This window comes from Symphalangus syndactylus, chromosome 1 (genome assembly GCF_028878055.3).
Source record: "Symphalangus syndactylus isolate Jambi chromosome 1, NHGRI_mSymSyn1-v2.1_pri, whole genome shotgun sequence".
Lineage (NCBI taxonomy): Eukaryota > Metazoa > Chordata > Mammalia > Primates > Hylobatidae > Symphalangus > Symphalangus syndactylus.
This window is the reverse complement of record NC_072423.2, coordinates 59,935,964-60,183,756: the sequence shown is the minus strand read 5'-3', so window position 1 is coordinate 60,183,756 and position 247,793 is coordinate 59,935,964. Positions and strand designations below refer to the sequence as shown.

At 42.4% G+C, this 247,793-nt stretch overlaps 1 protein-coding gene and 1 pseudogene across 4 annotated transcripts; one reads left to right on the top strand and one right to left on the bottom strand.

Moving 5' to 3' along the window:
• Positions 1-11,457: 11,457 nt before the first annotated feature.
• Positions 11,458-219,004, bottom strand: KCTD1 (potassium channel tetramerization domain containing 1). Of its 4 annotated transcripts, none has more exons than XM_055235491.2 (5): positions 218,890-219,004; positions 58,731-58,909; positions 32,982-33,126; positions 16,098-16,403; positions 11,458-12,379 (listed from the first exon to the last, which is right to left on the bottom strand). In XM_055235491.2, the coding sequence occupies exons 1-5, from the start codon at positions 218,896-218,898 to the stop codon at positions 12,221-12,223; spliced, it is 798 nt and encodes a 265-aa protein (XP_055091466.1). In that variant the 5' UTR covers positions 218,899-219,004; the 3' UTR covers positions 11,458-12,220. The 4 variants fall into 4 exon arrangements, with proteins under 4 accessions (XP_055091466.1, XP_055091485.1, XP_055091476.1 ...); XM_055235510.2 differs by lacking the exon at positions 218,890-219,004 and adding an exon at positions 139,273-139,293; XM_055235501.2 differs by lacking the exon at positions 218,890-219,004 and adding an exon at positions 106,575-107,292.
• On the top strand, positions 160,211-162,274 carry LOC129459166 (anamorsin-like; annotated as a pseudogene).
• Positions 219,005-247,793: the final 28,789 nt, after the last annotated feature.

Genomic DNA, 247,793 nt, shown 5'->3' with positions numbered 1-247,793 from the left:
ACAGTCTTATTTGTCAAATGATTTGATATCACTTAACATACAGGCATCTTATAATTTCATTTATCCTTCCAATATTGTTGTTATGAATGTTACTTCTACATAAGCTATAAACCCACGATGTGTTATTTTTCCTTTAAACAGTTATTTTTATAAAAATGTTAGCAATAAAGAATAAAGCCCTTTATGTTTACCCACGTAGTTATCATTTCTGGTGCCCTCCATTCTTTGTATAGAAGCTGATTTCCATTTGGCATCATTTTCCTTCTGCCTGAAGGACTTCTTTTAGCATTTTTTGTAGAGAAATCTGCTGGTGATATATTCTGTTAGATTTTGTCTTCCCGAAAAAGTTTTTATTTTACCATTGTATTTGAAAGGTAATTTTACTTTGTTGTTCCAATGTCTCTGGCTTGCATGTTTCTGATAAGAAATCTGCCATCATCCTTATCTTTCCACCTTTGTCCATAAAGTATCTTCTCCCTCCCCCACTAGCAGCTTTTAAGATTTTCTTTTCCTTATCATTGCTTTTAAGCAATTTGTTTATGATGTGTCTTGGTGTGTTTTTCTTTATGCTTCTTTTGCAGAGTTCATTAAGGTTCTTGGATCCGTGGGTTTATACTGTAGTTGTCATAAAATTTGGGAAATAGCCATTATTTCTTCAAATATTTTTCTGTTTGCCCCCTTGACCCCTTGAGGGAGACTGCAATTACATGTGTATTAGGCTGCTTGAAGTTACTCCACAGTTCAATATGCTCTGTTCATTTTGTTTCAGCATTTTAAAGACAAGACTCTGTGTTTCATTTTAGGAAATTTCTATTGCTATTTAATATACATTCAAGTTCACTAATTTTTTGTAATCTGCTGCTAATCCCATCAGGTGTGTGTTTCAGACATCATAATTTTTATTTCTAGAAATTTGATATTGTTCTTCTTTATATTTTCCATGTCACCATTTAACACATTAAGTCTTTAGCTCCTTGAACATATAGAATAAAGTTTATTAACTGTTTTAGTGTTTTTGTCTACTGATTGTGTAATGTCCCATCATTTCTAGGTTGGTTTATTTATTTTTATTTTTATTATTTTTTTTTGAGACAGAGTCTTGCTCTGTTGCCCAGGCTGGTGTGCAGTGGCATGATCTTAGCTCACTGCAACCTCCTCCTCCTGGGTTCAAGCAATTCTCCTGCCTCAGCCTCCTGAGTAGCTGGGATTACAGACACACACCATCATGTCCAGCTAATTTTTGTATTTTTAGTAGAGATAGAGTTTTACCATGTCGGCCAGGCTGGTCTTGAACTCCTGGCCTTAAGTGATCCACCCACCTTGGCCTCCCAAAGTGCTGGGATTACAGGCATGAGCCACCTCTGTCAGCCTCTGGGTTGGTTTAGATTTATTTATTTTATTTTATTTTTTACTATGAGTTATATTTTCCTGCTTCTTTGAATGCCTGGTAATTTTAAAAATTAGAGGCCAGTTATTGTGACTTTTACCTTATTGGGTGCTGAATATTTGTGTATCTCTATCAATATTTTTTGACTTTGTTTTAGAATGAAGTAGAGTTACTTGGAAACACTTTGATCCTTTTGGGATTTGCTTTTAAGCTTTGTTAGGTAAGATCAGAGCTGTGTTTAGTCTAGGGCTCATTTCCCTCCAGCACTCTGGCATTCTGAGTACTCTAACCAGTGCCCCATTCATTATGAGGCTTTCCACTCTGTCTGCTGAGAGCAGGAACTGTTTCTGGTCCTGGGTGGGCTATGGGGATTGCTTTCTCTCATTCTTCTATGTAGCTTTTCCCCTAGGCTTGAGTGATTTCGTCCAACACATGCACTGATCAGTACTCAGCTGAATAGTCTGTTCTTCAGTCTTCTCTTTCTGCATTTATCTCTCCCCTGTCCATTGCTCTGCCCTATGAATTCTAGCTGCCTTGGCCTCCCTGTACTACCATCTCCATCTCTTTAACTCAGGCAAAACATTAGCCTCTGAATGGGTTACCCCTCCCTGCAACATGGCCTGGAAACTTCCTCAAGGCAGTTAGCCAGGGCAATCATAGGGCTCACCTTGTTTGCTCTCCACCTCTCAAGGATCACTGTCCTCTGCTGCTCATATTCAATGTCTTGAAAAATCATTGTTTCATATATTCTGTCCAGTTTGTGAGTTGTTTCAGCAGGGAGAGTAATCTGTTACTTCATATTGGCCAAATGTGGAACTCTTGAATGACTTTAGATTAGGCAAAATCCAAAGTAAACATCAAAAGAACCAAAGTGCTTGAGGTATTTAATATTACTAGTAATTGATTCTCTATTGTAGGTCAGTTATTATACTTTACATTAATATTTAATTAAGTGCTTATGAGTAGAAATAAGTTCTCTAAGAGTTGGAGTGAGGAACATGAAACCCATACTCTGCCTAGTTCTACAAATAATAGACTTCAGTTGTGCATTTCATCTGTCATCGACAATCATTTAGTCAGCACTTGCTAGGTGCTAGGACATAAATAAGTCAGATTTCTTCCACTGAAGATCTTAAGGAGGGCCATTAGATTAGTAAACATATACATGTAGATATTTCAATATTAAGTTGTAAGTATGATAATAAAAGTACAAATTGGGTGCTTTAGGACCATAGAGATGGTCACCCATCTGAGGAGCACATGAAAAAGTGGTGATGGGTAAAGAGGGTCTTGAAGGATGAGTGGCAAGTGATTAAACAAATAACAGGATAAATGTATTACAAAGCAGGGAGACTCAGAACAATATGACATACAGGGCATGGTGGCTCATGCCTGTAATTTCAGCATTTTGGGAGGCTGAGGCAGGAGGATCGCTTAAATCCAGGAGTTCGAGACCAACCTGGACAACATAGTGAGACCCCATTTCTTTCTTTTTTTTTTTTTGAGATGGAGTCTTGTTCTGTTGCCAGGCTGGAGTGCAGTGGTGTAATCCCGGCTCACTGCAACCTCCACCTCCCAGGTTCAAGCGATTCTCCTGCCTCAGCCTCCTGAGTAGCTGAGATTACAGGCACACGTCACCATGCCTGGCTAATTTTTGTATTTTTAGTAGAGACGGGGTTTCACCATATTGGCCAGGATGGTCTCGATCTCTTGACCTTGTGATCCACCCCCCCTTGGCCTCCCAAAGTACTGGGATTACAGGCATGAGCCACCACACCTGGCAGTGAGACCCCATTTCTACACAAAATAATAAAAAAAAAATTAGCCAAGCATGGTGGCGGGTGCCTAAAGTCCTAGCTACTCAGAGGCTGAGGTGGGAGGGTCACTTGAATCTGGGAGGTCAGGCTGCAGGGAACCATGATTGTGCTACTGCTGCACTCCAGCTTGGGCAACAGAGTGAGACCCTGTCTCCAAAACAAACAAACAAGACAAAATGAAAAACAGCAAACAAAAAAAAACGAATTTGACACTAAAAGTATTTTGTAGGAGGCCAGGGGTGGCCCCAGATGAGGCTGAGGGGTAAGTAGAGTTAGATTAAGGAGGCTTGGATGCCACACTAAGGAAAGAAGATGATTCTAAAAACAACAAGGAAACACTGTCAGGCTTTTAACAGGGGAGTAACCAGGCTGCAATGTGGAGGATGGATTTTAAGGGGTGACAATCTCAATTCTCAACAGAAAAACCAATTAAGATCCTATGGAAATGGTCCATATAGGAGGAATTGATAATGTGACATTGGTAAGTGGAGGTAGGGGTGGAAAGGAAAAGACCAATTTAAGAAATATTTAGATGATACTTTCTGTAGAACTTGGTGACATTGTAAGTATGGGGATTGCAGAAATGGCTCCCTGGTGTGAACAGAAAGGAGCAACCTGAACTGAGATAGGAAATCTAAAAGGAGAAACGAAAGGCCCAGGTGCCAAAATAAGCTCGGTTCTGGATAGTCCAGTGAGAATGCTTGGCAGATCCTACATCTATCATTGCTTATGACAAAATATATTGAATCAATGGGTTTACATGGCTCACCCTCCTGCCTGACTAAAAGTCAAATGGCAAGGTCATATCTTATTTGTCCTGTATCCTCAGGGCTGGCTACCCCACCCAAGCTCTGGGAGAGATCTGCCTGCAGCACAGGTGACAGGAAAGCCATCGATGGTTGAGATCTCCCAGGGAGAGTAGAGGAGACTGAGAAAAGCAGTGACATGCAAGAAAAAGACATTCACACCTGGGGTGAGAATTTGAGAAGTAAGTGGCCTGGTGGCCTTGCATTGTCTGTGGCTCTTCCATGGGCCCTGTGAAAGGCCACCTCAATGCAGGCCTGCAGCCCTGTCAGTGTCCAGGCAAGTCATTCCCCTTGTATGCTTTTAATATCTACACGAAGGCTTCTAGTGGTTGTGCAGAAGTCATCTCCATCTATCACTTGACTAACTTTGGAAGAAAAGTGGGGAGTGGATGGTGGAGGAGGGGTGTTATTGCAGACTGGACAGAGGCAGGAAGCTATTGGAAGGAAGAATTTGGGGTGTGTGTGTAGTTTTTCTCCCATTCCTTTCCTACCTAGAGGAAAATAACTCTGATTTTGATATTATAATGGCAGTAGGGAAAAGATTATACAGGTCAATATTCTGTTTTATAAACACGTCTACCATGCTTAAACTAAGAGCTATAACTGAATTATTTTCATGAATATGCATTCTACTTAGAATTTCAAATTTTCTGGTATTTATGTATTTAAGAGACCAAACATTTAAGAATATGACTTATAGAAGAACAACATCTTAAATAATTTTAAAAATTTTCAAATAAAGAGCGATAATGGATTCAAATTTAAATTTTAGGGGCACATAAGCCATCTGTCTCCCACCATTGCCCCTTCCCAAGCCAGTTTCCCATCACTGCTGATTAACTTAAAAACGCAGCTGTGTCAGATTGCTCAAGTTGCAGACCTTTAGATGATCCTGTAAGGCCTCCTCAAACTGGATTTAACCAACTGATCTTGCTTCTTTTCCAATGAGTGTGATCCTCTATGACAATGATTTGATCTTCAGCTTTTGGGACAGGCTTTCCGAGTCAAGTTCCAAAGTTTGAATGGAACGCACAATACATGTTTCTGTGGCTTTTTTAGTCCTGATCAACAGCATAATTTAATACTTGTACTATCTGTTCCCTTTTCTGACAAGCACAATCTGATAAACAGATTGTGAGGAGCAGTGCAGCACTGTGTGATTCACACTGGGAATGAGGGGAAAAGGAGAGACGGAGAGAGAATGAACCTGGAGTCACATGAAATGCAGTCAGATTGAGCTCTCTGACGCGAACGTTTTAGTACCTGCAAGGGAGCTTTGTGGTCAGTGGTTAGGGTTATCGATTTACATTCCCCTTCAAATGCGGAAGTTTTGAAATCATTAAGTTTCAAAGAAACTCACCTAGACTAAAATACAAGGGAAAAGACGAACCTATACACCTACAGTAGGCTATTGTTACAGGTGGTAGATGCTATGGTAATTACTTCCTGTACTGGTTTCTGTTCACTTAAGCCTCTGACAGCTTTTTAAGAGGAGATATAAGAATTCTGTAGCTGGTGGGCTGTTTCCACAGGATTGGGCAGTTTTCTGCCTAATTAGGAAAGGATGAAGACCCTTGGATTAAATGTCACTTAAGTACTTCCTTGCAACGCCCCCAACACACATCCCCTACCTCCTCCATTAACTCCATTTGGAAGTATTCAGTCTGAACTTCAAAAGAGTAGCAGATGCCAACTATTGTTTACATCAGTGAACTCATAAAAAGGCACATCACAAAAGCACACTCAGAAGATCCTTATTTACTGTTCTTAGGCTACGCTGGGGAGCACAATGACGTTACCCAGTGTTTTTAATACTTGTCTGAAGTCACTGTATTGGGCATTATTAAAATATGGAGTCCCAGTCTCTTCACTTACAAAGTGGAATTCAGGCTGGGCATGCTGGCTTATGCCTGTAATCTCAGCACTTTGGGGGGCCATGGTGGGCAGATCATATGAGGTCAGAAGTTCGAGACCAGCCTGGCCAACATGGCAAAAACCCGTCTAAAAATACAAAAAAATTAGCTGGGCGTGGTGGTGGGTGCTTGTAATCCCAGCTACTCAGGAGGCTGAGGCAGGAGACTCACTTGAACCCAGGAGACGGAGGTTGCAGTGAGCTGAGATTGCACCACTGCACTCCAGCCTGGGTGACAGAGTGAGATTCCATCTCAAAAAAAAAAGTGGAATTCAGAAATCTATGGGGAGATGGGGTGGAGGGGTGGTGGTGGGCTGGAATTATAACTTAAAAAAATGCCTTTTGTGTGTCTTAAGAACAGGCAAGTTGGAAATCACTGATAGAACCCATGATCAACTTTTATGGAAAAGAGCTGCCTGACAGTGACAAAGTCAGACACAATGCATATTCTCAGGGTTTTAGTCCTATATATGAATATTAGTCGGTCACAAATGTTATTAGTAATTCCTACCAGTAGATTCCTACTAATAGTTACTGCAATGACATTTTTGTCTAGTGTCTTACAATGGGGCACACTGCAGCTGCCAATAATAGCAAGCTCATTTTTTGCATGGGTTGGAAAAGGAGAAAGAGTTGAGTTCAAAGTATTATTCAGACCTGGTGTATGTGTATGTGAATAAGTGTTGTTCTTTGTGATCAGAAGATATTATCAAATCAAACTAAAAATTTGCATCAAATTTTCATTTTTTATAAAGTATGTCCTCGATCAACTTAGTTTTTGTGATCTCACATGCAATCCCACCCAAATGGAATTTTTCTAGAGTGTCTAAAATTGTTTTATTTCATAACTCTCAGAGTTGCAAACTCCTAGTCTGCAGATGTCTTGTTTGGGCTGTACATTTGACAAAAAAATTAGTTAGCTCCAATATTTACACATCTAGAGATTTCACACAAAAGTCTGGATTCCCAGGTTTTCTAGAAAAATGAGATGTTTGCCGGGCGCGATGGCTCACGCCTGTAATCCCAGCACTTTGGGAGGCCGAGGCGGGTGGATCACGAGTTCAGGAGATCGAGACCACGGTGAAACCCCGTCTCTACTAAAAATACAAAAAATTAGCCGGGCGCGGTGGCGGGCGCCTGTAGTCCCAGCTGCTCGGAGAGGCTGAGGCAGGAGAATGGCGTGAACCTGGGAGGCGGAGCTTGCAGTGAGCCGAGATTGCGCCACTGCACTCCAGCCTGGGCGACAGAGCGAGACTCTGTCTCAAAAAAAAAAAAAAAAAAAAAAAGAAAAATGAGATGTTTAAGTACAAGGACGCTGTTCTCCTATAGCTGCAACCTACTGTGGTTGAGTAGGGGCTGCTCCTTCGAATGCTCCAGTGTGGCTATCTCTTACTGATTCATGTAACTTGCCCAGCCCTTGGAGACATCTGAGTTTGGTGCCCTAACACTAACGTGATGTCTTATTTTTTCATACATCTTTATGTCATCAGCTCTTAGCCTGCTTCATTCATCATGAATGGATGAATGGGGAAAACAGCCACTTAACTGCCCCTCCCACCAACAGACTGTTCCCAGACAGTCAAGGCTGCAGACTCCCTAAGTGAGTATCTGCCCACCTTCTGTGATTCTCCAGTGGTTCCTAAATAAAGTCCAAATCCTTGTCTGGCAGTCAAGATCAGCTCCCCTCTCACACTCCCAAAATCCAGTTCCACCTTCCTTTTCTAGCCCGTGCTTCCCTCGTCCCACACCATGTGCTGACCCTGCCTTGTGCTTCTCCAGCTCAGAGCCTCTGCCCCACGCCCAAATACTCCTTCCTTGCAAAGCCTACCCATCTTTCAAGCGCCACCTCCCCAAAGGATGGTTTTTCTAATTTCCCAGACTAGATATGATCCCATATGATTGGGCATTTCTAGAATCCTTGGTTTGTAAATATGAAATGACACATATTCCATTGTGCCTTGGACAGTAGTTAGGTATGCACATACCTTAATTCACCTTTAGATGTGCAGAGAGCCCCACTCCTCTCACTCCCCAGAAACCCACAGCAGAAACCATGTCATGGTCGCGCTAGTATCAGCAAAGCCAAGTGCCCAACATACTGAAGAAGATGGTCAAAATACTTAACTACAGGAGTGCGTTTCCGTTATAAGGAGAAACTGCTATTAACTAATAATCTACTCCTTCCTCCTATTGCAACATAAAAACTTACTTTTTCTTAAATAGTTGTTATGTGTCCTCTTTATAAAACTTAATCAAACATTAGCCTTTATCATATCCTTTATTTGATGTCTTAGGATCTTAGTTACTTTAACCAAGAAATAGGGATGGATAATACAACCTCCAGTGTGGTCATAAGGGTTGAATGAGTTAACAGGTAAAGTGCTCAGTACGGGTCTGGCACACAGCAAACACTAAATGGATGACTATTATTATTATAGAGAAACTCATCTAATATTTGGAACCAGTTTATAAGTGGCTTGCCTTATTCTAGTTTTCTAAAATACTTCTTAGAAAAGAGCAGGTCAAATAGTGTAGCTTGTCTGCCCTAGACTAAAGAAATATATTTTGCTAAAAAAAAAAAAAAAAAAAAAAAGATTATTTCAACTATCAAAGATTCAGGCAACAATGGCTTTTTTTGAGACAGTCTTGCTCTGTCGCCTGGGCTGGAGTGCAGTGGCGTGATCTCGGCTCACTGCAACCTCCACCTCCTGGGTTCAAGTGATTCTCCTGCCTCAGCCTCTCAAGTAGCTGGGACTACAGGCATGTGCCACCACGCCCAGCTAATTTGTGTATTTTTAGTAGAGACGGGGTTTCACCCTGTTGGTCAGGATGGTCTTGATCTCTTGACCTCATGATCCACCCACCTCGGCCTCCCAAAGTGCTGGGATTACAGGCGTGAGCCACCGCGCATGGCCAACAGTGGCTTTTTAAAAAGCAAACTTTTATAGCTACCAAGGCAATGATTGATTCAGGAAAGGATTACCAATGGATGTTAAAACCATTAGGTGAGAGTGTGTTGAGAAACAGGATATTTATAGTCTCATAGCGTCATCCCACAGGTAATCATTAATTACAAAAAGAAAAAGCTACCTTTACACTGGATAATTTGGTGAATGTTACTTCAACCAAGAGGCCAAAACTGCCATTACTAATATGGGTCAAACTGAGTCTTGTGATATGATGCACTGAGGACATGATATCACCTATGTAGTATTCTTGAAACCAAAAAACCTGACTCTACCAGTGAGGGACAAATCAGACAAATCCAAATTGTGCAACAATCTACAAAACAGTTGACCTAGACTCTTCCAGTAAGTCAATGTCATGGAAAGACACCCCCAACCTCCAAAAAAAAAAGGAAGGGGTGGGGGTATTATTAATAAATGCAATGCATAATCCTTGATCAGATCCTCTAGGTGAAAAGCACAGCTATAAACATCCTTTTGGGGACACTGGCGAAGTTGGAATATGAACTTTACATTGAATCATAAAAAATAGTGAAAAATAAGATTGCGATTCATTCACGCCTGTAATCCCAGCACTTTGGGGGGCCGACAGGGGTGGATCACTTGAGGTCAGGAGTTCAAGATCAGCCTGGCCAACATAGCAAAACCCGTCTCTACCAAAAAAAAAAAAAAATAATAATAATAATAATTAGCTGAGTGTGGTGGCACATGCCTGTAGTCCCAGCTATTTGGGAGGCTGAGGTGGGAGAATCACTTGAACCCAGGAGGTGGAGGTTGTAGTGAGCCAAGATTGTGCCACTGCACTCCAGCCTAGGTGACAAAGTGAGACCCTGTCTCAAAAAAAAAAAAAAGAAAAAGAAAAAAGTGGTGATTCAATTATATTTTGACATTTTGATTGACCTACTCTTTCCTACAGTATTTTGGTATCTGGGAATCTACATGTTTCAAGACCTAAAAAGGTGAACATTACAAGTGAAATGTTTGCTCCATTGAACTGGATCAGAGTTTTTGTAGAAACAATGTGCAATGGGATGCAGTCATATAAATGGACCGAAGAACTTAGAAAAGAACAAAGTGGATGCCAGTAGCCAATGCACACCATTCTGTGCAGTATTTGGTTGGGACAATGCTAACTGCACATAGGCAGTCCTGGGTAAACATTAACTGATGACAATAACCAGCAGAGTCCCAAAGTGAGGCCCTTGCATTATTGATTTGAGGAAATTCTGCCTAATGAGAATGGATTGCTAGTAAATCATAGACCAATTTTATTCTCCTTTCAGTAAGACATGGATGACTGAGCAGCTGGTGGGAGCAGCCCTGTCTGTCCCCATCTGAGAGAGTGGTGTATTAGTCTCAAATAGGGAAATTACGCAGCAATGTGGAAGCCTGGCTAGCCGTCATTAAAGTAATTCAGTGTTTGGGCCGCCTGTGTTTCAGGCAGTGATAGGAGCCATTAACAGCTCACTTTTAGTTTCAGAAGCCAGGGATATTTTCATTACTAGTGTCCTCAGGCATACACTTTTTAATTTAAAAAAAGAAAGTAAGTTCAGGATGGAAATAACCCATCACCACAGGAATATCTCTGCACCAGAAACACATTCTAGTTTACCTGTCAATCTTACCAGCATGCCAGATTCATTTTGAGTGTCTGGAATGAGGAAGAGGAGGGAAGAAAGGTGGGTGTAGGGCTGATGGAGGAATCGGTCACTAATACCTTGGAAAAGCTGAGGACTTCATTCTGAAGTGCTGTTGAAATCTCAGGTTTTTTACTTCTCTGGCTAATAATAAAATGATAGTTCTGGCTCTGAGATGTTCCCTACTTCTTCCAAAGCCATAATGCCCTACTTTTAAGATGCTTTGGACGGGTGTTATGGTAGACTGAAGTTGGTCACAAGTGCTTTGTTACTTTCCCCAACAGGAGGTTCTTATTTCCCCCTCCTTGAGTCTGGGCTGGCCGTGTGGCTGTTCAACCAACAGAAAGCAGCAGAAGTGAACTGTGCAGTCCGGGGCCCAGGCTTTTAGAGAACTGTGGCTTTCTCTGCCTCCTTCTTGGAATCCACTTACCATGCTGAGAGAGGCCCAAGCCACATAGAGGCCAACAGCTAAGTAAGTATTTGCAGCCATCTGGGTGAGCCATCTAGGACATTCCACGCCAATCAGACTCCTGGATTGGAGCAGTGGAGCAGATAGATATGGAGCAGACACAGCCCAGTGAAGGTTAGTATCATAGGCCAGAACAAAATGTTTTAAGCCATTAAATTTTGGTGTGACTTGCTCTGCAGCCAGAGATAACTGAAACTGAAATAGGTGCAACCGAAAAGTCCGTAAGAAGGAAGATTTACCTTGCTAACCAACGCAGAATAACAAAGCACAGGAAATAACATTTGCTGAGTTGGAAAACAACTGTCTGGAACAGGTGATGACATCCTTAGCCTTTAGTAGGTTTTGACTTCAAAACTGACCCCGGCTTTCAAGCCTCTTTTTGATGCTTAACATGGACAATTTCAAAAAGAAAAAATTTCACTTTAATCCAGCCTCACCCCCACATGTGTGTTTCACACAGACCTTATTTTTTAAACAGAGTTTATTGTATTTAATACATTATAAAATTTGAAAAATTGTAGGAAAGCAGCAGACTTGAACTGGAGCAATTCTAACAAGGAATAATTCTGGCCCCTTGGCAAAACTGATCAGTTTTAAAACAAAGTAAAGTTCACATCATCTGTGAGGTGGACAAAAAAGTGTGACTTCTGTACAAACTACATTTAAAATTTCATGTCTAACATCTTTGCAATGTGCTCATGAGGGTTTTTCTGAAGTCCTGCCTGGTCCCTGCCTAAAGAGAGACGTGGAACCTCCATATACAAACAAACGATTCAAGGTGTTTTGTTTGTTTTGTTTTTTTAAAAAAAAAGGAAAAAGAAAGACAAAGGAAAAAGAAATATGGATGGCTGTTGGCAATGGAAACTGTAAGGAGACTGTGTCCTCACCACTCATGGCTTGTTTATTGGTCAGAGGCCTCGGGAGGCCCAGGACACTTCACGGCCATCACAGCACCAACTGTGGCTATCACCTTTTTTTTTCTTTTTTGCATTTCCTACCTTTTGACATATATATATATATTTATATATTTTTTACACCTTGAGGATATCACTATTCCAATTGTTCCCATATGAATACAGGTGTGGTCTCTATTGGATATAAATGTGTCTTTTATTCAATTTTAGGTCCAGGACTTGGTTTGCTGTCCCAACTGCACATAAATGTCCCTTTTTCGTTTGAGTTATTGGTTGTGTGTGTCTTCCTTTTTGCATAAGAAATATGTCCGTTTAGTCCAGAGGCTCTTGCTTTATCCGGATGACGGAGGGTACGCGGGGCGTCCGCCTCAGTTCCCGCCGAAGGACGTATTCGCTGAACTGGGACGAGTCCACTCCTCCCCCACAGGAGCCCACGATTTCAAATCCTCTTTGCTGCAACCTCTCGAGGACCTGCGAGGGAACAAGACAAGCATCCAGTTAGGGGTGAGGTAAGTCCTATGGCTACATAAAGACCCCAAAGTTTGAGATTATGCGCACTCTGGTTCATCTCATCCAGCACCCATGTCCCTGTGAGCTGCTCCTCTCAAAGGAAGACCCTGGATTAACGGGCAGGAGAGAGGAAGCAAGCATTTCTAATGCCTAAAATGTGCTTTTACATGCTTGCTTTACACACACCAGCTACAACACTCAGTGGTGTTCAGCCCATTTTACAGATGAGAAAACTGAGGTTCATGGCTAGTCAGTGATGGGACTGGGTTTCCAACTCAGGTCTGTTTGGCCTCAAATCTCCTGTTTTTGTATATGCAATGCTGCCCTCTCTGTCAAAAATGAGGGTTCACATTTCAAAGCTCATTTATCACTAAAATACATCCTATGAGATGATAAAGAATCTGGAAAGGACAGTGATGGCAGAGTTTACTTAGCCAGTGATTCATTTGTACTCTCAACTCTGCCTTTGTTCGAGTTTCCTAATACTGAGTTAATATATATGTTTTGGCCTGGAAGATTGATGTAATTTCAGTAGCAGAACAAAGGGATTACTGAAGACACTAGAGAATTATCTACAGGTTTTCAAGTTTGTAGCATTTGAAACAGATTTATTGCCCTGCATGCATTCAAGGAGACAAGAATCAGCACAATGATTACATATTAGAAAATGTATGAAAAATAATAAAGATATTCTAAACTTCTTATACAAATGTAAGCCATAGAATCTGTTCCTTAATTTTGAAATCAAATACCTAATGCCAGCAAGATTCCTGGGTTTGGCACTACATGTCTGACAATCTTAAATGCAGGCAACAGTACCTGTGACTCTCAGATAGACACAAATACAGGAAACTGATCTGGAGCATTCTGTTTCTTTAGGAATCCAACAAATATTAGACTTGCAAATGTTTCCTGCCCGAGTTCTGAATATAATTAAATTACTTCCACACCACCTTAAAGGCAAAGTGATTCAATCATAACTTACTTAAAAAAAACCAAAAAACAAAAAAACACCCACCTCAAAAAAACTTTTATTGGAATGAAGTGAAATGTAGTCAATGTAAAGTGGATCCTTACTTTTTAAAAAAGTATTATTTTTTAGTTGCCTACTTCAATATAGAATATAGTCTGCTATGTTGCAAAACAGCTTACTAGATGAGATTGGAAAGCAAGAGAGTATGTTTTCTAAAAATTCAAACCTCAAGTGCTGGCAAATTAAAAAAACACACACAAGTCCTTATGAGAACAAAATTAACATTCTACCCAGCAGTGCTCTATTTCTGTAGGTAAATTCACAATGCATATGCATACCTGTCAGCATAAGGACAGGAAGAAAACAATCCCTAAATTCAAAATCAAGATGTGCTTTGGTGGCAGGTAAATACAAAGACGAAGAACAGCTCCCTCCATGGATTCCCCAGCAGAGGCAGGAATGCAGCCCTCAGCAAGAGGCACCCTAGCTTGCTTGGCCAAACCAGCACCCTGGAAAGGATTCCTTGCTGTGATTAGGAGAGGAAATCCAAAGGGGAGGAAGCCATGAACAGCAGAGAACCTAACCGTGATGTCCATTTTTCTTTGAGTCTTAAGGTCACTAAATGCTAACAGGAGGAAATCTGTAAGCTCTTCTTTGGAGTCCGATAGGCATCATGTGATAATTATTCAGTGTGATCCAGTGTTACCTTGGATGTGGTCAAAAGCTTATTTCAATGTAATGCAAACAGCTGATGGAGCCATTACTTTGGAAACAACAACACGTTCACAGCAAAGTTCCTTAAACAGTGATCATATAACAACTTAGTGAGGTATCGGGTGTTGTAAGCCTTATCCCAGAGTCTCTGCGTGCCTATAGGCTGGTGCCTATTTCTTGGTCGGTGGAGCAGGACGCAAGGATAGGTCATGGCTGTATCATACGACCACGTTAATCCAGATGAAAATTTCCACATCTGATGTGGGAAACTGTCAAGCATATGAATTGATGATCGTTATTCACTGGCCCGAGGGTGTGGCCGAGGCCTTCCTGTCCTGGCTCTGAATGGTTCTGCCCCTCTGTCTGCTCCAGTGGCAGCCAGGGCAGGCTGTTGTGTGGAAGGGGACAGGCTTTCGGGCTTTAAAGAGGCTTAAACTGCTGAGGCCGTCTCAGGAACGCTGTGCAGGGCCATGCGGGAGCGCCACACACCTCCAGGGGGCGCTCTCCGCACAGGTGAGAACGCGAATCTCGTCCTCCGGAACCCTGCGACCCAGCAGCCACCCCGCCGCCTGGGAGCATGTGCCTTCCGCTAGCATGCTTAGGGAACATTTTCTGCCAGTTTTCTGCTCTTCTGTTCTCAGACATCTGTTCATATATTTAAAGAGTTATAAATAGTAGTGGAACAATCCTCAAGAGGCAGCACAGAAGAGTGGGTGCTTCTAGTCTCTGTGCTTTGGGAAGGGTTCTGCTGACTACTGAACAAAGTCATGGGCTCATTCCAGTTAGAAAGAGGGAAAAAACTAGAACCCTCACTCCATTGACTTCAAACGGTTTTGTGTCACACGGAGCTGGAATCGAGACCCAGGTGCGCCTCTGCCTTCCCATCAGCAAGACAGACAGGATTAACATAACAGTGCTTACCTGTTAGGGTTGTAAGAAGACAACACATGTTCAGGCCATGGCCCAGGGTAGGGCAGAAAGTCGGTGCTCAGCACACGTTAGCCTCTGAGTCCTCAATTCCACCCCCACATCTCCGGCTCCCCTACACTTCTCCATCTCAGGAAATGGCAGTTCTACTCACCCAGTTCCTCTGTCAAAAATCTTAGTCATCCCGGGTTTATGTCTCACAACCCACAGCCATCGTCAGAAAACCTTATTAGCTCTACCCTCCAGACACACACAACTGGACACTTCTCAACTGCTTGAACCACAGCTTGCTGCCTGGTCTCCTTGTTTCTCCTATTCTCTAGCTGCTGTCGCAATGTTCACGTTAAAATACGAGTTCTGTCAGTTCTCCCTTCTGCTCAAAACCCTCCAATGGCTTTCCATTTGGCTCACATACACAAACGAACCAAAACCGAAAGATGCCAAAATAAACAATCCTAGGGCACTTGCCACCTCCTAACGAGGCTCTCCGTGATCTGTCCCTGATTTTCCCGGGCCTCCTGTCTGGGTACTCTCTCTCCCTGAGTCACTTTCTTCAAGCCAAAATGGCTTTCCTGATAGTCCTCAGTATGCCAGCATACTCTACCCCAGAAATCCACTTACCACCTCCTGGGCAATATATTTATGCTGACTGTTTGTCTCCCACTCCCCTCCCATAATGCAGTTCCATGAACACAGAGCTGTCCATCAACACGATTCTGTCTGTTTGTCTCACTATGTTGCCCAGGCTGAACCTGAACTCCTGGGCTCAAGTGATCCTCCTGCCTTAGCCTCTGGAGTGGCTGGGACTACAGGCGTGTGCTACCGTGCCCAGCTGTTGTGTTCTATATCTGTCTCTTCTGTATCTCCAGTGCTCATCCCAGCACCTGGCACAATCACAAGACTTAGGGAATGACTGCTGTAGAGGGTGATAATTCACCTACCCAACAGAAGTGTCACTGAGTGAGTTTCTCAGCTCTTTGGAGAAAAGGCACCATGTGAGGGCAAGGTTAAGTGACAACAGTAAGAGTGACATTTGATGCCACACAGTGTGTAACAATGCTATACCTGGACTGAGTTGAGGTGACAGTAGCCATTTAGTGGAAACCTGATGACGTGCGTTGAGTCGTGATTCCAGCCTGCATTGACAGAGTTACACATCACGTCGCCGATCTCTGGAAATACTTCTTCTATCAAGGATTTGTCACCGCTTAGCGTGATCCTTTCTCCGAGGTCTGGGGCCACACGCACGACGAGGCACTCACAGGGCCTTGAAAAGCGACCAGTTTCTCTATCCTGCTTCCATCTTTCCATCTCCAACAACATGGGCTGAAGCTGAAAATATTTTGCCTCTTCATATAACAAAGTGTAGTCCTGGAAAAAAAAAAGGTATTTCACAGTGCAAACTGCAAACATAAAGTACTAAACATGTCCACATCTAAGAGGTGATTTTTTCCACTTCTTGTTATGTCAATAATCAAATCTGCATGTGCGTTTTTCACTTACGACATGTTTGTAGAGGCTCAGTTTGCATTCATTCATCCATTCATTCATTCAGGGAAGATAAAAGGAGCCGAGTAGATTAGGGCTGGTCAGGTCTCTTCCAAGTGCTTTACATGATTTAAATCCTGTAACCCTCGCCATTGCCCAGTGAATTAGGAACCATTATTATTCCCATTTTGCAGATTAGAAAACTGAGATGTGAAAGGATTCACCCAAGACTTGTTTCTTTTAGTAGAAAAAATGTCTCTGGGTATTTCAAGTTTGATTGTGTCGGTGAGAACCCAATTTCTATCCTCTTGGATGGAACGCATACATTGACCAAGGGGAGGCACAACCTTGCCAATGGGTACCCTTCATCAGAAGCTCCGGGTCACTTCTGGTGGCCACAGGAGGGTGTGGGACAGAGATATGAGGCTAGAGACAGGAGGGGATGGGCACCTGGAGGGCAGGCATGTGGCTTTTACTTGAACTTGGGTGTTGATTTGTGATGGTTTGGGGGAGGCCGGTGGAGATCTGGAAGGCTAGTGTGCTGTCCTGTGCCACCTGTTGGAGCTGCCATCATAGAGTCAGCGACATAAACAACATTAGGCCTCGACTCCTGAAAGATGTGCAATAAGGAAAACCTGTCCATTTCTGCATTTCTGAAAGCATGAACACCTGGTCTTTTGGCATGGTTTCCTTTCCTCCAGCCTTAAAATAATCTGTTGAGTTGAAACAGAAATCTAACAAAACGGTATTAAAACACACACATAAGCCACTGAATGGGAAGACAAAAGAGAATGAGGGGGAGGCAGCAACTCAGGAACAATGTTAACAAGCAGGTCAATGTTATGGCTAAACGTAGCTATGGCCACAATCATTTCTGGGTGTAAGATAAGTGGATACTTGTCTAGACATGTTGACTGAGAACATTTTAATCAGCTGACACAGGCATTTGTGCCTTCCGTCCATGGGCAAGAGCTGGCAGGGGATGCCCGGTGCCTGCATGGCAGCCAATGTTGCAAATATGTGGTCCGAGTGCCTCAAAGAGGCCCCTGATGTCCAGATGGGCTAGAGCATGAGAAGCAGAAGACGACCATGGGATAATTATTTTTATTTTGCACTTTGCTCTTTTTCTTGCAAATCAAGCAATAGCAGCAGCAGCAGTAGTGGCATTATTCAACACTTCCAGAGAAAACAGCATGGAGAGATGAGAGCACTTGGGGGTCCTGAGCTGGGTAATCCGCTTTCCATATAAAGAAACTCGGATCCGGTAGAAGATGCTGATGACGACACTCATCTCAGTGGAATGGGCTGCTGCTTTATTCTGTCCTTTTCCTGGCAACCCCCTTACCACAGGAGTCTTGGTTCCCTGCAGGAAAGGAGCCCATTGCTCTGAAAATCTTCCTTGCACATGTTCTACCTGCTTAGCCTCCCGACCCGGAGGAGATACTGTTTTGCTTTAAGGAGCTGAAAACTAGGCTGAGGTGTGGCCACTTTTAAGACAGGGCAGAACCGGGGCCCCTAGCCCAGCCTGAGGGGTAGGAGTGGGGACGCCTCTGCAGGTTCCTCCTGATTCTACCTGGGATTCCCCACTTCGGGGCTTTGTCATCTTGGCATCATACCAACTGTAAGATACTGACCTAAATACTTATTTACCAAGAGGACAGCTCTCAAGGAGATTTTAAAACAGCAATGAGAGTTACACAAGCAAGAGAAGCGAGAACTTACGCTATTGCTTTTTATTTTCTTGTGAGATTTAATTACAAAATTTAGCACAAGGAAGGATCTAGACTCCAGTGAAAATATCACTTATCGGCTGGGCGTGGTGGTTCACACCTGTAATCCCAGCACTTTGGGAGGCCGAGGCAGGTGGATTATCTGAGGTCAGGAGTCTGAGACCAGCCTGGCCAACATGACGAAACCCCGTCTCTACTAAAAGTACACAAAATTAGCTGGGCATGGTGGCGGACAAAGCCCTGATCTCCCAATGTGTCCAAAGTGAATGAAGTGAATGAAACTAACAGGACTTGGGGTTAGAAGTCTTCCCCACGCTGACCCTGAGTTCTCACCATCTTTTCTTCCTTCTAGGTTCACAAGCCACTTGTTTAATAATCCACTCTGAGGTCTGGCCCTGGATGGGCAGTGAGACTCACAACACAATGTTGCTCCAATTCATTGTTACCCACTCTTGGAAAAGTCGAGAAACACTGGCCCTTTTCAGATTTTTGGCTCTGCTCAGTGACCACTCTGGGATCCTGCTAGGGTTTATTAAAGCGAGAGTCAGAAGCACTCTATGAAGGTCGTGTTGCCCCTGGGCTGGAGTCTTATGGGCCTAGCCTTGAACTGCTTTAAGCCACCAGGTGTTCTTTTACTCTCTCTTGATCATCCTGGCTCCATTTTTTCCTTTACTATGCTGTTCTATCTGGTCTCCAGAGTAGAGCCACTGCTATGTCATGGGGAGCAGATGACAGAGAACAGCCGAGCGCTCATGCTTCTCTCTGGTGACTGCTCACCATGCTGCCTTGCCTCTAAGCACTGGCTGGACAGAGAACTGAAATGGTCCTTCTTGCTGCATTACCATTTTCTGCACACGGTGAAGTGCACGTTGGCCATTCATTTTCTTGGCAGGCTCCTTTGTGTCTGTCTTTCTATCCTGCCTAACACCAGCTTACAGTCTCAGCTCATCAGAAATGAACCTGCAAAGCAGAGTCAGTCCCATTGGCTGCTGTCTTTAGAAACCTCCTTTCCTTCCTTAAATGGGATCATGTAACTTTACTCTCTGAGTACCATGGTTTTTAAAGTTTAGTGTGTTTCTGTTAGGTTCTCTGGGCTTGTGCTTATTTCCTTCAGGCCTCTGAATTTTCCGAAATCTTTCCTTAAGCCTTTGTTCTAATCTGGCAATGTCCTTTCTGGGGCTTTTACAAACTTGAGATGACTGGTCTCTTGTTTCCAAGGTTCTTGGTGGAAACAGGCAGGGGTTTATGGGGCAGCAGCAGGTTCAGCACCTGTTTTTCTGAAGGAAATGAATTCACCACATCCACTTTTCCTCCCTTCTGAGCAATGAGCTTTCAGCAAAGCCACTCAAGAGTGTGCTAGGTGCTATCACTCTTCTGCCCTGTCCTATATCCATTTTATCTTCTCTGATTAAGAAGCACCATCTGGCCAGGCACAGTGGCCCACACCTGTAATTCCAGCACTTTGGAAGGTGGAGGCAGGAGGATTACTTGAGGCCAGGAGTTCAAGACCAGCCTGGGCAACATAGGGAGTCCCTGTTTCTACAAAAAGTAAAAATATTAGCTGGGTGTGGTGGCCCGGGCCTGTGGTCCCAGCTAAGTTGAGGCTGCAGTGAGCTGTGTTTGCATCACTGCACTCCAGCCTAGGAGACCGAGAAAGACCCATCTCAAAAAAAAAAAAAAAAAAAAAAAAAAAGGCACCATCCATATTTCTTGCTTAGCCCCATATACAGTTAAAGGGAAACCAGTTACTCACAGACCTATTATCATGTTTAAATCTTTCAAAATCTTAGAATACTTTTTTTTTTTTGAGATGGAGTTTTGCTCTTATCATCCAGGCTGGAGTACAGTGGTGTGATCTCAGCTCACTGCAACCTCTGCCTCCTGGGTTCAAGCGATTCTCCATCCTCAGCCTTCCGAGTAGGTGGGATTACAGGTGCCCACCACTATGCCCGGCTAATTTTTGTATTTTTAGTAGAGACGGGGTTTCGCCACGTTGGCCAGGCTGGTCTCGAACTTCTGACCTCAGGTGATCCACCTGCCTCGGCCTCCTGAAATGCCGGGATTACAGGCGTGAGCCACCATGCCTGGCCTGAATACATATTTTTTAAATAATTTAAGATTTACAATAACTTTTTTGAGGCAGGAAGATCAAGATCTCATTTTACATATGAGCTTCCCTAAGATCCTGAGGACAGGTACGTGGGACAAGAAAACAGACATGGGTGGTGGACTCCAAAATGCAAACAGGCCAGGTTTTGAAACTTCTTTCTTGATTAAATAATGGGAATTCAGAAAACATCCTCCCTAGAGGGAGGAAAATGATATATTCAGTGTATTAGGTTCCTACTGCTGCTGTGAGAAATTACCACAAATTTGGTGGCTTAAAACAACACAAATTTATTCCCTTACAGTTCTCCAGGTCAGAAGTCGGCAATGGATCTCACTGGGCTTAAGTCATGGTGCCGGCAGGGATGCCTGCCTTCTGGAGGCTCTGGGGACAAATCCACTTCCTCATCTTTTCCAGCATCCAGAGGCTGCGAGAATTCCTTGGCCCATGGCCAGCAAGCCCATCACTTCTCTCATCCCATCTTCTCTAACCCCAGCCCTCCTGCCTCCCTCAAATAAGGACCTCTGTGATTATACAGGGCCCACCTGGATTATCCAGGCTAATCCCCCCATCTCAAGACCCTTAACTTAATCACATCTGCAAAGTCCCCTTTGCCATGTAAAGCATCCTATTCACAGATTCCGAGGACTGGGGTAAGCTTCCCCCTCACAGTCAATGGTTCTGCAAAACAGTTGAAAGGCTTATTTTCTGAATGTACCTGAGGCTTTACCCAGTAGCTGACAGGTCCTTACACTCAAAAGGCAACTTGACTATTCACCCATTTCATTTGAAAAACTATGTAGGTGCCAGATGCCATGGAAGGCACCGTGAGCACAAAAAGGATTTTTCTTTGAGGAATGGCTCCAATACCTCCCAGGATCTCTAGCTCTCCGCACCCCCAGGCACAGGGCAGTGGGATCCTGCTCTTGAGACCCTCGGCAGTGGGGTGTTCCCTAGCAGGCAGGGCACCTATATATCAGGGGTACCACCAGCAAAGCAGGGGTGCCAAGAAAATGAGAGGATTTTACCTTTTCCATTTCCAAAACAGCATCCAAGAAGTGATCATCATAAGAAAAGACAGATCTCTGCAGCACTTACTTTCCTTTGGTTTTAAAGATTTTGTTTTTCTTGTTGGGGACAGGAGGTTGGGGCAGTGGCCACTGCAGTTTTTTCAGTGTTTAGGGTACTAAAGCTCTTAATTGCCCTGGCTTGTAATACTCCTTTGGGCTGGAATAATTTTTTTTTTAATGGAGTTTCTCTCTCGTTGCCCAGGCTGGAGTGCAATGGCATGATCTCGGCTCACTGCAACCTCTGCCTCCCAGGTTCAAGAGATTCTCCTGCCTCAGCTTCCAGAGTAGCTGGGATTATAAGCGCTCGCCACCACGCCTGGCTAATTTTTGTATTTTTAGTAGAGATGGGGTTTCGCCATGTTGGCCAGGCTGGTCTTGAACTCCTGACCTCAGGTGATCTGCTCACCTCAGCCTCCCATAGTGCTGGGATTACAGGCGTGAGCCACCGTGCCCGGCCCATTCTTTCTTTTTTTTCAAAGCCTGGAGGGACTGGCCCACGTGCCCCTTTTCTCCTGCCACTACTTGATAGCTCTCACCAGGCGGTCCCCTCCCCATCCAGGGGCACTGACTCCCAGCTTCTCCCGACTACTCTTGCTTTCCTGGGTCAAAGATACCCAGACTAGGATTAGTCTTCATGGCTATTGAAAGAAATGGAAGCAGCAGCAGTGCCCCGTCTATGCCCTGCCACTGTCTCCACTCCCCATCTTACAGACAGAAGCACACACAGGTGACTGTGCCAGGGTGCTGACGGCGGGAAGGAAGGCAGGCCCACCAGCATTCTGAAACAACACCCTGGCTTGGCAAGTCACGAGGACGCCACACTACAGGAGCTAGGCCTGATGTCTAGGGCGTGCTGAGGGCGGGGGCCAGAGACACCATCGGAGATGGTGCCAGGGCTGGGGCTGGCTGCTCGCCTATCCTCCCAGTCCTACCTCTGGGAAAATATCCTTGGGAGGAGAAAAGAAGGCATGGGCAGTACTAGACAGCACCAGTCACCAGACCATGGATACAGCCTTGGTGGCGGCAGCTGAGGCCGTGGTCTGGGGCATGTCCTGAGTAGGCACTCCCGCAGGTACTGGTAAAGAAACTCCGGCGAGTGAGGGCCTATCCAGGTCGCCACTCTGCCTTCTCCGAGAAAGTTCTACCCGCAGGACTGAGGACCTAGAAGCAATGTATGTGTTGCCACAGCTGATTGGCTAATGGACAGGCATCGGAGCCAAGCTGAGCCAATCAGATGGTGTCTCTGTAGGACTAAGGGAGGGAAAAGAGGCCCTGGGCTTGCTGAGACTGGCACATGTTAATGGCAGCTCCTGCAATTTAAGTCCTCAGGGCGGTCCTGGTGTTTCCACCCCTGAGAGAAAGCTTCCACTAATTCTATGAGATGAACTAGTAAGCGCTTCCTGTCTAAATACTCCCTTTAACTTTTCCTTAAGCCGGACGACTGGTTCTCGAGCAGGAGTAATTTTGACACTAGAGGGCATTTAGCAATGTCTAATGTCAAGAGTGTCTGGAGACACTCTTGGTTGTTGCAACCGGGAAGGGGGTGCTACTGGAATTTGATGGGTAGGGAGGGATGCTGCTGAAAACCCTACATTGCACAGGACAGCCCCCACCACAGAGAACTGTTTGGCCCCAAATGTTACTTTGAGCTTGACAGAGATCTTTTTTATTGCAGCCTAAGGAGCATGCAGCTCACCTTGATCCAATGATCAGTTCATTCCTAGCATCGTTAATGGTGGCTCAACCACATGCCTTTGCTACTGTGACGTAGTAGGAAGCAAACAGCATCACTGTGATGTGTTCTCCCCAACATGTCTAACTTAAACCCATCATGTCTTTAGAGATGACTTCCAGTTTACAGGAAATTAGGGGATAGATTCATGAGCTAAACCACACATGACAAGGCAACCACACAAATCGAGATGGCAGGACATTTTGCAGGACAGCTGGCCCAGTCTCCAGCAAGTTGTAAAGGGCATTGTGGAGTCAAGCAGGGAAACTTGAATATAGTTGTGGAATTAGAGGATATAATTTTTTTTTTTTTTTGAAAATGGAAAGGTAAAGGTTATTGTCCAAAATAAGCACAGGAAAAGATCCAGAAAGCTACTCACTAATGTTTTAACATTGGCAATCTGAGTGGTGGGAACATACGGTATAGTTTTTTTTTTTTTTTTGGTTTGTCTATATTTTTAAATTTTCTACAATGTACATGTACTTCTATAATATTAAAACGTTATTAAAAATAAACAATAGAGGTTGGTTGTGGTGGTGGCTCACATCTGTAATCCCAGCACTTTGGGAGGCCAAGGCAGAAGGATTGCTTGAGCCCAGGAGTTTGAGATCAACCCATGGGCAGCATAGTGAGACCATCTCTACAAAAATTGAAAAATTAGCTGAGTGTGGTGGTGCATGCCTGCAGCCCCAGCTACTTCCGGGGTGCTGAGCAGGGACGACTGCTTGAACCTGGGAGGCTGAGACTGCAGTGAGCTATGATTGCACCACTGCATTCCAGCCTGGGTGACAGCACAAGACCCTGTCTCAAAAAAAATTTTTTAAGGCCGGGCACAATGGCTCATGCCTATTATCCCAGTACTTTGGGAGGCCGAGGTGGGTGGATCACCTGAGGTCAGAAGTTCAAGATCAGCCTACCAATATGGTGAAAACCCGTCTCTACTAAAAATACAAAAGTTAGCTGGGCATGGTGGCGGGTGCCTGTAATCCCAGCTACTTGGGAGGCTGAGACAGGAGAATCACTTGAACCCAGGAGGCGGAGGTTGCAGTGAGCTGAGATTGTACCATTGCACTCCAGCCTGGGTGACAGAGTGAGACTCTGTCTCAAAAAAAAAAAAATTAATTAATTAAAAAAAATACCCAATAGACTTTTGAACACATCCAGGGCTAGGTAAGTTGGGAGCTGCCTGCCAGCAAATTTATCTATGTCTAGGAATGGTGGACATTCATACAGACAGACCATGAAAGATGTGAGCAACATGGGGGACACTTACCAAAGATGATGTTAAAGATAAAAGGCTACAGAGAGAGAGAGAGAAAGAGAATTGTATGGTTCTCCATAAAAAATGGGGCTGAAGCTCTAGACTCTTGGTGTGCTGAGAGTTGTAACCACATGTGTGCGTGTGTGCATATGCATGCGTACACGTTCACATGCAGGGCATAAAACAACGAGAAAATCAGTAAAATTGGAGGGAGGGGAAAATTAAGGGAAGAGGGACAGTCATATCCATAATAAAACACTGCAGAAAAAGTTCTGCAATCACTTATGCAGAGAACAGATCTCAACAGCTTTCCATGGAAGCCAGGACACAAGCAACTGCCACTTAAATGGTGTTCTGAAATATGAAATTATCTCAAAGATGAAATGGGTATCCAGCTCGGACAGCACATTTGTGGAATGAGCTTTTAGGGGTGGAGGATCTTGTGACTTCGGGATTGAATGCACTTGCTCACCCAGTCTTAAATGGCTAGGGAAAGAAGCAGGTAATCAATAAACATTCTCCCTAGCAAACTTAGTGAAAGAGATTCTCTCCTCATGCAAAAAACCATGTCCTGGCTGGGCGTGGTGGCTCACACCTATAATCCCAGCACTTTGGGAGGCTGAGGTGGGCGGATCACTTGAGGTCAGGAGTTTGAGGCCAGCCTGGCCAACATGGTGAAACCCCGTCTGTACTAAAAATATAAAAATTAGCTGGGCGTGGTGGCACGTGCCTGTAGTCCAGCTACTTGGGAGGCTGAGGAAAGAGAACTGCTTGAACCCAGGAGGCAGAGGTTGCAGTGAGCCGAGATTGCGCCACTGCACTCCAGCCTGGGCAACAGAGCAAGACTTTGTCTCAAAGAAACCAAAAAACCCCAAAAACCATGTCCCTCCCAGGTTCAAGAGAAAACTCTGACCAGGAAGAAAGCACCAATAGTACTGCTTGGGACGCACAGACTGAAAGCTCCTATGTGTACCTGTATTTGTGACTCCTGTAAACTGCACTGCTCCTGCTGATGCAATTCCATCACCAGCCACCAGAGCGGAAGGACCCCTTCGGCTTCTGCTGCCCCTCCCAGGTTCCAGAACACCCTGTACTGTCATTTACAGCCTGTCACCCAGAGGTTCTGTGGGAAATGTTTTAAAGCCCTGGGATACGTGAGTTTCATTTGACATGCTTTTGTTTTTTTTTCCTCAAGCGTGGGTTACAGCTAAATCCTTAGCCAATTAAAGGGTGTGTTTGGTACTTAGAATTGATAAATAGCAGGTCTTTAAGAGCTCTGGAGTCCTCAGGAAGCATGCAAAAGGGGCAGAGAAGCAGCTGTGCCGATCCTAGGCAGGTGGGTGGGTGAGTCCTTAAGGAAACTGGCCACAGTTGAACTCCGTGTGGAAGTTTTTCCCTCCCCAGCACCTAACCTGAATGCTCTTGGAGGAAAAATAATGCCTGCTATGTAGGTTTATGTGCTAAGGGTTAAACCAAAGTACATGCCTAAAATACCTGGCTCAGTTTCTGGAACATACTGCAACTAAAAATGCACGGCTACTATCATTTCCAACTGTAATTCCCAATATATTCTTTTGTGATTCCCTGCAGCCTGAATCCTTTTTAATAATGAGAATTATAAATTAATATTATTCTGATAAGCAGCACACAATGATGATATTACATACACGTTTTGTATTTTCTACTCGGTCCTATATAATTTTGAAAGGAAGTGCATTGCCTACTCATATTTAGAGTGTGGCTTCCCGCATCTCTTTTAACCCTTTTCTGTTGTATTTCAGTGAATTAATACTAAGCATCGATTATGTGCCCAACACAAAAATGTCCTCTGGAAAAACATAAAAATGTCCCTGCCTGGAGAATCGCTTGAACCTGGGAGGCAGAGGTTGCAGTGAGCCAAGATCGCGCCACTGCCCATCTCAAAAAAAAAAAAAAAAAAAAAGGCCCTGCCTGCAAGAACCTTATAATGCAGCAAGGAAGTGAAGATATATACACAAAATATCCAGAGTCCAAACATCAGGAAGTAGATCAGCAGGTTTCAGATGAACTGGTGGGAACAAGAGCCTAGTTTGAATGTGAGCGTCACTCCATTTATCTATTTACCCATCCATGCATTCATTCACTCACACCACAAATATTTACATGCTTAATATGTGGCAGGTGCTGAGCGTGTGGGACAGATGCTGCTGGCTAGCTTCCCCAACAGCTATTTCAACCTCTTTCCCTTGCCTATTTCTCTTACTACAGAGGCTAAAAATAAGCAAAGAAAAAAAAAAATCCCTTTCTCAGCCACCAATGGCAGGGTCCATTCTGGCCAATGAGCCACAAAGGGAAAGTCTTCTGTGGGATCGTCTGACAAGGACAGAGTCTTGTGAGTTGAAAAGCTGTCTGTCCCTTTATCCTGCCTTGACTGAGGATGTGACGCCTGGAATGATGATGCCTGGTGCCGTGATGCAGTCACCATATGATCTTGAGGTGACAGGCATGAGGCCAGAATGTCAACACCGAGGATGGCAAAACAGAAAGACAGAAAGCCTCCTGGTCCTCAATAACATTGCTGGGCAGATACCTCTGCCAACAACCACAGGCCTCTGACTTCTCACGTGAGAAAAACAAATCTCCAATAGTGTAAGCCGCTGTTAATTGGCTATTCCCACTCTCGTAGCTGGAAGCATCCCTACCTCACAGCTGCGCAGATGGTGCTGCACAGTGAGTGATAGATGCACTGAGTGTGACCACAGAGAGTCAGGGGTACAGGTGAGCCTAAGCTACACTAGGCCCAGGCAGGTTTACTGGGGGATGTGGTGAAAAAGATGAGTCCTGAATTCCAGTAAAGGCTAGGGGAATGGCTGCATAGGTGCACAGAGGGGCAGTTGTCAGGGGGCAAGAGGAAGGTGTGTCTGAGGGACCAAGAGAAGTCCTGTAGGGACATGTGGAGGGCGAGAGTGGGTGAGGTGGGCAGGGGCCAGAGCTTTCTGGGACTTGTGGGCTCTGACAGGGATGTGGTGCTTTGCTCTGTGAGACAGAGGAATGAATGGAAGAAGCCGTGGCTGCTCATTTCTGCTTGACCCTCTGACTCTGGGAGGACGTGCACGTCTCCAGGAGAATGCCTTGAAGACACAACAGAGCCGAGCATACGGCCCCCCCAGGTCTCCTGCCTGAGTCACTACATTCCTTAAGAGATACATGACCCTAGTCCTTGCCTTTTCTTCCATATGAGATAAAGTCTGACAGGTTGGTGATGACGCTTCTGTAATCTATAACACGCTGTACTCTTATACCCAAAGCTTGATGTATTCTGCTTGTAGCGTCTGAGCAAGTGTGATGTGATTTTCCATGTACTGAACCTCCACCGCCTGTATAACAAGCTGCGGGCTGAAATCCTGTGTGGGACCTCAGTAAGACTTCTGAGTAAAACTAACTTTAATTCTTGAAAAGCTTGGTTTATCTTCTTCATTCGACTGTTTCAGGAACAAGAGAAGGTCCCTGCAGAATTTGAAGCAGGAGCAACTCATGATACAGTACCCTTTTTAAAAAGGGCCACTGCACTCCAGCCTGGGGACAGGGCCGGACTCTGTCCAAAAAAAAAAAAAAAAGGGTCACATGGTCAGGGATGGGGTAGGATGGTGGCAGGGAGAGAGAGAGGGGTGGGTGTAACTGTCAAATGACTAAAGGAGGGATCCTTGTGGTGATGGAACTGTTTGGAACCTTGACTGTATCAGTGTCAATATCCTGGTTGTGATCCTAGTATTTTGCAAGATGTTATTACTGGGGGGAACTGGGTAACACAGCATCTCTGTTATGTCTTACAACTGTATTCAAATCTATAATGATGTCAAATTTAAAAGTTGAATTTTTAAAAAGCATCTCATAGTTTCAATGCAGAGAACAAGTCAAAAAGGCATAAGAGTGGGAGAGGGGACACCAATTATGAAGCCACTCCAAGGAGTCCAGAGAGCTGCTGGGCCTTGGGCTAGGGAGGTGGGATGAGGGTAGTGGATTGATTTGCGATGCGTCCAGGAGGTTAAGATGACGGACGCACTGACAGATCACATGTGGGAGGCGAAGAAGAGGAAAAAGTCCAGAAGGACTGCAGGTTCCTGCCTTGAGCAAGTAGGTGGATTCTGGCATCTTTTACTGAGATAGGATACAAAGGAAGAGAAGCAGATTTTGTTCTTGGTGGTGGTGGCGGCAGAGGGGGAGGCAGGCAGAGTGAGCTCATTTTTGGGCATCTAAAGTTTAAAGAGCAAATGAACTATCCAGGCAGGGATTCTGGGTTGGCATTTGGAAATGCAATCACCTAAACATGAGGTGATTTTCATATTGTACTAACCAAACCTTCTCCTGATGAAATCCAGGCTATACATAACTTAGTGAAAAATATAATGAAATTCTATGGCAGTTTTTCCTTACTAGTATACATGACTGTAGCTGTGATAACTTGACTTCTTTTTTGACTTTATTTAAAAATTGTTATTTTATTATTTTAATGACTTAAGTCATATGTGAATGCCTACTCATTGTAAAAACTAATGATAAAATTCATACTAAAGCATACGGAACTAAAAGTGAAATATCCTCCCTCGCCCGTTTCCAACTCTACTGCCTTTCCTCTAGGAAAATACGGGAGAGTAAGAAATTGTTCCCCCACCTCTCCACATCATGCTTTGGCCCTTCTCTCTACATGAGCTTACTTACTCCCTAAAGTGGGAAAGGATCCAGAGCTGACTGGGGAGCGCCTGACGTTGGTGGCGCCAGGTTGGACTAGTGGCCAGTCGCTGCTGGAATCTGTGCCCTGAGCAGGGACCCAGCTTCCTGACTCCTCTTCCTGTCTCCACATGTGGCAAGCACCTGCTTTCTAGAACAGGCCTGGTTCTCTCCCTAGGTCTCTCTGTTTTACCTGCAGCTGCTGTGGGAAGCTGGCCTGCTCTCTTCAACTATGCTATTCATCAGCTGTGGCCTCGAAGACATGGGGCTGCTGTCTAAACCCAGTCAGTTCCCTTGATCACGTCTGAGAGTGTGTGACCCCAGGTGCAGACTGAGGGCTGGAGGTAGAGACTGCACTTTGGCCTTGGGCCTGCAGAGTGTTGTCTAATTCAGCTATTATCTGAGAGCCCTGTATAAAATTTTTGCCCAAATTAATAAAGTAGCATGGAGAAAAAGGCAGGAAAGAGGTTCAAAAGTTGTCATGCCAAGAAAAAACTGTATATACTATATTGAAAATTATCCTTGAAAAGCCTCTAGGAAGCTACCATATTAGAAATCGCTCCTTGGAATACCATGCAGCCATAAAAAGGAATGAGATCATGTCCTTGCAGGGATATGGATGAAGCTGGAAGCCGTTACCCTCAGCAAACTAACACAAGAACAGAAAACCAAACACTGCATGTTCTCACTTATAAGTGGGAGCTGAACAATGAGAACACATGGACAAAGGGAGGGGAACAACACACACTGGGGCCTGGGGGGAGGGAGAGCATCAGGATAAATAACTAATGCATACAGGGCTTAATACCTAGGTGATAGGTTGATAGGTGCAGCAAACCACCATAGCACATGTTTACCTATGTAACAAACCTGCACGTCCTGCACAAGCACCCCAGAACTTAAAATAAAATAATATAATAATAATAATAATAATAAAGAAATTGCTCCTCAATATGCTTCCTTTCCTGAGCTGGAAGAGATCACTACTGATGAAGCGGCTTTCACTTAGGAGCCATGTTGCACAAACCAAGCCTGCATGTCTTCAAACCCTGGAATCAAGCTCAGTGCAGTGAGATGCAAGCCATTGAGGGGGCCTTGGGAACTGCCCTTGGCTGGGAGCAGCGGGGTCCTGTGCCTTCCTCAGGCTCATTCCAGGGCTGCGGGAAGCTCATTCACTGGCTGCAGTTATTACACTCTCTCTATTTTCTTGCCAATTGCATATAGTTGCCACGTAAAATAAATGTGCACAGGATGCAACTCCTCTGTGCTCTCTTTTCCACTTGGCTAATAATCCTTGGCATGTGCCCCACTGTTCAAAATCCTGAAGGAGAAGATAAATAAGGGGCCCCTGAGCTTCTTATTAACTTGGGATCTACTCTTCTGGATCTTTTTCTATGCATTTATATATGCATACATACCTGATCTTTTACATAAGTAGAAACATACTATACATATGGTTCTGCAACTTAATATTTTCACTGAATCACGGAATTACGGGATTTTCCCCCCACATATCAACAGATATAGATCTACCACATCTTTTAAACTAGTCCATAGTATGGATAGTCTATAATATTTGTAACCATCTGCCAATGAACTTTCTTTTTTAGAAAGTCCAGTTTTTGTAATTATAAACATGACGATAATAAACATCCTATATACAAATATCTTTACAGATTTACCTGAATATTTCTAGCAGATCAAAGAGTATGTATATTTGAAACTTTAACATTTACTGCTGAATTGTCCTCCAAAAATGTTTAATGATTTTGACTTCCAACCACACTGTATGTTCCCTAACACTGTATATTATACATCTTTTTAATTTTTGCCAATCTAATGGATAAAAGGGAGTATCTCATTTTATTTTTATTTGATACAAAAGAAACTTTTCAAATGTTTATTGCCAATTTCTGTTTTTTTCTTTGGGAAAATTTTGTTCATAGCTAAAAAAATTTTTCCACTGGGTTGTTTGTATGTTTCTTATAGATTTTTAAGATAGATCTTTTATGATGGGTATTCATCTTTTGTTGCAAATGTTTCTTACAGTCTGACACTTGTCTTGTATTTGTATATGATGTCTTCAATTCAACTATTTTTTATAAAGGATAGCTTCTGGGTATGAAGTCTCACTTAGACAGGCCCCTTCTGCCTCACAATTATACTTTTAGAAATTTCTTTGTATTTTTTCATAATACTTTTATTGCCCTCGTTTTTGTATTTATTTCTGAAATTTTTGTGAATTTATGATGTAGGATAGGGCTCTGGCTTTACAATTCCCTCAAATGTCTCAGTGCTGATCATCTCAGTGCCTATTACTGACTATTGCTTTCTTTTCCTACTGATGTGAAATGCCACCTTTACAGTATGTCAAATTCCTATGTACCTGTACATCTATCTCTGGACCCTATTCTTCTCCATTGATTTGTATATTTCAGCGCTGTCAGAACGACACCTTTAAATTAATATAGCTCGAAAGTCTGTTTTGACGTTGATAGGACACATCCACCATTACCCACGTTTACCACCATTACTATGACCAGAAATACTTTTTTTTTTAGCTATCCTTACGCCTTTTTTCTTCTACACAAACTTTATAAATGGTTCAAATTTCATTTAGAAAAATCTATTACTTAAGTGGGTTTGCACTGACTATATAGAATAATTTGAGGATAACTGACAGCTTAACAATATTGAGGTTTCCCATCCAGGAACCTAGAATGTTCCTTCATTTATTCAACTCTTTTACACTTGTGTGTAGAGATCTGTGGTTTTCTTAATCAGCCTTTGCTTGTTTCTTGTTAGGTTTATTCCTAGGTGTTATAATTTTTGTTGTATATTTTTCTATTATAGCTTATGATTGGCTCTTGCTATTCTCTAAAAAGGCTATTGACTGGCTGGGTACAGTGGCTCATGCCTGTAATCCCAGCACTTTGGGAGGCTGAGGCAGGTGGATCACCTGAGGTCAGGAGTTTGAGACCAGCCTGCCCAACATGGTGAAACCCTGTCTCTACTAAAAATATGAAAAATTAGCTAGGCGTGGTCGTGGGCACCTGTAATCCCAGCTACTCGGGAGGCTGAGGCAGGACAATTGCTTGAACCCAGGAGGCAGAAGTTGCGGTGAGCCAAGATCACGCCACTGCACTCTAGCCTGGGTGACAAGAGCAAAACTCCATCTCAAAAAACAAACAAACACAAACAAACAAACAAACAAAAAAGCTATATATTGATCCTGAATTGAGCTGCTTTAATGAGTTCTTTGTAAGTTCGAATAGCATTAAGTTGACTCTTTAGAATCATCCATTTGAAGAAACATTATCAGCTGCAAAAGTTACATTTTCGTGAATTCCCTTCTAATATTAACACTTTCTATTTGTTCTCCTTGTCTGACTCCATTGCCTAGAGTTACCAGCACAATGTGGGCCATCTCAGCGTGAGTAACCTTAACACTTGTTACTAACTGTAAAGGGAATAATTCTAAAATTTTACTGTTCATGTTTGCTTTCGATTTCTGGGAGTGGGGAGGGGGAAGTCTTCATTAAGCTAAGGAGGTTTCCTTTTATTCTCTAGCTCTCTAAGACATATCAGAAATGAGCTTTGAATTTAATCAATTCCTTTTCACTTTGTTCAAGTGAATTATAATTCAATGCTTTAAATGAAAAGCGATCCTCTTTTAGTCATGTAGAAGTTTAATGACCATAACCACTATTTCATGAATAGTGAACCATGTCAAAGAGAACTCTGGCACCTTTCAAGTTGGTGTATGTTAATAATGTAGAACTAGAAATATTTTTTTGGAGCACATAAAAAAATCACATATTTATGCTATTGGTGATTTAACATGGATCCCTCACCTTGAAATCATCAGGAATGAGGAGTTTGGATGTTCGTAGAAAATTCAAGATATATCTGAACATCTGTCCATCTCTGTCAATGAAATAGTGCTGTTTGAGACTGTCCAAAACAATGGGCTCTGTACCATCAAAAAGTCTTCCGATTCTGTGATAGAAAAGAGGGAACAGTGAAGACAATTAGATCAATTGTTCGGCCACTAAGACTAAGAGGTGTCTTTTATCACTGTCAAAGGTAGCACTTTTGAAGATGGCAGTAGGGAAAAATTACAATTGTCTGTAAAGTGTTGGTCCCCGCTTGATAAATATCTCAGGACGAGACCATTCAAAATAGTCCTAGGCTTTGTCAAATAAATTCTTTTATTCACTGTCTTTCACCTGCAAAGAAAATGTTCCTGACATGGTGATTACGGCTAAGTGCTGTCACTGTAACGGAACATCTTTCCCCGTGTTACTTAAAACAAGCTTCTCTGCTACTTAAAAAATGTTATTGCTCCAAAGCATCTTTTAAACAGATTCTACTAAAAAAGAATTCTGTTTTTAAGAAATCATTTTCTGAGTTTTCCCCACCCATGAATCCCAAACTTTCTAAAAATAAGGCAAAGCCTATATGTTGACATCTACATTTAATTATATAAAAAAAAATAATTTAAAATATCACTCATCTAGGAGAATATGTTTTCCAATAACAATATACACTACAGTTTCTTAGGTCTCAGCAAAAAGCATTTTTAACAGCCAGGCATCATTACAAAAAAATATTTGGCCACCCCTAAAATATGACCTGTTCCGGAACATGAGTAGCTATGCTTAAAAACAAGGATCCACAATATGCTTTTCCCAATTTTGGAATGAACATTTGTATGGTGTGCTACAGTTAAAGTGTTTTGCATCTATCATCATTTATCCCATTAATAAAAGCTGAACCTATACACATTAGTATATATTCAGTTAATAGAAGGTGGTCATATCTATACTGTGAAAACATAGAGGGCTGGCTAATGACATGCAAGCATTTCATATCAGAGAATAGAATTTACAAACTAGAAATCGGTTGCTGTACCAAAAGGTACATTTTACTTTCATTAACATCGTGGGCAGGCAAACGGCTCAATTTTTTAATGAAAAGCTTTTGCTGATCTACTAACAAATCTCTCTCTGATTTGGAACAACATCATTTTGTTGCTCTGAAGATGATTTTGAAATTATACATTTTCTAATCATAGGTTGAAGTGGGGCAGGTGTAATGATAAATCAATAATTTCACCCCTCTTAAAATACAACAAACAAACAAGTAGGAAAGCTACTTCCCTCTCTCCCCCAAAAGAAAGGCATGTGAATTTTTATTTCAATAAAAAACTTTTAAAGATAATTTTAAAGCTCATGTTTTAAAATCATGTTTAAAAACTCATGTTACCTTACTCTGAAGGTAGTAAGTGCAAAGAGGAAAGCAAGTAATTATGGTAGGGTTATTTTCTAAAATTCAATAAATATTTTTGAGCTAGCATTTTATCCAACTTTCCATGAATTGCCTGTGATTATCCAGGGTGTGGATTACAACCTTTCTGGGATTCTTTCACTGCATGCCACCTAGTCATTCATTTCTCACTGACACATCAATCAAACAGTAGGCTTGAAACTAAAATATGCTTAGTCACTTACTTGTAGTGTTTCCAGGACAATTTGATACAGGACGAAAAAGAATGAGATTTGTTTGCCTATTATTAAAACATTTTACTCTTCACTCTTAATAACATGATAAATTTCCAGTTGACAGGGGAAGAAAAGGGCGCTATATTAAGTGCTTTCCAGATGCCTTGTACCATTCTTAGTACTTTATATATGTAACAAACCCATTATCTTCATTTTAAAGGTGAAGAAATAGGCTCGAAAAGATGATTAACTTGCCCAACTAGTTAAGCAGCATTGGGGGATTTGTGCACAGTCTGTCTGGTCCTAAAGGGGCCTCCCTTACAACAATCGGAGTGAAAAGAATTACCAATATCGAATGAAAGCTTATGGTCTAGAGTTTTATTTCTGCCATATATTTGTGGAGTGAGAATTTCACAATGAAATCCAAGCACCTATACTGAAATAAGTCAGTATCAGTGATCTTGTCACTTGTAAGAGAGGAAAAGTGGGTATTTTGTTCTTTTAAAAATCCTGTTTTTTAATTTTTAGATAAACCCTCATTTTCAGGTCTAGACTTGGATGTGCGCTTGCCCAGAATGAGTGACTCATAAACCTATGCGGAGTGAATGTGTAAAGGAACCAGGACTGAGGAGTACGGAATGAGAACGGGGTTTGGCTCGTTACTAGCTGTAATCTAGGTGAATCAACTTCTCTGTCTCCATTTTTTTTTAAATTAAGTCTCTTTGTTTTATAAATAACTTTAACTTTTTCTCAGGGATGATGAGGAAATCCAGTGTGCTCATGGTGAACTCAAAAAATGCACAGCAATAGAAAGTATTCCAAGCCAGCCAACAAAAATTTCTATAAAAGCAGCTCTTAAAAGACTGCAAGTGCTAAGGCACAGGATTTGAGGAGAAAAAGGAACAATCCTGGAAGTGCATTGTTTATAGACCTTTCTAAAAATAGGAGAGAAGTGTCATTTAAATGGTTTTTAAGATGCAAAAACCAAGAACAAAAAACAACCTCGGGTGTGGATGCAATGAGGCATCTTCACTTCCAATGTAGTTAAAATAGAAAACAGCTGCAAAGAGAAGAGCAGGAGGGAGATCTGCAGCCAGCACTAGCAGAGCTGGCCCCACGAGTAACCTAGAGGCCGCCTGGGCGTCCGGGCAGGAGAGACAGTGGGGAGAAGTGGACTCTTCAGGCGGCCTCCACCAAGACCAGAGGAGACGAAAAGCTGAGGAAGGCCTGGATTCCACCCAGCACAAGAGGAACCCTAGCCAGGGAATTTTTCTTATGAGGGGGTCCAGTCAAAGGGCAGCAAGAAAGGCCCAGGCCCTGTCTCGGGGGCCCCCTTGCCTGGTGAAACCGCAGGCCCCCCGCCAGGCCGTGGGAACGCTAGCGGCCAGCTCGGCCAGACCCGATGGAAGGGGCTGAAAAACGCGCGCTGCCAAAAGACGGCGTGGTCTCCGTGGGAGCAGAGCAGGCAAGGGGTGTGGAGAGAAAGGGGAAAGGGCTGGAAGGGAAGGGTGCTTGGGCTGCGGAGGCACAGGCCTGGAGGAGGTGAAAGCCTCTCAGAGAAGAAAACGTTCCCCATTGGAAGCAACAAACGTTGGGAGTAATAAAAAGAAACGCAGGGTTGCTGATTTCTGCCAACTTTAAAAGGAGGAACGTTGGAGTTGTGAAAACACGGTGGAGGGGGCATGTGGTGCCAAGGGTCGTAAAATGGCGTCCCTGGGTGGTTTTTGAGATTGGCAGGACTGTGCTGTGGAAAAGTATTGTTTGGCTAAGTAAATAATGGGGAAAATCGGCACAGGCTGTATTTCTTGTGGACATGTGAATGGAGTTACAAATCAAACTGCAGTGATTTGTAAACTCTGATGCCTGAAAACTATGTGGAACTCATTACAGTTTACTAACCTTGGAGAACATTCCTCTTTTCCAACTAGCCAAGACCAAGCTGGCTCCAGACGATGTATGGCTGGTTTTGGATTTTTTTTTTTTTTTTTTCACTCATTGAATCAAGTGGCAATGCTGAGAACGACTTTCTTCCACCAATTTCTTTTTGTTTTTTAAGGATGATCATTACTATTTTAACTAGTTTTTTTTACTTTTTAAAACATTTTATTTTGAACAATTTCAACTTATGCCAAAGCAGAGAAAATAATAGAATGAACCCCCATATGACCATCAACCAGCTTCAAAAGCTGTCAATTCCTGGTTAATTTTGTTTCAACTCTACCTCTATGCCTCATTCTCCTTTCCACTGGTTATTCTGAGGTAAATCTCAAACACTGTATTATTTTACTGTACATATTTTATTAACTAATAAGATTGGAAAGCTCACTCAAAATATGTTCACTTAAAAAAAAGTTCATTAAAAATGACAGATACTGAATTCCACTCTTAATATTAGCTTTTAATATTAGCACCCTGAGGCCTCACATGGTGGCTCATGCCTGTAATCCCAGCACTTTGGGAGGCCAAGGCGGGCAGATCCCAAGGTCAGGAGTTCAAGACGAGCCTGACCAACATGGTGAAACCCCATCTCTACTAAAAATACAAAAATTAGCCAGGCGTGGTGGCGCGCACCTGTAATCCCAGCTACTCGGGAGGCTGATACAGAGAATTGCTTGAACCCGGGAGATAGAGGTTGCAGTGAGCCAAGATCGTGTCACTGCACTCCAGCCTGGGCAACAGAGGGAGACTTAGTCTTAAAAAAAAAAAAATTAGCACTCTGTTGATTACTCCTGTTTATAGAGCAAATAATGCAAGACCTAATCTCTGAGGAAACCAAGCTCATTTGGTGGGAAGTGAGTCTGGTTCTCTCCACTCTCCCTGGCATCGTGTGCTGTCCACACTGTGCATTAAAGAATGGTCTTAAGTCAAAGAGAGTATGCGGCTAGGATCCTACATTTGGCTTAGCGTGAATCATTCATTAAGATTTTTTTCTTGTGTATTCATTCATTTTATGGACCTGATTTCTCTAATTTCCTGTGACTCAGGTTCTTAAGAATTTCTTTGTTTCTTGTGTAATCATTCAGTTACTCATTCACTCTTTCCACCAGTATTAGTGGGGGCTCACTATGCCAGATACAGGGGATGCAGTAGTAAATAAGCCAAAGTCATTGCTTTTGTGGAATTTAAGTCGTCGGGGCTGGGAGTGCGGGTCAAGTGCAGTGTGATCAAGTGTGTCACTGGGTATGCACAGTGGGCTCAGGAGGTGCACCTGGCTCACCTAACTCAATCTGGAGTTGGCAGGGAACAGAGAGAAAGCTCACTGGAGACCTGAAGGAGAAGAAGTTGGCCAGGTACAGCGGCGGGAGGTAAGGTTAGGTAAGCAGGAAGAGGGGTGGGGAAGATACAAAGACTTGTAGCCAAACCCTGCCATGGGATTACTCTCTGTTGGGGTGTAGTCAGGCTGGCTGAAAAATGAGGCTGAAGCAGCAGAAGCCAGATCGTAAAAAGCCATGTGAGCCGGGTCAAGGAGTTTAGATTTGGTCTCAAGGGCAATGGGGACAGGTGTCAGGCTATGTTGTCAGGGACAGTAAGTAAAAGAGCACATTTAGGAGTGAGACAGAGTCAAGATGCCACATCTGAAATCATGCCTTCTCACAGACACAGCTTCTGGCTTATCCAAATCCTGTCTGTTTTGCCTTGCTTTGACTATGCCATTTGCATAATGCAGTGGTTCTTAACCCTGGCTACACAGTGGCATCACCTGGGCAACTCTGAAAAAATAATGATGCTGGGCCCCCATCCCCAGCTATTCTGATGTAATTGGTTGGGAATGAAGCCCAGGCATCTGTATTTTTTTTTTAAACTCCCTAAGTCTCAACTGAGTTGAGAACCAGTGTAAAGGAGGTTGAGCAGAGAGATCAACGAGGAGGCAAGTCAACATCAATTGAGACCCTGTCATTCTGAAATGTCAGAGCATACTTTCTTAAACTGTGAAGGATCTCCAGGACAACCAAGTTCAACCTCTCATTTACAAATGGAGACACCGAGTCCCAAATATATAACACTCAAGGATGCATGGCTGGCTAGACACAGAGGTGGCTCCAGACCCCACCATGCTGCCCCTGTGGTGATTGGCACAATGGTCAAGTTCAAGCCCACGGGGGACAATGGCTCTAATGCCAGTTACTACTCATTGAATAGCATTATGTGCCAAAGAGTCAGCTGGCTGCTTTAAGGGTTTATATCTCGTTTAATCTTTAAAATGAGGTCAAGGAAATCATCGGTAGACTGAGAAGATACCCTACACTGAACTGAACCAAACCAAACTGAAACACCCCAAGACTTCTGAGGTTCCTTTCAAACTGCTGGTACAATCATAAAGAGGCCTAAGGAGGGATGGGAAAGAGGATTCTCAGGGCAACGGAAACCTCTGGGAAGAGTAGTACACATGAGGTTTCATCTCCATTTACCTTGCAGCTCTTGTTCCATTATGTGCTGTGTCCCTACACTTAATCCTGAAAACTCTTATGGGATTTGTCACTTTACAGCTAAGGAAGTTTAGCTTGAAGAGGCTGCCAACTCTGCCGAAGCTGACTTCTGGCTCCAGGCTCTATACCCCCCACCCTTCCCATGCTGTGCTGTCTAGGGCACCCCATGCCACCTCATGCACCAAGGCATGTAACTCGACACCAGTCCCGGCTTTACCCAGAGGCCAGCAGGTTAATCCTTTCAACTGTCCCCTGCGGTCCATGCATGGTAATTACAGAGGGAGGGCTCATCTGCATTGCTGCAGGATCGACCAACCCAGAGAGGGTGGAGACATCCTGCTCAGGGGTGAGGCTGGGGAAGGAAGTGCAAAGACAGATGGACCACAGGATGAGGACGGCGAGAAAAGGGAAGGGCCCCCATGGTTGGGCCCTTTTATCCATTTGGCTCTCCTTTGCCAATAAATGCCTTTTTTTCTCTATGTCTAGGCTTCCAAGCCATGGGAAATATGGTTTGGACTTTAGGAAAAGATTTCATTTAGTTTCTGGTCCAGAATTATTTTGCTGGCTAAGAGATTCAGAGGCTACTTACAAATGATATCTTTAGCATTTGGAGATATTTAATTACAAGAGTGATACCTGCTTATGTTGTCAACTGGAAAAGTATAGAGGGTGAAGGAGCAGCAAAACAGAAGAACAATCTGCTGTGAGCCCACCACTCAGCAGGGAATTACTTTAAAAAAATCTGATTTAAAGAATATTTTTCTGTCTTTTCTTTTTTCTTTTTGTTTGAGAGTGAGTCTCGCTCTGTCACCCAGGCTGGAGTGCAGTGGCATGATCTCGGCTCACTGCAACCTCTGCCTCCCGGGTCAAAGTGATTCTCCTGCCTCAGCCTCCCGAGTAGCTGGGATTACAGGCACCTGCCACCACGCCCGGCTAGTTTTTGTATTTTTAGTAGAGTTGGGGTTTCACCATGTTGGCCAGGCTGGTCTTGAACTCCTGACCTCAAGTAATCTGCCTACCACGGCCTCCCAAAGTACTGGGATTACAGGCATGAGCCACCACACCCAGCCTAATGAGTATTTTTCTATTGAACCATTTGGTTTTTGGAAGCACTTGTAGCTTCATACTTTTTTATGGCTACTAATTTGGATTCCCAACCAACATTTTTTCCTAATATCTGAAACCTAAGATAGATAAATCCAGGGTGGAGGCTGGGCGAAGGTGTGTAAGTTGTGTGCATGCACAACAGAGATGTGTGTGTGTGTGTGTGTGTATGTGAGAGGCATGTGCAGAGCTGACACTGCAGGTGCAACCTAAACTCAGGACAGCAGGAAGGGAAGGAGTCGTGGAGAGAGGAGATGTTGTTGCAACCAAAGGGTTCCTTTGCCTCCTTTCTGCTGAGATGAGAGAGGAATGAAACAAAGTGGGTGGAAGGGAAGGAAATGCTAGGTTAACATATGAAACCTTTGGAAAAATAGGGGCTCAATATTGTGTTCTCCCTGTTTTTGCATATATTTTTAAATGTCCATAATAAAAAGTTTTTCTGTTAAAAAAGGGAATGCGATGCTGGAGATAATTATGGTGTAAAAAATATCATCAGTCAATTTGTTGTTTCAGAAGTCTGCATTATCATAAACAGCATTTAATTCGTTTAAAGTATTATAACTGTTAAAAATTCTGGGACTAGCTCTTTAAGATTTCCAGACTCAAGAAATTTCATCTATATTTCATGAACACAGATGAAAATTAATTCAGAGCTTGTTATAGAAATGGATAGAAGTAATTTAAGAGAAGGGGGAAAAATACCTTCTAAGTAAAAACAAACAAAACAAATTATATCTACTTATGAAGAGATAATGTTTCTAGTACCTGTTCCCTGAGGTGGCATCATTTTCTTAAATGATACATAGAACTGAAGAAAGTAGGGGAGAAAGGAAAGGCAAGTTTGAAATACAAGAAAAAGTATGAGTGCAATAACAAGTCAGGAACTCAGCGTTTTGGAGAATCCATCACTGAGGGCTCAGGGCCACTTGGGGGTAGCTGATTCTCTAGTAAGCTTATTAATCCTCCCCTGACTTCGGTTAGAAAATTTTTAAAAATTGGAGGGTTACATTGTTTACTATGAAAAGTACTATTACAATGAAACTGACTTTTTTTAGAATTGACATAAGTAGACTTTTTGTTTCTTCATTTACTGAATGCCCACCATGTTCCCTGTGCTCTTTGGGGCCTTAAACTGGGCATGATATGGTCCTACTGGGTGTCATGGAAGGACAGAGGAGAGGGAACCAGCCGGCCTAGGCAGGCAGGGAAGGCCTCCTGCTGGAGGCAATGACTCTGCAGGGTTTGGAGTAAGGGGAAGGGCACGGGGGCTTGGAGAAGAGATTTTAGCCCAAGAGCACAGCTGGAGGGAGGCCACGGTGGCAGGAAAGAACATGATGTTTGATGGGTGAGGTACAGACACAGCCAGTGAAGAGCATTTCTCTCAGTATTGACCTGAGCGGGGTAAGGGCGCCATTATTCACAAGAGTTTTGGCACAGTCCTTCAGTCATGTCTTAGGAACTTCCTGGCATGTTCAGCTCCAAGACCCATAGACCTGGGTTTGAAACTTGTCTTGAGTTTTGATTTCTTCACCTGAGCAATGGGATAATACCTACCTCAAATAATTCTCATGAGGAATAAGTGGATATCTAATAAGCCCTACATTGAACTGAGTGTTCATCTGTGCAGGGCACAGTATAGAGTCTTGACAGCTCCATGAGGTAGGTACTATTATCCCCATTTTAGAGGCAAGGACACCTGGCCAACTAATCAACGGTGAGGCCAGAATTCACAACCAGGCAGCTGGACTGCCGGGTCCAGCTGGGACCCACATCCGCACTGTGGCCATTCTGCTGCTCAGCACTGTGCATGGCCTTGGTAAATGCTGACAGATTTGCATCCTTGGGAGACAATGTGCTATGCCAAAACAGAGTTCTGACTGAATAGAAAATCCTGCATGCATCTTGAATTGAAAGAAAACTTTTAAGATCACCTGGGCCTCTTCTCTGACTTGAGTGTTTGTTTAAACATGATTTCTAGGGTAAATGGCTATTTGTTTAAGATCAGTCGAGGATCAGATCATCATAACCTCCCTGGGAAGCCCAATTTAGTATTTTTTCAACTAGAACAGTTTCTGTTTAGGTTTTCCCTTGCTTTTTATTTGGGCAGGCGAGCATGAACATATGCACAGAACCTGCCCCACATCCCACGCCCACCCTCCTCCCAACACTGTTCTATATTTGGAGGTATTTCTGACACACTCCTTAGTCTCTTAATTTAAAACTCCATAATATGTTTTTCATTTCACAATAATAATTACTATTCAGAGAAAAAAATGTTAAAATAGCTAACATGTATTAAGAGTATCAAGTACTCCGCTAAAAACTTTATGGATTATCTAATTTAATCTTTTTTTTTTTTTTTTTTTTTTTGCCCAGGCTGGAGTGCAGTGGCATGATCTCGGCTCACTGCAACCTCCACCTCCCGGGTTCAAGCGATTCTCCTGCCTCAGCCTCCTGAGTAGCTGAGATTACAGGCATGCACCACTAGGCCAGCTAATTTTTGTATTTTAATAGAGACGGGGTTTCACCATTGTTAGCCCCCATGTCTCGAACTCCTGACCTCAAGTGATCCGCCCCACTTGGCCTCCCAGTGTTGGGATTACAGGTGTGAGCCACTGCACCTGGCCCTGATTTAATCTTATTGCAGCTCTATACAGTATTTTGATTTTCCTGATGGAGAAACTGAGTTACAGAGCCATCGAGTAACTTGCCAAGGGTTTCTGAGCTACACAGTCTATTGTCCTTGAAGAGTGAGGGCCAGCATATGCTCGATGCTGTCCCCGACTCACAGCGTCCGTCTGTCCCAGAAGTCCCAGCTCCTTGCCTGCTCTGGCACCTCCTGCCAATCTTTCTTCATCTCGCAGTTGTGCTCTTTGTTACAGAATGAACTCTTTTGCACGTGTTCCCAATGAACTTAATCTGTGTTGGAAGGACTGTTCCTATTCCTGGGTTTCTCAGTATTAGCAACCCTAACTACTGGACTGGGGCCTTCCTGTGTGAAGAAACATTCTTGATTCTTCATCCGTGGTGTCAATAGCTCTAACAAATGGAACAGACTCTGGGCCCATCCCTCTGTGACTGCTGCTCTCCAGGTGGCCCTGTCTCTCCCTATTTTTTGATTATTTCCCTTGGTGTTTTACTGTTCCAGACTGTTGGAATTAACTTGCATGCCACTGCAGTCACTTCATATAAAAATGTCAGATTAATTACATGACACTATGAGAGGAGTATGGCCAAGCCAGCTATATCTATTTTCAATTTAATGATTTTTCCCACTTGCAATCATGCCAGCAAAAGAACAGTATTTAAATCTTTTGCTTTTTACCTATAAGTGAAAAACCAGAGGCTTAACACAGTGCTTAATTCAAAAAGAACTAGAAAATAGATGTAATTTACTTAGAGACTAGGTAAATACATTTTGGACACCTAACAGAAGATATTTGGAAGCAAATAACTGAATCTACCCTGATTCCTTCACACCCCCACCTTACCCCTCCATACTCAGACACACACACACACACACGACTTCATTGATGGTATCAGTCAACAGAATATCTCTTCAAACATTTACAGTATTGAAAGGTGGTTGGATGAATGAAAAAGAATGAATTACTCTGTCGTTTATGATGTCAGATTGACTAGGAAGCTTAAAAACACATTCAGAACCTAAGCCTTGCAATGACAAAGTCAAAGGAAGGAGACAGCCTCAGGACTGTGAGCTGTATCTCTTGAAAAGGAGGACAGAAAGCTGAAAATTGGACAAGAATCCTAATATACGACTTCAAAAGTATATAGACATTTTAAAGAATCTATCAAAAGTCCATATTACCCAACATTGTAAGACTGTCTAATTACTTCTTCAAATCACATTGGAGGATGTGCCTGGTTGGCTTTATGCTCTGAGAAGCTTAAGGTTTCTAATTTATGTCGCAAGCTTATTTAAATAGTCACCAAATCAAAATGACATGTGAAAAATATCAAGTTTATATCAGCTAATGATTCAAAGAGAACACTTGTGGGTGTGTGTGGTTGGGAAATACCCAAGAAGGCACTGACAGCATTCTGCCCTTGGGTGCACTGTGGCCAACAATGCACGGTCTGTAGGTGTGTGTCTTGTGCAACTGTCTACGCCCTTCTGGGATTAGTCGTGGTTTATCATAGTTCAAAAATTTACCCAGAGGCCCCAAGCCAGTCCATAGCCATGCTAGGTGATAGGAATATCTATCAGTATTTCTCCCTACCCCTCAAAGAACAGAACCAAGCCCTAACCTGAAAATCATTTAAAGAAATAAAAGTTTCCCAGCTAGCAAGGATCCCTCATTTTTTTCCTCTTCCTTTTAAGATGATCATGTATAGACATTGAAAAGTTTTAGTAGTAGTTTGATGACTTCACTTTCCATAACTTCTTGTTGTTCCACTAGATTTTCATTCAGAAGGCCTGGGTGAGAAAGAAATACTTTTCTAATTTAAAAATCTGCATAAAGAATTATCAATGGGTTCCTCAAGAGCCTGACACATGGTGTACTTGGAAATAAAAACCGTATCTTCCCTGTTCAGCTTTTCTAATCATTACAGACATCAAGCTAGGGTGAAGAATGGAACTTCATTTTTTTTTTTTAACGTGATTCCCTAGGTTTCCTTGGTTGATACAACAACCTTTATTCCAGTCCATTTTCTCTGAATTCCACCCTTAATGCCATTTTGTTCCTTCTGCAATGTATCATCAAAATGATGATGTTTTAATGACGTACCTTCTTTAGGGCCCCTAAGATTACAGATCAGTGGGATATACTTAAAAGAGCATTCTTTTTTTTTTTCTTTTATATTGACTGTGTTGCTTTGAGACTAGGAGAGTTTTCAGTTTTTAGGTAAGCTCTAAAGCCCTCAGGACTTTCTAAGCTCTTTTTTGAAAATCAATTTTTGGCGGGGTGGGAGGGGCCTCGCCAAGTTTAACGAGGCTGGGTGGGAGTTCTGGAACACACTCAGCTCCGATCACAGAAACAAGTTCTGGCGAGCTCAAATTCACCCTTCAGCTATGAAGCCCTCCCAGCCTAGCAAGGTTTGCCACTGTTTGAAAGTGGTGGTTAGCTGTTATGTACAGTTGTAATTTATCTTCTGAATATGAAGAACACAATAAGAAAAGTTGCATAAGAATAAAAATAATCATTACCACCAGAAAAGATAAACAGCAATGTTATTACTAAGCAAACTGACACTTGGCATTTGACACTCGGTAGCAGCAGGAAGCCATTATCCAACAACAGTGTCTTTTCCACTGATACCACGTCTTGAACAGATTCAGACAGTCAGGCAAATAGCTGATAAAATTGTGGCACTGAAACATGATTTTTAAAAAACATTTTCATTTGCAAATGTCACTGCCGTCAGTTTGGAGCTTCCAGGTGCCTACTTTTGAAATATGAACGCATGAAAAACACACACCTTGTAAGACTACACCTGACACTCATCCCCTGCCCGGCCCAGGACCATCCTGGGTACCTTTGAAAGGCCAGCACGGAAAGCATTTTGCACCAACGCAGCTGGCAGCTTTGGGGACAAACTGTCACCACTTCCTATCTCCAGGCAGCTTGAGAGTAATCTTTCAGAAGCCAAATATTGGTAATTCATCTAACTGAGGCTATAAATACTGCATTTTTAGTAAAAAAGAAATGGTATTTTTATACGCGACTTATATAATAATAATAGACTGAACTGTCTGGTGATGTGGTGGACCAGACTCTTCTCCTAACATAGCTCACGTTTCAGTGACCCACGTTTCAGTTATGTGGCAGTGGACCCATGAGATATATTTCAGAAGGACTTTCTGATACTACTCATAGGAAGTTTGGGTTAGAGATAGTGTTTCCCTGTGTTTCCCAAGCTGGTGTTGGACTTCCAGCTTCAAGCAATCCTCCTGCCTGGCCTCCCGAAGTGTAGGGATTACAGGCCGTTGTGCCTGGCCTGTTTTTTTTTTCTTTTAATCCTGAATATTTAAATGAAAATTATAACATCACGGTTTTGGGGTGTGAATAAATGCTTCTGTTTGGGAGTTGGGGGCAAAGGTTATTTTCCGCGTTGGCCTGATAAAAAACATTTCCTCAGCTTGAGAATAACTTGTACAGGATTTTCTTCCAGCCTAGCATACACATAGCATAGGTATCCTTGAAAGGAGATGCGTGAGATTCGTGGGCTGGGCTGTATGAAATAACATCTAAAATTTTAAACCCCTTTGAATGGAACTGTTCTCAAGACACAGTAAAATGGAGCATATTTGTCACATGTTAACATTATAAGAGATTATCTGAATCTTCTATGAAATGCCTATGAATTTTTCAAACAAGTAAACCAATCACATGGTTTATTATTATAAAAGTTCTTTCTGGTATGATGAAGGTAGACTCGAAATATGATGAAAAAACAGAGCAAAAATGCCTGGGGTGTTGCTCAATGATATTATTCATGATTGATCAAAAACGAGTACAGTCAGTATTATTGTCCCAAGTGACGTGGATTGTGCCAGAGTCAATAGAAAGGCCTCACTCTGCCAGTGAGTCTCCTGCCACACCACCATGGTGCCCATGGTACTGCACGGTGACGCGTTTACGTCTCACCACCTTTCTCTGCAGCTCAGGTGCCCCAACTTGGAGAGGCATGTGGATTGCGGGGAAACTTATTAAAACTAAAGATTTTCCTCACAACCTGGGAGATATAGATTAAGTAAACAGCAGGTGGAGCTCAGGAATCTGCATCATTAGAAGTACCTTGAGATGACCCTGACACAGGGGGATTAGGGAAAAGCTATCAATTGGAGGAAAGCATTCTGAAGGCAGGAGTCACTCTTCTGTTAATCTGGTTCACTGCTCTTTTCCTCCAGGATAGCGAGACCAGAAAATTCCTTTCTGGTTTGTGCCTTGAATTAAAAACGATGTAAATCTTTGCTGCCCATATTAAACTAGGCCAGGCAGGTCCTGAGGCTACTCTAGCACCTAAGACTCAAGATGTTTGACTTTCACACTGCAGCTGCCCTGGGGTGGCTGAGTTGCTCCAGGTTATAAAGGGAGATACTAAGCAAAATTCATTCACATTCAACAAATATTTATCAAGCATTTGCTCTATGCCAGGCACCAAAGACTACTGGTGGATCTGTTATTTGTTTTAAAACCTAGGGCATAGGTTTAGAGGGCTTTTTTTTTTTTTTAGATAGAGTCTTGCTGTGTCGCCCAGGGTCTGGAGTACAGTGGCGTGATCTCGGCTCACTGTAATCTTTACCTCCCAGGCTCAAGCGATTCTCATGCCTTCTGAGTAGCTGGGACTACAGCTGCGTGCCACCATGCCCAGCTAATTTTTGTATTTTTAGTAGAGATGGGGTTTCACCAGGTTGCCCAGGCTGGTCTCAAACTCCTGAGCTCAAGTGATCCGCCCACCTCGGCCTCCCAAAGTGCTGGGATTACACGCGTGAGCCACAGTGTGTGGCCCAGAGAGCATATTTTTACAATAAAAATTTAAACAAAGTTTCCTGGATTGGTGTGTGAGTGTATGCATGCATGCGTGCTTATGTGTGTTCCGTGTAGGAGTGTGAACCTTGAGTGTCGCACTGGTTGTTGCATTGGCGGAGTGTTTTGGGGTCTACTGTTCCATCAGCAACAAGAAAGGAGGGCACAGCAGGAGGGTGGTGACTAACACAGCCACGGGCCTCAATCCTCCCAGCCTGGAGAGCAGCCCTCAATATCCCAGTGTTGTCAAGTGCACCATTCTTTCCAGTGGGCACACAGTGCAAGGATCAAAGCTGGTCACTGACTGTTGCTAACAACTTTCTCTTCATAGGTACAAACTATGAGCCATCAGACAAGTGGCAAGGTCACTGGTCCAAAGTCAACTTTGTCCCTGGCTGCAGGCAGACTTGTATACTGGACATGGGGGCCTGAAAGAAAAGGACTTCAGAAACCCACCACAAATAAGAACAAGACCCACTTATCCCATTGCCCAGTCCAAGGTGGTCCTTTTCAAACTGTTCCAAGTCATGACACACACAGAAAATGATGGTGCCATATTTGTATGACACTAGGGTAGCAAGAGTTTTGTTCATAGCAGGAAGTGACTGGCCTGGAGCTCTGGCTTCCTTGGGGGCTGAAGGGCTCCACATGGGTAACCCATGTCCCGGCACTAACGGAGATGCCCTTGGCTAGAAAATAAGGTGAAGGCTGCCTTGAGAAGAAAGTGGCTTGAAATATCGTAGACAACTTGACCTTTTGTCTAGAAATCACTCTTAGAACACAGTTCCAAAAGGGGTGTGTTGGACTATATGGCTGAACATGGGAAACATTAAAAAATCCTGTACCCAGTCCCTGCCCCAGACCAATACAATTGGGATCTAAAGATCCCACTTAGGGTGGGCAGGGTGGCTGATGCCTATAACCCCGGCACTTTGGGAAGCCAAGGAGGGAGGATCACTTGACCCAGGAGTTCGAGACCAGCCTAGGCAACAAAGTGAGACCTTGTCTCTACAAAAACATAAAAAATTAGCCAGGTGTGGTGACATGCACCTGTAGTCCCAGTTACTTGAGAGGCTAAGATGGGAGGACTGCTTGAGCCCAGGAGGTTTATGCTGCAGTGAACTGTGATTGCACCACTGTACTCCAGCTGGGGCAATAGAGTGAGACCCTATCTGGAAAAAAAAAAAATTGGAATCTTTGAGGGGTAGAGGCAGGCAATTTTTTGTTGTTGTTGTTGAGTCCCAGTTGATTCTAACCTGCGCCTGAGTTTGAGAACCATCATTATGAGGCTGGGAGCCGTGGCTCATGCCTATAATCCCAGCACTTTGGGAGGCTAAGGAGGGTGGATCGCTTGAGCCCAGGGGTTCAAGACCAGCCTGGGCAACATGGTGAAACTCCGTCTCTATAAAAAATTAAAAATTAACCGAACGTGGTAGTGTATGCCTGTAGTCCCAGCTACTCTGTGGGAGGATGGCTTGGGCCTGGGAGGTAGGATCATGCCACTGCACTGCAGACTGAGCGACAGAACAAGACTCTGTCTCAATAAATAAATAAATAAATAAATAAATAGAACCATTGTTATCAAAGAGGAGGAAACAATAAGCATCATGGAGTCAGAGCGGGAGCTGGAGGCTCTTACCCCATTTCCCAAAGAAGACCGACTCTTAAGGTGAAGCCACTTAACCTCTCAGAGTTTCTGGGCTCTTCTCTGTAGGGATAGAGGGATAAATACACAGTCCCTACCTATAAGGTTACATGTGATATAACCTTATATATAAATACAGTCCCTACCTATAAGGTTATATGAAATGAACTCAGCCCAGCCTTTAAATGTAACTTTATAATTTGAATAACATTACTCAATTATTTTCCCTTCATTCTTTGAAGGATCTGGCCTCTGAGTACAATATTTTACCCAATCATTAATTTATACATTGAACAAACTTTTGAATGTCCACCCTGTGGCTGGGATGCTACCAGGTCCCAAGGATACAGGATGAAATCTCCCTTCCAGGGAGACAGTTTCTGTCTATGATGAGACTGAGTTTTGGGTAAGTGAGAAGTTACTGGAAGTTGAGTGTATGACCTGGAGTCCTGCCCTGAGTTATTTCACGTTAGGATACCCAGTATGACTCACCTGGCCATCAGAGGCTCTGGCAGGGGTGCAAATGTGCGATGTCTGTGGCCAGCAGAGTGGCCTTCATTATCATAGATCCAGTGTGATTTGCGATAGTGACAAAATCTGCTTCTAAATCTAAACTAACATGCAAACTAGATTTTGTCTTGAAAATATAGATGAACAAATAAAGATGTATTTTTTTGGAGAAAAACATGTAGAAAAAAATTAGTTTTAATATAAGGAGAGAACTATATGTCAAAGTGGGCCAATTTATCATGTGTGTTCTTTTTCTTTCTTGTTCTAGAAGAAGAACACCTAGATGTCACACTTCCATCTAGATGTTCTTTTGCTTTTTTGAAAACTTTTTGTGGGTACATAGTAGGTATATATATTATGGGGTACATGAGATACTTTGAAACAGGCATGCAGTGCACAATAATCACATCATGGAGAATGGGGTATCCATCCCCTCAAGCATTTATCCTTTGTGTTACAAACAATCCAATTGTAACTTTTAGTTATTTTAAAATGTACAATTACATTATTATTGACTATAGTCACTGTGTTGTGCCATCAAATACTAGGTCTTATTCATTGTTTCTAGATACTTTCTGTACCCATTAACCATCCTCTCTTCCCCTCCACCCCCAGCCCACTACCCTAGATGCCATTAGCAAAAAGCTCAATTACTTTTGCACCAACCTAAATATTTTTCTTAATATCACTACTCACTGAAACCTTGCTTACTGGTGGTTTACTTTACTGGCTGTCCTTTGCCCTCGCCCAGGTAAACTATAAGAGCAAGGACTTTTGTTGGTAACTATTTATGCATTGGCAGATGAGGAGCACACAATAAGTCTGTTGAAAGAATGAAAGAACAGGCCAGGCTCAGTGGTTCACACGTGTAATCTCAACACTTTGGGAGGCTAAGGTGGGAGGATCACTTGAGGCCAGGAGTTTGGGACCAGCCCTGGCAACATAGTGAGACCCCCGTCTTTGCAAAAAATAGAAAAATTAGCCGGGTATGGTGGTGCATGCCTACAGTCCCAGCTACTCAGGAAGCTGAGGTGGGAGGATCACTTAAGCTCAGGAATTCAAGGCTACAATGAGCTATGATCCTGCTACTGCCCTCCAGCCTGGGTGACAGAGCAAGACCCTGTCTCAAAAAACAAACAAACAGGACAAAACAAAAACAAACATAATAGAGGAAACTCAGGTACTGTATGGCTATCTTTCCTTTAAATTAGGCTCCAAGACTTTATGAGCTAGATTACTTTAAAAATAAGGCCTTTTTGTTCTCTAGTGGCAAAGGAAGTTTGCTGAATCCAGCAGTTGTGCAAGTTACTGAAGGACTGGCTTTTTAGCACTAAACATAAAATCCAGTTTCATTGTTTTTTTTAAGACATTTGAAGCCAACCATTTCATTTACTCTTTACCTATATAACTGAGGAGCAATTTTGGAAAAGCAATATTGTAAGATGAAAAGGAGAGAGAGAAGAGGAAAATTTCTTCTATTACCCTGGAGAAACTTTCCATTTTTCATTTGCCAGGTGCTTTCCCCCCTTTTAAGTTCCTCCATAAACTAACTTTCTTTTTTTTTTTTTTTTTAAAGATTAACCCATCTTACCAACCAAAACTGTTCATCATTTTATGCGTTTCCTTAAGACTTTTCATAGCAGCAGGGATATGCTCTCTTTCCATCTGTGCCGAGACTATATAGCGAAGGTTGATTTCAACTCATCTAAAAATCCCTAATACCTATTCTGTGACTTTTAAATTTGCTATCGACATTGAATTACAAAGCATGTGGATGTAGACAGCAGGTTATAATAAAAAGCTCTCTATTCCATGTCATGCAGTGATTCCAAAAATCAAGTGTAGTGAATAAATTGAATGCATTTTTTTTTTTGGCATTTCTGTTGAGATCCTAAAACAATGGCTTGCACCCATGTCTACGAACTGTAGTGTTAAAACTGGAACTGTAAAGTCATAAAAAGGGACGGCACAGAACCCCCAACCCTAATACAGGATTACAGCAAACTCCCTCGGCTGGCATACAACAATTGCAAGGAAAGCCAAATTGTTGAATGCAATTATCCTCTGAACGTATGCACCAATCCCTTAGTGTTGCAGTTGTCTGAATTTCCTTTTGGTGTAGCTCCACATAAGCAATCCGGCAATGGCTAACACATCCGAGAGTGACGCACACCAAAAGCTGGATTGCTGCTGGCAGGGCACACATGTTTGGCATCTCCAACCTAAAGCTCCAGATACACACACCCCTGGGTGGCCATGGGTGTCGACTGCAAGGCTGAAAGTAGAGTCTCTTGCGTTTTGCAATTACCTACATATGCCAGCGTGCTTAGTAACTCTACTGCTATTTAGAAGAGACCAATTTAACATAATCTACTTATGTGGGAGTTAACTCATGTATGGGGTTTAAAATATACAAAAGCTTTGTCAAGCAGTCAGGTCGGATGGCTGAGAGGACTGAAACATGAGATCTCACCTTTTACCTCTAGGTCATTGGTTGACAATCAGTGCTTTTATTTAAGACCCCTGTCTTATTACCACTTGATAGGTTTGATGAATTAGTAGTATCAGTCTACTTCTTGGTTTTAAAAATGGTCATCCACTTCATGTCTAAAACACCAAAAGCAATGGCAACAAAAGCCAAAATCGACAAATGGGATCTCATTAAACTAAAGAGCTTCTGCACAGCAAAAGAAACTATCATCAGAGTGAACAGGCAACCTACACAATGGGAGAAAATTTTTGCAACCTACTCATCTGACAAAGGGCTAATATCCAGAATCTACAATGAACTCAAACAAATTTACAAGAAAAAAACAAACAACCCCATCAAAAAGTGGGCAGAGGACATGAACAGACACTTCTCAAAAGAAGACATTTATGCAGCCAAAAAACACATGAAGAAATGCTCCTCATCACTGGCCATCAGAGAAATGCAAATCAAAACCACAGTGAGATACCATCTCACACCAGTTAGAATGGCCATCATTAAAAAATCAGGAAACAACAGGTGCTGGAGAGGATGTGGAGAAATAGGAACACTTTTACACTGTTGGTGGGACTGTAAACTAGTTCAACCATTGTGGAAGTCAGTGTGGCGATTCCTCAGGGATCTCGAACTAGAAATACCATTTGACCCAGCCATCCCATTACTGGGTATATACCCAAAGGACTATAAATCATGCTGCTATAAAGACACATGCACACGTATGTTTATTGCGGCACTATTCACAATAGCAAAGAGTTGGAACCAACCCAAATGTCCAACAACGATAGACTGGATTAAGAAAATGTGGCACATATACACCATGGAATACTATGCAGCCATAAAAAATGATGAGTTCGTGTCCTTTGTAGGGACATGGATGAAACTGGAAAACATCATTCTCAGTAAACTATCGCAAGGACAAAAAACCAAACACCGCATGTTCTCACTCATAGGTGGGAATTGAACAATGAGAACTCATGGACACAGGAAGGGGAACATCACACTCCGGGGACTGTTGTGGGGTGGGGGGAGGGGGGAGGGACAGCATTAGGAGATACACCTAATGCTAAATGACGAATTAATGGGTGCAGGAAATCAACATGGCACATGGATACATATGTAACAAACCTGCACATTGTGCACATGTACCCTAAAACCCTAAAGTATAATTAAAAAAAAAAATAAATAAATAAATAAATAAAAAAAAAAAAAAAAAAAAAAAAAATGGTCATCCACATCTGAATAACCATCAATACAGCTGCTATTAAGATTGTTTTTGTTGGAGGTAATAGTAGAGAATGAATAGACCTAACTTTGAAATCAGACTTGTGTCTTCTTTTAAAGCAGAAATAGAATGTATTTTCATTATGCATGTGGCTAAGAGGATATTTCAGTGTCAACAGTAGATCTTAAAGAGGCCACATAATATGGTACCAATATTAATTACTTATGAAAAATTACTTAGTTACCTAGATCTTTTATTACCAATGATGTTAATAAAGGGTGCCTTGGATTTTTGACTAAGATCTAATCAGGTCTGCCCTTAAAATTTTCAGGGTCCAGGGCAAGAGTGCGAGTGGAGGGTCTACTTTGCATACTTATAGATATTTACAAGCTACAAATCAAGCTAACAAACTATTAAATAACATATGTCCTATCTTCTTTATCCATTTATAATCTTTTTTTGATGGTAATATATTTTTCTTGACTTAATACTTATTTAAAGTGAAATTATTGCAGATCTGAACTGGGTATTTTTCTTGGGGGTTACCATTCAAAATGGCAGTCAGAATTGGAGACTCTTACGATCCTCTGAAAGGAATCAGTGTTTACCACTGAGATGGTGGAGATTAACCTCTGTCTCAGAAACACCCCCTAAAGAGCTGTTTTGCATCTTACATACACATTGGTTAAGACAAAATACATTACTGATATATGTAATACTTCAGTTAATTTGAAAACTTTAGTCCCTTTAGCTAAAAAAACACCTGATGATGGAAATGAATTAACAACATGAGTGGTTAACCTTGAAGTGTAAAAGTCAATTTACTCACTGAATCATTACTCAGGGTTTACAAGCTAAAAAAAAGCATGCACGCATACACACACACACACACACACACACACACACTGGAACCACTGGTAACCTTGGTAATTAGAGAAATGAAGATTGAAAGCTATTTTCTTTTGGTGAAATGGCCATTATGAGATACATGAAATATTCATTGAGGAAGAGGCCTACATTCTCCAGAAGGGATCATACATCTTGGTGCCATTCAGAGCCAGATGGTGAAAATCAAGACCCCTTTGGAAAAATTGCAGAGGTTCCTATTTTATTGGTCTGGAGCAGGGCCTTGCATGGCTTTTTAATGCTTCCCAGGTGCTTCTAATGTTCAGCTGTATAGTCCATCATACTACTTTTCGGGGACAAAGTTCTAAGGGTGCTCTTTAGCCAAGAGGGTAGGTTAAGTAGAGACAGAATTTTAAAAACACCTACAACATTTCAAAACGGAGTAAAGGTTCTTTGCAGGACCTCTAAAATTGTAGAAAGATAATATTACATCTTTTAAGGTCACTTGTTACATACAAATTAGTATTTTTAAATTACAGGTCTTTCCCTTGAAATCCTAGAAAAAGCCCCCCTATCCTCTGGGTGACACTAAGAAAGAGGTAGGTTAGAGTGGAACCAGGGGATCCAAGAGGGTGGGGCAGAGAATGGTCCCATAGGGTAGGAAGGGTTTGAAGCACCTCAGAACCTACAAAACTAATTGGAGTTATTTGTGATTCCATGGCCATGGGCAACCTAATGTCCTTGGATTTATCCAAGAGGGGTTAATAATATGCAAGAGATTTCCCCAGAAATTGGAAGGAGCACCTGACGCCCATGGGAAAAGCATGAAGAACTAGTTCTTCTCTGTTTCTTTGATTACTAAAATTTGTGTATGAGTCCCATTAAATTGGATGTTGCTTTGACATGAACATTTAATTACCTACAAAAATACGCCCCCCAAAACCCAAGAGGAAACAAAGCAATACCCGATGGTCAATTCAACAGCAAAACCAGTGTTACCTGAGCAGTATCATTTGCTTCAGGTATTAGCAGCTGAAACAGAAGTTACTTTGTAAGGCTTGTTTCAAAGAGTCTTGACAAATTCTTAAAGATATCTCCTAACGATAAGGATATCTCGGAACTTGTGACCGGCTGGGATATTTAAGATAAAGGAGGAGAAGGTGCAGGCCAGGAGTCCCCTGAGACGGGAGTAATCCAGGCAAGAATCCAGATGTAAAGCTGTTTCCATGGCTAGGAAAGCAAGAAATGGAAAATATTTGGAATTTGAAAAGAAACAATTCCTGGGTTTGGCAGAAGATTAAGTATGAAGACAATACTATGTGTTGGGCACAGGGCCACGGTGTGCTTTTCATAATCACATTTAATCCTCCCAGTAACCTTGCAAGGAGACCTATTTGTGCCTGTTTTACACGAGAGATGACAGGTGTTCAGAAATTAGACCTTCCGTAGCCAAAGAACTATTCGCCATTTGCCAGCATCCAATCCTAGAACTAATGAATCACAAATTATTTTTGCTGTTGCTCTTGTGATACTAGGACTCACTGGTGACAGAAAGCAGAGGGAAAGTCTAGGAAAGGAAGATCAACAATTCTATCTTTTCTAATTACATCGGTGAAAGAGACATTCACCTTTTTATGTATTTCAGTATCAGGTTGGGGGAGGGGTAGGTTTAGTGAGATGCTTTTATAGAAACATCTGTTTCATAGTTCAGCGCTGTCCAACAGAAATAAAAAGCAAGACACATGTAATTTTATATTATCTGGTAGCCACGTTAAAAAATAAAAAGAAACAATTGAAATTAATTTTAATGTTTTATTTAACTCAACATATTATCATTCCAACATGAAATCAATATAAAAAATTATTGAGTTTACATTTTTTTGGTACTGTCTTTAAAAATCAGTGTCTATTTCACACTTAGATGATATTTCAATTTGGATTGGCCATATTTAAAGTGCTCAATAGCTGTACGTGGCTACTGGCTACTGTACGACACAGCGCAGGTAAATAAAGTGATGAGATCCATGGAATTTGATGCGTGTTTCAGGGTTTGGATAAGAAGGAACAAAAGTAGACTCTTAGAAATATCCATGGAAAGATGGACTGAGAAAGAATCTCCAAATGGGACACTATTTGAAGTCTTTACCTCATAATATATAGCGCCAGAATAATGAAAGTAGCAAATTATTTGAGAGATAGGAACTGAATGAATAGAGCCTCTCTCCCTCTGTTTTCTACTTTAGTCAGCAGACCAAGTGATACCAGGGAGCTTCCCAGGGGCTAAATCCTGGCAGGAATGAGTCAGTGGAAGTAGACCCACCTAGTTACAATGAGCATAGAAGAAAACCTATTGCTTAAGTCACAGAAAATGTAGTTTTCATTAACTTCCCTCCTGTCTCAAGGTTTAATTTGCAAAAACTGAAGCAAAAGGCCATCAGACCAGACCAGTAAATCTTGCTACAGTTGAAGGTTTGCTTTTTGTCTCTTAATATGCATTTTGTGACTTAAACCCTAGAATTAAATTCATCTAAAAAAGCAGCTGTGATTTTCTGTAGTTGATGGTGGTATTAACAGAGGGTTGGAAGGAATGGAAATAGGCATTTTCAAAAAGAACACTACTTATATAACAAAATTCTTGAAAAATAAAGCCATTATTATAACAATTTTTTGTAGTGCCTATTCCAATATACTTAGGGAAGGTGGGGACTAAATAATACTAATAGATGACTAATACAATCATTTCATTTTAAAGTATATAGTCTTTTGGATAATTGAACAAATGGAAACCTATTTTATTTAAATCATTTCAATTGTAGAAATTAAATCTGGAAATTAGGAGAGAAAACATTTCATCTTTCTTCTTTCCAACCTTCACATTCTTTCATAAATTGTCAAGTAACGGAGTGAGATTTTAAAACAACAAACAAAAAAGTCGGCCTTCATGTAGTATGCAAGGTGACAGTGACTTTTATGTCAGTGCTGTCTACTTAGACTGTGAGCTATCTGTTATCTGTCACTTCATAAGACATTCTGAAAAATGTGGCCGGTGCCCTTCTGAAGCTCAAGGAGTGTGTTTCCAGTTCCTGTGATCAGAAACAGAGAAACACCCTGTTTCCCGATATTACCCCACATGAATGCATGCCTCCTCCCCTATCCACCAGCAAAAAACTTCCCTTACAGGATCTGGGCATAGCCCCCAAATCTGGGGCAGAGCCAGGAGGGTTGTCCCAGGGTAGAAAGGAAATTATTTCTTTGGAACTCCTTTAGAAATGGGTGGTTGGGGCCAGGTGCAGTGGCTCACACCTGTAATCCCAGCACTTTAGCCAAGGCCAAGGTGGAAGAATTGCCTGAGGCCAGGAGTTTGAGACCAGTCTGGGCAACATAGTGCGACCCTATCTCTACAAAAAATAAAAAAATTAGCCAGGTCCAGTGGCTCACACCTAGAGTCCCAGCACTTTTGACGGCTGAGATGGAAGAATTGCTGAGGCCAGGAGTTCAAGACCAGCCTAGGCAACATAGTCTGACCCTGTCTCTACAAAAAATTAAAAAAAAAAAAAAAAAGCTGGGCATGGGGGCATGCACCTGTGGTCTCAGCTCCTGGGAAGGCTGAGGTGGAAGGATCACTTAAGCCCAGAAGGTCAAGGCTGCAATGAGCCATGTTTGCACCACTGTACTCCAGCCTGGGCGACAGAACAAGACCCTGGCTCCAAAATAATAATAATAATAATAAAAAATGGGTGCGCAGGGGCATGGGGGAAGATATCTCATAAACATAAACGTATACTGCCTATATGTAAATCACTCTCCATCTTTAAACAATTTGTATATTTATTTATCTACCTTAAGTTCGTAAGTTCCACGGCCCTTCATTTTTTTTAAACTATACTATTTTGGCTTCTTGGACTTTTGCATACAGATCTAAATATAATGCCTCACTGCTGAGAATCTCTTTTTTTTCTAGTTCACAAGCTGATGAACCAACTGATCTCCTATAAAATTATCAGAACCTGTAAGAAAGCATGTTTTTAAAGAAGGACGGAACAAAGGTGTTGGGGAGAAACCACCATCTTTTTTTGTACTACACTGAGAATTATGAATATCATTGTAGGGCAAAATATCACAGTATTCCATTCTCCTGTGACATTTGTACATGGACTCAACTAAGCTGCGGATCCAATCCTGATTCGAAGACGTCCAGCCATTGTCCCAGACATCCAGCCTAGGCAGCAGGGTGGCTCACACAGCGCTTTCACATCCTGCCCCCTGCCTCCACGAGGCTACGCTGCTATGCTGGTCAAAGGAAAAACAGTTAGGTTATCAAATACATGCACGTCGGAGTCTGATTTTTCAGTTTTTCAGATTACCTGGATTCAGGGTATTTGGTGAGGGTGGCCAGGCTGCTGGTGTACATGTGGCCGCCCACATCAATGTGGACAGGTGCATTGGATTTTGTGAGTTGTGCTGGAGTAGGGATGCCTTGGTTGTTCAGTGGAGATGCAGGGGATCTAGTGATCAGAGGTCTTGACATATTGGGCCGACTGTCCTACAGAGAGATAAGCAAGTTTAGACACTTTTTCTCTTTACAGTAGAAAGATAGGAAATACATATAGCATAAAGAATAAACGAGTGATTAACGATACTCATTCAGTAATAAAACCTGAAAAACCGGCAAGCTGTTGCTTTTGTTATAATGAATATCAGAAAAACAAATTCTGTAGCAAAGAAAAGGAAATCTTCACATGCTCAGAAATAAGGAGCTGAACTAATGTTCACTTCAGATAACTCTGACGACTATGAAGGCTTATTATACTAAGAAATTCTTGCATTTAACAATTGACAAATGGCAACTAGTATGATATGAAAAGTCTATTCATTCCAAATAAAATGACAAACACTTCAAACAATACATATCTAAATAAAATGCGTATGAGTTAGCCCTCTCTTTGAAAACTTCCTCATTGCTATGCACTTGGAATAAAAACAGATCTCTGACACCTGTGTTCTACAAAATGTTTTCTTAAACTTTTATTTTTCAAATCAGGAAAAAGAGAGCATACTGGTCTAGCCATCAGCTCACATACTTAAAGCAACCTTGCAAACAGATACCACAAGTTCATCAGTCAACAGAATATACCCTCAAATGATAAACATGTGCTTGCTCACGAACCACAAGTAAACTGCTCTTCTGCATGCCTGACTTCTTGAAAAATCAAGTTCCCAAAGTGTAACTGAGGCAGATGTTGATGTGCAGTGGCCCAAGCAAAGGTGCAATGTGAGCAAACAGACCAGAATGAGGATATCACCTGGTGGCAGTAAGAACATGTTTAAGAAATTGTACCTTTTTTTTTTTTTTGAGATGGAGTCTCGCTCTGTCACCCAGGCTGGAGTGCAGTGGCACGATCTCGGCTCACTGCAAGCTCCGCCTCCCGGGTTCACGCCATTCTCCTGCCTCAGCCTCCCAAGTAACTGGGACTACAGATGCCTGCCACCACGCCCAGCTAATTTTTTGTATTTTCAGTAGAGACGGGGTTTCACCATGTTAGCCAGGATGGTCTTGATCTCCTGACCTCGTGATCCGCCCACCTCGGCCTCCCAAAGTGCTGGGATTACAGGCATGAGCCACCGTGCCCGGCCCGCCCAGCTAATTTTTATATTTGTTGTAGAAACAGGGTTTCTCCATGTTGCCCATGCTGATCTTGACCTCCTGGGCTCAGGCGATCTGCTCATCTCAGCCTCCCAAAGCGCTAGGATTACAGGCGTGAACCACCTCACCTGGGCAGAAACTATATTCTTGAGAAAATAAATTATTACATCCTTTCATACAATATAAATATTTCAAATGCTATCAAAACACGGTTGTTTGCTTTTAAATTAGAGCCCAAACCCCAGACAAGTAAAGATAGGTCTCTGGTATTCAATGAAAGGGTCAAACATTTAGAGTATCTAACTGAAGAGTAAGCTAAAATAGCATTTATGTACAAATTCTGTAATACCGATGACACATGTATACTCTCAGATTTATAATTTTAGCCAAAGATTGTTTTCAAACATGCAAACAATGTATGGCAAAGCCAGGGATAAGGCACACTGAAGGGATTTTGAAAAATGCCTTTGATGGAGACCACAAAGGGGAAGTCATCTAGTTTTTGTGCATAAAACGCAGCATGATAAAATATAAATTTGCAAAACATCATAGATTTTATGATCTGTAACAGCTTCAGGAGTTACCTGGGGCACAACTGTTAGACTACTTAGCATTAACCACATGTCCAAGCAAGACTGTGAATGCACATGCTTTCTGAAACTCAACATCTACTGTGAATGGGGTGGTGACTGGGCCTTTATGCAAAATGTTTACCATCTGTGTTGTGCGTTTCTACATGCTGAATTAACAGAGCCTAGAAACAGTTATAGAAAAAGAGTTAATGTTTTAGTTCTTAAATCGGCTGGTCGGCTCAAGGGTGTTTACTACATTATTCTTTATATGTTCCTAGGTATTTTTAACAATGCAAAATAGATATTGAAAAACACAACAGGATGTTTGTAACAAACAAAGAAGAAGAGTTAAAGGGGTATTGGGTATTGGAAAAAAATAAAAAAAACAAGACAGTTGGTAGGAAATATAAAACAGGTAAGGTTCAGAAATACTAAAAGTAGCATTTTAAAATCTGGATGACAGAAAACACATTTTTCCTCTAAAAATGCAATCATACAACCTCCACTTTTAAGAGATACATACTGACTTCCTTTTAGAAAATGATTTCCTGGCTATGGACACACAAACACACACACACACACACACACACACAGGCACACACACACTTCCCTCCCTGTTACATTTCAGCCCATCACAGCACGGCAGAGTCTGTAATAGTTTTTCAATTGGACACATTCTCTATCCTGCCTGAGGGTGCTCAGGCGAAAATGAACAGATTTGCAGGGTTAATATTGTCGTTAGACTGTGACCTCATTCAGCATTGCTCTAACACTGCCAGGTCTATACAGAAAGAGAAAAAAATGAAAGCCTGACTGATCAGTTGAAGCATTCCAGATTTCTCAGAATATATACCATTTACATTGTAAGTCATAAATGCAATGGGTATTGCTAAATCTAAAATTAAACCAGTGTTTCTTCAGCTGGGGGTGGGGGTGGGGTGGGTGGGGATTGGCCCTTATAGGCAAAGGATTAGAACTGCCCTCCTTTGGTGAGTCCTCTTGGTTCTCCTAGGCGCCCTCCCCATCCTGGATGTTCTCTTTCTGCAGGGTTGCTGTGGCTATGCTCATGTCTAAGGCATTAACTGATATTAGTTAACATAGTCAGGGCTCTTCACTTGGTATTTTCCATATGGGGCAGATTGTAAGAACTTTTTTTTAAGAGATAGAGTCTCTCTCTGTTTCCCAGGCTGGAGTGCAGTGGTGTGATCAAAGCTGCTCACTGCAGCCTCAAACTTCTGGGATCAAGCCACCCCCCACCTCAGCTTCCCAAGTAACTGGTACTACAGGTACATGCCACCACACCCAGCTAACTATCATTATTATTTGAGACAGGGTCTCACTCTGTCACCCAGGCCGGTGCAATTTCAGTTCATTGCAACCTCCACTTCCCAGGCTCAAGCTATTCTCCAGCCTCAGCCTCCTGAGTAGCTGACACCACAGGTGCAGGCCACTAATGCCCAGCTAATTTTTGTATTTTTAGTAGAGATAGGGTTTCACCATGTTGCCCAGACTGGCCTTGAACTCGTGAGCTCAAAGTGATCCTCCTGCCTTGGCCTCCAAAGTGTTGGGATTACAGGCATGAGCTACCACATCTGGCCTAACTTTTTATTTTTAACGTTTTTAGAGACAGGGGTCTCACTGTGTTGCCCAGGCTGGCCTTGAACTCCTGGCCTCAAGCAATCCTCCTGCTTCAGCCTCCCAAGTCACTGGGATTACAGGTGTGAGCCCTGTACCTGATATATAAGAACTTTTAAAATCCTTAGGCTGGGGTTGGGGGAGGATATTTGGGGCTGAGAGTTTGGGCACTTGTAATAGACAGAGTTGATGCTCAACATGTATCCCATTGACTCCAGATGCTTCATCTAACACAATTGTGGCAACCTCTTCCCTTGGCCAGTAGCTGGAGCTGACACTTTCTCAACTTTACCTGGATGGACACTGAAGTCCAGGATGGGATGCTGCTACCTGCAGCTGCCATCTCCCTGCCAGTTTAAGGATGAAGCCAATGCCCAGGATGGCAGAGCTGAGAGCTGGAAGGAAGCCAGGTCCTCGCTGACATTGTTGACACACTGCATCAGCCATCTCTCAGCCTCCCACCTCTAGACTTCCTGTGACTTGGGAAAATAAATTTCTGTATTTGTAAAGCTAGTTTGAAATGGGATTTCTGCCACCTGTCTTGATAAGGAATCCTTCCTGTTACTTCCCTGCGAGGTCATTTGGCTTGGGGGGCCTTGGCCAGGGATGCCAAGCATGGGTGCCTGCTGAGATGCAGCAGAGCCTTCTGTCATTCATCATCGTCCTCAAATCTACCTTCCCATCATCATCTTAGTTTGTGTATGTCTTTCAGGATTACTTCTGGAGAAAGGAAAACCATAACCTTTAACCAGAAAGAGTGCAAGGGACTTGGATGTGCCGTCACACTGCTGAAGAAACAACTCAGAGTGCTGAAGACTATTTCAATTTCTGCGCATTGCTCAGGCAGAGAGCTCTGTGATAAAACTCCCTCCAGAATACAGAGGAAGAACCCGGGAGATGAACCCTGTCTTAACGCGAAGCTACTTGATTACTGCTCCTCCCCTGTGCAGCCCATTGTTTTCTCCTTCACAACATTTTTACTAATTTATTTTTATTTTTTAGAGACAGGGTCTCGCTCTGTTGCCCAGGCTGGAGTGCAGTGGTGCAATCATAGCTCCCTACAGCCTTGAGCTCCTGTGCTCAAGTGATCTTTTCGTCTCAGTCTCCCAAGTAGCTAGGACTACAGGTGTGCACCACCACACCTGGCCAACTAATAACATTTTTTTGTAGACACAAGGTCTTGCTATGTTGCTCAGACTGGTCTTAAACTCCTGGCCTCAACTGATCTTCCCACCTAGGCCTCCCAAAGTGCTGGAATTACAGGCATGAGCCACCAGGCCCGGGCTATGACATTTTATTATTATTATTATTTTGAGACAGGGTCTCACCTCTGTCACTCAGGCTGGAGTGCAGTGCATGATCTCAGCTCAGTGCGGCTTCTGCCTCCCAGGTTCAAGCAATTTTCATGCCTCAGCCTCCCGAGTAGCTGGGACTGCAGGTATGCGCCACCACACCCAGCTAATTTTTTTTTTTCATGTGTTTAGTAGAAATGGGGTTTCGCTATGTTGCCCAGGCTGGTCTCGAACTCTTGAGCTCAGGTGATCAGCCCGCCTTGGCCTCCCAAAGTGCTGAGATTACAGGTGTGAGCCACTGCGCCCAGCCCATAACATTTATTGACATCTCTTGAGTGCCAGCCACTGTTCAAGGTGATAAGTGAACAAGAGTAAACAAAACAGGCTGGTCTCTGGCGTCACCAGTCCTGCTGTTCAGTGGGAGAGAGCCAATGAAACATGTGACTACGATCAGGACAGAGGAAGGCCGGGCTACTATGGCAGCTGATGGAGGGGACATTTAACCCAGGGTTTGGGGCTGGGAAGGATGGGGAAGGATCCCTAGAGACTAAGAACTGAGAAGTTAACAAACACTGGGAGGTTGGAAGGAGAGTGCCCAGTGCTATTCCCAAGGCTCCAAAGTGGGAGAGTGCATGGTACCTTCCAGAAATTAAAAGTTCAATATAGTGTCACAACCACTTATTTTTTTCTCCAAGGTTGAGGGATAATGCGGGAGACAGAAGCTTGTATGTTGATCTGTGCTCTGAGAACCACAGAATTAAATGATAATTTACAATAAAAAAAATGATAATTTACAATGAATAAATAAATACAATTTATTCTTATTTCTTAGAGACAGGGTCTCACTCTGTTGCCGAGGCTGGAATGGAGTGGTGCTATCAGGGCTCACTGAAGCCTTGAGCTCCTGGGGTCAAGCGATCCTCCTGCCTCATTTTCCCAACCCAACATAACATCCTTGTGTATGGAGAAGAGGAGGTAGAAAGGTTGGGAGCTAAGACCCCACATTCTAAACAGAGCTGTCCATAGAACTTTCTGCAGTAGAGGAGATGCTCTGGACCTGCACAGTTCAATATGGTGACCACCAGCCACAAGTGGGTGTCATAGTGAGACTGAGGAACTGAATGTTTAATTTTATTTTAGCTAATTTAAATTTTAATTTAGACCAGGCATGGTGGCTCATGCCTGTAATTCCAGCACTTTGGGAGGCTGAGGCGGGCAGATCACCTGAGGTCAGGAGTTTGAGATCAGCCTGGCCAACATGGCAAAACTTCATCTCTATTAAAAATACAAAAATTAGCCGGGTGTGATGGCAGGTGCCTGTAATCCCAGCTACTCGGGAGGCTGAGGCAGGAGAATCGCTTGAACCTGGGAGGTGGTGGTTTCAGTGAGCCAAGATTGTGCCACTGTACTCCAGCCTGGGCAACAGAGCAAAACTCTGTCTCAATAATAATAAATAAATAAATAAATAAATAAATTTTAATTTACATAGCTACCTGTGGCTAGTTGCTATCATTTTGGACAGTGTAGTAACTTTGGGTAGCAAGTAAACTTTGCTAGAATTTTTCTTAATATTTGGAAGCCCAAATTATGACAAACTTGAATTTCCCACTTCTGTGATGGAGAAGCAGAGGTATTTTAGAACTGAATACAATTTATTCTTATTTCTTAGAGACAGGGTCTCACTCTGTTGCCGCGGCTGGAATGGAGTGGTGCTATCAGGGCTCACTGAAGCCTTGAGCTCCTGGGGTCAAGCGATCCTCCTGCCTCATTTTCCCAAGTAGGTGGGACTACAGGTGTGTGCCACCACACTTGGCTAATTAAATTTTTTTTTTCTTTTGTAGAGATGGGGACTTGCTATGTTTATCCAGGCTGGTCTTGAACTCCTGGCCTCAGGTGATCAAATGCCTTATGACCCCTCACAAACACATTCATTTCCCTCTCCCTTTCTAACAGTATTTCTCCCTTCTTTACTGACACTACACTTTTTTTTAAAAAAAGAATGATGCCCTATGGATTTGGTAGAGCACTGAAGAAAAGGTGTCAGGAACAAAAGGGGACGTACTGTATAATTGTATTCACATGAAGTGACAGGCAGGCAGGACGATGACAAAGATCAGAACACCGGCCACCTTTGGGAGTAGTGACTGGAAGAGGGAGTGACCAGCAAAGCTGCACATCTTGATCTGAGTGTTGACACAGTTGTATACATATGCACATGGAAGATTCATTCACTTTAAGTTCTATTAAATAAAAATAAGATAAACTGAAAATAATCTTGGAAAAAAAATCCTCCAATCCGAACACTTTACTGTTGAAATACTTACTTAAATTTCTGTGAAATAACACTTATTTTTAAAGCCAAAGAAAGTGCTTATTATTTCCTTTGATAGAATTCACCAAATCTGACTAAAATATACTCTGACATGAAACAGCCCTTAGGAATTCTCTTTCTAATTCCTCCTTTCCCATATCTGTCTTGTATAGATTTTTCAGGCTTGCTGATCAGTGCATCTTTAACATTTCCATTTCCTAGCTGCTTCCCGTAGCTTCATCATCCATCTCACCTACCCAACATAGGAGCAATGATTTTTTTGGTAGTAGAATCCTTCAAGGGATTTGACTTCAGGCATCTTTCAAAAGAAGTAAATGAAAAATCTGCCTTCTAACCTAGCTGTGTGCTGTTCAAACAGGAGGCCTGGGGGTACTGCCTTGAACAAATGAGCTGAAGTTTAAACTGAAAGTTTTAATGACTTTCTTTGTTAAGAATGTATGTCCCTGTCTTATGTCACGTTTCACTATTGAGTTTGACCATATTACCTCTTTCACTGGGGAAAGAAACAGGCTTCTTAGTGATAGCTCCAGAAAAGCATGTCAGTGGTAAAATACCTATATTTTTTGACATTTTAATTCAAAACATTCAGTAGAGCAGTGAAAGAATTTAATACAGATCATAACTTTTCCACAAATTTCAACCTGGATTTAAATATATTTCTCTCTCTCTCTCTCATACACAGACACACGCACATCTGTATTATATGGCATACTTGGATATGGGAATGTTCTGATTAATTCTGATAGTCTGACAAGGGTAATCAAAGTGTCTTAGGCAAGGATCTTGCTTCCTGGGATGGAAATTTGTGGTTGCCTTGGGAGCGTTGTTTCAGGAATGACATAATCATTGGACTCTCAATAAAGGTTCTTATAAGAAAACATCACTTTACTGACCACAGCTACTTAATTGTATAGCAAGTCTCTCAACCATAACGTCAATGTGTTTTGAAAGAGGCCTCACTGGTTTCTTCATTCATTCAAGTGCTATTTATTGGGCACCTATCACCTGCCAAACTCTATGGTCTCTACTGACTTTAACTAAATAGCAGAATGAGCCTGAAGAGAAAGAAAATAATCTTTCTGGTAATTTCACTTAAGCAAAAAAAAAAAAAAAAAAAAAAAAAACTCAGCAGTGATTCAAAATTGATGAGTACTCTATGCATAATTTATTTACACAACAGTTTCTGTCAATCTTGACCATTTGGGAAACAGCAAAGAATTAGCCCAAAAAAGTCTTCTGAGTATCCAAATTTGATGTCAAGTTTTCTAGTCACTTTATTCACAGGAGCCCCCTTCAAATTCATAGAGACTACTTATCCTTTTTTCTAAGAATGTAATAAAATTTTTTTAAATTTTATTTTTGACACTTAATTGTACATATTTATGAGGTACAGAGTATTAGTTCCATATATGTATACAATGCTCAAATCAGAGTAATTAGGATATCCATCACTTCAATCATTTATCATTTCTTTGTGTTAATCATTATAAGAAGTGGGATTATTGGTTTTCTAGCTCACAGGACAGTAGCTACTTGCTAAAATCATCTAAAATTAAGTCATCCAAAGATCAAACCTCAGACAAAATTAGATTGGAAAGTATATAATATATTGAATAAAAATTTCCATCCCAAAACGGTAAAGGAAAACATTTTTCTAAGTTAAGACAATTTTCAAAACTCCATTGGAAAAGTCACATATACAGGGCACCCTAAGTAAGGGTACAAGAGAAAAAGCCCTGTTCCTTCGGAATCTGAAGACCTGGTTTGAACTCAGCCGCCTGCCCTGTGCGATCTCTGAGAAGTTTCCAAACCAATCTAACCCCAGTATCCTCATCTCTAAGACAGGAATAAATCGCCCTACCCGACAGAGGGGCAAAGATGGCAGTAGATGAGACAGTACTTGGGAAGACATCTAACAGTGTCTGGCATTTAGAAGGAAAAAATGAAGTTTATTTCTTTCCTCTGAGCACAAAAAAAGTGAAATTTGACAGGCCAGATGGACAGACAGACAAGCCTTCTATGGGCCTAGTAAGAAGTACAGTGAACTACTCTAAGGTCGCTGAGCGGCAAGGCCCAACAAAAAGGCAGTGCTTTGCATTGATGTAACACAGTATTACATTGTGGGGTGCAGATAAATAAAAAGAAAATGGGACAAGATGCTAATTATGTGCCTTGGACAAAGTGTATGAAAGGAAGTAGAGAATGAAATCATCACAGTAGGTTCATGAAATGGCACTTGAGCTATATTGCTTTTTCTTTTTAGATTAAAATCGTAATTTCACAGAATTAAAAACAAATTAAAAATAGGGTGCTTCAAAGTTGTTTCAGAATGACCAGGGACTGTGTTAAATTAATCTGCAGTTCTTTCCTAATCTGAAGTGGTAAAATGTTACCCTTCTTGCTGTGGGGCAGGACAAGGCGTTACTGCTGTTTATCTATTTCACTGCACAGTCTGTCTGCCAGATACAGAGTGAGTGTCCTCAACATGCCTTTTTGTTTTTTTTCTTTTTCATAGTGAAATATGTATCTGAGAAGCTCCCTTATTAGATTACCAAGCTGAGGCCATGAAAAGAATGACTATTGGCCAACATTTCTCTGCTTTTAGTTCAAAAGGAAAATGAACTTGAGAAAAATAACATCTGAATAGAATTTCGCATGTTTTTTTAAATTAGATTTCTTACATATTTTTAAATACACTTAAAACACTAGAGAATATTTTAAATACATTCTACAGCTCAAATATAGATACTACTCACTTTTAAAAAGTTAAAACAGCATTAAAAGTGACAGAGCTGCTTCAGTAATAATAGTGCTATAAGGAAAGGTCATTTTTGCAAATGTGTGTAGGTACAATAAAAAATTCTAGCATTAAATGCACCAAAATATTAGTAGGGATTAGGACTGGGTGATGATGCTATAGGCAAAAATTTTCAGTTGTTTTTATTCCTTTATGCTATACAGAGTTGAATATTTACTACTTTTGAATTTTAAAAACAGAAAAAACAGCAGTCGATGGCCCAATTAAATCATTTATACATACTCTTAACACATTGCTATATTTTACCTTCATAATAGGGATTTTTGACATTTTTAAGAGGCCAGAATGAAGAAATACAGGAATGGAACTAAACTTAGGGATAATACTTCCCTTTCCTTAATTTTCTTGCCAGGGAGGAAACGCGTGGAACTGAAAATTAAATGGGCTTCAGGTCAAGGGAGCTCGTATGCAGTTGACACAGAAGACGATTTCATTTGATCCTGAAAGACAGGGGCAGTCGCCTATGGTTCCCACACTCTCAGGGTCTATCTGGTCATCTGTTCCCTCTTCCAGATCCCTCCATTCCCAGCTCTAAAACACGACAAGAGCAAGATGATCAAAGCTATCCAAGTACACTGCCTGTGTTTCCTGAAGTCGCCCTGCACACGCTGTTGTGGGGGGAAGATGTGAACAACAGCAAAGGTTGGCAGTGAAATAGCGTCTAACATGTAGAGAGGGCCTTAGAGTCTGAAATCAGAAACCTCTGCACAATGTTAGGTATTATCACCATTTCACAGAGAAGGAAGTTGACTCTGAGGTCAAGTGGCTTAGCCTATAATTATCTAGTAATAAATTTACTGTGATATTTTACATGCTAGCCATTGTGTACCCAGATAAGGTTGCCACTCTCTTATTACTAGGCTATACGTGCTCTGACATTCCCTGGAGGAGGAAAAGATTTGCCTTATTCCTTTCACCCTGTCTGTGTTTGGGGGTGAACATACTAGCTGGAGGCTTAGAAGGAGGGTCAGTGATCACAGAGAAGGCGGGGACCAGCTGGGCCAGGAAGTGGACACCTCCCCTACCAGAGAGAATTGGCACTTTATTCACTCCCCTAACTCTTAGTTCCATGTGCATTTAGCAGGACACATCGGCCTCTACATAAATCAGAAACTTATTAAAAACTTCTTGGATGTGGTCATTGAAATTCCTCATTCAGCAGAGTATCGAAAGCTAAATGTGCTCCTTTTAACTTGAATTGAGTCTCTGGGAACCTCCTCTGAGATTCTTTTTTGTGGAGATGGAGTCTCACTCTGTCGCCCAGGCTGGAGTGCAGTGGTGTGATCTTGGCTCACTGCAACCTCTGCCTCCCGGGTTCAAGCAATGCTCTTGCCTCAGCCTCCCGAGTAGCTGGGACTACAGGCGCACGCTGCCACACCCAGCTAATTGTTTTATTTTAGTAGAGACAGGGTTTCACCATGTTGCCCAGGCTGGTCTCGAACTCCTGAGCTCAGGCAATCCGCCTGCCTCCGCCTCTTAAAGTGCTCAGATTACAGGCGTGAGCCACAGCGCTTGGCCTCCTCTCAGATTCTTAAGTGCCGATTTGCTTGACTTTTTTGCATTAAAAAAATAAAAATTAAAATACACAGGTTTATACGTACATGACTTACTCTATATAATAAATGTGTTCATAAAAAGTTCATTTGCTCATTTGTTCATTCATTTAGAAAATGTTGGCTGGTTGCTCTATTTGGTGCCAGGCGAGGGCACTGTGGAAATGAACTCCGCAGGGAGTCTGTAAGTTTAATTTGAGAATCAGTCATATGCACAGGGAATTCCTGATGACAAGAGACCCCATGTAAATAAAAATTTTTTGGCTGGATGGGGTGGCTCATGTCTGGAATCCCAGCACTTTGGGAGGGCAAGGCAGGTGGATCACTTGAGGCCAGGAGTTCAAGACCAGCCTTGACAACATGGTGAAATCCCATCTCTACTAAAAATACAAAAATTAGCCGGGTGTGGTGGTGCATGCCTGTAGTCCCAGCTACTCAGGAGGCTGAGGTAAGAGAATCAGTTGAACCAGGGAGGTGGAGGCTGTAGTGGGCTGAAATCATGCCCCTGCACTCCAGCCTGGGCAACACAGAATGTCTCAAAAAAATTTTTTTTTTTCAATCAAATTATGCCTGAAATACTCTGAGAACTAAATAATACTTAAATACCCCAAAGAATGCACCTTTCTGGGTTTTATAAATCCAGGGTGTATTTTTTTTTTTTTTTTTTTTTGAGACGGAGTCTCGCTCTGTCGCTCAGGCTGGAGTGCAGTGGCGCCATCTCGGCTCACTGCAAGCTCCACCTCCCGGGTTCACGCCATTCTCCTACCTCAGCCTCCTGAGTAGCTGGGACTACAGGCGCCCGCAACCATGCCCGGCTAAGTTTTTGTATTTTTAGTAGAGACGAGGCTTCATCATGTTAGCCAGGATGGTCTCCATCTCCTGACCTCGTGATCTGCCCACTTCGGCCTCCCAAAGTGCTGGGATTACAGGTGTGAGCCACTGCGCCCGGCCTCCAGGGTGTATTATTTTTAAATAAGACATACCTATATTTAGTAATTCCACATTACAAAGATCACACTTCTAACTTTTGCCCCAATTACCTTTTAAAGAGCAAACTATTTGTGGCACTTCTAACAGTGTTGACATGGAGTAAGGTACCTAAACTCAGAACGTTTTCCCGAGGATGCAACAACATAGAGACCAAGTTTTAGCCTAAGCCATGTCACCAATGAGCTATGTGGCCTTGGTAAATTCTTTTCTCTCTCACTTCAGCTTTCCCATTTATAATCTATGCAGTCGGACCAGATGCTCTATAATGCTCTTTCCAGTTCTGAATTTTTACTAGTCTATGATTTTTAAAAAATATAAGCCATAGAGATTCAAATATCTTAAGAAAGCTAGCATTTTAGAAGGTCAGAATTGGAATTCAAAATGCCTTTGAAAGAAAGGAGAACTGGTCATGAAATGAAATGCATTCCAAAAGTATGAGTGCAAAAAGAGCCAACCCAGGGAGATTCCTTAACAATCACACCGTTTGCTCTAGCTGATCGGGAAGATTACAGTTTAATCACTACTGCTTTCTACTTGCCTCCACTGGCAGGAGAAAACAGCAAATAAAATATCGTGCTTAATAAGCAAAATGCCTACTTGGGAAAGATTCTTAGTGTCATTTTATTGGAGTATCATTTACTTATTTATATCTTGCATTGTTCTAGAATATTAGTCTGAAAGCAGCTTGAGATTCCCCTGTAGAACAGAAAAAAAATTTGTCTCAATGATATAAAGTGATGCTTTTTAAAAATAAAGTAACGATCTCTTGTAAGCAGAATCAGTGCCAAGTTTTCCAAAAGACATATTCGGTAATAAAAATATTTAAAGGTGTAGGGGAGGAGAGAGCCAAGCACAGTGGCTCATGCTTATAATCCCAGTGACTTGGGAGGCTGAAGTAGGAGGGCTGCTTGAGGCCAGGAGTTCGAGACCAGCCTGGGCAACATAGTGAGACCCTGTCTCTAAAAAGATTAAAAAACTAGCTGGGCGTAGTGGTCTCAGCCTACAGTCTGTGACTCAGGAGGATGAAACAGGAGGACTACGTAAGCCCAGGAGTTCGAGGCTGCAGTGAGCTATGATCATGCCTCTGCATCCTAGCCCAGGCAACAGAGTGAGACCTTATCTCAAAAAAAAAAAAAAAAAAAAAAAAAGGAAAAAGAAAAAAGAAACGGCAGAGAGATGTTGGAGGGAAGTAGTGTCACGTTTACACCCAGACCTAATGGGTCATGTGTCCTGTTGATAGGCATGCTCCAGGCCTAGCAGTTTGCCAGAAACACTCCTCCTGGACCTAGGTGACATCTGGCATTCACTGGGATCTTTGTCCTCAGAAGATATAGACCAATTCTCTTCTGACTGTTGGGCTGTCCAGTTCTTAGTTACATTCGTCCTATTTGGACCAATAGTGCCTGCAGCTGAACTGCCAGACCTGGTATTAGCACAGGAGATTTGTTTCTTGGAATATTTTGGAGAGGATAGTGGGTTGATGAAACTTCCTGCTTAGGAGCAGATGGGTGAGAAGATACCAGTGAAAGCTTAGATTAAGAAGCAGGCATTCGAATGAGCCCTAAAGACAGCAGTGAACAATCATCCTCCTCAGTATTTTATTGCATTGAGCTATTCTTTACAATTTTCACACTGTAAAGGAGACATCTGTGTTCTTGGAGATACATCTTAAAATAAAAACCAACAAGAGTACAAAACAAACCAACTTTTAAAAGATCAACCTGACTGGGAAGAAAAGTTTCCTATAAAAATGGAAATGCATTAGAAAACCATTGTAACTTGTATTCAGATAGTGCCTTATGCATATGAAGCCATCATTTATGAGATCCCAGAAGTCCAAAGACTTCATGAACAATCATGACCCTTGTAAGGTCCAGAGGAAGCAGAAGGGAAAGCCAATGCCATCTTTTGCAAAGGAACACACGGAGGCGCAACATTTAGATTAGTTGCTCAAGTTCAAATAAGCTAGTTGATTTAAAAGTTAGAAGCAAAATATTCCAGGATCTAAACTTATATCCTCCTATCTTAGATGTCTGGGGCAATCTGGTGGCGCCTGACCCACTAGGGCTTAGACTCTGAAAACAGGCCTCTTTTTTCTTTTTTTTTTGAGATGGAGTCTCACTCTGTCACCCAGGCTGGAGTGTAATGGCTTGCTCGGCTCACCGCAACCTCCGCCTCCTGGATTCAAGCGATTTTCCTGCCTCACCCTCCTGAGTGAGTAGCTGGGATTACAGGTGTGCGCCACCAAGCCCGGCTAATCTTTGTATTTTTAGTAGAGACAGGATTTCACTGTGTTGGCCAGGCTGGACTCGAACTCCTGGCCTCAGGTGATCCACCCACCTCGGCCTCCCAAAGTGCTAGGATTACAGGCGTGAGCCACAACGGCCAGCAGAAAACAGGCCTTTCATTTGCCTGTGGCAGCAGACGGCACTGCACTAGAGCATTCCTGCCCAAGGAAGTGAAATGGGCGGCAGAATTTCTTTGGTATTGTTAAGAGCCCAACTTAATTTCATCAGATGGTTTTTAAAGCAAAAGACACAGTATATAATGCCAAGACAATGGCAGCGGCTGGGAGAACACAGCGGATAAATGCAATTTTGTCTGAGAAGAAAAGGGGTCAGGGTCAAGGAAGCAGGAAAGGGACAGACAGCAGCTCCAAAGAGGCCAAGAAGTGAGAAGAAAGGGAAGGGGAGCAGGAAGTGAGGAAAGGACAGTGGTGTGGGAGGGAGTGAGAAAGAAACTGATGGAAAGGAAAATACAGGAGATGAGAAAGAGACAGGAAGACAGGGGTGTGTGTCGGGAAGGAGGGATCAGACGAGTTTTACCTCCTCATTTTCTTGACCTCCTGTTTACCTACATATTCAGGAGGTCAGTTGCTAATGCCTGTGTGCTTCCCTATAGATCTTGTTTATCCCACGGGAGGAACTTACTTGATCCCTCTGCAAGTGGGCCCTTTTGCATGAGAGAGGTTTGGAAGAAGGGTTTAAAGGGTCCTCCAGGTCCTGCATTTTGCTTCAGTCCTCCCGCCAACCAATCTCAAAGATCCCTCTCTATAGGGCTTCCTTCTGAAGATCCTGGGGCTGAAGCCCAATTTTTAGAGAATCAGGTAGATCCTTGGCCCTGATGGAAAGTTCACCACTAAATGAGCTCACAGATAAATGGTTACAGCAAGTAGAACGGAAGATCACAGGCATCAGTTGAAAGCCTGCAGATGCAATCAGAATAAAATCAGGTGGTGAGTACCATCCAATTACTTTTCCTATCAACTCCCCACAGTATTTCATGAAATCCTTTTTTATTTTTGGTACTTGGTAGAAAATGAATAAACAGTACTGATGATGACAAAGCAAGCCGATAAGGCTCTAGAATGGAGTGCTCTGATCTCTTTCCAGTAAGTGACCTCAGTAGTGATTTGTCCCTCAGGACAGTGGGCATCAAATGCTTTTTGATTTGTTACCTACCCATCCCAAATGTCGATTAAAAGAAAAAACAAACCCCACATTTTCATGTTGTTAATAGGCACACATGTCAAGTAAAGGAAAATCAAACACTCACAAGATGATAGAGATTTTGTGGAAATAAAGTAAACACATAATACTTCCCAGGACAGAAACACTGATGCAGTCACCCTGCACAGTAAAAACTCCAGTAACCAGGGGGAGCTAGGCAGCCTGTGCTCGCTGAGGAATCTCTGGGTTATCAGCCCACACTCTGAGAAGTGGGACATTAGGAGCGCTGGTAGTACTGAAGTTTTAAAAAATGACAAGAAGGCAGCTGATATGGTTTGGCTCTGTGCCCCCACCCAAATCTCATCTTGTAGCTCCCATAATCCCCATGTGTTGTGGGAGGGAACCGGTGGGAGATAATTGAATCATGGGGACAAGTCTTTCCCATGCTGTTCTCGTGATAGTGAATAAGTCTCACTAGAGAGCTGATGGTTTTAAAAAAGGGGAGTTTCGAGGCTGGGCATGGTGGCTCACGCCTGTAATCCCAACACTTTGGGAGGCTGAGGTGGGCAGATCACCTGAGGTCGAGAGTTGGAGACCAGCCTGACCAACGTGGAGAAACCCCGTCTCTAATAAAAATACAAAAATTAGCCAAGCTTGATGATGCATGCCTGTAATCCTAGCTACTCAAGAGGCTGAGGCAGGAGAATTGCTTGAACCCAGGAGGCGGAGGTTGCGGTGAGCTGAGATCGTGCCGTTGCACTCCAGCCTGGGCAACAAGAGCGAAACTCCGTCTCCAAAAAAAAAAAAAGGGTAGTTTCCCTGCACAAGCTATCTTCTCTGCCGCCATGTGAGACGTGCCTTTCACTTCCACCATGACTGTGAGGCCTCCCCAGTTACGTGGAACTGTAAGTCCAATAAACTTCTTTCTTTTGCAAATTGCCCAGTCTCAGGTATGTCTTTATCAGCGCGTGAAAACAGACTAACACAGCAGCCAAACAGCTCTGCTGGGCTGATTCTGGATTCCTGCAGCTACAAGAGACAGACTCAGAGTGGGTGGGGTGGGGTCCCCCCAAGTCCCCCAGCCATGGCAAAGTGTTTTCAAAAATGAAATATGGTACTCAGAATCACCCTAGGAAATCAGTCTACCTGCAGGCTCTGCGGGGGTAGGAACTGTGTTTTGTTTGCTGTACCCCCCATCTCTAGCACAGAGCAAGACACTCAGTAGGCACTAAATAAACATTAATATGGAATTCCAGAAGAGAATTTAAAAGGTGGGTGCATCATAGCTCCCCATCTTTCGCCTTCCTTCACATAAACTTTTTCTTCTCTCCAATAACTATGTGAAATATTAGAAAACACTTTAGTATGGAGAATAAAAGCAGAAAGGGAAACAAACTAATTTGAAAAATGCAAAGCTATAATTTTTTTTTTTTTTTTTTTTGAGACAGAGTCTCACTCTGTTGCCCAGGCTGGGTCTGCCTCCTGGGTTCAAACGATTCTCCTGCCTCAGCCTCCTGAGTAGCTGGACTACAGGTGTGCACCACCATGCCTGGCTAAATTTTGTATTTTTAGTAGAGACGGGGTTTCACCACATTGGTCAGGATGGTCTTGAACTCCTGACCTTGTGATCCGCCCACCTCAGCCTCCCAAAGTGCTGGGATTACAGGTGTGAGCCACTGCGCCCAGCCAAAGCTATAATTTTTCATGAAGGTTTTCAAAATTTTGCAAACGATTATTAAAGATTTAACGATTATTTTTAAGGGATACTTACAAAATGCCAGCCTACACATGTTGCTCACACACCATCCTTATTCCTTTTTTCCTTTTTTAAAATTAAAACAAAATTTTGTAGAGATGGGTTCTTGCTATGTTGTCCAGGCTGGTCTCAAACTCCTGGCCTCAAGTGATCCTCCCACTTCAGCCTCCCAAAGTGTTAGGATTACAGGCATGAGCTACTGTGCCAGCCATCCTTATTTCCTTATCCCCTCTGTTTTCCAGTGATTCTGAACTTACTGTGAAATCCCAACACACTTTATACTGCACAGGACACTGTGCTATACAAAGTAAATTTTATAAGTATTATAAATGTAAACTTTACAAGTATTATCTTTTCTGCTGAGGGATAATGTGTACTAATGAACTTGAGATGTTATTAATTACAAGAATAATATATAGTAAATTCATTATTTTTCCTGCTTTTATTATATTCTCAAAGCTTTTTAAATACAAATTCTATCTCAACTAAGACATGGTAAAAGAAAATTTGCCCGACTTTTACATTTATGCTTAAATCTCACAAGTGATGATTTTCACCTGTATTCAGAAATGCCTAACTTTAATGACGGTCTTAGATAGTCACTGCTTAAAGAATCCTCATGTAAATGAAAAAGTGCCCTCAGAAGTACAGAACATACCTCCTTCCTGTTTGTCTTATCTCCATGGCAAATATGCAGAAGATGAGACTCTGGTATGTGAGCGATACTAAAATATTAACCTCTTGTTCCTAAGTCAGTCCAGTATTTTATGGAAAAATGTTTTGTTGAGACAAATTAAAAAATATTCTAAGTTATTTGAAAATGCTCTGGTCTTCTAATGAAAATCCTAAACTGGAAGTAATGAAATGAAGTTAATAATAACGGCACTTAACATTCTGGCCTGTTTATCACCATTTAGAGGCAATGACCCGATATTAACCGTCACACAACCATTTATATAAACTAAGACTCAAAATAAATTCCATCACTGGAATTATTTCATCTGCTAATAACATACTTGATATCCTGTTTCATGTACTGGGTCTGTGGGTATTAAAATGTTAAACAAATTAAGCAGTGATTACCACATCTCTCTCTAAAGATATATTCAGTTGTACTAATATCATTCAGTTGGACAAGAATAAAGAGAAAGACGGGAGGAGGTAAGAAATTAGCATATTTGAAATGTAAAAAATAATTGTGGAGAGGGACTGTGGCTGCTCTAGGTAAAAGTCTATATATTCGGAGCCAATTGCTGCCATTTGTTACTCTTAATTTAAAAATCTGTAAGAAAGCATCAAAATCAATTCAGTTCAGTCTTAATGAGACAGCTCTAGCGAGAGCCTATTCACTGTACCTGTTCTAATTAGCATGAATATGTCCTCAATGTCAAATCTGACAATACACTTAACTAAATTAATGTTAATCCCGTAACACAGGACTATATTTGAGTTAGTAGCTCTAAAATAGATTTTGCATATTAGCATTTTGATAATGAATAGCAAATGAATTCAGGGCTGGAAAAGATCTGGTTCATGATCATTTCTGAGAAAAGGGAAACTGAGGCTCAGGGTGACTTGGTGGCTTGCTCAGGGCCACAGCTGAGAAGCACCTGGTAAGCACAGCGGCCAGCTTCCACACACACATGTGCTGGCTATTTTCTTTCTGCCATCTCCCCAGAGAGAACTGGAGCCTGCATAACCAAGTAAAACTAAACGGAAGTCAGACGAGAGCCCCCTAAATTATTGATGACTAACAGTATTTGTCAAGACTCTACAACAGAAGACCTCAGGTACCCCCACAGAGGTTATTAAGTATAATCCTTGCTTTTTAATTGCCACTTAGGCTGAAATTACTACCTCTTCAAGATTTATACGAAGACAATTTAGAGATTTAGTTTGAGGTGGATGTCGACACATGCTAATTGACCTTAATTCACACGTATTTCTGAAGTGATGTGAAAGATAAAGGATGAGGAAATTTGACAAATTAGGACTCCCTAAAATCCCCAAAGTTAAAAATAACTGCTAAAAAGATGGTGTCAGCTGACTCCATATTTTAGCTCTAAAATGTTTACTATGTCCCAAACAAGAGGCTGGAAAATTATTAGCTTTCAATTTATGCCTACAAACACCTCCTCCAGCTTGCCTGGAGATACTGAGATACTGAGATAGTAAGAAGAGTCCTCACTTTGAACTGGCATGACATTAAAATATCTCAGTGTTGGGCTGGCATCTCCCTGTTTTAATTTCCTAAAGGCTGGAAGTTCAGAGAGCTGAGCTCCCGGCTCCTGCACACACCTGCTGCCCAAAGTCGCTAAGCCTTCTCGTGCTGTAAAAAGGAGGCGGCAGAACCTCACTGGTGGGGTGCCCACACCTGTTCATTGTGGAACCTTTTCTTTTCAGAGGAAAGCTTACATTTTAGCTGCAGATAAAAACCAGAAGGCAAAGCTGCTGGGGGAGCGGGAGTGAAGGACAGGGACAGGCCAAGTCCTCCCTGGAGATGGGGGTAACCTCAGGGACCTGAAGGGTGGAGCGCTGGCCTGGATCATCACAGAGGGCTTTGGCTGTGACAGCCTGCGAGTCTGCTAATCACAATAATGCCAGGTGGCATTTGTGGTGGTGCCCACTGTGTGTTAGGCACCATTCTCAACCGTTGACATCACTATCTCATTTAATCTTTACAGTGGCCTTGTGACACTTCACTAAAAACACCACTATGGGCATACGCCAATATTCTTAAACGCTTTTTTGCAAAAGCTCAAAATCTCTCAGTTCAACCCATTTTCCAGGTAGCAGTCATCAAAGACTTAAAAAAAAGATTCTCTAAGAAACTGCCTCTTTTATAAATGGAGAAAAGAACACTTACTTCACAGGGCTGTCTGGGGATTTAATGAGGGTATGAGGTGTCTCCTACAGGGCTAGGGGCACAGTAAGAAAACAATAAATTTTTCCTTAAAGATCTATCAAGATTGTGCCCCAGTAGCTACAAAATTCTAAAGGCTGGATTTATAGTTATTAAAAACTTCTATACTCGATTCCTGTGGACTCACAGTCCACATTAAAAGAAGATAAAAGCAGAAAGGTCAGCATAAAAATATAGGCTGTATAATTTCATTTACATGAAACTCTAGAAAAGGTACAGCTACAACTAATCTCCAGTGGCAGGAAGCAGAGCAGTGGCTGCCTGCAGGCTGGGACATGGGAGGGGAGCTGCTGGGGAAGGAGCAGGAGGAAAGTTTCTAACCTGATGAAAAAGGACTATACCATAATTGGGGCAGTGTATTTGTCAAAACTCACTAAACTGTACACTTAAAAACAGATGCACTTTGTTGTACATAAACCATACCTCAATAAAAGTGACTGGAAAAAAAAAGAAGTAGTTCTAAGGAAAAAGAGGCAAGCACAAAATTTCACAACTGGATGCTCAGCCAAATTCCTCTTGCACGTTCTTCCAGGGACTGACAGACTACACTCATGTTGTGAGTTGAACTGTGTCCTCCAAACACTCATATGTTGAAGTTCTAACCCAGTACCTCAAAATGTGACCTCACTTGGAAATAGGGTTGCTGCAGAAGTAATCAGTTACAAGGAGGTCATACAAGAATGGGGTGGGCCCCAATCCAGTGATTGGCATCCTTATAGAAAGGGGAAACTTGGATACAGACAAGCACACGGGGAACATGCCACGTGAGCATCATGGCAGAGATCGATCGGTTGATGTGTCTACAAGCCAAGGAACACCAACGATTGCCAGCAACCCACGAGCAGCTAGGAAGAATCATGAAACAGATTCCTCCGCACAGCCCTCAGATGGAACCAACCACGCTGACAACCTTGTTCTCAGACTTCCGGCCTTCAGAACTGTGAGACAATCCATTTCTGTTGTGTAAACCACTCAGTTTGTAGTACTTTGTTATGGTGGTCCTAGGAAAATAATATAATCTGGTACATGTGTTTTGCTCCAGCTACATAGGATTAGACACTTCAACCAACTGTAACTTTCTCAGTTTTAATCAAATCTTGACGGCACCTCTTTCTGGACCATGCCCATTACCATCCTCAAGACAGAGGCCACTGGGCTCTTCTGAACAGCGAATCTGCTTGGAGCTCATGAACTAATAATAAAAAGTTAGTATTTTCTGAGCACTGACTATGTCCCAGGCTCTGTGTCAAGTGCTGTGTGCAAGTCAGCTTATTTACCCTCTTCAATGACCATGAAATAGGAATAAATATCATTTTCTGATATAGAAACTGAGGTTTACAGAGGGTTCAGTAATTTGGTCAAGTCAGAAAGCTAGTAACTAGCTGAGACCTAAACTAGATTTTAAACATCTCCCACAGTGCCTTGTATACTGCTCCATGAATCTGGAAGCATTACTGTTAGCTGACAGCCATGGGTATAACTTTTGGAGTTTCTGAATTAGAGTTAAAATTATTTTAAATAGAGATACATTTTTTTAAAAATTACTCAAAAATTACATTTTTTTTTTCCCATGGTGATGTTGCAGATTTGCGTTTCCCAAAGTGTTATAAGAAACCGTGGTGCTAGATATTACCAAGTGGAGGCAGGGGAGGATTAACGATCAAGTAAATTTGGGAAACACTGAGTTAAACAGGCTTCTTTATATAGGGCTTCCAAGAGGATGGCACTCTTTGCCAAGCTTCCCTGACCCTAGAACTCTGTTTCTTTAGATACCTATTGAGGGGTCGGTGTTCTCTCTACTTTGGGGGAAACTCTGTTGCAGATAGTGACTTACTTTCTGTATGAAATTGTCGTGGGATTTGGCTATTTTGAGACTCAATTTCTGCATTTATAAAAGGTAGATAATAGTCCTTCCCCCGCCACCCAAAAGAGTTATTGTAGGGATCAAATTAGATATATGTGAGAAGCACATTAAAATCTGAAAAAAGCTGAGTGTGGTGGCTCAAGCCTGTAATCCCAGCTTGTCAGGAGGCTGAGGCAGAAAGATCACTTGAGCCCAGGTGTTCAAGGCCAGCTGGGACAACACAGTGAGATCCTCTCTCAAACAAATAATAAAATTAAAAAATTTAAAACAAAAAAATAAAATCCAAACCATCATATACCTAAGGTAAGCCTTGTGTGGTTTTCTGAGAATCTTACTATCTAACACAGTTTTTTGAGTCTGGAAAAATAGTGGTGGGGAGCCTCCCATAATCTATTATTAATTCCTCTTTCCTAAATTAAGAAAAGCTTCAAGCAGCTTGGGAAATGCAATTTGTGAAACAACAATTAATGTTCAGGAGATCAAACTCTGGCTGGTGCCGGAATGATGACCTGGATTCTGGGGTCTGAGCACACTCACTGCTGGCCAACGGGGCTTCAAGCAGAGAACAAACTCGAATCAGAAGTCTCAGAACAGCTCAGCCTGAGCAGGATTTGGAGACTGCAGCAGTCACACTGGAGACAATGTAGGGGACGAGAGGGAATGAATTCATAAACTTCTCAATTATTATCTTGGCATCTTCTAATGCAAATACCTTGAGCCCATCATTGAAAAGATGCATCCTACCCATAACAACTGGATTAGGATCTAGTCCTCACCAAGCACACACTACCTGCTTTCCAGCAGGGGTAGGGGGATGCCTGTTGCTAGGAACAGCTCCCAGGACCACATCCACCCTTACTTATGGGCCAAGGTGAAGGCACCAAGGAGCATGCGAGACAGCGCTCACAGGCTCCATCACTATCCAGCTTTAGTGAGACAGAGAAAGAGACAAGACTCCCAAAGCTTCCCCTATTACAGACAAAACGAGAAAATTCAAGGTCTGTTTTATTTCAAAACACTCTGTCTTTACAGATAGAATTAGCTCACTTTAACTGTATGTATTATTCATATTTTTTCCTGTAGGAACGATCTGCATTATTTACATGAGCCCCCAAAGTCACTCAGGCTCAGGAATCAGTATCCCAATGATATTATTCATTCTGTATTGTTCTTTTTTTCAATATTGTTCAATTTTTCCCTAACATTTAAGCAGCTGCCATACACCCAAACATTTAAGAAAACTCTACCTTTCAAAACCCATATGTGGTATGTACATATATGTTTGAATGTGCATATGATATCTCTGGAAGAATCCACAAGAAAATGTTAACAGTGGTTGTCTCTAAAGAGGAAAATGGGGGATTGGCAGTCAGAAATAGGAGGCAGAGTCATTTTTCATGGTATATTTTTAAATTTTAACATGTACATGTGTTAAATTTTAAGACATTTTTTAATTTAAAAAAAAATCTAAAGGCACAAACCGCATATGCTCTTCTGGAGTCATTTGTTAGAGGCACAACTTTTAGTTCTCCTTTAACAAAATGCCTTGATCTCACTGTTTATATGTACTGCCTGGATGAACTCCACCCAGAAAGGACCTCTGGAAAGAATGCTGAATATCAAAAAAGTTCATTTCCCTAAAAAAAACTCTCTCATAGAAAACCCAGCCAATACTAACTGCCAATCCCCAACACCTTCCTTTGATGAGGGCAGGGCAGAATGATCCAAACACCAACTTTAAAAATCTTGGTTTCTTTTGCACATGCAACTCTCTTTTTGTATCAGTATGGACTTTCCAGAAGGCCTTAGGAGTTAGGAGCAAGCTCCATTGTGCTAAGCAGGGTGCAGACACACTCTGGTGGGGGAGGACCACTAGTAGCCCCACAGATCAAATCTAGTTTAGAGATACTAAAATAACCACATGACAAACTGCAACAATGCATGTGCTCTGATCCACTGGTGGAACAAATCTGCTTCATTTCCAGGGCTGAATTCAGGGATGTAATTACCTTTTGTGAGCCAATATTCAATAATTCCCCACAGCCTCCAGTGGGGTCCAACTAACTGCTCCACCTCATTCCCTTCTTTGCAGCCAAGTCAAACTGAACTAACTTGGTATTTCTCAAAGATTTTCCAAAACCTTTGCGTGAGCTGATCCCTCTGCCCGGGATGCTCTCCTATGGTCAGCCTCTTCCTGCCTCTGCAATTTCTTTCCCGAAGCCCACATCTAAGCAGCCCCATTCCCCTGATAACCAACTGTCATGTCCCCTTGTTTTCATTTTCTGTAGATACGTTTACATTTACTACTATATAATATTTCCTCCCTCCCTGCCTGGCTTTCTTCCTTCCTTGAGACAGGGTGTTGCTCTGTCACCCAAGATGGAGTGCAGTGGCATGATCATAGCTCACTGTAAACTTGAACTTGTGGGCTCATATGATCCTCCCACTTCAGCCTCTCAAAGTGATAGGATCACAGACATGAGCCACTGTGCTCAGCATATTTTCTTAATGTTACCTAGTTCCCCTTTCTGTCCATCTCATTTCGCCTAGGATATAAGCTCTTGAGAGGGCAGGGCGCTTGTCATCTTGTGGCCTGCTGTCATTTCCAGAGCCTACACAGCCCCTGTAGTAGGTGTTTAGTGAAGAGTAGTTCAGAGAGAGACATACAAATTATTCAGACAGTTTACAACATCCTATGTTTCTGGAGGCAGGTGGCCAGTCTTTAATAGCATTTTCTTCTGGGTTGAAAAAGAAATCCAGGGCGGCACAAAATTGTAACAGTTAAATGTGAGAAAAGAGACCAGTGAAGAAGCAGCCCTCTCCAAGGAAAGCCCGTGTGTTGGTTATGCATTTCTGGGGATTTGGGGAGCAGCAGGGGGAGGGAGACCACGCTGCCCATGCACAATGAACCTCCCTAGGCCTCAAGGAATTCATGAAATTCAAGAAATCTGCGGGATTCCTTCCAGCTCTTGGAGGCTGTGATCTAGATCTGGGTTCGCACATAGAGGACCTCGCGCCACTGCAGAGCTGCAGGATTATTTGAGGTGGCACGCAATGACCATTTTACGGCTTCTAAATAGTCCTACATGTGTTTGAATAGGTATTAGAAAATATAACTAGCACATCAAACCTGGGATTTCGTGGTGACTGTCACTTGAGATGAGGCTGGAATAGCCAAGAGAAAGATGCTGGGAAATAGAAATATCGCAAAATCAGAAAGACCAAAAGTCAAGCCCAAGGTGCACGGAAAGGGGTTCCTCTGCTCTGCTGCCTCCTTCAGCGCATCCAGAGGGATGCTGGAGACCCAGGAGGGGCTCAGTCAACACTTGAAAATGCTGAGCCAATCCCACTTGAGAAAAGATAAAGAAAAGAAAAAGACTAGGAAATGGAGAGCATGTGTGGATTAAAAGCAGCTTATCTCTGAGGGAGCCTTTCCCTGAAGAATTGGTATTTTCAGACCCATTTATCTTACATTTTGGGTTTTTTTTTTTTTTGTCTCCAACAACTTTCAAACCACAAAATATACAATGACCAGTTTCCCTAGGATTCAAGCAACCTATTTTCTGTAAAATGTAGGGATGTGTAAACAGTGGAGCTGTGAGCACTAATGCTTTAACCCCTTAATTCCCAAACTACCTGTTTTTAACTTCCCTGCCCTCTGCCTGCGACATTATTATCAGCAACTTAAAAAGCCAAAGCTTCTCCTCCTTGGCCCTTTAGGGACAGAAATTTACTCTGCAGTGTCAGGAAGCGCCATACACATCCTCACTGACTGGCCCTCTGCAAGGTGGGAGGTCAGGGTCAAGGACAGGTCTGCCTGCCCAGAGGAGGGAAAAAAGCTTCTGCTGAAACGGGAACTACAGAGAGCTTTAAAAGGGGAGGGAGAGAAACTAACAGAGAGACGAATAAAGCTAGCATTCGATGCAGAAGACAACTGAATGACCTACTGCTTTAGTGTCCTAATTCCATGTCAGTGACTGAATTTTTCTTTTGTGTACTCAAACCAAAACAAAGCTATTATTAAGGTTGTGTCTAGATCTTTAAACAGGTGAGGCTGAAAAACACATTTTTATGTTTACGTGAAAGAAAAAAGGGGGGGGTGGGAGGGATGACGAGGTGGAACATAGAGGATTTTTAGGGCAGTAAAACTATTCTATATGTTACCATAATGGCACAGACATGTCACTATACGTTTGTCCAAATCCATAAAATGTACAACACTAAGATGAAACTTCTGTAAAGTATGGACCTTGAGGGATAACGGTGTGTCAGTGTTTCAGCAATTGCAACAAATGTACCACGCTGTTTCTAGATGTCAATCTTGTCGTAAATTGTGCCATTTTGGGAGCAGATTTATGGGAACTCTACATAATTTTTGCTCAATTTTGCTGTGAACCTAAAACTGCTCTGACAAATGTTATTAAGGAAAAATAAATAAGAGAAAAAAATATAATTGTTGCAAATCCAGTAATTTTTTTCCAGAAAAAGCCAGCAAATAGCAGCCTAGCTCTTCCCTGATGAGCATCTAGTCTACTCAGGCCCAACTCAGCCTGAAATCTAGAAACTCTCTCTGCATACAGGCACTGCACTTAAAATCAATTAAAGTAATGCTAACAAGAGCCCATTTTAATCCCCAAAACACCAGACCCAGCATGTTACACAGAATGGAACTCATTGGTTCTCTCTGTGGTCTGAGAAATATTTCTAGACAGTGTTCCTATTTTGTTAGCTTTTCTTTCAATACTGTAGGCCCCTACCTTGAACTTGATCCTCAGCTTTTGTCTCCTATTCAAAGTAAAAAGGATGCTGGAGTTCATCTGGTTGAATGAGGAACAACCTTTAATGGGGAGGCAGGATCCTTTCCGTGGGAGTACAGTGGGCCCCATGTGTGGGAGGACGGTCCCAGGATGGTGGGGGGAAGGTGAGACCACAGTGCCAGCTGAACGTGGATCAATCTTTTCCTTCTGAGTCTAAAGTCTATAAAAAGTTAATAAAACAATCTAAAGCCAATCACACCACCTGGCCTCAGGATCCTGCCATGCCTACACCCTGCCATCTCTCTTGCTCTTTCTAAACAGGTTCAGGTCCTCTCTCTTCTTAAAAACGTATGGGATCCACCTATCATCTCCTCTAGAGCCCTGCCTTCCTCCAGCTGCTGCTCTGCTGCCTGCCTCCTTGACAGTCAAACTGGAGCCATGTTTCTGTTCCTCCTTCTTCACCTCTCTGGCTCCCTCAATTCTCGCCAATATGGCTTCTGCCCCATGCCCCACAAAACTGTTCTTGCAGAGATGACTAATGGCCTCCCTATAAAGAAGCTGCAGGACACACACCCAGGCCTCATCTCACTTGAAATCTGAGCTGCATTGAACAAAATGAACCACTCCCTTTGCCCCTGAAACTAAGGCCCACAGTTCCCCTCCTCCTCTCTGGCCACTTGTGGTTCTATGCCGGCAACACCTTTTTTGTTTTGCCTCCATAGATTCCAGTTTCTTGAGGCCCTCTTCTCTTCTGTCACTGTAATTTCTTCCTAAGCAAAACAATCTGCCCCAATAGCTTCAATTATCATCTGTAAACTGATGAAATTCCAAATTTAGTCCTCCAGCCCACACCTTTGCCAAACCTGTATATTTACCTGCTTATCCAACATTTCCACCTAGTCACACCATAAGCCCCTCAAGCCCAATGCTTCTAAAGCAGACCCATCACAGCCTCTTGTACTCCCCTGCAGTGGCCTCTGTTTTCACACACAGCACCAGCATGTCAATATCCACTTCTGTTCACCCACTACCGCCATCCTAGTCCTCAGACACAATGACCTCTCCCCTTGCTCTGATCCCTCTGCAATCCATGATCCGCATCTCCCCCTCCACTCAAAACCCTTCCATGACTGCCCTGCCTATAAGATGAGGCTTGAAACCTTTAAATGGCCTTGGCACTTGCACCTTAGGGCCCTTGCTGAACTCTTCAGCTTTCTCTCCCACCACTTCCCTATCCTCTCTAGGCTACAAGCCGATGAACTTTCTTTTCTGGAATATTCTGGAATGTTCCATGTTCTTTCCTGTATCGGGGCCTTAGCTCATGTAAATTTCTGTCTACCACATCTCTTAGTCCAAAATCCTTCTCTCTGTTGCTCTCTCTGCACCCCCAGAAGTTAAAACAGAGTAAATCCCAAAGGAAAAGAAGAACCAAGAGAAACTAACCAGTTGAAGAAAAGTGCCAAGAAAGAAAAACAGGTAAGTTCATCTCCTTTTATTAACTGTACTTTGTCCTCTCAGACCACATTCTTTACATTTAAAATAAAATGTAAGCCAAGGAGGTTGTGCCTAACAGAATACAAATTCCCAAATGATATTAAATAACTTTGAGAATACTGATTTTAATTTCTGCAGTTGTGAATGATCAAAAGGACAAATGGGATCCATGACCAAATCCCATAAAAGTAAAAAGTAAAACAGGATTAGTGACAATAGTCACTGATATTTCCTAATAGAGCATGTGCTATGTCCTAATAGTAACAGAATTAAACTCAGAAAGTGAGAAGAGGTGCTAAACCTAAACAATGTCAACAAAACCCTAAGGTGGACAGCTAGACCTATAGACAAGGATCCAGGCCTGTCTGTGGCCCTTCTCTTCTGTAGAAAGGGTGCTTACTTACGAATCAGAGTCTCCCAAGGGAATGGAAATCGAAGACTAGACAGATTCATGCCCTGGGTTGATATTTATTCCCTTAGTATTCCAAAGCAGTATGTCTAGAGTTCTTTTTACTCTTTTCTCTACACCCAAATTTTAACATGGACCCCCTCAAGTTGGAGTTCTTTCCCTAAGAACTTCTCAATTTTGCTCTGTCAACCCTACACTTTGAGTAAATATATATTGGGTGATTCTGAACCTCTATAATACAGTTTATCTTTGTTGTATTTCCGAGGAGTTAGAGGTTGAGCCAGGGAAAGACAGAAGAGATATGAGGGTTATAGGGAAAGGAAAAAAGGAAAGAAAAGATGAGTAGGCTTGAGGCAGAGAGGAAAAGGACATTCACATAGACCCGAAACACAGAAGACGCTGAAAGTCTAGATTTGGTGACTTTGGGGCAAGTCCGTCTCGGTCCTATCCCTCCCTCATCCACAGAGGGCACAACCTACCCAAACGGACCCACACCTCACTAGGACAGCAGTATTACCATCACAACCACAGTTAATTTGGCTGGTGATTTATTTTGGGTATATGTGATTCCTACTATGTGCTAAGAAATCAACAAAGGAGAACAAATTAAAATTGGAACATACGTGGTAGAGCACTTGACTTAACCTTCACACTGTCTTAATCTTCTGACTCTGCAGAGAACAGCACAGTGCCAGGCACACAGTAGGTGTGTAACAACTATTTAAGGGATGATGTGGGTTTTTTTCTTTATGTGCTATTGGAAGAGCTTTTTATTTCTAACCTTCACAGCTAAGGAATTTGTTTTCATCTTTTCAGATAAGGGTAAAATACTTAGATCCTTTCTGTTCAAGGCAAAGAGGGCAAAGATTGTCAAGTAACCTTAAAATGTTACTATATTTTTATTCATTTCTACAAGTACTTTCAGTACTTAGTACATGCCAACCACTGTGGCAGGCATGGGGAATAGGGCAGTGAGCAACACGGGCCATATCCCTGCCTTTGAGGAATAGACTTTATTTATTTAAAGAGTAGAAGGAATAAAAATCATGAAAATATTAATTCTCACTCTTAAAAATATATAACCATTTTTTTTTTTGAAGAACCACTCTGATTATGGCAAATAAAAAATGAAACAGGGAGGCTGGGTGTGGTGGCTCACACCTGTAATCCCATCATTTGGGATGCTGAAGCAAGAGGATCCCTTGAGCCCAGTAGTTTGAGACCAGCCTGGGTAACATAGGGAGACCGTGTCACTATTAAAGAAAAATAAATAAAATAAAATAACCCCAAATCAATTAGAAAATGCCAACCACAGGTTGAAATACTTTAAGTCAAATACATACACATTTCATTAAGTCAAATATTATAAAAAAGAAGTATATGTGTATATACCCTTAAAACATACAAATCCTAACCAAAAATGACAACATCGTAAGGTATACCAAAGTATGTTTAACTTTAAAAAGCCTGACCCAGTATCAAAATTCATATCAAGGACAAATGGGAGCTATAAAAACAGAATTTCCCTCGGTGTACTTAAACGTTGATCTAATTTAGAAGCATTTGATTTGCAAACATTTTTTGCCAGGATAGAATCATAGGTTCTTAGGGTGGAAAGAGATTCTAAATGTCACCTGACCAGGTATTCCTGGATCCTAGTTGCCCTATTCAGAAGGGCTCTTCCTAAATTTGTTTGGTGAGGTCACCTCATTGACACCAAGTGGGAGGATCAGGATACAGTTTAGCTGTGAACAGCAGCCTCCCGAGCTGATCTCATTCTCCAAAGCTAATCCCATGATTCTTTAGTATCACAAATATGGATGAAGCATTTCACAAACAAGTGCTTACCTTTGTTAAGTTTCTTTTGATTCCATCAATAATACCTTAGCTGCTTTCTTTTATAAGAATGGGGGAGAAAGGCCTGATTTCTTGACAGACCTATCTGGAGAGTGGTAGTTGGAAGGAAAGTGTGTATCCCAGAGAACAAAGATCTCAACCCTTGAGCAAGTCATTCAGATTTTGAGTGGTATGCCGGGATGAGGATGGGCTGAATAAGGCAGGATGTAATCACACCATAAAGGCTACACATAATCTAACAAGTGAGGAGAGGCGGCTTTGTCAAGAAGGAAAGAGATTCTGAGTTTATGAGTCAGGGGCTTAAGAGATCTTCCTGCTTCCAGGGTAGCTGGCAGTACAGACATGCACTCCCACACCCAGCTAATTTTTAAATGTTTGTAGAGATGGGGTCTCATTATGTTGCCCAGGCTGGTCTCAAACTCGTGGCTTCAAGCGATCCTCTAGCCTCGGCTTCCCAATGTGCCGGGGTTACAGGTGTGAGTCACGGCTCCTTGCTGATCACTTCCTGCCTCTAGGCCAGAATCTGCTACTCCCCTTCTCTGGGCCTCCATCTCCTCACCTGTGATGTCTACCCTACCTAACAACAGGTTGAGGTGGTCAGAGAAGTCTGGCTCTGGGTTTATGCTGTGCCTTACTGTGATTATGTTGGCATGAGTGGTCAGTGTGGCCTGCTTCTGTGGGGGTGGGACCCAACTGATGGGGAAAAAGATGACACATTAAGAGGAGGAATCCTGGGGACTACAGTAGCTGCTCAGTTACTTCCATCTATATCAATCATGGTTTTATTAGTTTTCCTGTCTTTCCCACTTGACTGTCAAGTCCATGGGAAACAAGACCTTCACTGCCTTGTTCTTTATTGTGTCCTCAGTGATCAGCGAAGTTGGTGCTCAATAAATGTTTGTTAAATGAATAGAAGAAGTGAAAGACCTGGGATCCAGTCCTAGGTTTGCCATTGACTACCTCCTTCCTGGGGCAGGTCACTTAACCTCTGTAGCCTACAAGATTGCTGTGAGGATCATATGGAATAGAGGACCCTGAGTAGTTACATAACATGTGATACACAGATGTTAGTTATTGGGTTGATTGTGGGAACAAATTCTTCAGGAATGAGAATATGTAGTAGCCCTCTTACCAAGCAATGCATTGAAGGCTAATAATCTAACTGCGATTCACACTTTATAATGCAGATAATGTTTGCTGACTTTATTTCTAAACAAGCTAGTATAAACTAAATTACGACTACAATGTGAATTATTTGATGGTTTTTGTCAACTGAGCAAGTATTTTATTTCAGTCAAGTAGGAAAAGGGGGCTAAGAGAATGACTTAATTTGTCTCAAATGAGCACTTTATTACAAAGAGTGCTACTGTTCTATGTAATACATTGCCAGAAAGTTTCATATTCTTTATTGTATTTGGATGAGATCTTTTCTAGCTAAGTGGCCATAAGAATTTTTTTTTCTTTGTTTCCTCTGCAGCGCAGGCTGTAGTGCAGTGGCACGATCTTGGCTCACTGCAACCTCCACCTCCTAGGCTCAAGCAATCCTCCCACCGCAGCCTCTGAGTAGCTGGGACTACAGGCATGTGCCACCATGCTGGGCTAATGTTTGTATTTTTTGTAGAGATGGGGTTTCACCATATTGCCCAGGCTGGTTTCGAACTCTTTGAGATCAAGTGATCTGCCTGCCTCAGCCTCCCAAGGTGCTGGGATTACAGGTATGAGCCACCACTCCTGGCCTGTGAGAATATTTTTAAAGCTATTATTAAAAAAAAAAAAAAAAAAGCCATGGAATTTGCGATTTATCATCTGGTCATATGTGTTAGATTTTAATAATAAAAGTATAAGAGGTTCTAGTTCCATATTCTAGATGACTAAGATATTTCTTTATTGAAACACATTTGGAATACGGTTTACTGGTATCGTAACATTCTAATGAAAATTATGAATAAAAAGTGACTGACCTCCATAAGTACACTGCTTATAATTAGGAAAAATCAATTTGTATATTTTTTTTTTACGAGATGGATAATCTTACTGAAACCTGAAGATTTATATTGCCCATACTTGTAATTCATTTCAATTTTTTTATTTACAGTCTACTTAAAAATATACATAGAAAATAAAATCTACTTAGAGTTTGTTCAAAATTAATCCTTTAAATATTTTACATAAAGTATATTTAAATTTTTCTCTCTGTGGCATAAAGGAGAGAATAAAAGTTTGTGTTTCATTTTATTTTTATATTTTAATGAGTCACATAATACCTGTACCTATAATTTAATAGCCATCTTTCTCTAAACTTTAGTTTTTATTATTAGTCTCTTGATTATCATTATTTTATCCTTGCCAAAGATGTGAGTTCTCCAACTGGTTTCTTTGTACATCTCCACACTTCTGCCTGTGTTTATAAATATTTTGTAATTTTTTTCGACCCTTTGTCTTATCTTTCAAAGAGAATACTGAAGATCATCTGTAAATTGTATATAATCTCTCTCATTTTCCTCTAACCTGTCAATAATCTCTAACCAATAGTATATGTATATTTTATACATACGTATTTTAAAGCTATCATTTATTCAGCACTTACTGTGGGCTTTTAATATAAGTGTATTTGTATCATCCCTATTAAGAAATGTAGTAAACTGCCTAAGACCATTCAGGTCAATGATTCATGTAACTTTAACTTGGTCTATCCCTTGGTAATTCTACCAGAACCCACAGAGAATATGAGTTTTGCTCCAAACTGATGTACCTCTTCCTTTATGACCAGAGATTCCTTAACCACTTACTTCCCTATACTTTTTTCTACTGTCTTTTCCTCATTTTCCTTTTTGCTCTCATATCACCAAAGTGTTCTTTATCTCTTGTGTTATCTGTCATCACCAGCAAAAGACCTACATGTCTGTGATTTTCACTTCTGAAGGATGTTCTTGTAATAAATCAGGTGACTCCAAGACAGCAGAATCTTTTCACTCACCTGTTCTGGCTGGGCAAGAGCTCCCTGCCAAGGGCATCACAGAGGGAAAAGCCTGGGGTTGGGGGGGGGCTGTCATCCTGTGCCAAGAGGTAAACCCTTCCCCCATAAAGTACCTTGATTACTAAACATTTTCTATTTGTCAGGCACTTTAGTCTTTTTTATTGGTTCTTTTTACTAGTTATAACTGCATCAGAACTGCATTCCTTTTCTCTTTTAATTAAGTGCTCTGAATGAAGTGGCAAACACTGAGGGCCTTGGGGAGCAAGTCTTCAACTGCCAAACAGTCAGTGAACAGATACAGAACCACAGAAACAGAGGACTGGTCCCAGCGAGCGTCAGACCCCCAGCAAGGAGCCAGTCTGCACTGACCCACTGAAGAAATGGCTCCAGGGGGCTTGACTTCGTATTTTAAAAAAAGTCCCCAAGTCAACCTAAGACTGTAGCTTTCAGCCACTGATGTCTCAGGCATATACTGACATTTGGAAGACCAGGCTGTTCATTTCACCCGACCCATCATGTTCCCCTTTCTTCTCCTGAGGCTCCAAAAACACAAAATCACACTAAGATTCATTCCATTTTCAAAAGACACATCCATCAATATACTTGTGTTTTGGTGTCCTTTTTCTCCTCTCTTTAATACCTAACTATACCATGTTTGTAACTTTATCTATAAGGTACAGCTTTAAAAGTACCACTGTAGAAGTGGCCTCGAGCTGGAAGCAGAACTTTAACTTTGCTTCTTGATAGGTAGGTGAATGTGAGGGTCAGTTTTCCTCATCTGTAGAATGGGTATGATGAAAGTTCCTATCTTTCCCCTTCAGCTTGCTAATATTCTGTGCATAGATTCACAGGACTTATCACACAGTCAGGGTTTATTCATTTGGTTACTTATTTGCCTCCCCCACGAGACTGAGTGATTCCTCCAAAAAAAAAAAAAAAAAAGATTTTTTTTCTGTGTCCCCTCAGTCTGTCTAGCCCAGTACCTGACACTAGGAACTGCTCTACTAAGCCCTTGGGATGAAATCACATACAGGAAAGCCCTTTGCCAACTGTGAAGCACTATCTACAAGTACCTTAGCGATTACTCATAGTGTGGTCCCACAGACCTGAGAGGTGAATGAAATCACGCTGGACTCCAAAGCCATACATTTAGTGAATGTGAGTTGTAATTAACATGTGAACTGTGACAGGGTACCAGTTCTGGATTTTGTGGGATTATCGTACATAAGCTCAATCTTCAAATATGTGGCTTCACAACATGGTGAACATTTAGAGTGGCTCATATGTGGTGGAATGTGGCAGCTTACTTGGAGTGGGGACACCTAAAACACAAGTATACTAAGGCTTACTGGAGAAGCCTGCAACGTTACAGCAAAGAAAAGGCTTAAATTTTTTGACAAGGTAGTATTTTATTTTTTCCTGGGTTTCCACATTCCCCATACATGCACTTCAGGTTTAACTGTTTAGTCTTTCAGTTTGGTTAGGCCACTTTTGGTCCCATTTCTGAGATACTAATACACATCCCTTGCTCTCCAGGGCTGACCTGGGAACACTCATTAAATGAGATAAGACTGGATCTCCAGCAAGTCCTTTGAACTTGCCCTAGGTATTCCACTGTAGTTTCTCCAATATCTTCTCTTAAATATTTCTAAGTTATTCTTCACCTCCAAGTTCCTACCTTGCACACAGTAAGTGCTCAATAAATGCTTTCAGAAATGAATCTGCTTTTCAGAGTTTTTCTGAATAGCATTCTCCTTCACCTTGCCTTTCTCTCCTTAGATCTTGGCTCACGTCCGAAGAGGTGGTTCTAAAAACCCTTCAAGGGATGACATGGGATTCTATGACTCCACGATCCTTTCATAAATTAAAAACAAAAAACAAAAAACCACGAGACACATTCCTGGAACTTTACCACCCCCACCACCTCCATAAAGTGATCCTGAAAAAAATAGTAAAATCCAGCATTGTGAACACCCTACCATTAATTATAAAAGACGAACATGTGAAAGAACTCTGGGGTGAGTGGAAAAGAAGCTAGCATAATCAGCTTTCTAATGTTCTTGTTATACTTTTATTTAGATCTGTGTGTTTCTACAGCAACATGTTTCTAAACTGCTACCTCAATCCACTGAAAAATAAACATTCAGCAAGTCTCTTTTTTTTCTGGAGTAAAAAAACAACAACAATATTTGTTCAAGATGTAAGAAAATATCTAAAATCTATTTAGATATAGTTTTGTCAGAAAGAATATCACAAAATAGAAGCCAATATTCCATATAAACTGGCTTAATACAATACGCTATTCTATAAAACCCAAAAACCTATTCCATAAGGACTATACTGGCTGAATACTGTAAGTATTTGGAGGGCGGACTAAATCAGAGGTAATAAATCCCTGCACTGTCACACTAAAAACAAGTCACAAAAGATCATTAACTGGTCAGCAATAATGTATCAAAATACCAACCAATTATCTTAATTCTGTAGTCTATTTCAACCATATATTAGTACACCTCAGCTTTAAGTGGCATTTCTATTGATTTACATAGTATCCAAGACAGAAGTATTAGAAAATTGTAGTGCATTTTTACATTAGGGAAACGTAAACATCATAACATAGGCTCTAGCCAAATATAGACCCTACTTCTAGAATACTGAAATTAAGAGATTTATGTAGATTATAGCTATAATGACCTTCATAATATTTTAGGAATCCCAGTAAAATGACCATTCCCTTCATCTCAAGCCATTCCAAATAAAATTTAATCTCTTTTGAAAAACTGTTGATTTCATTCTGTTCATTGTTGTCTCATTTCATCTGTGAATGTGCTGTAGCCTGGGCAGCAATTATGCCCATCAGTGGGCTCCCCAAGTCCTAGTGCTAATTTTTTAGCATTAGAAAATTTCCAGTCGGGCATGGTGGCTCATGCCTGTAATCCCAGCACTTTGGGAGGCTGAGGCAGGTGGATCACCCGAGGTCAGGAGTTTGAGACCAGCCTGGCCAACATGGTGAAACACCGTCTCTACTAAAAATACAAAAATTAGCCGGGCATGGTGGCACATGTCTGTAATCCCAGCTACTCAGGTGGCTGAGGCAGGAGAATCGCTTGAACCCAGGAGGTGGAGGCTGCAGTGAGCCGAGATCGCACCACTGCACTCCAGCCAGGGAAACAAGAGCAAAACTCCGTCTTAAAAAAAGAAAAGAAAAGAAAAGAAAATTTCCATGCCTCTGTAAAGAGAAACAGGAAGGGTCTGCAGAACTAAGTTAGAAGAAGGTGTGGAGTTAAATCCCACGTGGGCCACAGAACATGCAAATCTTAAGGAAAAGTAGAGGAGAGAAAACAGGCTTTGAGGTAAAGCATCCACACGGATGGGCTTTTTTAGGTTAACTGTGAGAGGGAAGAGGGCCCAGGTAGGCCAGAGTGCAAGAGCCTGCACTGAGATTTCATATCTCCCGGAAGACCTGCAAAAGTGCTACTGGCCAGAGTCTATGGATGCTCCAAAAGAAGAAACGGCAGAGGGGCCCCCTGCGTAGCACCTGGACAAGCTACTTCCAACAGCCAAACTGAAGGCTGGGGCTAGGACTTTATGATAAAGATCTGCATTTGTTCAAATGTAAAGCATTCTGCACTAAGATAACAAAATGATAACAAATATTCCTATAGTGCTCATATTTGAAGCACTTTTCAAGCAGTATCTCATTTAACACCCACGCTCCTGTGAGATCAATGTTATCATCATCCCCGTTTGACTGAGGAGGAAACTGAGGCACCCAGAGATCTGGGCAGAGCTGAGATTTGCTCCAGGGGATGTGGCTCTGGAGTCTGTTCTTAACCACTATGTGATATGGTTTCTCAAATGAGGTTGCTCCAAATCCCAGACCCAGCAAAGGCTGGGGGCCCCACATAGCAAAACGGAAGCATGCCACACACCGGAAATATTCTTTTGTGGGTCTCTGCATACTTATGTCATTGCTTTGTAATGCTGTCTTTTAACAAGTTCTCTCTTCTTCAGTTGTTCCAGAAAGCATCACAGGTAATAATGTGATTTCATGTTCTATCATCTTCCCTTTATTGGATTCTTTTATTTGAACAGTTGATAAGAATTTTGCAATCAATAGGCCATGGGTTTGAAAGAACAGACTGTGGAATCTGACAGGCTGGGTTCAAATCCCAGCATAGTTACTTACCAGTTGTTAGGGCTTAAACAAGTGAATCAACATCTATGACCCTTAGCTTGCTTCCTCTTTTATGAAATGAAAATAGTAACCATAATTCCTGGAAGGGTTGCATGAGGATTAAATGAGAGAACACATCGGCCAGTGCTCAAGATGTTCAGAGCACATGCACTGTCTAGGAGTCTTTTCAAGCGCAGGGGCTGATTCAGGGGTACAGAGTGGCGGGATTTTTGCATTTCCCACAAGCTCCCAAGTGATGCAGATGTTGCTGGTTGGTGGACCACTTTAAAGCTTTCAGTATGTCTTCATTATTATTAATGTTAATGATTATATTCTACTAGCTACAGAACCAGTTAGAGATTGTGACAGTTTACATCAGAACTCTCCAATGAATGAATCAAGTTTGTCTCTGCAGACTGCAGTACAACGAGATGGCAGCCTCGTGCCTTATGCCCCTACAGTGCTCCCCACATTCACTCCTGTCTGGATCTGGTCTAACAGTCCACTCACTGACCCATAACAGCCAGGAATGTGGAAATAATTCACGTTTCTAAGTTAAGTTCCTTAAAACTGCATGTCAAAAACCATAGCAACTTGAAATATCAGAATTAATCCACAAGCACAAGAAACTTATCCTCAACACTTATTTCTCAGATTATGATAAAAATAAAAGATTTTTTCAAATATCAAGTTTACATATATGTATATATATATATATATATGAAGATATTATCTATGAACATTTTGTCTAAATAGAGGATGAGGCAGAGAAATGTACAAATATGAAATTCGATTTTAAAAATATACATAGTGTACTTAACTAGTTTGGTCCCTGGCACACAGTGAAAGGGCCCAAATGGGAACTGGTGCTATAAATAATTGCTTCCTTTTTCTTGTGTTAAGACAGAAAGGATGGGGATTGAATGGGGAGATACTAGGCTGAACTGGGTTAAACCGGACTAGGGACATGAAGTAAAACTAGAAATTCATGATCACAAGCTCCCAAACTAGTCCTGACATTTTAATTTGGCAACTGAATTACTCACAAAGGAAGCAACATCTGTCTCTGTCATCCCTTAGCATTCCTTTCTGAACTCCTCCTCTTGTCGCCTAGAGGCCTAGCACCTAATGCTGTCTTAAATCTGCCAGCCTCTTCGGGCAGCACGTTTTACCCCCCTTCCTCCCAGACTGGATCAAAACCTTCCAGGGTTCACTGACAGTTGGGGGAAAGCAGTACACTTGACCCTTGAATGACAGGGGTTGGACTGTGCGGGTTCACTTATATGTGGGTGTTTTTCATTGAAAGTCACACCAAGTGTGCCTGCCTGTCCTGCTTCCCTTTCTACCTCCTCTATCTCCTCTGCCTCTGCCACCCCTCAAACAGCAAGATCAACCCCTCCTCTTCCCCCACCTCCTACTAAACCTGAAGATGACAAGGAGACCTTTATGATGATCCACTTCCACTCAATGAATAGTAAATATATTTTCTCTATCTTATGATTTTCTTGATAACATTTTCTTTTCTCTAGCTTACTTTATTGTAAGAATACAGATGATACATAAAGCATACAAAATATGTGTTAATCAACTGTTTATGGTATTGGCAAGGCTTCTGGTCAACAGCAAGCTATCACTTAAGTTTTGGGGAAGTCAAAAATTTGTTATAAGCAGCGTTTTGACTGCAGGGGGTTGGCGTCCCTAAGCCCTGAGTTGTTCAATGGTCAACTGTAATTCAGGGTATGAATGAGTCCAGATACTCCCAGTAAAGGTTTGGATTATGAAGAGGATTTTCAAGTGGCATTGGCTCTATCTTCCGGTGGAGATGGTGCTGCAGGGTTGGAGGTGCAGAATGGGCTGGTGGAGTGGCGATCACTAAGAAGCTTGAGTCCATCCTCAGCCCTCTCCTTCCAAGCCTCTCCAATCCCCTCAGCTATCTGGGGTTACATAAATCAACTCAGAACTAGAGGCCTGCACCATCTTCCCGCTGCCCTGCAGCCCACAGGATTAAAAACAACCAAAGTCCCTGCCTGTAGAAAGAGGAGCTGAATCACACACCTCAGGATGGAGAGGGTTTTCAGAGAAAGGAAATTCTCATTGGGGGTGAAAATGTGAAAGCTAGCCCAAAGCAAACTAGTACATGCAGGAGTTGCCTAAAAGCACATGTGATTAAAAACTCCAAAGAAAACGCAGACACTTTTGACTTACGATACTGTAAGATAGCTCCTACCTCCATTATTTTTGAAAATTCTGTTACCCAAGACTTGGGCAAAATTTATGATATCTACCCCCACCAAATTAAAAAAAAACCTGTCTGTCATGAATGAAAGTTTGCTGTCATATGTAAGTGAATCTTTTTTAGGGAGAAAGAAAAGGCTCTGTCAGGTTGCTATACGCTATAAGCTAAAAGGTAAGAAGTCTGGCTATAAAGAAAGTGTTGAAAGGAATTTAGAGAATCACTGAAAACCCAGAACACGCCTCATTAGGTTCAGCTTCCTGTAGTGCTAGTGTGGGCATAGCAGGGTCTGTCGTCCAGTTTATGGTCATGGGCATTAGATAACACAACCTCATATTCAGGTTTAATCTCAACCCATACCCTTTGCTGTATCTCGAAGGGCTGAAAAGAACATTTATTTCTGGGCCATCTAGAAGCTCATGCTGCCATAAAGACTCAAAACCACTCAGCACCCATCTTCTCTTGAAAGAGAAGAGTAGGCAAAGGAAAAGTTTTCATAAATCTGAAAATCCAAAAGAACTTTATAGGGCCCAAAACTTTAAGAGTTCACCTGTTTCCCCTCTGATGATCATGTAGCAAGCAAAGAATTATTTCAGCTTAAAGGGTATAAGTCCACTAATTGCCCAGCCTCTATGAATCCCTCTTGAGGGCAAGGACTGAATCCTGCTCCTCTTTGCAGCACTTAGCAAGCAGAAAGATGCTCAGTTAACAGTGGATGAACTGAATTCAGCATCTTAGAGCACTAAAAATGTTAATTAAAGAAGTGTGCCTGTGCAATGTTTCAAATCCTAAAGCTACGTTTTCTTTCGTGTTAGTTTATCAAGGTCAATCCATATCCCCTTTTTTTGAACCAATTAATTCATACTACCTTATCCCTTACATAAATTCTCCAAAGAAATCTTTAAAAAGGCAACTTGACTATTGGTACAATGCAATGGATGACAGATAAGTCAAGAGAAGTAAAATCGGTTCTACAAATAAAAGTTCTAACATATGACAGACCTACAGATGACTAGTTTACATGTACGTTCCTAAGACTTCAAAGACACATACTACACAGGAACTCCTGTATCGATTCTGCTTTCAGAATGGCAGTTAAAACACCAAATGGTGTCTTGAAACTCAAGTTTTATTGGATAACTGAAGTAGGGCTTTAACTGGCCTGGACCCACTTGGATGATCATCCAAGTGGTCTCACATATAACTAGTGGTCCTCGGAAAAGAAAGGCTTCTTCCTGCTTGAAAACTACTTAGTAATGACAAGAGGGTGGCCTTTTGGTGACATTTGCTTGGGGAGCCAAATTTTAAAATCAGGGTGATACAAAGATTTAAGTTTTGGATGAATGGGATCCACTTTCTCCCTGGCAGCAAATATTTCTTTTTCTGTTTCATGGGTCAGCTTGAGTACAGAGTGAACTGACATCAGATATGAGTTTATATCAATTTAAAATAATACTCCTGAATGCTGGTTGCAACATTAATATGTGAGTGCATGGAAGAGAATATAAAGGTACAGATTTCTTTCCCAAAATGACTGCTGCAAAACACTGAGTGCATCACCTTTTAACTGTCTTTATTTTGATCTAGTTTAAACAGATAAAGAAGCCAAAATTTTGCCAATGAGACTACTTGCCAGGTAGAGAACGATTAATTTATAGATTCCTGGTACAAAAGCCAAAACAGTAGGCGCTCAGTGACTACTTCCTGAATGAAGAAAGTTACATACTTATGTACAAAACATTTAGTTTCTCCACCAACTTGAACTTTTCATAAAGGAGAGCAAATGTTCTTGCAGTAGAAAAAGGAATGTAGCCACAAACTAATATTAAAAATCAGAAGAATACCCACTCTTTAAAAGGCAGTTAATCTTAATAGCTCCAAATAACCATGGCAAGAAGTCTTGTTACAATTGCTATACTCCTTTCATGTTTATAAAAATTTGATTCCATCTATAAGAAATAAAGAATATCCCTCCCTCGAAGTCTTCAAATCCAAAATAGGACTTTAGCAGTTATTTCAATAATACATAAAACACATGCCTTTCACTATTAAGTAGATAGATTAAATATTCCTTCTTCTTGCCCCTACAGCACCTGAGTGGATTCCCTGAGCTGTCAGTCTCTGGCTTCTCCTCAAAGGTAAGTTAATGAACAACTGACTGTGTCAGCCTGCTTGCAGCCTGCTGCAGTTTCCACTCTGCAAACTATAAGGACCAAAGGCCCCCACTGAAGACGATAAAACACAAACAGGGGATGTGCACCAGCCCCCAAAATCTTTCCACTAATAGATGTTCTCTCTACAGAATTCCTTAAAAGTATTTCTGGAAATAATCTAGGTTAGGGTCAAGCAAGTGCAACTAAAGACACCTTTGTCACAGCTTGCAAATGCTTCACACTTTTGTTTGGCACAGGAGAGAGACATGACTACAAAAACTGTAGTGACAAAACTATGACATTCAGAATCTAAACTTTACTAGTATTTTTTCCTCTGAGAATGATAAAGAACAAAATTATAAATCTCTATCATCCCTCTAAACTGAAGTACTGTTCTCTGAGGTAGGAAAAATGCTCTATTTTTATGCAAAGAGAATAGTTATAAGGATGGAAGATACAGTGGTAAGCAGTTTAAAATGGACTACATGACCTCCACCTGGGAGCTTGCAAACCATACCAATAACTGGATCATTTTAGATCACAATAGCTATTTGGGGGACAAAGGAACTAGAACTACCCTTTACTTTTAACACAACCATTCAAGAGAATTAAAGAGTGGACCAGTTAAAGCGACCATCACAACCATCACCATAATTCCTCACTCCCCCCAAAAGCCAGATACTTCACATGAGCAATCACACATTCCATAATCTTTGTTAATCCTTAAATGCATTCACTTTTCAACCAGTCCTATAAATAATATACTTAATAACACCCTCAAGAAGTAAAAAGAGTAAATGCATTTAAAGAAGCAGGCTCTTCATCTTTTGAGAAACTTGCAACATTAGTAGAAAATCGAAACATCAGTGTGTGACCTCTGTTATCAACATGTCTCTAAGATGGTCAACAGTGGAATTCTGTATGACACCACTTGATAAAGTCCAGTCAGTATTAGGCTAGACAGCCTATGTTTATGATTAAGTAATAATGACTGAAGCTGGAGCTGCACAGGGCATTTCCTGGGGATTAATGACCAGCCAGAAAAGTTGATGACCCAAAGCAATGCCACAGGGCCAGCAACCTCCACTAGGCATTAAGCTCCAGGAAATGCACTGAACCTCAACTCTTACAGTGATTTTAATACACAAAGAAGGAAAAAGTTTGCTCTCAGCTTTCTACTGAGCAATACTTCGACTGCTCAGACTTCATAAGTGAAAAGCTGACTATTAAATATGTGCAAACTGAACAACTTTTTGTAGTGTTTTAACTAACAGGGACTTGGAGCTAAGATCTTGTTTGAGAGCCATAATAGTCATATAAGCCACATATGGACACTCAAATCTATATTTAACTTAGGAGTTACCTGACAATAATGCAAGAATAATAAAAGCATCAGTATACATACAGTTTTTTGGAACTGATTTATTTTACTCAGGTAAATAAAATATAATGACTGAAAGATTGCATTCCTTAGAACAAAACAAAACCAATGAAACGAAACCCTCTTATCTTTTGTGGTTCTTTATGTCACAATTCTATATTACACTGGTGTCAAGAAACCAGCAGACAGATGCCAGTAGACAAACTGTTTCATTGTTATCCCAAGGCCATGCATGCCTTAATAAACTTTCTTAGGCTTTTAACTCTTAATTAATCAGGTGCTATTCTAAACTAGGGCATTTCAAGGGTTTTTACTGTATCAGAAGAATGTGAACATTTATTTTTGCTTTCAAAGAAAAAGCAAACCCTAAATTCTCCTCTCCATTCTTAAAACTCACTAACACAACCTGTCAGAAATGGACTACACACCTGAAGTACAGAAGACACATAGCCTACAGGTCTTGTGTATTTTAGAGAACTTTGGTGTTTATATTACCACTCACAGCCCCTTTCTCAGTTGGCCTTGAGGCTTGCCCATTAGCTGGTAAACGTTTGAAAGGGTCAGTTTGTCCAGAACTGGAATTTCCACTTTGGAAAAAGCACAGAGGTACCTGACATATATATGTTCCTGGAGGGCCTGCACTATACCTTCAGACTTGCAAAATTCCTACTTCTGCTTGATGGCAGGCAGGTCAAAGTTGTAAAACCTCCAGTGGCTACTCCTGCCTGCAGAATAGAACACAGTGTCCAAAGACCCCTGGTTTCTGACTCCTAGAGAGTGTCCAAAACATGAATATAACTTTAATAATACTCACGAAAATACTACCTTGGGGAAAATAAGGAAAGAAGAATCTAACACTAGAGTCCCCAATCTCGACCCAGAATTTGGCACTGCTTAGACTTAAATCATGTTAGGGTGGAAATAGTTTCCTCCTCTTTGATGAGGACAGTGAAGCCAAGGAGAAGTGAAGTGATTTGTCCATGCTGACTCAGCTGCTAGGACAGCACTCTTACTCTAATTATCTACTTCATAGGTATTATCTGCCCCCTAGATGGTGCGCTCCGTGGGGCTAGGGGGAGACAGCAATGTTTCAGTACCCACAGTGCTGGGCACCACAGGCCCATACTCCAATTTGTAGCCTGACTGGAACTGCAGATAACACGTTCCCACTTTAGTTTATGGAAATTGCACCCCACACTGCCAGTTTACATTCAACTACATGTTACAGTATAAACTGGCACTCAACTGCCTGGCTCTCCACTCTCCACCCCTTTTCTTTAAAAAAAAAAAAAGCTACAGGAAGTGGGATTGGCACGTTTTCTTTTCAATAATTTATAACTGTTTTTCTACCTTCTAAAGTCATGGCGAATACGTAATAGAGTCTTTTAAGGGTTACTTGATTCAAATATGTCTTAAGTAACTGCTTCCTTTACATTTACAGCGTTCTCGCAGTCTTTGCCTTATAAAACTTATGCATTCAACGAAGAGCAGCTGCAAGAGTGAGCTAATCCTTTTGTTCTGCGAACTTTGAAGTTTTTCGCCTTACTGCACAGCAGTGATTTGTTAGGTAGCATGCCCTCTCTCACATCTTTTAAGGTTAGGTGTAAAGTTTCCCAAAAAGCACCAAGAGAGTTAACTTCTAAGGGTGAAACGAAATCCGATTCAGTACATTGCCTACTTTTTAAAACTTCCCCCCTACCCAGAGCTGCATTAGCACAAAAGTTAGTCCCGAAGTGGTACCAAAGAAACATTTCATGCATAGAGTTTGGTTTGGTTACCTGGGTGGGGGAAACAATAGCAGGTGAAACTATTGTGGGAGAATTGGTGCTTCTGTGCCCATTGGCTTCTGGAAGAAGAGGCAGGGGGTCGTGTTTCACGGAAACCACCACCACCGCATCCACAGGCTCCGAGGGGCGGATATAAAGTCTTTTGGGGGAAGTGGGGCCGCAGATTTCCCCCGACTCGAACACCGACTCGTACAGGGCGCGCTTGGGCGCAGCCTCGGATTTCACGTCGGGCCCGACCTGGCTGTCTTTGGGGAGGATGTAAGTGTTCCCCAGCGAGGGCGGCTGGGGGCGGTGGTGGTGGGAGGGATGGGTGGGGGGGTGGTGGGAGTGGTGCCGTGCCGCCCCGTTCAGAGCCTCGGCGTAGCAGCCCTGCGGGGCGGGCGAGCCCAGCTTGGTGCCAATGCCCGCGATGCTGTTGAGCGTGGCGATGGAGACGGCGCCGATGCAGTGGTTGGTGTAGGTCTTGGAGAGCTTGGCCGCCTTGGAGAGCATCTGCATCCGAGTGCCTAGCAAGTTCTTGCCGATGGCTTTGTTCTCGTACCAGGTCACATCGCCCTCGCTGCAGTGGTCCCGGGGCCGCTGGAAGAACGCCTTGCAGAGAGGGTTGCGTTTCGACAGGTACTTGACGAAGCTGGCGTAGGGGCAGAACTCAGTGCCCGTCTCATACATGCGGGGCAAGTTCTCCTCGTCGCTGCTCTCGGCGCGCTTCTTGCTCCACGACGACGAGCGCGACTTGTGGTAGGGCCCGAGGGACTTGAAGTAGACGAACTTGCGACCGTCCTCGTCCATGGCCAGCCCAAAAGAGTCCTCCTCCAACTCACGCTGGTTCTCGCGGCCGCGGGTACAGAAGTACATGCACGTCTCGAACCAGACCTTGTTGAGCAGCCCGAAGGGCGTGTTGGTGCTGAAGACGCTGGAGGTGTACAGCTTGCGCAGGTCGGCGCGCGTGATGGCTTGCTTCTGCACCACCGGCCCGGCGCCCTGCTCCTCGAGCTTGCGGATGACCGCAGCCAGCGTCAGGTTGGCGCTGCGCAGCTCGGGATCCTTGGTGAGGTCGAGCGTGCGGCAGTACGGGGGCTCATTGAGGTAGCGGTTGAGGGAGCTGCGGATGCTGATGAGCGACGACTTGCTGTAGAGCTGGCCGCTCTTGGAGCGGGCCTCGGCATAGAAGGAGCGCAGCACGCGGCACAGCGCCCCCTTGTCCATGGTCTCGAAGTCCGGGCTCTGCGCCTTCTCGCTCAGGTACTCCCGGAAGATGCGCACGGCGTAGCGGGTGGCCAGCCGGGTGTTCTCGCTCAGCCGGGCCCGCTCGGGGCGCTGCAGCACGTCGGGGTCCAGCTCGGCGCCGTCCCCGGGCGGCCCACCGCGGGCCCGGGGCGCCAGCAGTCGCGGCGGCGCCTCGGGCTCCAGCGCGGCGCTCTGGTCCATATTGATCATATGGACCGGCTCGGGCTCCAGCTCCTCCCCGGCCGAGTCCTCGGGCTCCAGGGGCTCGTCCCAGTCCAGCCCCATCTCCTCCTCTTCCTCCTCCTCCTCGTCCTCCTCCAGCCCCCCACCTCCGTCCTCCTCCTCCTCCTCGTCCCCCGTTATCTGCACCTCCTGGATCTCGTCCTCCTCCTCCTCTTCCTCCTCCTCCTCGCCCGCGCTGCAGTAGTGCGGACGGCCGTGGCGGCGGCCGCGGCCCCCCGCGCCGCGCTCGCCCTCGCCCCGCTCCCCATTGTTCTCGGCGGCGGCGGCGGCGGCGGCGCTGGCGCTGCCGCCCGCGCTGGTGTTACAGTCCCCGCTGCCAGGCATTCTCGCCATATTGCCGTCTCTCTGCCAGTCCTCGGGCAGGGCGCATGCGCTATATTGGACCGCAGCGCTGAGAGCTTTTGTGTTTAATGACCTTCAGCTACCGGGAGGCAAAGCCGGGCTCTTAAAGGAGCCGCGCTCCAATTGTCATTCCCGAGCGCAGCTCCGGAGGGGCAGCGGCGCGCAGGGGATGGAGGGGAGGGGGGAGGGGGGACAAGTTAGACGGGAGAGATAGGGTAAGGGACGGAGGCTGACCAGACCTTCTTCCTCCCCCACCCGGCTCCCACTTCTAAGAAACTTTGAAGAAAAAAAAAAAGGAAAGGGAGGGAGAGCTGTCGGTGGGGGCGAAACACTCCCAACTTACCCTCTGGCGGAGAATTGCGCGGGCCCGGGCGGGAGAGAGGGAGGGCCGGCGAGAGGGCGGAACGGTCTCGTTTCTCTAAGTAATGCCCGAGGAGCAGTGCCCCTTCCACTGCCCCCTCATTGCCCCCCGGAGCCGGGGGGTCGGGGCGGCGGCTGCGCCGGGCAGGCCGCGGGTCCTGCCGCGGGAAACCCGTGTCTGGGGCCGCCCGGAGAGGAGCGGAGCAGGCAGGTTAATGAGCAGGGTGGAGGAGGCACGGCGAGGCCCCGCACCCTCTCGGCGCCCGCGGCCAGGGCGCAGCGGGCGAGGCTTGGGAGCGGGATGGGGCTGGCGGCGGCGGCGGCTCCCCCACCTACTTGCTGGCGGCGAGGCGCGGGGGCCTGGGGCCAGCCGCGCGGCTCTCAACTCCCTTTCCGACTCTTGCAAAGGAGAGAAACACGCCCCACATCAGCCTCATCCCTTTCGACTTTTCCAACAGCCACATTTAAGCTGTCATTAAAGACCTGGGGCGCTCCCCGTAGGTCTGGGGCAAGTCCGCGCCGGTCCAGCCAGCCCCGGGAAGGAGCGAGGGAGCGAAGACTGGGAGGGGCCGGTGGGAGGGGAGACGAGGGAAGAGGCGCTCGGGACCCCAGGGGCCACAGGGACCCTTCCCCACCCGCCCAGGGCGCCGCCCTCCCTGCCCCCGAGCAAAGTGACACAACTCCCTCGGGCGAGGCGCTCCACCAGGCTGGAGCTGAAGTCTCCCTAAGGCCCGTCGGGCAGGCGGAAAAAGCGAACTTGGGTCTCGGCCGACTCTGCCGCAGCCACAATTCGGCAATTCGGATCCGGAGCGCACTCTCACTCAAAGTTTGCCAACCGCCATTCGTTCGCCCTCCGGGCTGCGCTGCCTCAGGCGCGCGGGGGCGGGCACCTCGGAAACTGGAAAAGCAGCCAAAGAGCTCGCCGGGTCTCGCTTTCCCATAGGAGACACTGCCCCACTTCCAGCCAAACGCCCGCCCCCGGCGCGCCCGGGCTCCGGGCGCGTCCTTGCGTCGCCGCCTCCCGCTCTCCCGGCCCAGGGGCAGCGTCCCAGAGCCGCCCGGGACTTTGGCTGTTCTCTTAGGAGGCACAGCCCAGGCCACTTTCGGAGCTCGCGCTGCATCCTAACTTTCACCTCCTCCCGCAGCCCGTGTGTCCCCTGGCGCGCGGGCCAGCTGCGAGTCCCTGGGGTGAGGGGCCACGAGGGAGTCAGGTCCCCAGCGGCGCGCCCCGGTGCCAGGCCGTCTTCCTGGGAGGCAGCCTCGCCTGCTCCTCGGGCGCGTCCTCGAATTTGCCTCCAAGTCCGAATTCTCGGCAGTTAGGCTGTGAGAGTCATTTCAACTGCCTGTTTCCCCCTTCCCTGGCCCTCCTGTCTTGCTCTCAAGGGATACATTTTACGCATCAATTGAAACCCATCCATCAATTTGTATTTTTTTTTTTTTTTTTGTAAGAAAGAATGAAAGACCAGGTCTCAGGGCCGTGTGGGCTTCTGAGTGGGAGTTGACGATGTCTTTTTCTGCAGCGAACGCTGCTGGTCCTCCGCGTGCCTCCCCGGCCCTGGACGCCACCCGAGTTTTGGGGAAACCGCGCCAGGTGTGAAACAAGTTAGAGCAAGTCCCTGCCTCGCGGGCCGCCTCCGGCTTCTTAGGGAAACACACACACACACACACACACACACACACAGCACGCTCTCATCCGCCCGGCTCTCCGCGGAGAACCGTCCCGGAATCGTCCCCGAGATGCGGTGCGCGAGGTGGTCGGCTTTGTTCACAATGCACTGCCCTCCGCACCCGCCCTGGACACGTGCAGAAAGGCGTGTTCGTTTCTCCGAGGCTGCGGTGAGCAGCTAAGTTAGTTGCACACTGGGACCCCCACATACGAGCTGGCACACACTAGTCACACACGGCTACTTCCAGAGGGCTGGCCCTTTGTCCTGGGACGCTCCCAGGTTTTCGGGCCGCGGTGCGGAGAACTCAGGTGGGTGCCCGGCAAGTTACCTACCGGGGGCTGTTCCCCCACGGCCCTCACCATAAGCGCAGGGACCCGGGGGCCGCGCTGGCTCCGGGCTGCGCTCCTGGCTTGGCAGGGGACCCAGGCCCACACTCCAGCCTGAGAGTGGAGCCGCCCCCCAGGTCTCCCCACCTCTGCGGGCGGCGGGGTCCACCCCCCTCCCACCAGCTCCCCTCCCTACTGGGCGAGCTGCTTTGAATTGCTCGCAGTTTGCCGGAGGCGGTGTGCTGGGTTGGACGCTCCGGGAAACAAAGCAACCCAAAACAGCTCCCAGTTGACGTCAACTTATTTCCAGAAAAGAAAATAGTTTTGTGCTCCCAGGAGAAAATTCCCCCAGGGCAGGTCTCTACTGGCAAAAGTCAGGGGAAGGAGGTGGGGTATAGCAGAACCGAAAAACCCCAAGCGCAAATAACTTTTTAACGGACTTGGAAAAGCAGCAGTTTTGGATGCTGCTTGGACAGTTTGCAAACAACGGGCAGGACCCGCGCTTACATTCGATATGAAAAACGCACCTTGGAAAGTATGCCTTGGCCTGATTATCGGGCAACTGTGGATCTGCTTCGTTGCACCAGCTCCGGAAAGGCTACCAAAATCATCTGCCCATAGGATACTTCATTAAATACTGGAAAAGAAGACGTCTTTGGGCTACTATCTGTAGGAGTCACGGGAAGAACACCCGGAAAAACAGATATATACCCTGCTTCCCCTTGACCAAAAAAAAAAAAAGAAAAAAAAAGTTGCTTAATTTTTAAAACCCAATAACACAAAATTACGGTAGAGTTCATAAAGTAGTTCAATTCCAAGTTTAATAAATGATCCCTTAAAAACATCCTGTGGTTCCGTACACTCAATTCCAAAATGAAAGAATCAAAAAAGCTTTCTTCTTATTATTTCTGTAGAGGCAATATTGGTTGTCGTTCTGCCTATCAGCCAGCATCCGATTCCTCTACTTGACCTCTCCATATCATGAAGTCCGTTCAGACTACCACCTTGACAATCGAAGCTGCCGGTCACCCCTTTGAAAGGATGCTTTATTTCTTGTTCAGGATACATGACTTCTTTATAATCCCAGTACTATAGGGAACATTTATTGCAATTACTTAACTGTCAGAACTCTCTAAACTATGGTAAGATGTTTACAACTTTTAACAAGATTCTCCACCTTTCGCTGGTGGGGGTGGGAGGTCTCTTTGTATATTTGTGCTTCTCCACTTCTCAGAATACTTGAAAATAGTGACATGGTTATTTCAGCATGAAAAACTCCAAATGTTTCCCCCTCGATTCATAACCCAACTACTTCCATTTTAGGCTCACATTTTATGAAATTTTATACTATACAGAAACATATTCAGCTCTTCCTCCTTTTTGCTTCCAGTCTTCTGAGTATCATCTGTTAATATACTGGATATAGTTGCTTTTTATCTGCCTGTTTCCTCTCTACTAAAGCAACACACACGCTTGTAGTTTCAGTCTGGTGCCTGGGGACATGGTGAGCACTTGTCATTTATATTGAATGAAGAGAATCTGTGTTTGGTTAAATCTTACATTTAGCAGGGAAGTTTTTGTGAAAAATTAAAAATAACATGAATCTGAAGTTCTGTATTGAAAATCAGGACAAATAGTAACTACAAGGCAACATTATTGTTTGCAAGTTAAAATGAATTTAATGGCTGCTTTGGATGAATATTTCCTTATCATTAATTCCCTCTCTAGTGGAACATGCTTTAGAAAGTTCTTGCAGAAGTAGAGTGAGGGACCCTTTTCTCTCAGCAGAGTTAATGTTGCCCCTTCTGAAGGCAGATGTGGGGAATGGAAGTGTCTCTATTAAGAGAGGTGAGCTGGGGAGGATTTAAATTGTTAAATTTCAGGAATTTTGTGGGCTCTTGAGAGCAGAGGCCAGAAAAAGCATTTAGTTCATCATTTTAAATACACAAATTAAAAGAGACGCCATACTGTCTTGATGTAATTACTAAAAGATTCATAAAGGGCTTTCAAGGCTAAATATGAATTCAAATTGAAACTATTTTGGTATATCTTGGTTTTAGAGGTTTTTTTTTTTCTTTTGAAACAGGGTCTTACTCTTTCACCCAGGCTGGAGTGCATTGGCATGATATGGCTCACTGCAGCCTCAACCTCCTGGGCTCAAGTGATCCTCCCATCTCATCTTCCCAAGTAGCTGGGACTACAGGCCTGCTCCACCAAGCCTTCCTAATTTTTGTATTTTTTGTAAAGATAAGTTTCCCCATGTTGCCCATGCTGGTCTTGAGCTCCTGGGCTCAAGTGAGCCACCACTCGTGTCTCAGAGTGTTGAATTCAACTGAAAATCATCTTGAGTAATGTTTTTTGAACTCAGATGAACATTGAACCCATGTCATCTAAGTTGACAAAGTGCAAGAAAAGAAAAATAACTCCACAGGAGCAGAAACTTTGTCTTATTTATTTCTGTATTTCCAGTTCATTTCCAATTCAGTTTCTTGGTATATTTTAGCAGAGTGACTGGCACATAGTAGATACCCAATAAATATACACACATTTATGTGTGGGGAGAAAGCTAACTTCAACAAAAGGTTGTATAGCAGAGTGGTGAAAAACTCTCTCTGAAGCCAGCCTACCTGGGTGTGAATCCTAGTTTGCCTTACTAGCCACCCTTTTCTATGGCTCAGTTCTCTCATTATATTACCTGGGTAATAATAATAACAGTCCCTACCCCTTGGGATTGTTTTGAGAATTAAATAAGTTGATATGCACAAAACACTTAACACATTATCTGGAACATTCATACACATTCAACCATTACTTATTTATTAAGGCTCTATTGTTTCCCAAGCTTGATAGCAAACAAGAAAACTAAGGCCAGAGAGGGTAAAACAAAAAAGGTGAAGACATTTGCCCAAGGTCTCCCAGACCTGACCAGGGCAGGCAAATCTGGTTCCATAGGCCATGCTTGAACCACTTGACCATATTCAGCCTCTAGGAACCAAAGAATGAAGAGAGAAAGAGAGACAGGGAGAAAGAAAAGAAAAGATAAAAAGAAAAAAGAAAAGAAGATAAAAGAAAAGAAGGAACGAATGAAAGAAATAAAGAGGAAGGAAAGAAAGAATCTTCAATAATTCAGAAAGAAAGAAAAATAAGGAAGGAAGGAAAGAGAAAGAAAGAAAGAAAGAAAAGAAAAAAGAATATTCAAGGGAACAATTCAGAAGGAAAGAAAAAGAAAGAAGGAAGGAAAAAAGAAAGAAAGGACGGAAGGAAGGAAGGAAAGAGAATCTTCAAGGGAACAATTCAGAGAGAGAAAAGAAAAAAGAAAGAAAGAGAGAGAGAAAGAAAAGAGAAGAGAAGAAAGAAAGAAACTTCAAGGGAAAAATTCCCTACCATTAAAATACCCCTGTGCATAATAGGATTTGGGAAACTTGGAAAGGCAGAATAGTACTTTGCCAAGGTCTTGGACTGTGACACACGTATAAATGGACTGAGAAACAGTGTCACCTTTGTCACTTGGCCACCTAAACAGTGGTACGTTTTTTCTTGGCTATTGGAAGTAGGGACCCATCTGTGTCTTAGAAGAAATGGCAGTGAACAATTCAGAGACAAAAGGAACGCCCACAAATTCAACCAGACTAGAAAGAGGCGCTTTCTATTGAAATCCTGGGCTATTGTAAATCTCCTGGGGCAAAGAGGGTATTCCTATTTTTTTCTTCAATGCTTTGTCAAAAAACAGGTCGGAGTAAACTTAATGCAGTAATTGACAGGAATAGAATATTTAGTTCCTAATTGCTACCTGGTAACCACAATTCTAGGTCTTTCCACCTAATAATCACCTACTCTACTCATTTCCTAGACTATTTGTAAAACAAATAACGTACAAGAGAAATGTAGTTTTCCATAAGTAAATTGGGTTTTTGTCGAGCTTAAAAGTGTACCATCTCTTATTGTTATAATATTCTGATCATGAAACTTCACTTGGTTAATAAAGAAGTCAAATGTAAAGGTTGTCAAAGTTAAATGAAACCTAAAATTCAGAATGATAGTCATTTCTTTATCTTCTAGTTATATCTGTAAAAGGTATGTGGGATTAAAGTGAACATTAGTCCTGTTATTAAATACAATTTTATTTCGATGTCATTGGAATACTAATTATGGTGGAAAAGGAGATAAAGGTATGTGATAATATGTCATGTAACAAATATGTATTTTTTAAATAATGGAAGAACTACTTACCATGCTCTCACAATCTAAAATATTCCTGAAACAATTTGCTGTTATTTCAAATAAAGTGGTCTATTAAGTTAGTAAAAGCAAAACAAATAAAAACTTAAACACTTTCTACCCAAATGTTGGTTCGAAAATGTTATCCTTATCTTCTTTTACTGTCAATATAAATTAAAATATCCTTTTACAGGAGAATCGCTTGAACCCGGGAGGCGAAGGTTGCAGTGAGCCGAGATTGCGCCACTGCACTCCAGCCTGGGCAACAAGAGTGAAACACCGTCTCAAAAATGAAAATAAAATAAATAAAAATGAAATAGCCTTTTAAGAATGCAATTATTAGGCAACCTTTTCAAAACCATGAAAATGTTCATATTCTTTGATCCACAAATTGCTTCTAGAAGTTCATCTTAGGAAATATCCTGCTTTACTTGTATTTTGGTAAAGTTTGGTTTATTGCATCCAGGCCACTTGGACAAATGAATTTTGTGGTATATGTCACAAACTATGCTGTAGAACTACATTTTATAATGTCTTAGAGACCTCTCTTTGTTCACAGAAGTTTAGAGAATAAGTATTTGTGGAATGGAGAAGAAAGAAGTTCAATTAGGGTAAAATCACATCTTATCAATGTTCTACAGCAATGTCAGTTACCATTTAATGAGTATCGATAATGATAGTGAAATAAACGATATGTACTCAAAGGGCAAAACAAGATAAATTTTAAAGCTCGTATTTCAATATCTTCATGACATTGAGAAAGTTTAAGGACCAGATTTTGAAGCTCCAGATATCAGAAATTGGTATCTGGGCGTATTGGGGCAATTCACAGGATGTGCGGAGGAGTGGGTATGTACCTGCCCCGTGGCTGTGTTTCTAAATGAACTAAAAAAGAAAAAAAAACTCCCCTTTTAAATACCCAGAAGCACTAACCCACATTTTGAACTAATTGACTTACTTTTTCTTAGGAAAGCTTAATTTAACTGATAGGGGCACATGGGTTTATCTGAATATTTAAAGAAGCCCTGGGATGGGTTTGTTCTATTTCTTTAATTTGATACTGGAGATCCAGGCTTTGCACCTGATGGAAGGAGACTGCCTTGGAGAGGGGCAGAGAAGCAGGAAACATTGTGACCTGGCGCCTCTCTTCTGTGACCTAAGTTTGCAGAGCCAGGGCATGATTGCTCCCAGGGGAAGCCTCGCCATTCTTCATGTTTAGTCTTCCTACAGCCTGTCCCTGGATTAGGATACCCCAGAGGTCACATGGTGTCATTACTCCCAGTAAAAACAAACTCCCCTGACATGGATTGCATCTGTTGTTTTACAGTCTTTTCTCTCTTTATAGCTCATTCCCTTAAACTAAAAAGCACAAAACAAAAATGTGGTTTATCATTCTTTTCTGATTATAAAAGCAGTATGTGTTCACTGGCAAAGATTTGGGAAGTACAGAAATCTGGAAACATATATGCATCATATTGCTTTCTTGCTAACGTTTAGTGAATGCTTGCTGTGGGCCTAGGTTTTTACATTAACACTCTCGATTTCTTCTTATGAGTATATGTGAGGGTTGTTCCTATTCCTATTGCACATGCGTAGAAACCCAGAGAGCTTCAATAACTTGCCCAACCTCACAGAGTTAGTGAGGCCAGACTCTAGGGCACACACACTTTCTGAACAACTCACCAGACCAGGACCTTTCAGTTCTATTTCCACTGCCCAGAGACAACCACCCAAATACATTTGGGTGTTATTTCTGTGAATTCAATCACATGCCATTTACCGTTTAAGTACTACATACAGTATTTGAAAATCTGTAATTCAAACTATGTAATCAGTGGATTTTTGGCAAACTCCACCAAGCACCTGCTAAGAGACAGGAAGGAAAGAAGGTTCTTTCCGGGAACTCCCTGACTCCAGGGAGGGGCAAATTTTCAATAAGCCCAAAATGATCAATAGTGTTTCTTCTGTTAATAGCACTCCTCCTGTCTTTTTCATGGTTATCTTAGTGCAATCTGCCGTAGAAAACACACAAACTTATTCTCTGTCCAACTCTGGGAAGTTAGTTGAACTGTCAGAGTTTGAGGATGAATTCTTCAAGCTTTTTTTGCTATTCATACGGTATTACATACAGAATACAGCTTTTAAGTGGATGGTCACTGAAATGCCCAGGAAAGTGTTTGCTGTGGCTACTGTTCCCAGTTCTGTGACACTTTGGATATTGTAAGTGCTTTTTAGACCTTAGTACCATGCTTTAGTGGTCAACATGCTTTCTAAATTCACTATTAACTTTGCTTTCCTAGAATTGTTAGTTTTTAGATTTAGAGCCTGAGATATAATAACTTTTAGAGTGCATCAGAATTAGCTGAATTACCTGGAGAACTTGGTTAAAATATGTAGATTCATGGGTGCCAACTTCAGAGATTCTGATTTAGTAGCTCCTGAGTGTGGCCCAGGAATGTATATTTTTAACACACAGCTCAAACAATTCTAATACTAATGTGACTACACTTCGATAAACACTGCCTCAAAGCTCATATATTAAGCAATAAAATAATTTCCTCTCTAGCAATCATTCTGTGGCGGTGAATTCACTTGAAAATTGAATGCAAGTTGTGAAACCTCTTCGGAAGATGCACACACGCACACATACACACACCAATTTTGCCTACCATTTCAGCAGGGATTGGAGTCAAGCCTGCATTCTTGAAGCTCTGCAGCTACCTGGTCTCCAATACCACTTTAATACATATTCTCCCCTGGTCAAAACATCATCGTGGCTCCTTTCTTACTTTAGTTTCAAGTCCAAACTCCCTATAGTCTTGCCACTGTCTAATTTCCTGACATTCTCTGTTTCATCTCCCTGATATGAGTCCAGCTGTCTGTTGGGGAAGACTCCAGAGAGTTCTGGAGAGCTCACACATCGAGAGGACATTTGGCTGGGAGTCCCCAGGACAGTGATCATGGAACTTGCGTGTGTTTCCAAATCGCCTGGAAGGTTTGTTGAAGCAGGGTGCCTACATTTCTCAAAAGAAGACATACAAATGGCAAACAGGCACATGAAAATGTGCTTAACATCATTGATCATCAGAGAAATGCAAATCAAAACTACAATGAGATATCATCTCACCCCAGTTAAAATGTGCTTACATCCAAAAGACAGGCAATAACATGCTGGCGAGGATGTGGAGAAGAGGGAATGCTTGTACGCTATTGGTGGGAATGTAAATTAGTACAACCACCATGGAGAATAGTTTGGAGGTTCCTCAAAAAACTAAAAATAGAACTTCCATACAATCCAGCAATCCCACTGCTGGATATATACCCAAAAGAAAGGAAATCAGTATATAGAAGAAATATCTGCACTCCCATGTTTGTTGCAGCACTGTTGACAATAGCTAAGATTTGGAAGCAACATAAGTGTCCATCAACAGATGAATAGATAAAGAAAATGTGGCTTGTATACACAATGGAGTACTATTCAGCCATAGAAAAGAATGAGATCGGCCAGGTGCAGTGGCTCAAGCCTGTAATCCCAGCACTTTGGGAGGGTGAGGCTGGTGGATCACGAGGTCAAGAGATCGAGACCATCCTGGCCAACATGGTGAAACCCCGTCTCTACTAAAAATACAAAAAATTAGCTGGATGTGGTGGCTTGCACCTGTAGTCCCAGCTACTCAGGAGGCTGAGGCAGGAGGATCGTTTGAATCTGGGAGGTGGAGGTTACAGTGAGCCGCGATTGTGCCACTGCACTCCAGCCTGGGCGACAGAGCAAGACTCCATCTCAAAAAAAAAGAAAAAAAAGAAAAAAGAAAAGAAAAGAAAAGAATGAGATCCTGTCATTTGCACTAACCTGGATGGAACTGGGGGTCATTATGTTAATTGAAAGAAGCCAAGCACAGAGAGATAAACATCCATGTTCTCACTGGAGATAGAGAGTAGAGGATGGTTACCAGAGACTGAGAAAGGTAATGGGGTGGTTGGGGGAGTGGTGGGAGGATTAATGGGTACAAAAAAATTAGAAAGAATGAATAAGACCTGCTATTTGATGGCACACAGGGGGACTATGGTCAATAATAATTTAACTGTATATTTTAAAATAACTAAAAGAGTATAATTGGGTTGTTTGTAACACAAAGGATAAATGCTTGAGGGGATGGATACCCTATTCTCCATGATGTGGTTATTATGCATTGCATGTCTTACCAAAATATCTCATGTACCCCCAAAATACACACACCTACTATGTACCCCAAAAAAGAAAACAAGAAAAGAGAAGAAACAGAGTGCTGGGTTCACCCTCAGAGTGTCTGATTCAGCCAGTCTGGGATGGAGCTGAGCATGTGCACACCCTCCGGTGATTATGCTGCTGCTGGTTCCTGGACCCCACTGTGAGAACCACTGGCCTAGAAGAGGCAGATACACAACCCCAGAGGGAAGAGTCAGCATAGTAAAGGAGGAATGGTGGGGCTAAGGATCAAGGGTGTGGAGCCTGGTGAGCCTCTCTCGGTCAATTCAGGAGGACTGGGGGGCTCAGAATCTTTTTTATGGCTCCCATGGTAGGAGGGGCTGTTAAAAGGCCTGAAGCAGAGTAGACTCAACCCCAAAATATCAACTTCCTTTCCAATGGGGAAATTTCCCCTCTCCCTTCCACTGATCTAAATTGTCTTTATTCTTTAAGGCCCAGCTCCAAATCCCATGTCTCTAGGAGGGTCGAAAGCAGCGACCTTCTGCTGCAGGACGCAATGGCCAGCCCCTTTTGCCAGCGCCCTTCAGTGGAGCACTCTCCCTTTGGTTGTAAGTTACAAGTTCTTGGATTTGCATTTGGCTTTTCTTCCTTCTACTCTCGTTCCTTGGGGCTCCTTCTCTTTGGGAGGCTTCACATTACACATGATTCTCAACATTGGCTATACCTTAGAATCACCAGGGGAGCTTTTAAAAATTTAAACACTGCAGAATAATTTAAGACAAATGTTAGCCGTTACCACCTTACCCCCACCAGAAAAAAAAAATAAAAATAACAGATAAGGAAAATGTGGCAAAATTTTTTTTAAGTATTTAACATAGGTTACATGGGTGTTCATTCTCTCTACTTTTGTGTATGACAAACACTCTCACAACAAAAAATATGTATCAATGCCAGATCCTACCCCAGATTTGTTAAAATAAAAGCTCCTCCAGCCACATGTGAGCCCCCCAAGAGCCCCTTGTACACTCTGGTTTTCTGTTATTAAATTCTTTTTAATCCTTCTTCAGGCCTCTCCTAGACTGCAGTGGTTCTTGTGATTGGCTGCATGTTAACATCACCCAGAGAACTTGCAAAAAATACTGGTACCCAGATCCTTTTCCAAAAGAACCAGATCAAATAGGTCTGGGAAGTGGCCTGGGCATGGGGACTTTTCAAAGTCCTGCAGGTGATTCTAATGTGCAGCTAAGATTGGGACCCACTGCCCTTAGACTGGAACCCATTCATACATGTCTATTCAGGTCTGGCACAGGGTGGGGAAGGGTGTGTTCTGGGGTGTGTTTAGGTTGTCTGTGAACCTGCAGAAATTGTATGCAAAATGCTCTGTATATGTTCATCTGTGTATTTTTCTAGAATTAAAATCCATAGCTTTCAACATCTTAAAGGAGTCTGATGCAAAATAGTTTAAGAAACATCCACGTGGGTGCAGAGCAATAAGCATGTATATCCTCTATCATTGCTAGAACGGTAAATGGTACAGTCTTTTTAGAGGACAGTGGGAAAATGCACATCCCTTTCAATGCAGTAAATCATTTCTAGAAATGGGCTGCACACAAAGATATATGTACAAGGGTGCTCTTGAAGCATTGTTTGTAATAAAGAATCATTGGATACAATCTAACTTCACAGGCAGATGGTGAATAAATAAATTATGTCTCATCTATTCAACAGAACACTATCTATAGATATAAAGAATAATGTAGGTTTGTAAGTGCTGAGTGCAGTGGTCTCCAAGACATTTTATTAAGCAAGTAAAAAAATTAATGAAAAGTATAAGCCCATTTGCTGAAAAAAAAAAAAACTCTGACCTAAAATGATACATACATATTTTACAAATGTAACTGCAGTGGGGTAAAAAGAAAACACATAAAATCATTTACAGTGGTGACATTGGGAGAAGAGAGTGGCATTGAGGGACTTTAACTTCTTATACTCCATACTTTTGGTATTGTTTGAATTTTGCAACATGAGTGTGTGTCCCTTTATTGCTTATTTAATAGATGACAAACATGTGCTGTCATCTCTGAACTCTGTCTTCATGGCCTTCATTGCTCTGTTGAGTGGCCCATTGTTGAATGCCTATTGTAGATATATGTTCTGGGTCTCTCTGCTTGCATGTCAAGCAGGTCCTCCAAACCCAATAAGCCTAAAACCAACACAGTGGTCTTCTCACCACGCCCACCCTCTGTTCTAGGTGTTCTAGGTGTGCCTGCCACACCTCAGATCTTTCTAAGGACTCTGACTTGCTCACAGCCACTGATGAAGGGACAGATTTGTCAAGCCAAGTGGTCTGTCACATGACGAGCAACTATAATGAATGTGCCCAAGGATGGGTCCCTGGGCAGCCAATCCCTGGGCTAACTAGAAGGCTGGATTGAAACTCCTGAGCCAAACAGTCTCTCTTTCTCTAGGAATCAGGGTCAGAGTAGTCAGTAGTTAGAAGAAAGGGGGCAGGGCCATGGAATCAGCCCAGTCCCATGCTGGCGTGAGCACCTGCTGAGGGCCTGGGGCTGCTCTGTATCCAGACCCACGGTCTAGTCTGGCCTCCAAGGAGTCTCACTCTCCTAGAGTGCTGATGTTGGGTTTGAATGAGGTTCTACTTCCCTTTTAGTCTCACTACATCCCTATAGTTAATCACTCCTTGTCTTAAATTTCTCTTGCTTACAACCAAGAAATCCTAACTATGCCTTTGCCCTCTGCCCAGGTGCAACTCCCAAATCTCTGACTCAGGGAAAGGCATCACAATTCACCCTGTATCCATAACTGAAACCTGGACAATATCCCATCCTGCTCACTCTTTCTCAGACTCCACTTCCACTGAAGCACCAAGCCCTGCCAATTGTATCTCAAGATTTGTTTGTTTCTTTCTGAGATAGGGCTACCCAGGCTGGCCTCCAGTCATGCCATCTCAGCTCATTGCAGCCTTGACCTCTCAGGCTCAAGTGACTTTCCCACCTCAGTCTCCCAAGCAGCTGGAACTACAGGCACACATCACCATGCTCGGCTAATTTTTATTTTTTGTGAGTGAAGACTGGTGGAGTGGGGGGTGGGGGTGGGGTGGTCTCCCTATGTTGCCTGGGCTGGTCTTGAACTCCTGGGCTTAAGTGATACTCTCACCTCAGCCTCCCAAGGTGTTGGGATTACAGGCATGCGCCACTGCACCTGGCCTCAAGATTTGTTTTTAAATCCATCTATTATGTCTTCATCCAAAGGTTGATAATAGTCTTTTCCTTTGTATTAATCTGCTTGGGGTACCATTAACAAAATACTATAGACTGGGTGGCTTAAACAACGGAAATTAATTTTCTCACAGTTCTGCAGGCTGGAAGTCCAAGATTAAGGTGTCATCAGGGTTGGTTTCTGGTGAGGCCTCTTTTCCTGGTTGTAGATGACCTCTTCTCTGTGTGAGAGCCTGGAGAGAGAGGGATCTCTGGCATCTCTCTCTTCTTATGAACACATCAGTTCTACCAGATTAGGGCCCACTCTTAGGCCCTTGTTTAACCTTAATTACCTCTTTAACAAACCTATCTCCAAATAGAGTCACACTGCAGGGTTAGAGCTTCAGCATATGAATTTGGGAGGAACACAGTTCAGTCCACAACACCATCCAAATCTGCTCCTCCTGCTTTATTTCCCATCTCTGCAATGCACCCGAGCTAGGAACTCTGTAGTCCCCTTCCCTGCTTCCTCTCCTTTATGTCAAATCCATTCCGTTCAGCCCATGCTCTCCAGTTCCAATGGCATCACACTAATTCAGGCCACTTCTGCTGTTCAGTGATGCAGCAAAGTAGAAGGTGAAACTGGAAGCAGCACCACCCACAGGAGAGTGGGCAGCCTGCAAACGTGTCCAGGCTGAGTTTCGTCTCTGATCCCTGGTCCTTTGTATTCTTTAACTTAGACTATTGGTGTAATTTTGTCTTCCCTGAAAACCAACAAACCAAACTATAACGTACTCCCTGCCTACTCCTTTACAGGGGTCCACCATTCTCCAAAACCAGCCTCACCCTTCAGCTACCAGAAAGTAATTGCTCTTCCTTGAAAACACTTGTCTCTCATCCTGCCTTGACTCTCATGCCGTTGGCCATACTCTTCATCTCCTGGCTCAGCAACTCAACTCCCAGAGATCTCTTTGGAATGATTTCACATGTTACCTCCTCTTGGAAACATTCCCTGACTTCAGCAGGCCTGGGTTTCCCTCTCTGTGTAGCAAGAGAGTGTAGTATAGTGGTAAGTGTATGGGCCCTGGCACCAAACAACTTGGATTCAAATTCTGGCACTGCCACTTATGTGTTGTGTGATCTTGGGCAAAATCCTTCACCTTTCTGTTTGTAGAATAGGGGATTGTTATGAGGACTAAATGAGTTAATATGGATAAAGAGCTTAGAAGAGTGCCTGGCACACTGTTAAGTGCTTATTCATGTTAGCAATGATCATGATCTTGCCTTGGTAGTGCCAACCACTGAATTGTAAGTCTTCCAGTCTTAGCTCAAGTCCTCTGAGGCACCTTCTCTCACTCTGTATGGCAGATCTCTCCTTTGGTTCCCCAGCAGTTTGGACAGGTATTGTAATTGCTATTTTTCTTCTTAACCAGACTCCTTAGGCTTCATTCAAAGAGAGGGGCTTTTTTTTTTTTTTTTTTTTTTTTTTGTATTCACATTGCCTAACATAGTTACTGGCACGTAGAAGGTATTTGACAGATGTTTCTCGCATGTATTGTAATTGTGAATTTACATGCCTGTATCACCCATTTGGCTGTAAGCTCCTTGTATCCATTCATTTTTTGCACAAGGAGAAGGACTGGGGTGCTAACTCAGACTGAGCATGGACTTGGAGCCAGTTAGCCTCACTGAGATCAGGCAGTTCTACTTTCTGACTGTGTAAGCTTGAGCAAGTCACTTTTCCAGTCAAATTCTGATTAACTCAATATACACCCCAGGCCTGGGCTCTAGCTATACCTCAGTGTGCCTTATACCTGGACCATCAATTCCCATCCACGTCATGAGCCTTTCTCCAAACAGCTCCCCTCTGCCTAGGATGCCTTTCCCTCTTACACACTTGACACATTCCTAGTTATCACACATGTCTTTGAGGCTTTTAGAAAGCCATCTCTGATCTTTGTCCTATGGTAATACTTCTATATTATTTTATTATAATAACATCTTCCCAGCAAGGCTGCTGTGTGTGTGTGTGTGTGTGTGTGTATAATAACAGTTTCATGCCAGGCACAGTGACTCATGCCTGTAATCCCAGCACTTTGGGAGACTGAGGCGAGTGGATCACCTGAGGTCAGGAGTTCAAGACCAGCCTGATTGACATGGTGAAACCCTGTCTTCACTAAAAATACAAAATTATTCCGGCATGGTGATGCATGCCTGTAATTCCAGCTATTCGGGAGGCCGAGGCAGGAGAATCGCTTGAACGCGGGAGGCAGAGGTTTTAGTGAGCTGAGACCGTGCCATTGCACTTCCAGCCTGGGCAACAAGAGCCAAACTCTGTCTCAAGAAAAAAAAAAAGTTTCAAAGGGTCATAAACACAGCCTGCAATATGTATTCAAAATCAGGCAAAAGGAAACACCACAAAGCATCAAAAGGAAAGAGATACTTGTGACTAAATCCTAGGCTAAAATGATAATGTTAGTCAAGTCTTCTAAAAAGTTAGACCAACTTTTCTTTAAACAGTACCTATTACGGATAAGATGAGAGAAAAGGAGGTGAAGAATTCATTAATATTGGGAAGATCCTTTGAAGGTGAAGACTGCAGGGTGAGAGTGCTAAGGTGTCAGATTACTGCGTAATTAGGGACCAGTTCTGTTCCAGATCATCTCTATCTCTGGCAGAGTCTCCCTTTATTTTTGCAAACAATTGAATTCTTTCATTCATAGCTTTTCCCTTTATATGAATGTGGTTCTGAGGGGATTCATCAAAGAGCCTGGAGATCATCAGCTGAATCAAGTTGTCTTTACATACCATGTTATGGAAATGAAATCTTTATTTCCCTTTCTGTTTTTAAAACAGGATTTAAATTCTGTCTTTGAAAATGAAAGCCTTCCCAGAGTATACTCTGGAACTTACATCTCTGAGAGATATAAACCCATCAAGAATGCCCAATGGTACATTGAAAAGTTTTTCCTTTTCACCTGCGAGAAAGAAACTTGTATTTCTTTTTTAAATGACTTTCATTTTGTGGGCATTCATTTGATTCTTCTGGGTCCCAACTTACTTTTCTGGATGAATTAGACTGTCTTTAATTTGCTGCTTGATGCTTGTGTGGGAGTGAGCCATGCTTTGTTTCCAGAACTTCTTCCCTGTGGGATGTTGAGGTGTTAGTGCCAATTTTTTTTTTCAAAGAAGGATGGAAGAGTCAAGTTTAGTACTAAGGATTAGCTCAGCAGTGGTTGCTAAACTCTTTGAAATCATTAGATGAAAAGCAAAAATAGAGCTGTACTAAGTATACATATCATTGTTATTTTTGTTATTATTGTGGGAATTTTCCATTCAGAGAGTATATTATTACCGGATAATTTTCTCTCCAGATTTATGATGTTAAGTTTTGTTTAGGAAAAATGTGTTTCTTTGACAAGTACTTTTTACTTTTTTTTCCCCCCCGCAAGATAACTTTCTTGTCTTGGTAGAAGCTGAACCCTATGGGATTCATTGTATCCAGGCACTATGTTCAGTGCCTAACACAGACCCCAGCACACAGTAGGGACCAATTTGTTGAACTGAGTTGAATCTAATGGCTTGCCATTTTGAAGTGGTATCAAATAGCTGTAATCAAATATTGTTTCCTCTTCAATTAATTCAATGCAAGATTATGGCATTTTAAACCATTTTCTTCTTGAAATTCCAATTCTCCAGGTTTCATGGTCTGTCCAAGGATCCTAGCACTGTATCTGTGACCTGGGTAGGGAGTAGGAAGCCAGATTCCATAAGGACAGTTTCTGCCCAGCCTTCTGCCCTGTGTTTTCTCTGGCTGCACTTCCCATCCCACCAGGCCCACACCTGCACTGCAGAGGCACGGGACCAGTTCCACCGAACACCTTCTGGCTGTCCTGAAATAAACCGACAGAACTTGCCACTCCCGGTACACCACCAGGCTCCGAGTTGGTTAACAATTCGCTGAGAAGACAGCTCTAGAATTGCTTCTGCCTACGAAGGGTGAGGATGGGTATATATAAGAGATTTCCAACTTGACAAATCCATTTGGGAAGGCTGAATTTGCAGTTTGAGGAGGGAGTTTGTTCAAGGAGCATCTGCATGAACATTCTGCTGGAGCAGCCTGTGGGCCGAAATCCACAAGGCTGGCACTTTGAGGTTCAACTTGATTCTACAGGCTCTGTGGTCTCATCCCAAAGTCACAGCCCACACAACTGGCATTTCCCCTGGTGGCTTGGATTAGACAACAGTCCCCAAGCTCTACTTTGGAGGCAAGATCTAAAAAAAAAAAAAAAAAGTTGGGGGTGGGGGCAAACAGGGAAGGGATTATGATCTATGTATCTGTTCATTTCCAGTCAGGGATTTGTGCCCCAATGTCCCTGGGTGGTGGAGGCATCAGCCTTGAGGGTAGTGCCACAAAAGGCTGTTTCCTGAGACAAACGAGCAGGGGAGGGCTGGTTTTCTTGGCTGCAAGTGGCTCTCTGGGAGCTAGGGAAGAAAGAAAAGGGAATAACTCTGAGAGGCTCCTGCAAACCCTGCCTTTGCCAGTAGAGTTCAGATACTGCCCAGTCTTCCCTCGACACTAGTTGCCTACTCTTCCACCAATTACATTTTAAAGAGCTATAGCCAAACACCACCAAGGCTCTATCTTTTAGGATTTCTGCTAATCCTTACCTTCAGATAAGAAATCCCCAGGCATTTCTCAGTGTTTCAAGAAATGTGTTACTAATTCAAAGGTGCTGAAATCGGAAGGTTATTTACATACAAACTGTGTAACAACCACTCTGGAATCTATTTGCAATTCCAACATGCTTTCTTGAGAGTAAGTTAATTGTGTCTCCATCTTAGGGATGGTGTGGGGATGAGAGGGAAATGCTGTTGTTCTAGAGGCAGAGATCTGATGTTTGTTTGTTTGTTTGTTTGTTTGAGATGCCGTCTTACTCTGTTGCCCAGGCTAGAGTGCAGTGGCATGATCTCGGCTCACTGCAACCTCCGCCTCCTGGATTCAAGCAATTCTCCTGCCTCAGCCACCTGAGTAGTTGGGATTACAGACATGCACCACCACACTCGGCTAATTTTTGTATTTTTAGTAGAGATGAGGGTTTCACCATGTTGGCCAGGCTGGTCTCTAACTCCTAACTTCATGATCCGCCTGCCTCAGCCTCCCAAAGTGCTGGGATCACAGGTGTGAGCCACCGCGCCCGGCCAAGTGCTTCTTTGAAACCATCTACTGTTACAGCAAATAGAAACTTTGAAGATTGAGATTTCTTTTAATCTGTATAAAAAAGCAGCTGTCCTTCTCCACCTGCCCCCTCTCTTACTGCATCAGAAGGAGGAAAACAACAATGAAATTATATTTTTCAGAAAAATATTGTTTTGAAAGCAAAATCAAGATGATCAAGGCCTCATTTTTTTGTAAACATTTGTAGGATTTTAAGTTAGCACAACATTTTAGATCTTTTTCTTCTCTGGCCATTGGAAAATTCGTTTCCTACCCATTTCCTTCTACTTAATGAAGCATGATTAATAGATTCCACAAGGTGATGTTAAATGAAACCCCACACACAGCAAAAGTAATGTAAGTGGAATTACCAAGAGGGAAAGAGTGGAGTAGTTAACAAATATAAGTGGATCAGCTCATACAATTATTGTATTTTTTATTTTTTATTTTTTTCCAAGACAGGGTCTCACTCTGTCACCCAGGCTGGAGTGAAGTGGCACTCCTAGCTCACTGCAGCCTCGGCCTCCCTGGGCTCAGGTGATCTCCCCATCTCAGCCTCTTGAGTACCTGGGACTACAGGCACGCACCACCACACCCAGCTAATATTTGTATTTTTAGTACAGACAGGGTTTCGCCATGTTGCCCAGGCTGGTCTCAAACTCCTGGGCTCAAGCAATCCACCCACTTCGGCCTCCCAAGGTGCTGGGATTATGGGTGTAAGCCACCACACCCAGCCTCAGCTCATACTTTTTTAATGATTTCTTTTCCTACAACATAAAAAAAAAAAAAAATGAGGCAGGTTGTATAGAGAGTCATTTATATAATCATTGCATCTAAAACCGTTACACTGTAGAATAGTACAAATAAAAAAATAAAGTAATTAACATGATCCATGGAGAGCTTAATCAAAGCCAACACTCTGTTTGCTTCCTGTTAATTTGTAACTAATTTGCTGCTACTGGTATACTTTTGATACCCAGCTTTGTAGATTGCAAGCAAAACACTGGAAGCTCAACAAATTGCTCTGATATCTTTTGTGCTAAATTGACCCTTGTTGATACTGTTGAAAATACAAAGCTGGATTCCAAATATATTTTCTTTGGGAAAATAAAGAATATTTTCTTATTTTTTTTTGGTTTGGGCATAACAATTTGATTTAAAAGGGACAGGAATTACTGTTTAATATTTTCAAAAGGCAATTAGTCTATTAACTGATCCCACCTCTATTGCATAAATAGCATTTTAACAAAAGGACTGAGCTAAAGCTCTTGAAATAATATGTTAATCATATGACCTTTGTATGGTGTGTTAGAGGTTACAAAGCACTTTTACGTGTATTATCTCATCTAAACTTCACAACAAAAAAATGAGGAAGTAGTATTATTATTCTACACTTGACAGATAAGAAAACAGGCCGAGAGCATTTAAACAACTTGCCCCCAAATAATCCAGGTATTAAGATGCAGGGCCAGGAATTGAACCCTGTGCTTATATCCCAAATCCTGCATTCCTTCACTACACTACAGCTGCCACCGAAAAATTGCAGAAGTACTACATGGGGCTTTGAGAAATAATCTTAGTGGTTTGGGCAGAGCTTCTCTCAGTAACTGATAAAACCCACTCAGATCCCTTCCTTCCTGACAACTCACAGCTCAAATGTCATGGAAAAGAAACACTTCCTACCTCTCTCGCCTTTCTCCCGCCCCCGACAACACTCTTCTATTCAGGCTGTCAGATTCTTCTTGCAAAGCATTTGGGACACAAATCAGGGAGGTGGGGGGTGGGGGGTGCGGGGTGCACATTGCCTTGATTCTCATGACAATGACAACTAAACTGTTACATTAATTGTTGAGGGGGAAGAAGGGGTACAGATTATTCACAAAGAACAGATAATTCCCAGCTCACCTCGGGTTATGAAATACCTGCTCTAACTTGATCTTAACCCTCTCCTAGCTCGGATCTGAAATCATCTATTGGAATTTAGTTTTAGACAGAAAGACACACAGCTTATAAAGCTATTCACTCCCAAATAATTAGGAATAATATATTGTCTGAGAAACTGAATTAATTAGATATTAGCAGTAAATTAACTAAAAGGTCACATAGGCTGGGTGCAGTGGCTCACGCCTGTAATCCAAGCACTTTGGGAGGCCAAAGTGGGTGGATCACCTGAGGTCAGGAGTTCGAAACCAGCCTGACCAACATGGTGAAATCCTGTCTCTACTAAAAAGACAAAATTAGCTAGGCATGGTGGCACATGCCTGTAATCCCAGCTATTAGGGAGGCTGAGGCAAGAGAATCTCTTGAACCCAGGAAGGGGAGGTTGCAGTGAGATGAAATCGCGCCACTGCACTGCAGCCTGGGTGACAGAGCGAGACTCCATCTCAAAAAAAAAAAAAAAAAAAAAAATATATATATATATATATATGATTTCAGCAATTCAAACCTTAAGGACAGGGGAAATCATGTTTCAGTTGACAGAAACAAGGAAATTTGGAAAAAGGCTTCTCATTGGGAGATTGTGTAACTCTATTTTGTCCGAGGATGTTGCAGCCATACTCTGAGTGTAACTCCATTCTATCTACGGATGTTCCAGTTTTACTATAATCGTAACTCTCAATTACTTTCTTTCTTTTTTGGAGACAAGGTCTTGCGCTGTTGCCAGGCTGGAATTCAGTGGTGTGATCATAGCTCACTGCAGCCTCGACCTCCCGGGCTCAAGCAATATTCCTGCCTCAGCCTCCCAATTAGCTGGGGCTACAGGCATGTGCCACCACGTCTGGTTAATTTATTTTTTATTTTTGTAGAGATGAGGTTTCACTGTGTTTCCCAGGCTGGTCTAGAACTCTCAGGCTCAAGATATCCTCCCACCTCAGCCTCCCAAAGTGCTGGGATTACAGGCATGAGCCACCACACCAGGCCTCTATTACTTTCTGAGGACGCACAGGTATACAGATGTTTCTCAGTTTACCATGGGGTTACCTCCTGATAAACCCATTGTAAGTTGATGAATTGTGTTGAACCATCATAAGTCGGGGATGTCTATACTCTGACTGTAATTCCATTATTCTCTAAGAATGCCTCAGTCATGTATAGCTCTATTACTCTGTGAGGTTGTCTAAATCATATGCTGAGTATAACTCAATTAATCTCTGAGTTTGTTTCAGGCACTTCCATGGTTCTAAGAATATTTTTGGCCAGATGACATTTCCAAATACTCCATTTGTATTTTTATTGCTAATTATAAAATATTTTTACTGGTAAATAGCCATTATATCTAAAATTCCTCAGCTTTTTCTTGTACAGAATGTAAAGGCTTAATAGTAGATTTCTAAGTAACCATTGAATATGAAAAAAAGTCTTTCTCTCACTAATTAGAGGGTGGAGACCGAGTATCCATTCATTTCTGCATTAACAGAATGTCCCTTGCACATAGCAGGCCAGTAAATACAAGTTATTGAATGAATGAATGGGTAAGTAAGTAAATGAACGACTGAGTTCCAATTCTCCAAGCTTTGGAAAAACTGCCATAGCCTTAACAAACAGAGAAGAAATAATCAAGAACACTTCATATTGCAAATTTAAAAAATACCCATATCTGGTTATACAGTTGTCCCTCAGTATCTGAGGGGCACTAGTTTCAAGATACCCAACAGGATATCAAAATCTGAGGATGCTCAAGTTACTGATATAAAATGGTATTGTGTTTGCATATCACCTACACACATCCTCCTGTGTACTTTAAATCATCTCTAAAATTAATTATAATACCTAATACAATATAAATGCTATGAAAATAGTTGTTGCACTGTATTGTTTTTATTTGTGTTATTTTAATTGTTGTATTATTTTTTATTTATTTATTTTTCAGAATATTTTCAATGTGAGGTTGGTTGAATCTAAGAATGCGGAACTTACAGATACATAGAGCCAACTGTATATAGATATTCTTGGATCATAAACATGGTATGGTGACTGTGCATAGTAACTGGTGTTCATAGTGTAACCCATTTCAAATAGCCATTATTAAAAAAAGGTCACGGGGTAGCAAATGCAAGCTTTGCTAAAAGGTGTCTACATGTATAATGTTCCATGTTGCCTCTTTAGACAATGGTATGAAGTGTTTGGTGTAGAAGTCAAGAAGAACAAATTAACCCATTGAGTGAATTTATTCTGCTTGAATGTGAGATAGTACATGATACTTAATTCTGTATTCATTAAAAAAAATTAAACTTCATGCTAATGGTAAGGTTTTTTGTTTTGTTTGTTGTTTTTTGTTTTTTTTGTTTTTTTTTTTTTTGAGATGTAGTCTCGCTCTGTTGCCCAGGCTGGAGTGCAGTGGTGCAATCTCGGTTCACTGCAACCTCTGCCTCCCAGGTTCGAGTGATTCTCCTGCCTCAGCCTCCCAAGTACCTGGGACTACAGGCGTGCACCACCACACCCAGCTAATTTTTGTATTTTTAGTAGAGACAGGGTTTCACCATATTGGTCAGGCTGGTCTTGAACTCCTGACCTCATGATCCGCCTGCCTCGGCCTCCCAAAGTGCTGGGATTCAGGCGTGAGCCACTGCTGGTTTTAAAAATTCTTGGCTGGCACCATTATGAATGACAAATGAGATTTCTTTCTGTGCAAGAAAATTAGGTAATTCAAGGAAAGTGAAAAGTCACAGGCATGGTACATGAGTCCGATTATACCAGGTTCTTTTTATTGGTTTTGGGTGGTATTTTATTAGGGCCAGAGTTATCAGCAGAGCTAAGGGATGTGAATATCAGAATGACTACAATATAATGATCCTATTTAAATGAATCAGTGTGTGGGGTTATGGCAATGGGATGAAGCACTCTGTTGCTTTTGATGTGGGAACTGCAAAGTAGACTATAGGGTTACACCAATGAGCCACTTGTGCTGCCAAACATTCCAACAATTATTTATTCAGGAACTGCCCCCCATGGTGGTAAACCCTGAGATACTAAATAAATTAGACCATGAGCTAGGTGAGGAGCTCCCATGTTTGTAGACGAGAGGACATAAAATCTCAAGATAGTTGCAGGTCAGACTAGCGTAGGAGTTGAAAAAATGCTGGAAAAACTCAAGCAAACAAAGGTCCTCCTCAAAATGGCTCAGGTTTGAAGGAAATGATTTTATATTAAGTATACAACTAAGTTAATAGTTGAGTTTCTAAGATACAGACCATGTATTTATAGTCTGATTTATAGTGTAACCCTACAGACTCGATAACCCCCCCTTTTTTTTTTTTGAGACAGAGTCTCGCTTTGTCACCTAAGCTGGAGTGCAGTGGCAATAACCCCTTTTTATAACAAATATTTCGTAACACGTTACCATCCTGAAATGTAATTCATAGATAATATACCTAGTTCCACCTATAACCTCAAAAATCACTATATAGTGAGGTACCTGGAGAAGTCAAATTCATAGAAACAAAATTAGAATGGTGGATGCCAGAGGCTGGGGGGAGGGGAGAATGAGGAGTTATTATTTAATGGATACAGGGTTTCTGTTGTGCAAGATGGAAATTCTGTGGATGGATGATGGTGATGATTGTACAACAATGTGAATGTACTTGATGCCACTGAACTATACGCTTAAAAATTGTTAAGATGGTAAATATTACATGTATTTTACCACAATTAAAAAAATCATGATGCTGCCCTACTTATAAAAGAGACAAAAAGGGCAAGTTGTTTATTTTGAATTAATACGAACAATAAAATGTTTATGTTTGGACACAACTATGCCAGAAGACGTGATAAGGTGGTGAGAAGCTGGTTATCTCTGGAATCACCATGAATGTGTGTGCGTGCTACAAATGCAGTCGGCTATAAGTGCCTTTCCAGAGCAATGCTGCTGTGCACGGGATTTGCCAAATGGTGGCCAACTCTCAGAAAGTTCTGCCCAAAGCAAGGCACAATTTTGTCTACATGTATATGGTAATTGCATTTTTGGAAAATTCAGTGTCTTTAAAATCTTGCAAAATATACATCGTGTTTTTCAATTCAATATGTAAAACAAATTGAATTCATAGATAATTCTAAGCAGATTTTTCACCTACAGACTGGGTTGGATGTGAAAGTCGTGAGAAGTTTTTGTGTTTCAAGACTGGTCCTTGCATTTGCTGGACATCTTCTATCCCTGGTCCCTGCCCACCAAATACCAGTATTGCCCCAAAGTCATTGTGACAACCAAAAGACCCCCGAAGTTTCCACCAAACCCCTTCTTGAGAGCCACTGACACGTGTTGGCCATACTTTGTGCCCCAGGTCCAGGGACCCTCTCACTAGTGCTGGTCAGATCCCTCTTTCCACTATGATTTTCTCTGTCTTGGAGCTCATAGTTTGATTGTCTCTTATTGATTATAATTAATAAAAAATAAAATGGCTTTTTAACAGTGCTGCCTAATTAGCTGAAAACCAAATAATAGAGGATCTTAAATAAACACATTCTCCTCTTTTATAAACACACAGCTTCTTTTATAAAAGCTGACAAATAAATGAGCTGATGTCAGATATTTGTTCTAAATATTAGCCCTCCGTGAACGTTGCCATGAGACTCGTGATGCCCTTAGGTAGCACAGTATCCTCCAGCCATTTGAGAAGGATTAACTTAAACTAAAAACGGTTCCCAGTTAACAGACTTCTACCATGGTCTTTTCAAACACACAAAAAGTAATTCTCAAGAGCACAAGGGCTTTGAGGGCGGGCCTTTGAGTGCCTCCCAGGTAGCTTTGAGCATGGAAGGCACTCAATACATATCTGTTGAACTGAATTTGTCTATGGAAGATATTTATAATAACTACAAATATTAATTAATCAAAACACACTAGCTTCAATCCCTCCAGATAGACAGCATTTTAATGTACTATATTTCACTTTCAAGTATGTCATCATCTCACAATTGATAAAGAGAAATGTGAGTTGTGGCGAAGATCACAACTTTTGCACAGGTTCTTCTTCCAGTGATTTTATGATAGATAAAATGAAGAACCTGGAATCTGCAGAGTAATTATGTTAGATAGCTTTACATCATCATTTATTCATTCCCAGGATAAAACTGTTTCTCCTGGGCCCTACAAGAAACAAGTTTGGCTAGGACAAGCAACCCTCAATTATAGTGATATATTTGCTGTGGAAAAAAAAAAATAAACGTGTAATTAAATTTTGCAGGTGCAACAATCCTGCTACCACGAACCATGGAGGAAATCTGTGAAATTATCCTGAGCAATTTTCTCCAGTGTAACTTGGAAATTAGCCCACCTGGAGACATAAACCCACAATTTCCTCTGCCATTGTCTTATCACATCCATCTTGTCTTAAATGCTGAGACTCCTGTTGCAGAAAGAAACAGGTTTGAACACCCGAATCTCAGCAATGGAGTAGAATATTTCAGAAGTTTGAATTCCAGACCCATTGACTTTCACGGTGGCTTTAAAAGACCATAAAAACCAACCGAAAGTACTGCAGGGCATAAACTAACCTGCCAGCAAAGCATCGCCAAGTCGTGGCAACTCGGATACGCGTGCAGACTTGAAAATGCAGAGCGCCGCGCCAAAGCCTGCGTTCCTGGGAAACCACATGCAGCGTCTCCCACGAACGTGGTGTGCGTGCGGGCAGGGTTCAGGAAACAAAGCTAGTTCACGCCAGAGACTGCGACCCCCTGGACAGGGCCGTTTCTAACTTTCCTCTCTCTGTCTCTCCAGGGCTGGAGGGAGGGGCATTATCCAGACACCAGAACAAAGACAGCCAGATCAGAAATGGAGGGGTCTGTTTCTGCAACTCACGGTCTTAGTGACCTGGGGAAATGGCTTAGTTTCTAGCTTGCCAGCTAGAAAGGGAAAGCCTTTATTTGCTCAAGTGCTTTGGTATCTTCAAAGGAAGGCTCTGAACTATTATTCAAATATTTGTACATCATTTAGGTTGTGCTCTTCATACTTCATTATGCTCTCCCAAACTTCTCAGGGAATTTGGATCACTCAGAAACTTTAGCATGCTATCGTCCCTTCCTCATCTTGCCCTCCCTAAAGCCTCATTGAAAGCACTGATCTTTTGATTATTGGAGCTTCTGAAACAGAGCCAAGGATGAGGCTTTAAGTGTCGGCCACGACGATATTCGGTGTTACTTTGCTATTAGCATGGCTTGCTTGCTTTTTTACTTCATATAAATGCTTACACATTCCAGACACATGGACGTGTAAGTAAATACATATATTCACAGAAGGATACACCTCATACATGCCTTGGCACTCCTGTGTCTATACTCCTTGTGGATAGCATCGCCTCCAGGAAGCTTTGCTAACACTGCTCCATCCGCTTCAGTAGGAGTAGATGTCCCTTTATAGCTCTCCCCAGGTTCTTATGCATACATCTGTCACAGCACTTTTCACCGTGTCGCGTAATTGTGTGTTATTGTTTGTTGTACCATTTGACTACGAATTCTTTGAAGACAAAAATTGTATTGTTTATCGCTGTTTCTCCTGTGATTAGTACAATGCATAGCACATGGTAGGAATTCAGTATATATTTGTTAAATGGATGAATGGATCCATTATCCATATTCTACTCCCTTGCTGAGATTTGGGTGCTCAAACCTGTTTCCATTCATCCATTTAACACACATATACTGAATTCCTATCAAATAAAATGTATAAAAATACATTTTAATGTATTTTTGCCAGTCTCTTGGCTTCCCTTAATTTATTAATCTTTGCAAGTTGCTTTTAAACTTTCAAGAGTTATACATGCTCCTAGTAGCCATTTCAAACGATTCAGAAGTACATACAGAGGGGAAAAAATGAATATGTTTTCATCGCTCCTCATCAATCCCACCCCCTTCCCCCAGAGGAAAGCACTGTTAAAGCCTTTCTTCACATTTATAAACACATATTTAAATATACCAACAAAAATTTTTTTTAAAACAAGGTTATATTTTAGGATTTGTTCTGTCTTGACATTTCTACTTAATATATAACACATCTTATTATTTTGTATATATAGGCTCAGAATATTTATTAATCAGGTATTCATCTATGTATTTATTAAAATGTTCAATGCACTTGTTTTAAAAAAAATTGAACAGTGCAGAAGGTATAAAATGAAGAGTGAAACTGCCTTTGTCCATTACCACTGTTTATTCCATATTGCAGAGGTAAACACTTTGTAACCATGCCTAGTTTTAGTACTTTCGGTGGTTATCCCTGCAACTATGAATCGTTTCTTGATTTCTCAATATTAGATAGTATCTATCAACTCCTTGATAAGTTGAAGAATTTAATGGTTTATGTTTAGTTATTTTAGTGGTTACATTAATAACCTTATATAAAATACTAAAATTCCATCTTGCCCCATCAACCTTACCCAGAAAATACTGGTACCCTGCTGTGTGCTTTGTGGATGTTAGAACACCTACACTCTCCCTCCATTTCTTCAAACTTCTCTCAGCTTTACCATCCATCACTGTCAAGGTTTATGATATTTACATCTAGGCTTTAGTAGTTTCCATTTATTCTGTCCAATGTCTCTGCTTTTGGCTTCTAGAAATTTTTTGAAATTTCTTATCTGCTAATGACACCTCGCTTGTTAATGTTGTTATCAATCACTTCTTTTCAGGGTATCTTTGTTATCATTTTGATGGGGCTTAGGGAGGTAGTAGAGCAAAATGCAGGTGCTTATTGTGACATCCTGAACAGGGCTTTCCTTTTCTTTTCAATGTGATTATTTCTTTCAGATAAATTCATGAGCATTTCTTTTTTTTTTTTTAGACTTTTAAGACAAGTTTTTGCTCTGTCATCCAGGCTGAAATGCAGTGGCTCAATCATAGCTCACTGTAACCTTGAACTCCTGAGCTCAAGGATCCTCCCTCCTCAGCTTACTGAATAGCTAGGACTATGGGAGTCCAACACCATGCCTGGCTAATTATTTTTTAGATTTTTTTTTTTTTTTGGTAGAGATGAGGTTTTGCTATGTCGTCCAAACTGGTCTTGAACACCAGACCTCAAGTGATCCTCCTGCCTGAGCCTCCCAAAGTGCTGGAATTACAAGCGTGAACCAGCATGCGTGGCTGAGCATTTCTTAATTCTGATCACCCATAAATACAATGGTGTCTGTGATCTGAATTGTGTAGGAAAGAATTTAGGATTTAGAAAGAAGTCAATGAAGATGATTATTTCTGGGCCATCACTGTAACTCACTGTAGTATTTTTCTATTTGCCCCATCTCCACCTTGCTTTTCTTTTCTTTTTTCTTTTCTTTCTTTTTTTTTTTTTTTTGACTCTGTGCTGTGACAGAGTCTTGCTCTGTTGCCCAGGATGGAGTGCAGTGGTCTGATCTCGGCTCACTGCAACCTCAGCTTCCTGGGTTCAAGCGATCCTCCTGCCTCAGCCTCTTGAGTAGCTGGGACCACAGGCATGCACCACCACACCCGGCTAATTCCACGTTTTATCTTAGTAAGCAGTAATATCAATGTCCTTCTATAAATATTTTTGCTTTTCTATAAATCACTTTTACAAATGTTGGTAGTATATTCTTGTTTATAAAAGAACTGAACTGCCTTTAATGAAAATATATTTACACTAAAATTAAAACTCTATCAAGGATTTGAAATTGCCTGTATCACAAACTATTGTTAGTATTTGCTCCTATTTATATTCCCAAGTGGAGAGTAAGCTGCTTGAAGAATTATAAAGAACTTCCAGGGTTGCATCTTAATCATTTTTTAAATAAAATTGTACCTAGCAAAGTACATGCCATGTATTTGGTGTTCCATTAGTTTTGCTGAACTCAGCTGAACCAACCTTGGCCATACCTGTGGATTCTCCATTGCAGACTCTGGGCTCTAACCCATGGGAATAGTATGGTTTTACACATTTCTTCCCTAGGTGACTGTGTGAAGGAGCCCTTGACATGCCTGAGAAACTCCCTTTTAATCATAATTACATATGACTTCTCTTCCTTTCCTGTATGCCAATATTAAATGCACCAGGGAAACTGATTTCAATTACAGTGGATGCCTTACCCCTTCCAGTTGATCAAATTACACATCCACACTTCTGTGGAGGTTATCCAGTGTAATTCTTAGTACTGGGGAGCATGAACAGGGTACCAATTACTTAAGAAGTGCTCATTAGGAATTAGAAAGCAAACATAATTACCACATGCCAATTGCATAGGAAATAGGAAGGCTTCTCAACAAAGCCAGGCTTATTTTATGTATCCCATATAGTTCCTACAGGACGTGTTTTTACCTGTTTTGTTTTTTTTTTTCAGTCCGCCAAATACTGGATGCATATACAAGATAAAGACTTAACAAGTAGGAAATGTACAGACTGCAAACTCCTTATTTGTCTCACTCCACTATACCTCCAGCACCTAGCTGGGCACACAGTCAGTGCTCTAAACATATTTATTGGATCTTTTTAATACCTCCAGTAGAAAATAATTTTATACAGTGTGAGCTTTTTCTCACCCTCACACACACACACAAAGCATCCAAAGTTTTGAATGTCCGGTTAGTGTCCAATTAGTGTTGGACACACTTGGCAATCAAAACATATTTGGTGATTGGTTAATTGCTTTATTTTATGCATGATCTTAGGAACTAATTAAATTAAATAACAATTTCACAAGTGACCACAGAGAAAACAAAAGTCATAGATTTTTTCAATAATTGTCATCTGGTGAGTTCCACCTGATTTAGATAAAGTTAGGGTTTTCTGTACTGCTTCCCCTAAGAGGCTTAATTTCCTTCTTATAATTTAGCTCTGTCCTCTTAAAATATAAGGGTAACATAGAAATAGTTTGTGGAAAAAGTCAGATTTTCCATAAATTACATGCAAAACCCAGAAGTTATTTCCCATCATCAAATTTTCATATTTTTATTTCTTGTTAGCATGCAGAAATATTTAATAATGATGAAATAGTCCATAAATGGCCAAGCCACAGCTGGGAACAATAAGTGGCACTTAAAAAGCTTGTTTTTGACTCCAGCTGGCAGGGGAAAACTGAAGCCATTTCTTCAGCTGGGCACCCTCTCTTGGTGCTTACGCCTCCCACACATTGGAAGGAGCCCTGTTTATCCTGAGTCACAAAGGAAGTATAGGATGATGAAACTGAGAGCTACCCCCATTTTTGCCTCATCTCTATCTACTTAGCTGTGTGGAGAAGTTGGCCAATGGTAACCTAGTCCTTGGGGATTCTCTCAGAAGCAGGTAAGTTCCATTTTTAGTAAGGCTTTCCATGTTTCTGAGAGTTCAGGTTCCACCTGCCCAAAGCCAAGTGGGTGACTTAGAGAGGTGATTCATTGAGTCAACAAACATCTATTGAGCACCCACCCTGTGCCAAGCCCCATTCCAGGCTCTTGGTCTAGGCAGTGAATAAGGCAAAGTTCCTGCTTGCTTCTGGCGGGGGAGACAAACAAGAATCATGCGAAAGCATAATATGATGTCAGGTGTCCTGAGTGCAGTGACAACAAGGACAGTAGGGTCAGGGGATCCTGAGTAATAGGTGGAAGGTGCTGTGCAGTGGGCGCGGTTTGCATCTAGTAAGGGAACTTAGGATACCCAGGGTGATATAGGAGCTCAGTGTGGTTCCCTGGTGAACCTAGCACCTTTATCATTCAGTCAGATCTAAATTTTGATAAGGACAGGCACACACCAGTTCACCAACGTAGCTAGGCAAGCAGCAGCTGAGAGCACACTCTCAGCCTGCCTTGGTGTGGAGCCCAAGGATGTGATTTATTATTACTATTGTTATCACCTCTGTCGGCCTTGGCAATGAAGTTCCCATTGTTTCTAAATATGATTCTAAAAGAAGCCACAGAAACTCACATACCAGAGGACACTGGGGAGGGAATGTGGCAAAATGGCTTAGAGCTGGGGTCAGCGTACCATGGCCTGCAGCTAATCCAGCCCACTATCTATTTTTGTAGTGCCCATGGGCTAAGGATGTATTGTATTTTACATTTTTTAATGGGTGGCCAAAAATGCATGAATAAACAGATAAATCAATAGAATACTTTGTGACAAGAAAATTTTATAAAATTCAAATTTTAGTGTTCATACATAAAGTTCTACTGGAACACAGCCATGCTCATTTTGAACATGTTGTCTTGGCTGCGTTTGTGCTGAAATAGCAGAGTTAATAGTGGTGATGAGATTGTATGGCCTACACAGCCTTAACTATTTATGATTTCGTCCCATAAGACAAAGTCTGTTGGCCCTGGCTAATAGTATGGCTTGTATTCAGCAAGGAACTGGTTATAACATTTTGGTATGTGTTGGAAAAAGAATGCTATACAAATATGAAAAAGAATTATATTTCCATATGGGTGATGTCTATGATATGTTAAGTAAAACAAAAACAATTTGAGTGTAATACATCTGACTTCTCTAAATATTCCACTAGGATATCAGTTCCATAAGTGCAGCCCTGTGTCTGTTTTGTACGTGTTTTTGTTTTTAGAGATGGGGTCTCACTCTGTTTCCCAGGCTATAGTGCAGTGGTATGATCACGGCTCACTATAGCCTCAACCTTCCAGGCTCAAGCAATCCTCCCACCTCAGCCTCCATAGTATTACTGGGAAGCTGGGACTATAGGCACACACCATCATGCCTGGCTAATTTTTAAATCTTTTAGATAGATGAGATGGCACTATGTTGCCCAGGCTGATCTCAAACTGCTGGACTCGAGATCCTCCCGCCTCAGCCTCCCAAAGTGCTAGGATTACAGGCATGAACCACCATGCCTGGCCTTTGTTCACTGTTATATCCCCAGTACCTAGAACCTTGTGTCCCCTGGTATACTCTCAATAAATATTTGTTGAGCTGGGCACAGTGGTACATACCTGTAGTCCCAGCTACTGGGGAAGCTGAGGCAGGAGGATTTCTTGGGTGCAGGAGTTCAAGGCCAGCAAGGCCTCATCTCTAGATAAATAAATACATACATATTTGTTGAATGAATGAATGAATATAACAACACCTAGAGAGCTATATAAAATATAGCTATATAACATATATATGAAATTTGGTTTCATAAAAATTTAAAAGATAAAAATATATATTTTTTACATGGCCAAAACCATCATAAGTAAACTTAGCTATGATAAACTTCAAGAAATCACCAAGGGCCTATTACTTAATGAACTCCTACAAATCAATAAGATCAACAACCCAATAGGAAAGTACGCAAATAGGGCTGGGCATGCTGCCTCATGCCTGTAATCCCAGCACTTTGGAAGGCTGAGGTGGGTAGGTCGCGTGAGCTCAAGAATTTGAGACCAGCCTGGGTAACATGATGAAACCCTGTCTCTACCAAAAAAAAAAAAAACAAACAAAAAAAAATTAGCAGGGCATGTTGGTGCGTGCCTGTGGTCTCAGCTTCTCTGAGGCTGAGGTGGGAGGATCACTTGAGCCTGGGAGGTGGAGGTTACAGGTGAGCCAAGACCGTGCCACTGCACTCCAACCTGAGTGACAGAGTGAGACCCCGTCTAAAAAAAAAAAAAAAAAAAAAAAGTCAGCAAATAATAACAGGCAATTTATAGAAAGTAACTGCAAATGGCTCCTTAAACCTATTTAAACGTGACCAAGTTCACTCATAAGAGAAAAGCAAATTAAACTAAATGAGTTACTGTTTTTCCACCTCTCAGCTAACGAGAACACATTGTACTAGTGGAATTGTAAATTGGCAGAACTTTATAGGGAGTACGGTTTGACAATATGTAACCAAAATGTAAAGTGCATGTACCCTTTGATCTAATGATTCTAATTTCAGAAAGTTATCCTACAGAAATATTCACGTTCGAAATGACACAATTGCATGGTTATTTATTGAGAGATTGCTTACAATCCCAAAATATGGAAAATAAATATCCATCAATAGGTGAAATAAATTAATGTGCAGCCTGCAAGATACCATGCACCTCTAGAAAAGAAAGAGGCAGCTTTTCATATATAGATGTGGAAGGATCTCCAACATATGTTAAGTATGAAAAAGTAGAATGAGCATGTATAGAATAATACCATTTGTTTTTTTTTTAAAAAAGGATTTATATGGAGTTCTTTCCATAGACTATCTTCAGAAAAAATACAGAAGTAACTGGTAGTAGTGGTTGCCTTTGAGAAGGGTAACTTTTACAAATAAAACTAATACTGAAATATGAACATATGAATCCAATTTAGAGAAAAAATGAGTATACATAGAAAAATCTGAAAGAATATAAACAAAAAACATTACAGGGAATTTTCACTTTTAAGTTACATATTTCTGTAATGTTTAATAGTAGATAGATGGTAATTTTTAAAAAATATGATGGAGATAAAAGAGAGCAAAAGTAGGCCAGGTGCAGTGGCTCACATCTGTAATTCCAGCACTTTGGGAGGCCAAAGCAGGTGGATCACCTGAGGTGAGGAGTTCAAGACCAGCCTGGACAACATGGTGAAACCCTGTCTCTACTAAAAATACAAAAATTAGCTGGATGTGGTGGCGGGCACCTGTAATCTCAGCTACTCAGGAGGCTGAGGCAGGAGAGTCACTTGAACCCAGGAAGCGAAGTTTGCAGTGAGCTGAGATCGCGCAATTGCACTCCAATCTGGGTGACAGAGCAAGACGTCGTCTCAAACAAAAAAAAAAAAGAAAAAGAAAGAGCAAAAGTGAGCATGAGCTTTCATTCAGAGATGTGGGTAATAGGACTTATTATGACAGCTATTAAAACTACCAAATCATCTAACAAATGTAATCTGGCTTCATATGTGACATTATTCTATGCAAGTGGTACTCTCTGATGTACTCTGTTTCACCTTACAGGAATTCAAAAGCACTTGGCCATACATAAGTTCCATTAAAGTGGATAAAAGTTTATTTCATCTGATGCTGCTATCATCTAAATCTTTAGCACAACAAAAATACAATGAGGTCACTAATGAGTTATTTCAGCTATCGTTTTGATTACATATATTAACAGGGGTTTTAGGAAATTTAAAAATATCCTTTCTGCTTAAGAAAAGTTGTCCGACTTCCTTCCTTCCTTCCTTCCCTCCCTCCCTCCCTCCCTCCTTCCTTCCTTTCTTTCTTTCTTTCTCTCTCTCTCTCTTTCTTCTTTTCCCTCTCGGGCCCAGGCTGCAATCTACTCGGCTTGCTGCTGCCCGCGCCGCGGACTCCCTGGGTCTGCCGGCGCGCGCCACCGCTGCCTGCCTTTTCTCCCTTCGCTGCAGGCACGCGTTCGCCATCTTGGCCACGCTGGTCGCCAGCTCCTCACGCCGAGTGCTCTGCCCGCCTCAGCCTCCCGAGCTACTGGAACTACAGACGGAGTCTCGCTCACCCAGTGCTCGGTGTTGCCCAGGCTGGAGTGCGGTGGCGTGGTCTGGCCTCGCGGCAGCCTCCACCCCCCAGCCGCCTGCCTTGGCCTACCAGGGTGCTGGGATTGCAGCCCCTGCCCGGCCGCCGCCCCATCTGGGAGGTGGGGAGAGCCTCTGCCCGGCCGCCCCGTCTGGGAAGTGAGGAGCGCCTCTGCCCGGCCACCCACCGTCTGGGAAGTGAGGAGCGCCTCTGCCCGGCCGCCCCGTCTGGGAAGTGAGGAGCGCCTCTGCCCGGCCACCCATCGTCTGGGAAGTGAGGAGCGCCTCTGCCCGGCCGCCCCGTCTGGGAGGTGAGGAGCGCCTCTGCCCGGCCTCCCATCGTCTGGGAGGTGAGGAGCGCCTCTGCCCGGCCGCCCCATCCGGGAGGAAGTGAGGAGCGCCTCTGCCCGGCCGCCCCGTCCGGGAAGAAGTGAGGAGCGCCTCTGCCCGGCCACCCACCGTCTGGGAAGTGAGGAGCGCCTCTGCCCGGCCACCCACCGTCTGGGAAGTGAGGAGCGCCTCTGCCCGGCCACCCACCGTCTGGGAAGTGAGGAGCGCCTCTGCCCGGCCACCCACCGTCTGGGAAGTGAGGAGCGCCTCTGCCCGGCCACCCACCGTCTGGGAGGTGAGGAGCGCCTCTGCCCGGCCGCCCCGTCCGGGAAGAAGTGAGGAGCGCCTCTGCCCAGCCGCCCCGTCCGGGAAGAAGTGAGGAGCGCCTCTGCCCGGCCGCCCCGTCCGGGAAGAAGTGAGGAGCGCCTCTGCCCGGCCGCCCCGTCCGGGAAGAAGTGAGGAGCGCCTCTGCCCGGCCGCCCCGTCTGGGAAGTGAGGAGCGTCTCTGCCCGGCCACCCACCGTCTGGGAAGTGAGGAGCGCCTCTGCCCGGCCACCCACCGTCTGGGAAGTGAGGAGCGCCTCTGCCCGGCCACCCACCATCTGGGAGGTGAGGAGCGCCTCTGCCCGGCCGCCCCGTCCGGGAAGAAGTGAGGAGCGCCTCTGCCCGGCCGCCCCGTCCGGGAAGAAGTGAGGAGCGCCTCTGCCCGGGCGCCCCGTCCGGGAAGAAGTGAGGAGCGCCTCTGCCCGGCCGCCCCGTCCGGGAAGAAGTGAGGAGCGCCTCTGCCCGGCCACCCATCGTCTGGGAGGTGAGGAGCGCCTCTGCCCGGCCACCCATCGCCTGGGAGGTGAGGAGCGCCTCTGCCCGGCCACCCATCGTCTGGGAAGTGAGGAGCGCCTCTGCCCGGCCACCTATCGTCTGGGAAGAAGTGAGGAGCGTCTCTGCCTGGCCACTCCGTCTGGGAAGTGAGGAGCTCCTCTGCCCGGCCGCCCTGTGTCTGTGTACAAGTGAGGAGCTCCTCTGCCTGGCCGCTCCGTCTGGGAGGTCTACCACGGAGGCCAGAAGCAATGTGGGGGCTGGACGTGGTGGCTCACGCCTGTGGTCCCGGCACTCTGGGGGGCGAGGCGGGTTGATCACTTCGGGCTAGGAGTTCGAGACCAGTCTGGCCAACTTGGCGAAACATGAAGAAAACAACAGACAAACCAACCAACCAACCAACTCAGTGACAACAAAACAGGTCTACCCTGGAGTCATACTCTAATTTTTTCTATTTTCTTCCCTTTCTGATCCTTTATCCCACTTTCCTTTTCTTCCTCCTCCTTCTCCCTCTTCTTTGTCAAATAGAGGATTGAGTTATTATCACTGATCCATATAAAGTCCCTCTCTCATTTATTTTAACTCCCACCCCCCATTTCTATTCCCCGACTTCCCATGTGCAACCTTCCTAATATGTTTGATACGCATCTTTTTGTTTGTATGTATTTTTAGAAAACGTTTATTGTTTTTGTATGCAAAAATTAATAAAAAAAAAAAAAAAGAAAAGTTGTCCGACTTCTTTCTCCATCTATCAAAATACAAAAGTGGCCCCTAAGGACGCTGGAGGAAGACTGACACTCTCAGTAATGGTAGCTGTTTTCTTAAGCACAGGACAGCTACCCAGCTTCCCTGTAAATGAATGCCAGGCATTTCTTGATTTTGAATTGGGTCTGTTGTTTTGCATCCTCAAGTTAACATCAGTCCACAGATCAAGAAATAAATCCTATATAGTGGCCTGTCTTTGTATTTTCCAGAATCCAGCTGGGTTTGGTGCCAGCCCAGAAGATTTTGTGTATTTGAAGTTATTTCTTATAGGAAAGACCAGGGTTCTGAGGCAATATTGGGATTGGAGTGAGGGCTTTGAGGGCTCATCAAGTATGCTGGCAATACCCGGAACAGATATTTCTTGGTGTGGATCCACTTGTGTTATCCAATAGAGTAGCCACTGGCCATGCAATGTGGCAAGACAAATTGAGATGTGCTGCAAGTATAAAATACAGACTGGATTTTGAAGATTGGGGGAATAAAAGGTAAAATATCTCACTAACAATGTTTTATATTGACTACATGTTGAAAATAATTTTGTGATATATTGGGTTAAACAAAATATATTAATAAAATTAATTTCATCTGTTTCTTTTAACCTTTTTTATGTGATCACTAGAAAATTTAAAACTACATATGTAATTTGCATTACATTTTTGTTAGTGCTAAGTTAGGGGGTTTCCTATTCATTAGCTCTTTCAGTCATTCATTCAACAACTATTTATGAGGAGATTACTATGTGTCAGGCATTGAGCTGAGTCCAGGAGGTATCATGACAAATGAGACACAGTCCCTGCCTTTAAGGGGCTTTCATTTTAGTGCAAGACAAGATGAGAAGTGCTGAGACAGGTATTCACGGGGTGTTTTGTGAGTACCTAGGAGGGGGCTCCTGGCCGTACTGGCTGTGTAGGGCATGATGATGGAGGCTGAGGCAAGAAAGGGTTCCTAGAGTAGGTGAAGTATAAACTGAGTGCTGAAAATTGGCAGGAGTTAACCGGATCAGGAGAAAAAGGGATACGAGAGGAAGGTGTTGCAGGCATGGACAACGGCATGTATAAGACTGGGGGGCAGAGAGACAGCAGCTCCCTGTAGGAGGAGCACGTAGTCCTGCTGGAGTGTGGGAGTGAACTGAGGGACTGTGGGGGTGGCAGGCAGGTCTAGATTGCAAGGAGCCCTCCTTCTACGTGTTTCCTGCTTCTGACTTTGGGTGATGCCTCATGAGCATTCCAGGCCTGATGCTGCCGCCCGATACCAGGCTGGAGGTTGCTTTTGGGAGCCAAAGAGAAAAGTGAACTTAACTGGACCCCTAACTGCCCCACCTGTGTAGCCAGGACCTCCATCTGTTGGGAAGGTACATTCCTTGTACATTTTGGCCACCGGCATACTTTTGGCAACTAATGCCTTTTAACAAACACATTTTCAATTATGGTAAGATCATTATCTGTCCATATTGGTAATATACTTAAGGCCTAAAGTTACCATCCAAATGGAATTCTCTACCTGTACAAAGAATTCAGTGTTTGACTAAAGCATTGCAATACATTCTAGAGTCAGAAGTTTTTGTTCAACTATTTAATGAGTGACTTTAAACAAGTTAATTAACATGCAGGGGCCTCTGTTCATTTTTTAATGAGAGGTTTCAACTCAGTGATCTCTAGTTTTCTTTTAGTTTTAACTTTCACAGAGTCTGGTAAATGGTGTGCACACTAATAAAGAATTATCTAACTAGGAAAAGACCAGGTACGATACCAAGAAGGCCAAAACGGGATTCATTCCGCTTAATGGTCCAAGTCAGAGAACTAATTGTATATTTTGCAATTATTATTCAAAGTATCATATTTTATTGAATTACGCTGTGTGACACATCTAATTTAAAAAAAGACAAAATTGGCAAAATGAGAACAATAAGCACCCTTTGGACAGATTTTCCCTGGTAGTAATTTTTAAATCTCCCAAATATGATTAACTATAGTCGAACTTAAAAAGTACAGGTATGCTTGGGCAACATAGTGAGACCTTGTCTCTATTAAAACAAAACAAAACAAAGCAGATTAGCTGGGCATGGTGGTGCATTCCTATTGTCCTAGCTACTTGGCAGGCTTGAACCCAGGAGTTCAAGCCTGCAGTGAGCTAGGATTGGGCCTCTGCACTCCAGCCTGGGCCACAGAGAAGACGCTGTCTCTTAAAAACAAAACAAAACAAGCAGTCTCTTCAATACAATTCAATTATTTTATTGTATTTCGCTTTATAGCAATTCAAAGATACCGCATTTTTTACAAATTAAAGGTCTGTGGCAACACTACATCTAGCAAATCAATCAGCGCCATTTTCCCAACAGCATGTGCTCAGTTTGTATCTTCATGTCGTGTTTTGGTAATTCTCATAGTTCTTCAAACTTTTTATTATTATAATATCTGTAATGGTGATCTGTGATCAATGACTTGATATTACTATTGCAATTGTTTTGAGGTGCCATGAACTGCACCCATATAAGACAGTGAACTTAATCAATAAGCGTTGCATGTGTTCTGACTGCTCCACCGACCAGCTGTTCCTCAGTCTCCCTCCCTCTCCTCAGGGCTCCTATTCCCTGAAACACAACAATATTGAAATTAGGCCAACTAATAACCCTACAATGGTCTCTAAGTGTTCAAGTAAAAGGAAGAGTCGCATGTCTAAATAAAAAACTAGAAATGATGAAGCTTAGTGAGGAAGGCATGTTGATGGTCGAACTAGGTGGAAAGCTAAGCCTTTTGCACAAGTTTTCTAAGTTGTGAATGCAAAGGAAAAGATTTTGAAGAAAATTAAAAGTGCTACTCCAGTGAACACAGAAATAACAAGGAAGCAAAACAGCCTTCTTGCTGATATGGAGAAAGTTTGTGTGGTCTGGATGGAAAATCAAACCAGCCACAACATTCCCTTAAGCCAAAGCTTAATCCAAAGCAGGGCCCTAATTCTCTTCAATTCTATGAAGGCTGAGAGGGGTGAGGTAGCTGTAGTAGAAAAGTTTGAAGCTAGCAGAGGTTGTTGGTTCATGAGGTTTAAGGAAAGAAACCATCTCCATAACATAAAAGTGCAAGGTTAAGGAGCAAGTGCTGATAGAGAAGCTGCGGCAAGTTATCCAGAAGATCTAACTAAGATCTATTTCTTCAGTAAAGATGGTTACACTAAACAGATTTTCAATGCAGATAAAACAGCTTTCTATTAGAAGCAGATACCATCCAGGACTTTCATAGCTAGGGAGAAGTAGCACTGCCTGGCTTCAAGGGACAGGCTGACTCTCTTGTTAGGGGCTAAGGCAGCTGGTGACTTTAAGTGGAAGCCAGTGCTCATTTATAACTCTGAAAATTGTAGGACCCTTAAGAATTATGCTAAATCTACTCTGCCTGTGCTCTGTCAATGAAAAACGAAGCCTGGATAAAAGCACATCTACTTACAGCATGGTTTACTGAATATTTTAAGCTCCCTGTTGAGACCTACTACTCAGAAAAGAAGATTCCTTTCAAAATATTACTGCTCATTGACAATACACCTAGTCACCCAGGAGTGCTGATGGAGATATACAAATGAGAGATTAATGTTGTTTTCATGTCTGCTAACATAACATCCATTCTGTAGCCCATAAATCAAGTAGTAATTTTGACTTTTGAGTCTTATTATTTAAGAAATCCATTTCCTAACGTGATAACAGCCATAGATTATGTGATTCCTCTGATGGATCTGGGCAAAGTAAACTGAAAATATTCTGGAAAAGATTCACCATTTAGATGCCATTAAGAACATTTATGATTCATGAGAGGAGGTAAAAATTATCAACATTAATAGGAGTTTGGAGGAAGGTGATTCTGACCCTCATAAATGACTTTCAGGGGCTCAAGACATCAAGACATCAGTGGAGGAAGTAATTGCAGATGTAGTGGAAATAGCAAGATAACTAGAATTAGAAGTGGAGCCTGAAGATGTGACTGAATTCCTGCAAGCTCATGAGAAAACTTTAACAGATGTGGAGTTGTTTCTTATAAATGAGCAAATAAAGTGGTTTCTTGAGATGAAATCTACTCCTAGGAAAGATGCTGTGATCATTGCTGAAACGATAACAAAGGTTTTAGAATATGACATAAACTTAGTGATAAAGCAGCAGCGTATGACAGAACTGACACCAATTTTGAAAGAAGTCCTACTGTGGGTAAAATGCCACCAAACAGCCTTGCATGCTACAGGGAAACCTATCATAAAAGGAAGAGTCAATCCATGTGGCAAAATTCATACTTGTCTCAATTTAAGAAATTATGGCCAGGTGTGGTGCTGTGCACCTGTAATCCCAGTACTTTGGGAAGCCAAGGCCGGCTTGAACCTGTGAGCTCCAGGTTACCATAGGCTATGATGGTGCCAGCCTGGACAACAGTGTCAGACTCTGTAGAAAGAAAAGAAGGAGGGAAGGGAAGGGGAGGGGAGGGGAGGGGAGAGAGAAAGAAAGAGGGAGAGAGACGGAGAATGAGAGAGAGAAAGAGGGAGAGAAAGAGAAGGAAGGAAGGGAGGAAGGAAGGGAGGGAGGGAGAGAGGGAGGGAAGGAAGGAAGAAAAGGGAAGAAAGGAAAAAAGAAAGAAGGAAATGAAAAGAAAAGAAAAAGAAAGAAAAAGAGAAATCACCACAGTCACTCCAACCTTCAGCAACCACCACCTTGATCAGTCAGCAGCCATCAATGTTGAGGCAAGACCCTCCACAGCAAAATTACGACTCGCTAAAGGCTCAGATGAACATTAGCATTTTTTAGCAATAAAGTATTTTTAATTAAGGAATGTACTTTTTTTTAGACATCATGCTGTAGCACACTTAATAAACTACAGTATAATATAAGCATAACTTTTAATTCACTGGGAAACCAAAGCATTCATATGACTCGCTTTGTTGTAGTGGTCTGGAACTGAACCCTCAATGTCTTTGAGGGTATCTCTGGGCTATATTTCAATAAAAGGGTGTTATAAAAATATGAAATAAGCTAACAAAACTAGCACAGTTCTGACACAATAAATTTTCCAGTAGCTTTGGAGCATTTTCTAGCAGCCATCACAGAGCATTTGTGTGGAACGTTCTAGATTCTACTGTGGAATATAGAGCACTGTACTGGGAAATACTAAAACAGCATAGTAGAAAGCAGCAGTTCTCAAACTTTTTGGTCTTAGGATGCCTTTATATTGGTAGAAGTTATTGAAGACCCCCTAAAAGCTGTCATGGGTTATATCTGTCAATATTTATCATCTAAGAAATTAAAACTGAGAAAACATAATATTTAAAATTCATTAAAAAATAAATTACATGTCAGGATACACAATATACTGTAATGAAAATACCTATATTTTTTAAAACAAAAGATTTAGTGAAAAGTGTGGCATTGTTTTACATTTCTGCAAATCTCTGTAATGTCTGTCTTAAGGGGCAACAGCTGGATTCTCATATCCACTTCTGCATTCAACCTGTTGTCCTATTACGTGTCATGTGACCTCTGGAAAACTCCACTGTACAACTGTGGGAAAATGAGAGTCAAAGAGACAAATAATGCCTTTGTATCACTGTGAAAACAGTTTTGACTCACAGACTCCCTAGATAGTTTTTTAGGAACCCCAGGGGTCCCTGGACCACACGGTGAGAACTTCTGGAATATAGATCAGCTGAAAATAATTTGTACTCCGTGGAAAATAGAGTTTGAATGCAGGGGTTTATCAATAAGTATGGAATAGTGACAATTCTGCAGAGCAATGAAGAGTTGGGCACAGCTTTGAAGGGTGACAATTGCCTAGGGAGCAGTTGACGTTAGAAACAAGGTAGCTGATATGTGCGACATGCATCATCAGGGGCCCAGAAAGCATTTCTTGGAGGCTGGGCTGTCAAAGAAGCACAGTACCAAGAAGGAGGCGCCGACCTGGGAGGGACTTCAGGCCATTTGGAGTTTGCATGAGATAGGAGACAGTTTGCAGAGCCGAGAGAGGTTTGGAAGGTTCCTGATACCCCACTGGAGACATCATCCAATCCATTGCTTTTCACACTTTCTACAAGAAGCAGAACTCCTTTTTCACAAGAATCGAACACAAAGCCCTAATATATACAGTATAGAGCAGTGTATTGCTTTGGATGAAGTAGGGAAAAGGTCCATGTGGCTTGGCTTACTGAAGCATGAACTCAAATCCCTAGGCTCCTAAGAAGAGTGGAGGAAACCCACTGATCTACTGCAAACAATCAGCAAAGCAGGGATAAATACTCTCTAAGGATCCCTCTCCTAGGCCTATGTGTGGGGGAATGGAGGATATCAAGGGAGATACCTGCATGAGGTGACCTCATAATTAAAGGCTCTGTCTAGACCTGTGGCTGTGGGATAAGACCTGGGGGAGGACAGGATGGTAACATGAATGTGAGGGAAACAGAGAGATGAGACTCGGGCCTGTGGCTCAGATTTTCAGTCTTGGACCTTGGGTTGGCCATTGGCCACAGGAGGACATTTAGAAAGAGTGAAGAATGAATAACAACATTAATTGAGCATTTATTATATGCAAGCCATTCAGTTAAGCACTTTCCACAAATGGTCTGGTTTCATCCTTATGAAACCTCTATGGGATTTTATGACTTTCCACATTTTACGGAAACAGAATTCAAGAAATTAAGTAACTGGAGCAAAGAGGCATAGGTCTCAGTGGTGGAGCCAGGCTTTCTGATATTCTCAATGTAAAGCCAGTTATATAAAGTCTTTCAGACTTTAAATAAACTTGAAAAGGGTTATCAAAGACATCACAACAATGCTTTCAAAGTATCTTGGCTATTGCGGTCACTACTATCAATGGCCTAGCTGTTGGCCACTTTCCTTTCTTGCTAACAGAACCCCATTTTTATTCAGATATCTGGTGGCTGTGTGCATCAAGGAAGGTTAGACCCCTCCCTAGCCCCAGTGGGTCAACCTTGACTGGTATAAGCACAGCATGGTGATTCCATCTCCTGCCAGAAATGAGCACACAAGGTAATTCTGGCCAGTGAGAGAGAAAGGGAAGTCTACTGGGAGACTACTATTATATGTGCCTGCTGATAAAGGGATGCATGGGAAGAAACAGCATCTTCTCTGACTTCATGAAGTCATAACTACGTGTGATACCCAGATTATTGGCAGCCACCTTGTGAGCACAAGGGGAGTCGATCTGAGAAGACAGAACTGAAAGGAGGCAATGCTTCTGTCGTTAAGTTGCCAAATTAGTGAATCCTGGAACAGCCTTATCTCTGTACTTCATAAGCGAATGCATTTTTTATTTTATTTCATTTCATTTTATTTCATTTCATTTCATTTTTGAGACAGAGTCTCACTGTGTCTCTCAGGCTAGAGTGCAGTGGCATGATCTCAGCTCACTGCAACCTCTGCCTCCTGGGTTCAAGCAGTTCTGCCTCGGCTTCCTGAGTAGCTGGGGTTACAGGCACGTGGTACCACACCTGGCTCATTTTTTTTTTTTTTTTTTCACTTTAGTAGAGATGGGGTTTCACCATGTTGGCCAAGCTGGTCTCAAACTCCTGATCTCAAATGATCTGCCTGCTTTGGCTACCCAAAGTGCTGGGATTACAGGCATGAGCCACTGTGCCCGGCTGTGAATGCATTTTGCTCATTTATTAGAAATGTATTAGACCATTTCTGAGTCTCTTATTATTAGTGGCCCAAAGCATCCTAAGCTAATTGTGACTTATATTGCCCTATTTAGAAAGGTAGCTGATCAAGCAATACCTTAAAACATCTGGTTGTTTTCTTTTAGCAAGTCTTCTCTCAGAAAATATAAACTTAACCAGGCCTTCTTTTCTGCTTGTCTGGTACAGTTTTACCTGCTGAAAAATGAATAGCTATTTGCAGAGCAATGTTAAAAGGTTACATGATGCAACTGCAAATATTCACTTATTTAGGCTATTGTTTATGTTCCATTATGGATGAAAACTGCCTATATGCATTTTTGGTATTTCTAACTCCAGAAATCTGGATGTATTATACACATAAAGTATCACATTTTATCTTGTGTTCAAGAGATTCTGGCTAGGTCCTACATGGTATCTCTTACAGGGACTAATTTTAAATAAAAACTAATAATTTTTTTCTAAAGGTTTCCATGCCTAATAGTCCTGATGGTAAACCCCAAATCATGGCTGCTTTGTTTGATACACCAGGAATGCTTATTACTTATTATATACACTAAGGAGAATATGAAGATCAGTGGTTCAGATTAGATAATGTATATGAAAATCACTGATTTTTTTTTTTTCAATTGAGTCACGGTCTTGCTCTGTGGTTCAGGCTGGAGTGCAGTGGTGCAATTACAGCTTGAACTCCTGGCCTCAAGCCATCCTCCTGCCTCAGCCTACCATGCAGCTGAAACTACAAGTACATACCACTACGCCAGCTAATTATTATTATTTCTTCCCTAGAGACAGGGTCTCACCTTGTTGTCCAGGCTGGTCTCAAACTCCTGGCTCCAAGCAGTCCTCCTGCCTTGGCCTACCAAAGCGTTGGGATTACAGGCATGTGCCACCATGCAGGGCCTGAAAATACTTTAAATAACTAAATTATTTTCAATCTCCTTTACTCATCTTTTAAGGATAATTTCATCCTTTCAGGAAGGGTTACTGAAGATACAAGATAAAGGATGTTGCTCAAGGTCTCCCAACTAATAATAATAATAATTTAAAAAGGCCCTGAGCTGGGATTGAACCGCAAGTCCATCTTACTACAGAGCCACATCCCAAATTCTATTCAAGGTGCAGGGATTTCCCCAAGGCCTTCACCATGGCCACCTTCCTGCAGAAATTGCAATACATACTAAACTGCTCAAAAGGTGTGCAAAAGGAGAGGGTGGAAGCAGCAGACCTCCATACTCTACATACACAGAGTAAGCTGTACAAATTCTCTAGTTGCCCTTAAGTCCTGCCTAAGGCAATCAAATAAAAAATCTTGGGACACTAAATTATCTAAGTCGAACCACTGAACTTTATATTCCTCTTAGTGTATATAATAAATAAATTAGTACTCCTGGCGTGTCAAACAAACCAGCCATGATTTGGAGTTTGCCATCAGGACTGTTAGACACGGAACCATTTTTTAAAAACCAGTTTTTGTGTAAAATTAGTCCCTGTAAGAGATACAATGATAGATTCTAGCCAGAATCTATTGAACACATGATACAATACTATTTTTAACATTAGAACATAAATCATGCACTGTATAGTTACTGTGTAAGTAACTATAACTACTAGTTACTTTGTTAGTCTAGTAACAACTTCTGACACCTGGGCATATTCATGAAAGTCTTTACCATGCGTAATAATGGCTCATACAGAGCTTCATCACTACAAATTATGAGAATTAAGGTCTCAGTTCCCATCTCTTAAGAGTAGAATTGTCTAATTCTTAAAACCCATACTTGAAAAAAAATCCCTTATGATACAAAAAGTTAGAAACAGTTTTTTTCTTTACCAGAAAAATAATTTAAATAATCTTCAAAATTATTTAGTTCTTCTGCAGTGAAGTGTAAGAAGATGACAGTGAAATGGCAACATATGCTTTGCTGAGAAAATCAGGAAAAAGAGGAAAAACTCGGAATTCTGTAGTTGCCTTGGGATTGTTCATTTATAATAGTTCCGTGGCTACCATTACCAAGCTGTGGGCTCCGTGCCCATCATTCCATGTCCGCCAATCTCTAGTTCTCCCCCCAGCATCTGTTCAGGGGTTTCTACCTTGCATGCATACTCACCTCTATTCAGCCCAGCCTAGTAAACCATCACTGTCACTGCTGATGGTCCATCCAACATGAGCCCTATATGTTCTTGCCCTTCTCTACTCCAAAGATCTTGACTTCCATCCAGTTCAGCAACCCACCCCCATGACCACATCCTTGACTTTGTCTTCAGTGGGAAGTGCTCCAGCTCTGAAAGCTTAAACATTATAATCCCCTTTGCTCTGTAACCTTCCATTTACTACCTTTCTTATGTCCCTGGAAGCAGCTAATCTAATGGGGAAACGGGGGCAAGTTTTAGAAGCAGAGATCTGGATTTAAATGTTGGCTCTGCCACTTGCTGGCTGTTTGGCCTCAGGTAAATTATATTTCTGAGCCTTATATTCTTTGTCTGTGACAGAGTATTTTGCAGGATTGTAAGGTGGGCTGCATATGACTGAAAGCACCTGGCAACACAGTTGATGCTCAGTGAAGCTAATTTTTCCCCTTCCCTCCCTCTTCCTCACACCTATTAACTTTATTGTTCAATCTCACAGAGAATGCTGGTCTCTCCAGTCTCTCGCCCCCCTCTGGGCTTCAAGGTCAGTCATTTCATTTCTCTGATGTTCCACCACATGGCTCAGGTTAACACCAGGCCTGGGACAATGCACCACTTCCATGCTTCACTCTTGCTCTTGGACTGCCCAGAAAATTTAGCTTGGCCAGGGAGGCCCTGCACATTTCTGTTTCTGAAGCTTCCCATAAGGAAGGAGGAGGAGGAGGAGGAAGACAAGGAGGAAGAGAAGGAATATGAGAAGGAGGAAGAGGAGGAGGAGAAAGATGAGGAGGAAGATGAGGAGGAGGAAGGTGAGGAGGCGGAGGAAGAAGACAAGGAGGAGGAAGAAGACAAGGAGGAGGAAGAAGACAAGGAGAAGGAGGAGGAAGATGAAGAGGAGGAGGAGGAAGACAAGGAGCAGGAGGAGAAGGACAAGGAGGGAGGAGGAAGACAAAGAGGAGGAGGAAGATGAGGAGGAGGAAGATGAGGAGGAGGAAGAGAAGGAAGAGGAGGAGGAAGAGGAGGAGAAGGAAGAAGAGGAGGAGGAAGAGGAGGAGGAGGAGGAGGAGGAAGAGGAGGAGGAAGAGGAGGAGGAAGAGGGGGAGGAGGAAGAGGAGGAGGAGGAAGAGGAGGAGGAAGATGAGGAGAAGGAAGATGATGAGGAGGAGGAGGAGGAAGATGAGGAAGATGAGGAGAAGGAAGAAGAGGAAGGGGAGGAGGAGGAAGATGAGAAGGAAGATGATGAGGAGGAAGAGGAAGAGGAGGAGGAAGACGAGGAGGAGGAAGACAAGGAGGAGGAGAAGGACAAGGAGGGAGGAGGAAGACAAGGAGGAAGAAGAGAACAAGGAGGAGGAGAAAGATGAGGAGGAGGAGGAGGAAGATGAGGAGGACGAGGAGGAAGAGGAGGAGGAGAAAGAAGAGAAGGGGGGGAGAAGCACTCAAAACAGGATTATAAAAACAGTGGAATATTTTATGTTTAGAGGAAATACCCCAACCCCATCCTTGATGCCTTCACTTATGTGGAAGAAGAAATCACATTAGCATGACAAGTGGCAGGATTTACCATCTTGGTGAGCTTGAAGGAGCTGGGCTTGGACAGCTCCTCTTCTGCTCTCCAGGCATTTCTCTGCGCTCTTCTACTCCATGGTCTAGAAGGGTTGCTCCTTCCTCCTCCTGCTAGGGAAGGCTTAGGTCAAGAGCTGCCAGCGACTGGGAGGGGAAGTTAGCCTAAATCAGTAGAGTATTAGGAAGATCACTTGTCTGCAAATGTATGCTGCATTCTCTAATATAAGCTTATTTAGTAATAAAGGTAAACTTTTGGCATTTGTGTACAGACTTTTTCTTAATTGATGTCTAGAAGTCAGGTGGAGGAGAGAAGTGATTTTTGTTGGGTCTCCTTAAAATCCTAAAGTTTATATTTAACAAATTAAGTCTTTTAAAGTTAAGAATATAGTGCACATATAATTGTGCTGTTCCTATGACAGAGAAATTAAGACAAAAGTCATAGTAGACCCTAGGTGAGAGGATCCAGGTAACTGCAGCACAAATGCGTTGCAATCAGAGAGTACCTGCTCCTTTCAAGCCTGTTACTGGATCTGCAGGCCCCAGTGATGGCTAACTTTATATCAACTCAGCTAGGCTGCGGTGCCCAAATGTCTGGTCAACCAACAGTCTAGATGCTGCTGAGAAGATATTTTGGAATGAGATTAACATTTAAATCAGTGAAGCAGATGACCCCCTCATCATGTGAGTGGGCCTCATCCAGTCAGTGGAAGGCCTTTAGAGAAAAGATTGAGGCTCCCAGGAAGCGGGAATTCTATCTCCAGGCTGTTTTTGGACTCTGGGCTGCAACATCAACAACTTCCAGCCCACCTGCCAGACCTGCAGATTTGGGACTTAGCAGCCCTCACAATCATGTGAGCCAATCCCTTAGAATAAATATATCTCTCTCCATTTTCCTCTTCCCCATCTCCTCCCCTCTCCCTCTTCCACTTTTCCTCTCCCCGCTCTTCCACTCTTTATCTCTCTCCTCTCTTCATCTAATTGATTCTGTATCTCTGGAGAACTCTGACTCATACAGACCCTTATCCTCGATGTATAACTCTATTTAGACATTAAGTTGAAAGTCTAAATTTAGGGCTTGATGAATGATTTCAGGCCTGGCACAAGGGGCTGCCTCATTACCCCCTACCCCATTCCCGTGATAGGTCCTGAGCATCACTATACATGTCTTATTTCCAACTTCACCTCAGCCCTCAGTTTCCTTAGAATTCCTTCATTTTTCTCTGATATGGCAGAAGCCACAAGTGCATCTCTAGTAAACTGTCTCCATTTTTCAGTAGAAACAGAATCCCAATTTTTAGGCAAACATTTGGCCCTCTAGAATAAAGATCACATTTTCTAGTTTCCCTTGCAGTTAGGCTTTGGAACGTGACTATATTCTGGTCAATGGATGTTAGAGGGAGGGGCCTGCACAACTCGTGGGCAATGTCCTTCCTTCCTCCTTCTTGCAGGCAGAATGGAGGGGCTAGACTGCCACAAAGTGACTTTGGGTTAAGAAGCCACACACAGAGGAGCAATCACAGAGAAGTGCCTATGTGCCCTGCACTGTGCCACCACCACCTACCTGAGGCTCATCACTGCTGGACTTCTTGGGCTTCCATTTACCTTTAAGTAGACCCTCTTAAAGTTCTAAGTTTTGTATTGAATAAGGCAAAGCTTTAACATTAGAAATGTATTGTAGGCTGGGTACATTGGCTCACGCCGATAATCCGAGCACTTTGGGAGCCCAAGATGGGAGGACTGCTTGAGACCATGAGTTCAAGACCAGCCTGGGCAACATAGCAAGGCCCTATCTCTACAAAAAATAATTTTAAAAAGTTAGCCAGGTGTGGTAGTGTACCCCTGTAGTCCTAGCTACTCAGAAGGCTGAGGAGGTGGGAGGATCACTTAAGCCCAGAAGTTCAAGGCTTTAGTGAACCATGATCACACTACTGCGCTCCAGCTGGGCAACAGTGTGAGACTTTGTCTCAAAAGAAAAATTAAAAATAACTAAAAATAAAGTAATGTAATCCTAATTGTAATGGACTGAATGTTTGTATCCCCCACAGATTCATGTGTTGAAGCCCTAACTCGCATGTGATATTTGGAGATGGGGTCTTTGGAAGGTAACTAGGGTTAGGTAAGGTCATGAGGCTGAGACCTTCAAGATGGGATTAGTGACCTTATAGGAAGATATACCAAAAAGCTCTCTCTCTCTCTTCTTTTTGTGTGTACAAAGAAGAGGTCATTTGAACACATAGTAAAAAAAGGTGACCATCTACAAGACAGAAAGAGAGCCCTCACCAGAAAGTGAAACCTGCAAGACCTTGCTCTTGGACTTTCCATCCTCTAGAACTGTAAGAAAATAAATTTCTGTTGTTTAAGTCACCCAGTCTGTGGTATTTTGTTATGGCAGCCCGAGGGGACTTAATTCTAATTAAACACTAATTCTGACTCACGTGTACCTGGCAAGGGATTTCTGGTGAGGGAGTTTAGTGGTTAAACAACTGATGCTTTGAATTCAAATAGATTTGCATTTGGACTCTACATAACCAACAAGAGTTGGGTAATCTTGACTAAGCTGGTTTACCACCTTAAGTATCAGGTTCTTCTTCTGAAAAATGGAGGTAATATTCAATTTACAAGGTTTTTGTGAGGATTAAATCAATGTGCTGAGCACAAAGTAATAGTTTACTAAATGACAGGTAGCCATTGCTACTGTTGTTAAGAATGTTACTACTCTCTATAATGTTTGTCTTAAACATTCTTCTCTTTTCAAGCCTTGAGTTCCATTTCTGTTAATCTAAGAGATGTTAGTTGGAATTGCTGATGAAAGAGTTCTTAAAATCACAAATGGCTCTTTGATTTCCTCTTTCCCATCCACTTTCCTTCTTGAAAAATTTGGTTGTAACACCACTACAGCAGAGCCAAGTTGTCATCTGGGCCTGCTTTGGGGAAGCTGCAGTGACCCAGAGAAGGCACTGGAGTCTCGGTCGGTAAAGAGAATATATGTGTAGGAGGGCTGCTTGTTGTAGGAATAGGAGTCCCATGGGGTGAGGAGGACCTCCATGTGGGAGGGTAAACTGGCTCAGGTCACTGGGGCCCAGGCAAGTTGAGGAGGGTACCCCCAGAGAGGGAACACCGAGATGAAAGTTAGAGCCTGAGGTTAAAGCACAAGGGCACCCCATAAACGAGTGGCCTAGTGTGGGCTGCTTGGGCCTGAGCAAGGTGATGATGATGTGCACGTGGGAGGAAGGAACAAACTTGAGGTGTGGAGACTGAGAGGAGGGCATTGTGCAGGCAGGGGCAGCAGTGGCAATACTGATTACATACAGAGGCCTGATCAGATAATATCCTGTATCATATAGGATGGGAGATAACTACCCTGTGATTAGGGACTGGAATTGGTGGTATTGGTATGAGCTGAAGTTTTGCAAGATAAGCAGATATAAAAACAAATGGGTATTTTTTGGAAACAAATGGTGTTAATGACTATGTGTGTGTACATACATGCTTCCTAACTCTTTCCACTGAGACAGTCTGGGAGCAAACACACCAGTAGCAATGAACACACCCAGTACTGAGGTCTTGGTGGTTTTTGGTTTTTTTTTTTTTTTTTTTGGAGTCTTGCTCTGTTACCCAGGCTGGAGTGCAATGGCACGGTCTCAGCTCACTGCAACCTCCACTTCCCCGGTTCAAGCAATTCTCCTGCCTCAGCCTCCCAAGTAGCTGGGATTACAGGGGCCTGCTGCCACATTCAACTAATTTTTGTATTTTTAGTAGAGACAGGGTATCATCATGTTAGCCAGGCTGGTCTTGAACTCCTGACCTCAAGAAATCTGCCTACCTCGGCATCCCAAAGTGCTGGGATTACAGGCGTGAGCCACCGCACCTGGCCCTTGGCTTCTAGATACTATTGCTAAGTGCAAGAAACCAGGACTTCTTGGAGAAATGATGGGTTCCAAGGCTGATTCTAAGACACTGTACTCATTGGCAATCACTTCTCATTCTGACTTCCCCTCAACTCCTAGCAACCACTAATCAATCGGCTTGCTGTCTCTATGAATGCTGTACCTATTCTGGACATTTCATGTAGATGGAATCATAGAATACATGACCTTTGTGTTTGGCTTCTTGAAGTTAGTTCGTTTACAAGGTTCATCTATATTGTTGCATGTATCAGAACTTCATTTTTTTCATGGCTGAATAATATTCCATGTAGGGATGTACTCCCTTCTGTTATCCAGTCATTAGCTGATGGACACTGAGATTGTTTTCAGATTGTTTTCACTGTTAGACTATTATAAATGATGCTGGAATGAACATTCATTTATAAGCTTTTGTATGGATATATGTTTTCAATTCTCTATTTCTTTTTACACACACACACACACACACACACACGTTTTTGATTTTCTAGGAGTACAAATGTGGGGTCATATGGTAGTACTATGTCTAACTTTTTTGAGGGACTTCAAAATTGTTTCCAAAGCAGCTTCACAAGTTTACATTCCCATCAGCCGTGTTTGAGAATTCCTATTTCTCCACATCCTAACCAACACTTGTTATTGTCTGTGTTTTAAATTATATAGCTATCCTAAGTGGGTATGAGTATCTCATTGTAGTTTTGATTTGCATTTCCCTAATGACTAATAAGACTGAGCATCTTTTTATGTGCTTATTGGCCATTCATATATATTCTTTGGCGAAATCTCTCTTTAAATTCTTTGCCCATTTTAAATAGGTTTATTTGTTTTTTATTGTTGAGTTGTGAGGGTCCTTTATATATTCTCGATGCAAATCTCTTATCAGATTATGATTTATAAATATTTTTTCCTATTCTGTGGGTTGTCTTTTGGACTTTCTTCATGATGTCTTTTGTAGCAAGAATGGTTTTAATTTTGATAAAGTCCAAATTGTCTATTTTTTCTTTTGTTACTTGTGTTTTTGGTATCACATCTAAGATACTATTGACAAATCCAAGATCACAAAGATTTAGTTCAATGTCTTCTTCTAAGAGTTTTACTATCTTAGCTCTTAGAATTAGTTATGAGTTTTTTTATATGTGATAATTTTATAAATATTATAACGTATGATGGCTTTTATTTCATTTTTGTCACATTCTGTTGCATGTAGATATCCAGTTGTTCCAGCAAAAGTTGTTGAAAAGACTATTCCTTCTCTATTGAATTGTTTGGTGCTCTTTTAGAAATTCAATTGACTGGCGGAGAAGCCGGGAGCCAGCCCAGGTGGCAGTCTTGATTCTCTTTTGGCCAGCAGTTTTTAGGTCCGTCAGTACTGCACTGCAAGAATGGCAGATTTTGGGATCTCTGCTGGCCAGTTTGTGGCAGTGGTCTGGGATAAGTCATCCCCAGTGGAGGCTCTGAAAGGTCTGGTGGATGAGCTTCAAGTGTTAACTGGCAATGAGGGCTGTGTGTCTGTAGAAAACATCAACCAGCTGTTGCAGTCTGCCCACAAAGAATCCAGCTTTGACATTATTTTGTCGGGTTTAGTCCCGGGAAGCACCACTCTGCACAGTGGTGAGATTTTGGCTGAAATCACCCGGATCCTTCGGCCTGGTGGATGTCTTTTTCTGAAAGAGCCAGTAGAGACAGCTGTAGATAACAATAGCAAAGTGAAGGCAGCATCTAAGCTGTGTTCAGCCCTGACTCTTTCTGGTCTTGTGGAAGTGAAAGAACTGCAGTGGGAGCCGCTAACCCCTGAGGAAATAGTCTGTTCGAGAACACCTTGGTCATGAAAGTGACAGCCTGCTGTTTGTTCAGATCACAGGCAAAAAAACAAACTTTGAAGTGGGTTCTTCTAGTCAGCTTAAGTTTTCCATCACCATGAAGTCTTCTCCTTCAGTGAAGCCTGCTGTGGACCTTGCTGCTGCCAAGCTGTGGACCCTCTCAGCCAACGATATGGAGGACGACAGCATGGATCTCATTGACTCAGATGAGCTGCTAGATCCAGAAGATTTGAAGAAGCCAGATCCGGCTTCCCTGTGGGCTGCTTCTTGTGGGGAAGGGAAAAAGAGGAAGGCCTGTAAGAACTGCACCTGTGGCCTTGCCGAAGAACTGGAAAAAGAGAAGTCAAGGGAACAGATGAGCTCCCAACCCAAGTCGGCTTGTGGAAACTGCTACCTGGGCGATGCCTTCTGCTGTGCCAGCTGCCCCTACCTTGGGATGCCAGCCTTCAAACCTGAGGAAAAGGTGCTTCTGAGCAATAGCAATCTTCACGATGCCTAGGAGGGGCCTGACATGGGACCCATCTGCTCCTCCATCCAACTCCTGTCCCTCACATCCCACCACGGTGGCTCCTCCCACCTTCTCTGGATTTGTTCACTCTGAGATCTATTTGCAGAGTGGGTGCTTAGCAGACAGAGTGAAGCTGGCTGGGGGGCGCAGTGGTGTGTAGTGCTGCTGTGTATCAAAAGACCAAGGTATTATGGGGCCTGGTTACTCAGAATGGGATCGGTTTCTTCACCTCATATTAAGAGAAGAGAGTGTGTCCTGAAGAAGCCCTTCTTCCGATGTTAAAATGCTGACCAGAACACTCTTGAGCCCAGGCATCCTTGAGCATTAACACTCTGACAGAGCTGCAGACCCCTGCCCCGAGTCTCATCTCAGCAATGCTGCCACCTGCTTGTCTTTCAGAGTTGTTAGTTTACTCCATTCTTTGTGACATGAGTCAAGTGTCTCACAACCTCCTCAGGGCACCAGAGGACTCACTCACTGGTTGCTGTGATGATATCCAGTGACCCTCTGCCCCCTTCCATCCCCAACTACATTTTACTATAGCATTGCATCTGTGTCCTACTGTCATTTATGTTAACCTTCAGGTATTAAACTTGCTGCATATCTTGAGATATCTTGAGATTCTGCATGTCTTGTAAAGAGAGGGGATGTGCATTTGTGTGTGATGTTGGATAGTCATCCACGCTCAGTTTGGACCATTGGAGGAACTTAGTGTCACACACAAATGGGGCTAGTCCTATGCTTAGAATAGGGCCTGTCTGCCCACTTTAGAAGAGCCCAGGTTGGTGAGCATTTAGAGGGAAGCAGGGCAGAACTCTGAACGACAATAAGTCTCTCTGAGCAGAGACCCTTTTGTTCTTGTTACCCACCCGTACGGACTTGGGATCAATCTTGCCAAATATTTGGAGAGATTGTGTGAATTTAAGAGACCTGGATTTTTATATTTTACCAGTAAATAAAAGTGTTCATTGGTTAAAAAAAAAAAAAAAAAAGAAATTCAATTGACCATAAATGTAAAGGCATACTTCTGGACTCTCAGTTCTATTCCATTAATCTATATGACTATCCTTATGTCAGCATCATATCTATATGACTATCCTTATGTCAGCATCATATCTATATATCTATCCTTATGATTACTGGAGCATTTATTAAGTTCTGAAATTGAGGCAAGTGTGAGTATTCCAACTTTGTTCTTCCTTTTCAAGATGTGATGCAACAAACACAGCCATGATTTTGGTAGAGACTGCATTGAATCTGCAGATCAATTTGGGGAGCACTGCCATCTTAACAATACTATGTCTTCCAATCCATGAACATAGTATGCCTTTCCAATTCTTTAGGTCTTTAATTTTCTTCAACATAATTTGTAGTTTTCAGTTTACAAATCTTGCATTTCCTGTGTTAACTTTATTCCTAGATTTTTTGCTGCAATTATAAATGGAAATGTTTACTTAATTTTATTATTGTATTGTTCATTATTAGTGTATACAACTGATTTTTAGTATTGATCTTGTATCATGCAACCTTGCAGAACTTGTTTGTTTTGATCATTTTTGGTGGATTTCTTAGTATTTTATGTATTAAAAATTTATGTCACCTGAGGATAGTTTTACTTCTTCCTTTCTCATATTTATGCCTTTATTTCAATTTCTTGCCTAATTGCCCTTACCAGAACCTCCAAGTACACTTCCATGATGAATGGAAGTGATAAGAACAGACATTCTACTTGTGTTACTGACTTTGGGGGAAATGTCTAGTCTTTCACAATTAAGTATGATGTTAGTTGTGGAGTTTTCATAAATGTCTTTTTATCGGATTGAGGAAGTTATTTAGTGTTTTTATCATGAAAGGGTGTTGAATTTTGCCAACTGATTTTTCTGTGTCAATTGAGATTTTTGTCCTTTATTCTATTACTATGGTATAGGACATGACTGATTTTCATGTTAAACCAACCTTGCCTTCTTGGGATAAATCTCATTTGATCATGGTTTCATATGTTGCTGGATTCCATTTGTATTCTGTTGAAAATTTTTACATCTATATTTATAAGAAATGTGGGTATAGTTTTCCTGTCTTGTGATGGCTTTATCTGATTTTGTTATCAGGGTAATGCTGACTTCATAGAATAAGTTGGGAATTGTTCTCTCCTCTTTCATTTTTTGAAAGTATTTAATTATTTATGCTTAGGCACAACAAGCGAATGGTATAAAATACCAAAGATTCAAAAGTGTTTTTAGTATCAGATTAAGTCATCCAGGTCCCTCTTCCAGAGTCTCATCACACAATTCCTCTCTCCAGAGGTAAAGATCTTTATCTGTTTCTTCCACAAGCATCAGGAACTTATCAGCTACATGATAGATCTCATAAATTCCCCTTAGAGATCTGTTCTTCATCCTGGGTTAATAACATCATGATCCACATAAACTTAAGTTCTCCTTCCACAGCTGTATCAGCTCAGCATATGCTCACCTGTGAATAACAAAGATCCTAAAGAACAAAGGGCCTAAATATGAGAATAGTAGTTTATTTCTCTTTCATTTGATACTACAAAGCAACAGTAACCAAAACAGCATAGTAGTGGTACAAAAACAGGCACATAGACCAATGGAACAGAATGGAGAGCCCAGAAATAAGGCCACACATCTACAACCATCTGATCTTTGACAAGGCTGACAAAAACATGCAATGGGGAAGAGACGCCTATTCAATAAATGGTGTGGGATAACTGGCTAGCCATATGCAGAAGATTGAAGCTGACCCCCTTCCATATAGCATATAAAAAAATCAACTCAAGATAGATTAAAGACTTAAATGTAGGCCAGGCCTGGTGGCTCACACCTGTAATCCCAGCATTTTGGGAGGCTGAGGCAGGTGAATTGCTTGAGTCCAGGAGTTTGAGATCAGCCTGGGCAACATGGTGAAACCTTGTCTCTACTAGAAATACAAAAAAACTAGCCAGTCATGGTGGTGCACGCCTCTAGTCCCAGGTACTTGGGAGGCTGAGGTGGGAGAATCACCTGAGCCTAAGAGGTTGAGGCTGCAGTGAACCAAGATTGCCTCACTGCACTCCAGCCTGGGCAACTGGAGTGAGACCCTGTTAAAAAAAAAAAAAAAAAAAAAAAAGACTTAAATGTAGGCCAGGCACTATGGCTCATGCCTGTAATTCCAGCACTTTGGGAGGCCGAGGTGGGTGGATCACCTGAGGCCGGGAGTTCAAGACCAGCCTGGCCAACATGATGAAACACTGCCTCAACTAAAAATATAAAAATCAGCCAGGTGTGGTGGCACGCTCCTGTTATCCCAGCTATTCGGCAGGCTGAGGCAGGAGGATCACTTGAACCTGGGAGGCAGAGGGTGCAGTGGGCCGAGATTGCGCCACTGCACTCCAGCCTGAATGACAGAGTGAGACTGTGTCTCAAAAAAAGAAAATAAGTAAATAAATAGACCCCCAAACTATAAAAACCCTAGGAGAAAATCTGGGCAATACCATCCCATACATTGGAAAAGGCATTTGAAAAAGACATCAAAAGTAATCACAACAAAAGCAAAAATTGACAAATGGGATCTAATTAAACTTAAGAGCTTCTGCACACAGAAAAAAAAAGCTATCAACAGAGTAAGCAGACAACCTACAGAATGGGAGAAAATATTTGCAAACTATGCATCTGACAGAGGTCTAATATCTAGCATCTATAAGGAACTTGAACAAATTTACAAGAAACAAACAAACCCATTAAAAAGTGGGCAAAGGACATGAACAGACATTTTCTAAAAGAAGACATACATGTGGCCAACAAGTATATGAAAAGAAGCTCCATACCACTGATCATTAGAGAAATGCAAATCAAAACCACAATGAAATACCATCTCACACAGTGAGAATGGCTATTATTAAAAAGTCAAAAAAATAACAGATGCTGGCAAGGTTGTGGAAAAAAGGAAACACTTACATGCTGGTGAGAGTTTAAATTAGTTCAACCATTGTGGAAAGCAGTATGGCAACTTCTCAAAGAGCTAAAAGCAGAACTACCATTTGACCCAGCAATCCCATTACTGGGTATATACCTAGAGGAATATAAATCATTTTACCATAAAGACACATGCACACAAATGTTTACTGCAGGACTATTCACAATAGCAAGGACATGGAATCAACTTAAATGCCTATAAAGAAAATGTGGTACATATACACCATGGAATACTATGCAGCCATAAAAAATGAGATCATGTCTTGCAGGAACATAAATGGAGCTGGAGGCTATTATCCTTAGCAAACTAACACAGGAACAGAAAACCAAATCCTGCATGTTCTCACTTACAAGTGGGAGCTAAATGATGAGAACTCATGAACACAAAGAAAGAACAACAGATACAGGGGTCTACTTGAGGGTGAAGGGTAGGAGGAGGGAGAGGAGCAGAAAACATAACTCTTGGATACTGGGTTTAATACCTGGGTGATGAAATAATCTGTACAATTAATCCCTGGGAAACGAGTTTATCTATGTAACAAACCTTCACATATATCCCTGAACCTAAAATAAAAGTTAAAAAAAAATAAAGAAACTCAGGAAGTAGGCCTGCAGTCCAGGGCTGACTTGGTGACTTTATTACCTCTTTAGGAACCCAGGTCCCTTCTAGCTCACTACCCTGCCATCCTCAGAGTATAGCCTTTATCCTCCTGTCCCAAAAATGGATTACTGTGTTCCAGGCAATAGGGTAGAGAAGGAAAAAGAAACAGACAAAGGGCATGGCTCAGCTGCCTTTTAGTAAAGGTTCAGGAAATCACCACATGACACATCTGTTCCGTTTCATTGATCAGGATATACTCATATGGTCTCACTTAGCTGCAAGGGAAGCTGGGAGATGTGGTCTTTATTTTGAGTCAACATGGGCTGTCTACAATTGAAGGTCTTATTATGACAAAAGAAGAGAGACAACAAACTAGTTACAACCACACATTCGACCTGGCAATTTTGCCCCAATTTTTCCCCAAATGTATCACCCTTTTTCCTTTGCCATTCCTCCCTTATACAAGTCCTTATAGCTTCTCACCTGAATTACTATGGTACTGTAGCTTCTTAACTGTGTGTTTTTTTAATTTCAATCTCTTCCCTTCAGAAAATTTTTCATTATATCTTTTCTGAAATAAATATGTAATCCCATCAAACCTTCAATGGTTTTCCAATTGCCTCCAGAAAAAATTTCCAACTCCTACATGTGGCTTCCAAGTTTCATTCATGACCTGGCCCTAGACCACTGTTATAGCTGTAGCTTCTGTCTGTCTCTCTTTCTCTACTTGAACTTTTTCCTCAAGCCATACCTAAATCCTGTCCCTCCCCAACCCCCCAAATACACCATATATATATATATATATATATATATATATATATATATATATATAACATCTTAGTAACTGTGGCAGATTGATTACAAAAATTGTTTACCCTTCTCTTTGCAATGTGACTTTTGTGAACCCAAAAGTATCTGAGACAGGTCTCAATCAATTTAGAAAGTTTATTTTGCTGAGGTTAAGGACACGCCTGTGACACAGCCTCAAGAAGTCCTGACAACATGTGCCCAAGGTGGTTGGGGCATGGCTTGCTTTTTACACTTTAGGGAGACATAAGTCAATACATGTAAGGTTTACATTGGTTCAATCTGGAAGGGTGGGACAGCTCCAAGTAGGAGATTTCAGGTCATAGGTAGATTTAAAAATGTTCTGATTGGCAATTGGTTGAAATAGTTATTATCAATAGAAAGAAATGTCTGGGTTAAGATAAGGGGTTGTGCAGACCAAGGTTTTATCTTGTAGATTAAGCCTTCAGGTAGCAGGCTTCAGAGAGATTAGTTTGTAAATGTTTCTTAAGGCCTGTGTTGATGTTAATGCCAGTTGGCTTTTCCTGAATTTCAAAAGGGAGGAGGGTATGATGAGGCATGTCTGACTGCCCCTTCCCATCATGGCTGAACCAGTTTTCTAGGTTAACTTTGGAATGCCCTTGGTCAAGAGGAGGGGTTCATTCAGACAGTTGGGGAGCCTTAGAATTTTAGTTTTGGTTTACACTTTGTAGCTCCTTCCATCAAGAGATGGGTCCACTACCCCACTCTTTGAATCTGGGCTGGCCTCGTGACTTGCTGGGACAATGGAATGTGTGTGAAATAACTACACGTTAGTTCTGAGTGAGAGCCTAAAGAGGCCCTGTGTGCTTCAGCGATCTCTTGAACCTGTCTCTGTCATTAGAATAAGCCTGGCCTAGCCTGCTAGATGATGAGAGGCCAAGTGCAGTGCTGCACATCATCCCAGTCAAGGCCAGTTCTGACCATCCAGCCCTTGGCTGACCTGCTGGCCGACCTCAGCTCTGTGAGCCAGACCATTCAAGATCAGCCGAGTCAGACTCAGATCAGCATAATGGCTTAGGTGACACATAGACTCGTGTAACATAAAGATTGGTTGCTGCTTTAAGCCACTAAGCTATGGGAGACAGCATTCACTATGGAATTAGATCAAGGACACAGTGCTTTTGCATGTGCTATTCCTTCGCCTTAAAATGCCTTTTTTTTTTTTCAGCTTAGTAAACTCCTAAACTCATCTATCTATCAAGACCCAGATCAAATATCATCTTAACTGGAAAAGTTTCTTGTCCCTATCTGGGCAGATCTAGCCGCTTTCTTTCTTTTTTATTTTTTTAAGAGATAGGGTCTTGCTCTGTTGCCCAGGCTAGAGTGCAGTGGCACAATCATAGCTCACTGTCACCTCTGACTCCTGGGCTCAAGCAATCCTCTGGCTTCAGCATCCTCAGTAGCTGAGAGCATAGGTGCAAGCCACCAAGCCAGGCTAATTTAACATATTTTTTTAGAGATGGGATCTTGCTGTGTTGCCAAGGCTGGTAACTTTGGCCTCAAGTGATACTCCTGCCTCAGCCTCCTGAGTAATTGGGATTACAGGCATGAGCCACGTGCCTGGCTAGACACTTTTTTGACAGAACTCACACCTCTATTACAGCATGTAACATACAGATACTTGTTCACACAGCCATTTCTCCTTTTGGCTGAGCTAGCTGAGGGCAAGGACAACCTATCCTATGATGTGCACCAAAAATATCTGTTGCACGAATGAAAAAACAAATTCTAGGATGTTAAGCATATGTAATACTTTCTCTTTTATTCTCTTTCTTCCAAACAATAAATATAGTTTCTTATAATGCCTAGGTCCTTCCTTCTATAATATGTCCCCACTCACCCAAATTTCAGTCACTGATCACATATTGGAGGATGTGTTTACACCTCTTTTTCCTTCTCATGTGTAGCTTTTAAGCCCATGCAGTGTCATATTTTCATTGATTGGTAATTTCCCGTATTGAACAGTCATGTTACTCCTTGAAGTTTTTGAATTCTTTTATTTTTTTAATTCATTTACTTTTTGAGACAGGGTCTTACTCTGTCACCCAGGCTGGAGCGCAGTGGTGTCATCTTGGTTCACTGCAGCCTCGAACTCCCAGACTCAAGTGATCCTCCTGCCTTAGCCTCCCAAGTAGCTGGGACTACAGGTGTGCACCACCATACCTGGCTAATTTTTAAAAATTTGTTTGTTGAGTTGGAGCCTCACTATGTTGCCCAGGCTGGTTTCAAACCCCTGACCTCAAGCAATCTTCCCACTTCAGCCTCCCAAAGCGCTGGGATTACAGGTGTGAGCCACTGCACCTGGTCTCAAATTCTTAAAGTTTCTCAATTGTTTGATTTAGTTTTCAACTACATTCACCATTACTCTTGTAAATAAATTTTAAAAGTTTACTTGTTAGCTTTTTAAATTTTAAATTTTTAATGTTTAAAATAATCCTTTGAATGCAATTGCTTGCTTTTAATGTTACTATTGTCAGCTTCCTTAAAAGTGATTAAAAGACACTCTGTTTGATCTCTTGTCTTACTTGCTTCACTAATTTTCTATTTCCAAGTGAGAGTGGAGATGGCTGAGAAAATTGTTCTAACCACAGGCTAATTGGCAACTAGGTAGGAGCTTGTGACCTGTGGTTTTTCAGTTCTTTAGTTCAACTGATTCACCCAGAGCTTCATTTGTTATGTGCCAGTTGGACGTGGCTCAAGCGTCAGTTCTTAGTGCAAAATGATAAGTTTGTGACAGAAAGAACCTGAAGAAAGGCATGAAAGCCATCCTTCTGCTCACTGTAGCATTCCCAGAAGGAGCCTGGGGGAGCACGGCAGTCCATATGGGGCAGGGTCGGTGGGCTGCTCCCACTCTCTGCACTGTCACCCCCCAGCCCGCTGCCCCGTCATTATTCTTTGTTGTATTTTATGTGTCAGTCCCCAAATGTCTGAATGTATAATTAATCACCTCCTAAGTCTTATTGTGTACAGTGATGCTTCACCCACTTGATATTGAACACAATATATTTGATTATTTTGAAGAAGGAAATCCATCGGCAAGAAGTGAGCTTTTTTGCAAGTTCTGATTTCATCAGAAAGCTCTTCTGGAACAAGAAAATTGCTTCTGATGTCAAACTTAGCAATCATTTATGAAATAATACAACAACAATAACATTTAATGCCTTTCATCAGATCAGACTGTAAATACTAATTAGTTATAGTTCATCGTATTCTGGTGGGGCTCAGTAAATTATAATGCTTGTTTTATAGATATTGAAACAAAGACAAGAGATTAGAGGCACTTGCCCAAGGCTGCAGAGGACGATGTCAAAATTGGGGTTGTAACTCTTGTGTCCTGGATTTATAGGATAAATCTCTGGATTTATAGGATAAAACTCTCTGCATTTATAGGATCAAATGTTAAAGTAGTACCAACACCTAATATAATGCAATGAACAAGTCCTGCCATGTCAGCCATTGCACTTTATATGATACATTTAAATAAAAATCCCTTAGCATTAAATATTTAAGAAGAAAAAATTTTAATGAAAATAGTAAACATCTCAAGTGCCTGGAATTAATGCATCATGGCCTAATTCTCCCTAATGGGCTGTGATTTTAAAATGAATTCTGCTCCTGCCTCACTGTCCACTGCCACGCTGGGAATGAAGCAAAAAATTTCTTGCTTAAGCACCAAGTTCAGCCCTCGGAGGTTAATGGGAACATATTACTGGGTGATGGATCACCATGTCTAAAAGTGGTGTCTCAATAACAGCTCAAAGGATGGAGATGACTTGCTGTAAAGTTCTTTGCTCTTTAAAATCCTGGATACAATTTACTGTTTAAATAACTGGTTTCCCCCTCATTAAGACTGTTTCTCAGAATGTGGAAACCCTGCCTTTAAGCTCTAAAAGTGGGTAGTTTGGATTGACTCCAATGCTAAGGTTGTTAACATGTCTGCCCATCTAACCACCAATAGGATTTTGTTTTCTCAGTGACTGAAACTACAGCCTTCAAATTCCAGATAGAGCCTAGAACATAACTTTTACAAGGATAAAGTCAATTGTATTTCATCTGGGATAGTTCATTTAAATTCCACAGGCTCCAGTGACAAACTTCTAAAATGCTTTTGCCAAAAGTGATCTAAATTTCTGTCATAAAACACATAAAGTGTGTCAACTTACTGATTTTGGTTTGTGATCTGCAAAATGGGGATATTTGCACTATACATACCCATTTCATGAATATCTTAACTGAAATACTGAACATTTAACAAGTCATTAAAAAATGCTTCATTCAAAAATTTATTTAGAGATGCCAAGAGAATAAGGCATTATCTCATGATGTTATGAGAATAAACCTAAGATGTGGGTACATCTATGGTGTCTGTTCCTATCTACCTTGTAAATCCACTTTGAGTTACTTTTTTTTTCTTTTTTCCTTGTCAGCAGATTCCAGTTGAGTTACTTTCTGTATATAGTGTGAGGTATAGCTCAAAGTTTAAATTTTTCCTTATGAATAAACAATTTTAAGTCCCATTTGTTGAAAAGACTATCTTTGGCCAGGCATGGTGGCTCATGCCTGTAATCCCAACACTTTGGGAGGCCAAGGCAGGTAGATTGCTTGAGCCCAGTAGTTCAAGACCAGCCTGGGTAACCATGTGAGACCCCATCTCTACAAAAATAAAAATACAAAAATTAGCTGGGTGTGACGGCACATGCCTGTAGTCCTAGCTACTTGGGAGGGTGATGCAGGAGGATTGATTGAGCCCATAAATTTAAGGTTACAGTGAGCTATGACAGCGCCAATGCACTCTAGCCTCGGAAACAGAGTGAGGCTCTAAGAAAGAAAGAGAGAGAGAGAAAGGAAGGAAGGAAGGAAGGAAGGAAGGAAGGAAGGAGGGAGAGAGGGATGGAAGGGAGGGGGAAAGAAAGAAAGGAAAGAAAGAGAAAGAAAGAGAAAGAAAGAAAGAAAAAGAAAGAGAAAGAAAGAAGGAAAGAAAGAAAGAAAGAAAGAAAGAAAGAAAGAAAGAAAGAAAGAAAGAAAGAAAGAAAAGGAGAAAGAAAGAAAGGAGTCTTTTTACTACTCAATGGCCTTTGTCAACAACCAGCTGCATGCCCCTGTGGGTCTGCTTCTGGACTCTGACAAGATATCACTGTTACCCTTATTTTTATTCTTGTGTACTTAATATGTCTTTTTTCTCTGGCTCTTTTAAGATTTTCTTTGTATAACGGAGTATGAGCAATTTGACTAGGACATGTCTTGGTGTTCATTGTTCATGCTTCTTGTCTTTGGGGTTTGTTCATCTTGGATCTGTGGGTTTACGGTTTTTGTCAAGTTTGGAAAGTTTTTAGTCATTATTTCTTCAAATATTATTTTTCTATCTGGCTCTCTCTCTCTCCTTCCTTGGAAACTCTAATTACAGGTATATTCAGCTGCTTGAAGTTGTCCCACATCTCACTGGTGCTTTATTCATTTTTTAAAAAATTAATTTTTCTCTTTCATTTTGGATAGTGTCTGTTGCTATGTCTTCAACATCATTAATCTTTTCCTCTGCAATGTCTAATCTTTATTGTTTTTTTTCACCTCAAACACTGAATTTTCATCTCTAGAAGCTTGATTTGCCTCACTTAACTTTTTGGACATATGGAACACAGTTTTATAGTAACTGGGTTTTGTTTTTTTGTTTGTTTTGAGATGGAGTCTCTCTCTTCTCCCAGGCTGGAGTGCACTGGCATGATCTTGGCTCACTGCAACCTCCACCTCCCGGGTTCAAGCGATTCTCCTGTCTCAACCTCCTGAGTAGCTGGAATTACAGGTGTGCACCACCACACTCAGCTAATTTTTATATTTTTAGTAGAGGCAGGGTTTCACCATGTTGGCCAGGCTGGTCTCAAACTACTGACCTAAGGTGATCTGCCTGCCTTGGCCCCCCAAAATGTTGGGATTACAAGGGTGAGCCACCACGCCCGGCCATAACAACTGTTTTAGTGCCCTATCTGCTAATTTAACATCTGTGTTAGTTCTGGATTGGTTTTCATTGATTGACTATTCTCATAAGTCATATTTTTCTGCTCTTTTGCATGCCTGGTAATCTTTAATTGGATGCCAGACATTGTGAATTTTACTTTGCTGGGTGATGAAGACTTACATGTTGCTATAAATATTTTTGAGCTTTGTTCTGGGATGAGTTAACTTACTTGGAAACAGTTCGATCTTTTGGGGTTTTGCTTTTAAGATTTGTTAAGTGGCTCTGGAGTAGTGCTTAGCTAACTACCCGCCACTACTGAAGCAAGACTTTCCTTAGTCATCTACCCAATGCCCTGTAAATTATGAGTTTTTCCAATCTGGTCGGTAGGAACAGGTACTGTCCTGGCCCTGTGTGAGTACTGGGCATGGTTTCCTCTAATTCTGTTGAATAATTTTCCCCCTGACTTGGATAGTTTCCTCACATGCATGTGCTGATCAAATTCTGTTAAATAATGCAGGGGACCCAGTGCAGACCCCAGGGCTTCTCTCTGTGCAGCTGTTTCCTCTCTGATACTCTGACTTGCAAACTCTGGCAGCCTTGGTGTCCCTGGAATCTTGCTTTATCTCTTCAACTCAGGGAGTCCACCAGGTTCTCTCTGGGGTCCCTATCTATTTTGGGTTGAATTGATCCCCTTCCCAAAAACATGTTTAAATCCTAACTCCCAGTACCTCAGAATGTAACTGATTTGGAAACAGGGTCTTTATTGAGGTAATCAAGCTAAAATGAGCTTATTAGAATGGGTCCTAATCCAAAAGGACCAGTGTCTTTGTAAGAAGAGGAAACTTGGACAGAGACATGTACAGATGGAAGACCACGTGAGGACACAGGGAGAAGATGGTCATCTACAAGCCAAGGAATGCCGAGGAACCCAGAAGCTAGAAAAGAGGCGTGGAACAGACTCTCCCTCACAGCCTTTGGAAGGAACCTATGCTGCTGACATTTTGATTTCAGACTTCCGGCCTGCAGAACTGTGGTCAATACATTTCTGACATTTAAGCCACTCAGTGTGTGGTACTTTCTTACAGTAGCTCTGGCAAACTTAACACATCTTCCTTGCACTGTATCCTGGAAACTCTTCGGGCAGTGAGCAGGAGCAAGCACAGGGCTCAGCACATGTGTTTTCCACCTCTCATTTTCTCGTTGCTTGACGTCCATTGTCTTAAAAACCAGTGTTGGTTTGGTTTCTGTTGTTTCAGGTGGAAGGGTAAATGTAGTCCCTGTTATTATTGCTTGTTGGCTGGAAGCAGCAGTCCTTACTCATTTGAGTTTTACTTGTACAGTGTCCAGTGTCACTGTTTCATATTCTGGGGGCTGTGTTTCGGTTTGCCAATGGGATTATAAGCTTTGAGACCAGAGTTCTTTGCGCCAACCACAATGGCTGAGCTAGTCCCCTGTGCACGACACGAGTGCAATACGTATCTGAGCTAAACAGTGTATTTTTGGTTTTTCGGACTCAGCACACTGAGGATTGACTTGTGATGAAAAATCAATGGACGTGAAATTTCTTATTCCACTTGATATTTTTAGTGTGTGAAAAATAGCCTGAAACTAAAATATTTTAGTTCCTATCTTGTTTTCAAAGAAGTGACACTCTGACGATTTCCTTTTTAAATTAACAGTCATGTACCTGGTAGCACAGAGCTATGGGAGAAATTCTTGGGCCCAAACCACCCAGCCTGTGAAGTAAAATGAACAGCCTGTCACTGCTCATCTGGATTTTCTATCTGTCATTTTTGTCTGTCTCTCAGTTCTTTTCAAGGAAGGAGGTAACACGATTTGGTACCCAGGCTTTCCTTGACATGGGTGTGAAAGCAAAAGGAGAGAATTACATTTTTTGGTTTCATTCTGGAGATTCAAATTAACTCCATTTTTTATTGTACTGCTAAAGTGTCCACAGAAAGCTAAAACATACACGAGAAACTCTGGTCCAAAATTTCCCAAGTATAAGCTTTTTAAATTGTAAAGCTGTAGACTCATGGCTTTAGTATATCATTTACAAAGCAAGCATTTTTGTCCTACTTTGAACAGAGAGAAGAGGCTCTTTCATTTGACCAAACTGCCGACAGAATGTGCTGAAAACAAATTTCATGCATTTATTCATCAATCATCAAGCATGTCCCTATATCGGGGCCTTTGCACATATTGTTCCCTCTGCCTGGATTGCTCCTCTCCCAGATATTTACATGGCTCACCCCCTCATCTCATTCAGGCCTACACTCAGTGGTCATTTTCTGAGCAAATCCTTCCCTGCCCATCCTATTTAACAGAGCGTTGCAGCCCCACCACCCCTTCCTCATGTGACATTCTTTTCACTTGCCCTCTTTTATTTTCTTCATATCACTTATCACTTACCACCTGACAGTCAGAAAAATATCTACACATATACGATGATCTAACACACATGTGTTATTTATTTATTGTCTATCCTCTTCTCCTAGTCTAGTGTCTACTCCATGGGAACAGAAACTGTTCCTGCTATATTCTAGCACCTAGGTCAGTGCCCAGCACACAGTATGCCTTCAGTTAATATTTGTTGAATAAATGAACACATGTTTGCTGATTTCCTCTCTGTGCAAAGGCACTGGAGGGAGGAGCTATGATGTGAATCACCCCAGCCCTGAATTCCAAGAAGTTCACCTTCTAATAGAAAGACAAATAGAAAAAATCCATGACTATGCTCTAAAGCAAAGGAATGGGTTGAATAATGTATTTTGAAAGCACAACGAAAAAAGGGGTGGGGAGAGGCAGGGGACTTTTTGAGATGAGCCTGGTGCAGATGTGGGACGGGCAGAGAGGAGAGGGATGAACCGCTCAGCCTCACAACACAGAGTGAGCAGATATTTGGAACCCTAGGAGTTGACAGAATGCTTTGGACCCAGGTGGAAATCTGTGTGGGTTTGTGAAGATGTAGCAGGCAAGAAAGGAGACTGGGGGCCTGATCTTGGAAGGCTTTGGAATGTTTGGAATTTGGAATCTATCTTAAAGGAGTTAAGTGGGTAGTATTTTTAAACTACCTCTAGCTAATCAATCTCCTATCCAGGAAACTTAGTTGTTTATCAGCATCTCATTGAATGTGAACTCATTAATGTGGTGACCTACACTCATCTTGTTCCCTTAAACATATGTACGGAGATACCTTTTCTCTTAGCAATTATGTACTATGAAAGTGTGGCACAACTGTAAGGATACTTAGTAGCTTTCACCAACAATTTGCTCATTGATTGATTTGCTTTTTAAAATTTTCAAATGACAGCTTGCCTTCATTTATGTTCCTGTATAAAAATGAACCCAGCACTTTCTTAGGAAGGCTCTTGATCTGGTTACATGGACCAAATGAATTCCATGCAATCAGTAGAAGGACAGAATGTGAAGTGAAACAAATCATAACATCCTCCCCACCTGGGCAGGGAAACCTTATGGGCTTATGGAAACCTGATAGACTACGAAGCTTTGTAAATAACTGCCCCCCATCCCTTCCCACCCCATCCAACTCAGCCCAGTCCTGAGGCTCAGCAGACTGAATGACTGGTTCTGTAGCTCCCAGCTGCTCAGTGGCAAACCTGTGAGTCAGGTGAGAAATTTTTCTACTCCTCTCACTTATGGAGCAAGAGTGGGTTATATCAAGGCTACTGGAAAAAAACAGCATCAATGTGGATATTTTGCTAGTCTGTCAGATTTACTCAGGGTTTTAGGGGGAGTCCATGGATAGAGAAGGGGATGGGAAACTTGAATAATTTAAGAAACAAGTAGTACTGAGCATTTTGATGTGCAAATGAAGATCTCTTATGAGAAGAGTGCAAAATCAACTTGGGTCTTAAAGCTGGAACAGGAAATATCAAAGAAATATCTGTTTTGGGTGGTCCCTTCCAGCCTCAGTATCCTGTCCCTTTACAGTACTGGTCCCCTGAGAAATTTGAGATACAGCATTCTACCCTGTTCTGATTAGAATGTGATCACTTATCTACCTATTTTCAAATGGGCATGTTTTTGTTGGTTGGAGACAAAAGGGATTTCCAAGGAAAGGACTTGGACTGTAAAGAAACATCTCAGCACTAGCTATAGGAATTGGGATCACTAGTGCTTTTTTTTTTTTTTTTTTTTTGAGACAGAGTTTTGCTCTTGTTGCCCAGGCTGGAGTGCAATGGCACTGTCTCAGCTCACTGCAACGTCTGCCTCCTGGGTTCAAGCGATTCTCCTGCCTCAGCCTCCCAAGTAGCTGGGATTACAGGCTTGTGCCACCACGCCCAGCTAATTTTTGTATTTTTAGTAGAGACAGGATTTCACCATGTTGGCCAGGCTGGTCTCGAACTCCTGATCTCAGGTGATCCGCCTGCCTCACCCTCCCAAAGTGCTGGGATTACAGGCGTGAGCCACTGTACCCGGCCCACTAGTGCTTTTAATTGTCATGGGAGACAATAACTTTTTCTAAGTGTTTCTTTTTTTTTCTTCTCTTTTTATTGTTGGACCTCAGGTGCTGAGTTGGAATTAACCATACTCTACAGTACATGGCTCATCATCATGGGTCTGTGATTGATTGATTGATAGATTGATCAAGTGCTTTAATCCCCATCCTCTCCCCTAAATTTCTCAACCACAGGTGGCCTTCCTCATGGTTTTTAAGGTTTATTCCCTTGTTTTATATGTTCTTACCAGATGTGGATTGTTGTTTTATATGCCTATTTATTTTTTACTCTGTACAATTCCCTCAAGGCCCATCTATGACACATGTTTACAGCTAATCCTTTACTTTTATATATATACACATATATGTATACATACATACATACACACACACACTCATATATACATAAATATAAAGAGACAGAGTCTCACTCTGTCACCCAGGCTGGAGTGCAGTGGCACAATCATAGGTCACTGTAACCTCCAGCTCCTGGGCTCAAGTGATCCTTACGCTTCAGCCTCTTGAGTGTCTGGGACTACAGACATGCACCACTATGCCTGGCTAATTTAAAAAAAAAATTTGTAGAGACCAGGTCTGGTTACCCAGACTAGTCTCAAACTCCTGGGCTCAAGTGATCCTCCTGCCTTGGCCTCCAGAGTGCTGGGATTACAAGCATGAGCCATGGCATCCAGCCTAATCCATTACTTGTAATGCAATCTAGACTTGTTTTGCTAATCCACTCTCCTGGTGATGGACAGAGACCTTGCCTTTTGGGAGGCTATTTCAAAGAGAACAAGATGCTCAATCTACATCAATGGTTTTACATATAAATTCAATTGTTTTTTATTTCAGTAATGTAGAAAACAAGCAAACCTTGCCATTATTGTTATTATTGACCAAATAAACACAAAACTTTGCCCAGACTGTTAAGTGTACTCTGCCTGACCTTGATTTGGTGGAGTAAGGAAGAGAAAGGGGTGGGAACTGCTGGGTATGTCTTGCTCTGCTCACTTAACACCTATGAACCTGTGAGTAGTGGACTCATGCATTTTAAACAAATTGGCCATTCCAAGATAACCTTTCCAGGTCATTTCTCCAGGCTAAGTCCATTCAAAAACACTGCTCAAAAAACAGAGTATGTCTTGAGTACTATTACATTCAGGGTCAAGGAACAGGCATTACAGTAATCCAAAGAGCTAGTTATGTCAGCCAAGAGGAATGTATGCTGTCAACTGCCATACAAAGATGTGTATCATAGCTGACGCTTCTCAACATATCTCTCTCCCATGCCGTGTTGGAGGAGCAAAGGCTCTTAATAGACAGGATGACTAACAACTTAGCTTTTGAAATATGATATGGGAAAATCAGGATAAACAAGAGTCTTTCCGTCAGTTGGATACTATTATTGAGCTGAGAATATGAGAAGCTAGAGGGAATAATGTTTTGTAAATGATGACATGTATTTTAAGTAGCCAACAATATTGTTTTAATGCATGTAATTTTCCAAATTATGCCACAGCCTCCTATGTGGTAGAGAATGGTTTTGGCATGTATAATGTGGTGTCCAAATCTCCCATATGTTGGTTATAATTGAACCAAAAGTTGGATAGAGAAATAAAAGAGTGTGGGTAGAAGAGATAACTTAGTTAAATGTATTTGTTTTTATCCCCAAAACCACAGCTGTGAGCTTGGCATTAAGCAATCAGAGGAAGAAGGAAGGAAGGAAGGGAGGGAGGGAGGAAGGGAGGGCAGGCAAGGTAAGGGAGAGAGAGGGAAACAAAAAGAAGGAAAAAAAAAGGAAGACAGAAAGTCCATGTGAACTTTGAAGCTATAACAGTACGTCACAGTACAAATAATTAGTTCTTCTGTGTTGACTGGTTCTGCCTATGCCCAGTTATGAAGGCAGTGTTAATGAGGAAAAAATGCTAAACTTGGGTAAAAAGACCTACGTTTAAAAAAAAAAAAAAAAAAAGACTCTGGCACTCAAAGCCATGTGATCTTAAGCAAGTCTTTTTATCTTTCTAAATCTTATTTTTCTCATCTGCAAAATAGGCAAGACAATTATCTTACAAGTGGTTATGCAGACTCAGTGGGAATGCTCTTAGAAATTGTCAAGTGTTGTTCAAGTGTGAGGGTTCAAAAGAAAATTTACCTCCAAGAAGTTAATTGAATGGATTAGGAGATGAATCAGCATATTTAGTTTTGTCAGTACTCCTGCAGGATAAATTATGGTTTCAGAGAACCCTGCCAAGTGGACTACAGCCTTTGCTTCAGGAACTAGGTGCATTCCACCTACCACCTACCTACTCTGTCCTCAGAGAACCGCAAATCAAGGACTCAAGAAAACACATTCTCAGAATAAACAATGCCTCTCTCTTCATCTTTCTCAGACACCCAGATCCTGCTGTGATAAGGATAAAGGTGAACGAGGAAGGACCTTAAGGCAAGACTGTTTCAAGATTGACTCTGTGGGCCAATTTAATTTACAGTTCTGTACATGACTTGATGTGCTGCAAATCCAATTAGTTTCAACCATTTTCCAAATCAGGCTTGTTATTATTTAGAATTAAAGTAGCTGCATTTCTACTGATACTTGAAAAATTCAACTATTTTCCAACTATTTTCAACTATTTTCCAAATCAGGGTTGTTATTATCTAGAATTAAAGTAGCTGTGTTTCTACTGATATTTGGAAAACTATGCATAGATGAACTGCATTTATGGTTGGATGTTTCCTTTCACAAACTGCAGAAATCATCTGTCCCAGTGTTTCTCTAAGAATAAGTAGTTGGCATTTTACAGTCCTCCAGGGAAAGCCAGTGTCTATTTCTCTTTGCCTATAGAGTGAGGCTCTGCCTTCCCTGGAGTCTTCGGCCTTCTCTGGAGTCTTGGATAATTATTGTCTATTTGGCAGAATTAGCATGATTGGTACTATCCTAAGTGTCTAATTTTGAGTACTAGAAAAAAAAGTTTAGCTTAGATATATGTTGTGTATAGATGCCTTTGTTGCTTAAAAACTTTAGTATGTCTTGCTTAGCTAAGTAGATATCAAGTTTCTTCTATACAGGAGCTATAGTAGATGCCACTGGTATACCCACTCCATACTTCCTGCTACAGTGTGTCTTAAATGATGATCTCAAAGTATTGCTTATTTCCTTACTTGACTTTGTAAACAGATTTCACTTCTGGTTGTAAAAAGAATGTATGTTCACTTTTGGCAATAGAAAAGTAAAAAGAAGAAAAGGAAAAATTTCCATACTATTACTTCCCAATGAGACCACTAATAACATTCTGGTGTATGTAATTTGTTTGTTTGTGCGGGTGATGTAGATGTATTGTAGGTGACACTGTGGGTTGTCTCAGAATAGCCATTTCTCTTTATTTTCATTGCTATCAGCATGTGGTTTTGTGTTGGCTTCCATAGCCACGTGTTTGAGGGATGCTGGCTGTCGACAGCTATTCAGGTCTCATTTTACTAGGCCAATGATTGCTTAAGGCCTGGGCACTGGAACAAAGCCTGGGCAATGGGACCTGAGGAGACATCTGCGGGCAGCGCGGGCTTGTAAAATAGAAGCATGGGAAAGATGCTCTTCTTCACTGGACATGGCCCTGTCTGCATCCTTGGACTATAAGGGGAGCCACTGCAGAGTGGAGAGATGAAGAGCACACTTATTCTTGAGAAGCCACCAAATGCACCAGCTCTAAAATGCTGTTCTTGGGCTTCCTATTATGTGAGATGACAAGTGGCCTTCTCATTTAAATCACTTTCAACTGTGTTTCCTGTGACTTTCAGCCAAAATCATCCTAACTTATCTTGCATTCTTTCCTCAATAGTATATTGTATGCACTTACCTAGTCATACAATATTCTTCACAAGGAAACCCTGCATAATGGTAGTTGCTATTTGCTTGTGTCTCTCCTCACAGGTCTCTGAACTCCTCGAGGGCAGAGATGAGGGGTTTTTGTTTGTTTTATGGTATTTTTTTCTGTTTCATAATCAGACCTTAACACAATGTCTGGCACAATGTAGACACTAAGATCCTGTGGAATGCGGGGACTGATGACTGAATTCCTTATTGTGGCTAAAAGGCCCTGGTAGAAGGTGACAAGTATTTATTGAGCATGACAGATTGTCCTCACTGTTCTCCAGGGAGCTGTCCTTAAGCAATTCACGTGTGAGTTTGCATTTGCTGAAGGTAAATCTTAAAAAACAATAACAAAAAAAAAACTATAACAAGTTAGTCTGACACTTTTATGACAGTGATCAAAATTGCACTTTTTTTTTTTTGAGACAGGGTCTTGTTCTGTTGCCCAGGCTGGAGTGTGGTGGTGCAATCATGGCGCATTGCATCCTCCACCTCCGGGGCTCAAGCTCTCCTCCCACGTCAGCCTCCTGAGTAGCTGGGACTAAGGCATGCAGCACCACACCTGCCTAATTTTTGTATTTTTTGTAGAGACAGGGTTTCGCCATGTTGCCCAGGCTGGTCTCAAACTCCTGGGCTCAAGCGATGTGCCCGCCCAGGCTCCCAAAATGCTGGGATTACAGGTGTGAGGCACTGAGCCTGGCCTAAAATTTCAAATTTGATAGCAATTTAAAAATAAAAGATAAGGGTGGTGGTATAGCTTTATTCACTGCATAGCAGTCATCCTGAAACACTTGAAAAGTATTCTTTTTTTTTTTTTTTTTTTTTTTTTGAGACAGAGTCTCCCTCTGTCGCCCAGGCTGGAGTGCATTGGCGCAATCTCGGCTCACTGCAAACTCCGCCTCCCGGGTTCACGCCATTCTCCTGCCTCAGCCTCCCGAGTAGCTGGGACTACAGGCGCTCGCCACCATACCCGGCTAATTTTTTTATATTTTTAATAGAGACGGGGTTTCACCGTGTTAGCCAGGATGGTCTTGATCTCCTGACCTCGTGATCCACCCGCCTCGGCCTCCCAAAGTGCTGGGATTACAGGCGTGAGCCACCGCTCCCGGCCGAAAAGAATTCTTTACAAAGCTATGCTGAAGAATTTATTTCTTTGGGGGCATTTGGGGTATATGTTTCTTTATCTTTTTACTTTTCTTTTTAAATATAGGGGTGCTATTTACTCGTTTGGATGAATGTGGTTGGGTCCTCTGATTATTGCTCCCCTAACCTCTTGTGCTTCCCATGTCACAAAATACACACTCCAGCATCCATAGACACTGTCCATAGACTATCTGATCGTGCACATTTCCTGCTATACGGGAAGCTCGGCACTTCCTAGTTGTTCCATAAATACCTGTTCAATGAATGATTAAAAATTGGGGCGGCGGAATTCGTGTTTGCACAAAAATCTTAGCCGTCCAAGAGCTGAGTCTGCAATCTGGACAATACGTGGAAAAAGGAGACAAGCAGGGGTGACACTGGGGGAGAGGAGGGAGGGGAAGGCAGAGGAAAGAAGCAGCCCATCTTCGCCCCACCCCGAGCCGTCCTAAGGAAATGCACTAATAGGAAACTTGCACAAGGGGGCAGAGCAGAGCCGCGGTGACCGCCAACCTGTTGGCTCTTGGTCTTTGCTAATGGTATTCTTTAAATAGTATTGGTTAATACGGAGTTGGTTTGAAAATATAATTTCTCTTGTTAAAAGGCACTGGAAGACCCAAACCCTTCTTTCACAGTGTCATCATGCATTCCAGAAAACACATTTTTTGTTTTGTTAAATAGGAACAAAATACGCATTTGATGGTCCTCGCGTGCTTTCTGTGGCCTCTTTGCAAGAGAGTTAAATTGGTTCCAGAAAAGAGCCAAGAAGTTCATGGATTTCTGACAATTCACCCCCAAGGCTTGACCTCCACTTCTGCACTGAATATGGGCCAATGAAAGGGCGCTGAACTGGAATTTTACAAAGATGGATTCTAGTCCAGGTTTTCTCTCTAACTAGCTGTGTGGCTTTAAGTCATTTAACATCTCTGGGACATATTTTTCTTATTTGCAAAACAGAGGGACTTATTGAGGGCATTTCTCAATCCAATACAACTATGGCTTGCAAGCTTTCTAAATTCTCTACTAAAGATCACAGAAGTAAGAAAAAAAAAGAGGGTGAGTAGGGCTAAGAAGAACCAAGTTGTAAGAACTCAGGAGAGGAGCAGAAGAGGAGGTGCAAAGGCATGGGTTGGTAAAGAGGTACCTCATTTTGAGAAAACACTGGACTAAGTTTTCTTCAAGCTCTACATTCTGAGGTTCTGCTACTTCTTATTTTGTATCTCCATTTGGATATCTACCACAGACTCAACTTGCTCCACATCGAAGTCATTTCTCCTCCCCATAAACCACCTCTTTCCCAGCGTCCATGCCTGCTGGTGGGTAGCACACGGAATGTCACCTACACCCAACCCTGGAGTCCTTGCCAGCCATTGTCTCTGTTTCCTACCATAAAGCTAAACTCTGGTAAGGGAGACAGTGAAAGGGTCAACAAATACATATGCCAATATAAACCCTGATGAATTCCATAAAGAAAGGAAGGATTCTTAATAAAAAATAATGTGCATATGCATATGAGATAAAGAAAAGAGCCTAGTTTGGGTGGCAGAGGTCTCTGGGAAGATGACATTTGAGATCTGAAGCAGGAGCCTACCAGATGGGTAGTGGTGGAGAGGGTGGAGAGGGGGTGGCGGAAGTGCGTACAGAGGCTCTGGGGCTGCAGAGGGTGCATCAGAGGAGACTGAGTGTTTAGAAGACCAGCGTGATGTGGGGGTAGTGAACAAGCCATAAAGGGGCCAGACACAGGTGCAAGAGACTTTTCTGTCTCTTACATTGTTTTCATTTTTAATGTCTGGTCTGGGCCTTCACCTCACGTGCAGACAATCTCTTCATTGCCTCTCCTGGCTCCAGATCTCTTCCCTCTCCCTGACTATCCCTCCTACCCCCCACCCGCCCTTAACATTTCTTCTCACTAAGTCTGCAAACTGCTGCCAACTGATGTTCCTCAATGCTTCTTTCATTCTATTATGCCATCACTCAGAATCTTCCATGGCTTCCTATTGTCTATCAAATAATGATTAAATTCCTCTTTCCTTAAAAGGTATCCCCATTTTGGCTGATATGGTTTGACTGTGTCCCCACCCAAATCTCATCTTGAACTGTAGTACCCACGATACACACGTGTCATGGGAGGGACTCAGTAGCAGGTAATTGAATCATGGGGGCAGTTACCCCCATGCTGCTGTTCTTATGAGAGTGAGTTCTCATGGCATCTGATGGTTTTATAAGGGAGTTTTCCCCCTTTGCTTGACACTTCTCCTTTCTGCCACCATGTGAATAAGGACATGTTTGCTTCCCTTTCCACCATAATTGTAAGTTTCCTGAGGCCTCCCCAGACCTGCAGAACTGTGAGTCAATTAAACCTCTTCCCTTTATAAATTACCCAGTCTTAGACAATTCTTTATAGCAGCATGAGAACAGACTAATAGAGTAAATTGGTACCAGCAGAGTGGGGTGCTGCTATAAGGATACCTGAAATATGGAAGTGACTTTGAAACTAGGTAACAGGCAGAGGCTGGAACAGTTTGGAGGGCTCAGAAGAAGATGACAGGAAAATGTGGGAAATTTTGGAGCTTCCTAGAGACTTGGAGGGCTCATAAAACCGGAAGATGTGGGAAAGTTTGGAACTTCCTAGAGACATGCTGAATGGCTTTGACCAAAATGCTGATAGTGATATGGACGATGAAGTCCAGGGTGAGGTGGTCTCAAATGGAGATGAGGAACTCGTTGGGAACTGAAATAAAGATGATTCTTGCTATGCTTTAGCAAAGAGACTGGTGGCATTTTGCCTCTGCCCTAGAGATTTGTGGGACTTTGAACTTGAGAGAGATGATTTAGGGTATCTGGTGGAAGAAATTTCTGAGAGTCAAAGCATTCAAGAGGAAGCAGAGCATAAAAGTTTGGAAAATTTGGAGCCTAATGATGCAATAGAAAAAAAAAAACCCATTTTCTGGGGAGAAATTCAAGCCAGCTGCAGAAATTTGCATGAGTAATGAGGAGCCAAACGTTAATCACCAAGACAATGGGGAAAATGTCCCCAGGGCATGTCAGAGACCTTCATGGCAGCCATTCCCATCATAGGCCCAGAGGCCTAAGAGGGAAAAATGGTTTTGTGGGCAAGGTCCAGGGACCCCCTGCTCTGTGCAGACTCAGGACATGGTGACCTGCATCCCAGCTGCTTCAGCTCCAGCCATGGCTAAAAGGAGCCAAGGCAAAGCTCAGGCTTCAGATGGTGCAAGTCCCGAGCCTTGGCAGCTTCCATGTGGTGTTGAGCCTGTGGGTACACAGAAGTCAAGAATGGAGGTCTGGGAACCTCCACCTAGATTTCAGAGGACATATGGAAATGCCTGGATATCCAGGCAGAAGTTTGCTGCAGGGGTGGAACCCTCATGGAGAATTTCCACTAGGGCAGTGTGGAAAGGAGATGTGGGGTTGAGCCCCTACAAGGAGTGCCCACTGGGGCACTGGCTAGTGGAACTGTGAGAAGAGGACCACCATCCTTCAGACTCCAGAATGGTAGATATACTGACAGCTTGCACCATGCACCTGGAAAAGCCACAGACATTCAATGCTAGCCCACGAAAACAGCTGGAAGGGGGGATGTACCCTGCAAAGCCATAGGGGGAGAGCTGCCCAAGGCCATGGGAGTCCACCTCTTGCATCAGCATGACCTGGATATGAGACACGGAATGAAAGGAGATCATTTTGGAAATGTAAGGTTTGGTGACTGCCCTGTTGAATTTCAGACTTGTGTGGGACCTGTAGTTCTTTGTTTTGACCAATTTCTCCCAATTTGAACAGGTTTTGCCCAATGCCTGTACCCCCATTTTATCTGGGAAGAAACTAACTTACTTTTGATTTTGCAAGTTCATAGGTGGAAGAGACTTGCTTTGTCTCAGATGAGACCTTAGACTTGGACTTTGGGTTAATGCTGGAATGAATTAAGACTTTGGAGGACTGTTGGAAAGGCATGATTGTGTTTTGAAATGTAAGGACATGAGATTTGGCAGGGGCTGGGGAGGAATGATATGGTTTGGCTGTGTCCCCACGCAAATCTCATCTTGAATTGTAGTTCCCATAATCCCCATGTGTCATGGAAGGGACCCAGTGGGAGATGAATGAATCATGGGGGTGGTTACCTCCATGCTGTTCTCATGATAGTTAGTTCTCATGAGATCTGATGGTTTTATAAGGCGTTTTTCCCCTTTTGCTCGGCACTTCTCCTTCCTGCCACCATGTGGAGAAGGAGAGGTTTGCTTCCCCTTCCACCATGACTGTAAGTTTCCTGAGGCTTCCCCAGTCCTGCAGAACTGTGAGTCAATTAAACTTCTTTCTTTATAAATTATTCAGTCTTTGGCAGTTCTTTATAGCAGTGTAAGAATTGACTAATACATTGGCTATTCTGTTGTAATGTCCTATAACATTGTTCCTCCATACTACAAGAAGCCCCATTCATAAATAAGGTCCCAGGCATCTTCATGCACTCAAGTTTTAGTGATGATGCAGTAGGTGTCTTTTGCCTCTCTAGTCCCCCTTCCTAACAGGATCTGGCGTTTCCTTCTTGTTTCCATATCTCTTCCACATAGTCCACCCTGGCCAGACCATATATTCCCCTTCCTTGGCTACAACTGTTGCCTTGGAGAAAGCATGCAGAGTGGCCCAAATCAGGTCAATCAGAGTGTATTTGGGACTTCTGAATCCTAGAACAAAGATGCTCTGTCCTGGGTGATGTACATATGGATGTGAAGCCTGGAACTGCACTGGTCATTTTGCCACCATGAGGTTTAGGCTGTAGCTAACACTGTGAAAGCACAGTGAAGACATGGAAAGACACTGGATCCTTCCTTAATGGGACACTGAACTTTACAGTTTCATGAGCCAAAAAAAAAAAAAAACGATTTATTGTTGGAGCCAACTCGATTAGGACTTTCTGTTGCTTGCAATCAAGAGCATCCAAACAGCTTAAGCCTATGCCAGGCACTGTTCCAGAAAAGTCCTTATTCTCATGAAGCTAACCTCCTACCACAGGGCTTAAAGGAAGCAGACCAAAAACCAAGAAATAAATAAATAAGATATCTTTATCTATTGGTAAGTTCAATGAAGAAAACAAAACAAAATGATAGAGAGAGCTTGGGCAGAGGGATGGCTACTTTAGATTTGGGAGTGAGGGAAGGCTGCCCTGAGGAGGTGATTTTTTTTTTTTTTTTTTTTTTTGAGGCAAGGTCTTGCTCCATCACCCAGGGTGGAGAGCAGTGGTGCAATTATGGCTCACCACAACCTCCACTTCCTGGCTCAATTAATCCTCCTACCTCAGCTCCTGAGGGGCTGGGACCACAGACAACACGGGCCACCATGCCTGGCTAACTTTTTTTCTTTCTGGTTGAGACAGGGTCTCTATATGTTGCCTAGACTGGTTTTGAATTCCTGGCCTCAAATTATCCTCCCTCTTTGGCCTTCCAAAGTGCTGGGAATATAGACATGAGTCACTGTGCCCAGCAGGAAGTAATATTTAATAAGAAACAGGCCGGGCACGGTGGCTCACGCTTGTAATCCCAGCACTTTGGGAGGCCGAGGCAGGCGGATCACGAGGTCAGGAGATCGAGACCACGGTGAAACCCCGTCTCTACTAAAAATACAAAAATTAGCCGGGCATGGTGGCGGGCGCCTGTAGTCCCAGCTACTCGGAGAGGCTGAGGCAGGAGAATGGCGTGAACCCGGGAGGCGGAGCTTGCAGTGAGCCGAGATTGCGCCACTGCACTCCAGCCTGGGCGACAGAGCAAGACTCCGTCTCAAAAAAAAAAAAAAAAAAAAAAAAAGAAACAAGACCTATCCATGGGCAGATGAGGGGGAAGAAGATTTCAGGCGAAGGGAACAGCCGGTGCGAAGGCTGGGCAATGGGAAATTGCCTGGTGGATTACAAGAACAGAAAGGAGCCACTATGGCTGAACAAAGGGCATGAATAGCAAATAATGGTATCAAATAAAAGGTATGGAATAATGATGCTTGTTCCTCTTTCTTAATTACATCGCCCTCTTTCTAAACATCTTTTGAAGATTTCAAGGCCTAACTTACGCCCCACCTCCTTCTTGAACTCTCCCTGACTGAGCTAAGAATCACTTCTCCTCTGTACTAAAGAGTTCCTGGGCTCTCCCCTCCTTTGCACCTGGAAACTGGAAATTGGAAAGTAGCTCCCATGTACTGTCTTCTACGGCTTTTGATTTTTTTCTTATGATTTTATTGACTCTCCTCAATTTGATTCTAGTCTTTGAGACAATCTTTTGTTTTTTGTGTGTGTGTTTGTGTGTGTGCCTATCACAAAAGCTTAATGCCAGTAAGCCTAACTGTTGTGAAAACACACCAAGCTTCTAGATTTACTGTCTTGCTACCAGGGTGCATTTGAAATATTAGATTAAACCATGCACAATTGTCATTCATTGTGGGGTCAAAAATATCAAACATCAGCATTGTCATATGGCTCAACACACACTAAAACATCATTTTAAATGACAATATAGTTCAATTGTGCAGCTAATTATCCCAGTGCATTGGTCATGGTTCCAGAAAAATTCTCTTTTTGGAACCTGGGTCCTCTAAGGAAATGTTCTGTTGTAATGAAGCTATGTATCTTTGGCCACCTGACTGTCCCTTAAATTAGTTGTTGGCAGCAAATAATTAAAACAGCAACAATAAACAACACTATGCAATTTAGCATTTGTTTTCATTTAGGCTTAGATGCTGCATTTGAATTTTATGATGTCATTAGTTTTTAGTGATATAATTTGAGGAAAGCAATGGGATATTAGTACATATGTGACCTTAGTCAAGAAATTCCTGGCCACTCTTAATAGAAGCCATGACTGTACCTAGTTATCCATAAAGGAAGAGTCCACCTGGTTCTTGCTGTAGGAACTTGGTGGTGGAACTGCTTTACCGTGCCTGACTGGGAGAAGACAAGCCAGAGCCCCCAGGGATCTGCAGGCTGCCGGGAGGGTGCCTTGGCCCCCACCCCACTTCCCACCACGTAATCTGTCAGGAGTGGTGAAAATTATAACTTTCCCTGGGCTAGAGGCCCTCCTTTCCCTCCAAAATGGTAAAGTGGCCATATAATTTACTTTTGTTTTATGAGTCTATGTTCTTTATGTAAGATACATGTTTCAGAGTTAATCATTTATTTTTCATCCAGTCTAAAACATTTATATAAGCCTTTGGACCTCAGTCTTCTCACTTGTAAACAGGACCTGGACTAAATATTTCTAAGGTCATTTTTGGTAACAGGCCATGTGGTTGACCAATGACATTTTCATTGGTAAGATATTAATGCATCTATAATACACACACACACACACACACAGACCTTTTTCATAGATCTGATTTTTATCATAATTCCCATGTACCATTTCCATACAAGCTTCTTTTAAAGAGTAGAAATAAATCTACTTATGGGCAATTCACATTTTGTGAACAACTTCATTACAGCTCAACCAAATTTCTTCAAACATGCCAAAGGCACTAAGAAGGACAACTTGAAAGTTCTAAAGGAAGAAGTTTGCATTTGGGAAATAAAATAGTAAAAAAAAAAGTGTCTGAGTGATTTCTTAAGTGGTGAAATCCCCCTTTTTTTGCCCTTTTTCTTATGTTTTAAAAATAGCCTAAATTAAACCTTACTCAACTTTCTACAAGAAAATATACCTTTAGGCTGAGAGACAGCATTAGAAATTTCATCCTAAAGAATTATTTCTGGGGAAGGGGTATGGGGTGGAGTTATAAGAGCCTGAAGATAGAGGCTTCTAATTAAATTGGCCTCTCAACCAGAACTGCAGAGTCTGCGCTATAATCACCACAATTCGGTTTAAATCTGGGACAGAATGATAATTTTGTTAGTTCAGAGGTTTTTAAACTATGGCTCATAACTGCTGGAGAGTTTCCGATTACTCTTCTAGGTTCTGCAAGGCATGTGTATTTGCTGGGAGACCAGGGGACTTTTAGTAAATGAATAAATAGGAGAGATTTTTACAGTCTCAGGGAGTTTAAGTGGGTCTCAAGATGATCAGGAAGTGCTGGAGTTGTCTTTCTGGCTTTGCAGATGGTATCAAATCTACAACAAATTATGAGGGAGGAAGTGTGGAAGGGTTTTCTTACTCATGATGATGGATTTGCCTTTGTTCATCTGCACCCTCCATCCCAGTTGGTGTGCAGTGCGGGCTTGAGGAGGAAAAGCTGGTGATGGGAGCTGTAAAAGGAGAAAAGGGTAAAATTGGGCCAGCCCATGACCTTAGCCTCTGCCCTGGAAGCTAACTAACTGAGCTAACCAGCCATAAGCGAAACAGATCACTCACTCCTTAATTTGTTCAATAATATTGATCGAATGCAATAAGTAAGTAAGGTGCCAGGTGCAGAAGATACCAAGGCAGAAGAGGTAGGCAGAGCCAGAAGTTTACACTCTTGAGGGAGCAGACATTCATGGATAAACATGCAGGTAAATGTTAATTACAATTGTAATAAGAGCTGTGATAGAAATGTCAAGGTTTACCGAGTGCACAGAGCAGAGCAGCTGAGCCTAGTTTGGGCAATGGGCCCTGTGAAAGGAACATTTACACTGCAACCTCAAAGATGAGGAGAAAAATGGACCAGGCAAAGTGTTGTGAGATCAGCATTCCAGTCCAAGGGATCAGTATGTGCAAAGTCCCTGAGTTAGGAAAGAGATTGACCCTTTTTTTTTTTTTTTTTTTGACAGAATCTTGCTCTGTTGCCCAGGCTGGAGTGCAGTGGTGTGACCTCAGCTCACTGCAACCTCTACCTCCTGGGTTCAAGTGATTCTCCCACCTCAGCCTCCCGAGTAGCTGGGATTATAGACGTCTGCCACCATGCCCAGCTAATTTTTGTATTATTAATAGAGACAGGGTCTCACCATGTTGGTCAGGATGGTTACTAACTCCTGGAGCTTGGCCTTTTCAAGGAACAAGAAAGGAGCCTCATCTGTCCAGAGCAGTGGTTCCTAAGGCATAGCCCACAGAACCCTGGGGTCCCTTGAGAGCCATATGAAAGATCAGCAAGGTCAAAACTGTGTTCACAATAATACTAAGGTGTTATTTGCTTTTTCACTGTGATGACATTTATCTGAATGGTGCAAAAGCAATGATGGGTAAAAATGCCGGTGCCTTCCTACTAATACAGGCAATAGCACCACACTACATGAGTGATCACTGTATCTTTCACTGCTGCACAACCCCAGTTTTAAAAAAAATCCAGTTTCACTTAACAAAGCAGTAAAAATTGTTAATTTTATTAAGTCTTGACCCTTGAGTAGATGTCTTTTTTTGTTTTTTTTAGAGATAAGGTCTCACTGTCATCCAGGCTGGAGAACATTGGCACAATGACGGCTCACTGCAGCCTCAAACTCCTGGGCTCAAAAGATCGTCCTACCACAGGCTTCTGAGTAGCTAGAACTATAGGCATGCCACCATGCCCAGATGCTTTTTAAGAATATTTTGTAGAAACAGGGTCTTGCCATGTTGCCCAGGCTGGTCTCATATTCCTGGACTCTTAGGAATTTGAGACGCCAAGGCGATCCTCCCACCATGGCCTCCCAAAATGTTGGGATTATAGGCATGAGCCACTGTGCCCAGCCCACGTCTACTTAGTGTTCTGTGTTGCTGACTGGAAAGTATGCATAAAGCATTTTTGCTGCATACTGTGCTATGAAGATGATCTCAAGGAAAAGTACTTGTGTGGTTGAGTTGTGAGCTGCACTAGCCACTTTGTCATGGAACGCCATTTTTATCTGAAAGAGCAAGTGACAGACGAACTATGATTATTGAGACTTGGGTAACTGGCAGATGTTTCGTTGAATGAAGGATGCTTATCACCTCAAGGAAAACAGCTGGTTGCTGCTGAGACCTTCACTTGAAGCTCTTAAGTGAAAGTTTTAGAATTTTGGAAAACTTCTATCTGCAACTGCGATCTTGATATCCTCCCTACACTTATATACGCTTTTCTGATTAGACTGGTGGTGATACTATTCTAGTTACCTGTCAGACAATATAATCTCTCATATTGCCACTGAAACTTACCAAAATCTCCTTTGTGAAAAACTATTTCACTTATAAATAAAGATACTGGAATTCTAAATAGAACAGAATCAAGCACCTTATCAATAAACCAGGTAGGGCTTATTCCAGGAATGCAAAAGTATTTTCATAGCAGGAAATTAACATGTCATTACATTCATGTATCACTTAACCATGGAGATATGTTCTGAGAAATGTGTTATTAGGAAATTTTGTCCTTCCTTGTTCAAACATCACTGGGTATATTTACAGAGACCTAGCTTTTATAGCCTGCTCCACATTTAGGCTATATGGTATAGCCTATTGCTCCTAGGCCACAAACCTGTACAGCATGTTACTGCACTGAATACTGTAGGCAATAGTAACACAATAGTAAGTATGTGTGTATCTAAACATAGAAAACGTACAGTAAAAATAAGGTATTATAACCTAATGGGACCACTACTATATATATGGTCTGTCATTGACTGAAGCATCATTATACAATGAATGATTGACTATACTTCAACAATTAAAGGAGAAAATTAATACAAACATATCAATAAAAGATCATGAGGAATTAGAGGTCAACATAGCAGCTATTCCTAATAAAATTCTAACGAAAATATGACTATAAGGAAATCACTTAAATAGAATAAAAATATTTCCAAAAAACCCTCCATTAAATGCACTACAACTTTAAAACCATTTCATGGCCAGGCACGGTGGCTCACACCTGTAATCCCAGTACTTTGGGAGGCCGAGGTGGGTGGATTGTGAGGTCAGGGGATCGAGACCATCCTGGCTAACATGGTGAAACCCCGTCTCTACTAAAAATACAAAAAAATTAGCTGGGCGTGGTGGCGGGCACCTGTAGTCCCAGCTACTCTGGAGGCTGAGGCAGGAGAATGGTGTAAACCCAGGAGGTGGAGCTTGAAGTGAGCCGAGATTGTGCCACTGCACTCCAGGTTGGGTGACAGAGCGAGACTCCATCTCAAAACAAACAAACAAACAAACAAACAAACAAACAAACAAACCCATGTCATTTAAAATCAACATACAGGCCAGTGCAGCGGCTCACACCTGTAATCCCTGCACTTTGGGAGGCCGAGGCGGGCAGATCACTTGAGGTCAGGAGTTTGAGACCAGCCTGGCCAACATGGTGAAACCCACTCTCTACTAAAAATACAAAAAATTAGCTTGGCATGGTGGCAGGTGCCTGTAATCCCAGCTACTCGGGAGGATGAGGCAGGAGAATTGATTGAACCTAGGAGGCAGAGGTTACAGCAAGCCAAGATTGCACCACTGCACTCCAGCCTGGGTGACAGAGAGAGACTCCATCTTAAAAAATAATAATAAAATTAAAAAATAAAATAAATCGACATAAAGACAGGAAAATTTGCTCTAACCATTACAATTTGACTTTGTCATGGAAGATTTAGTGAATGCAATAAAAGGGCAGTAAATAATTGAAATAAACAATTGGAAAGAAGAAATAAATATTTTTGCTGATGATATGAAAATCTAAGAGATACTGAGTTTCTAAAAAAATTAGAATTAGTAAGAGAATACAAGAGTTTGAGGATACAGGATAATGACACATATATTAGCTTTTATCTGTTCTAATGATAAGCACATAGAAATGGAGAAGGTGAAAGTATCCTCTTCATAAAATAGTGAACAAAAATAGCTAGGGATATAATTAATAATATAGCTACATCTATATGAATAAAATTCAATCTTAGTAAAGGTCTCAAAACAATGTCTGAACAAATGGAGATATATCAAGTTCTTGGATATGAAAATGGAATATGGCATACAATTATCAATTATTCCAAAGAAATATAGAAATTTTATGTAATTACAATTAGAATTGCAACAGTCTTGGGAGGGGGTGAAGAGGGGAAGGAACTGGATGAAACGATTTAAAATTTCATAAGGAATACATTTATTCACTTCAGAATAAATGTTCAGGAATAGCAGGAAAATAGTAAAAAAGAACAGTGCAAGGGGAATTGCCTTACCCGACATCAGAGGATATTATAAAGCTGTTATGAAGTAAATATTGTATTGGTATGAGAATGAGAAATAGATCAGTGAAAGAGAAAAGAGGATCTAGAAGTCTTGGATATGAGAATGTAATACACATCATATATCAAATGTGGGAGTTCAGTGTAGTGGGAAAATAATAAATTATTTTAAAAACAATACTGGCTATTCATCTGAAATAAAGTAAAATTAAATCCTTGTTTTATACCATAAACAAAAATACATTCCCCAGAGAGTAAAGTCTTAACTGTAGACAACAGAACAAGACAAATTATTGTAGAAGGAGGCTTCATGTATAATCCAAGGACAAGGAAACCTTAACAAGACTGGAAAACACAAGAGGCCATAAAAGAAACATATAGTTCACCATATCGTAAAAGCGGTATGATCCCATAATATACACAATTATTATTTGTCAGTTAAAAATAAAATAAAATAACTGCCCCCCCAAATGTGTACAGTATTAAATATTCTAAGCAAATTCAAAACGCAAATGATAGATTTGGAAAAAATACTTGTAACCCAAACTGCAAAGAATGTACTTATATCATGTAGAAAGAGATTTTATAATTTTTCAACTCAATAGAAAAATGATGAAGGAATAAGAAAAGGCAATTCATAGAAGCACAAAAGCAGAGAGTCAACAAATGTACAAAAAGATGCTTGAATTTACCATCGTTAGGGAAATGCAAATTAAAGTACTAATGAGACATCATATCATGCCTATCAGGCCTGCCAAAATTAAAGACAACTACAACATATATTACAAAGTTGAAATGTAAATTGTACAGCATTTTGGGGAAGTAACATGGCAGTATCTATTAAAATTTGAAATATACATACTCAGAAGAATAAGCAAACTGTAGTATACGCATACAACAGACCACTCAGCAATCAAAAGAAAAGAACTACGCTACACTCCACAGCATGGTTCAATTTCAAAAACATGCTGACAAAATAATCCAGATACAAAAGATTCCAGACTGTATGATTCCATTTATATCAAATTCTGGAACAGGGAAAACTATCTACAGTATTAGAATATATGTATCAGTATGTTTAAATATAGCATTATTCAGGGTGGCAAAAAAGTGGGAAAAAAATGAATCCTCATTAGTACAAAATGGGAAAATGAATCATGGTAGTGCACCTCTAGACTAGCATAAGCAAAGAATAGAGCTACACTGGTTGGCTTGGAGGGATTTCTATATGGTATGATTTATAAGTGAGTGCAGAAAAGCATTTATGATATAATCCATTTTGTGAAACAACAATCCCAACCTCCGTATCAAAATGTGTACATATGTATATGCATGTGTGTGTTGTGGTCTGCACCTCATTACAGAAATATAAAGGAAAATATGGAAAATACATATCAGGCATGTTAGCATGAGTTACACGGGGAGGGGAGGGAAGGAAAAGAGTAAGAAAGGGGCATTGAGCGAAAAGACCGAGCTAAAAACAACAGTATGTATGATATGATTACATGTGCACATTTATATAATTAAAATTTATATTTATAGAGGATTACTCAAGTAAATGCTGTCAATCTTGTAGATATTTTAAATTTGGATTAAACTAGAACTTCAGAGCTCTGTAATTGGACTACATCATCTTGGTCCTTCTTTATTTTTACTGAATTGAACTTCAGCCCTCTCTATTTTACGGAGAAGAAACTAAAGCAGTAAAGCTTAATTGACTTCCCCAAATGAACACAGCTAGGAATTGGCCAACCATGGATCTGAATGCGGGCAGTCTAACTCCACAAACCACACACAACTCTGGCCATTTGCGAAACGCCCTCTGAGGCTCTAGCAGAAATGAGTGAGGCAAAATTTAAGGGGGTGCCAAGAGACTCAGAAAGCAAAAGAAACAGCATTTTAAAAATAATAAAATTAATGTTAAAAACATCCACATTGAACAAAAACATCAAAAATTTTAATGTAATTCCAGCTGCCTCGGAACCTTGTCTTTATTAACTTTTGATCTGTTTCTCATTATGGCTTTTTCTGCATTAATTTTTATTTCAAAAAATATTCCATGAAAGTATTATTTATCTCAATTTCTGAGTTTTTTTGTGTCCCTTAAATGTTGTGCTGGACCTGCTTGTCTCTACCATTTGGCCACCAAGTGACACTAAGCAAAACCTGTGCATCTCAAAGGCTGTTTTCTTTTCTATAAAGAGGGAATGATAAGAGTTTCCCTGCCCACCGCACCCACAGGACTAGGGTGAGAAACTAAGAAGATATGAATACGAAATTGCTAGTGCAAGAGGCATATTCTTGCTACTGGAGTTGCTCATGAATGGATAAGCAAGTTGAATCCCCAGACCTGGTCGTGCTCCTGTGCGCTTGGCGTGCCCACACCCATGGCTGGAAAATCGCCTGGAACCTAATGTTTGTTTGAATGGCAGCCGCAGGAGCCTTCACCCATCATGCACCGCTCTCCGCCGTTCTGAGCATGTGGTGCAAGAATGGATCTCTTAAGCTACAGCAGTGCTTCTCTAACTTAACTGCGACTCAGATCCCCACAGGGATCTTGTTAAGAACCACATCAGTCACTCCAGTGTGGGGTGCAAGTGTCTGCATTTCTAACAAGCCCCAGGTGATGCTGAGGTTACTGGTACGCAAACCACAGTGCTTTGAGGACTGAGGAGCCAGACTAGATGCTTGGTGAGGTCAGAAGGACTGTGAAATGCCCCCAAATAATGACAGCCCTCTACACATCAGGCACAGTTGTGCACAATCCTTAAAAGAGCCCTGGGAGATAGGTTCTTTTATCACGAAGCCCCCCAACCAAAGACCATCAAGAACACACTTCTAGTCACGCCAGGGTAGATTAATTCAGCTTGCTGCAGCAAGTGAGGACACACACCAGGGAACTGCAGGAGGGCGTGGGAGGGGTTGTTATGGGGTTGGGGCTTGTGCTGGGAGAGTCTAAGGAGGGGTTAAGGAATGAGTGGACAGTTTTAGACTGAGTTCAGTCCAAGAGCAAGGGCGATTTGACGATTGGGGGTATCTTGATAATTTGTCCAGGAGGGTGGAAGATTAAAATGGGCTAGGATTGCCGTGAAGAGAGAAGCAATACTCAAGTTAGTCAGAAGAGGAGGGGGAGTTTATGTTTGTGGTTGCAGAGTGCCCATCTCTCTATTTCATGGCGGTCTGGTTGCTGGTTTGTTCCCACAAAGTCATAGAGAAACACTGTCTGATTATTGTTTTTACTATGTGAGTGATGGTTATGTTCCCTTAAGAACATCACAGCTAGTATTGTCCTTCCAGCTGAGCAAGCTGGGACCCTGTGCCTCTCAGGGCTCCTCACATTAGAGCAAGTTCCTGGAATTTTCTAGGTCCCTCCCTGCTGCCTGAGACTGGCCAGAGCTGGCAGTGCCATCACACCAGGGTACCCTGAGTCCCGATTGAAACTTCCATTTCTCCCATTCAGAGCGCTCTCTGAATTTCTATTGGGTTGGTGAAAAAGTAATCGCGGTTCTTGTTACTACTTTCAATGGCAAAAGCTGCAACTACTTTTGCATCAACGAATACCTGAGTATTGGGGTCACTGGATGCCCTGAGGACTTCACACCCACGTGATCACCCATGGCCCTGTGTCTGGACACCTCTTCCAGGAGGGCAGCCTGGCGAGCGGCTTGAGCTGCCAGAATGGTCCTGCCATGCTTCAGAGAAACCCAAAGTGTTCATACAGGTGGGCCCCCACTAAAGTTATTTGCCTGGGGCCTGGACATCCAACAGTTGGACCCCATTCCAACCTAGCCGGCAGTTGCTGGAACTATTTTCATTTTCTTGAATATTATCATCCTCATTATACAGAAGAGGAAACTGAGGTTCCCAGAGGTTAAGCAACTCCCCTGGAATTCCACAGCAGAGAATCCGTGAAGCGGGGATTCCTCCCACTGCTCTCACCCGCTGCGGTCCCTGCCATGCCGCGCTTACTCCAGAGCACCTCGGAGGGCTTCAGACCCCTCGAATTTGTGCTCCACCTACTGCTGACGCTTCCAACACTGTGCCTAGTTTTCAAACTGTTTAAATTTTTTTGTTGTTGTTCCTGTGTGGTACTTGGAACTCTCCATGCATCTCCCATGTTTTGCGCTTCCCCTCCTTCCTCCTCCTGACTCTATCGTCTCTGGATTGCTTCTGATTAGGTGCCTCCCATGCTCCTTCTGAACCTCAGGCCAAATTTGTCACAGGACAAAGGAACACTCCAAAGTGTAAACTTTGGCTTTATGTGAACCCCAGAGACTGTGAACAACGAAGAATGTTCTCTCAAATGGCAGGAGGACTATCCAGATTGCTGGGGGTGGTGCTGATGTGAGCTGCGAGGAGGAGGCGCTGGGTGTGTGGGCAGAAATGTGAAATGTGTTAAGGCTTCTATTATGGGGTCAGCCCACCTAGTGTGGCCACCCTCCCCTCTGCCGATTTCAAGAGCTGGAAACAGAGGGAAGTTAAGCCATGACTAAGAAGCCTGGCGTCCTTTCAATGGAGAAAGGTAGCCCTGTCGCTTCAGTGGGATGAGGCCTGTTTCTTGCTGTTGGAGAAGATTCCAGAACACAAAAGAAGGCATGTCTCTGTGAGTCGATTCATCGGTCAGCTCACCCTAGAGGCAGTGTCTATAATGGGAGGAGCCTGGGCTTTGGGGTCCACTGACCTGGGCTGGAATCTCAGCTTTGTCAGTTTATTAGCTGTGCAGCCTTGAGGAAGTTATGTGCCTCAGTTTCCTCATCTGAAGAGTAGAGACAATAATGCTTTCCTCAAAGGGTTGTTGTGAGAATTGAGTAAGAGGGTGTCAGTGCAGTGACTGGCACTTTGTGGCTATTGTTATCATTTTTGTAACGTTAGACCGTCTTAGCAAGGACAGTCTGAATTTGTAGGCTGGCTCTCCTGGGTGTCACATCAAAGACTTAAGGAAATCTCTCCCATACATGCATAGTTTGTCTTTAAAAAATCAGTTGCAAATTAATCATCTATCAGTATATCCAGGTCTTTTGCACTCACTTTACATTTTCAGCCTGTATCATACCTGCAGGTAATAAAGTTCAAAAGCACCGCAGCTTGTTATGTAATAGAGCATCTTTCATTTATCTAGAAACTCCCACGCTCCACAGTTCAATGTCAAATCAGTCCAAGTTCATTCTATTCATAACCTTCATAACTTCCTAGAAGACACTTGAATATCTTCTTTTCCTCCTTTAATATTTTATTTATCTCTCACCAAAGTTTTTCCAGTAGTTAAAAAAAAAAAAAGTCTTAAAATACAACTGCAAAACTATTCCAGGCCTAAGCACAGCATACAATTCATCTTTTAACCTCAGCATTTCTGAAGGCCAAGAGATCTGCTGGCTGTTCAGGCTGTAGCAGCAGCCGCAGTGGAGGAGGCTTAGTTAGCAGCCCCCGTTTTGGGGTCAGTTGTGTCAGGTTTGAATCACATCTCTACTGCTTAACAGTTATCTGTGTGACTATGTCTCACGTTAGGTGGCTATGACATTAGTATTGGTCACAGAGGCTGGTAGTAGTCATTGGATGTGTTTGGGGAAGTGCCCAGCAGGGCAGCAAAGGGCAAGTGGCTAGGAACAGGAGCTGTGGGAGCTCTTGGTGCTGCCTTCAGCAGCCAGTCCACCTGAGAACAAGACCTCGCCCCTTTTGATTCAACTACAGCCAACTGCCTCTTTCCTGACTTTCTGACCTCTGCACATTATTCATTTTGCATAATATTATTGCCCATATCTGTTCCTAAAAATGTTGCTTTTATCATACTGTCCTTAAAAAAGTCTTGCAAAATTCCCTCTTGCTGTGTCTTGTTTTTAAGAGTCCTGCATGCGAGAGCCTCCCTTCCTTCTTTGCCTCTCCATCCCTCTATCTCTCTTCAAACCTTGGAGGATTCTACAGATGTCTGGAGATGCCCACAGGACTGTGACCCAGCCTGGAGACTTAGGGACCTCTCGGTCTTGGTGAGCAACGCATGTTGCCCCAGAATCCCCCGGGGAGAAACATCTCCCCACAGAAAAGCTGGGATCTGAACCATGGAGATTGCTTGAGTCCAGGAGTTCCTAGTGTGAACAGGGGTCTCATTGGGCAGTAGTGAAGTCAGAAGAGCTGAGAATCCCTGGGAAGTAAGGACACAATAAAAAGAGAAGACGATGCAGGACACAGCATCTGGGAGCAAAGATGTCTGGAGAAGCTGGAGCCTGGAGTGCAAGTGAGGCAGTGGGAGGAGTCGCCAGTCCATCTGGCTGAGGCCAGCAGATGCGGGGCTCCCGAGGCCAGGCCCAGGGCTTTGGTTCCTATCTTGTAGGCAGTGGGAGGTTATTGAACCTTTTTAAGCAAGGATGTAACATCATGTAATATCCAAAGAAAAGATCAGTTTAATGGTTGTAAAAGGATTTCATGGTTATTATAGAGAACTGGAAAAATACAGAAAAAAATGAGAAAATAAAAATCCTAGGGCCCAGGGTTAAACGTTATTGTATAACAATGCAATAATGATAAACATTGTCGATAACATTATTGTATTCTTATTATCTCTCTCCCCCGTCCCATTGTAGCTATTGTGTAATGGGCGCTGATTATGTGCCAGGCTCCTTCACAAAGGTTTGCTTTGTTTAATCCTCACAACGCCGCTGTGCTGTAGGTCAAATGCTGATCCCCGTTTTCAGATGAGGATATGTTCAAAGCCTGGGTCGCATAGTTGGAAGCAGCAGCGTAGGGGTCTAGGCCCAGATAATCAGGCTCCAGTACCTGTATTCTGAATCCCTGGGCCACACTGCTGCTTGGGGGTCACACAGCATAGAATCAATACACACGTGCATCAGTAGATGGCCAGTTTTGTTTAAGATAGAGTTTGGCATCCTAATATTCTGAACTGGGTTGTCGAAAGAGAATTTTGGTAATAGCAGGAAGGAGCTTGTGTTGGTGGGGAGTGGTTTACAGGGAGGAGGTAGGAGGGACAAGTGTGGTGGCCACAGCAATGGTCCAGAGAAGAGAGGTCTAAAGGAGAAATTCCAGTGGTCCAGAGGAGAGAGGGTAGATGAGTAAGTGTAGAGAATGAGAGTGTGGCTGAGTGCAGTGGCTCATGCCTGTAACTCGCACTTAGGGAGGCTGAAGTGGGAGGACTGCTTGAGCCCAGGAGTTTGAGACAAGTCCGGAAAACATAGTGAGACCTCATCCCTACAAAAAATTTAAAAATGATCTATTCATGATGCCTCCCACCTGTAGTCCCAGCTACTGGTGAGGCAGGTGGTGGGGTAGCTGAGGTTCCTGGGAGCTGAATCTGGGAGATTCAGGCTGCAGTGAGCCGTGATGGTGCCCCTACATTCCAGCCTGGGTGACAGAGTGAGACTCTGTCTCTGAAGAACAAACAAACAAAAAGGAATGAGAGTGAGAGGGGATGGGGGCATGGAAGTAGGAATGACCTTGATGAGTCTGTGTGTGAGCAAATGCATAGGCACCATGATGCATCTACACATACACGTGTCTGTGTGTGTCCAGGAGGGATTGAGGGAAAGAAAAGAATCAGGAAAATCATGGGGATTCTGTACTGAGCACCTGAGCACTTACAGGAGGAAGAAATGTTCAGGACAGGAGGAAGGTGATGAGTTTACTTTGGGACCTTATGAGAGTGTGTGCTGTCTGTCAGGCGGGGGTGTGCACTGGGCAGGTAGACACATGCAGGCAGAAAAACAGAATGGAGTCAGCTGCACTGGTTTGTTCTAAAGTCAAGGAACATGAGGTTCTCTGGGAAGAGTGGTCAAAATAGAAAGATGAGGCATCTGCGGAGGAAGCTTGGGGACACAGAGAGGACAAGGACGGCAGAGTTGGATGGTATTGTGGGATCTAGATCAGAGAGAGTAGCCAAGATCCCAGAAGCAGGGTGGATAGGAACAGGAAAGGGGGCTGAATTTGCGGTTCTCCTCCCCAAACTCCTGTTTCTGCCAGACTGATTTCTTACTTGCCTTTTAAAATCGTTTTTACCTGCAGTTCATCTCACTGTCCCAGCCTGGCTTGCTGTGTGTGTATGTAAGGCCTGTTTATACCCTCACCTCCTCCAGGAAGCTTTCCCAACCCACTGGCCGCTGGGCCTTGTACTTTGTTCAAGTTCCCTACCCCATTGTCATTTACCACGGTTCCCCCAAGATTCCAAGCATCTAGAGGCAGAGCCTTTGCCTTCCTTGTAGCCCCACGGTGCCTGAGAACCAGGTACTGATTAATTGGTTACTTGTAACCCACAGCATAGAGTGTAATATTTTACTTGTATAGTTTGGATTTTTAAAAATATTCTTTCTCTAGACACCAGAAGCTCCTCTGCCCTTTTTAGCTCAGACACAGCTTTGTGAATGCTTCCCATGGCATATTCTTTCCTGTTGGGCTAGCATTTTGCTACTCTTCACAGGCAGCCCAAGAGTGAAGTTTCACCTTCTGTTCAGTTTCCTTTTTTCATTTCCCCACTGGTCTCCATCACAGTAAGCCTCCCACCCCCCTTATCCCCAAGTTATGACAACCCCCCATCCTAGAACCCCTGGCGCAGTCCTTCTGGCAGGCCATATTTGCCTAGCTGTTTAACTCTTTGTAGGTATTCATTGATCTGATGGGGTTAGGTGGGCAGAGCCTGTTTTATGCCCCTTCTCTAGGCACAACGTCAGTGCCTAATGACATTTCAACCAGCCTTCTAGACAACTCTAATGGAAGGTATCAGATCTCGAGATGAGCTTCACCATTTCACCTTGGGTTCCTTCAAGACTCATAGGTTCCAGGCCGGGCGCGGTGGCTCACGCTTGTAATCCCAGCACTTTGGGAGGCCGAGGCGGGCGGATCACGAGGTCAGGAGATCGAGACCATGGTGAAACCCCGTCTCTACTAAAAAAAAAAATACAAAAAACTTAGCCGGGCGTAGTGGCGGGCGCCTGTAGTCCCAGCTACTCGGAGAGGCTGAGGCAGGAGAATGGCGGGAACCCGGGAAGCAGAGCTTGCAGTGAGCCGAGATCGCGCCACTGCACTCCAGCCTGGGCGACAGGCAAGACTCCGTCTCAAAAAAAAAAAAAAAAAAAAAAAAAAAAGACTCTTAGGTTCCATTTAGAGCCAGAAGGAATCCTCACTCATATACACATGCATATGTGTACAATACATATGCATATGTATAGTTATATGATGAGGACCAGTAACAATTATACTGACGATGGCACTGATGACAGTAACTACCACGTTCTGAGCACTTACTACATGCCGGGCACTATGCAAAGTGCTCTCCAGATGTTGCTCTATTTAATTCCCTCTTCCCTGCCTGACAGTTTTCCATGCCCTATGGAATTGGGCTTGATCTTAAATCACAGCAATGCAGGGTGGGTTTTTTTTGGCTTTCTTTGTGGGGATGTGACAGAGTCAACCCAGGAACTCTTTGTAATCAGTGCAGGAGCTTTAGAGGAAATCCACAGCAGTGGAAGTGAATGTCCTAATCCTGCCTCATCTCTATGTCTTATCATCTCTCCTCAGAGTGAGTGACCCCTGCCCTGGATGCAATATGTCAACTTGGGGAAGGAATAACACTTGTCCTCTCCCAGAAATCGGTGGCTCTCGGGCATGTCCTGTGATAATATTCCACTAAATAAGCAATAGTTGATGGGATTCTAATTAATTAAAAAGAGAATACAAAAGTTTAGCAGGGAAAATTTCCTAAGAAAGAATAAACCAGCTTCCCAATTTTGATTTTTAGTCCTGCTTAGGGCTATTACCATTCAGTTGGAAAGTGGTAGGAAACCAACAGTGTTGATGTTGAAAAATACAAACTAGAGCACTAACTAATCTCTGTTTCCCTAAGTCATTCAAAAAAACGGTTAAGGAAGTAAAAAAGGGAACTTCACTCAGAAATATGTTGGATTCAGTGACAGGCAGAGATTACATCTGGCATTTGAGGTCAGTTAAGTAGCATGAAACACTGAAAGACTGCAGAGGTTGCGATCCCAAGAGAAGTTAAAAATAAAACCTTTTAGAGTATGTTCCATCCTATGTTTTGTAATGCTGTCCCATTTTGAAAAGGCATAAGAATGCACTAAATGAACACACTAGAAGGAAATGTAATTTGAAAAGTACAACCTGCGGGGAGGGGAGGAGGGAGGAAGGTGTGAGAAGCCAGATGGCGGTGGGTGGAGGGGCGTGCGCTGGCGTGAGGGGAGGTAAGGGAAGTGGAAGCAGGAGGCAGGGAGGTTCTGTTTTGTGTTGAAGGATGGTGTGTTAGTGAGTTCAGGCTGCCATAACAAAATAGCACAGACTGGGCGGCTTAAACAACAGAAATTTATTTCCCACGGTTCTGGAGGCTGGGATGTCCAAGATCAAGGAGCTGGAGAAGCAGATTCTGGTGGGGCTCTCTCTCTGGCTCACAGACAGCCACCTTCTTGCTGTGTGCTCACACAGCCAAATCTTCTTTGTATGAGAGCAGACAGAGACTGAGCTATCTGGTGTCTCTTGTTATAGGAACACTAATATTATTGGATCAGGGCCCTACCCTTACAAACTGGTAATTACTCTTAATTATGTCCCCAAAGACCCTATCTCTAAATACAGCCACCATGGGGGTGGGGTTTCAACATAAGAAATTCGAGGGTACACAAAAAGATGGGTTGTTCAACAGATGGTTGTAGGCTACAGGAAGGGGCCAACGGAGAGAGGAAAGACAAGACGTTAGGAGGGACAACAAGAAAGAAAGAGAGGATTAGTAGAGCCATGCTAGAGACTCGGTGTCAGGAGTCGAGGGAGCAGACATCTCAATAAGTCAGGAGGCAAAATTATCTGATAAGTGGGAATGAGTTTGGAATTTGGGAAGAGTAAAGAGATTTAGAACAGCCTCTGTGGGGAATGAAATAAGAAGTTAGCTGGGTACTGCCAGGCAATATCAAGGGGCCTGCTGGCCGGGCGTGGTGGCTCACGCCTGTAATCCCAGCACTTTGGGAGGCTGAGGCGGGTGGATCACGAGGTCAGGAGATCGAGACCATCCTGGCTAACACGATGAAACCCTGTCTCTACTAAAAATACAAAAAATTAGCCAGGCGTGGTGGCAGGCGCCTGTAGTCCCAGCTACTCGGGAGGCTGAGGCCGAAGCATGGTGTGAACTCGGGAGGCAGAGCTGACATGACTGCCACCCAGAGATCAGCTTACACATCACCTCTTTATGGAGGTCTCACCTGCTTTAATTTTTTTCTGATTTGGTTCTCATCTCTGTTCCCCCTAGAAAGCACAATCTGTGAGACCTTGGATTTTTCGCCTTGTATTTCTAAGGCTTAAAGTAGTGCCTAACATAGAAAAAGCCATGTAAATACTAGACGAATGGATGGATGTTGTAATGGCAGCAGGAAGAATTATGTGACAATCCACCAGTGCCACTCAGGGCCCCAGGGTCAAAAGTGAGGAAAAAGGAAGGTTATCCAGGATGGACCGTTGGCAAGACAGAAAAGACAGAGAGGTCAACGTGATGAGAGAATTAAGGGTGGCAGTGAGGACACTGTGGAAACAAGTGTCCACTGAACCCAGGCTGAGTAAGGAGGGAGAGGTGACAAGGAAGACAGGCAGTGGGGGTGACTAAAGAGGAAGCAGGGGGCGGGTGCAGTGGCTCACACCTTCATCCTGGCATTTTGGGAGGCCACGGCGGGCAGATCACCTGAGGTCTGAAGTTCGAGACCAGCCTGGCCAAATGGTGAAACCCTGTCTCTACTAAAAATACAAAAATTAGCTGGGTGTGGTGGTGGACATTTGTAATCCCAGCTACTGGGGAGGCTGAGGCAAGAGAATCACTTGAACCTGGGAGGTGGAGGTTGCAGTGAGCTGAGATTGCACCATTGCACTCCAGCCTGGCAATAGAGTGAGACTCTGTCTAAAAAAAAAAAAGGAGACAGAGAGAGAAAGAGGAAGCAGGGAAGGGACTGCAGACTGCACTGAGGTTGAAAAGCAGGCTTAGTGGGAACAGTTGGAGAATAATATACTCTGGTCAACAGAATGCCAGGAGTGGGAGATTGCTGAGCTGCAGAGATGCCAAGTGATGCAAACAGCCAACCTGTGTCCATGAGAGTGGGTTGCCCAAATGAAGCAGAAGTGAGGGGTACTGAAGTTTAGCCCATCAAGGCACTGCAAAATAGGGCATCCTTCCCTAACGTGTATGTTCCAAGAATAGTAATTCTGAGAGTTAAATTGTACTGACAGAATAAAGGGCTCTGTGGTCAAATAACTTTAGAAAATGTAAGTTAGAAAATGGATTCCCCATATTTCAAGACTTCTATAAATCTTCAAAATACTTCAAAAGGCTTCAAAAGAGGGTATCATGTTTCCCAGTCTTATTTGACTGATTAATCCTTTTTTTATTTTTTAGAGATAGGGTCTCACTATTGCCTGGAGTGAGACTCCATCTCAAAAAAAATAAAGTGCAGTGGTGTGATCATAGCTCACAGCAGCCTCAAAGTTCTGAGCTCAAGTGATCATCCTGCCTCAGCCTCCTGAGTAGCTAGGATTACAGGCACATAAATCTTTTTTTGTTTCTCTTTGAGACAGGGTCTCACTCTGTCACCTAGGCTGGAGTGCAGTGCTGCAATCATAACTCACTGCAGCCTCAACCTCTTGGGCTCAAGCAATCCTCCTCCCTCAGCCTCCAGAGTAGCTGGGATTACAAGCATGCACCACCATGCCTGGTTAATAGTATTATTGTAGAGATGAAGTCTTAATATGGTGCCCAGACTGGTCTCAAACTCCTGACCTTAAGCAATCCTCCCACCTCGGCCTCCTAAAGTGCTAGGTTTACAGGCATGAGCTGCCATGCCCAGCTGCGTGAATCCTTTTTTATTTCCCTCCAGAAGCATCTCTAGGGTCGACTATACCCCTAAAACAGAGGTTCTCAAAGTGCGGTCCCTCGGCCAGCAGCATCAGCATCCATTGGGAACCTGCTAGAAATGCAAATTCTCAGGCCTCACCCTAGACCTATCTAATTGAAAACTCTGGGAGTGGAGCCAGAAATCTGTGTTTTAACAAGCTCTGCAGACAATTCTGTTGTATACTAAAGTTTAAGAATGACTGAGCTAGAAAATACTTTGGGAAGGCTAATTCATATTCATATTTGGAAAAGACTATTTGGTAAGGGGGTTGGATAAGTCTTTCATATTAATGCTGAAGTCATATAGTAAGACTGCAGAAGTTGAAATGGAGAAGAAAAATATAAGTCCAATAGTAATATGCAAATTAAGATTGCAATATTTAATACTAGCCTAATCAATACATCACGTCAATATATTAACAAAAATGATATTGGATTGACTATTCCTTTGGATTTTTCATGCTGTTACGTCCCTCTGTTAGCATGGATCAAGAGCTGACTCCTTTCCAATATACTTTGTCAAGTTGTTAGGGGGAGCAGGAGGGAGAAAGAGAAACGGATTTGAAATGTGTTTCCTTTCTTTTTCTCCATCCTTTGACAGAGGCACCAAAAAAGTAATTATGAGGCCAAAAAGTAGACAACAGTAAAAAGCAGAGAGAAGATAGATCGTATGTAAACTATATCATCAGCTCTTGAATAACCAAACTTATCAGAAGATATAATTTTCAGGTGTTAAAAATGTATCTGTCATGCTCCTTAGCAGAATAATTTGGAGACGTTCTTACCAGACATTTATAGTTTGCAGAAGAGCTGTCAAAAATAACTCAGCTATATGAACACTTCAACTGTACAATGAAAAAAAAGTGTGACTCTAAAAGGAATCTGGGTGCATGTTTTCAAAAGTAAAATTTGAATCTCAGCCTAAAATCTAAAATGCATTTTGACTCAGAATTTTTTTAAGAGGGAAAAAGAAAGAAGACCCCTTGAACAATTATGCATAGCTAAAATATTGAGCTTTTTAAATGATTTGAACTTCAGCTAGAAACATTCTGTTTCTAATGCATTTAGACATAAAGACATCAGAAGTGAAAGAATAGCATGTGCAAAGATTTGCATGAACACAAAGGTTTAATGGGAAGAAAAAAAAATAAGAAATGCCCCTGATTTCTTAAGGTGGAAGTGTGCAGAATTTCCTTTGTCTTTCACTCACTCAACCCTGGCTCACCTTGCAGCAATATACATGATTGGTCAGGTCTCTGTGACTCCACTGGTCTTGGACTCCTGTGGCCATTTCTACTAAGTGGGGATGAGCTAGACTGGAGCAGGTCTAGATAAAGATCTGTTTTTCCTACAGAAAACCACCTGCACTTCTTATAGAGCTAGTGTGACTTATGCAACCTTTGAATGACTCACTTTTCAGATACTTTGGATCTTTGAAATATAATATTCTCAGCCACTAGAAAAGGCTGAATTCAGCTAGGTGTGGTGGCTCACGCCTGTAATCCCAGCACTTTGGGAGGCTGAGGTGGGTGGATCATGAGGTCTGGAGTTCAAGGCCAGCCTGGCCAAGATAGTGAAACCCCCCCACCCCATCTCTACTAAAAATACAAAAATCAGCTGGGTGTGGTGGCAGGTGCCTGTAATCCCAGCTACTCAGGAGGCTGAGGCAGGAGAATCACTTGAACCCAGGCAGCGGAGGTTGCACTGAGCCGAGATCATGCCGCTACACTCCAGCCTGGGAGACAGAGTGAGACTGCATCTCAAAAAAAAAAAAAAAAAAAAGGCTGAATTCTGAAATTTTCGCCTCATTTTGAGAGTTGTCTCTTCTACCAAACTTCATTTGTGCAGACTGCATAAAGCAGGGTCCAAAGTCATTAGACTCCAGATACTAAAACCTGCCTTCCATCCCAGACTTAGAATGGCATTTCTGATAAGGCAGAGACCAATGTAGTTCATACTGCAGGTGAATTTCTTTGACCATTGTGAGTTCCCGGAACTCACGGGCAAAGGAGCTGGCCCTCATAGGTGATGGCCATTTAACAAATCACCTAGATCTTTTTTTTTTTTTTTTTTTTTTTTGAGACAGAGTCTGATTGCTCTGTCGCCCAGGCTGGAGTGCAGTGGCATAATCTTGGCTCACTGCAACTTCTGCCTCCCAGGTTCAAGTGATTCTCCCACCTCAGCCTCCCGAGTAGCTGGGATTACAGGCATGCACCACCATGCCTGTATAATTTTTTTGTATTTTTAGTAGAGACGGGGTTTCACCATGTTGGCCAGGCTGGTCTTGAACTCCTAACCTCAACTGATCCACCCACCTCAGCCTCCCAAAGTGATGGTATTACAAGTGTGAGCCACTGCGCCAGGCTTTAAATCACCTAGATCTTCTTACCTCTTCAAATGATGATGGTGACTCTTAGCAGGGGGAAGCGCGCTATAAATGGGAGTGGGACCAAACCAAATCTCTGCAGGCCATTCACCATTTCTGGAAATGGCTGTGAGGCTATAAATATCCAAGGGCTCCTGATGAAAATTTTAAAGAGCAAGACAATTTAAAAAAATGTTTACAGGCCGGGCGCGGTGGCTCACGCCTGTAATCCCAGCACTTTGGGAGGCCGAGGCGGGCGGATCACGAGGTCAGGAGATCGAGACCATCCTGGCTAACACGGTGAAACCCCGTCTCTACTAAAAATACAAAAGATTAGCCGGGAGAGGTGGCGGGTGACTGTAGTCCCAGCTACGCGGGAGGCTGAGGCAGGAGAATGGCGTGAACCTCGCGGGGCGGAGCCTGCAGTGAGCCGAGATCACGCCACTGCACTCCAGCCTGGGTGAAAGAGCGAGACTCCTTCTCAAAAAAAAAAAAAAAAAAAAAAAAATGTTTACATACCTTGTCATGTACAATGGGAGCATAAGCCCCATATACTCTCACTGCGGATTTCTCTTATCGCTAAGTCAGTTACAGAGGGAGTTACAGAGGGACCCACCCTGTAGCACTTAAATAGATTGCAGTCTTGTCATTAACTTTTTTACCTGTATCCAAGTGTAAATTGGAGCAGAAGTATTTACAACTCTTTGGAATTACTTTATTGTGTTTCCTACTGAGTGGGCACAGAGTAAATATTTTTCCCCATTTGTTAAGATGAGGAAGGTAATCATTCCCACCTTTATAGTGAACGTGAAAATATGAGAGGAGTTAAAATATGTAACGTTCCTAGCATATGGAAGGTGCTTAATAATTATTAGTATTAGTAATTACTAATCAGTATTAGTAAGAGGCAGCTGCACCTAGAGACTAAGAGCAAAGACCAGAAGCTTGAATGCACAGTTCAACTCCTGGCTTGGCCACTCACCGTACGTGAACCTGGGCAAGTTACTTTATCTCTCTGCACTTCCATCTCCTCATCTAAAGCATGGGGATGCCAATAATATCACCCTCTTAGGTGATGGATGAGGATTACATGAGTAATATCTTGCAAAGCCCTTGAAAAACAGTCTGGCACTTAGAAGCACTGTATTGGTGTTACATATTCAATCTTACAACAACCCTCTGACGTGGTTTTCCTCACCCACATTGTATAGATAATGAAACCAAAGCTTTGGGGTCACACAATTAACAGTGGGTCTCTATTTCTAAGCAACCAGAAGATCAAGTCATTTCACGACCCCACATGAGAGGACTTCACATGGGTCTTCAGCAGCACACGACACTGTTCCATTCCCTGGCAGCACGTGACTGCCTAAGACTGGGTAATTTACTAGTATTTCTGATCACTTTTGGCATCAAGTGCTCTCAACCCAGAGCATGGTAGACGCTGGAGGTTGACAGCCCTTTCTTCTGTTGATTTGATTAAATAAACAGGAAAGCAGGCCTCTTATGGTTCCTATCTCTGTGAAACTGGCAGTAAGTGGATTGCACCAGATAACAAGGTCTGCTTTCTTTCTCCTCCCTGCCCCACAGCCCAGGAAGAAACAGACGGCTCGGAGGTGTTGATCCTTCCAGCTGTCCCCGTTGAGCCTCGGTTGTTTCGGTGAATGAGCAAAGACAGCTTTTTTGTTTGTTCGTTTGTTTTGCTTTTTTTGAGATGGAGCCTTGCTCTGTCGCCCAGGCTGGAGTGCAGTGGAGCGATCTCGGCTCACTCCAGCCTCCACCTCCCGGGTTCAAGCGATTGTCCTGCTGCAGCCTCCCGAGTAGCTGGGGCTACAGGCATGCGCCACCACGCCCGGCTAATTTTTTTGTATTTTAGTAGAGACGGGGTTTCACCTTGTTGGCCAGGATGGTCTCGATCTCCTGACCTCGTGATCCACCCGCCTTGGCCCCCCAAAGTGCTGGGAAAAGGCAGCTTTTTAAAGCCAGCTGGGCTTTCCTTTTCCAGGAGAGAGAGGCAATGGTGAGAAACTAACAGCAAGACCAGAGGCGATTCCAAGTTTACTTGCCAATGTGTGTCACTGCCATCTGCTGGATGGAACGGGTATCAGACCGGGTCCCGTGTTTCTCTGCAGTGTTAATACGCAAATTCAGTGACTCCCATTGTGGGGGGTTCAGAACCTAGTGGTGTATTTGCATAATTTCACAGGATAAGTGTCTGCAGATTTCAGAAATCCCATGACAACTGTGCACAGGACGACTTCCACGTGAGTAATCAAAGGGCAAAACAGGACCATCTTTGAGGCAATGTCCTACTTAGCATCAATGCTTCCCCAGATCAAATTTGATCTGTTCCAAATGATTGATCTAATTGGTTAGAAAAAGCCCATAACCAGCAGGTGAGGGCATCTGGCAGAACTTGGGTCCTCTTGTCAATGGCAAAAAGTACTTACAGGGAAGTGAAATCAACATCAGGCTTTATTATTGTGTTCCCTGAAATTGTATGTTCACGTATCCAACAGTTATTTATTGGGCACTTATTCTGTGTGCCAGGCACTGTATTAAGGAACTGAGAAGGCAAAGGTGAATAAACACAGTCCCTGCTCTTAACAATATATGGATATTTTCTGAGTGCTTACTTTGTGTTAGGCATATACATCCTGTTATATCTCATTTTATTCTCTGAACAACTCTAGGACTATTATTATCTCCTTTACAATGATCTCATATTATTATTTCATTTGTAGTTCAGAAAACTGAAGCTTAGAGAGATGCAGTAATTTAACCAAGAAAATACAGCACAGACAGAGATGGAGTGGGATTTGCATATGGGGTGGTGGGAATGGATGGGTAGGATAGAGAAGGATCAGTACCATGGACCAATGTAGCTTTTTCTCCCCCTCACATAGAAAGTCTGGGTCTTTTGTTTTACACACGTTTTCTGTTTCATTGGCTACAAATTTCCAGCAAAGTGAAAGTGCTACAAAAACAAGTAATTGATGATAGCAGTAGATGCTTTGGAAAGATTTGTCAGGAAGAATATCCCTTCCTCTAGCCAGCATTTGAAATCTATCTCGTTAACATTCTCTTCAGTTCATAACTCTTTTTCTTAATAGCGTTGGTGTCGGCAGCAAGGGCTGAATTGTTCAGTTCCCATTGGATAGAAAACAAATCCCTATTTTGGTCAGCATGACAGCGTACTTGTGAGTAAACGATTTGCTCAGCAAGAGATAGAGACCAATTCACATGTTCTGATCACAACAATCTCTCACAACAACCTCACACTGTTTTTGGTTTTTTTCTTTCCCTCTTGGCATAACAGTAGGGTGCTGGTGTGGCAGGGAGATACAGAGGTGGGGGCGAAAAGAGACAGGAGGAATGGAAGCCGGTGGCAGAACAAGCAAGCCCTCTGCCAAGTGCCCTTGAAAAGGGCTTAAATAGTATGTCCTGGACAGAAAGGACTATGGGTGTAGATGAGAAAGCAGAATGGCTAACGGGGGCTAATGGCGGGGTTTTCTAGTCAGCCAGCTGAGTTAGAATCCCTGCTCTGCCACTAGCCTAGTCTTTGACTTCAGGCAAGGCACATAGCCTTTCTAATCCTCCAGGCAAGAGGAGATACAGCTGGGGTTAGGGTAGGGGGAACACTGATGGAAGAGTCTGAGATCTATTTAGAAGGGAAAGTTGGCCGGGTGCAGTGGCTCACACCTGTAATCCCAGCACTTTGGGAAGCCAAGGTGGGCGGATCACTTGAGGTCAGGAGTTCGAGACCAGCTTGGCCAAAATGGTGAACCCTCACCTCTACTAAGAACAGAAAAATTAGCCGGGCATGGTGGCGGGCACCTGTAGTCCCAGCTACTCGGAAGGCTGAGACAGGAGAATCGCTTGAGCCTAGGAGGGGGAGGTTACAGTGAGCCAAGATCCAGCCACTGCACTCCAGCCTGGGTGACAGAGCAAAACTCCGTCTCAAAAAAAAAAAAAAAGGAAGAAGAAGAAGAAGGTTAAGTACACAAAACCTAGTAAAGGGTTGGCCACAGGTGAACAAGAAGACAGAAGTGTCAGGTGGACACCTAGGTTTCGGGCATGTTATCTAGGGTGGGTGCAGAATAAGATGGGTGCAGAATACTAATTGCCTCACAGTCTTGTTTGGAGGGCTCAGGGAGGTAGGTATTCCAGACGGCCTCTGCTACTTGTTCCCTAAATCTTAGCCATGGATGTTACCAGTGCCTGGGGTTTCAGAGGCAGCTGAGATAAGGTGAGACTGATGTGGACCGAGGGACTGAGATGGCAGGGGCCAGACTTGGGGTGGCTCCTCCAGAGAAAGTGCCCTTTGGGGTTGATTGATACTACTTATATGCACTTCAGTTGGACATACTCTTATTTTTCCTCTTAACAATCCTATAAGGCAGGTTAGAGAGATGACATCATTCCCATTTTTATAGAGAAAAAGGAATAGGCCAAAATGACGGTTGTTTTTCCAACTGGAGTTTGCCCTCAGGGCCATCCACATGAGAACCACCAAGAAAAGTAGCTTATGGAATTGCATTTGTACATCAAACCCCTACGGAGAGAGTGATATTCAAAGTGTTTTCAGTTGAGAGATTTGCATAATTGTGTCAGCTATTTGTATGTAAACAGACTTTTAAAAAGCGTCCAACCATTCATTTTATAATCATCTGACACGTTTATAATATTTTAACACAATTAATTTACACTATAAGGCACACGTTTGTTTCAGAAGGCTCAACATAGGCCTACTTCAATGATGAATTCCAACTTAGTCAGACTTGGATAAATGGAACCACATGGTACACTTCATAAAGGAAAAGGCATTTTGGATAGCAGGATAAAAAGAGCAGGCCGATGCGTGCCTGATAACACTGTAGGCACTCCAGACCCAATTGTTGAACAAATGGAGGTATTAAAGAATGACTAGATGCTTTGGTTTCCTTTGTGAATGCTGTTACACTGGATGTGAATGAGGCTTCTCACTGCTACTTAATCTGGCTATTAGAAATGACGTGAAAGATACAAAATCCACCCGGGCTTCAGAATTCCCACGTCTATTCAATTAACATGCCTGAAATCTAGGTGTCCACTTGACACTTCTCTCTTCTTGTTCACCTATGGCCAACTCTTTATTAGGTTCTGTAAACTTTCCCCTCTGCATAGATCTCAAAACCTTCCATCAGTATTTCCCCTACCCTAACCCCAGCTATATCTTCTCTTGCCTGGATGACTATAATAGCCTTCCAAGGGCTATGCTTCATCCATCTGGGTCCCTCTAACCACTTCCCAGAGTGCCAGCAGAGTTATTCTTTCCAAACACCAATCTGATTACTGCTGCCCCTCTCCCAATCCTCCCCATCATTTACTCATAGGGTGAAGACCAGGTGCCTGTCCCTGCAGTCTGCATCACTGCTTCCTCCATCTCTTACTCCAGCCAGTTAAGCCCTTAGTTCCTCCCCCTTTGCTAAGCCTCTCCTGGCATGGTAAAATACTGTTCCTTCTTCTTTCTCCCTGGAACTTAGTCTCTGTTCTCTCTCTCTTGCCCAGGCCCCTTCATCCTTCAGATCTTAGTGTGTGGCACTTCTGATCCTGGTCCAGGCCATTTTGGCCCCCTTTAAGTTAATGCTGCCAGAACCCCATATTCCTTTTCCTTCAAAGCACTCATCTCTGTCAGTTGTTCAATTATTCGATGAATGTCTGCCTCTCTGGACTATAAGCTCCATGAGATTGGAGGCTTTGAATGCTTTTTCTCACCATTGTGTCTCCAGCATTTAACACAGTAGTTCTTACACAGCAGGCACAAATATTTGTTCAGTGAATGAATGAATGGACCTAATGAACACAGGCTTATTATGCTTAAAGGATAATCTCTCTGTTTTGTTTTCTTCAGTTATCTCAAACCAAACTCATCAACAAGCAAAACATTATTTACATCTAGCATGTTTTTATGAATGAAAAGCCAGAGCGAGTTGTCTCACTTCTGCATGAGTAAGCTATTAAAATAAGCATACATTCTTGCATCCAAAAATTTCATTTTTATTCCCAAGATAGTTCATCCTAAAGATGGAGCAAATAAATGCTGTTTGCCTGGGAAATTATAAAAGCAGTCCAAAAGAAGGTTCAGAAATGCAGTTTAATAAACAACTAAATAAAAACGTTGGTGAACTAATGGCTCACAAACATCATTTGAATGACTCAAATGCAATGCAAATGGGAAAAGATCTTAGCTAAAAACATCACATCAGAAGTAGAAAACTATCACTCTGATTCAGAAACATTAAGACAAGAAAGCATTTGTGCAAGCAATTGCTATTGCTGAATGCAGAGCTAAATGGAGGTTTAAGAAAGTTCTCTGATAAAATACATCTGTCACTAATTACTCTTACATTTAAAAACCTAAACTGCTTTGGATAAATAATTTGATGCCAAAAGGTCCATAATGCATTATTCAACGCAAATCGAATAATATGCTTTCATCATCATCTAGTTGAAGTCTTACTGAAGTTACTTTCCTAATACTTAAGTGGTATAATTTGTACAATGATTACTGAAGGCTTCCCCAAAAATAAATATCTCGCATCAGAGTAAGTTGAATGGTCAGTAAATCACTATTAAGTAAATATGAACCAAGCTATTACTGTGCACCCCTACTATGCAAGCCCTGGCAAAGAATTACAAACACAAAAATCTTACAGCTAGAAGAGAGACCTCTAGTGTGTGTTGGAGAACTTTATATATTGTGCTTCAGGCATAATTAATACAGCAAAATCACTGCAGTCGTTTTGCATACTGTGGTGAGAGATTTTTGCCAAATATCTTTCACCCTCAATTCATTTCAAAATTTCTTCCCGGCTGTGTGACATTTTTGCCTAATTAGCTACCTTCTTCTTACAAACATAAGCCTAACCCGATGAAGTTTTCTCCGTGATGCAAAGTTTTAAAGTTTCATGGTCACCTTTGCAACCTAATTAGTAAACATTTAACCTACTGTCATCATAACAACTGCTCACAATTCTTTCCTTTCAGGCAGCAGCAGGACTCCCGAGTCAAACTGTTGCAGTCAGTGTTTTAGTTTCCTGAACATCAGCCCCTCGTAGTAAGCCAAATGCCACACAAATACAAACACGAGGAATAAATCGGCACACTGCCCATTATCCAGGAGACAAATGGATCCACTGCTATTTTAAATTCACCAAGTAGGCTATTAGTTGCCACAGATTCCCATATATGTAGGTGAATTCCTTGATGTAGAATCAGGTTTAATGAATCATTCTACAGCATCAGCCTCAGCCTTTTAAAATCCTTTATTTTCTCCTTTTCCACATTAAAAACACATTTGAGATACACACAGAAAATGTTTCTCTAAAAAACGCACACATACACACAAAACAGGAGGTCTCTTAAGGAGTCTACTGCTGAGAAGGTAAAAGCATTTTGCTCATTTTTAATTTGCTAAAACAATCCAAGCATGCTTGGTACCCAGAGGGTATTCTCAAATAAACTTGTATCTCTAGCTGCCAGCTTAGTTGATTGAAAACAGAAGGCAACCGTTTCTTAAAGAATATGTTAAACTGTTACGTCTCCCAGTACCACCCAGGATACACACACACAGACACACACACGCACACACACCGCATAGTCAAGGATTTGCTTGAAAGCAGCCAGTTCTATCATCTAAAAGGTCATACATTTGTACCAAATTACTCCTGCCTACTGCGGTGCATCTTTTAGCGAAGAAGCCAGTGCCACTGGGATCCTGGACAGTTCTCGCGTGCCATTCTCCACGTACAAAGCCAGCGGCCCCATTTGCGACTTTGCTAACTTAGTTGGCTTCCGCCCAGCCGAACCCCGAAGCACAGTCACTGAAAACGTTTTGATACCAGAAAATCATTTCCACGACAGTGCAAGTGTTCGAAAGCACAAAGGCAGACACTGTCTACCCGCGACAGTTCGCAAGTTTGCGGTGGCGGGGCGGCTGTGCGGAGCGCGCGTGCAGGTAAGGGATTCCTGCACCACACGTCTGCTTTCCTCTTCCTGGATGTTTTGGGGCTCGACCTCACTTTTAACGCGAATTCACCATTACGCGCCCCCCACCCCGTTCTTTTGCCAGGAGGCGCGGACTCTGTTTTCCAGCCAGGTCCCTCTTGGGGGAAGGAGAAGAAGCACACTTCACATTTCAATAAAGTGGGGTGGCGGGAGTGGGTAGGGGGGCGGCGGGAGTTGGAGGGAGCGGAGGAGGAAAGAGGTCAGAAAGGAGCCAAACAGCATCCTTCCCGCCCACCTCTGCGGCCCGAGCGCTGGTTCAGACGGCGGCCAGAGGCGATCGGGAAACTCTGTCCCTTTAAGGGAACCTAGGCCGCCAGGAGGGGAGGGAAGGATGCGGGCTCCGGACTTGGCGCTGCCGGCGGCGCGGGGAAGAGGCGAGCGCAGCAAAGCCACAGCCATTACCTGCAGCGCCGCCCCCACCCCCTCCCCGGCTCCCAAGGAGACTTCTAATCCGGAGCATGTGCCGTGCCCTTTATCCGGGGAGGAGGTGGGGAGGAAGAGGAATGAGAGCTTTTTAAAAATAAATGAAACGTTTGCATCCAAAAGGGGGAGGGGGGCTGGAGATGGGAGGGAGTGGGAGGGGGCTTTAAAGGCGCCCGGGTGGGTAGAGGCGACGAATCTGGATCAGCCCGGCCTGAGACGAAGAGCGCCTGGCACCGGCCGCGGCTCACGAAGGGGAGCGGAGCGGTCCGGCCCGGGCAAAAGGGGGAAGAAAAAACAGCCTCGGGCCCCAATCCGCTCGGCCGCCACAATGGCGTCTTTCACGGGGCGCCCGGGGGCGCCGCCGAGGCTGCCTGCGAGAAGAGGGTGGCGGGCCCCCTACCCCCAGCAAGAGCGCAGCCCCGGTCGCCGCCGCCCCCTGCGCGCCCCGCAGGGATGTGCCCTGGGCGCTGGGCGCTCTCGGCGGGGCCGGTTCGCGGGCGCGGAGCTCTGCGTCGGGGAAGAAAGGGACGCTCGGGGGAGGAGGAGGGAGGGGCTCGGGGAGGGCGGGGGAGAGCCGCGGCAGAACGGCCGCCGGGGAGGCTGGCGCGCGGAGCGGCGGGCGGGCGGGCGGCTCCTCTGGCACGGGCTGCCAGAGCCGCGGCGGCTCCTCTCCGAGATCCGGAACCCGGCCCCGAGATCCGGAAACCCGGCCCCGGCGCGCCGGCTCCCGGCCCCCGGCCGCGGCCCCAGCTGGCCGCACCCGCTCCTCCTGCCCGCTCTGCTCCGCCCTGCTCGCGCCGGCTCCTACTGGAGGAAGAAAGCGGAGAACTGGGAGCGGCAGCCCCGGAGGAGGCGGCGGCCCCTGCCCCGCCGCGGGTCCGAGCGGATTCCTAGTCGCCCGCCGCGGCGGGCGGCGTGTGTGCGAGTGTGCCGCGCTCTCGCCCCATGCCTGGCACATGCGTAAAAGCGAGTTGCGCCCAAAGTCCCAGCCATACCCTCCTTAGCAAATAATAACAAACCCAAACCGTCAGATCTTACCTGAAACATTGAAGCACAAAGTCTCTCTCCAAGTCCCCTTTTCCTTTTCCTCTCCCCCCTTTTCCGATTTCTCTCCCAGCGATCTGCTCGGCTCGCCACACCAGAGAGAAATGCAATAGCTTGGCTAAGGTAGACAGAACAAAATACAGAGAAGAGTTGCTCCAGGGCTTTGAAACCCCTCAAGGCAAGGATCAGGATACAATTAGCTCATGCCTCTACCTCTAGTCTAAATCAATCTCCAAAATAAAACTTAAATCAAATTAACTGATCACAGGGCAGACAATTGATCTCCTTCAAAAATAAAGCTCTACATATACCTGTAGAGAAATATACACATAGGAAATTTTTTTCCAGATTTTTTTTGTTGGAAAAGCAGTCTCATTCCAGCCTCCAACTTGCTTTTTACCCTCCTCTTGCACAGAAAAGCTGATTTTAATCGTTGTGATTAGTTTTGATGTAACGTTTCCGCGGGCGATTTCTGCAAATGGATGGAGTGTTTCTTTGCCAAAAGAGGGAAAAGCAGCAGATGATGATAATTATAAGGATTGTTGGTTGTTTCTTTTTATTTGTGTCTAGGGCTCTGTCTTCACTTTCTCAAGTTGACCTGACATTGCTGTTACACTAAGGTCGCACAACTTGTTGAGAATCATCGCCCTGTCTGATCAAAGGATAGGTGATAATTTGGCAACAGAGCAGCACATTTTTGGTTCCTTTGGCGACATAACGTCCCAAATGACGTGGATAAAAATAAGCACATGCAGTCTGCTTTGCCCCAATCAAGTCTGAATCAGCGCCTGAGGGTGATACACAAACTCATTTCAAATGTTCAACCATGCAGAATTGTAAAAAGATTGAAGGAGTGACACCGCATTTTTTTAATGGCAAAATTAAAAGAAAAAACCTACATTAGGTGTAGCCAAGGACCTTTCATTCAGTTTTATTTGATCAACCTTCTGAACACACCTCACCTCTTCCCTTCTCTTTGCTATTCTCCACCTGGTATCTTTTATAGGGGGGTTTGTATAATTCCATTATTTGACGGAAGTGCTCAACAGAGCTAGAAAGGCTAACATAAATACATTTCCCCAGATTGCTACTCTGGTTCTGACCTCCCCCACTCCTCATCACTTCTTCCTCTCTAGGTCTTTGTTCAAGGAGATTGTGCCTGGGCCAGTGGTTATCTTAGTTCTTTTTAGTTAGGGTGGGATATTTGGTTATAAACTCAAGGATCACCTCCCATTACTGTTATATCCTTGCAGGATACTTTTTGAAATGGTATGTTTTTGAGCACTTCACAGTTCATTAATTCAAAGACTTTGCTGACATTTCTTATGAAAAAGATCAGGTTATATGGCCAAGGATACTAAAGAAAGAAAGAAAAAACCCTAAATAGAACCAGACATGTCCTGCAAATACCTGCAACTGGCAGCATTTCACAGGAAGTATTTTTTAACCATCATTTTTCCTTTAAGGTAAGCAGCTGCTGCAATGCCAACAGAAAAGGGAAGGACTAAGCTTTTAAAAAGTAAATAGAGTCAATCAGATTAGTGCTATAATACATGAAAGATTAACATAATGAGAACTAGGGGTGTTGGCAGATTTTTTTAATGTAACAAGCTTATATTACATGAGTATCTTTGCACATTCTTTTTCTCTCTATCCCCACACACAAGGTTGATACATTCTCTGATCTGCAATAAAAAATTTTAAATGTCCACAAGCCCTAAATTCAATGGAATAAAAACTTTGTTCTTGCCCCTAAATGGCACTAAATGTTAATACAGGAGAATGTGAGAAGAAAAGAGACTATGGAAGAAATATCCCCAATCACTGATATGATGACTGAATACATTAAAGGTGTGGCCTAAAGTGACTTTTAATTAAAAACAAACAAAAACAATCAAGTGTCACGTAGAGAACCATGCATCATTGTCCTAGAATTTTAGAACTGGAAAGATCCTTTGCAGTTATCTAGTCCTTTGGCATCACTTTATAGACGAGGGAAACAGGCAGCTTGCCCAGTGTCAGGAGCCAGCCATTGACAGGGGATCGGCCACAAGAGGCAAGACAAGAAGAAAAGTGAGTGACGTTCGTCTGAGAGCCCTGACCCTGCGAAGTTGAGCATAGCATTCTAAATTTTGTTGACATGGCTTGAACCGTACTTTTGAAATTCCCTTTTTGAGATTGTCCTCAAGTCCTGTAGCACAATCTTCTAAATATCTTTGATGGCAACGGAGTTTTGATCTTTGATCATTTAACTTTGGAAACAACAACACAAAAAATTATTGCCAGGTCTAGACATTAAGTAGATGAGAAAGATGGCTTATGCTACTTAGAGTCGAAAAAAGAAAATAGGACTAAAAACAGGACAGTTTTCTTATTAGTTCCTAAGAGGAATAAAGACAGTTCTCAAAATATTTTAAGCAATGAAATTATTACTGGAAAAAGGGCTTTTCTTTTTAAGATAACTGCTCGGAAGGGAATAATATTCATTTGAGTGAATTAAGTTCTGAAATGTACATTTATAAGACATTTTAATATTCCAGAATGACATCACTTACAAAAAGATGATCTTTTAAAACATTAGGCCATTGATATTTTAAAGTGATTCAACCTGTTTGGTTGATCTTGAACTTGTAGTAATTCCAGTGGCAGATAGTAATTCCAGTGGCAAATAGTGGTAAATTTTCATTCTATTGTGGTGGGGATCTTTATTTTCTTGCATTTCAAAGGGATCTCAAAATTGAGGCTGTATAAAATATTTTGAAAATTTATTTTGTTCCATGCAATACAAAGAAATCAGTAAACTTCATGACCTTTTAAATCAAGAGTAATGACAATTGACTTTAAATTTTAAAATAGGCTGTCAGTGAAATAGCATGTGAAAAGTCAGGTTCGTATCTTGCCAAGTACGAGATACAAACAGACTTCAGTCAGCCTCTGCAATCATAAAACGACCTGAAAGTACTTTTGTACTTTTTATCTAATTAACAATCTGCATTTTGGGGTGTCTGTAGCACCTTTTTTTGCCCATCTTTAAGAAATTGGGAAAAAGAGTGTATTAAAAATCCATCTAACCTCCTTTTTTTTTTTTTTTTTCCGTAAATAACTGGTGTGAGACCAGCAGCCTAACAACCATTAGCCACACGGAAGACAATGGCAATAAAATTGTCAGCAAGAAAACAATCAAGAAGAAAACTGGTTTCTTTCTGTCTTCATCTTCCAGGGTCTCACTATCAAAATAAGTTCTACCACTTTTTAAAGGCAGAAAAAACCAAGATAGGATATTTTGAATTGAAACTAGCAGCTCAGCTGAAAAAGGTTTGCACTACAACGGTTGTGGAAGAGAAAACGAGCTGTTCTTGGAGGGGAGCAGCAGCCCCCTTCTAATGTTAGCACGGGAAAGCACATTTGGTTGCATCACAGCCACTGAACCCTCAGAGTGCAAGTTGCCACAGAACAGCACGGTTTTGTCCAGGGTAGCCCTGCGGTACATTCTTGGTGGTGATTTGACAAGATCTGGACATTAGCTGCTGAGATGAAATGTGAAATCGCAGAGCCCTCCACTGAAACAGTCAGACACTCGGATCAAATTTTAAAATCCCATTGCACTTTCCATTAGGAAGAAGAGAGAGGCCTCAGTGCTTGGGCTCAACCTGGGCGTGCATGGATACCACTAGCTGTGGTGAGGCTGCCACAGTTTCCCCTACCTGGTCACTAAACAACAGCATTTCCATCATTGCTTCAGCAGAATCCACCTGTGACTACCACGAGAGGCCCTGCTGCATGGGAAGGCTAATTATATTGTTTTATTTTATCCCTGGGTCAGTTTTTTTGTGGGAAAATCACCTATTTTTTATCAGCCAACCTGAAACCCCCTATAATGCTGCGGAATGTGCACATTTTCCTGGAGTTGAATAGAAGCATTAATGAGCTCTAACAAAATGGGTTTGTGATTCCTGGAGTTTGGCCCCAGCCACCACCTGTTTATAATTAGCCTCTGGAAAACCTATTAGTTTCCTGTATCACTGTCAATATTGAGTTTGTAATATCTCATCTTCTGAGAAGGTAAATCTTCTAACAGTTGCAGATATGCCAATGGGCATATTTCTGAAACACAAATACGTACCAAGTCCTTGTATTGAGACCCTTAAATCAATGTGGTCTCTCTTTTTTTTTTTTTTTTTTTTGAGATGGAGCCTTGTTCTGTCACCCAGGCTGGAGTACAGTGGCACGATCTTGGCTCACTGAAACCTCTGCCTCCCAGGTTCAAGCAATTCTTCTGCCTCAGCCTCCCCAGTAGCTGGGATTACAGGCATGCGCCACCATGCCTGGCTAATTTTTGTGTGTATATATATATATATATTTTTTTTTTATTTTATTTATTTATTTTTTTAGTAGAGATGGGAGTTCACCATGTTGGCCAGGCTGGTCTTGAACTCCTGACCTCAGGCAATCCACCCACCTTGGCCTCCCAAAGTGCTGGGATTACAGGCATGAGCCACCGCGCCTGGCCCAATTTGGTCTTTTATCAAAGTTTCTTCTCTGGTTGTCTAACGTGAATGCTAGTTATAATCTCACATTATAAAACAACACAGATGTATGAAGAAATAAAATCTGACTATGATTGGATACGCTGACAGCTGTTTTTGATAGTCTTATTCAGTTGAGAAATCTGTCCACAAGGAGGTAGATGTGTGGAGAAAGTTGTGAAGCATCTGTATTCACTACTGGCATTTGAAATTCTTTGCTGGATACTTACCTTCTATATTTTAAATAAATAATTGCAAGTAGGTTTTATGACTCTAGTTAAGTTACAATAGTAATTCTGCCACCTTAACTTGTGGTGTTACCTGATCCTTAGTTTCTTTAGCCATAAAATATGAATGAAAATATCTATTTTGAAGAGTTATTTTGAGGTTAAATGGGATAATATATGGAAAGTGTCTAGAACTGAGCCTAGCACACAGTCAGTTCTCAATAAATGATAGCAACTATTATCATTTTGGTTTATAGTAGTTGAATAAGTCACATGGTCTCTAGTGTTTAAGTTAACAGCATAGAAGAAGGATATCTTTGCAATGGGAGTACTAATTTATCAACATCTCTGTGGCTAATCTTTTTAAAAGATAATAACTAAATCTTGTTTTATTATTTCATCTAGAAATTATATGGACATCTCACTTCGTCACATGTAAAATAATGGGGTGAAATGAGATTTTTTCCAAGGTAAATCCTAGCCATGAAAAATCGTATGTTTGTGATGCTGCTTACTAGCGAAAACACTTGCTTTTTGTTCCATTGAGGATCCTTGATTTTGACAAGACTGCTTCACACATATAAAACAATTAAGCATTATGTGTAATTGCTCGTATAAGAAGTGGTACTTGACTAGAATTCTGCCATGAACCTCTTTCTTCATAATTATTTGCTTTTTGCCTTTCAGGAGTTACAAAATCAGTATAAGCAAGCACTTCACAAACAAAATTTTAAAAAAAGAAAATGCAGTTTTCAAAATAGGAAGAAATAAACTTCAGGGCTGATTGAAATCTCTAAGAAATAGTTCAATCAATCAATCATATCATACCATCCTATTTTCTACATTCTCCAGTTTATGTATTAAATATATTCTTTGCTAAGCTTCAGACCTTATCATTTTCAGATTATTCCATGTAATCTGTTAGGCTATCCATTTTAAAGCTAGTGGCTTTTTAAAGAAATGCAGTGGCTGTTTTAAAGAAACATTTTTAAATAAGATATACATTTCCTTAGATATTTTGTGCTAGTTCATATTCCAGTGCCTCCTAGTAAACTCTCTGGCACTGAAAGGTACTTCTGTTTGCAGTGTAATGTGTCACATGCACAGCCCATCCGGTACAGAACCACTTAGCTTTGCTTCACTGTTCTACTGTCTGAACCAAGGCCGTTCATGAGAAACCCCATAATACAATTGCGGCACCTCCGGGGCACCATATACATTTATGTAAGTTATCTCTTCTTGCATCCTTTGGGTGTCAGAACCTCTCAGCTTTGCTAACCATAAAAAATCCGCCTTAAGCATATTACTAACTTTAAAACTCTAATGATATGGATGTCATATTTCAATTTTTAAAAAACCTTTCCCTGCTCCACCCCCGAAAAAATCCAATAAAACTTATCCAGTGGAATCATGCTATGGTTAAACACATAAAATGTATTTAAAAGAAAAAGAATTGCGAATATGCTATAGCCAACCCCCCCCAAAAAACACAGAAAACAAAAACAACACACACACGCACACACACGCGTGCACACACACACATGCACACCCCCAAAGGCCGAGAACAACAAAAAAATCTTGTCAATAAGTAATAATTAAACAAGAAACAAGGCCAGGTGCAGTGGCCCATGCCTGTAATCCCAGCAATTTGGGAGCCAAGGCAGGTGGATCACCTGAGGTCAGGAGTTCGAGACCAGCCTGGCCAACATGGTGAACCCGTCTCTCCTAAAAATATGAAAAACAGCTGGGCATGGTGGCGGACGCCTGTAATCCCAGCTACTTGGGAGACTGAGGCAGGAAAATCACTTGAACCTGGGAGGCAGAGATTGCAGTGAGCCAAGATCACCCCACTGCATTCTAGCCAGGATAGAGCAAGACTCTTGCTCAAAAAACAAACAAATAACAAACAAAAAACAAAAACACAAAGAAAAAAGAAAAAAAAAACAAAGTATTAACTCTAACTCTGGCAAGAGCCGCTATAAACAAATTGCTACTGATAGCAAGAACCTGTGCACTTTCTTTAATGTCATCAGGAGAGAAAGCACTTTCTAGGGTCTTAATGAGTATTAGCCTGATCAGTTAAAATGTGCACTGGGAGATGAGGAGCAAATCAACAGGACTATTCAGTATGGACGTTTAAATGATTTCAACATTATTTTTACTAATAACATTAATAATAGTAGTGATAAGAAACAATTATGACTGATGCAAAACTTCCATTGTGTAAAGACCATCTGGTTATGAGAGTCAGACATGAAAATCTGAAATTAAATCCTCAATCTGTCCCTCTAAGGTTGCTTTGTAGATAATGAATATCTTAATTTTTTAAAAAGGAAAAAGAAATCGATTGTACCAAACATACAGCAGCTCCTGCTGAGAAAACAAAGTTGGTGTGTCTATTTCTTTTCTAATTGTAGATGTCCCTAAACAAAACAAAGCCTCTGTGAAAGAGCTTGCAGATGATGGTAGTAACTCATCAGCCTTTTATTTTGTTTCTTTGCGTCTGAAGATTTTGATAGATAAAGCATTATTATACTCCTATTATTCCTTATTTCCCCAAGGCAAGGGCAAGCATTACTGCAGGTTTTCTTCCTATAGTAAAGCCTACTTAAAGATGTCTTTTGGGGGGAGAAGAAGCTAAACCTTTGGTCTTCTACAACAAATACATAGTTTAAAACTTATCTTTATGTAGTAAAGACAGATATCAAAGAGAAAGCATCTAACTCAGAACCCAGAAGATGGCCAGTATTCATACATATTTGTTATTTTAGTTTTATTGATCATACCCGGGTTTAACTCTTTCTAACTTTTGGATTTTCTGGCAATATCAAAATAGAGTGGAGATAGAAGGACAAATATCGTATGATTCCATTTATGTAGGGTACTTAGGATAGTCAAATTCATAAAGATAGAAAGTAGAATAGTAGTTACCTGGGGTTGGGGAGAGGAAAGCATGGGGAGCTGTTGTTTAAGGGGTACAGAGTTTCAATTTGGGAAGATGAAAAAGATCTGGACGTGGATAACGTGATTGTTGTACTTAATGCCAGTGAACTATACACTTAAAAATCATTAAAATGGAAAATTTTATATATTTTTTGCCACAATTAAAAATGAATAAAGTATACAAATATTAAACTCTAAGAAATAGGTGAGAGGAAAAAAGTACAATATGGTAAAAAACAAAGCAAGGCATCTAGTTCTCTGATTCTCTTCTTGGTTAGTGTTACATCTGAGTTACACCTGGTCACGATGGCCCATAAAGAAGTGGGGCAGAAACCCCAGAACCTTGTGTTGACCATGTCATCACATTGAAGACCCAGCATGAGTGGGAGCTGGGTCTGATCACCATTCTTTGTCCGGCACAGCTAAAATGTCCCATTCATTGCGGATTCCTTCATTGTGTTATAAAAACTTGGATATTCTGAGCCAAATCAAACACTGGAAATTGCTAAATGGTGTGTCTGGATACTTGAAATTACGTAGGCAAAACAGCCTGGTGTTTGACAATATTTTAGACATGCCCTATGTGTTTGTCATTGTGTAGATGTGAACTTGTATCTGAAAATACAAAATCTACGACAGCTTGCAGATTCATAAAATAATGAACTAAACTGGTTATTTAGAATCATGAAACGAAAACCTGTTTTTACCTTTTTTTTTTTTTTTTTTTTTTGAGGTTTGGATTGGGTTAGAGATAGCTACAGCCTTGATTTTCTTTCATAATTTCTGTGGCCATCTAGAGATGCCTGTTCTGTCCATTTAGCCTAAACATCTACCTCTGGTCTCATTGTACTTGCTATAGTTTTATTGGTGCTCTTTTATTTTCTGAAAATAGAGTTCTTTTTGTTGTTGTTGTTTTGTTGTTGTTGTTGTTCTGGAAATAATAGCAAGAGAACCTTTTAGATTTTAAAGAGTAAAAACACATTTTTCTCTGCTTTTTTCATTTCCTATAAGGGTGCCACTCTCTGATTTTAAAATCTATTCAACCTGAAAACTGACCTCTATCTGCAGTTCACCTTTAATTATATTTTGTGAATTATTTGTAAGGACGATTGGTGCTGATGGCAGAGTGGCCGGTCATAATCGTATTTAGAGGCATGCCTTTTCTAAATACTGGGTTATTCAACTCATCCTCCCTGAACTGTGTCTTGGTTCTCTTAGAAATGCATCAGTGCAAAAGAACTGAGGTTTTTCCTTGTGCTTGATCTAGAAAGCACTAACCCTATGATGGAAACTTAAGAAAAAATGTAAAATTGATAATGAATAAATTAAAGGACAAACACAAGCCCAAGCAGTCTGCTTCTTTGCAGGTTTATAGGTAGTAGGATTGGGGTTAGGTGGTGGAGAAGGTGTCAAACCACTCTCCCTTTTCTTCTTTGAGTTCATGGACGTCACAAGTTCTCACTGTCATTCCTGGAAGAACCAGAAAGTAAACTAAGATGATAATGTTAATCTCCACTTTTAGACAACATGTTAAGTTTCAAAGCATCATGACACAGTTTTGAGTCTATATTTTAATCTCTGATATATTTAGCCTTAGCTAGCGCTGACGTTATTTTACCTAGTCCTGGTATTTTCCTGTGGTAACGTTCCTGTTTTCTAACACTCCTTATTCAGACAGAGACAATGAGAAGTTGTATTTGTACAATTTACCAAACACTCACCTCCACTGCTTCATTTCATTCTTTTACCCAGGGTTGTTAATCTAATTTTATTGAAGATGAGGAAAGAGAAAGAATGACTTCCCCAAAGTCATGTAGCAGAGGAGAAAGAGCCTTCGTCTGACTCCAGGACCAGCGCTTTTTGTACCAGATGAAACCTTGCACTTGTGTTATTCCTAACCAGTTGTCTTGCTCTCAAATCTCTCTTTTCTATATCCATCTCTGGCTTCCTAGACAAAAAACAGGCTCTTATAGGAAGCATATATAAACTAAAACAGTGAATAAACTTTTCAAATAATTTGTTCTATGTTGCAAAAGTCAGTAAATAAAACAGGAGACATCCAATCAGCCAATTTCTTTATCCATGGGATATCAAGCTCCTTGTTTGAAGGAAGAAACTAATGACTTTCTCCTCCCTCTCCTCCTCCTCCTTCTTTCCCTTTCCCTTTTCTGTGACGACTCTGACTCTTGTAGTTGTTCTGATGTCATACCCATGGGAAGGGCTCCTGAGATTCTATGATGATCTCTCTGTAGACACAGCTTGGTTCCTGGGAGGAGTTAATATGCTCATTCATTGGTATGCTCGTCAAATGCATAACTCAGATATATCAAACAAGGTGCAGCTCTTTTTTAAAATTTAATTTAATTTAAAGTTCCAGGATACATGTGCAGGACATGAAGGTTTGTTACATAGGTAAATGTGTGCCATAGTGGTTTATAATGCAGCTCTTTAGGAACCTCAGTAAGACCTTTGTCCTGTGAGTTAGCAGGAAAGGGGTGGCTTTGCCCCAGAGGAAGGGTAACTATTCATGATGAGGTTGAGTTTTCTATTGCCCGTGCCCACACCTATTTTTTTTTAATACAAGGAAGGAGGGAGACAGGGAGGCAGATGAGTAGACAAGTGGCAGAAAATACCTTTCCAATGCTCCCATGCTGATCAATATGCCTGCACCACCATGCTGGGTCATAATCCCTGTAACTTGGCTTCGTTTACAGGGTCCAACGCAGGATGCCTGAAGCTGAATGGACATAGATGGGACTGAAGAGAACAGAACACAAGGTCTCCATTCTTTGGACACCCTATTCGTATTCTATTCCCATTTTTTTAAAACTTGCATAACATCTTTCTTCTCCCTGTTGCCTTTCCACATCCTCTGTTGGTGATAAATAAAGGGAAAGGTGTTTCCCAACAAAAAGTTCTAGAGGAACGTCTTCACAGCCTAATTGGCTGTCTCTTAATTTTGAAGAATCTTGACTATGTCTGTTTCCTAATTAGACTAGGAGAACCTGATGGGGGTGCTGATATTACCTCCTCCAGGAAATTAAGTGTATAAGACAGCTTCTATCCAAAGGAAACTGTCCACTCTTTCTCTAAGTAATTACTTTCCCAAACTTCACATCAGTGAAACTTGAACCTTTTAGAAGAGAAAGGCCTTGCACCCTCTGCCCAGGTGTACATCACATGTGCCAAATCACAGAAAAAATCTTGAGGAGGTCTAAGTTGAACACTTTAAAGTTAGAAGATTCTCCCAGTTTTCTCTGCCTGTTCTGTCTCTATATGTAGTTTCATATTGATTATAGATGTAGATATGCACATTTCCTCTTGACGAAGAAAAAGGAGTTGTGCTCCTGCAAATGAAAAACAAATTCCATTATTTCTTAATAACTCGAAGTTTTCCCAAACTGAATTGGACCCTGCAAAGTGTAGTCAGGTACTTGCCTCTGGCAGAGGCCACTATGTAATACATTAGGGTGAGAGGGAGGAGAGCTTGTCACACACGGAGCCATTGTACCATTTTATATACAACAGGAAATATCTCCCAAGCCCCACGGGTGGTCTAATAGCCTAAAGCATCAGAATTGATTACCCTTGGCTTGCTTAATTCCAAATGTCCTTGATAGTCAACAAAAGACTTGGTTGATGCAGAATTCTAAACTCCCTGTCCATGGTTAAGCACTGTAGTAGTAGCTGTCTGGACAATAAGAAGAGATGTCTGAGAAGAGTATGAACCTAAGCCACTGACTTGTAATATAGAAATCAAGTCAGTCATCCATTATGCCCGCAACATTTGTGTTATGCAGAGGGGTTGCTTCTCCCTTTCACAAGCAGGAAAAATGTGAACTGCAGTGAAGGCAGGCAGAGACTTTACTTCCTAGGGCATGGACTTATTTTGCTGATAGAAAGGCCCTGGGCCTCAGTAGGCTCCTAATAAAAAATAAGATAAACATAAAAAAATTAAAAATTAAATTTGAAAATAACATTAAAAGATTAAAAATAAAACCATCTATTCAATGGTTTCTCTCTGCTCTTGGAGTAAAGACTAAAATCTCCCAAGGACATGCTTGATCTGGCCTGTCTCCCTCTGCATTCTCATGAAGCTCCTCTCTTCCCACTCTGAGTATCCTCTGCTGCTCTCCTTTAGCTCTTCCAGTTAGCTCACCGCTCCAGAGCCTTTGCACAGGAGGCATCTCTTGTAAGTAGAACACTGTTTCCTTCCTCTAGCCTAGTAATGCCTGTTCATCCTTCAGCTCAGATGTCACTTCCTTAGGGAAGGTTTTCTTCCCTTTGGGACCAGATCAGTGCTCTCTGTAATAAGCACTCATAGTTCACTGGATTTTTTCTTTTGAGTATTAATCAAGTTGCAAGTATTCCTTAATGGGATTATTTAATTACCATTAGCTTCCATAAGGAGGAACTGTAGTCATGAACCACATAGTGCATTCCCATCAATGAGGGACCACATATCGGGTGGTGGTCTCGTAAAATTATAATGCCGTACTTTTACTGTATTTTCTGGAATGAAGGTAACAATCCCATGTAGATTTCCAGGACCTCAGCCCTAGAGAGGGTCACTTAGTAAATTTAGTGTGAAAATCTGTATTCAAAACCATCACCTAAGGACATTCTGATGCAAGTAAGCCTCATCACACACTAGAAATGCTTGTCTAGGTTGGGCATGGTGGCTCATACCTGTAATCCCAGCATTTTGGGAGGCCAAGGCAGGAAGATCACTTGAGGCCAGAAGTTTGAGACCAGCCTGGACAATCAGCAAGACCCCATCTCTATTTTTTTAAAAAGAAAGAAACACTGGTCCACATTACGTAGAGGAGGAACCTTTAGAGAGCACAGCTAAGTCCATATTCTTTGTCTAAATATTTTGTATAGTTCTATTTGTAAGAGGTAAGGAGAGGGCCTTGAGATTTCCCTCAGGATGAATTCAGTTCTCTGTGGGAAACAATTCTCCACAACCACATTTTAGTTCTAACCTAGAGCCAACAGATGGTAGCTTTGTCAGTGTTGGTGGTTCCTGATTCTATTGAGAGTACAGGAAAATTATGAATCAATGGTTCATGGCCACAGGGTAGGTGCTGAAAGAAGATAAGAGGGCAGACTAATGGAACCCCATAACCAAGCTACGTGGCTCCATCTCGGACATCTGAAAGAGGTAGTGTGGTGCAGTGAAAAGAACATCAGGCCAAAGTTGGTCCTGCCATTTACTAGCTGCACAGCCTTGCTTGAATGAAACTTTTGGGCATCAGTTTGCTTATTTATAAAATGGGGGCAATTAATATTACTTTGTGGTGGTGTCAGAAGGATCAGACATAACATATATAAAGCCCTTGGCATGTAATACACATGCAAAAAAGCGTACGTGTATGTACATATGTGTGTGTGTGTGTGTATGGTGGATTATGTGTATCTTGGGTTTCAAGGGAAAAGCCAAATTATATATTATTTTTTCTATTATAAAGCCTTGTTTAAAAAACGGGTAATAATCTCTGAAACACAGATTTCTGGGTTTTTTTGTTTTTGTTTTTTGTTTTTTTTTGAGACAGAGTCTTGCTCTGTCGCCCAGGATAGAGTGCAATGGCACGATCTCGTCTCAGTGCAACCTCTGCCTCCTGAGTTCAGTCAATTCTTCTGCCTCAGCCTCCTGAGTAGCTGGGACCACAGGCATGTGCCACCACACCTGGCTAATTTTTGTATTTTTAATAGAGTGGGGTTTTTACGATATTGGCCAGGCTGGTCTTGAACTCCTGACCTCGTGATCCGTCTGCCTCGGCCTCCTACAGTGCTGGGATTACAGGAGTAAACCGCCATGTCTGGCCTCTGTTTTTATTTTCAGGGATTATGTGAATTTGAGTGGAAGCATTGTTACATCTATACCTTCTTGCTTCACTCAGGCAAGAAACTGAAAGGGAAATTCTGTATCTTTAACTTATCCTCCACTTCTCAGAATAACGAAAGCAAAACATTTCAAAGTCTCCCAAAATTTTGTCAACCCATTAAATGTTTATTAGCATTTTACTTCCCAAGTACAAATCAGAAATAGAATAGTTTTAGCCAATGAAATGTTTACTGTCTAGTTAGGAAAATAATGTTTTATATAGGAAATAATCAGAGAACAGTACCAGGTGGTATGCAAACCTTTCTAGCTCACAGAAGGGCAGAGAAGAGGGAAAATGGACCATGTAACCCAAGTGGTGTGACCATAGATTTGTGGGAATGGGAGAGAATATTCACACTGAAGAGTGTGAGATGGGGGCGAGGTGCTGAGGTGGGTCACTGAAGGTTGAGCAATAACCTCAGAGACAGTCCAAAGCCTCCCTTGGGTGGTAGAAAGGGCGGAGAAAGTCAAGTTTTTCCAGACTTATCAGAGAGCAGAACATGGATAGACCCAGCAAGGGGAAGAAAAATTGGAGGCAGGAGAACTGTAGTAGCTTCTGATTAAAAATGGAGATGCAGTCAGGTGCAGTGGCTTGCACCTGTAATGCTGGCATTTTGGGAGGCCAACAGGAGGATTGCTTGAGTCTAGGAGTTCGAGGCTAGCTTGGGCAACATAGCAAGAACTGGCCTCTACTTAAAAAAAAGAAAAAAGAGAGATGCTTCTCTGGGTGTTTGTGTTCATGCTTTGGTTGGGTTCACGGTGATTGCTTTAGTTGGGGGTGGGTGGAGGACCCATGAGAGTTATTGCTGGGCTCCTCATAGCTGCAGCGTGGGGGTCAGGGCATGCCATCAGCTGTCAGTGGTGGTTGGAACAGCCCTGTTTGGGCTGCTCTGTGAACATGTAGAGAGATTCCATCGTCTCTCACAGTACATTTTGCTTTCTGTAAAAATTGTCCTTGGGGTAGGAAGATCCTCATTTTCGGTATAGAACAAACACAAATAAGATATTTCATATCTTCTCTGCCATTTTCACCCTTCCCTGTAATTGGAAACTCTTGCCCCCAGTCTCACCTGTAGGATTCTATCTTCAAATGCAGAATTCTCTTCTCCTCACCAACCCCTCCCTGTCTGTCTCATTTTTTCCCTGCTTCAAATTTTCATGATCTTTTGTTTTTCAGTTCTTTTGATTAGTGATGGTAAAGGGAGTAGGGGAGAAGAGGGAGAGGACTCTTCTGTTTCATTAGTTTCTGATAAAGTGTGCAGTTTTTAAAGGCTGCTTTCAAAAATCCACACACTTTCTGTTGAACAGTCTTTAATTTACCTCCTCTTTTCAGACTTTGGTTTTGTGCTCAGAGGCATTCAGACCTTGTGCACCTCCACATGGTGTCTGAACTGCCTCCAGCTGATTCTGAGGGTTGAGCTTTTCTTTACCCTTCAGCTTGCTATTAACCATTTTCTTCTTATTCCTGGAGTATGCTCATTTCCCTCAAGTTCACTGCTGCGGACTTTCTCTTGGGAGTCACCCCCAATTATAATATCAAACCCAGTTTGTGGGGTGATCTAGCTGCCCAATGCAGCTCTCATACTCAGACACTCCCTGTTACATAAGACAAAATGAATTCTCTTCTCCTCACTAGTAGACACTTACCCAAGTTGCATTTAAGTCTGGGTTGCTTATAAAGCATCAACATATCACCTCCCCCGATTGCACCTAGTATGTTTCATAGGCAAAACCTGAGAGAATCTTTGTTGTTTTAATTACAGTTACTGTGTTAGCAACTCGAATTATTACTCAGTGACTAGATGTATGCATATTTCTTTTTAAAATCTTTTGGGTGCTTGGGATTTGAAACCTAAGGGCTTTTTCATTTTTGTAAGTTATTTCCCCAATGAGACACATACAGCTTGGGTTGTTGAGGTTTGGGGAAAGGAGTAGAGGAGCTTCAGGGTGCTCGTTCCTGGGTAGTGAAAGTCACAGTAGGTGACTACTTTTGGGCTTCTTGGTGAGTCTTACTCTGTGGGAGTCCTCCCTTCCTCCTTCCCTCCCTCCCTTCCTTTGTATCCTTTATTTCCTCTTCCTCTTCTTCATGACAGTTGCTCTTGCTTTCCTTTCAACTAGAAGTGAAGGTGCCTTCATCACTCTTAGGCTCTCTCTCCCCTTATCTTTTTTTGATGTTTTTTAAAATTTATTTTATTTTTATTTTATTTGTTTTTTTGAGACAGGGTCTTGGTCAGTTGCCCAGAGCTGGAATGCAGTGGCACCATCATAGCTCACTGCAGCCTCAACCTTCCGGGCTCAAGCCATCCTCCTACCTCAGCCTCCCAGGTAGCTGAGACTACAGGGTGCATACCACCAACTCCTGGCTAATTTTTGTAGTTTTTTTGTAGAGATGGGATTTCACTATTTTGCCCAGGCTGCCCTCAAACTCCTGGGCTCAAGTGACCCACCTGCCTTGGCCTCTCAAAGTGCTGGGATTACAGGTGTGAACCACCGTGCCAGACCCTCTTCCCCCTTACCTTCCTAATCATCTCTCCCCATCCACCGCACCCAGGCTTCACTTTCTTTTTAAGTCCTCAAGGTAAGCTTCAAAACCAGCCACTGCTTGTGACTCTGAGTCTTTACAGATGTCATTCTTGTTTCACTACTTTTCAGTCCAGCAGAATAGCTCAGCCCTGTATCAGCCAGCAAGTTTCTTTCCATCTTTCTGTCTGTTCGAAATATTTTAAAGGCCAGGCGCAGTGGCTCATGCCTGTAACCCCAGCAGTTTGGGAGACCAAGGTGGGCGGATGATTTGAGGTCTGGAATTTGAGACCAGGCTGGCCAACATGGTGAAACCCCATCTTTACCAAAAATACAAAAATTAGCCAGGTGTGTTGGTGCATGCCTGTAATCTTAGCTACTTAGCTGAGGCAGGAGAATTGTTTGAACCTGGGAGGTGGAGGTTGCAGTGAGCTGAAATCGTGCCACTTGCTCTCTAGCCTGGATGACAGAGGAAGACTCTGTCTCAAAAAAAAAAAAAAAAAAAGCCCGAAATATATTTAAAATATTTAGGACTTCTGTGGAGTTCTTAGGGCCTAAGAACATTCTGGAGATTTTGCACTTAACACTTGGATCCAGTACAATATGTAATGTAGTTGTGAACATGACCTTGCTCCTAATTCCCTAAAAGCCAACCAGATGTCCCTACTCTTGTTTCCAGACCTCCTGACCCCAAGCAGCCTCCTCTAAACCATCTCCTATCCTAGACTTCTGGGACTCTGAGAATATTGTTGTTCATTACATCCATTCATTCATTCTTACAGTTGGTCCACAAATACCTGGAGAAAGGCCCACGAGGGGCTTTGAGGTGTATAAATATAAGACCTGAATTACAGTCTCAGGATGTTGCCCATTCCAAGTCCCTACGGGTAGGGACCTAAGGACCCCTGGGAAAGGAACAAACAGGGATTTCGAATGTATATAATTTTCCTATCATAAAACAGGAATGGTTCTGTTTACATATCTCTTGCTAAACTTAATTTTGTACTGGCTTAAGTGCAAGCTTGATCAGAGACACTAGTAGAAGGAAGCTTCTATGAGCTCTGGTCCTATTGTACGAATTGGTCTCTAATTAAGGAAGAGTTTTCCCTTCAGGGTTATACACAGAATCTTACCCTATTAATTTGTTTCTGGGCCTTTGTTGCTATGAACTTTGGCCAGCATTTCACCCCCATCTGTGAACACACTCTGGGAATCCCGCACTTCCACACTTTCTGGGTGAGGAGAGAGACAAGTGGCTCCCATTTAGGCTGCATCTGACCTAGCCCTGTCCCTCAAGGCTCCCACCCTGTCCAAGTGAACATAAGAGTAGGACTCCTAGCCCTGGCCTTCTCCTAACAACAAAAGAAAGTTTCAGTTTCCTGAAAAGTCTTGCACTTTCCATCTTTCTGTCTGTTCCTCTACTCCCTGTCATCAGAATCACTCTTCTGGATTGAGATTGGAAGGGAAATGAGAGTGAAAATGTCATAGGAGCCAGAGCTTTTCCACCTTGACTGTGTCATTAAGCAGCACATTCTATACCATGGAATTTAAGATGCCATCAACTGTAAGATGTAACGTTATTTTATGTCTGATATGGTTTGGCTATATCCCCACCCAAATCGCATTTTGAATTGTAGTTCCTATAATCTCCAGATGTTGTGGGAGGGACCGAGGGAGGTAATTGAATCATGGGGGTGGGTTTTCCTCTGCTGGTCTTGTGATAGTGAATAAGTCTCACAAGATCTGATGGTTTTATACAGGGGAGTTTCCCTGCACACATTCTCTTGCCTGCTGCCATGTAAGATGTGCCTTTTCTCCTCCTTCACCTTCCACCATGATTGTGAGGCCTCCCCAGCCACGTGGAACTATGAATCCATTAAACCTCTTCCCCTTTATACATTACCCAGTCCCAGGTATGTCTTTTATTAGCAGCATGAGAACGGACTCATACAATGTTCCACAGGAAAAAAGAAACCAACCAATTAAACTATGATAATCATTGATTGAAAAAATATGCATCCTAGAATCAACGAAATATGTAGCACAGTGATTACATGTACAGGACTTGGAGTCAGACTGCTTGGGTTTGAATCTCAGCTCTGTTGCTTAATGTTTGACTTTGAGCAAGCCACGTAACCCCTGTGCCTCAGTTTCCTCATCACTGAGATGATAATAATCGTATCTACTTGAGGGGGTAGTTGTGAGTATTAGATAAATGCCTACATGTAAAACACTTAACAGTACTTAGAATATAATAAAGGCTTAATAAATGTTAACAATTTTTAGTTGAATGCTAATAAAGTGTAGTTAACAACTAAAAGTATTGAGCAATTACTAAGTTTCTGGTGTGATGCCAAGCACTTAGGATGGATTATCTTGTCTTGACCTATAATCAAGTAACCCAAGGAGGACGATGCTATGATTATTCCATCTTAAACTCCTTTTCTTTTCTTTTTTTTTGTTTTGTTTTTGGAGACAGTCTCTCTCTGTCACCCAGGTTGGAATGCTGTGGCACAATCTCAGCTCACTGCAACCTCTGCCTCCTGGGTTCAAGTGATTCTCATGTCTCAGCCTCCTGAGTAGCTGGGATTACATGCACATACCACCACGCCCCGATAATTTTTGTATTTTTAGTAGAGACAGGGTTTTGCCATGTTAGCCAGGCTGGTCTCGAACTCCTGATCTCAAATGATTTGCCTGCTGGGATTACAGGCATGAGCCACCACATCCAGCCTTAAACTCCTTTTTAAGGAGATCTTTTTTTTTTTTTTTTTTTTTGAGACAGGGCCTCACTCTGTCACTCAGGGTAGAGTCCAGTGGCATGACCATAGCCTACTGCAGCCTCAAACTCCTGGGCTCAAGCAATCTTTCTGCCTTAGCCCTCTTGAGTAACTGGGACTACAGGTGTACACAGCTAGGCCCAGCCAATTTTTTTTTTTTTTTTTTTTGGTAGAGACAGTGTCTCACTATGTTGCTCAGGCTGGTCTCAAATTCCTGGCCTCAAGTGATCCTGGTGAACATTTTTTATTTTACCGCTCTGGAGGTCAGAAGTCTAAAAATCAGACTGTCAGCAGGGCTATGTTCCTTCTGGAGGCTCTAGAGAAGAATCCATTTCCTTGCTTCCTTTTACAGTTTCTATAGGCCATCTGCATTCCTTGGCTTATGGCCCCTTCCTCAAATCACTACAGCTTCTTGCTTCTAAATCACTCCAGCTTCTTGCTTTTATTGTCACATCTCCAACTATTCACTTGGATCCTCCTGCCTTTCTTTTATAAGACCCCTTCAGAGTCCACCAAGTCCACCTGGGTAATCCAGGATAATCTCATCTCAAGATTCTTGACTTAATCAGACCTGCAAATCGATTTTTTCCATGTAAGGTAACACAAGTTCCAGGGATAGAATGTGAATATTTTTTAGGGATCGTTATTCAACTTGCCCCAGACATGACAAAATTTGCATTACAAAATTGTTGGAAGAGGAGAGAATGGAGTAAGGAAGACCAGTTAAGTGACTGATTAATACTCCAGATGAGGGATGATCAGGTCATAGACCAAGATAGTCGCAGTGGGGAGAGTAAGGTAGAGTCAGATTGCAGATGTTGGGAGGTAGATTTGCTCTCAAAGCATTATCCTGAGCACTAGGATTTCTTTTTATTATTATTATTATTATACTTTAAGTTTTAGGGTACATGTGCACAACGTGCAGGTTTGTTGCATATGTATACATGTGGCATGTTGGTGTGCTGCACCCATTAACTCGTCATTTAGCATTAGGTATATCACCTAATGCTATCCCTCCCCCCTCCCCCAGCACTAGGATTTCTGACAAGCCTCCAGGTGGTACCCATGCTGCTGGCTCTTGAACAACAGCTTGAGTGGCAAGGTCCTGGGGAACACCAGCATTCAAGGGGTGTCAAAAGGAACCCAAGGCCGGGTGCAGTGGCTCACACCTGTAATCCTAGCATGTTGGGAGACTGAGGTGGGAGGATCAATTGTGGCACAGAGTTCAAGACAAGCCTGGGCAACATAATGAGAACCCAGCTCTACAAAAAATAGAAAAAAAAGTTAGCTGAGCATAGTAGTGCACACCTGTAGTCCCAGCTACTCGTGAGGCTGAGGCAGGAGAATCGCTTGTGCCCAAGACTTCTAGGCTGCAATTAGCCATAATTGCACCACTGCACTCCAGCCTGGGCAACAGAACGAGACTCTGTCTCTAAAAACAACAACAACAAAAAGAAGATGAAGAAAAAGAAGAGGAGGAGGAGAAGGAAGAGGAAGAAGAAGAAGAAGAGGAGGGGGAGGAGGAGGAGGAGGAAGAGGAAGAAGAAGAAGAAGAAGAAGAAGAAGAAGAAGAAGAAGAAGAAGAAGAAGAAGAAGAAGAAGAAGAAGAAGAAGAGAAACACAAGAGGCAGAGACCATAGCTTCTGTGAAGAATAATCCCAAGAGAGGATGGTGTCCTGAAGCCCCCCGGAAAGGAGAGGATTTTAAGGAGAATGTGCTCAAGAGAGGAAAAGAAAGATGCTAAAAACTGTCCAAAAGATTTGGCTACTAAGTCACTGGTGTCCTTAAAGAGAGCAGGTTTGGTGGGGTTGTGAGAGCCCAAAGTCTGTACCATTTTGCCCTACCTTCTCTGAATAGATTCTATTCAGCTATATTTATCTAAAAATGTGGGACTGGGTTAGCAGAGAGGGGCAGAGGCACAGGGAACACTCTGTCTTAACTCCAGCAGCAGCTGTGCTGTCACGGGAGCTCAAAGCCATGGCATGTCAGTTTACGGGCTTGTTCTTGGTGCTGGGTGTGCTGCCATCTCCACCTGTGAGCTTATTTTGGGACATGCAAAATATTTATTTGCAAAAGTACACAACAGCAGACAGCATGAAATAATGGGCCTCGTAAATATCCTACAACTGCAACAGCAACCCCAAATGCCTAGCTTAGTGGACTGAAGGAATAAGGGCACTTCAGGTGAAGGCTGATGTCCACCTGCTTACTTATTCAGTTCACTCTTCCAGGGGGCTCCATCAGGAAGAATTATTTTCTTTTGGTGTTATATTCTATCTTATCTTTCCCACCCTATGCATTAAAAACAGATTGTGTTTTTGTTTGTTTGGGGTGTATATTGACCTAAAATTATGGGATTACAATTTGGCCATAAATTGTAATCCCATCGTTTTAATAGAGGCCATGCCTCTAAGAATACATTAATGATTGTTAGCTTGTCTTCATGTTCTCTACTTTGATGTCCTTCTGTCGCTCTGGAGAGCCGTCTAGTCTTTTAAAAGAGCACAGTTGCACATTTGTTAAGGCATAAGGGGGCTAACTTGTTGTTTTCTGTATATGACTCTACCAACTGTGACCTTACAAAGCAGAAAGGAGATATCTACAGTATTATGGTGAAGATTTGCACAGGAAAATACTAAGACAGAATGAAAATGGAAACTGGAAGCCCATTGACTCTGTTTCTCTATTATTTTAAAAGGAAACAACCACTTAAAACTGGATTTTCTAAATGGAAAATAATAAGTAAAAATAAAAGCTAATTTTAGTTTAGGTTGCATTTGCTCATTTGCATATTCCCCTTTTCCGATTGTTGGAATCAGAGAAAAATAACTGTCATCTAACCTTTTGACTTAAACACAATTTGGCATTTTAGTTGGCCCATTCTTTGATTGTCAAAGTTTTCCTTTAAAAAAAAGCAATTTTCTCTACCCACTTTGAGACTGATGTATTCATTTCTATTCCACTGGAGTGGCATTTAAAAAACCTGTTTTGACGTCACAATTATTCTACCATTAGAACACTGGATTCAAACAATCATTTCATTTCACTTTATCTGCTTCATAGATGATCACCAAAAAAATACAGTAGTCATGGCTCACGCTTGTAATCCCAGCACTTTGGGAGGCCGAGGCAGGTGGATCACGAGGTCAGGAGATCGAGACCACGGTGAAACCCTGTCTCTACTAAAAAAATACAAAAAAATTAGCCGGGCGTGGTGGCGGGCGCCTGTAGTCCCAGCTACTCGGAGAGGCTGAGGCAGGAGAATGGCGTGAACCCGGGAGGCGGAGCTTGCAGTGAGCCGAGATTGCGCCACTGCACTCCAGCCTGGGTGCCTGGGTGACACAGCGAGACTCTGTCTCAAAAAAAAAAAAAAAAAAAAAAAAAATACAGTAGTCATCAAGGCCTTCTTGGTGCTTTTTTGTCCGCTTGGTGCATGGCTGGTGATTCTAACAAACAAAGTAAAATACACTGGGATAAGTAAACGAGTATGTTTGTGGTACTTGCATTGTATCCAGGCTGAAACAGATAAATGACAAGAGGAGAGTAGCTACTACTATTGACTGGGAACAGACAATGTTGGACACAGACTTCTGTGAACTCTATCTGAGCTGGCTCTGTCAGCCCCCATCTCTCTGGGAGGTTGGGGTTATTATTCTCTTTTTCTAGGAGAGAAATCTGAAGCTCAGAGCAGCTAGGTAAACTCTTCCAGGTCACAAAAAATGGTATATTTCATTGAATTTTAGATGTCATTGGTTGTATTGGTTTTATATACCATGAAGAAAGAAAGATGTACCACCACAACTATACCACAGTAATTGTTTTATTCCTTAGAATTTTTATTGTATACCTATTGGAAGAGTTTCTTGGCTAGGCTCAGTGGCTCACGCCTGTAATCCTAGCACTTTGGGAGGCAGAGGTGGGCGGATCACTTGAGCCCAGGAGTTTGAGACCAGCCAGGGCAACGTGGTGAAACCCTGTCTCTACAAAAATACAGAAAAAATTAGCCAGGCATGGCGGTGCACGCCCGTAGTCCCAGTACTCAGGAGGCTGAGGTGGGAGGATTGTTTGAGCCCAGGAGGTGGAGGTTGCAGTGAGCCAAGATTGAGCCACTGCACTCCAGCCTGGGCGACAGAGTGAGACCCTGAAAAAGGTTTTAAACTTATTTTGGCATGGATTTCTCTCATATACATCTCTCGTGCGTATGTAATAAGGAAAGTATACATGAAATAAATTAGTTAAGGTATTTACAAAACTTCACATTCTGAGTCTGACTCTTCTGAATTATTTTCCAACTTGAAGTCATCAAGTTCATGTTTGGCTGCACAGGATCATCCTCTTTGCCATCGAGAGCATTGGTGATGTAGTATTTTCTAAGAGATGTCCCCACTCATCTCCAGGATTCTCTTCCCGGCCATTGCACAGTTTCATGCCTGTGTATAGGCAATGACAACTAAGGCTGACTGCTGCTGGCTGACAGCGAATGTGGGCTGCAGTATGACTTCAGAAATATTAAAATGTGAGTAAATATATGTCTTTAGGTTCAAATTTAGGTCTGTGTATCTCTTAACTCAGGCACAGAAAAGAGGCTTGTGCTGTGTGTTTCTAGAGGTTGTTGTTTCCCATCATAGGGCAGGAGCAGGTGCTAGATTTGATCTGAACTCCAACTTCTGCTCCTTACCTTTCACTCAGTTGTTAGTACCACCTATGTTCCCCTTCAAACCTCTTATGGAGGCAGCTTGGTGAACTTTTGGAGGAAAAGGAAAATTCAAAACCAAATGAAGAACTTTTTCTGGTTGTTGCTGTCAAAACCTCCCTGATGATTTCAGCGGAAGTTCTCTGGAGTAGACAGTTTCACAAACATCTGAATCAAGTGTGCTCTGTCAGAGTCACCAGAGTGTGAAGATTCTGCTTTTTAGTTCTGTGCAAGGAGATTGGTTAAGAAAATTGTGAAGTATCCCAGATGCAGACAGCTGTCGCTCTGAGGAACCGACTATTTTGAACTTCCTCGGGATGCCCGCATCTAATTGCTGCAGCTATAACCACTGCTTGTAGCCAGGGTGGGCTGAAAAGTACCACAGTCTGCTATGGAAAAAAGCCTCATGTCCATAGGTTTTAGAGTTGAATCTACATCATCATAACTGAATTTTAGCACATAATTCAATCTGCTTGGATGGATGCCCCCTTTGCCTAAAACACAGGGTGGTTCACACTAAAAGAAATCATCCAAGATGCTCATGTTTTGTGCATGAAAGTATATCTGTATATATTTTCCATTTTGCCCTTTTCAGTTTTCTTTGAGCACTGGAGTTTGTTTATTTGTTTTATATTTTGGCAGCTAGGGACCAAGATATTTCTTTTCTGTTTGTTTTCTCCAACTCTTTTTACAGTTTAACAAGTCAAATACAAAACTCAGGGGAGTTAATAAGCCTCGTGATGGTATTGTGCATAGCATCACATTATTGATTGGATATACTGCATTGGAATGCTGTAGAAGAGCCCCAAACCAAAAAATTTCAGACGCCTGAAGCTTTGAGCTTTCCAATTAGGCTGAAAGGTTCCCCTGATAACCAGTAGTGCTGAAGCTTTTAATATTGTTTAGCTCCGTCAGTTATCAGCAACATCTTCTAGTCATGGAGGCCAGAGGATCACTTGATGTCAGAAAGGTAGCTCATCTAATCTACTTGCCCCCTTTCTAATCAAATATTCTATCTGGAAGAAAAGAAATTTTCAGTTTCACGTAAGCTGATCGTAATTGGGAGCAAATGCTTCTTTCCCTTCTTCTATGCTATCTCCTCCTGTGCAGTCTATTTTGCATCCAAAGATACATTTGAAAGTTGAAATCCCTTAGAGCTAAATATTCTAAACTGACAGAAGAATTTCTAGTGGCATACCAGCCTAGAGCCATGTTTTTATGAGGACATCACTTTCTATTTCCAAGCTTTACCATGCACTCTTGCTTTCTTAGTGCTGGGAGCCATGCCACATCAACTTGCCTCCCTCTCAGCTTTTAATGTTTTTTTAATGGAGTCCAGTTTTCCACCTAAGTTATGGCTAGCTTTCTGACAAACCATCAGACACCTAAGTGACCATAATGGAAGTGTCCAGATGTGACATGGGAAAAGGCTATGGCTCACTTTCGTGCCTTTAAACAAAACCATATTATAACCATTCATTTTTACTTGGCCTCTGGGTTTGCCATAAAGGCTAAAATGGGGCTTAAGAAAACATTTTAAAAATTAATATATGATATGAAGTCTTTTCTTGTAAGCCACAAGCAAAAGCAATCATTTCTAAATCTGGGTGGCATGGTGAGTATGCTGCCTGTACAGTGAAATAGCAGGACTGCTGAATGTTTTTCTGAAGCGAAGAACTGCTCAGGTAGCAATGAAGTTAGTTATCTAATGAAATAAAGCAAATGTACTTTACAGATTCCCAGCTGTTTAGAAGAATTTAAGAAAATAATTGTAAATTAAAATGAATTTAAAATGAATGGTGAATCATTGGAAATGCAAATTCATCAGGGCATATGGGCATTTCTATGATAAAGGAAGAAATATATCCTCTTGAAAGTCAGCAATTTAGATGGCTTTATCTATACAATTTGGAAGATATTTGCAGAGCATTTGGTAATTAAATATGCCCTCAGCTGAGCAATAATGCCCGGGGTTGTCCTGCTGGCAAATAAAAGCTAAGCGTTCTTACTATGCCTGGGTTTTGAATTTCTGCTTGGAATCCTGTGAGTTGTCTGTGATACTGCTTGTGAGGTTGTACAATCCATATAATAATGTGAGTAAATCAGTCTTTACTTAAAAACAGCAGAATTCATTTTCCTAGCTTCTCAACAAATGGCTTTTTCTTGACATTCAGATTTTAGCTCAACATCTCCACCTACCCAATGAAGCCTTTCCGTCCATGTTAGCCCACCCTATCTGACCACGTCCCTTTATTTTTATTTCACTGATCACTGTCTGAAATGGTTTTCTCCATTTGTTTGCTGGTTTATTGAATGCCTCTGCCTAGGAGAAAATATACTCTTCGAGGGCAGGATGTTACCTGTCTCCTTCGTGTCTGATTTCTCAGCTTTTAGAAGCAGTGCTGGCACATTGCGGGGTCTTCAATAAGGGAGGTTACATGAATGAATGAATGAAGAGTGCTGACTAGTATATAGCTCTAAAGGGAGTTATAGAACATTGGATAGCTCATAGGCTTGGTATAAGATATGGATATACACGGAGTCTAATAAAATGTAGCCTAATGAGGGCAGGAACTATCTTTATATTTGAAAAAAATTTCCATGACAGCTGATATTTTACACTGTTGGAGGCTTATTAATGGGGATTTCTTGAAGAGGTGACCTGGTGTTGTAATTCATGCCAGCAAGGATGTAGGGGGGGTACTGGGGGCCACTTTCAGGGATCATAAGCCCACAGAAAGTCACCTGGATTGACGAGGACTGTCCTTTCCAGTGTGGACAATTCTGTTCACTTGAAATTCCTTGAACAGAGTTTTTTTCTTAAACAAAGAATAGAAAGATATTTACCATGTGATTAATATTTTGGGTGCTTTCTGTTAAACCGATCCTTGCCTTTACATAGGTAAAAACTGTTCTTAAAAAAGCAGTTTGGCTGATGGAGTCTGAGATTCATTAAAAAGATTAGTAACTTAAAAGAAAACAAAAACAAGAAACTTCTTTGAATTTGATGTATTTTATAGGAAGGGGCCTAGTTTGATGTTGCCCAGCTTAACTTTTATCCAAATTGCCCTTGAGGAATGTTTTTTAATCGGATGCATTTTTATCCATATCTTCTGAAGTGACATTTTTTTTTTCTTTTTACAGGAGGGTAGAATAACATGGAAAGCAGCTTTTAGTCACTCCAAGGACAACTAACTCACATACAACAAAGGGCAGAATAAGTCTCTAAGTGCATAGATTAGCCCCAGGGTGTCATGGGTGTGTGTGTCTTACTTAGGAAACTCTTTAAAAATAATTACCTTGTGATTAGTATCTGATGCTAATGGCGTATTTTCATTTAGAAAGTCTGAGGTCTTTATTTTGTGAGACAGTGAATGAACTTCTTTTCACCTTGTTCCTGGCTGTTTTTCCTCTATTGTCTTAATAAAGACTCAGGTGCATAGGCACATACACCTTCCTGCAAATGGTAAATTTTCTAATAAAACAGTTTCCCTTTCTATTATAATTCCAGTTGAGCGAAATATAAAATATTTACTAAGCCCCTTTTTTATTTTTAAGGTATGTATTTTCTGGGTGGTTTATGCATTTAAAAAAAGGAATAAATAGTTTCTTTTTTCTTTCTTTTTTTTCTTTTTTTGAGATGGAGTTTCTCTCTTGTTGCCCAGGCTGGAGCGCAATCATGCAATCTCAGCTCACCGTAACCTCTGCCTCCCGGGTTCAAGTGATTCTCCTGCCTCAGCCTCCTGAGTAGCTGGGATTACAGGCATGCGCCACCATGCCTGGCTAATTTTTTTTTTTTTTTTGGTAGAAATGGGGTTTCTCCATGTTGGTCAGGCTGGTCGAGAATTCCTGACCTCAGGTGATCTGCCCCCCTTGGCCTCCCAAAGTGTTGGGATTACAAGTGTGAACATTTTCTTATGGATTCTGTCTAATGTTTCTGTTTAATATGGTTACCGGGGAAGCCCATCTGGGGGAAGGGTTTATAAGTTTAACTAAAATGTGAGAAATGGAGATAGAGACACACTGTAGTGTTCTTTCCAGCCAAAGCTCATTAATACAGTTTTGGTCATGTTCAAAGACTTAAAAAATGGGTTTGGAGACAATTTTGTGTCCAGTCTTTAATCACTAACCACAGCGTGTTTCTCCCGTCACTTCTGTGATTCCGAGGTTAGCATATAATGTTTGGATCATGGCAATGGCTGCATTGTGAGCCACATATAAAAAAAGTTGTGATCAATTTCTTTGATGTCATAAAGTCACAGCCCACTAATATCAATGTGATGGGATAGAAATTGTCAGGCTATAGTTAGTTAGTGGCTTTAAAAAAAAAATAAAGCATCAACAAAATCTGCTTCTAGCAAGAAACATGTATATTAAAAGACTATTTGGGGAAAAAAATGAATGTAAATCCTTCCTTGTTTGAGTGACTTCTAGTAGGTCATATGTTTTCTAAAATTAAAGTGTGTGGAAAATGAAGGCCATTCCATGGATGTTGGTGAATATCTAGGGTCCTCATAAGGTCTAGCTTTCTGGAGTTTGTCATTAAAGTGTTGTTTTATGATTCCTCCCAAAAAAAGGTGGGGGTAAGAGAAGGGAGAACCCGGAACAAGAGAGAGAGGAGGAAGAATGGTGGGAAACAGGAATATGGACAAACTGGAGACTGATCTGTAAACTGGGGAGGAGATGGTTCCCTTAAGAAGTTTGCATGTAATATTTAAGTGGTGCATTCATATAACATCTTGACTTAATAAAAGAAAAAGAAAAGAAAAATGAAAGAAAAAATCTGCAGCAAGACAATAAAAAGTTTCCTCCTCACTCCCACTGCCTTAGGGGTTTTTCCTTGGAGCCTCGGAGCTTATCCCACTGAAACTCATCAATTTTTGCTTTTATGCTGGAAATGCCCGAAAACATTTGAAGCTTCACAGCCACCCCTTGGGGTGAGAAGGTTTCACAATGCCCGCTGAGCCACACAGTCTGTCCCCAGGGAAGGCCAAGGGGCCACAGGGTGGGGGAGAGAGGCATTCTTTCTGTTCCTAGGCAGGGATCAAGTGCCCTTCCCCTGCCAGTCTACAAAAAAAAAAAAAAACAAAGGACCCAACCTCAAAGCTCTTGCCCCAGCGCGTGACCTCGAGGGCCAAAGGCAAAACATTTTATCTCTGGGTCCTAGTGACATAAGCTCCTCAGGCTCTGCAATTGTAGTTTATGATGTGACTAGAAACCTTTGATGGAATGACTATTGCCTTCTATTTCTCTGCCTAGCCATTTATTATTCTGTATATTTTTGAGAGCTGTGGGAAACTTTCATAACCAAAGCCTGAGCCA

What these genes read in the sequence shown, in the direction of transcription:
- KCTD1 (XM_055235480.2), bottom strand. Translation starts at nt 106,222, where the DNA reads ATGGCGAGAATGCCTGGCAGCGGGGACTGTAACACCAGCGCGGGCGGC. An exon ending in TCATTCCTGATGATTTCAAG is followed by an intron (nt 16,404 to 32,981) that starts GTGAGGGATCCA and finishes TTTTTTTTCCAG; the next exon opens with GACTACACTTTGTTATATGA. An exon ending in GTCACCTCAACTCAGTCCAG is followed by an intron (nt 12,380 to 16,097) that starts GTATAGCATTGT and finishes GTTCCCTCGCAG; the next exon opens with GTCCTCGAGAGGTTGCAGCA.